The sequence below is a fragment of the Eleutherodactylus coqui genome, chromosome 1, assembly GCF_035609145.1.
Source record: "Eleutherodactylus coqui strain aEleCoq1 chromosome 1, aEleCoq1.hap1, whole genome shotgun sequence".
In the NCBI taxonomy this organism is placed as follows: domain Eukaryota; kingdom Metazoa; phylum Chordata; class Amphibia; order Anura; family Eleutherodactylidae; genus Eleutherodactylus; species Eleutherodactylus coqui.
This window is the reverse complement of record NC_089837.1, coordinates 477179038-477464766: the sequence shown is the minus strand read 5'-3', so window position 1 is coordinate 477464766 and position 285729 is coordinate 477179038. Positions and strand designations below refer to the sequence as shown.

The 285729-nt window shown below is 44.2% G+C and overlaps 2 protein-coding genes across 6 annotated transcripts; one reads left to right on the top strand and one right to left on the bottom strand.

Moving 5' to 3' along the window:
* Positions 1–63214: 63214 nt before the first annotated feature.
* RBMS2 (RNA binding motif single stranded interacting protein 2) lies at positions 63215–187453 on the top strand. 5 transcript variants are annotated; one of them, XM_066594044.1, is made up of 14 exons: positions 63215–63317; positions 139075–139247; positions 165867–165925; positions 172057–172148; positions 177071–177228; positions 177668–177747; positions 178479–178588; positions 178675–178721; positions 179008–179101; positions 181826–181876; positions 183214–183324; positions 184033–184110; positions 184692–184767; positions 186827–187453. In XM_066594044.1, the coding sequence occupies exons 1-13, from the start codon at positions 63252–63254 to the stop codon at positions 184758–184760; spliced, it is 1188 nt and encodes a 395-aa protein (XP_066450141.1). In that variant the 5' UTR covers positions 63215–63251; the 3' UTR covers positions 184761–184767; positions 186827–187453. The 5 variants fall into 5 exon arrangements, with proteins under 5 accessions (XP_066450141.1, XP_066450139.1, XP_066450140.1 ...); XM_066594042.1 differs by having other exon boundaries at positions 184684–184767; XM_066594043.1 differs by having other exon boundaries at positions 63239–63317; positions 139078–139247; positions 184684–184767.
* Positions 187454–219707: 32254 nt separating this feature from the next.
* BAZ2A (bromodomain adjacent to zinc finger domain 2A) lies at positions 219708–285458 on the bottom strand. Its single transcript, XM_066584771.1, has 29 exons — positions 285214–285458; positions 272023–272160; positions 269375–269905; positions 267224–267415; positions 265446–265655; positions 264559–264726; positions 260616–260676; positions 258403–258511; positions 258106–258207; positions 257397–257604; positions 255191–255252; positions 253598–253642; positions 253205–253447; positions 251190–251444; positions 250897–251111; positions 250674–250748; positions 247440–247596; positions 244672–244734; positions 242648–242792; positions 241563–242056; positions 237864–238068; positions 233858–234013; positions 233567–233727; positions 231199–231476; positions 230969–231101; positions 230736–230882; positions 228708–228913; positions 228007–228150; positions 219708–226645 (listed from the first exon to the last, which is right to left on the bottom strand). Exons 2-29 carry the CDS (start codon positions 272156–272158, stop codon positions 226477–226479), a joined length of 5070 nt encoding a protein of 1689 aa, XP_066440868.1. The 5' UTR covers positions 272159–272160; positions 285214–285458; the 3' UTR covers positions 219708–226476.
* Positions 285459–285729: the final 271 nt, after the last annotated feature.

The window sequence follows — 285729 nt, the reverse complement described above, 5'->3', positions numbered from 1 at the left end:
TACAAACAGGATCAGTGCATTTGCGCAACGGAAATGCATCAAAAACAGATTTTATTTACGGCGTCCGGACACGGGTATCAGTGCTTATACGCTAGCTATCGTGAGGAGTATATGCGTATGCAGGGCGCAGAATTGTAGGCTATTGCGCCGGGATCAGCACATTTTACTGTACTTTATTGCACTGCCCGGACCGTTCATATCAGCACAGTCCTAGCAGCGCCATGTTTAAGTAGGTGGGCCAACCTACTTAGTAGGTGAGGAAGCCTAAATAGTAGGCAGGTCAACTTAATCGGTAAGTGGGTCAGCTGACTTGTAGGAGTGTCAGCTGACTGGGTAGCGTGGTCTGTCCAGGTGGCATCGTTTAACCCTGGTAAAATCGCGCAGTTCCGTTCATGATTTCACGCAGACAGGATTTTTTGGTGCGTGATTGCATCCGGAAATATAGCACGTCGCATTTTTTTACCTGCACCCTAAATCCATGGGAAAAAACACATGAAGGTTCTATTTGCCGCACATTGCGGGCGCAGGTTTTGTGACCACAAATACCCTAATGTCAGGCCGCCCTTATGCTTTGTATTTCAATGATTGTATGGACTGGTGCCTGGTTTTGCCTGAAGCACTCCATACTGCAAATACATTGAGTGAACTTGCACAATATTAGTCATTATGGCCAATATTAAAAACAAAAGTTACACTATGATTGTAACACTTGAAATAACGTTATAGGGGGTTTACGGCAGTTTGAAAAAAAAAATCTAATGGTCTGTAATGAGCTGATAATAATGAATAAAGACATTTACTAATCCAGTGCATGTAGGCAGTATAATCACATGACCGAGCCTTCCAAAGCTTCATCACATATACAGTGCTTCCTCAAGTTCCAATGGTCTACAGCCTCATGTCCACGGGCATAATTGAATTGCCGAATCTGCGTAGGTCACTAAATACATACGGATGTAATTTTTTCCCGCCTCCCACGCGGGGAAAAAAAACGCAGCATGCTCCATTTTTCTGCGGATCCCGCAGGGATGGCTTCCATTGAAGTCAATGGAAGCCGTCCGGTCCACGGGAAAGCGAGATTCCACACTCAGAATCTGTGCATGTCCGTGGACATGAAGCCCAAGGATACAATATTTTCTACAGGACACTGTAGCTTGAAATCAACATAAAGACAGTCCAGATCTGCGGCATGTTAAAGGATCACAGGGCTGTACCCTAGCAAGGTAATAGTGGTCCCTCTATACCCTGTATCAGGACTTGAACCTAGAAGCTCCTGTACTCCAGGTGGTGGCTCTCCCTATTGAGCTATTCAAGCACTCTGAATAGCTCCTCTGCTGAATCCTGTCCTTGTTCCCTGCCCCAGTCCTGTTTGCATAATTGGTTCCACCCTGTTCCTTGACTGGACTCACTATTTAAGCCTGGCCTTATACCTCCTTCCCTTGCAAGATTATTGTGCTCTCAGCCCTTAGTCAAGCTCACCTACCAACTGCTCCTCTCACTGCAATTGCTGCTTCTGTGTACCAACCTCTGGCTTCTCTCTGACTACTCTACCTGCTTGCTCCTTTTGTACCGCAACCCATACTACCTGTGTACTGACCTCCAGCTTTCCCTGACTACGCTATCTGCCCACACTGGTCGCAACAAGAGTGTTACGGTATACTACTCAGGATACGCCAGCCCGGGTGCCCTATATCTCACCCACAAACCCTGTCCCTCCCTGCTTGTCTCCACTCCTGGCTAACCCCAGGCTGGCAACTGGGCGGCGGTCCCTACTCTAACTAGGGACCGAAAAAGTGACGCTGGCGTACCTGGATGGAAAGGGTAGAATACTGACAGAAAAGGCAGATGTAAATAACCAACACGAACAATACTAAGCAGAACTGAGGCAGATGGAAAAACCTGGCGGATAATAGCAAAGTATAGCAGACAAGCTGGCAGAAGCAGGGGACCAACAGAGGCAGATTAGCTAGCACACTGAGGGAAACCAATAACTGGCAGTGATTGCAAGTCTCTGCCCGACCTTTAAACAAAAGCCTCCACCCAGGGGTGGGGAGAAGTAGACAGCCAACTCCCAACAGAACACAACAAAAGGGAGCTCGTGCACGGAAGCTGCACTCACAGGTGTGCGCACACAGCGCCGCGCGCCACCATCACCGCGCCGCCCATGCCCACCAGGCACCTGCACCTCCGGCAGCCGGACAACAAGACGGAGGGACGCGCCCCAACTGTGGGACCCTGCACACCGCCGCCCCGGGAGGACCAGCAACAGCCGCATGTTAACAAAGAGACTTCCAACCTGTACCTGGTTGTAACGCCCAACAAAGTAATAGTAGACCCTCTGTGCCCCACAAAGTAATAGTGATCCATGTCATAGATACAGGGTTAATGGATATGACAGTCACCAACTTGTAGCTCGCCGGATCCTGAGCTTATCCAAGATGGAGCAATAAATCGTACCCAACATGGCCTTACATGCCCAACACACTTGACTGCCACCACTAACTGAAGTGGAAGTTTTCATTCTCCCTATCCTTCTGAGCATGATCCTCTTATTTGTTTAGGGGATCTGTCATGTTGATTAGCAGTGTCTACTGAGTTTATATCCTCCTCTGTATTTAAATGTCATCTGTATTTATATCCACATTCTGACTTTTTACTGCCTCCAGCCTCTGATTACCACAATTATTGAGCGATCATTTTTCGCTTTTGCGATATTAAAAATTTGCGACGAAAGACTTTTTAAGATTGCTGCGATCACATGCGTGCGTTTTTCGGCACACATCATCGGAAGGTGGGTGTCATAATCCTAGTCCATCCTCGTAGTTTGTGGCGATGATATGAGCCCATGTGCAATCGCATTACGAGCATGCCTTTTCATTGCGCCATTGTGTTTAGGTGGAGTCTCTTTGAGGGCGGCGCCGTTTAAATCTTTGAGTTTTTCCTTGCTGAGATCTGATCTGTGGTTTTTCCTGGACTGTTAGAGTTTTTGTGATTGGTCAAAGAAACCAAGCCCCTATTGTAGGTCGTATCTCTGGCAGGCTTTATAAGGAGAGTGTCTGGTGTCCACAGCGCATGCATCTCCATCTCCGTCAGTTTACAATCAAAACTGGGGGCACTTTTTCATTTATTTTCTTTGATTTATCATTTAGATTGGATTTCTCCTTTTGAGAGTTGAATGCGTTGAGCAAAGCTTAGAGGAGCTTAGAACAGTATATATTAGAGCTTTATTTAGTCTGAGCCGAATTCCATGAGCTAAGTTTAGAACCTAATCTGCTAGCAGTTTATTAGCCTATCTGCATGGGGTTTGAAATCTATATGAGGGTGACATCTATCTGTCCAGATCTATAGCTATTAATGACTCGCTTGCTGTCAGATGGGTGGGCTGTTTGATACATAATTCAGCCATAATGGAATAGTTATGGCTCTCCAACTGTTCATGACTCTTTCCACTATAACATCTGAGTGGAATATCGATAATCATCCAATATCTTTATTTAAATATCACACTAGTGGGGTGGAGATTTCCCAGAGAGGTTATTCTATGTTATTAGGCGTACTTTTTTAGGAATTTAGGCATACTTTTCACATATCGCTGGAGCTTTCCATTCGTAGTCCACACTGTCATCTCTTCTGAAGGAGCCCGGCACTGTTTCGAAAACCTACCACTTCAACAAGCATTTCTACAACCATGCTCCCTAACTTCCAGACTCAACCCTGGACCAGCCAATAATAGGACTGCCTGAAGGTCACACATTCTTAACAACTTGGTTTACCACTCAACAAAGGTGCTCTCATAGGCCTGAACTCCACCTTTGGGTTTAAGGCGGTGGGGATGAGAAGAAGATGTTAGATAAAGAGGAAAAACACTTTCCTATCCTTTTATGAACATTCACTTGTCTGTTAGATAATCCGGCTATCTTAACCAAAACTGTAAGTCTTTAATTGCAAATTAATTGTGAACTCTTACAAATGTTATTGCGGTTGTCAACTGTTTTTGATTCTTTAACTCCAGGTGCGACTACGACATATTTCTTATTTATATGTCCTCCTCTGTCAGCCCATTGTCCCTTTCCCCAGCCCTTCTCCTCATCTCATTTTCTTCCCTTCCCTCTGTTTTGTTTTTGCCTCATTCACTTCTTACTTTCCTTTACTCTTGGGTCTCTTCTCTTCTTTCTTATGCTATGTTTAAAATGTACTCCTCTCCGGCACTGTTGTGGCTTATAGTTCTGAAAGTTGACAATTTATGGCTGTGATGGTAACTACCACAGCTATTGCCGCCATTACAACACTAAAAATTGCTCTGATACTTTGATTTATTTCTTGGCTATTCCCTGCACCCTTCGACTGCTACCTTTTCTCCACTTTTCTCCTTCTTTCTCTGGGTTACAATCCCAAAATAACTAAGCAATATAATTCCTGCCATAATCCACATGGTGTTGAAAATAGTATCTCACAATGTACAAGGCTTTAATTCTCCCCATAAACACTCGAAAGCCTTTTGTTGTTACAAAAGTGTACATGCCAATATTCTTTGCCTACAGGAGACTCATGCAGTGAATCCTTCCCATACTGTCTTTCTCCTTATTTCCCCAATTTTTATTCGGCAACTGCCCCAAATAAAACACAGGAGGTTATGATCTGTTTTGATAGATCGGTCCCATTTACTCATTCACTATTGCAGATCTGGAAGGCTGTTATTTACTCCTTGCAGGCTCCATTTAGGATATTCCATTCTTTCTTATTATACCCCAAATTCTAGACAGACCCATTTCCTATCAAAATTTTTTGAACCAGTCGAGACCAATAAGAATGGCACTGTTATCTTGTGTAGTGACTCCAATTGTGTCTTAAACCACTTGGACAGGAATGTAATCTCCTTACAAACTCCACTCCTACTACCCGATTCTCGGTTAAGGGGTTGAGAGAAGTTGAGGGGCCCCCAGATAAACTTTTGCACCCGGGCCCATGAGCCTTTAGCTACGCCCCTGCTCTATGTCAAACATTTTTAAATCACTTCTATTCCAATATCACTTGATGGATTCTTGGCAAGCAGTAAACCCAACTATTAAAGATTTCACACACTTCTTAGCACCTCACTCCATATACTCGAGCATAAACCACATATTAACACCCGTTTCCTTCTTGCCACAAATAACACATTCAAAAATTCTCTCACTTCCATGGTCTGATAATAGTCTAGTTTCAATCACATATTGTTCCTATGTGTAAACCAACTAATTTGGCCTGTTCCCTTCATGATTTCCTTTTCCCTGAGATTATATCCTCCCTGAATATATAAATTGACAAGTATTTTACAATAAACGGCCCTTCGGTTACTTCCCCTATTTTTTTATAGGAAGCACACAAAGTATTGCTCCGAGGCTTCCTCATTTAATTAGCAGCTCAACACATAAGAGAACATGTACTATGACAGCTAGAACTTGAATAAAAAGTCACAGTCAGAGATTACGGCTAAACCACATCCATCGACAACCAATCTCCAAGAACTTTCTCAAACTAGAACACAATTAAGGCCCGTTTAGAGCCTTTGTTTTTTTTACAGTGTTAATCATGCAGCATAAATGACACAATCCATTTTTTCTGCGGGTCGGTATGGTTACAACGATACCAAAGTTCTTGCATTTTTTTTAGGTTTTTCCACTTTTCTGCAATAAAAACCCATTTTTTGGAAATCTTTTTTTTTCTAAATCGCTGCATTCAACGTCCTGTAACTTTTTAATTTTTTTATGTACGGAGCTCTGTGGGGGCTTATTTTTTGCGAGACGAGCTGTAGTTTTTATTGGTACCATTTTGGGGTACATAAAGCTTTTTTGATTACTTTTATTGCGTTTTTAGTTTTTAGTTGCGTTTTTAGTTTTTTAGTGTTTTTTCCGTGCACAGTCAGAAGCATGTGCAACTTATTGTACGCGTTGTTACGGACGTGACAATACCAAATATGTGGGGTTTTAAATTTTTTTTACCCTTTTTTATGCTAATATGAGAAAAAGCATAAAAAAAGAGTTTTTTTCTCCTTTTTTAAATTTTTCTTTTTTATTCATTTTTCTTTTCTTTTTTTTTTACACAGTTTGTGTCTCTCTGGGGCACTTCCAGTATAGCACTGATGATCGCTGTGATAAGGCATGGCAGGGCTACTGCCCTGCCATGCCTTATCGCTTATACAGCGATCACAGGCTATGGCATTACAGGACGCCAGTGTCTGGCATCCTGTTGCCATGGCAACCAGCCAGGCTCTCTGCAATTATATCGTGGGAGCCTGGTGATGTCACAGAGGGAGCGCGCTTCCTCTGTGAACCCCTCCCATGCCGCAATCTACATAGATCGCGGCAGGGAAGGGGGTTAACAGCGGGGGACGAATCTCCAATGCCGGCTCCCGCTGCAGGATAGCAAGAGATCATAAGTGATGTCGCGCTATTCCCAGGACGTAAGTTTACGCCCTGTTGTGGGAAGAACCCCGCTGCCAGGACGTAAACTTAGGCCTGGAGTGGGAAGGGGTTAAAGAGTAAGTAAACTTTTTTAAAAATCCATATTGACAGTAAATTTATTTTTAAGTAATTTGGCAATATATTTGCTTGCCAAAATTTGCCTTTGTCATGTACCAAATGCCCCGAAGTTTCACTAACACAGTGCCCACCAAGTTTTCCACCACTTGGTGTATGGACTGAGAAAAAGTAGAGAATATGCAGCACTTTTACCGTACGGTTGTGTGAGCCTGGCCTTATGGGGACTGAGCTAATGAATATCATGGCTCACAATTGCTGCTGAATTACAGTCCACCAGAGTATGAGAGGTATTTGCTAGAGACATGAGACATGAGGGAGTTAGGCCGGGGTCACATCTGCCCTGAAACCTCCATTCGCAGGTTCCGTCGAAGATCCAGCAAAAATATCAGTAGAAATAGCACTGCACGCAACACCTCTTCTTCCAGTAAAATGTCGGGCAGCTAAACCAAGACCGAACAGACCCCATTATAGTCAACAGGGTCCGTTCGGCACTGCACGGTTCTGTCATAAGATGGATCCATTTGGCCAGGGGATTCCCCCTTTGTGCTCCCTAAATGAAACCCCCGCCACAGCTGTGAAAGCAGCCTAAGGCCTCATATCTACTTGCACGCACTTATGCCACTGCTGAATCCCGCAGCGGTATCTGTGCATGCCCGCGGACATGGAGAGGGAAATACATTTTCTTACCTCTCCAGATCCAGTGCGGGTCTCCTCTGAGCCGGACGGATCTTCTTCCTTCAACACGCAGGATGCGACCGGGAGTGCTTGTCGATTCGCCCTGCACATGCGCAGTGCTTTCTTTTTTGTTTTTGTAACCCCTGCTTTTCCGCAGCGGGGACGGCTTCCATTGACTTCAATGGAAGCCGTCCCTGCGGATCCGCAGGACAATGGAGCATGCTGCAATTTCTTCCTGCACGTGCGATCTGCACGCCAGGAAAAAAAAAAATCACATCTGCATGCACTGAGTTGCCCTGCGGATGCTAATGCATCCCTATAGGCTTCTAGAGGTGCGGATCTCCCACACGGATTTCATAATTAAAATTGGGCCTAACTCTATGAATCTACTGGGGGTGACAGGGTCCATATGTTGTTGTTGCACAATTGTCTGTGTTCTCCTCTGAGCAGGAACAAGTACACAATGTAACAAATAACCCTGGCAACATTGATTGTATCCCTATCTATCTTTAGTTGGCATCCTGCTGCTTTTGTACTTTTTCTGCTTTTGTTACAGTAAGTGGAAATACTGTTAATTATTTACTAAAGCAACATATTGCAAGCCTGCCTATATATCACGTTGGTGACACCAAGTGACCTTTAATCTGTAACACCTCCAGCTATGCAGGCGGCTCTACGCATTTCAAGTCCAATATTATTTTATAGGGCAGGGGTACCTACCCTGCGATCTGTGGATAGATTTCACACAGTCGGTATAGCTGGACTCTACATTAGAAAAAACTAAATATAAACATTTCCTTAACCCCTTCCACCTCTCTGATGTATATGTATGTCACAGGGGAGAGGCATGGGTATGAAGCAGGCTCCGGAGGTCAGCTTAGTGGGTTTTGGCGGTTTCAAGCAGCTGACACCTGCCACAAACAGCCAGGATCGGATCTAGCTCTGATCACGGTGGTTTGACAGTTTACATGAGGAATCAATCCTGACTGTTGCATGTAAACTGTTAGTCGGAGGGAGAGTGTCCCCAATCCGACTCACCAACAGGTCTAGTGGCCCTAGTGAAGGCTTGTAGGGTTGCCTTGTACAGGATGGGCTATGGAAAATTAACCTGGCATAGCACTCTTATGAATGTGGTCTAAAAGAAAATCTCTTTGTTGCCCATAGCAACCAATCACAGTGCAGCTTTCATTTTATCTGAGCAGTATAAGAAATGAAAGCTGCACTGTGATTGGTTGCTGTGGGCAACAAAGACAGATTTTTTTTTTTAGACAACTTTCATAAGAGTGTGGTGCCGGGCTACTTTTCCATGACCCAACCTGTATTTAGACATATCAATATATAATTGTGAGAAATAAAATATACTGCAATACTGAAGTATTGCAGTATATTGTAGAAGTGAGCAAACAGTCACAAGTTCAAGTCCCCTATGGCACTTTTCACACATGCAGAATATTTCTGCAACATGCCCCTAAGGGCTTATTTAGATGAGCGTATATGTAAATACGTTCGCCATACAGAACGTATTTTCACATGACAGAGGTTCGGAGGTGGCAAGAAGCAGGCTGACATGTCCGTGCTAGCAGATCGATCATTTTCTTTTGCGATCAAAATGCAAGTTCACACGCTTGCGTGCTATGCTCTTCCCGTGGAATAAAATGGCAATTAAATACCTAATTAGGGCCAGCTGTCTTTTTTTCCCTGCGTTGGGGTAACTCCATCGTCCTCCTTTTTTTGAGCTGCCATATAAGTCTATTACCGTTTTCTGCATATACAGATTGAGCCGGACCTACCTTTTCACGGATAAAGATTTTGCACAGAAAAAACATGTTTGTCTGAATGAATCTATTGAAATCAAAGGCATCGCTCTGATATGCTTTACGGGCGAGATTTTCATGTGCGGAAACACCTCTGTCCCATCTTCTCTCACCTGTACTATTAACAGACTAGAATCCTGCTAATGTAAAAAAAAACAAAAAACATTGAAATTACTGGTTTCGTTTTGTCCTATTATACATGCCCATATAAAGAATCCCTAATAAGTGAGAAAATAAAAAATGTCAGCGAAAACCAATTTTTTAAAATAAAAGTTTTTTTGTTTTTCTTAAAGCAGTAAAACATTTTTAAAAATCTATAAATGTAGTATTGTCAAAATGGCACTGATCCATCGAATTTAGTTAACATAAGTTTTACAACACCGTGAGCGTCATTAAAGAAAAAAAAGTAAAAAGAAAGGAAATTTACGTTTTTCCCATTTGTTTTCACTTAAAAATGTAAAAAAAAATTTCCATTACATTAAATAATACCATTCAAAAAAAAAAATTATTTGGTCCGCAAAAAATAAGTCTATGTTAACAGAAAAAAAAAAACCCACTTCTAGCTCTTGGAACACGGGGGAAGGCAAAAGCGAAAAATAAAATCCCCAAAATGTCTGCCAGTTAAAAGGTTAAATTATGAAATCTAGTATTTCCTTAAATTCTAAAATATTGCATTCCTTAAGTCTAGCATTTCCTTAAATGATTAACTTTAGCATTTTCTGAACAAACAAAAAAGGAGCAGCACTTTGATAAAAAATGTATCTGGTGCCAGCAGACCAGACCTTAGTCCAGGGTCACATGCAGCAAATAGCTGAGGGCAGCGTGCCAGGGAGTCCACTGAGGTTCCCTTCACACGCTTTTTTGCCAGCGTTTTTATAGGCTTTTTGTGGCGTCATTTTTTTTCACATGTGTTTTTTTTTCAGGTATTTTGTATTTCATACACAAACACCTACAAAACCCAAACCTACAGCCTGCTGCGAAATAAAAAGGAAGAGCCTGACCCAAAGGAAAAAAATCCAACAAAAATCGACCCGTTTTTTGGTGGAAAAAAAAGCCTTAAAAGCGCCTTGTTCAGACGAGCGCCGTTTTTGCACTGCTAAGCAGCAAGAAAAAAGCACGGCTTTAGTCCTGAAAAGATCACGTGGACGAACTACATCAAGCTCTGTGAAGTCGCCTGTTCACATGATCCGAGGAGTGTGCTGTGTGCTTTCAAGGCTCCCATAGGAGTGTATGAGAAGCACGCAGCAAAGGCAGGACATGTCCTATCCTTGCGCGCACCTCGGACCCGACATGCCAGTTTGCACTCGCATGTCCTATCTTTGTTAGGTGCGCTAATTCAGCGCGTCTAAGAATCATCCATGGGAACGCTTCTATAGGAACCTATTGGTTCCTATAGAACAGTGGTGGTGAACCTATGGCACGCGTGCCAGAGGCGGCACACAGTGCCTTTTCTGATGGCACGCAGAGCCATCGTCCGCTCACCACATTACTGAATTCCGGCAGGAGCAGGAAGGACCAATGGCCCTGGCAGGTGAGACATGTCCTCGGCGTACTCCCTCACCTTTCCCTGACGGTTCTCCCGCTCTGCCTTGTCAGTGTCCCTGGCGGCGCTCCTTTCTTCACTACAATGGCAGCTCAGCATCTTCCCTGCCTGCTCCACTTTGCGATAAATAAGTGGGTTTTGGGTTGCAGTTTGGGCACTTGGTCTCTAAATGGTTCATCATCACTGCTATAGAAGCACGTTCTTAGCGCTGCTCAGCAGCACTAAAAACATGCTCTTCTGAATGAGCCCTAAAAGTGTGCAGAATTATCATAAAAGATGCAGTTTATTCACCCATGTTCAATACAGGTTAAAAAACTATAGGTAAAAAAAGGTTAAAGCGTAGAGATGAGCGAGCGTACTCGGCCACGCCCCTTTTTCGCCCGAGTACCGCGATTTTCGAGTACATCCGTACTCGGGCGAAAAGATTCGGGGGGCGCCGTGGGTGAGTGGGGGGTTGCAGCGGGGAGTGGGGGGGAAAGGGAGAGAGAGAGGACTCCCCCCTGTTCCCCGCTGCTACCCCCCGCACCGCCACGCCTCCCCCCGCCCCCCGGCGCCCCCCGAATCTTTTCATCCGAGTACTGAAGTACTCGAAAATCGCGGTGCTCGATCGAGTAATTACTCGAAACGAGTACGTTCGCTCATCTCTAGTTAAAGGGGTTGTCCAGTTGTAAACTATTGATCACTTACTCTTAGGATAGGCTATCAATATTAGATTGGTGAGAGTTCACTGCCCAGGATCCCTGCTGATTAGCTGTTTACCGGGCCAGTGCAGTCAATGCCCTGAGGTGATTTCTCCAGAAAGTAGACAGCTCTGTTCTCACTGCAGTGGTCAGGCTTGGTATTGCATGCCATTCACTTCACTGGGAACTTTTCCTGTAATACCAAGCCTGGCCACTGCAGTGGGAACGGAGCTGTCTGCTTCCTGCAGAAATCAGCTCAATTTAATTAGTTTACCACCCAGCATACAACTGATCGGCGGGTGTTTCAGACAGCAGTCTCTCGAAATCTACTACTGATAGACCATCAATAGTTTATACCCAGACAACCCTTTTAACTTTTATTTATATCATTGGGGTTTCATGGAGAATGGTAGTGTAGCAATATTTCAGACAGAGTCCTTCTTCAGGCTTGTTGCAAAAGCACAGTGATATGAAAAGAAACCTGATGGAATTCCCAGTTGGGCGATGGCCAACTTCTAGCTTAAGTCGATGCTACTGCTGCATCTGGAAGTGTCCAGAGTGCATGTCTAGAGGTGCACATGTGCTCTCAGCACTTATAGACATTGCAATAGTGAGGACTTCGGCTAGACGTTAGTTATGCCAGCTCAGACTTTGACTATGTCATTGTGCACCTGCAACAAGCCTGAAGAAGGACTCTGTCTGAAAGGTTGCTGCAATCCAAGAAACCTAATTGATTTTGTTGATGTAGCAAAGCAAAGTCTGGAATTCGGATCCTTTTTTTCTGACATTGCCGAAGGTCCTTAGGCAGCGAGGATCTAATATCACAGACAATAACACAAGCTTCTACCATCCAACAGGCAAGTGTGGCTACTGGACATCATTCACTGTGTTAAATGCAATGTTCAGGCACTGATCTGTACAGAGCACAGATGTGGGGGATCAGGGGTCACACCCTACAGCGGCGGTGGCCTCCGGACCGGACTTGCACACCAAGTGAGTTAAATGCTTGAGGTAGTTATGTTGCTGGCTGGATGAAAGTACACTGTGAGGGTCACTATTACTACTGGAGCCACTATGGGGGACACTATTCCTACTGGAGCCACTATAGAGGACACTATTACTACTGGGGCCACTATAAGGGACACTATTACTACTGGGGCCACTATAGAGGACACTATTACTACTGGGGCCAATAACAGGGGCACTATTACTACTGGCACCACTATGGGGGTCACTATTACTACTGGCACCACTATGGGGGTCACTATTACTACTGGGGCCAATAACAGGGGCACTTTTACTATGGGGGCCACTCACTACTGGGGCCACTGTGGAGGACACTATTACTACGGGGGCCACTATTACTACTGGCACCACTAACAGGGGTACTATAACTACTGGGGCCACTAATAGGGGCACTATTACAACAGGCACCATTATGGGGGACACTATTACTACTGGGGTCACTAACAGGGGAACTATTACTACTAGAGGCCACTATTAATACAGAAACTAGGAGAAAGGATAAAACGGGACCATGGCACGCTTCAGAAGGGAGGACCAAGGCCAGGAGATCCAGGAGATGAAGTGCCGATTTTTAAATTATGTTTACTCTAAAATGCTGTAACATTTCAAAATGAGACCCACTCTCCCGCATTGGCCAGTTATTGGCCCAGAGGAAGGGGCCATTCCAGCACCGAAATTCGAATTTCATCCACTTCATCACCTGGCCTTGGTCCTCCCTTTGAATCACTTTGAATCACACTGTGGTCCCGTTTTATCCTTTGTCATGGTTTCTGTATCTATGGAGCCTTGGTTTATATTGCCCCCGCTTGGCTGCTGATAGGCTCATACAAGTGCTGCACAGCTTCAAGGGGTACCAATATTCCTTATATATTACTATTCTCTTCTACTCAGATCCCTCTGCACTATAGAGTGCTGTTTCTGCTAATGTTTCTAGACTATTCATACTGGGGCCATTGTGGGGGTCATTATTACTATTCTGACCACTATGGGAGTTTCTACTAGGACCCCTAACTGGGTCACTATTACTACTGCAGCTACCAACAGGGTCACTATTAATAATGGGGCCACTAACATGGCCTCTATGGCTGCTGGGGCCATTAAGAGAGACACTATTACTATTGGGGACACTACTGGAAGCACTATTACTCTGTTACTTCAGACAAGTCTCAATGACTCAAATATTTCTTGGGTATCTTGTGTATTGGCATTTTTAATGCCTGTAAAATGTGAAGGAACTAGAGATGAGCGAGCGTACTCGCTAAGGCAAACTATTCGAGGGAGTAGTGCCTTATGCGAGTACCTGCCCGCTTTTCTCTAAAAATTCGGGTACCGGCGTGGGGCGGGGAGCGGTGGGGGAGAGCGGGGAGGAATGGAGGGGAGATCTCTCTCTCCCTCCCCCCCCCCCCCCCTGCTACCCCCTGCTCACTCCCACAACTCACCGCACTCCCCCGCCGGCACCCGAATATTTAGAGACGAGCGGGTAGGTACTCGCATAAGGCACTACTCACTCGAGTAGTTTGCCTTAGTGAGTATGCTCGCTCCTCTCTAGAAGGAACCCATTGGAAATGTGTTTCACAAACATGCGTTTTGTAGCGCTGTCGCATATCTGGAAAATCATGCAGTTTTGTAGTCCGTTTGTAGTATCCTAATTAGAGATGAGCGGGCATACTCGCTAAGGACAATTACTCGATCGAGCATTGTCCTTAGCGAGTACCTGCTTGCTCGGAAAAAAAGGTTCGGCTGCCGGCGCGCGTGAGCGGTGAGTTGCGGGAGTGAGCAGGGGTGAGCTGGGGGGAGAGAGAGATCTCCCCTTTGTTCCTCCCTGCTCTACCCTGCCGCTCCCCGTCCGCCGAACCTTTTCTTCCGAGCGGGCAAGTACTCGCTAAGGGCAATGCTTGATTGAGTAATTGCCCTTAGCGAGTATGCTTGCTCATCTCTAATCCTAATGCTAATTAAAATTGAAAGCTATTGAGAAAGATTTATCAATAATGTCGTAAAATACATCAACTTATGAGATAGCAAAAATTGCACAAGTTGCGCCACATTCACCAAAGTGCGGCACATGCCATGATAAATTTGGCGCAACTTGCTAGGAATGTCTTTTCTTATTTTGTGCCATTTTGTGGCCTGTATATACAGATACTAATATTTTGCCCCGAAAAGATTGTGTGTGTTTATGAATTTTACACCTTTTGTAACTTCTGTTGAAACAATCCCGTTTTTCACGACACTTTTTAAAACTGTTGAGGTAGATGCTGAGCACATTAAAACCCCATTATTCCAAGTAATGGAAGACATGGACAAAGAAATCTAGCAGATAGGCTGTCATTCCGCTTGTGGCCAAAAGGTGGCGATAGATACCAAACTATTATATGCTCCCATTTCCCCACCAATTAACAATATCCGATTTCTGAGATTTTTATGACCATAAAATGGATGTTTACGCCATTAGAGCTATCGTATTATCAACCATTTGTTTGCCTAATCGACTGAGCTGCTAATACAGCATGACAAGTCAGAGGAGGACCATTCAGTTTATTTGCACATCTGCGCTATAAGAGCCGTTAAGAATCTATAGCACATGTCCGGCATAAGATTCTGGATAAAACAGAGCAGCTATCCCTCTCCTACATTTCCTGTTCTCCATTGCTGACTCAAGCAAAAGAGATAACCACTAGAAAACAGGCAGTGGACAACAAGGTAGGAGGAAGGGAGACCCCTAGTGGCAATTATTTTAGAGGGATTTTCAGCATAAAAACATCATTTTAGGCTAACACAGCAAATTGCACTTTTGCTAGTTACAGCATTGGCAATCATAGGCTACCCCTTCCCAATACGCAAACACCTATATACGTCTTAACTGCACATACCCTGTGCAGTTAGCATGAATATAGCTGTTCACAGTATATGCTGTGTATGAAGTGGGATCGGGAGCAGAATCCGCTCCATACACGATGATTACCGGCTGTCTCTTTTAACCGCCACCTGCCTGCAACAACCGCGATGAGAGATAATTACGATTGCAGCTGTTAACCCTTTAAATGCCGCTGTCAGTTCTGACAGCGGCATTTAAATGTCCCAATCAATAAGGAGTTAAATGTCCCTTCCTGTAATAAGATTGCAGGGGGAATCAATATGGGTGTCATGGAAGCCTGGGGACTACTGAAGCTCCCCAGAGGCTGCCAGACATTTCCGCCTATTAAGATGTGCCTGTTAAAACACAGTATAATGCAATACTGTAGTATTGCATTATATTGTATAAGCAAGCAATCAAATGATCAGAAGTTTCAAGTCCTCCATGGGGACTAATAAAAAAGATGAAAAAGTAAAGATTTTGTAATTATTCTAAAAATAAAAAATATTAAAAGTAGAAAAATGTTTTGTAGTGGTTACATTAAAAAATATTTTAAAAATTGACAATTGGTATAGTTTTATCTGTAAGGGCTTATTCAGATGACTGTATATCGGCCGTGTATTCACGCCAGCCGATATACAGCATTCCTCTCTGCAGGGGGAGGAGGCTGGAAGAGCCAGGAGCAGTGCTCTGGGCCCCCCCCCTCTCTCTGCCAACTCTCTACCCCCTCTCCGCCCCTCTGCACTATTTGCAATGAGGGGAGGTGGGATGGGGCGGAGCTAATTTCCGGAACATAGCCCCACTCCTGTCCCGCCTCCTCTCATTGCAAATAGTGCAGAGGGGCGGAGAGGGGGTGGAGAGGAGGCAGAGAGGGTACGGGAGCTCAGAGCACTGCTCCCGGCTCTTTCAGCCTCCTCCCCCTGCAGAGAGAGACGCCATATATATATATTATTGTTAGGTGCAAAGATTACCACAATAGAGTGATTAAATATTATCTCCATACAGTGACTGAACAAAACACACTATGCAAAGGCCACTATAAAGGGACTAAATAATACTGCCACACTATGGCCATTATATAGTCACTGTATAATACTACTGTACTGGTACTGAATAAAAACTAATTTACAGAGGCTAATATTACCACCATATAGTGACCATATAGTGGTAGATACTGTTGTACATAGATGGTCTGCAGATCAGAGAACTGATTGCAGTACAGTAATATCCAGTGATTTACACGTGATGTTCTCTCTGACTGACCACCATGACAACTTCTTCCAACAATTGCTATATCTGCAAAGTTTGCAACATAAACATCTTTGACTGCTCACTTTTTCAGCACCTTCCGTACCTTTTACCAACTGACTCAAAATCCTCACTCTGATGATACCATTAATTCTGTGCCTATTACTACCCCATCTACCCCTATAACTGTACCTAGTGTATGGAACAGTGCCTCTAAGTACTGTACTTCAGATATAATGGTTTCATAACTAAAATTACCCCCCAAAAACAGTGCCACACAGATGGCAACCATGAAAGCAACAGTATCAGGGTGGATACAGACGACCGTATATTGGCTCGGTTTTCACGCCGAGCCGATATATGGTGTCCTCATCTGCAGGGGGGGGGGGATGGAAGAGCCAGGAGCAGGAACTGAGCTCCCGGCCCCTCTCTGCCTCCTCTCTACCCCCTCTCTGTCCCTCTGCACTATTTCCAAGGAAAGAAGGCGGGGCGGGGCTAAGTTCTGGTTATTAGCCCCACCCCATCCTGCCTCTCCCCATTACAAATAGTGCAGAGGGGCGGAGAGGAGGCAGAGAAGGGCCCGGGAGCTCGGGCCCGGGAGCTCAGAGCACTGCGAGATTTTGTAGCCAGTGCAGATGCAGCCCTAGGCCTCCTTAACACGGGCGGGATGGCATTACCACGAGAAAATCACAGCGATATCGCATCGCTGGCCTGTGCGATATTGCTGCACTTTATCGTGGTGATACCGCGACTTTGTAGCACCACATGTAAGGATTTTCAGAGGATTACTTGAAATATAAGCCCTACCCCGAAAATAAGCCGTAGCTGAAGGGAAAAAAAAGGATACATCACCTAAAAGCGCTCTCTAGTGCTCTGCTGCAGCTTCTTCCCAGGTCCCCGGCACTGGTTGTCTTCTTCTCTTCTGGCCGGGGATTTTTAGCCTATCACAGCCAGCACTTAATGAATGGCTGTGATTGGTTCATAGAGCGCTGGCTGTGATTGGCTAGGCGTCAGCCAATCACAGCCAGCGCTTCCAGGAGGCAGGGTTTTTTAAATCCCTGGCCAGAAGAGATAAAGAGAAACAGTGCTGGGGAGAAGATGCAGCCGGGCTGACAGCGCTTTTAAGTGATGTATTCAGTTTTTTTTATTTCTCCTGCAGCTAGGACTTAGATTATAGCTTTGACAGTAAGATTTCCTACTGTCAAAGTTGCATCGCACTGCATTAAAATCGCGTGTTCCTGCGATGCAACAGAGAGGAAGGCTCCATAGGGAAACATGGGCTACAAAACCTCACAAGTCGCATGCATATCGCCGGACCCGCAAGGTTTTTGTGTCGGGTTGTCGCATGCTACAAAACATCACGTGTGAAGGAACCCATAGGAAAGCATGGGCTTCACATACATGCGATTTGTAGCATTGTAGCAACTCGACAAACTCTCGCGACTTTGTCGCCCGTGTGAACGTGGCCTAAAGTAGATGAGACCATTCGAAAGCCAGAAAGCAGTGTTAGATTGGGCTATGCTTAAGGAGGCCTAAATCCCATATGGTTAAAAAAAACACGATGGCACAATTACATTTTTAGGTAATTGCACTCCCAAGAAAAAAATTAAACAAAAAGCCATCTAAAAGTTGTATGTTGCCCAAAATGGTACAAAAGCAAACTACAGGTCGCCCCACAGAAACAAGCCCTCCACAGCCCCATTGATGGTAAAATAAAAAAAGTTATGGGGGTCAAAAGACGGCAACAGAAAGCAATTCTCTTTTTTTTTAAAGGCATTTTATTTTTTTAAGCAGCATTATATAAAAAAAGAAACACGTTATAAATTTGGTATTGCTGGAATCATACTGACCCGCAGAATAGAGGCAACATGTGATATTTACACACACACCCTCAAATTGATGCAATAGTATTTTGTCCCTATTTTGTACGTTTTCCCTTACATTATAAGCTACGTTAAATGGTACCATGGAAACATACAACTCATCCCACAAAAAACAAGCCCTCATGTAAACATGTCACAGGAAAAGTTAAATAGGTATGATTTTTTTTTTTTTAAAGTGGCAATTCCAAAACTGCAGAATGTGACCGGACGCAGGCGCAGCCATGAGTCGATCATAATGTGGCTGTAACACATATTCTGAGTCCAATACCTTCTGTGTACACTAGGAGGAGACACTTACCAACAAACTTGCACAAGTCTAATTTGAAGAGTATCTCCAGTAATCGTTCCATCATTTTGTTTTGTTTATATCATGGGAAAAGAGACCTAGAAATCTATCGTGCCAGACAGACTGCGGGTTTGACCGGCTACAAATAGTTCATAGTCATGTGTACAATTTCTCCTAAATACTATCTACAGCATGGGCAGTCAATGCTTTAAGAGGCCATACTTCATTGGCTGATACCTAAAAATAACAATCCCTTTTATTTATATATTCTGCAATTTACCTAATGTCACCGCCCCCATGGAGCAGTAGGAACCTATAGAGTACTGAATTGCAGTGAGTTGTGTTAATTAAAGGGGTTGTCCCATCACAACAAGTGATAATGTGCTGATCGCTGGGGGTGCAGCTGCTGAAATCCTCATTTTACTATTTTGGAATACATATGACTTTTTGATTGCTTTTTATTGCATTTTTTCTTGAAGACAGGATGACCAAAAAAGCGCATTTCTGGCGTCCTTTATTTATTTTTATCATACTACCGGATCGTAGTATGATGTAATGCCATAGCATTACATCATACTGCGACCCGGCAGGCGGTCTATCAAGCCACCCCACGGGCATGGCTTGAAAGGCATTCTGCCATGACAGCCCTGGGGCCTTTTAGGAGGCCCCCGGCTGCCATGACACCCACATGGCTCCCTGTGATTTTAATCAGAATTGACAGTAACATTTAAAGGGTTAAAAGCTCTGATGAGCCACAAGGCTTATCAGAGCTGTTTGCGCTGGGTGTTAGCTGTAAGAAACAGCTGGCCGACGCGATGTATGAAGAGAGATCACTCCGCGATCTGCCTTCATACATGTCCTGCAGCTTGCAGGACGTAAAAACCCAATAGGCCGGTCACTAAGTCGTTAACTCTACATTGTTCACCATGTGGCATAACTAATGCACTACTTTTCTGCTGGTCAGTATGATCGCAGTGATAGGCCTACCATAGATGTGCAGTTTAGTCTTTTTGTGTTACTACACTGCACAATAAGGGAACTTTCACACGTGTGGAATATCACTGCAATATGCGCCTAAAGACGCACCTTAACCCTTTCATGACACAAACACGACTATTTACATTCTAACTGTACAGATCCCATTCAATTAGAACATAAAAAGTTGTCCACGGGAGACGAACCTGCCCCATGCACAGGGGGTTCACAGGTCCCTAACAGTTGACACCCGCTGGCATCAACCACGATCAAAAGGAGTTGTGATCGAGGCTGTTAACCCTTTCATGAACCCCCCACACCATAAAGAAATGGCAAGGGGTAATTTCTGTTAGACTTCAACTATTGGTTTATGCCTTTGATGTTTTATCACCGACTACTACCGTCATGGGTTCTTTAACCTATAGCCCCAACAAAACGTTCAGGGCTATGTGTAAAGAAAGACTGGATAGAGTCTCCTTTTGGTCGCTCAGATAAACCGCTCTCGACGCGTTTCACCACATTGCGCGTGGATCTTCAGGAGAAGACATTTTTGAGCTTAGATTCCAAATGGATTAGGACCTATAGAGTTGTTCAGATGGCCATATAGAGTTGATACAGTCTTAGTGCTAGTGTGGACGGAGTAGGTAATCCGTCAATTAATATGCACGCTCTCAAATCTATTTTTTGGGGGTTCTTGACTTCAGAGACCCCGGGCGTTTTTATATTAGCCAAGAAAAGGGACTGATCTCTGGCTTGAGTTGCTGGATAGTATCCGGCTACATCAATGCATTGGTAGTCAACTCCTAAATAGAACTAGACTCAAGGCAAAATATATAGAGAGACGTGACCCATAGCCTTAATGGTAGGCCAGGGAATGAGGTGCCGGCTGGCTCAGCCCTATCTTTATTGCATCCAAAGTCCCTCCCAGAGGGAGTCGGCTATGGTGGATTGACCTATCGGCGCTTACTTCCGATATAAACAACGCTAACATAACATGCAACCTCAGAGTGGGGGGTTTCAAAGGCGATCGTGGCCCTTATTAAAGTATCTCCGAGTGTTTGCTGGTAAACCCCCAATCCTTATAATCACCATGGGGATCTTTAGTATCACGGGTTCTGTCATCTCACCGGTGACAGGAGGGCGGCGTCTATCCCGTTGTTCACAGCCAATCACCACGACAGCGGAAGTGACGCGGACCGCGTCATGAATTGGAACGTCACTTCCGGGACATGTCGTGTGTCCATGACGTCATCACGTCAGGCTGGAAAAGTCGAGCCGTCGCCATCTTAGATGATGGAATTTCCCACTTATGAGATAATGTCAAATAAAGATGTAAACTCAGATAAGTTCAGCCACAGCTAATTGTGATTAAAAATACAGTTCTCTGGGATGCCCCTGTAAGAGTCTTTATGACTAACACAGGTGCAGCATTCACAGATCGGAGTTCTTGGTGTTTTTGTTTTTATTATCGATGTCATGATCTATATTTCAAAAATACCCTAAAATCCTGCATTGTTCACACTTACCATAGAGTCTGATAATAGTCTGACAATTCATCTGCTGTGGATAAAACATTTCGGCAGTCATCTCATTATTATTACAGTCCGGATTACAATGAAGGGTGACAACTATATAGATAACACAGGATCCATTCCCAATAGGTGATGGTCACACTTTATCTCCTCCCCCCTCTTTGCATAATGACCTCTCCACATGTCACAGAGCATGCTATAGAAGTCAGTGGGTCCCCTCCTGTCTATTCTATGAATGGCCAATGACTTCTGTTATGAAGCATCTCTAAATGCAGGTAAGATGGCCACTCCATAGTCATATACAGGCCCCGCCCCAGTTTTGGCCCCTCCCCACCACTGATGTGTCAGATTTGACCCCTCCCTGCTGCGACCCTGCGCACGTCAACGGTAGTTTGTGGCTGGCTTGACGGAGGAGAGAGAGAGAGAAAACACGAACACAGAAAGAAAAAAAAGCTCGGCAACCGGCAGGTCCCATACAAAAATGTTCGAGACTCCAATTGAAGTCAATGGGGTTCGTTACTCGAATAGAGCTCTCGAATTTTACGAAAAGCTCGGCTCGAATAACAAGGACCCGAGCATTTTAGTGCTCACTTATCTCTAATTGCTAACTTCTCTAATGAAGCAGAGCGGTTTCTTTTTACGTTTTCTAGTTTGTTTGACATAAAGTTTAGTTGCCATTAATATGTCCATTTTTAATAGTGTCCACTGGGCACGCTCTTCTGCTGTCTTATTCCACCCTGTTAATTTATTTTTTTTTAACTCATCCACATTCTTAAACTTGGTTTTTCTAAAATCTCAACCCCCTAATCTGAAAGATTCCTGATACCTGGGATTGGATAGTTTGTACAATTTAAGCCTTTTGCCTTCTCAAAATATGCTTCTCTTCAGCTCTAGTTCTCCAATCCATTCTTCTTGGAGGTCAATGCTTCCCCAATTAGAATCCGAGCAGTTCTCTTCCAACAATCTGGGTGTAATTAGCGCATTCCATGTTGCTTCTTCTCCACAAAGTTCTCTTCTACAGAGAAAACTATTCCATTGAAGACTGAGAGTTGCTAGCAGTGAAGCAAGCCCTGACAGACATCTCTGGGAGGGTGCAAGATTTCTCATCATTATTTTCACTTACCACAAAAAATGTGAGTATCTCCAGCCTGCCCAAACACTCAATACATGTCAAGCACATTGGGCGCTCTTCTTTTTTCCTGTAGACCCGTAGAGTGAATGCTCTTCGTTTCCCTCCACCTCATACCCATCATGAGGTTCCAGCACGTATCATCAATGTAAACCCTATTCTGTCCTCTTCCTATATTGCTTTTGAGATGCCTCCCAGAGGATGCTCCTTTGTGCCTCATGATTAGTGTTGAGCAATTATTAAGTACCTGACCTGATTTTCAAAAAACAATCGTGAATTGGAAAAGCCGATTCCGACTCCCATTGATTTCAATAGGAGCAAAAAATTGTCTTGACCAAAACATAGGTGTATGTGATATTAATGCGGCTCGGTTGTTACCACTGTTGCCTGGGGTCATAGGTTTAAATCCCATCAAGGGTAACATCTGCATGGACTTTGCCCATAAAAAGTCCATCCAGATGTTGCCCTTTAATCTACAATTCCAGCACTGTACAGCAGCAGCACTAACAACTGAGCCACCACAGTTGTCTACTCTGCATTTTTCTGTGCAGATTCAGCCTCTAAAACCGTGGCAGAAATCTGTGACCAAGCCGCATATATTTTTTCTGGATCCACATTAAGAAGTGACGTCATTTTTTTTCTGCAACAAGATTTCAAATCAGGACAACATCTGTTTGGAGTTTTTATGTTCCCTTTGTATTTATTCTCAGTTGTTAGCACTGCTGCCCTGCAGTGCTGGAGAGTTAGGTTCAAATCTGTCCAACAGCGACAGCTATATGGAGTTTTTATGTTCTCTTTGTGATTGTTCTTCTCCTTTTCTCCTCTGGAGAAGAAAAAAACAAGTGTGGTGGCTCATTTGTTAGTGCTGCCTTGCATTTCTTGAGTTCTAGGTTCAATGTCCATGCAGACGTTGTCCTTGAGATTTGATACTAGGACCCCAGAACTGCAAGGCAACAGTGTTAACCATTGAGCCACCACCACCACCAAGACTTAATCCAATTCTGTGAAAATCATGCTAAACATGATGAGCAACACAAGTGATAACCTTATTTTCAAGGAACATTTAGTGAGTAGGGATTGTCTAGATTGGAGAGCATCGTTAAACTTACATGGCTCGATGGCTTCACAAACAAAAAAAAAACATGTATTTGTTGAGTTTTTCATAGCTTTTTTTTCTGCATTTTCATGCATTTTTTGCAACCAGATGTTTCATTAAAGTATATGGTAAAATTATACCAAGAAAAATGAAACATACTACTAACAATGGGGTTTTTTGTGCAGCATTTTGATAACTTTTTGTGTTTTTTGGTTCTGTGGTGATTTTTCAAGCTACAACATTCTCCAAGTTACAAATGTAGTATATTTAAAAAATGTCACCAAAAATGCATTTGTACAAACACATGAAATTCAGAAAATTCCCCCCTCCCTCAGCCAAAAAAAGTACTGAAAAATGTATGTGAAGAAGGTCTAAAGCTGCATAGTTTATAGGTGACTGTTTGCATCTATTAATTTTCTTTAATATTTCTTATTTTATATTTTTCAACTGTTTTTACACTTAGCACCTGGAGGAGAAAAGTAACACAACATAAGTAGTTACTGCCTCTCTAAGCATAGCCCAAACTAACGCTTTCCTATGGGTTCCTTCACACATGCAATGTTTTGTAGCATGCTACAGAAAGACACAAAAACCTCACGGGTCCGCTATAAGCACATGACTCGTGAGGTTTTGTAGCCCACGTTTCTCTATGGAGCCTTCCTCCCTGTTGCATCGCACGAAAACGCGATTTTCGTGCGGTGCGATACAACTTTGACAGTAGGGAACCCTACTGTCAAAGCTAAAATTTAAGCCCTGGCTGAAGAAAAAAAAACAGAAAACACACATACATCACCTGTCCCGCGCTGTCAGCCCAGCCGCATCTTCTCCCTGCGTCCCCGGCAGTGATCTTCTCCTCTTCTGGCCCAAGATTCAAAAATCCCCGCCTTCTGGAAGCGCTGGCTGTGATTGGTTAAGCATCAGGCAATCACAGCCAGTGTTCGATGAATGGCAGTGATTGAACCAATCACAGCCATTCATCGAGCGATGGCTGTGATTGGTAAAGCGTCAGCCAATCACAGCCAGCGCTTCCAGGAGGCGGGAATTTTTGAATCCCCGGCCAGAAGTGAAGAAGATGATCTGTTCCGGGGACCTGGGGAGAAGATGCGGCCGGGTTGACAGCGCGGGACAGATGATGTATGTGTGTGGTTTTTTTCTTCTTCTTCAGCTACGGCGTATTTCCAGGGAAGGGCTTATATTTCAAGCCTCCCCCGAAAATCCTTGCATGTGGTGCTACAAAGTCACGGTATAACCGCGAGAAATAGCAGCGATATTGCACGGACCAGCAATGCGATATCGCTGCAATTTTCTCGCAGCGATGTCGTGTCGCCCGTGCGAACGAGGCCTTAATGTTTCGTTATGTTCCCATGGGTCTAACATGCTGCAGATTTTCCACAACGGAAAATCTGCAGTATTTCCGACTTGTGGGAAGATACCCTTACAGTGTAATTTATATACTGCAAGATATTAAAGCAGATTAATGATGATATAACAGGAAAGACAGAAGATCCCTACAACTGCTAAATTCATTTACTGGAATGGGGATGTTAAATTGAAATCAGAACACAAGTGGAATCTGGGCATTACAGAAGATCCTAGAACAGGAGCCATTGAGTTAATAACAATAATGATCATAACATATTCAGCATATTTTCTGGCAAATATTACCCTTATTGTAGCTGTTACCTAAAGACAGTACAATGTTTTACATATATGTATGATGTCCTCATGTTCAGTGGGTTTCCTTTGGGAATGTGATTTGCTCCTACTGTACTTTACGAAAACATAGTTAGCAAAGGGCTGACTTACCAGTTCACACTGAGATCTTTCTGTTCCCCTTTTGACTAATTAAAGCTTCCAATTCCAGCCTGGAGTTCCATTTGAATCCTATTTTCCCTTATGTCCATGCAAGCCCCTATGAGAGATCCCACCTCCCTCCAGACAGGAAACAGGAACCTCCCAGATCGCTTTAAAGATGGGAACACCCTTCACCTCCTCAGTTCCTGTTTCCTATCCATAGGACAGGTTGGAAAATGCTGAGGTAGATGCTGCTTGGCTATCTCGGCTCTTTCAAGCATTCCAATCAGATCTCTAGAAGTGGCGGACTGTAGGGCCTCATTACTAAACTTGATGGCATGAGAGGTTACCTGTCCTGTGTAAGCCACTGGGTAAGCCTGAAATCCTCTTGCCCCCTGGAGCATGCCATGCTCCCCTGTCTCTGGAGGTCACAAAGGGAGGGTTCTTTTCTTCTGGCCTCACAGGATCCTTCTCCTGTAGGTGCTCCCTGTCTCATCACTGGAGGTCAAGAAGGGAGCGTTCTTTTCTTCTGGCCTCACGTGATCCTTCTTCCGCAGTTGTGGGAGAACTCCTCGGTGGTGGAGCATTCCCTGTGTTGCTACACCTGGACTGAAGGTTTATTATATGTAATTTCCTGTTTTATCTGGTGCTCCCATGAGTTTATGGAGTTCAGATGTGTTCTAATATGAGCGATGACTAGTATCACTACTGATTGGAGCAAAGGAGCTGGGGAGAGAATTAGTGCTTTTTAAGACCATTTCCAGCCAGTCCTTAGTGGAATAACTGTCAGGGTGTGTGTGCTGGGACCTGTGGTTCTATGGGTTTCTAAGAGCACACCTTCACAGGTGTAGAATAATTGAGCTGGCTGATATGGATTTCTTCAGCCAGCCAATCTCCACTGGTCTGCTGCATATATGTACCAGTCCCTCTACAAGAGGAAGCTGGTATACCTTCACTCAGAACTCGTGTTATGCATGTTAGTGTGTAGTGTTTCTTTCACCTTCCCTGAGGGTGATCTGGACACCTTATGTCATCGTATGCGGACCCCTTTCTCCCTTCCCATTTTACAGGTGCGGGCTCCAGACGTCTTCTGTCTAGTATGGTCAGATGGGCGATTCCTGACATGGTTCCCTGTATGTCAGCACGGTGGCTGAATCTCTTCCCCCTTGGTGTGAAGAAATTTGGACTAGCTATGGTTTGATATCTGTATGCATGCGAATTCTGAGTAGAATCCTGTTCTGTGGTGTGAACAGCAACGTGTTCTGTGTCTGTGCAGGTGGCCGGACATGTGGTGTGAACAGTCCTGTCCAGTGTGCTTTGGTGTAAACAGCAATTTGTTCTGAATGTCTGTGCAGTGGCTGAACATGTAGTGTGAACTATCCTGTTCTGGGTTAAATGCAATTCCTGGGTTGTTCGTGTGAACTGTGTCCTGTGCTGCTGTGGATCGTTTACCATCTCTGGGTGAGGGAGGTCCTTCGGTTCCAGTGCGGGGCCATCCCTATCGGGACAATCACCCTGCTTGCAGGCAGGTTTTCTGGGGTAGTTGTCTCGGTAGAGTAGGGGCCTGTGAGACAACGTGGACCCTTGAAGTGGGCTTGCAGGCTTAAGTAACTTGGCCAATCCACAAACTAATACCTCGTACATTTTATAGTTATTTCATTTGGCTATTTGTGCAGGTATGCAGGTGAGTGTTTTGAGCGGTTGTTAGTCATGATTTATGACTGTTTCTAAGTTATGTCTGTGGTTTCTGGGTTCTGCTGGGAGTTTGGCAGTTTGGAAGTGAGAAAGACTTAACAGAATGTACACGTCTCAGGTAGGAGTTATGCATGGCAGATTGGGCGGCCATGTCTTTTGCACCGGGTCTCTTTGTGTATGTTGTGACTTTGTTCGGTTCCCTCTCCTTGTCTGTCATTCGTGTGCACCTGTATTAGGCCCATATGGATTAGTCCTGTAGGTTGTTTGGTCAGTCTTTGGTTTATGTTTGTCCCCGGGACCTGTTTGTAGCTCTACAGTTTGGTGTCCCTTGGTGTTCCATGTTTGCCTTTGCATGAGATTTGTGGATGACGGATCCAACACGTCTGTGCTGAGGCATAGTGTGCCTGGCGGATGTAATGTAATGACCAGCCTTACCTTTTGCAACAGACCCCTGTGTGGTATGTACCTGTGTTTATTCCCTCAGCTACCTGACACGTATGCGTCCTGAACTAGACCCGTATGGATAAGTCCTATGAGACGTTGCGTCAGTAGGGAGGGCTGCCAGCTTTTATCCTCTGGGCTTGTGCACTTTCCTTTATAAACTTCTGTGACTGAGGCCAGTTGTGTAAGGCACAGTGGCTCTGCTTCAAGGTGCATAATTGGTTACTCCCTCCTGTTTATGGTGTGCATGCATTGGTATCAGGCCCATAGGATAAGTCCTGTGACGTGTATCTGTTGGAGGAGAGGCAATTTTTTTTTTATGGCTTAAGCATCAAGAGGCCCCTTTTTTCTAAAGAGGAGGTACTGTTAAGTTGTGCTGCTGAAATTTGTAGTACTATGGGTTTCCAGGAGCACACCTCAGCTGTGGGATAATTGAGCTGGCAGAGTGTGAAGTTTCTCCAGCCAGCTAATCCCCACTGGTCTGCTACATATAAATACCAGCTCCTCTGGCTAGAGGATGCTGGTCATTTTACGCATTCGGTTCTATTCCCACTCAGAGCTGCATGTTATGCTTGTTTCTCTCACCTTCCCTGAGGACGGTCTGGACACCTGTAGTCCCCATCTGCATTTTATGCAGACCCCCTCTCCCTTCCTCTTTGACAGGTTCAGCCTCCAGACATCTGATGTCACGAGTGGTCAGATGGGTGATTTTTGACATTGTTCCCTTTATGTCCGCACAGTGGCAGACTATCTTTCCCATTGGTATGAGTACACTTGGACTAACTATAGTTTACTAGCTGTTTGCATGTCAGTTCTCAATGGGGCTACTGTTCTATGTGGTATGCATTACCTTGTGTGAACAGTGATATGTTCTGAGTGTCTGTGTAGTTGGCCAGACATGAGGTGTATGAACAGTCGTGTTCTGTGTGTGTGAACAGTGCTGTGTCCTGTTTTTTGTGCTTCTCTCCAGGTAACTAATCAGAGATAGCCAGGTCCCAAATAAAGACACTGGGGCCATCCTTATTAGGGTGTCTACCCTGCTTTTAGGCAGGGGTGCCCCACTTCCCCTGATTAATAAGGGACAGGTTTCCTTCCATCTTTGTATGGAGTGGCTTTGGCTTGGCCAATACCTTCTAAGCTTGGTTGGTATAGACTCTTAGCTATGGCTTAGCCTGTATAGCTTCCAAGTTTGGTCTTTATAGCCTTTGAGCTTTGGCTTGGCTCATAGCTTCTGAGCTTGGCTCGAATAGCCTCTGATCTGTAGTTTGGCTTGTACAGCCTCCAAGCTTGTACTCTATAGCCTCAGAGCTTGGCATGTATATTCTCTAGTTTCTAAGCTTGGTCTGTATAACCTCTGAGTTTTGGTTAAAACTAAAATTTCTACTTAGGCTTGTTCTAAGGTTGCATCATCCCATCTGCAATATTCTGTTCCTTTTTTATTTGAAATCATCCTTTCCTCTTTTATCTATGAATGGTAAAAAAAGCTATTTACTATTATCTGGATAGCTGTGATAGAGAAACCACTGCAGCAAAGGCCAGTTAGATCTTGGGGACTAACAAGCTAGTATATATTTCTATAGGGTAAGAATGCCCATCTGGTTGTGTGGCATGGTTTCTGCATCAGAAGTAGAGAGGACCAATATTTTCTTTTATCAAATCTGTCAGACAACTTCTTAGAGTTTTACCAGTACTCTATTGATGGATTCTCCAATCTAGTGGACTATTAGCCATCAGTAGAATAGTTACTTAGCGCTAATCAGTTTTCCATGAATCCATGACAGCACCGCTAATTCCCCCTTTTACTGCTGGGTTTAAGTGCAGAAGTGTAAAAAAAAGATTATATATAATATAAATAAAATAGAAAAGAGCCTCAAATATTCCATGGTTCCTGCTACAGAACTGATGAGGTGAAGATTCCCAGAAGAGGGTTAGTTAACTCCCATACCACGCATTGAAGTTGGACTGGTAAGGTCACTGCTGTTGCTGAGGTCCAGAGTGGAATAAATGCCCTGCCTGAAGTAAAGCCTGAAGAAGTGCGACAAGAGGAATGGAACTGGTAACCAGAAAGCTTGGACAAGAAGAGCAGTACCAGCAGCGACCGAAAGAGTGAAAGTCTTGGAGTAATCGGAGACTGTTGAGTGTTCCCACAGTAAGTTTGCTGCAGTTTTCCACCAGCTTGAGTGATCATCATCATCTGCCATTGTATGCGATGCAACTGCAAAGTCTTTGCCCTCATTGATAGACTGCAATCATATGCTTTCTGAATGGATTGTAAACACTAATGTTGTTGCATTTCCAAAGTAAAGTGTTGTGTTGGAACTATCCGGCTCCGTGTCTCCTTCTGCAGCCCATGCTTCACTCTAGCCCAAATGGGCCACTTTTGTATTTTTATATATTAGATAGTAATAGAATTTGTGCCACATTGGAAGCAGGGAATAGTTGAAGAGTTGGCACTATAAATAATAGAAAAAAAAGGGTCACAACATCACAAAATATATGAACAACATCTGTTGTCACAAGCCACCCACTCAGCAGCTCAGGTCAACATCTTAAAGTTCTTTTAGGGCACATATTAAACTCATCAAGTACCTTACGTGTTTTAAGTGAAAAGTTCACTAGCAAGCTTAAGTGTCATTGGAATGCTGATGTGTAAATGACAAACATGCAGGCACATGGTCCTGGCATTAATGAGCCTTCACCCAGGCTCTAAAAGAGCAACTAACGGGATGACTCATTGTCTGAGCTGCTAATGTTGTTCTACCACCAATACCTGAAGTCAACTGTAGCCAAACCTCTAACCAAGGATTAGAAGAGCGATGTCAGTGCCCTGATTCATCTCTGGGAACTTTTAATTGTATGGAGAGCCACAAAAGGGGCATTGTGGTTTTCTTATATGCATATTTCATTTCATGGATGCTTAGCAAGTACAATGTTTTCTATCACTAAGCTATCTTTATGTTATTAAAGAGTACAGAAGCTCTGCGAAGGTGAAAGTGTAGGAACTCTTTAAAATAATTAAGCAAATGGGAATAAGATCAATGTAAAACCTAAAACATGAAAAATACTTATGACAAATACTTACAGGAATCCATCACCTGATAAGAAAAATCCCATATAATTAGAGATGAGCGAGTATACTCGCTAAGGCACATTACTCGAGCGAGTAGTGCCTTAGCCGAGTATCTCTCTGCTCATCTCTAAAGATTCGGGGACCGGTGCGGGTGACAGGTAAGTTGCGGCGGTCAGCAGGGGGAGAGAGGGAGAGAGAGATCTCCCCTCTGTTCCTCCCAGCCGCTCCCCGCCGGCCCCCGAATCTTTAGAGACAAGCGGGGATATACTCAGCTAAGGCACTACTCGCTCGAGTAATGTGCCTTACTGAGTATACTCGCTCAATCTACATATAATCAAAAAATAACAAAACACAAATCAATGTACAATCCCATCAGTCCTTGGAATCTCATATACAACATACTCACCCAAAACACAACTTTTTCTACCTTTTATCTGAAGTTGTAGTAGATCAACCAACCACATTTAGTTTATGAACTGTAAAATGTGGAGACAACACTGTCTTGTCCTCTGTGTAAAGGAACAGTGTTTAAAGGGGTTCTGTCATTAAAAAAAAAAAAATCAATACTTACCTATTCCTCCCCAGGCAGTCTCCTTACTGCATCTTCTCGCCGATCTTCTAATGGCTCCTCCAGTCCCCTGGGTCAGCTTACCTTCAGCCGGCTGGATACTCTTCCTCCTGTTTTGGAGCGTCCATTCTCGGCAGTCTCCTTCCAGCAGGTCAATGTAGGTTATATCACTAGTGAATGGCAGGCTGTTGCCGAGACTGTGCATGCACGCTGTCTCGCTGCGAATGTTCATATACTATTGTCGTGAGACAGTGTGCATGTGCAGTCTGAGCAATAGCCTGGCATAGGAGTCGGCGTTCCCTGCTAGGCAGTGACTGCTATGTCTCCAGTGACATAGCAAACATTGACCTGCAGTAAGGAGACTGCCAGCAATGGACGCTTTGTCATAGGAAGAAGAAGCTGGCTGGAGGTGAGGTGACCCGGGGGATGGCAGGAGCCAGGAGAAGATCAGCAAGCAGAAAATGCTGTAAGAAGACTGAAGGGGGAGGAATAGGTAAGTATTGATTTTTTTTAATGACAGAACCCCTTTTTAAGTAGGCATATGTGTTTATGCTCCTCGCTCTCAGTTGCCTCTTCGGCTCCAGAAGCACTGGGTCCTGACGCCATCCTGCATTAGGATGTAGCTTTTGGTGGCACAAACAACATGAAGCGGGATCTATAGTTGAAGATGAACCTTGGAGCAAGGAAGCTAGGTATATAGAGGTGTCTGAGTTGAAGTCTAAATGATTTTCTTCACTCTGGTCTGGGGAACTGAATTATGGGGTCTTGTGTAGAGTCTGCAATTAATGAAGGGGTCTGAATTTAGGGATCTGCTGTGAGCTATCACCTGGAGTCTGCATTAAAAAAAGGGGCTGGACTAGGGTCTAAATTTATTTAGGGGTGTGGTCTAAGGTCTGCATTAATTAAAATTGTTTAAAATTATAGTCTTGGGTCTGAAATTGTTTAAGAGTCTGGATTTACATCTGAATTTAGGGGTCTGTTCTGGTATGGGGTCTACATTAATTAAGGGATCTGGGGTCTGAATTTCTTTAGGAGTCTGGTTTACGGTCTGCATTCATTAAGCAGTCTTTTGTGTGGGGTTTGAGCTTGTTAATCGGTCTAGTCTGAGGTCTGCATTCATTGAGGAGCCTAAAGCCCCACTTACACGCTCTTCTGTCATCATGTGCGTTTTTAAAGAATGCCTAGGCTGCACAAGTCCTGTGAGCAGACCTAGCTGTGGGCCTGATAGTGCTGCTGCTCTGACTAGTAGTAGCTGATGGTGACTGTACAACCCTTATGTGTGACTGCAACACCCTACCGCCTGACTTAGCATGGTGCTGCCCCACAATTTCCACCTCTTCCTCCTTCCCCTCTGAGCTGCTATCTTGACTCTCCCTGTCTGTCAATGTTGGGTCAAGAACCTGATCATCCTTCTCTTGACTCTATGCCACAGTAAGCACCAGGAGCTGGCACCTCCGTTTTCACATCCCCCTGATTGTGCATTGCTTGTGGGAAGGCTGACCCACCCTCATCTTCCTCTTCAGAAGAAAAAAAATGGTTGGGTATCAGTGCACCATTGGTGGAGCAATGTCCTAGTATTTATTCTAACATCTGTTTAATAGTAGTGATACCACACAGCAATATATTCCTTATTTGTACACACAAATCTAAAGAGCTATTTTAAGTTAACCCTTTAGGGAGCTGCCTATTTTGAACTTTACTGACAATGCAATTTTTTTCCAGTTTTTACATCATTACGTTCCATAACATTTTTATTTTCTCATCGACATAGCCATATGGTGTTTTTTATGGTTTGTTGTATATTCTAATAATAGCACTTTGGGGTATATATAATGTATAGTTTCATTTTTTTTTTTACATTTTGGAGAGCTTGGAACAAAAACTGAAATTCCTCCATTGCTTTTTAGGTTTTCTTTTATGATGTTCACTGTAGAGTAAAAATGAAATGTTACTTTTATTCTGCGAGTCAATACGTTATGGCTATACCAAATTTATATTTTTTTTTCATGTGTTTCCATTTTTCTACAATAAAAACGCTTTAAAAAAAAGTGTATTTGCATGGCTACATTCTCCGATCCATAACATTTTTAATTTATTTTTACTAGTAATATGTGTTTTCTATATAATTATTTGTTTAATAATGGCCCAGAGCAATGTAAAGTATTCTCATTTAGGGCTCCTTCACATCAGCATTTGGGAATTCCATTTTGCTGCTCCGTTCAGGCAGCAGGAAAACGGAACCCCCTTGGCCGAACAGCTACGACTTTTGATGGAACCAAACAGTGCGCGAACGGACCCTACTGACCAATCAATTTTTCGCCTAGCTGTCCAGCATTTTGCTAGAATTTAAAGGATGAAAGAGCGAAGATCAGCAACGGAGGCTCCAAACGGATGTGAACGAGCCCCTACTTTCAGCGTATTTGTTGATCACTTTAGTCTATGTGATAGAATGTAACCCTCATAGTAAAATTGGTCCTTCTGAAATTAAACATTTTTGCTCTTCTTTTACGCCTTAAGGACATGACTTTTTTGGGGCTTAAAGACACAAGGATTTTTTGCGGATTTTCATCTCCATTTTTCAAGAGTCATAACTTTTTTATTTTTCTGTCAACACAGACATATTAGGGCTTGTTTTTTGCGTGGCGAACTGTAGTTTTTATCCTTGCCATTTTTGGGTTCATTGACTATATTGTAAAACTTTTATAATTTTTTTTTTATGATCGCAGGGAGAGAAAACGCATCAATTCTGCCATAGATTATTTGGGAGGGGGGGTTAAAGCGTTAATTATGCAGCATAAATGACACAATACATTTTTTTCTGTGGGTCGGTACGAATACAACAATACCAAAATTCCTATATTTTTTTTAGGTTTCTCCACTTTTCTGCAATGAAAACCCATTTTTTGGAAATCTTTTTCTTGTTCTAAATCGCTGCATTCAAAGTCCTGTAACTTTGTTACTTTTTCATGGACAGATCTCTGTGAGGGCTTATTTTTTGCGAGACAAGGTGTAGTTTTTATTGGTACCATTTTAGGGTACATACGGCTTTCCTGATCACTTTTATTGCGTTTTTTTGGGAGGCAAAATGCTAATTTTTAGCATTTTATGTCAGTTTTTTTAGCATTTTTTACGCTTTTTGCCGTGCAGGATGAAAAGCATGTTCAACTTATTGTACGCGTCGCTACGGCCACAACAATATCAAATATGTTGTTTTTTTTAATGCTAATATGAGAAAAAGCCCCCCAAAAAGGTTTTCTTTTTTACATTTTTATTTTTTGTAGTTTTTTATTATCTTTTTTTTTACACCATTTGTGTCCCTCTGGGGGACTTACATTATACCACTGATGATCACTATGATAAGGCATTGTAGGACTTCTCTCCTGCAATGGCTTATCGCTTATTACAGCGATCACACGCAATGGTAATACAGGACGCCTGTAGGTGGCATCCTGTTGCCATGACAACCTGCCAGGCTCTCTACGATTATATCGCGAGAGCCCGATAACATCACAGAGGGAGCGCGCTCCCTCTGTGAACCCTTCCCATGGCTCACAGGGAAGGGGTTCATAGCGGGGGGGGGGGGGGCGCATGTCCGATGCACACCCACTGTTGCAGGGGGAGCCCGGCTATCAGTGACAGCCAGCTACCACTGCCGGATAGCACGAGATCTCTTATGATCTTGCGCTATCCCTATGACGTAAGAAGTACCCCGCAGCCATGACATACCCTTACGTCATATGGGGGGAGGGGGTTAAAGGGGTATTTCAGGGATTCAAAGTGAAAGCTATAGGTCACACAATTTGTACAATTGTAAATGCACACTCATCAGTAACTGGCAATGAAGCTTTGTGGGAGATGTGGTTTTTACACTCCCCAGTGGACATTTTAAATAAAAATGTGGAAATCTGAAGCTGTCTGAAAAGTAACGGTGTGATAGACATGATGATTGGTTGGTGTAAAATGTCTATCGATTTGCACTAGACGTATTATGTGTGTTTTGTGACTTCAGCCTAAGGTGGAACTCTGCTGCATAAGGAAAGAGTTAAATCACAGTGTTATGTTATTGCTTGAGTGTTTTCCCAGTCCTCCCCATCCCCCACACAGAATCTTCTTGAACAAAGGGATATCTACTTTCACTTTCAGATTTGGACACATGTTAAAGACAAAGGCTTCTACTTGAGAGAGGTGGGGAGAAGGGGAGGCGGGGGGTTCTATATGATCCGACAAATGAGAATCCTATATGTTACTGATGTAACCTGTTGCACGCCCATTGTGTGTCTGTACAATAAAAGGCCCTGTCTGGCTGTTTCTGGGCAGAGAGCCATTTTGAGCATGAGACTGATACCTCGTGTTTGACTTGGTCAGTGTGCGCATACTGCTTCTACACAATTAGGAAGCTGCAAAATACCCCGAAACCTGCTGGAGAAAACTATAATCCAGTTCAGTGGAGTCCCTGGGTGGGCCGAGTTAAGAGATTTTGATTTCTTTCATTCTGGAAAAATACAGAGATCGGCGGATGGCACGCAGAACTCAGGGGCCCGAAAATCTACAGAACACGGTAAGATTGCTTTATGTAAATCTACCGATGTGATCTGGGTTCTGACTGCTTTTCTGCCTGTTCCTGATCCAGAGTGATAAATCAATGAAAGGCAGGTAATATAGTTCTTTCTTACTCGGAAAAGACCACCGTTTTAACCTGCTTAAGGGGTATTTTGTATGCTGTGGCTGCTATGTCTGAGACGGTTAAAAATTGTTTATGCAAGACCAAGAGATAAATTCTGTGAGGGTTAATGTGTCAGGAGGGCGGACTCGGCTGTTTAAGTCTGAGGGAACACGCCAGTGACACGTGCTCCTAGGTAATACTAGTGTGAGGTTAGGAAGATTTATGATACGTATACTTACCTTTTATGATTGAGCGTGTTATGTTCTCATATGTGAAAAGGTATTTACGGGTGAATATAGCCGTGGTGTGACGGCTGGCTCCAGAAACTCTTGGTCATTGAAAATAATCATCAGTCTCTGTGTATAGCTAAATGTCCTGTCTAGGACGTGTACAGGAAGTGCTCTTCGGGATTGCTAGTAGACCTTGGGTTGATATAAAGGTGGATGAGATATATATATACCCTGAGCCGTTGTGGGTATTCTCCAGTAATCCCGTCTGTCTGCTATTATAGAAAGAATGTGCAGTGTTTATTATTGCGGGGAGGGGTGCTGATAAGAGAGTGAACTGAAAGCTTTTTTCAATTAACCCTTTCTGTTTCCTTTGTCTTTTCTGAGTGGGAAAGAGGTTATATTGGAAGGATTTGAAGAAAGCAGATTTTACAAAAGGAACACTTCGAAGTTTCTGGACACAGTATAGAATAGAATAAGCAGGCAGAATAGAATGAGGGATCAGTACAGGATGTTTTGGAATATGCAAAACATGTAGAAATGTTATACAAAGAGAAGGCTCAGGAAAAGTTGCAGAAAGGAATGTTAGGTCATGGACAGATAAGCAGAAATGAGTATGGACAGGTAAGATAGGCTGTAGAAAGTTTTAGAAGATGAGCAGGAAGCCCAGCAGAAAGAAAGGTGTTTTTAGATTGCTAGGAGGAGGTATAACGTAGTTAAGAGATTGAAGAGGGGAAAGCATGTAGGGGGGGTATGTGTATTGCTAATGAACAATGTAATGCCTTTGTGTTGACTACAGCCCCTCCCTGTAATGGCGGCCGCGCTTGCAATGTTTACAGCTCCACATAGTGTGACTCTGCAGCACTTCCCCCCATGTGCTCACTTTCAGGGTGTGTGATGTTACTTCCGGTCCCTCCCCATCCGGGACAGGACCTGGCCCCGCCCCTTCCTCCTCCAGCGGCCATCTTGCCTCACCTGGAAGTGCTGCTACTCCTGGGTCCGCCCATTCCTCCAGCGGCCATTTTGCCTCACCTGGAAGTGCTGCTGCCCCTGGCCCCGCCCCTTCTTCCGGCAGCCATTTTGCCTCACCTGGGAGATCTGTAGCCCCGCCCCTTTCTGCCTCTGGCGGCCATTTTGCTGCACTTGGGAGGCCTATATTCCCCAATGCCACTGTATCCAGTGCTAACATCATGATTGTCTGAAGTAAGGTTTTGTTTGACCGGACTTTGTTACACTCCAAGATGTGGCCACTTTGGATGTGTGATAAGTTCAGGGAAACAAACCTTTGTGGAGATGCAGCTTGGGACATAGTAGATGACTAAGCTGGTTTATAGTGCATGGAAGATTGGAGTTGATGCATGGGGGGCAGAGACCAGGAATACATGACAGGGGACGCTCTCTCATGTTCCCAGGGGCTCTGTTTTCCACTGCCTGCTTCTCCAATGGATACTCAGACAGATGATGTTATGGAAGGCTCCTACAGATGGAATAATTTCCCTATAGTCACCCAGCAAACTTTTTCATGCAATTTGGTGAAGTAATTTTACTTTTTATGTGAAGAAAGAGGGACTGAATTGCCCAGAGTAGGATGTTAATTCATCCGTATTCTTTAGTTTTTCTTTAAGTCTTTTGTATATTCTAGTGTCAGTTTACACTGAAGCTATAATTATATTCCGACAGAAGAGTAAAAGCTAAACGCTGGACTTCCCCTGAAATGCTATTACACTGGGTGACGTAAAATTTGAATCGTGTGGCGCCCCCTTGTGTTAAAAAATGCTAACTGCGACCTGAAAGGAAAAAAAAAAAAAATTTTTTGGAAGGAGATTTTCGCTCAGACTTCGCTGCATATAATGTCACCTTGACCTACAAAGTGCTTGTTTTTGTGCCTCTTGGTTTACTAGTTTGAACGCAATTACTCTTTTTCCATTGAGTATTCCTGTTCAAAAGGGGGGAGGCAGAGGTGATCTGGGCCGTAGATGATCTAGGTGTTGTAGATCAGCGATTGGGTTTGAAAAAAAAATAAATAAATGATTTTGTGCTACAAGATTCTGAGCCATGTGAAATAGAACATCAGCACGATTATTTAGTACTAATACAGTAAGAAACTGCAGATATGCAAACAGTTATCAGAACCTCTGTTGATAATGCATATGTTGAGCTTTTTGCAGATGGTATCAGGGTGAGGATTGATGACTCCACATCGGATATGCAGTGGTCACACAACAAGATGTCCTAGAAGCAGAAGCTCTGCCCCCGCATGTCACAGTACAAGAAGCGGAATTGAAGGCCCTCACTGAGGCGTGTAGAGTGGCGAGAGGTAAGACGGCAACCCTTTACACTGACTCCTGGTATGCATTTGGCATAGCTCATGATTACGGCCCAATATGGAAGGCCAGACAGTTTTTTTACCTTAGCAGGACAACCAATTGAGAATGGTGCAGCGGTACAGAGTCGCATGGAGGCCCTACTTCTACCTGACAAAGTTGAGAGTTCGCACCGATTCCTACACCGGAGAGGCGAGAGACGACACCCTCGCTGACAGCGCAGCAAAGGCAGCGGCCCTCAAGCCATGGAAGAAAGAAGAAAGATACTGACGGCATGAGTCAGTGGTAAAAACTTTGGACATTGACAAAAATTTGGACTTTGATATGCTAAAGACTTTTACAGTTACAAGCCAGCAAGGAAGAAAAGAATAAATGGACTAATATGGGAGCAGCAGAAACAGGACAGCGTGTGGTGAACAGTCAACAGCACTTGCCTACCACAGTTCCTGTATCCCATGGTGGCCCAGCTGGTGGACGGAAAGACCCACCTAGTGAAGCAGCAATGACGACGACGCTTGAAAGAGGATGGGCGACTTCTGGGTTCTCCGTAGCTGCTGCATCATTTGTCCGGTTTAGCATGATCTATGCCATGGGTGAGACGGGGCAGAAGTAAATTTGCCACATCACACTTGCCTAGACCACTCTACCCATTTCAGGGATTGCAAATTGACTACGTTCAGCTCCCACTTGTTGGGAAGTATGAATACGTGCTTGTTGTTGTTGATGTCTTTGCAGGTTGGAGGCCGACCCTGTTACCAAGGTAAACAAGTAGGTAACCGCAAAGAAGCTCATGAACGAGGTAAACTGTGAATATGGGGTACCAGAAGTGACTCAGAGTCAGACAGAGGTATAAACTTCGCAGGTGAATGTAACATGTCATGTCTGCTCTGGGTGTATTCCAGGCCTTTTACATACTCTACCACCTTTAGTGTAGTGGAAAGGTGGAGAGACGTAGTGGCACGCTAAAAGTAAGATACTTAAAAATGACGCCACTTTGGAAAGACTGTCATCCAATAGCCTTATACAGTGTTAGATATGAACCCAGGGGGGATTATACATTATCTCCCTACGAGATTGTTTGGGCTAGCCCCAAGGCTAGGTCTTTACTATCCTCAGTAGTTACAATTACAATCTGATGTGTTGACTGAGTATGTGATTTCCGTTGTTAAAGAACTAACCAAAGCCTATGCACAGGTGTTCTCTTCCAGACTCAGAGGCAGACACTGGGACACATATCTTGCAGCCTGGGGATTGGGTGTGCGTCAAGAAGTTCCCCAGGAAGCACCCTCTTGAGCCCCGATTTGATGGCCCCTACCAGGTGCTTCTGACTACTGCCACAGCTGTGAAACTAGCCGAAAGACTTACATGGATCCATGCTTCATACTGTAAGAAAGCTTCAGATCCGGGAGACCAGTCTTAGTTGTGCCAAAGACATTACTCTGGTTAGGGCTAGTGAGAGAGGAGGGTGGCAACTGGAATCCTTAGTCGGAAGAATATGGGGGTATGGTTACCTTCTAGTATAACTCGTCCAATGCTCAAGTAGCCGCATATTCCTTCGACTATTGTACTGTGGTCCCGTGTCTAGGCACAAGATCCCACCGCAGGCCAGATTTAGCTCAGTCCAGCTGGTTATATGACTTATATACCCGGGGAATACAATATGTTTGCGCCACTGATAAAGTCTGGGGAGAAGACTGCCGTTATTGGGGATTAGTGGGATGGAACACAGGAACAGACTAGTCCTATAAACCGCGAAGTGCCTTAAATAAGAAAGATAGGAGCGGGAAATCCCTAATTAGTCGTATAACCCTCCTTGAGAGTAATAAGGACAGCAGGTATTGGAAGGCTGAACTTAGTATGCTGCTTGGTTTTAATGCGGTTGTTACACTAACCATGGGAGATCCAAGCCCGGGGGACGGGGGAGACTTATAGTCTGGGGACATACCGGTACGGGAGGACAGATCCCTTAGGGAAGTTTAAAATAAGGGGTATGGTAGATGCAGCCGAATGGAAGCCTTCACTTAGTCCCGTGCCCATAATTAACCCCCTCCGCCGTAAGATAAAGACCTTGACGAACATGATGATCATAGCCGACCCTACCTTTTGAGGACACCTTGACAGTAGCGACTGGCTACTCTGACCAGAATCTCTGGTTGGAGTTGATGAGGTACAATGCTAACAGGAGCAACAAGTCTAACTGTTGCGTGTGCGGTAGTGCCCGACCACACTCGGGGATGGTCCCCCTAAATCTCCCTGTAGATGCTGAAGAGTGGTTTATTAGTCTCTTCACGAACATTTCCGCTAATTACACTGTCCGTGAGAAATGGAAGAAGGAATACTCTATAACTACTTAAGTGTTTTGCACCGGAGAGAGTATTACTGACTACCCTGGAAACTACACCTGCCAGGCAAATAGGCAGGGTGGAGGGAGATTTTTGGGGAACTCACCAATATTTCCCTTGTTTGAAAAGGATGAAGAGCCAGTTCCGATAATGCCAACCACATACGCTACCAAAGAAAAGGAGAAATGTACTAGTACTGTGCCTGCCCGGATCTCCTAAGATGGATTGTCAGTGGAATTCCCATTTGCCAAGGGATAGTGCAGAAGACCTTAGGTTCCAGCGAGGGCACACCCTGTGGGGTGTTAACTTGTACAGATAGAGGGTATGGATGCCCGGAAATGAGCCCAGGGAATCCATGGCCTCCCTCTGAGGTGAGGTAGGGATCCCCCCCTCCTAGGAGTAGGGACTTACGGGCAGTGGGAAAACCCTGACGCAAGGGTGAGGCGACCTGGACGTGTTCACCATTAGGACTATCTCCAGGAGGGACATTGGTGTGGGTGAAGATTAGGGAGTCCCACGCCGTGCGTACCTGTGCACGCTACTAGTATTGTAACATTATACTAGAGCGAGAAGAGAGACCCCTGGTGGTAGTTTTGATCTACACGTATACATTGACGTCATAGGATAGCCAAGGGGGGTACCTGACAAGTTTTAAAAATTAGAGACCAAGTTAAAACTAGATTCGAGTCCATTTTCCTGATCATTAGGGTAAATAAATGTTGACTGGATTAATTATGTTTATTATAATTAGCAGTGGTTTATAAATTATACTAGAGACGCCTTATAGGGACTAGTCGACCAATAGGACCTACCTCGACTATGACTTTTTTTAAAAATAGAATGACATTAGATATGACTTTAGCTAAAAAGGGGAGTGTCTGTAAGATGATAGGGGAGACTTGTTGTACCTACATCCTAGACGACACGTGACCCGTGGGTAAAGACGCACTTGCCATTAAGAAGCTGACCGCACTAACTAAAAAGAGCTAACTTTTGGGACCAGTACTCGCCATGGATGAGCGGGTGGTTAAGGATCCTGGCACAGACGGGCGTTGCTGTTGTATGTGAACTGATGGTTACCTTTTCTGTTCTAGTCTGCTGTGTTATTCCCTGTGTCAGAGAGACCTGTGAAACTGATGCTGGAAAAGCCGCTCCCACCATGAGTTTGCTGGATGCATCCCCAGAAGGAGTGGACAAGTCCTACACCCCCTTGAAGACTCTAAAACGAACCTTCAACGCGCTCCGGTTATAGGCTCACGCGCAGAGAACTGTGAAAATTAGATAGAGAGTTAGAGGATAGACATTTTAAGGGGGGATTGTGATAGACATGATGATTGGTTGGTGTAAAATGTCTATCGATTTGCACTAGACGTATTATGTGTGTTTTGTGACTTCAGCCTAAGGTGGAACTCTGCTGCATAAGGAAAGAGTTAAATCACAGTGTTATGTTATTGCTTGAGTGTTTTCCCAGTCCTCCCCATCCCCCACACAGAATCTTCTTGAACAAAGGGATATCTACTTTCACTTTCAGATTTGGACACATGTTAAAGACAAAGGCTTCTACTTGAGAGAGGTGGGGAGAAGGGGAGGCGGGGGGTTCTATATGATCCGACAAATGAGAATCCTATATGTTACTGATGTAACCTGTTGCACGCCCATTGTGTGTCTGTACAATAAAAGGCCCTGTCTGGCTGTTTCTGGGCAGAGAGCCATTTTGAGCATGAGACTGATACCTCGTGTTTGACTTGGTCAGTGTGCGCATACTGCTTCTACACAATTAGGAAGCTGCAAAATACCCCGAAACCTGCTGGAGAAAACTATAATCCAGTTCAACGGTGGCGCGGGTCATTAAAAAAAATGTACAGGAATTCAGTTTGATTATTTAGATGGATGTTTGAAATAATGACAGTAAGTGGAAATTAGGGAAATTTTAAAATTTTGCCCAGTCTCCGGCATACCCCTTAAGGCCGCAGTCAGATGAGCGATTTTTTTTTTGCAAGCCTATGTGCGCATCTATTAGAACCATTGGTTTCCTATGATGTGTTCACATGTCCATTTTTTTGAGGTGCAAAATACTTGCACCTGCAAAAGATAGGACATGCGTGCCTGTAATGTGTGCCGATACGGTCTGCTCTGCACGTAAAAACATCATGTGATGTCCGTTAATCCCTGCAAGGTGTCCCCTCATCACTGAACACTATGGCAGCATGGCGGGGATGAAACAATCCCCTGTCACAGCTGTGGCAGTGGAGCGTGATGCTATCCCATTGCTTTCAATGGGGCCAGTGCTGCAGCCACCCCATTGAAAGCAATAGGATGAAGGCAACCCCTGCAGCAACGATTTGGTGGTGGGGGTGGGGGTGAGGGCAGGGTGATAGCTGTGGCAGAGACTCTTTCGTACCTGTGGGGAGTCCTATCTTCACTGAACACTGTGACAGTGCTATTACAGTGTTCAGTGATGAGGGGACCTTCGTGGAGCAGCTGCGCTTCTTCAAACCCAGCTGCTCCAGTAGCACAGAGCTTTGGTCACACGCATTATGTACATCCATGGAGTGCATTTTTTTGCGCAAATAGGTCGCCTGAAGTTATTTCGACACTTTACCAAACCTAGATAGGGGAACAAAGTTTTATCTATAGTATCCAGTTGTGAAAGTACCTTTCCAATCAAATTTATATATCAGTCAAAATTTGTTTAGGAGGAAATAGGAAGATATGGTTTCATAGCAACGTTGCTGCTTTTGTTTGGAAAAGTTGGAAAAATCTGATATTACAGAACTTACTGTTCTCAGATATTTCCTGAAGTCAAATAGATATATTAAAACTAACTTTTTAGGGGGAGGGGGGGGGGGAAGAAGACAAGCTAAGATATTTTTTTGCCACTTCCGCAGAGCTGTAACTGGCTCTCATGCCCCCTCCTTCACCCGCCTTTCTTCGACCCATCATCACTATGACATCAGCATTTCAGGCTTAAGTCCAAAACATCTGCAGATATCGTGAGCTCAGCTACAGGGCGGCAAAGGAATAACATACTCCACAAGACAAGGGAATGAGAGGATCAGCAGCCTAGGAGGGGAGAAGAGCCAATGCAATAACACAGGGAGCAGCACTAAAGGGCTTGAAAAGAAGGGTCAGAGAAGTTCAAAGAAGGTGTGAGAAGAGCACAAAACCAGAAATAAGAGTGTGTTAAACAGAGGGAAACCGGCAAGGACACACACTGAGAAACATCCCTTTTGCATAGCAGCAGTTAAGCAACAGGAAATAAAGATGGATTGAGAGGAAGAAGTTGTTAGACTCATGGAAAAGAATAGCAGTTCCAGGGGAGGGTGAGAGAAAAAAGGGAGCATAACTTTTTAGAAAACTTATGCATCAGTTATATATTCACACTGCTACTATTTACACAATGCAGAATCAATGTAAAATCATGTTCATCAAGTAACAGGATAAGAAACACTCCAAAAGGTAACAGATTAGTATCAAAAATGCATCACAGCCAAATAATATCTTTTTTGATCCAAAATTTCTTTAAAACAGACAAATAAATAGGCTGAGATGAAGTCATGATGACAGCCACCCCGAGAATAGGAGGACCAGACCATGCATGCTTGATCAAAGCTATCCCCACCATAGAGGAGTGAAATCTTATTCCACAATGTGTGTGCATATAGTTAGATTTAGTTACAAAAGGAAGGGCGGTTGAGAAATATGGTTAATATATGTATATGTGTATACTAGTAGATCAATATAAAGTGCATAGTGCTCTCATCACAGATCAAATCCCTCTATGCTGCTTGTCTTCACAGCTGCCAGGACTCAGGTACGGGCATAGTATTACATTGGTTTACAATATTTTGTTCCTCTGCAAGGTACTGAGAGGTTATTAATGCACAAGGGGATTGCTGGTTGAAGTCATTTCAGCTTCTGAAATTGATTTTCCCAAAGTCTAAGAACCTCTAATGGAGTAGTAGATGTCTTCTAGTCATCAAGTCATCTCGTGGGCAGCTTCTGCCTGATTATCAGATGGGACTGTTTAATTCTATTTCAGTACACAATGACAGGTTCAGATATAATAGCAAGAACACTCACCTCCGCGCTCTAATACATAGAATGCATGAAGAAAACCTCACAACTGTTATATTTACTGGCTGCATAAAAGTGCAAAGTACATATTTTGATCAAAAATATGGACCCATCTGCCGCATCCCGGTGAGCAGCATCCAGATGGGTCCTACTGTAAATCAAACTCCCCTCTCTCAGGGTGTGCTCACACATAGCCGATTTGCTGCGGATTTTGTCATAGATTTTGGTGCAGATCTGCGGCATAAAATCTGCTTCAGATCTGTACCAAAATCTGCAAAACAATCTGCAGCAAACCGGCTATGTGTGAGCACACCCATTTCGCTGCTATGTACACGCAAGTTTGTAGCGTCAGTGATGCTTTTTTCTTGGGACAAATGTAGCATTGCGTCGCTGCTGCCCGCGATAAAATCGCACAAATTTGTAGCGAGAAAGTTAATAGGACTTTCTAATATTAAAATTGCATTGCATAGCATAAAAAAATCACAAGTTCGTGCGATGCGAGAAAGTAGCCGCCTCCATAGGGAAACCCTTTAATAGTTCCTACCTGTCTGTAAGACCCGGATCAACAACCCGCTGGTCACCTAAAATGTATATCCTGTAATATCCTTCCGCTCTAGAAAGACATCTAGTCCCCTCTTAAACTCCTCTATGGATTTTGCCATCACCACATCCTCAGGCAGAGATTTCCACAGTCTCACTGCTCTTACAGTAAAGAACCCTTTCCTGTGTTGGTGATGAAACCTGCTTTCTTCTAGACGTAGAGGATGTGCATAAGCTTCCTTTTAATAACATTGAACTTCATTTGACATTTTTCTGCCCAAGCCCCTAGCTTATCTAGGTCTTTTGGTAGCCGTACATTGCCCTCCATTGCATTAGTTATCTTGTATAATTTAGTGTCATCTACTGTTGGAGCCTATCCAACGTGTCACCTCATGCAGTACTGGCTTTAGCCAGCAGATAGCGCCGTTGTATAACAGCAGAAAAAGAGTAAGCCCCCTAGGAAAACCAGAATACAATTTGGATTGAAAGGGGTTAAAATTAGCGATGAGCGAACGTACTCGGTTCGGCTGTTTTTGCACTCGAGCACCGCATTTTCCGAGTAACTTTTCCGAGGTTCCGCTCAGAGTCTGCGTCACCGATTTCCATTAAAATACAGGATGAAATAACTCTGCATGCTATGGATGAACGGAAACCGAAAAGACCCCATTATAGTCAATGGGGTCCGTTTGGCACTGTTCAGTTTCATTATATGATGGTTCCATTTGGACAGTGGGTTCTGTTCTTCTACCCCCATAATGAAGCAAACCCAAAGTGCTTAGTGTGAACGAGCCCTAAGCCGAAGTTACGTTATCATTTTTGTTTTAGTTCCATCAAATGTAAAAGTTGAACAGAAAATAAAGAATAGTTTCATTTATTACCTTTTTTCTATTGTCTTAATTTGCTTACTTTACAACCATCTAAGAACGCTGCTGTGTTACCTTGCTTTCGATAACCTTAGGGGAAACCCTCGTCCTGTTTTGCTTGTAATTAAGCAAGTATAGATAAATGTCAGAGCTTGCAATCCCTTAGCTGGGCCCCTAGGTTCAAAGAAGTCCGAGGCTCCTGAAATCTACAAACTGGGAGATATGTTAGGAATTCTGGTTTGGATGGGGGGCTCAGAATGGGTCCCAGCTGTGCTAGCTGTTGCAGAGGAATGTTCCCCCCCACCACTGCCACACACAGTCACTACAACACAGCCAACAAAACGCAGGGAGTGTTAGGCTATCTTCCTCTGACTGGTAATGTCACATTCCTCACAAGTCTCCATTTACAGGACATGACCCCAGGAAGGCTTGACATAATGTTACTTTGAACTGGGGAAATGTATCTTTATACGTTTGCCTGTCGATGTATCTTGTCACAAAGCCCAAATAGCCAATATCGATGTTGCAGACTGTTTCCAAATAAGATCAGACTTTGTTATGAAACAGTGCAACTTCTCTCAATTATGTCTAAAAGCTGCAGTAAAAATATCCATGTTGCCCTAATAACACTGGCCGACAACTTGTCCCCTTTCACATAAATATGCATTCAACTTGTGGTCTGCGTAGTTGGAGCTCAGTGGTTTTGGCATAGAGGAGCCCCTTGGACTTAATCAAGGTAAAAATAAAAGAAAACATATCGGCTCCAAACTTTAACTCGGTTTACAAACTAAACAACGCAGTATAAATATTGTACATGAAATATAGAATTACTGAACATGAAAGCAAAGAACTCAGACGGGTAGCAACTGAAGAAATGGCTGAATTACTGCTTTCAATCAGGGAATGTGTACAGAAAATTACAGAAAAGTTGTGAATATTCCAAACATCTTCATTATGATTCATGTATATTATGTGTCATTAAGACAATTATTCTGCTTTACAGTTTAATTAAATGTTAGGCAGCAGAGAACAAAACGTGTTCTGTGTTCGGGCTCCAGAGAATGCATTCACACAGACTCGTCCCGATTGTATTAGAACTTTGGGTTTGCTTTTTGGAATGTTGTAAAATCAGGGCTTTGGTGTAATGAAAAAATATTTTTGTACCATTTTGGCCAATAGAGAGTCCTCAGCAGCTGACATATTTTCATTGCTAACTAATGATGATTTAAGGTTTTAAGGATGGTTATCGAAATATCAACTGAGCCTTGTTATTGTTTTTTATCTGGGTGGCGGCAACCAAACTTTTTTTTCCGAAGGCAGGTTAGGGTGGTTTCAGATGTGTGCTTGGGGTTCCACTTTCTTGCTCTGTTCGAGGAGCAGGAAAAAGGAATCCCCGTGGCCGGACCGCTTCATCTTTGGATGAACCAAACAGCACCGGATGGACCCCGTTGACTAAAATGAGGTCTATCTGCTCTGTGCCCAGCTGCCCGGCTTTTGGACTGAAGAAAAAATGCTGCATACTGGGTCTGTGACGGAACCTTCAGCTGATGTGAAACTGGCCTTAACCCTCTCCAATCCACTGTCTGACGTCTTAAGACATTATGATTTAAGACTTTACAGCTCCGATGTTGGAAGACATCCGTCGGGGTTCTCTTACTGTATATTGCCAGCCTCTCTGCTGTCGGAGCCTATCCAACGTGTCACCTCATGCAGTACTGGCTTTAGCCAGCAGATAGCGCCATTGTATAACAGCAGAAAAAGAGTAAGCCCCCCTAGGAAAACCAGGATACAAATTGGATTGGAAAGGGTTAAAATACCAAGAGACCTACAACTTTGCTCTGAAGGTCATGCCCTCTGCTAAATAAACTCCATCCATTATACACCAATTCTTAAAGTATTTAAGTGTACGCTGTCACTCCATTCGTTTTGCCAGTTTCTTGAGGACATGGTTCACCAGTTCTGACAATTGATGGGCTCTCAACGGTCTGACCCTTACCCATCAGTTAGTTATCCCCAATCCTGACCATAGGGGATGACTTAATGTCACCTGAATACCCCTTTAAGGTCTTTATGACATTTTAAACAACATTGTTACTCGTTGTTTTGATATGTTCATAAGATTAAAAAAAAATTTCAAGCAACAGCGAGATACAAAAAGTTGCACTTCTTTGAGCTGATATGCTGATACACGTCACAATGGACTACAAAGTTAATAACATGATATATAGTGCAATAATGTATCATTACCCACACCAACCAACAATATATAAGGTTTCATTATGTCAGCTACACACTAGACAATTTCCCAAATTCCATTTCGGAAGTCACTTAGTCAACTCAGTCTTTCAGTATGTGTGGCCTGATAGTGACAGTCTCACTGGATTACGATTCTACTAATACTAATAAGGTCATTATTGCATGATGTATGTGCTGTCAGGCGATGACTGCAGGTGGTCATCGCTATCTGAGTTTTTGTGTGGCGTGACATTTTTCAAGCACATTAATTGCACATTATTATGCCAGGACTCGTCTTGCCAATGAACCCACGGGGCAGATCATCAGGATGTTATCTAATTTGGTACAATGTGTGTTGCCAAATTGATCAATAAAAATGTTGCCTGCTGCAACCTCCAGTTGGCAGAATGTCCTATTTGTGGCCGGCGCTAGTTCTACTACTGGCTTACTGGAAATTAGATCTGTATTGTCTCTATATGAATGAAATCACACAATTGCAGTTTTCATCAGTTCTTCTACATGATTCTACAGAACATTGGCGTATATCATTACATGAAGGACGCCAGAGGATACTTTATCACAAAATGTGCTTTATTTTATCTAAGCAAGTCGGTCAGAGCATCGTTGTAGTACCCAGAATAAGCCTTAGAGCTCCATCACTCGGGCGTTTTTGCGCATGCAAGATTTGCGTGAGCAGTACACAGAGAATAGAACTGTTACGATTGTGCGGGCAAACTAAGCACGGAGCCCACACGATCATGACCAAGAGGGGACTCGGTACACACACAGGTTGCAAACGGGTCACGTGGTTTTCAAGCAAACTCGCCCTGGCTATAGGAAGGTTGACTTGGCCCTACCTAAGCGGGGACATTGCCACAATGAGGGCAGCCCAGCGGTCTTCGGATCTGGACCCTAGCTGATCCTAGGAGCCACGCAGCAGAACAGGATGCATTCACATGCCAGGGACTGAACAACAGGACACACAGAGCCAAAATACACAGCATACAGCAGCTACAATGCAAACACTAATAGCAGATGATAAGCTGAATATAAATGCGAGGTGTTAGTTCGTACATTGGCCAATGAACTTAAGCTGCAAGCTCCGGCAAGGCCCCTCGTATCTTGCAGTCCCTACACTAGCAAGACACATCTACTAGAGGGCCCTAGGGGCTAACCTAGTGCAGAAATAGCAAACAAACTCAGCAGACCAAACTGACACAAACTAAACGTACAAACGGACATGAACCGCAAGGCACAGATCACACAGCAAGCTGCAACAGAACACAGATAGCAGGTCACACAGCAAACTGACACAAAACTGACAGAATATAAATGTACAAACAGACATGAACCAGCAAGACACAGATCACACAGCAAGCTTGCAACAGCCAAGGATTCATGACTGCTTACCCTGAACACTAGACACAGACTGACCAGGAGCTGGGATTAAATGAGAGCACAGACCCAAGAGATTGGCTAGCAGGAAGTATCACACCCAGCCAGCTCAATTAACCCTCAACCACCTGTAGCTGTGCTGCTAGGAAGCTTAGAACTACAGATCCCAGCAGCACACGTAACAAGAACCCATTGGTTTCAATGGGTTCATTCACATTTCCTTTTTTGGCACGTGCAATTTTCATGTGAGTAAAAAAAAATAGAACATGCACACCAAATGAACCCACAGAAGCCTATGGGGAGATGCGCAAATTTGCTTGCAATACGCAAGGTGATACGCAAAATACAGTGCTAAACCATAAAGAAGAGTATCTGGACCTCATTAGCCTAAATAGCCTTTTAAATCAGGGCGAGGGGTTTGGCACATGCATATGAGCAGGCCATGTGTGTGCCAAAAAGTACAGTACAATTCGCAGACTTGTGCGCAAATCAACCTTGTTCATAGAGCAAATGCATCTACACATTTTACGCGTGTGTAGACTGCGCACATAATATGCTGGACACATACGCCCATGAGAATGAGCCTTTTGTCAGAGTTGGGAGAGGTATAGTTTTTTCTTAGGGAGAGCGCCTAGAAAGTGTGAGGAGACTTATAAGGCCATGCATGCTCCTCTGGGAAATATGCAAATGGCACTATTTGCATAAATCAAAGAGTAGCATATGAAATATGTAACTGTGAATATTACAGTCTGATGTACACTGGCTTGTTAGTGCAGAAATATGGTATTTTTATTGCTAGCTACGAAAAGGTTAGCAGCAATGCAGAATGAAAAATATTCTGTACAATATCAAGAATGTTATGTAGAATTCAAGAACTTGCAGCATTCCGATTTAAAGTGAATTCAAGTAGTTTCAATTTCCCATATTGAAAAAGTGATGTTTCAGACTACATTCTGGGCCTTTTGTAAAGCCGCAGTGTTTGGACTGAAACGGTTCTATTTCAACAAGAGTGAATAAAACTACATGAATTCACGTTGAATGGGAGTACTGCAAGTTCTTGAATTCTATGTGGAGAATACATAAACAGGATTTTGGTTGCTGGTACACCTATCATTTAGGCCTTTTTCACATGGGCGACAGTGAAATCGCTGTGAAAAAATTGCAGCGATATTACATCGGTGTTCTGTGCGATATCGCTGCGTTATCGAGATTTTGTGTCACTACAGAGTCGCGCAACTTTGTAGTGCGCTTTTGCTGGGATTTTTGGGGGGGCTTGAAATATAAGCACTTGTCTTCAATCTTCAGGCAACGCTTCCTGGTCAGAGGTTTGAAAAACCCTGCCTCCAGGAAGTGCTGCCTATGATTGGTTCTCGAACGCCATGGCTCAGCAAATCAGATGACTGTGATTGGTTCATCGAGCACTGGCTCTGCTTGGCTGAGCCGCGGCACTCGTGAAGCAATCAGAGGCAGAGCTTTCTGGAGGCGGGGTTTTTCAAACCTTTGACCAGGAAGTGTTGCCTGAAGACAAGCGCTGGGGACCTGCAGAGAAGAGGTGCAGTGGAGCGGACAGCGGCTGTTAGGTGATGTATTATGTAGGGCTCATGTCCATGGGCAGGTTTGAATTCCGGGATCCGCATGGGGAACCCGCGCGGATGATCCGGAGTTCAAGCCAGCCATAGACTATTTATGGGCGCCCGCAGCTTAATTAAAGCATGCGGGTTTGTTTTCTGGACCTTCTGGTCCAGTAAACAATTCGCAGCATAATGGGACGGATTTTCTTGGTCAATGGACGCCGTCCGACCTGTCACACCGGGTGTGCTGCGGGTCCCTCGAGAAAGCAGGAGATTAAAAAAAAAATCTCCACCTCGCATGTGCGGTGGGCGTGCCAGCTCGCGGGCCCGATCACATGCCAGCGCGCCCACCCCCATGCATGGAGGAGACTCCGGACGACCCGAACACATTGAGAATGTTCTCATACCACAGGCAGGGTGGGAATCCTGCAGCAGGGCTCCTGCCTATGGAACCCGACCCGTCCATTGACATCAGGCCTTATACAGCTAGGGCTCATTTTAGGGACAAACAGTAGGATTTCCTACTGTAAAAGTTTGCATTGCACGAAAACGCAGTAAAACACATCACGTGCCAGTGCGATGTGATGTTTCCCATTGAAATCAATGGAAAACACTTGCCATTCCTCCGCTGCGTGTAAAACAAGAGCCTGAGGATCGCTATTTCACAGAAGTAATGCGAGGTGTTTTTGACTAAAAAACGCCTCTCATCAATGTGTAATACGCACATTGGCGAAAGCGATATCCGGCCAAGTTTCCAATATCGCACTCGCCTGTGTGAATGTAGCGTTAGGCTAGCCACACACTGGCAGGTAGATATTGGGCCAGGAAACTCTGCCCAATATCACGCTTGGCATGGTGCGTTTTCATGCCGATGCGAGGGCTTTTTTGGTAAAAACTCCTCCCATCACTTTTGTGAAGTAGCGATCCTTTGGCCCAGCTTTCAGGTTTTCAAGGATCAGCAAGTGTTTCCTATTGATTTCAATAGAGGACCTCGCATAGCATTCACACATGAAAACAATGGGCGATGCATTCCAAGGGAACACGAAAAGATAGGACATGCCAACTCCACAAAAAGAAATGGGGTTCATATTCATGCAAGTTTTGCAAGTTTCGCAACGCACCCAACCCGACCATGTGAAAGGGGTCTAAATGTGTTTTTTTAGCTGTCACAGTACATATACTTTGTTCCGTACAGATTATGTTAACCCCTTCAGGACCAGAGATTTTTCTCTTTCTTCATCCCTGTTTTCCAAGAGCCATAACTTTGTAATTTTTCCATTAATATAGCCGTATGAGGGCTTGTTTTTTTTGCAGTACGAATTGCGTTTTTTCATGCTATCATTTAATGTACCATATATTGTATGGAAAACCCTTTAAACATTTTTAAGAGGGGAGAATTAAATAAAAATGCAATTGCGCCATTTTTGAGGGGGATTAGTTTATAGAGTATTCACAGTGCAGTAAAAATGACACACGAATAGAGATGAGTGAGCATACTCGGTAAGGCGATATACTTCAGAGAGCATCGTGGGGGAGAGCGGAGGGTTGCAAAGTGGATCAGGAGGGAGAGGGAGAGAGAGGGATCTCTCTCTCTCTCCTCCCCGCTCCCCCTCACTGCCCCCGACCCCAGCGGCCACCCAGAATCTTCAGGAACGAGCCAGCAGGTACTCGAAAAAGGCGATGCTCTCTTTCATATATCGCCTTACCGATTATGCTCGCTCATCTCTACATATGAACTTTGTGGGTCAGTTCGATTAAGAAGTGATACAAAATACATTTTGTTTAATGTTTTTCTATTTTTAAAAAGTAAATAAAATATTTTCCTACAAAAATAATGGCTTTCTGTATATTCTCATTTTTAGGTGAGCTGTAGTTTTTATTAGCATCATTTTGGGAAATGGATGTCTTTTTGATTACTTTGTATTCACATTTTTTGGGGAGCCAGAATAGCAAAAAGAAAAACCCTGCAATTCTTGTATTCCATTTTTTTCCCGGCCTTCTCCATGAGTTAATGATATTGTGATATTTTAATAGGTCGGACTTCTATGCGCCCAGCAATACCAGACATGTGAGGTTTTTTAGTTGTTTAGATTTTTTACAGAAAAAGCGCTTAACTTTAGATTTACCAAAAAAAAGTTACTGTTAAAATAACAATTACATTTTTTGTACACTTTAATTCAGTCCCCACAGAGGACTTAAACCTGTGATCATTTTATCACTTGTATATATACTGTAATACTTCAGTATTGCAGTAAATATCTATTGCTAATGTTGCCCATCTACGCATGGCAGCCCTGGGAGCCTTCAGTAGTGTTCTCCTCTGGGTCTTGGTCTTACAGTTACGGTGCTTGGTCTATTACTGGGTTAAAGGAGAGATACAATATGGCTACACTTCCTGTGGTCACATTCGCATAAATGGCCACCATAAAAAACAAGGCAAACATAATTATCAAACTTTTGTTATCCCTCTAACTCTGGACTTACTGCAGAAATTAGAACAATGTTTTGAGACACGGTTCTCAGAAAGTAAATTGCATCCAATCTTCCTACATCGAAAGAGTCAATTTTAGGGTGTATTTACATGGCCAGTGCAATGTCGGTCAGTGATAAATTGACCATTTTGGCCCCCTGCACACGGGCGGAAATTTCGCGGCGGGATTTCTTGCAGAATTTCCGCCCGTGAAAGCTGCCATAGGATTGCGTTATAAAACGCAATCCTAGGCAGACGGCTGCGATTTGTCGAAATCATGCGCAGAAAACAAATAGCAGCATGCTCTATTTTTGTGGGGGGCTTGTGGAGCCCTGCACAGAAATGTCACTCCCCGGCTGCCGGCTTGGGTCTGCGCATGCACATCAAAGAGCCAGAGCCGCGGGAGCAGGCGAGTGCCGCCCTGGTCTCTGCAGGGGCTCGGGTCGAGTCCCGCTGCGAGAATTCTCACAGCCGGATCCGACCCGGCCGTCTGCAGGCGGCCTTTGCCTGTAACTTCACAGTGATTATCATGTGTATGCAATGCGTTTTTGCGATTAAATGCACAATTTGTATCCGATTTACATGTTTTTTACATGCATTTTTCACATGTATGAAAAACTCACATGTGGTTCCAAGAGTAAAATGCTTTAAAAGCACGTTGCACTTGCATGTAACCTGCATGGCATGCAAATGTGAGCCATTTTTGGAGTGTTCCCATTGAAAATAATAGGCGATCCTTGAGCAAGAAGCCACAAATATAGCGAATTTTCAAACACAGACTGCTCATCGGAGTGAATAAATATTTGTGTGAATGAATTCTTTCCCATGCGAGTTCTGGCCATCTCGGAATCGGACTAAACTCTCACAGAACCATCACCCGTGTGGGTACCCTCTTGGGCCGATTTCAGACGCGTGTATGGAAGCACGTCCATAATATGGATCTGTATTATGGATGTGTTCCATGTATGTCAGCGGTATTTGGCGTCCATATTTTTTACATGATACATGAATGCAAAATCTACAATAATAAAGTGACAGGGGGTGATACTCAACTTATAATAATTAACATCCAATAGTTCAGATAAAGAATGAATGATATACTGCAAGCGGACAGCCTTGGAAAGAATGGATCCAGGATTTCTATATGAGGAAGAACACTTTTCAGGCTGTCAGATGAAACCAGTCTGGATATGGATGGATAAAACCGTTCTGGACAAGGTGATTGTTCTAGATTGGTAGCCAGCGGAATGGGAATATGCAAACAGGTATCCTGTAGGTCTACAGATGAACAGACACCTATAGATATAAAATCCTATGGAGGCGACTGATACTATTGTGTTCATCTTTCTTTTTAAGATCTGTCTGTTCTAATAAAGTACATCTTTTATCAATTTCTGTTTGTTCTGGGGCTTTGGGACAAAAAAACCCCTATTGAATAGACACATCTTCCTTGATCTTAAAAAATTACTAACGCCAAAGTCCTTTTCATGATGAATTCGCCTTGAAGAGAAGGAAAACAAAAACATATTTTGTTAGCTTCAAGAATAAAAACGGACAGCCCAAGTGTCTGCTGTCGTACTTCACCGGAATAGAAAATGCATCTTTTAATCAGAACTCCGCCCTTTAACCCTTTCCAATCCACTATCTGACGTCTGAAGACATTCTGATTGCAGGCTGTTCATCTCCAATGTTAGAAGACGTCCGGCAGGGTATTCTTACTGTATGTTACTGGCCGCTTTCCAGCATGACCCATACCGCAGTACTGGCTTTAGCCAGCCAATGGCGCCATTGTACAATGGCAGAAAGAGAAAGTCCCTGGATTGCAAAGGGTTAAATATGCATTTTCCACCCTTTGAGTCTAATTTATTCAATCTCAAAGAATTCTCTAACTTATTCTTGAACTTTTGTAACCTCATTTTTGGAGCAAGAAAGATTCTGAATTTTTTGCTTGGCAATTTTAGTTTCAAAACATTTATTTGGTTTGAGGCCAAAGAGTAAAATGTTTTTTTTTTTAATATATCATTGCCTGACCACAGCTTTAGCCAACACGCTCTAAGGGGCCACAGTTTTATTGGGGAGTCCAACCCTTTCACAGTAGGCGGTTTCATATGAGTGTATTGTAGCTCTGTATTTGGTCCGTGTTTTGGGGACCACATTACAGAGTTAATGTAAATCTATGTACACTACGTTGACAAAAGTATTGGGACACCCACCAATCCTGTGCTGTCAGGTGGTAGGGAGATGCAAATCAGATGGCAAGGGGGCCATTGGTTACAGTAAAGTCCACCCTCAACGCCAATGAGTACAGAGACATTCGAGACAATGTGGCACTACCTACCCTGTGGCAATACTTTGGTACAGCTATGTGCATCTATCAACATGACCGAGCACCATGTCATACAGCACACAGTGTTGACACTTGGTTTGAGGAGCAGAACATCTGCAAACTTCATTGGCCAACCCAAAGTCTGGATCTCAATCCCATCGAGCATCTTTGGAATGAACTAGAACGCCGTATCCATGCATGCCCAACATGCCATCATCGCCTGCATCACTATCTGAGTCTCTCTTTGAGGAATAGTCAAATCCCTTCACACATCTATTAGAATTTGGTGTTAAGCATACCTCGGAGGGTTACTGCAGTCATTGAGGCCAAAGGCGGGCTAACGCCATATTGAAAAATCTGAATAAAATCAAATTACATGACCTTCTATACGTGTCCCAATACTTTTGTCAACATAGTGTGTGTCTATTCCCATGTTGCTATTCTTTTCTATGCATTTGCTGCTACTGATAAAAGACAAGTTTCTCCAAAACTACTGCACAGATATACCAACCTTCACCCCTATCCGTGACAGGGTCCGAGAGGACCCGGAGGAGAAGGCAGAAGTGTTTTTTAACTGCTACTGCCTTCTCTTCTGCTGGCTACATAGTGCTCAATGTGTGCTATGTAGTGAATAGAGAAAGTGTTGCTTCTGCTATTTGACCCAGCGACCATGTGATTGTCACGTGCCCCCTGTTATTGCAGAACAGACTCAGATCAGCCCTACCAGTGACTATTGCCACTACAGGGGCAATAACTGGGGTTCCTTTTGATGCTGCTCCTATGGATACTTCAGTGATGGTGGAAAAGTGTGAATTAAAAAAAAAAGTATAAACACCCCCCAGATGTCTGATATGACGTCATGGGGGACATAGATTTTAAAAAATAATTACAAAAACAAGTAAACAAAAATTACAGAAAAAAAAAACATACTTTAAAGTATGCTTTTTCTGAAACGCTACAACATTTCATAATAAGAGCTTCTTCATATGGGTGTATGCGCAAATTCGCATGACTCAGTGCAACGTATATGCGTAAGGTTTTTTTTGTGTATTTTGCTGTACTTTATACGCCCGCAGGGCATGGCTTTTTGCACACAATTATGCCCTGATTTAAATGCCTATTTAGCCTAATGAGTTCCAGATGTGTTCTTTTTCCAGTGTAATTGCGTAGTGTATTGTGCATCTCTTTGCGTATTGAGCGCACATTTGCGCACCCCCACAGGCTTCAATGGGGACTTTTAATGTGCAAATGTCAAGCATGCTGCATTTTTTCTCATGTGCAAAATGCATATGCAAAAAAGAGATATGAGCAAACCCATTGAAATCAATGCGTGTGAAGCAGCCCTTAAACATACACAGTAGTTATAGCTGTCCATAACTGTCCAAGGTTCATGCTGTCTGTGGTTCGGACAACATGAATGTGGGGACAGATTCACTAATAAATCAAAATAGCTCACATGGAAGAACTAAGCTTACTGCATAGGTACAGTGCCAGAACCTAGCTTGCTACATAAATACAGTCCCAGAACAGAACTTAGGGTGGCTTCAGAGGAGCCAACTTATTCCGCAATGCTTTCAGGTAATTTATTTTTTTACCCCCTAGCAAGCTGGGTACTCATTTTACCAACCTCGGAAGGATGGAAGGCTGAGTCAACCTTGAGCCGGCTACCTGAACCATGCAGGAATTGAGCTACAACCTTCAGGTCATGAGTGAGAGCTTAGGACTGCATACTGCTGCCTTAACACTCTGCACCACACAAGGTACTATAGGGTATAAGTTTATGTCCTGGTGCATTATATGCATAGTATGAACATATAGACAGACACGTTATGTACATAATATGAACAGATACAGTATATACAAACACATCACATGCCTAGTATATATATATATATATATGCACATACATATAAATTACACACATAGTATGAACATACTGTACATACAGACACATTACACAAATATTATGAGCTCCCATTATACGCATAGTATCAACATATATACAGAAGCATCACTCGCATGGTACTTTTACTTGTCACACTCCACTTTTACTTGTCAGAAGATGTGATAGATCGTCTTTATTTCAGCATGACTGATGGATATAGAATGAATGAGGCCAAAACAAGAGTTATTCTCTGTTATTCCTCATGATTTTGTACTAAGCTTGTCTGGCCATGTATTAATTCAGGGGATCAATTGCCCTTTCATTTCTTTGGTAAAACATTGACAGTTAAAGGCAACACCCAAATACCCCAAACCTCACCAAACTTTATACTAAGATGGCCATTAAAAATAACAAGGATTCTGTATATAACAGCCAGACCCCACATCTCGGCTGAAATTTACCAAAAGAGCCATCTAACCGATCCTCTATTAACTCCCTCATACTTACTAGAATGCAGAGAAACTAGTAGTTTTTGCCATTTTACACATTATTATAGCCATGCATGTAGAGATGAGCGAGCGTACTCGCTAAGGGCATATACTCGAGCGAGTATTTCTTTTTGTGAGTACCTGCCCGCTCGTCTCAATAGATTCGGGTGCCGGCGGGGGTAAGCGATGAGTTGCGGGAGGGAGCAGGGGGGAGCGAGGGAGAGAGAGAGATCTCCCCCCCGTTCCTCCCCGCTCTCCCCTGCCTCTCCCCGCCTCCGCCGGCACCCGAATCTTTTGAGACGAGCGGGCAGGTACTCGCAAAAGGCACTACTCGCTCGAGTATTTGCCCTTAGCGAGTATGCTCGCTCATCTCTACATGCAATATCTACAGTGTAGAGGCTAACTACTGAAAAGGTACAACCAAGCCTATCTGTACGGTGTTAGTTAGCTTAGCTACATGATCCTATCAATATACTACAGTGCAATTAAATATTGGTACAAATCGATGGGCTTCTACTGGAGCACATATTAATGGAATATTGACTGTGTGCTAAATGAAGCGTATATATGGACATACGTACAGGACTGTGCACACGTTTTAAGCAGCCGTGGAAAATATGTTGCAAAGATTTTTTTTTTTTTAAATGCAAAGTGTCTGACTCCAAATTTCTTCTGCAGCAGGACAGCCAATGACATTGACAACTATCTTTAGCATAAGGAAGAACAAGGAGTCCTGGAAGTGATGATACGGCCCCACAGAGCCCTGAGCCGATCATCATCCAGTCTGTCTGGGATTACATGAAGAGACAGAAGGATATGAGCAAGCTACATCCACAGAAGATCTGTGCTTAGTTCTCCAAGATGTTTGGAACAACTCCCAGCCGTGGTCCTTCAAAACCTGTGTGCAAGTGTACCTGGAAGAACTGATGCTGTTTTCAAGGCAAAGGGCGGTCACACCAAATATTGATTGGATTTAGATTTCTCTTTTCTTCACTCATTTTGCATTAACACTTCTGTTTTTGAAAGCTTTCTTACGTTGCAGCATTTTTTTCCACACCTGCCTAAAGCTTTTGCACAGTGCTGTACATGTATAGGGAGATTCTTCAGTCTCATCTGATGCTCTATCACATGTTGTCCGGTCACAAGAAGAGCAGAAGAAGACTGAACACAGAAAACCATATTTTTCTGATTAAAGCACAAAAACAAATTCTAGTAGTCGATTAGATTCAGTGTTAACATTTTATTTTGCTCTTTCGTTCTGAGGGGTCTCTGCCATTATAAATGAGTTTTATGCAGTTTTCTATGCAGTAATATACAATATTTGATCATCTATCACCTATCAGGTCCCACTGATGTGGTTTAACGGAACTTTTTTTTGTGGGAAGTGAGTGCTGTCAAGCATGTGAAGGGATTGCGCAGAGTGTAAGCTCTCACTCACGACCTGAAGGTTGCAAGTTCAAACCCCGAATGGTTCAGGTAGCCAGCTCAAGGTCGACTCAGCCTTCCATCCTTCCGAGGTCGGTAAAATGAGCACCCAGCTTGGTGGGGGGTAATTAATAAAAATTACCTGAAAGCGCTGCATAATAAGTTGGCGCTATACAAATAACAAGATTTATTTATAAATATTGGCCAACTAGCAGGTGAAGTTATACATACTGGATACATTACTTATAGGAACCTCGCTTAGCATCAATTACATATGACAAAATGACCATAATCTTTCAAGAATCGGTGATTTACATCCTGTAAATTATATACTGATAATAATAAGGTTTAAAATAGTATTCCGGATTCAGCAAATAGCAAATTGTATGATGAAAAGCTTTGCAGACGGCCATATTTGCTGATATAATGGTGTACAAATACAAGGGCAGGTGAAAACAACACTTCCCAGCAGCATGCAGAACAGGTAAAATTCTATATGGGGAGGTGCTCAGGTGCAAAAATACTGATGAACAACCACTCACACATTGCAGGGATGGCTGCCTAGTGTTATAACTGCACATAGGTAAGACATGTGAAGGGTATCAGCCACATACATGCAGGCTTACAGCCTATTAGTGCCACCACTATTCGATCCAACCGGCTGCCCTACACTTTACAATGTTAATGCAGTGAGTAATGATAGTATAGGGGCTCACAAGAAAATGAGGACCCTTGATGTGGCTTGTGAGCTTGTATATTCTGGCCAAATTATTAACTAATACCTCATATTTATTGTAACTTTTGCAGTATGTGGTCTGGCTTATAAATACTGATGGAGCCCAGGGTGTTTTCACTATGGTTGTCCATTTGTAACTTGTAGGGCAGTCCACTGAATTGAATAGTGGCGTCACTAATAGGATGTAAACCTGCATGGCGCATTACATGTATGTATGTGGCTGACACCCGTGGCATAGCTTATCTAAGTGCAAGCATAATACTGAGCACTGAGCACCTCCCCATATAGGATTATGCCTGTTCTGCATGCTGCTGGGAAGTGGTGTTTTCCCCCTGCCCTTGTATTTGTATACCATTAGTCAGTAAGTATGGCCGTCTGCTATGTTTTTCTTGAATATATTTGTTACCCTTTGCTGTGCATTGTTTATAATGAAAAGCTATACAATTTTTCCAAAATACTTTCTGTACCTATTCTTCATAGTTTTCAGGATTCTGCTTGCTGTCTTCCAATAGAAACTTCCATTTTTGTATTCCCAATGGATGGAAATGGTCGCGTGGACACATGTGCGCCACTTATCACAGGACGTGGCTCTGATACACATACTGTAACTGGCATGAGCCGAGCACCTGTGTGTCCATTACATTGCTACAACTGATTTATCTCCACCGGGAGGAAGTTGGGAAAGGTCTTATTCAACAACAGCAAACATTGGTCTTGAAAAGATGACGGATTGATACTGAAAGTGTATTAGAAAAATGACTAATTTTCATTATAGAAAGTTTAACATTTATTTGCATAAACCTGCATATTCATTTGAGTTATTTCCTAATGCACCACCTTGTCACAGTCATCGTCACACTTTACAGAATATTTCAGAATATGAATCACTTCAGTTACTAGATATTTACCCACAATTGTTATCTAATCTTATAGAGACAACAGTATGTACTGCGGAGTTTATGTCTACTTTATGTTTTATAGTTAGTTTTCAGCAGTTTTCATTTATGTGCCTACAAAAGAAGAGGTAAGATAGTCAATAACATGGACACACGATGTAGAGAAATCCAGAAAAAGAAGATGTTTTACTTCTCACTGTAAATTAATGTCCATAAGTCATATACATTGTTTTGAGTTAATGGATGAGTTAACAGTTCCCAGCACTATGTAAAACTCGGAAATAGAACTTTCCAAACTTTAAATTCCACATTATTAATGCAGTTATGGAGATAAGAAGAACCCGGGTCATCTGAACGGGGAGAAAAACTACAGTTAAATCTTTGATGCATCACAATAGAATGTGGTGTATTCATGGGGCATTATAGTTTCAGCAAATGTCTTATTCTTTGTACATCTCATTACATCCAATGACTAGGAAACCTTCTTAACTTCTGTAAGTAAACAATGAAAGTTTCCTTTGAATGACCGCAAGCAGAGATCCTGAAAATCACAAAGGATTGATGCAGAAACTATATTGAAAACTTATACAACTTTTTATTAAGTAAACTTTTTTTGCTGAAGCTGTAAAGTATGTAAGTTCCATGTGCCTGCCATTCACATTAAATCAGTAATTAAATATTTGAATTATATTCAAAACTTAATTGCTTGAATTTGCAAATTATATATACATATAGAAATATCATTAAATACATTTTGGCTAAATATTGGACTCACGGCCTTATTTCCCTGATATAGGATTGATTACTGGGTGCACCAATTTGCTTGCTTCCCATCATGGGGAAACTTCTTCAGATATAGGCTAAAGAATAAACGTTGTGGTGATGGAGACTCGCTAGTTACTAAAAGTTTATAAAGTGGAAGGCTGTTTCTCTTATTCTATATGTGAACTTGTGGGAAGGGCTCCTACTGTTTAGGATATTACATAGCACATATCTGTCTCTTTATATTAGTCTCCATATACATATGGATCTATATTCAGTAATATGAGATGATGGCCAATTTTCTTTGATTGTTATATTTTTTTTAATGGGCTGTACCAAAACACAGCATAAATTGTATGTTGGGGTTAGGGGGGGGTTGTGTTTTCGTTTATTTGTACCTGTTCTTGAAAAGGAAAAAGTTTAATATCTGATATAAAAAAAATAACAATGGACTCACTAATGGCTTTTAAAGTAAGAGGTGTAAAGTTCTGAAAAAATGAATAGGTTTGATAGATTTCATTCTGTTTTAGAACTACAATCAAAATTGGTTTGAAATAATTAAGAAGGCAGAAAATATTTGCATATCTGCTGCTTCTACTTGGCTTTGTTACACCTTTTATATATGTCTTCTCTGTTCTTGCTGGTGCTCAGCTCTGGAGATGTGATTTATTATTGCTCCATTCCTTTGTATATTTTTATTTATTAGTGTTTTGTCTATTAGTTCTTCTCTGCAACTCTGTTGCAATATTTGCTTTACTTGTTATTGATTATTGTATCTCCTAATGTTATTTTTCATTTCCACAATAGATTAACCTTCATCTTCAACTATAGCTTCTTACTAGTCATAAAATCATTATACAAGTACATTTATACTAATATCAACATCAAAAAAGTGTTATTATTACTACTTGAATGTAAATATTTGCATTATGTAACCTGAATTTACATATACGCATCTGGAGTTAAACGTCAAATAAAAAAAAAATCATGTCTTTCAATGGGTAAAGCTGCAATGCAAAAATTCAGTAGGAAGGAAAAGGTTAAACTAAGAATCCCCCTCCTTCTCCTCACTCCCTCGCTTTACCCACAGAGGGCACTAGGACCCTGCAGGCCTCTACTATAGGCTGTGTTACGTCAGAGGGCTGGACAGAACTGCCAGTCTCCTGTGTCCCATCTCCCTGTACCTTAAAGGAAAAATGCTGCTGTCTGTCCCTCCAAGGGCAGGGATCGCCTCTTTCAGCTATACCAGGAGCCATAAGAAGGTAACCCTGCTGACCATACTTGTCTTTTGCCCCTGTACTACCTACGCACACTCACATTTACTAACAGGCCTATGCCAGCCCTTTAAAATGGTTCACAAATGATTTGTCTGGGGATCGGTTTACCCTTGTAGAAGACTGGGGACTTATTGGTGTGTAGTGCACTTATATCAGTAGGTGCCTGATAAGTCTGATCACTGTATATATGTATATGGAGCTGAGCAGGAAGTGGACACTATTGCCTTTAATTCTGTCTTGGCTTTGGGTACAATACAGCAAATTAATGACACATAGTAGAAGTGGATTGCATTATCGGCTATTAATGTCCTTATGTGTCATAGATTGTGTGGCTTATGGTGTGTGATGTGTGCGCTTATGTAGCCGGATGATTTGGAAGTAACATTGAGAGAGGCACAGAGGAAGGGCATTCAGAGGGAGAAAGAGAGAGAGAGAGGGAGAGAGGCGCACCCAGAGGCAAGCAGACAGGAAAGAGAGAGGGAGAGACACAGGCTGGAGAAGTAGAAGACACACAGCATTGGAAGACACACACAAGGCCAATGAAGGGATAACATTGTTACAAAATGGAAACTACAGGATACAATGTATCTTCAACAATCAGCAAGAATGAAGAACTGTGCAGACAGCTCTGCAAGACGCTACAACAATGCAGATTTAGAACATGGTAGCAAACAGACTTGCGGGGCAAACGCTACATAAAGAAAGGTAGTCATCTATATTACTGCACATGTGGCCAGACAGCAAGGTTGTTGCTATAGCACTAGCATCACTATGGGCAGACCTGCTACCCTATGAACTCATCATTAGAACTTATCATCCAACCTTGTGTTATCCATCTTAGCATACAGTGCAGCTATAAAGTAATGAGCGGATTATTACATTCTCAAGGTTATCAAGCACATCCTATATATATATCTGTACAGTATGTGTCTATAGAAATCCTTGACTTACAGTCATTCAGGTGTTCTAGGCCGTGCTTTGCAACCTTTCTGAGCCCAGTATCCCTTAGTCAAAGATATTTCAATCAAATACCCCCAACAATATAGTTCATTGCAATCTCAAGCAAATGTACTCTGCTGGCAGCATATTACATTGTAATGTTGCCAGAAGTGCAAATTCATGCATAAAGCAATCACAAATAATGAAATATACAATAGGCATAAAAAGAATGCAAGATAATGTGGATTTTCATGGTTTTCCCCAATTTATACCACTATAGAATATTTATTTTGTGCCCAAATAGAGTGCACAAATATTACACCCCAGACACTTATTAATCAATTAATGCTGCCATTAAGTGTGCTCAATTAATGCCATAGGCTGCCAGTGCTCATGTATTGAAACTATCCATAGTACAATTAGGGTACTACTGCAAAAACACAGTCCGCTGCTGGGGATACCTGTCCAGCAGCTGATTGTCCAGCCCTCTGTCCAGTGCAGGAGACTGAATGTGGTCATCAGTGGACAGGGGAGGAAATGGGGATGCTGGCTTCACTCCCACTTAAATCAATGGGAGCGCTGCACTGCTACTCCACTTCCTGCCCCAGACAGGATGTCAGTAACAGGAGCAGGAAGTGGGATAGCAGTGCGGTTTCCATTGATTTCATTGGAAGTGAAGTCGGTGCTCCCACTTTTTACCCTGTCCTCTGATGACAACATCAAGCCCAATGCACTGAACAGTGGGCCAGATGATCAGCTAATGGACAGGAGTCCCGAGTGGTGGATCCCCGTCCATCCAAAGGATAGGTCATCAGTTCAAAAGACCTCAGACTACCCCTTTAAGTTATCCTCTCTTGTCTATTTAGCAAAAGGGTAACTTGAAGTTTCTGGGTTCCAATGCAAATTCTGTAACAGGGTCCTTCTTCCCCCCAGTTATCACTCACCTTTTATAGAACTGGTTGCAAATCGACAGCTAATATTTTTGGGCTCCTTTAAAGGTTCCAGGGCCAGTTAGAAACTGCAGCCTCTCCACTCACTATAGTTATGCTCTTTCTGATCAGCCATTTCTTTTACTGATTTTACTTGCCCTCTGCACAGGCCAATATCAATGTAAATTATGTAAATGGTCAGCTGATCTGATAATTTTCTCATCTGCCGGGAACTGAACCTAAAGCTTTGCGTACAACCGCTGATTAGTAAAATTTTTATAACCAGGAAATGTCTGTTAACATAATTATAAGTAATGGATGCATTATAAACCGTTCGCATAGTCAATTGAACTAGTGATAGAGTAGAGTATTCTCCTCTTAGACATTTATCGCATATCCTCAGGATATGGGATATCCATCTTTCAGACATTTATGGTATATCCTGTGTTTAGGCTGTATTCCCACGTATGAACAAGAATCACCCAAAAGTAAGACATGCATGGGGATTTTTCAAGGGTGGCTCCACACGAGGTTGACTTGTGAGCGTGTCTGCGCATCGAGCTGTACTTTCTGTGCACGCAGGGCCAGTTCACACGTGCGCACGACACACCTCTGGATTAAAAGGCTATTTAGCCTAATGAGGTCCAGATGTGTTCTTTTTTTCAAGGAATTGCGCAGTGTATTGAGCATTTGCAATCATAGTGACTGCAGATTTACCCACCTTCTATAGACTTCTACGCTGGAAAATGGAGCAGGTCCTATTTTCTTCAAGGCGCGCAAAACACGCATATGAGAATGGATCCATTGAACTCATTAGATTCCATTGTGCGTGTATATTTTTACGTGCACCAATACGGTTGTGTGAAGTCCAGGAGAAAAATTGCTCATGTGAAGAAGCCCATTCCAATTAATGGGTTCTTTTTCTGTCTGGGTTCTATCATTTCGGAATTGGACAGAACCCACGCAGCACAATCGTCCGTGTGAATATAGTCTTAGTGTTTATCTTCTTATGTCTTTCCTTTCGACAGCTGTTGTTACTAATACTTAGAAGTGTTCCTATTATTTACTATGTGGACTCCGGCAGTTACCTGTGTAAATGTTTTTATCTCACAACGGTTGTAGCTTATACACTCAACCTGAGTTTCCTGCGAACATTATAGTTCCCCCGTGGATTGTATCCTATGTTTTTTTTCCTGAATTGAAGGTTAAAATATATTTGGTTTAGACCTGCGTTGAGAAGTTGCAAGCCTCAGCAATATGACTTTCCAGACTGGTCTGCTGGTGCAATGTTTCAAGTCTCCCTATAGATAATATTTCATTTCAGCTCTACCATAAGCATTATGGCGGTCTTATTTATGGGTATTGTTGGTACAGTGTGCCCTACAGCATCTCCTTAGTCTGGTTAATACTGATTATACATTGAAAAGATGCATGTTTTATATTGTAGACTCGGAAGCAGTTATGATGTGACAGGCTCTAGACAATTTGTCTTTAGACTAGAACCACCATGGGAGCCATTTATGACTCCTTCTGCAATTCGAAGGCAATGCACCAAAAAAAAAATCACAACAGTTCTAGTGTTAAAAGTGTGTTTAATGTTGAAAAAGCAGTCCCCAAACCGTTATTTCTGTGACTGCTGTGTGTATTTTAAGCACTTTATGGTCCTGCAAGAGTTGTGGTATAAGTTTGCATACCAGGATGGACATTTTGGTTTCAAAGGTTTTCTGTAATTACTGCATTCTTTACATCTCATTGACAATTATTGAAGTGTATGTGGTTTTTATTGCAATGTTTTATTTCAAGGCTGTGGAATCAAAAACGACTCAAAAGTATGGCGTCTTACATAGTAAATACACTTTACACTATTTACAATGCTCCCTTTACTCTAATTGGTGCTCAAATGTTATAGTAAGATTTGATTCTATATTACTGCGTGTCAGGCGGGCAGATGTGGATCTGTCTTGCCACAGATTGGTTTGACTTTGAGCTATCTGGGGAGGCGGCGCTTGGAATACCCGGTTTTGCCTCGTGACACCTCCAAGCAGGATACAGTCTTTGCTGCGGGGTCACCAACTGTTACTCATCCAGATAGTCCTGGTAGTGTGGCTGATGCGGCTACACAGCCAAGTCATGGTACCTGAAGGCTTGAACTGTAGCATAGTGGTCAGACAGGTGATGCTGACAGAGTCTATGCAGAAGATCGGGCCACGTAATGAGCAAGAAGATCGGGCCATGTAATGAGCAATAGCAAAATCACAGCTAAAGTCAGGGAGTACAGAAGTAAGAACTGTCAGGAGTCAAGCAGAAGTCAGATCACACACAATTTGGGCTTTATCATAAAGGCTGATGTGGACCCATTGCTTAGGCATCCTCCATAGGGGGAGGATGCTTAATATAGCCAGAAGTAAGCTGGGATTGGTAGGTGACTGGAATACGGAACAGGTGCTGCTCCTTAAATAAAGGTGACAGGAGTGCATGCACGCCCAAGGGGCAGCAGACAGGGAGCGAGCAAAGGATGCACAATACAGAGTGGACAAAGCCCGATGTGCATGGTAAGAGGAATAGTGGCGCCCGACCATAGCTCCACTGATAGTTACGCCACAACGGTAGCATGCCATAACATTGTGTCATAATATTTTCATATATAAGAAAGAGTGATTCCAATAATAAGCCTATCACTATGAGCAAGTTTCTTGCTAGGTACAATCAGCAAAATGCTGACACCACTTACAGCGCTAGTGGCATCATGGCAGCCACTTGAAGAACTCCATTGTTAGTATGTCCCGCTAAAGCAGGTGATTCTGATAATGATATTTCATTAGGCTCATATTTAATCCCCTACTACAATACATAATTTACCTTCAAATCAGAGCTTCAGTATTTTGGGGGTCTGTAGTAAATAATTGATAACTCATGCTTTTGGTTTTACTCTATAGACTGGATAGTTTAGTGTCAGTTCTGGTGTATGTGGGTCCTTGGGCAACAGAGCCATGGTGGGACCCTTCTATATCCCACCCTCAGTTTATTACCACGGGTCCCCAATGGGTCCTGGCATTTGCCCAGGTTTGCCTCCTGCTAATGCCAGCCTTTGGGATACTTCTATAGATGAATTGGTGTAATATATCAGATATCATATGACTGATGCATTTTTCTCTTGATAACTAAATGTTCTCTGATATATTATTACAGCGCTAGATTTACAAGACAAATAGTAGGTTTAGGTGAACAGCAGTAAAGTGTCATTTTACATTGGGGAATACCGCAATTTGCAGTTGGATTAGGTTAACTTAATATGATATGTTTTGTATAGTTAAGGGTTGAGCTGTAATGTAACTGTTGAATAACCTTCAGTATATTCCATGTTATATGGTAACAGGGCTGACATTTCCACTTGATCAAATCACTGAGTGGTGGAAAGAAACGTAACATTGGTAATAGAACGCTACGATATCAAACTAAAATAAACTATCTTGGCTCATCAAAAATGTCCAAATACAGAAAAAATGACATCAATTCCACAGGATGGATGAGAGAGCCCAGTGGGAAGCCAGCGTAGTGTTATGTGCTGGAAGGAACGGTGCTGGCAGACACACAGTGATGTCATTCCACAACTGGGAAAATCCCATGTTTCATATACGGTCCAGTTACTGAGACGGGTTTTCCAGAACAAGACGAAATGCTTCATAGTCTCCTTTATTCCTCTGGAAGAGGAGGTGTCACTATAAACCATAATGAGGTATTATTTTCTGATTCATGAACCCGTTGGCAGAGTTGTAGAATGATGTATAAAAAAAATATCCCTGCGTTCTTGTGTTGGCACTGATTTCATCTTGTCTAATGTGTTCCTGGGTGTCTACTGTATTTACTCCCTTAGAAGTCAATGTTACATAGTAGCAGTCCACAAACTATTCTAAACTCATATCTACCAATTGCATCTAAAATCATAGATCCTGACTTACACAAACACACATGCATATACATACAGCTGCAGTATAGTTTAAAGGAGATGTCCCGAGGCAGCAAGTGGGTCTATACACTTCTGTATGGCCATAATAATGCACTTTGTAATGTACATTGTGCATTAATTATGAGCCATACAGAAGTTATAAAAAGTTTTATACTTACCTGATCCGTTGCTAGCGTCCTCGTCTCCATGGTGCCGACTAATTTTCGCCCTCCGATGGCCAAATTAGCCGCGCTTGCGCAGTCCGGGTCTTCTCCTCTTCTCTATGGGGCTCCGTGTAGCTCCGTGTAGCTCCGCCCCGTCACGTGCCGATTCCAGCCAATCAGGAGGCTGGAATCGGCAATGGACCGCACAGAAGCCCTGCGGTCCATGAAGACAGAGGATCCCGGCGGCCATCTTCAGCAGGTGAGTATGAAGACGCCGGACCGCCGGGATTCAGGTAAGCGCTGTGCGGGTGGTTTTTTTAACCCCTGCATCGGGGTTGTCTCGCGCCGAACGGGGGGGGGGTTTAAAAAAAAAAAAAACCCGTTTCGGCGCGGGACATCTCCTTTAACTGAATGCTGATAACTTGTTGCACAAGTTGCCTTATTTTAAAGGGGTTTCCCCAAAAATAAAAAAAAAATCATTAGGTACCCCTATTACCACGTAGAGGCTATAATTAAATATAAATGTAAAAGTCCATATTTCTTGTTAGTCTCAGTATCTCCATTGGAGCTGCTCACTTCCATGTTGTTTCTACACATTGTGGGTGGGCTCTGTGCTCTCCCACAATCCCCAGCACTCCATGCATCAATGTCACTTGACTTCCATAGACAGCATCTACATGGAGTTAGTGTGTTCTCCTTGTGTCTGTGTGGGTTTCCTTGAACACTTCACAAATATACAGATAGGTGACTATACATTGTATCCCCGATAAGGGGAAAGGCCAATATCATATTGTGTAAAGTGCTGTGTAATGTGCATGTGCTATATAAATAAAGGTGGTCATTATTAAGACAGTGATATGGAGCAAAGGAAACTTTAGAATGGCGCATTTTCTGAAAGCTACAATAGTTTATGATTCTCTGATGAATGAGCTACATTTCGTTGAGTAAGAGTACTCCTTTAGTGTAATAAAAGCCATTGAAAAGCTATTGAAGGGGCAAGAAAACGTTTTGTACCATCTTAAAGTAAAAACATAAAAGGAATATTTTATTTCTGTCTTCTTACCATCGCTTTCCCCAATGTACTGAGATGATAGAGATAGATGAAGGATTGTTGAGTACTCTTCCAAGTACTTAAAGGGGTTGTCCCGAGGCAGCAAGTGGGGTTATACACTTCTGTATGGCCATAATAATGCACTTTGTAATATACATTGTGCATTAATTATGAGCCATACAGAAGTTATCAAAAGTTTTTTACTTACCTGCTCCGTTGCTAGCGTCCTCGTCTCCATGGTGCCGACTAATTTTTGGCCTCCGATGGCCAAATTAGCCGCGCTTGCGCAGTCCGGGTCTTCAGCAGTCTTCTATGGAGCCGCTCGTGCCAGAGAGCGGCTCCGTGTAGCTCCGCCCCGTCACGTGCCGATTCCAGCCAATCAGGAGGCTGGAATCGGCAGTGGACCGCACAGAAGAGCTGCGGTCCACGAAGGCAGAGGATCCCGGCGGCCATCTTCAGCAGGTGAGTATGAAGACGCCGGACCGCCGGGATTCAGGTAAGCGCTGTGCGGGTGGTTTTTTTAACCCCTGCATCGGGGTTGTCTCGCGCCGAACGGGGGGGGGGGTTTAAAAAAAAACAAACCCGTTTCGGCGCGGGACATCTCCTTTAAGTCTTTCTCCTCTAACTTCTTAACAATGCATATTCTTATTAGTATGGGAGAGTCCCATACTATTTGTATAGTGCCAACTTATTCCGCAGCGCTTTCAAGCATAGGATAAATGCAAACAATACAACAATTACAATGTGAGGTTTGAAACAATTAGGGTGGGGGATGGGGTACAAGAGGTACAAGGGGGGGGGGTGAGACATAAGGGAACACAGGCAATAGGGGATTTCATGTGGAAATCAGTTATTAGAAAGCAAATGGGGTGGGGAGGTAAGGAGGTACAGCGGATCAGACTGAGCGGTCAAACAGATCTCCGAGTAGCTCTGACTCCCCTCTCATAGCAGGAAATCACAGAGCAACCAATGAAAAACTGAATTACGTCCAATCAATTAATTGAATGTACTCAGACTCTTGTCTCTCTATGTGTCTGCAGCTGAGGAAACTCCCATAGAGTCACCACTGTGCAGTCACCTCTATTATGTTCAAAAGGGAAGTTGCTGTTTTGATTGGCAGAAACTTTTGATCTCCTTTCATAAAATGTACAAGAGAGTACAAGAACTGAATGTCTTTATTTTGGTGGACTGCTGACAGACCATCGTATCCTATTATTTCATCTTCTCAACCTGCTGTCTACATTTTATTAACTCATGTCTGCAAGTACAGAAAACCTTTGCTATGTCATAGGAACATATCACAACAGTCGTCTTCAGCTCTTATAACTAAAGACAAGAGCCAGAGTGGTTCAGTGGTGGAACGGTCACCTCCTGTGTAATTTTTATACTTACTGGCCTCCCTGTTCTCGCGCTGATCACTGTTAGGCCAGTTTCTCGCGAGCGTATTGTAACATATCAGAACTACAGTCATGTTAGGCTCTATTCACATCAGCATCGGAAACTCCATTCAGAGCCTCTGGCGCTAAAATGCCGGGCGAAAAAGTGGTGCAAGCAGGACAAGTGCAGGAACTGAACGAACCCCATTATACTCAGTAGGGTGCATTCAGCACAGTTTGGTACCGTTATGAAACAGATCTGTTCATCCGGGGGATTCAGTTTTCCTGCTCCCATAAAGAAGCAGGAAAACGGAATCTGTAGTGCAGATGTGAATAGAGCTTTACAGATGACATTGCAACCCCGTGTCATCAGCATTTAATGCGTATTTACCTCCATATTTGCTGTCATTGGCTTTATTTTCTACTTAACAAACACAGTTCCGTATTTGCACAATAGATAATAATATCAGTAAATAGATAATAATATCAGTAAATAGAAAAACCAAAGGCATGCTGCATTCCTAAAACCATGAAAAATATGGCCATGTGATTAGATGCATAGATTGACATTAGCTCTGTATTATGGTACCCCAAATACAGACCAAAAACAGGATAAAAATGAAAGTGGCCGTGGTCAATTTATTTTGGAAAGCAGCGTGACCAAAACCCCACAATCCTAGAATTATGTTTTTGGTTTTTTTTGACCAGTATCACTTTTTGGGATAAATTATATTTTAATAGTCCAGACGTTTATGGATGCAACAATACCGATTAGGTTTCTTTTTTATTGTTTAGATTTTTTTATGTGCATAATGAGAACATATTTTTTAACTTAGTTGTTTTTTGTTTTTTTTTTAACGGCATTAGACTTAATTTTTTTTTTTGGTAGTCTCATTTGGGGAACTACAGTATGAATAAAACTGACAAACTGACAGTCAACAAACATTTCAGAACCATGCTACATGCAATATTTCTACATCTCTCATTCTTAAAAGCAGCACTGATGGAGATGTTTTCATGACCGATAAATGCGTATATATATATATATATATATATATATATATATATACTGTATGTTGTACACTCATTGTCAAATCAAGCACCTGGAAGAAGTTGTCAGGATCGAATGAAACTTTTTATGTATGATTGTAACGTTGATATAAGTATGTGATTACAGTATCAGTGTAAAAAGATACTTTATTGCGGAAAACTGAACACTGGAAGGGACGCTCTAGTACCCTGTTGTACCGCCTCTAGCTTGTATACAAGATGTGATACAGGTGGGCATGGAGGCTCTAGTACCCTGCTTTACTGCCTCTAGCTTGTATACAAGATGTGATACAGGTGGGCATGGAGGCTCTAGTACCCTGTTGTACCGCCTCTAGCTTGTATACAAGATGTGATACAGGTGGGCATGGAGGCTCTAGTACCCTGCTTTACTGCCTCTAGCTTGTATACAAGATGTGATACAGGTGGGCATGGAGGCTCTAGTACCCTGTTGTACCGCCTCTAGCTTGGATACAAGATGTGATACGGGCATGGACGCTCTAGTACCCTGTTGTACCGCCTCTAGCTTGGATACAAGATGTGATATGAGTGGGCAGGCATGGAGGCTCTAGTACCCTGTTGTACTGCCTCTAGCTTGGATACAAGATGTGATACGGGCGGGCATGGAGGCGCTAGTACCCTGTTGTACCGTCCCTAGATTGGATGCAAGATGTGGTATTGGTGGGCATGGAGGCTCTAGTACCCTGTTGTACCGCCTCTATCGTGGATACAAGATATGATACGGGCGGGCACAGAGGCTCTAGTACCCTGTTGTACCGTCTCTAGCTTGGATACAAGATGTGATACGGGTGGGCATGGAGGCTCTAGTACCCTGTACAGGGCGGGTGGCAACTACTTGACAGCTGACAACCAGTGGCAAAAGCCGTAATCAGCGCAGTCGCTGGTCACGGCTATTAACCCTTTAAACGCCACTGGCAATGCTAAGAACAGCATTTAAATGGACCAATTGGAGTTTGGGGGTCCTGAACAACCCACCCATGGAGATCAAGAGGTGCCATCCGGCTGCCATAACTGCCTGTCAAAATGCGGTATCACGCAATACTATGGTATTGCATTATACTGTATGATTGATCAAACAACTTGATCACAAGTTCAAAAAAAAGTTTTATGATTTATTAGAAATAAAAAAATAAAGTTAGCCAAAGTTTTAACCCTCCTTTAACCTATATTTGTAATGAAAAAAGAAATCTAAACAAACACATATTTAGTATCACTAAGTCCATAAAAGTCCGATCTATCAAAGAAACACATTCTTCCTGCGAGGTGAACATCAGCTGCCAAAGAAAAACAGTACAATACCAGAATTCCCCTTTTTTGATCACCTTGTCTCCAAGAAAAACATGTAATAATTAGCAATTAAAAAGTTGTATGTACTGTTTCTTGTTTTTCTTTCCCATGTGATTCTCGAGTGTCGATCCGGATAAGCAGTTTTCCCACCGCAAAATTTATATAAAAAAAGAATTTCTATTAAAAAAAAAAGTTGTATATACTTCAAGATGGTACCAATAAAAACCACAGGTCCACCCTAAAAAAAAAAACCCTTACACAATCCTATCAACAGAAAGATAAAAGAAATGTTGGTCATAACGTGGTGACAGAGTATATATGTCTACATACCCCGGTTAAAATGCCATGTTAAAAAAAATCATTTGAGATTCATTTCCACCTTAAATGTGACCCGTTACCACTAAAAATTCATTGAAAAACAAACTGGAATGTTTTAGGGAGTGAAAAAACTAAAATAATGTGGTTGCATTAATATGCACACCCTAAAACTAATACGTGTTGATGTACCCTTTAACTTTATGACAGCATTCAATCTTTTTCGATACGTGGCTATCAGCATGGCACATCTTGACTTGGCGATCTTTTCCCACTCTTCTTTGCAAAGGTGCTTCCCATCTGTAAGACAGCGAGGGAATCTGGTGTGTAGCGCCCTTCTCAGGTCATCCATAGATTTTCAATGGGTTTCAGGTCTGGGCCATTCCAAAACTTGGATCTTCCTCTGGCATAGCCATTCTTCCGTTGCATGCCGAAAAGTGAAATTTCTCTTCATCTTCAGCTTTTTAGCAGAGGCCTGAAGGTTTTGTGCCAAAAAGGACTGATATTTGGAACAGTTACCTCCCAACTTGACTAAAGCCCCAGTTCCAGTAGCAGACAAATAGCCCTGAAGCATAATGCCGCCTCCTCCATCTTCACTGCGGGTATGGGGTTCTTTTGATGATGCGCAGTTTGGCTTTGCATCAAACATACCTTTTGGATTTACGGCCAAAAAGTTCAACCTTGGTCTCATCAGACCAGAACACGTTCTCCCACATATTTCTGGCAGACTTGATGTAGGTTTTGGCAAGACATAGCCAGGCTTGGATGTTTTTCTTTGTTAGAAAAGGCTTCCGTCTTGCCACCCTACCCCATACCCAGACATATGAAGAATACTTGGGATGGCTGTTACATGCAGTACACAACTAGTAGTTACCAGAAACTCCTGCAGCTCCTTTAGTGTTGCTGGAGGCCTCTTAGCAGCCTCCCGGGCCAATTTTCTTCTGGTCTTTTCATCAATTTTTAAGGGACATCCAGTTCTTGGTAATGTCACTGTTGTGCCAAATTTATTTTTATTTTTGGCATTTTAACGGGGGGGGTGTAGACTTTTTATATCCATTGTATATATTTTTTTCACTAGATATTTTATTTTTTAAAGTAGTGCAGCAAAAGAAAAACAAAAAAACCCCTTCATTTGGTATTGTTGTAATCGTACTGACCCACAGAGTAAAGCTGTTATAAAATTCTTGCTGCACTGTGTACGCCGTAAAAACAATACCTCCGCAAAAATGGTAAAAAAAGGCATTTTTTGCCATTTTACTCCACTTTGAAATTTGTAAAAGTTTTTTAGTAAATTATATGATACATGAAATAGTACCATTAAAAAATATGACTCGTCTCGCAAAAAAAAAGGAGCCCTCAGACTGCTTCAGAGACGGAAGAATTTAAGAATTAGGATGTTTTGAATGTGAAGAGAGAAAACTGGAAATTCAAAAAAAAAGGGGGTCTGCGACTTTAAGGGATTAAAAGTGCTTGGTCATGCTGGAATGCCTGTTTAAATAGGGGCCTTACTGCAATAGTTTAATATAGACTGGAAGATTGAACTGCAATCCTCTAATACTGTCCTCTAACTCTGAAACCAACTTTCTAATTGGTTTCCATTGCAGATACAGTATATATTAATACATCATAGCGATACAATTACATGAATGCTTCTTTCTGCCCTCGCTCCTCCTCTGTCGAACTCCACGCAGATGTCTTACAATTGTTGTAGGACCCGGGGATAATCCTTTTATTACTCACTTGGCATTCATCGTTCCTTGTGATATGAGTCACCATAAATTTAGGCCAGTTATATTTTATGATTCTCTCTATATCATTACTATACAAACTATTATGTTTTCTTTTTAGAAATATGTCAAATAGTAGCAGGCTGCTAGATTTACTGGGGCAGATTTACTAATCCGGTCTCATAATTACGAAGCATTTGCTACATAAATAGTTCTAGATCGTGATGCAACATTATGCACCAAAAATGTGCCAAATTTTGCTATTTTCCGACAACTTTAGGAACAACACACACACAAGTATATATATATATTAGTAAATAAATGAAGTGTGTTTACGGCATAAAATACAGAATAGGGGGTTATTCACACAAGAATATATCGGCCGCTGTTTTTTTCACGGCCGGCCGATATACGCTGCCATCTGATGCATTGCATTCCAATGCATCAGATCACACAGGCGTATTCCCGTGGTGTAAAAGCAGGCAGGAAAGATAGCATTGGGACTATCTTCCTTGCAGGACTATGGCCACTGCCATAGACTCCTATGGGAGCCAATGACAGCGGCTGGAGAGGGGAGGTGGGAGGGAGGTTAGCAGCGGGACTGCTAAACTCCCTCCCCCTCTCTCCTCCCCTCCGGCTGTTTACAATGGGAGAGAGTGGGAAGGCGGTGGAGCTAAGCTCCACCCCCCATTGCTGGCTGCGGATAAGGGGCGGGGAGGTGGTGGGACCTTAGCTCCGCCCCATCCCACCCCCTCCCATTGCAAACAGTCGGAGGGGAGAGGAGGTGAGCCGGCGAGGGGGAGGGAAGAGGGAGACAGCTGTGCATATACGTCAAGCCCATGCATCACATCGTAGCGTATATCGGCCCACCGTGAAAACGTCGTCCGATATACACTTGTGTGAATAAGCCCTAAGTCTTATGTCACACCAGCGCCGTGTGTATTTGCGTGCACATAGGTGCAACGTGTTTCTGGAATCAACCATGCTTTTTTGCGTGCAGTAAAAAAATGACTGTACTTTCCGCGTGCAAAGCATGTGCATCTGCAAAATAATACGCACTGATTGAAATGGCTAATTATTCTAATGATTCCCAGATGTGTCCTTATTCCGATCGCAACCTCACCGAAATGATGAAAGGCATTTTTTAGAGAAAAACGCCTTGCATTTGCCGGTACATTGCACTAGCGCAAAATTGGGCTTTGTGTAGGAAGCCTAAGGCTAATTTCACATGGACGAGCGCTATATCAGGGCGGTTAAACTCAGCCCAATGTTGCGCTCGGGAACGTGCGATTTTGTGTCAAAAACGCCTCGCATCACGTCAGGGAAGTAGCAATCCTATTTTAGGGAAACCTCACATAGCATTGATGTTTTTGCCAGTCCCATTGAAAACAATAGGCAAGGCATTCCGAGGGAACGCCCAAAGATACAACATGCCGCGAATGAATGTGGTTCATATTTGTGCATCTCGCAACGCAAAAATCTTGCCCGATTTTCTCGGTCGTGTGAAAGCGGCCTGACTCATACAATGACCCTGATACAATGTACAAAGAACATTTCTCAGCCCCATCTCCATTTATATAAAGAAAAACATTTTCTTGTGTGTCGCGAATGGGGGTGTGGCTTTCAAATCCCACTTCACACGGCTAAATTATGGCAGTTTTCATGAACAGAAAAATGTTACTATTACAGAATACGGCACATGTTACACTAGAATTATACACGGACTGTCCAATGAACCGATCCAATGTACAATCACTTAGCGTGTATGCATGTAAAATTTATTCTGCAACCGCCTCACCGTGCTGTTATATGCATGAGGCGAAGCTCTTGCATGGAGTGAATGTCTCTTCATTCATTATTCTACCTGTTCCCACTAGATTGCATAGCTACCAATTTAGTAACAGTTGGAATTCAATGCAGTAACAGGAGGATCATGCAATACTAATATTGTTTATTTACACAGTGCCATCTACTAAAATAGAGCTTAAAACAGCATAATATTGGGTTAATATATTCCAAGGGCGGTTTCACATCTGAGCTAGTTGGAGGTTCAGTCGCAGATCCGGCACAATAAAAAAAAAAAAAAATCGGAAGAAAAAATGCTGTATGCAGTACTTTTTCTTCCAGTAAAATGCTGGGCACCTGAGCCGAAACCAAATGGACCCCATTATAGTCAATGGGGTCCATTCAGCGCTGTTCAGTTCTGTTATAAGACAAAGCTGTTCAGCCAGGGGATTCCCCTTTCCTGTTTCCCGAATGGAGCAGGAAAGCGGAACCCCTGACGCAGATGTGAAACTACAATCAGAGTGACACATTCTAAGATAGTGTGGTAAAGACAAGGAAATAGTAATACTTATCTTAGGAGTCTTCTCTATATGAGTGTTGCAGCATGTCCGTAGTGATCATGGAGTGGAACTAGGTGGCACCTCTCTCTGCATTAGCCTGATCCATGTGATTATGTCTTGGGCACTATTCACTGCCTTCTTCCTGTCACTGCAGAAGTTCCTTTAGGTTTAGTTTGTTGGAAATCCCTCTGGGTTTATTGCCATTGCAGAAGTTCCCTTAGAAGTCATCTGGCGGGTATACCTTAGTGTGTAATGTTCTTTTCTCTGCTTCAATATCTCCTGTGGTGTGTGGACTGATTGGCTAACAGGTAGGTGTTTCCAATAGCCAGCCAATCAGCCATAACTGGAGTGTATTTACCGTGGTCCCGCCCTCATATGGATGCTGGTTATTCTGCTGTTTGCATACATTCTGTACGGACATTTTCTGGTGTTTTATATGTTTTGCCTAAGTCATATCCCATTTGAGCTATACGTCCAATGGTGAACGGATGCCTTGGTTCTGTCTTGTTTGATGTGTCTGTGGACTCCTGCGTGTTCTGTGCCTTTGCTTAGCCTTGTTGGCATTTCCATCTGCTGTACATTCTTCCGCATCCTTCATCTAGAGTCAAGCTAGGTTCTATAGGTTTGAGACATGGAGCTGTCCTCATTGACATAATCACCCTGTTTTTAGGCAGGGTCCTCCAAGCCAATATTGGTTAGAGATAGCATTCCCATTCCTTTGTTTTTGTGCATCCCCTGTTTTGGTGTTGTATATATGTATATGTTGGCCCATTAAAGACACCATCGGGTCTTCATTAGATGGGTTGGTGACGTTCGTGGAGGGTATGTAAAAATGAGCTTACAATCTCTAAAGACTAGCTGTTATGTTACTCACACATACGAACTGGTGAAACTCCATCAGGACTCGGAAACAGCGGACATAGCTCATGGACAGACATAACACACTGACTGACAAATGCCCAAAACATGACCAAGCATACCCACATGCATAAACAGATGTAAATAGATACAATGCAAGGTATTGGTTCGGATTTTGGTCAAGATACTTAAGCCCGCGAGCCCACTTCAAGAGTACTCGTTATCTTGTGGGTCCCTACTCTAACGAGACAACTGCCACATGAAACCTGCTTGCATTAGGGGCGATCGTCTCAATAGGGACGGCTCTTCGCTGGAACCTATAGACATACCTAGACCTAGATGACAAACGAAACACAGCAGAACTCAACGTAGCGCACACCAACATGCCAGGGATTTGCATACAGCACAGAACATCATGCACCCTGAACATGACTGTCCGCATCTTATGTCCAGCATCCTGCACAGACACGCAGGAACATGACACTGTTTCCACTGAACAAACAGAGGAAAGCCCAGCAGCCTCTAGCAGAGGAGCTGATGTATATGAGCAGCAGACTGGTGGTGATTGGCTGGCTGAAGAAATCCACACCCAGACAGCTCAATCAACCCCCACCTATGGGGCTGCGCTGCTGGAAACCCATGTAGAACAACATATCCCAGCAGCACACCCTAACAGTACCTCCCCTTTAAAGAGGGGTATCCAGAGACACAGGCACCCAACACAAAGAGTTCTGAGACCCAGGGACTGGCTGGCTGGAGAAATCCACCCCTACCTGTGGGACTACACCACTGGAAACCCATGTAGAACAAAGGATCACAGCAGCACACCCTAACACTAGCGTTAACATATGGATACAAGAGGTCAGTGTGTCATAAATCTGTATATTTTCTATATGTAAATTAAATCTTTCTAAAAATGAAATCTGGTTAAGTACAGTAATATTTTGTGACACCTACATGTAGTGCACAGAGGAAATGGTAAACCAGTTAGAAATGAGCAGGAAAGAACAGAATAGTTGCAGGAATGTGTATTATAAAATATAACCTTAGCAAAAACCCTTGGAACAAATATACAGGGACTCTAAATCAATGATTTAGAAATGTAGCAACACATCCTGTCCAAACTTTAAGCCCTGACAGTGAACTGAGGGAGACAGAGGGAACAGAACACTCCAGTCACATGCCTGCCAGTGAGCGTGATTCTGGTACACAGGAAATAGATAGCACTAGCGCTGCATTCTCTGTCCCATGCAACTGCACAGTTTTATAGAACAAACTCATTTGTACACAAATAAAAGTTTATTCTGTTGGCTCAACCAATATTAACTGCTTTACTGGGACCTAAAGACATAACTGGAGAAAATTCATAGCCGGTGTTAATATATAAGATTCGACTTTTGGCTGATTACTGATTAGCTTGGCTTCCATCTTGGATTACTGCCTGCTGAAATCTCTGTAATGCAGCTCCATCATGAGCAATACGTGATTGCTAGAAGGCACAGCTCTGGGTATTCCAAAAGTTAGATTTTAGAAAGAAAAACGTTGACATTTTCAGAATAAAGCACGTGTTACATTGGAGTAGGGTGCTAGTACCGGCATCACCAACGTGTCAAACCACGACGTCATTAATGTCTGTAATGGATCAATATATACATGTATTATATCACAAAAACACGTGAAACACAAAAGGGGTAAAGGATATGGTAACACAATACAGGAGATGGAATGCTATCGCTAATCAACTTTGGTGACAGACTTTACCTAAAAGTAAGGGGATCGCCCTGATAAGGACGGCCCCACGTCTCGAATCTAGAGGAAGTATCCTGTCCTTAGGGATAGGGAAGAATATATAACAGATGGTAAGGCAAACTGACAGGACAGGACTCAAGCGTCCGACAATCATTTTGACGGAGGGGAACAGGCAGGACATGGTTTAGCTGTCCGATAACTATTCGGATGGAAGGGGAACAGACTAAGCAGGACTTAGACATGACAAACAGAGTATGCATGCATACAGAAGAATAACCAGTGTCCATGTGTGGGTGGGACCAGAATAAATACACACCTTCCTATCAGCCAATCAGTTAATACACCATAGGAGATATTGAATCAGAAAAAAAGGGATTCCCAACAGGTGACGCCCAAAGGAATTTCTGCAGTGACAGGAATCACCAAGGGATTCCCAAAAGACAACCCTAAAGTATCCTCTGCGGTGACAAGAAACACTGAGAGATTCCCATCAGAAAATAGTAAAGAAGTGATAGTAAAAAGGCGCTGCTTGGTGCACCATACCAAATAACAGGGACATGTGCCGAAGGTGCTTATCATGTGAGGCCGGGGCTGACGAGGAGATGCTACCTTGGCTCCACTCCCTGGTTGCAGTCAGCAAGCTGCAACATGGACATGTTATAGCTTCATAAAGAATCACCGAGTTGTATGATGCCATAATAGCGCAACCGTAAACCTTCATAGGGCCCCACTGTTCCTCGGTATGCTCCCAATTTCATATATGGTGTCCAAAAGTATTCTCCACTGGAATAATAGCTCCTAGAGGTGGAGATCTCCAACATACAGAGGAGCACAAAACCCTGTTCAACTGGTTGTCTGCAAAGTGCTTGAGACTTGCTAATATCTCTGCTCTATTTACTTCCACATTCCATTTTAACCCTTTATTGCCTGATTATACAACGCTTTTCCATAAGTGGATCATAAAGTGTTACAGGATAGTACAACTGTTTTTAATTAATTTAATTGGTAAAAATATTGAAAGTGCTTTTCCAGGATTCCAATATCATAGATTCATCGAATGGTAGAGTTGAAAGGGACCTCCAGGGTCATCGGGCCCAACCCCCTGCTCAATGCAGGATTTACTACATCATCTGCCTGTCCAGCCTTTGTGTCAGGAATTGAACCAGGAACCTCCTGCTCACCAGCCAGTGGCTGTCATTACTGACCCATCCAGTCTATACATAGGTTATCAATTTCTGATTGGTGAGGGTCCACCGCTCAAGATCCCCACCAATCAGCTGTTTGATGACACCACAGCCCTGCAGCCTCTTCTCAGACCAGTGACATCATGTTCATTCATCATGTGGCCTGAGAGCAGCTCCATTAGTTCCATTCAAGTGAGCTGCTATACCAGGCACCGTTGAACTGGAATATGGTTTTCTCCAGCGGGCTTCAGGGTATTCTGCAGCTTCCTAATTGTGTAGAAGTAGTATGCGCACACTGACCAGGTCAAACACAAGGTATCAGTCTCATGCTCAACATGGCTCTCCTGGGAGGAACATCCAGACAGGGCCTTTTATTGAAAAAGTATAACACCTGCCCTTTATGGGCGTTTAACAGATTACATCAGTAACATATATATATTCTTATTCGCTGGGTTATATAGAATTCCCCGCCTCCCCCTCTCCCCAACTCTCTCAAGTAGAAGCCTTTGTCTTTAACATGTGTCCAAATCTGAAAGTGAAAGTAGGTATCCCTTTGTTGGAGAAGGTCCTGTGTGGGGGATGGGGAGGGACTGGGAAAACACTCAATATTGAATACAGGTATATATATATATATATGTATAACACTAGGACCTTTAACTCTTAGAGGCTGCTTGTGTAACTTATATATATATTCAGCTAACATTATACCACACATCTTTCTCCATGCCATTGTCCGGCAACTACCATGATGAAATTGTGTGGCCATTACACTCCACAGAGCTAAAAGTCATTACAATAACATAATACATTTGGTTTATATAAATCAATAGACATTTTATACTAATTATCATGTCTACTACACCGTCACTACAAAATGTACAGTGCTGCGCCTCGTATGCCGCCCTGTTTAACTGAGCACAGTGGCCTCTTCTAACAGCTAATCATGGGGCCTGCAAATCTAATATTGATGACCTATACTTAGGATAGATCATCAATAATGGAGTCCTGGAAAACCTCTTTGAAAGCTATTGCTACAATGTCAACATTTTTATGGCGCCATTGTATCGAGAATTTAAAGACATTTTGCCATAGGTTTCCATTACAAATGCCCTAACATTTAGTGTCTGCAGCTTCCATGCAGACTAATGCATCTCCCTAGTAAGCTAATAGAAACTGATCTTGAACATTCCATCGGTCTCATCCTGAAGTCATGCATCTTGTTAACCTACTAAATGTTTGTTAGCTAAAAGCAAAAGACAGACGGCAAGGAATATGACTGTTCGATCAGACTACAGTTAGTTTGTAAGGTTTTACCACGTTTTTAATCAGGACTTATTGCAAAGTTGCTTTTTTCATTGCGGCGCCAATTTCACATGATCGTAATACAGATCCATTAAGGGGAGGGAGGGCAGGAGCATACCCAATTTATGAATATCGGGGACTGTACAACTCCAGCACGGCATAGAGAGGATTACATAGAAATGACTGCAGATAACAAAGTAAGGCCATGTTCACATGGCATAATATGCTGTGGATTCCACATGGGATCAGTGTGGCATGTGCCCCAATTCCGCACAGATGCCACAGGTATGTGAATGGGAATCCATGCCATAGTTGATACAGCGGCAGCTGCAGATGATTTCTCCCAGCAGTTGTAATCTGGTGAGAGTTTCCCTTTCAGGCTACATTCACACGGGTGAGCACAATATCGGGCAGAGAAACTGGGCATGACATCGTGCTTGCCGATGTCCGTTTTTCAAGGCAATGCGAAGCGTTCTGATTGAAAAACGCATTGCATCATTTCTATGGAATTGCAATCTTCATGCGCGTAAAAGGATCGCAGTTGTTTCCCATCGACTTCAAAAGGAAACCACGTTGCACTCGCATGCACATTGCATAGAATGCACGCTCCACGCGATGGATTTTAGGTTGGTCGCACACGGGCATATTTGCAAGCGTATTTGCACGGCCAATTTTTACGCGTGCAATATGCAGCAAATAGAACATATTGATTTGAATGGGCTCATTCCTACAGTTGTTTTTTGCTTGCGCAATTTGCTTGCAAGAAAAAAAGTGACATGCTCTATTTTTGTGCGCATTTGCACACCAAAGGTCCCCATTGGAGCCTATGTATATATGTACATGCAGGTATGCGTAAAACACTGTGCATAACCTGCAAACACGAGAACCTTCTAATGCTAATTAGTAGAGATGAGCAAGCGAGTAGTGCCTTATGTGAGTACCTGCCCACTCGTCTCTAAAGATTCGGGGTGCGGGGAGCGGCGGGGGAGAGCGGGGAGGAATGGAGGGGAGATCTCTCCCTCAATCTCCCCCCCCCCCCCCCCCCGCGCTCCTCCCTGCTCACCTCTCTTTCCCCCGCCGGCAGCCGAATCGTTAGAGTGCTATAATTCTAATACTTAAAGGGGTTGTCCCGCGCCGAAACGGGTTTTGTTTTTTTTCAATAGCCCCCCCGTTCGGCGCGAGACAAACCCGATGCATGTGTTGAAAAAAAAAACGGATAGTACTTACCCGAATCCCCGCGCTCCGGTTACTTCTTACTTACCTTGCGAAGATGGCCGCCGGGATCTTCACCCTCGGTGGACCGCAGGTCTTCTGTGCGGTCCATTGCCGATTCCAGCCTCCTGATTGGCTGGAATCAGCACACGTGATGGGGCGGAGCTACGAGGAGCAGCTCTCTGGCACAAGCGGCCCCATTCAGAAGGGAGAAGACCGGACTGCGCAAGCGCGTCTAATCGGGCAATTAGACGCTGAAAATTAGACGGCACCATGGAGACGAGGACGCTAGCAACGGAGCAGGTAAGTGAATAACTTCTGTATGGCTCATATTTAATGCACGATGTATATTACAAAGTGCATTAATATGGCCATACAGAAGTGTATACCCCAACTTTGTTTCGCGGGACAACCCCTTTAATATAAGCCTGTAATAAGTAATTCCGAATCATATAATACAAGGTGACTTGTACCACCACTGATGATCGCTGAATGAGTACGCTCGCTCATCCCTACTAATTAGCCTTTTAAATCAGGGTGAAGGTGATTCCCCCACCCCTGTGTTTACGAGCGATGCCTGTAGAAATATGCTAAGTAGAGATGAGCGAGCATACTCGCTAAGGACAATTACTCGATCAAGCATTATCCTTAGCGAGTATCTCCCCACTTGGAAGAAAAGATTTGGCTGCCGGCGCGGGTGAGCGGTGAGTTGCGGCCATGAGCAGGGGGGAGCGGGGGGAGGGAGGGAGAGAGAGATCTCCCCTCCGTTCCTCCCCGCTCTCCCCCGCCGCTCCCCGCCCGCCACTGGCAGCCAAATCTTTTTTTCCGAGCGGGCAGGTACTCGTTAAGGGCAATGCTCGATTGAGTAATTGCCCTTAGCGAGTATGCTCATCTCTAATGCTAAGTCTTTGCACAGGCATGGGCGCAAAAAGCACTCTATTGCGCAGGAGTGAGCATTTTTGCACTTACGCCAATGTGCGGCTGCCCTTAAGGTCCCATTGAAAACAATGGGCCAGGCATTCCTTGGGAGCCCCCAAAATCGCTAATGTGAATGAATCCATTCAAAAGAATGGACTTTACACTCTCGCGAGTTCTGTGTGTATTTTGTAAAACTCACGCAAGAATAACGCTCATGTGAATAAGGCCTAAGACAACCCTATTTTAGCTCCATATTTGGTCCGTGTTTTGTGGACTGTAAGGCCTCATATCCACTAGGAAATTCGGGCCCGCGCGGATTCTCCATGCAGAATCCGGCAGCGGGTCCCTCCTTTCCCGCGGACATAAGGCCTAAAAATAAGATTTACTCACCTGTCCGGACAGTGCGGATCTGCCCTCCGTCGCGCCTGGACCTTCATTCTTCGGCCCGACGGATGTTCTCGGCATGCCGGCAGCGTGTCGCGCGCATGTGCCGTGTTTTCTTTTTTTTTTTTTTAACTCCTGCTCTCCCGCGCTCCAGCGGCAGAGGAGAAATTCAGCTGCAGGTGCACTGCGGAATACGGACGGCCTCCATAGGCTTCAATGGAAGCCTGCGGGAGCCGTCCATGCGGGAAACCCACAGAAAATGGAGCATGCTGCGGTTGATTTCCCCACACATGCTAACCGCACGGCAGGGAAAAAGGACATCTGCAGGTATTTACTTACCTGCGGATGTCCAATGCATCCCTATGGGCGCAGATAACGCGTGCGGGACACCCGCACGGATTTGCTAAATACAATTAGCTAGTGGACATGAGGCCTAATACTTAGCTAATGTAAATGACTGTATTTTTAATGAACTTTTTTTTTGCATTTTTTGCCTCTGTATTGCTATTATTTTCTATTGGGTAAATATTGGTCAATATTTGGCAAGTATAAAATAAAATATACGGAGGCAAATACAGATTAAATACTGATGACATACGGTTGCATTACGGATGTGTTGCGATACGCTTGTCTGAAAGTGGTCTTACTGAAAAATTGCTGTATTTCAATCAGCCGTCAAACAGAACTCTGCAAAGTGCTAAAACGCTGCTTGGATATTTGTATTACGTTCATATCCCATCTTTTAAAGAAAATCATAATGATTTGCATTGCTGTGGCATATATAAGAAAAGTATTATAGTTTTAGTGTCACAGTTCTATAATTCTAATACTTAATATAAGCCTGTAATAAGTAATTCCAAATCATATAATTCAAGATGACTTGTACCACCACTGGTGATCGCTGAGTGATTTCTCCTTTTAAGGTAATAGCAGGTCTTTCTCGAGGTTCTCTTGCAATCAGCTCCTCTACTGAAGGCCCATAGAGACAAGAACATGCAGCTATTACAATTTAATTAAACAAGCAGCGTGTTTTCAGACTGTGGGAGGAAAGCTCTAGAATATGGAACTAAACCCATGCAGCATTTTGCCACTATACTATCTAAACGAAGTCTAGTCCTACAATGCCATCCTGAATTACCGTTCTACTGTACAAAAAATTACTTAGCCTCTTAGTACTGCAAATAGATCAAATTTTTGTTGTAAAGAAATTGTAATATTTGACAGGAATATAAGTAATGTAACTCTGTTTTTCAGTTGTTACTTTATATTTTAAAGCAAAATTAGCACCAAAGACATAATCTTACGACCGACCTAGACATACTAGTTGCGAATACATACACACACTGTATACAACGCAGTTAACACAAAGGGAAAATAAGGAAACACAAACAGGGAAGAAGAGAAAATTATCCCTAAATCCTTAGATAAGTAAAAACCCTAACTAATAGCGGGGCGCTCGCCCTGATGAGGGCGACCCTACGTCAGAAACCTGAGAAGACCCTGACTTTCCCTAGATGGTGACAGGGAACAATGGCCAAGGTTAGATGATGCTCAACCAATTGTAAACAGGGAAAAAGAGATGCAAAGACTCCAGAGAAAGCTGAAAAAACATTAGCTGACTTGTCTTAACTGAGACACAGGACAGAATCAGGAGCCACCAACATGACCAGAAACACTTTCAGCCTGAGAGTATACTTGGCGTCTTCTGGGAAGAGCATCTAGAATAAATATATACAAACTAAGACTGATTGGCTGGCTAAGATGCCACCTTCCAGCCAACCATTCACTCCAAAAAACAGCAGAGAGGTGTCCCTGTCAGTGTCCAGCACTCAAATGAGAATGGGCATACACCAGCATGAGGATAACATGTAGCGGGGTTGATGCCGTGATGTCACCCCAGCCCCGATCCTCATTCTTGGTCAGCGAGGCATGACAGATCATCCATAAGATGCTATTTAAAATATGATCTACCAGGTGCAACTGAATGTCCAGAACATCAACCTAAATGGGGACTAAAAAGTTCTTAGGGCCTGATTATTGGCTAACCAGTTTGCCGCTCCAACTTTTTTTCATAAACATTTAGGGAACAAGGTTATCCAAAACAAATAACACCCATGTGAAAAGGTAAATGATCTTACATGGGCCTCCAACCTTATGCCGCCCTAGAACTTCACTGACTGCCATATCCAAGTTCCAAATGGTAGCCGGCTTTAAAAGAAGCAGCCTGTGCTATGCTGTTTCCGAACCTCCAACACAAATAAATGTGAGTAGCGTAGCACAGCGAGTAAGCCGTTTTCATAATGTGTGAAACTGCATAGCTTCTTGTGCTACACCTTTTATGTAACTCCCATTCAGTTTCATAGAAACTGTGTAGCACAGAATGCTTGTCTCTTTCCATAAAACCTGGCCATCTCTTGTAGCTTGGATGTGGATGAGGTGAGGCGGAAAGGGCTTTGGGTCTCCTTATTCTCAGCTTAGGTGTGGGTCTCAGAGCTGGGACCTGCAACTATCAGACATTTTTTGGCATATTCTGTGGATATGCCATAAATGTCCAAGATTTCACTACCCCTTTAACATCCTCATAGCTTGTACTACAGCTCCATACAAGCTCCAAATTATGGTGCTCATAGAAGTACATGGGGTCTAACTGTATCTCCATATTTCATAAATTGGCAATCCTTTTTCTGTAGGATTCAGTATGAGTCCAATTGGGAAAAAAAATTGTGGCATGTTATATTGGATGTTATATTATGTAGGTATTCTTCCCTAAAAGTATTGCTATATATGGTGGCACCTTCTATAGTATAGAACTGCAGGGACTCGGTGTATCACCATACAGCCTTTGTATTCATTTTATACCTATTTTAGGGCTGGTTCACATCGGCGTTAAAGCTATTTGTCTGCTCTCATAGTAGAGCAGGAAAATGTAACCCAGAAGCACTGACCGGAATGAGAGCTAAACACATTGGTCCGTTTTCATGTATGAACTGCATCTAAACAGGGGGAGGCAAATATTTTTGAACTTGCACCTATAAGCTATCCAGGCACAGCATGCAATATACAATAACCATAGGTTTCACTGATATCTTAATGAGATATTTCACATTTTTTATTGTTTTTGTAAAATTCTAGATACTATTTGGATTAAACAGAAAAATTCGCGTTCCTTGCTTTTTGCTTAGACATGGTGTAATGTAACACTGGGTTGGCTAGGTTTAAAGAAGAAGTGCTTTAATAAGACAACTGTTTCATCTCTTGAGGACTCAAATTGTCAGGTACAAGACTGCCTTTTATGTTCTCGAGGAGATTGCCTGCTACCAAGAGATTCGCCACTTCACTGCAGTGTTCTGAAGAGACCTTGTGCCCAAAAAACTGCTATAATGAACAGGAGTTCAATTTAGCAGTAGAAGGGATCAAGGATCCTTGAAAAATGAAGGTCACGGAGCAGCATTTTTTCCCTTTTTCTACCGCTTTTTCAATTCCCCCGTGTACACCTATTACAACTCAGATATCTGCCAGTCTTTCTTTCAAAGGGGTTTTCCAGGCACAAATACTATTGATGACTTATTCGCAGAATAGGTCATCAATAGTTGATCGGCTTGGTTCCCGAGCGGCAGACCCCGACTAATTAACAACTGCTTACGCTCCATCCCCTGTGTGTAGTAGTAGTGACAGCGTGCACCGAATCAGCTGATTGGCTGAGTGGCGGACCCCGGACGATCAACTATTGATAACCTGTCCTGAAGATAGGTCATCAGTAGTATTTGTGCCTGGAAAACCCAATAATGCTATCAAGACTCGAGTTTCCAGAATGAAGCTTTATGAAAAAACTGTTGACCATGAGAGCTAAGATGGAACTTTCCCTACAGACCTGGCAATCCTGGTCAACTGTCATTTAATTTATTGGTCGCAAGAGACATATCTCCTATAATCTCTGATGAGCATTATCTATTTGTGCTTCCATTCTAACACCATCGTCCTGTTAAAGTTTGCTGTTTGAATTGTGGTCATCCCCGATTTTGACTTTTGCTGTGTTGGTACCCCCTGCGAAGGGTATAAGGCTGACTTTTCAGCCTATTCTGTACTGCAAAAGTTTCAATAAAGTGCTTAAAACACAGATATAACATTTTAACTATGATCCAAAAACTTTCACACTTGGATAGTTGGTAGTAATTATTTTGTTGCTGCATATTCCTATGTGTCACTTGCTAGATTGTAATGAAAAGCTTACTGAGGGAGGAGAACACAGCAGACTGGCAGTGCGCTAGGAAGGGTAATGTCATTTATTCGAGACGCTTATCCAGTTTATCAACCGAATACGTTAAGTGGTGCTTCCAGCTGAGACCCTTGCCTTTGTGGAGCAGAAAGGGGTCTATGAGCCCCCCTCAGCCTAAGGGTCCAATCACATGGAGATGTTTTCTGTCCGTATAACTTTCTTATTCTTTACGGATGTAATACGGACAGCATGTAGCACCATTGATTTGCATTAGTGTATTCAGACATGCATTTTTTATGTGTGTATTTTAAAGGGTACCTGCACTTTCACCTTCGGAGTGCTTCTGCTCCATCGGACGTTTTCAGCTCCTTCCGGCAGCTGAAGGTGGACACATATAGTGCTATATGGAGCCATCTTCAGCTGCCAGAAGTAGCCAAAAACAGCCGATGGAGCAGAAGCACTCCGAAGGTGAAAGTGCAGGTACCCTTTAAGCACTTTAAAAAAACTGCAGTATCACAGACCAAAATCAACAATTCAAGTCTATGGGATTGCGTAAAAACACCGTAAATACACAGTTGCTTGCAGAGGCGTAACTTGAAGCTCCCGGGCCCCGATGCAAAATCTGTAACAGGGCCCCCAACTATAATGCTTTATTCATAGTACTGGGCTCGCTATATGGAGAAGAGAGGCCTTATGGGCCCCCTAAGGTTCCTGGGCCCGCGTGCAACCGCATCCCCTGCATCCTCTATAGTTACGCCCCTGGTTGCATTTATGTTCACTGAGTTTTTTTTACGCATATTACCAGGAGATGGTTGTAAAAAAAAGTAACATCAAGTGGGCCCATTTGTGGTGTTTTTTGCATGCATGAAAACTGCAGTGACCATGGATACAACATGAGCGTAAACAACGCACAAACGCACCAAAAACGCATATACTTATTAATTAAACCACCTAAATAGTCATGCAGATTTAGAAGCAACTTAATAACTACTTCAACAGACATTAGCTCTACAAACATTGCGTTTTATAGTGTATTTTTTTAATTTTTGGGTCCTTGCAATTTTTAAAAATCACAACAGGCTCTGCCTATGGTGTTTTCTACATATATTCCCATGGGCTTTTTTGCAAAAAAAAAACAAAAAAAAACTATGTTTGACCAAACATATGACTATGTCTGAAGTAGCCTTAGGCTTCCTACACAGCTAAACATGATATAGGACTGTGAAGCTCGGCCTGATATCGCGCTCGGGCAATACACCGGCGGATTTGAGATGTTTTTTTGCATTGGCAAGTGTTGCCCATTTTTTAAAATGGGCAACCTCGCATCGCACTCGTGTACACTTCGCACTCCGAATGATAAGTTTTCCGGTCCCATTGAAAGCACTGGGCGATCTGTTCCAAGAAAATGCCCAAAGATGGCGATTGGACATGCCACAATTTTCCTGCGACATTTGCAAGTCTCGCAATGCACAAATCTCGCGCGATTTTCACATCCGCGTGAAGGCGTCCTTGGAAGAATAATGGTTTTTCCATTTAGCAGATGAAATACTGTAATAGAAATGCAATCCCATGAGCAAAAGTTCAAAATGTAAAAGGTACATTCACCTTTGAATATTCCTTTATGATGTGGATATAATCTGCAATGTAAATGCGCTGCATTAATGTGTGAAGTCCCCGAGTTACAGCTACATTATAGCCAAGAGCTGCATTCACAATGCTGATGGTTGTTGAAGACTTGCAACAAATGTGTCAGTAGACACTTTCCTAATGCAGTGGGACAGTTGGCTTTTCCTACATTAGATTACTGTACGCTTCCTGGTGAAAATATAACACTTCCCAGAATTCACATCACTGCTATTTACAGACACTGAACCAGCAAAGATAGCTGGGAGCTTTCATCTCTGAAGCTTGCAGAATTATAAGCAGCTCTGGGCTATAATAAAGGCTGTAGATCAAGACCAGTAGAAAATAATTAAACTTTATGTAGATTGATTACCTATGTAAACTGTAGGGATAAATGTGCGCATGATGGATTGTACACGGAAAATCCAGAGAGTAAAAAGAAATGAGATTTTACCAAATCTTATTACAAACAGTGGGAATTTTGCATGTGAAAATTGACTATTGGTACGATTTTTAAAATCTGTAGCAAGGCAATTTACACTCTTTGCAAAAAAAGAAAAATCGACTAAAATAAGTTGTCCTTTTGCTGCAAAACTTTGCATGCAGTTACATCTCTGGTAGATATACAAATGATTGGAGCTGTGGCGTTATTAGATGAACGGTCTTGCCGCCTAAGGCCCTAAAAGTGGTTCCCCCTTGGCCTATAAAAGGCTCTTGGAGGTTCCTTGTGTGTAGTGACCTCTTCTTCCGCTTGTGTAGAGCTTGTTGGCCACTAGACGTCTCTACAACACAGAGAAGATATGTCACCCCGTTACCAGAGTCTGAGAGGGGCGCATTATTGGGATGTGAGAAGCTGGATGGGCATATCAATGAATTGCCGCCACCTGAGCTGTTCTGACAAGAGTGTTGAGACCACTGGATGTCTGAGGGCACACAAGGTGACCGGGTTCAGGACGCCCTCAACAGGCCATCAGTAGAGATGATCACCTGATCATCCGACAAGCACGAGAAGCTCCAACTCGTTCATTGTCTGCCATCCAGAGACAGGTGGCGCCATCATTACAGGACCCTGTGTCTGTCAGAATCATTTCCAGGCACTTGGCTGAAGGACATTTGGTCTCACGGTGCCCATTCTGTGTACGGTCTTTGGCCCCCCCCCCTCTGTCACCTCTATTTGCAGTAATGTCGTGAATGACACAACTTGAGTGGGACCAGGTTGTCTTCGGTGACGAATCCAGGTTTAGTTTCAGCACTGGCGACAGCCTTGTTTTTTGTCTGCAGACCTTGGGGTGAGCGCCTCAATCCTGCCTTTGCTGTGGAGTGGCACACTGTCCCCTGCTGGTGTGATGGTCTGGGGGGGGGGCATTACATGCAACAGTTGGTCCCCCCTTGTAGTGGTATGAGGGACAATGACAGCTCAGCAATATGTTCAGGACATCCTGCAGCCACATGTGTTCCTCTCATGACGGCTTCCAAGAGGCATTATGCTCGGCCGCACACACAAGGGGGTCACAGGAATGTCTCCACAACATTGCCAAACTTCCGTGGTCTGCCCAGTTCCCAGATTACCTGTAAACCCAGCACAAAATCTGCCGTAGGCCATTTCAAACATTTTGAGGCACATTTATTAAACTGTTTATGTTAGGTTCCTGGCATGTAAGTGGCACTTTTTTTTAAAAAAGTGTCCGGGGCTCAGCCGCTTGCAGCCCATCAGGTTTACTGTAATTTACACCGTTTACTACTCTCAATTCTTGCTGAAATTTATGCAGCACACGAATGGCCCAAATAAAGCATTAGCAGCAGCTTATCTCCCTTGCCTCTTAATAGATTTGTCGCACTTAACGCAAAGGCAGTCTTTACTTAAACTGGTATATAAAATGCTGGTCTAAGTAATTTCGCCCTATGGACTTTTTTTCTTCCTGTTTGTAGAATCCATGAGAACATCCGCAATGGCAAGTTTGCAACGAATCCACACAAAAATCTGTATAATTTGGTGCAAATTTGCTGCTGTGGATTTCTCTGCAGATTTTTGCAGCATGCACGTAAATTTTAAATGGGTGGTCATACAGTTTCCGGACAAAAACTACTGATGACCTATCCTATCCTAATAGTTAATCACTGGGGACCCACCGTTCAGGATCCTCGGTGATCACCTGCAAGTGCAGCAGGCCAGATTTGCGTCATAAGGCACGGGAGTGGAAGTGCCCTACACAGCTTCACTCCCATTGAAATCAATGGGAGCTAAAGCGACTATTACACTTCTGCGTCCGTCCCTGGTGTCGGAATGGAAGTGTTGACACTATAATAGCCCCTCCCATTGATTTCAATAGGCATGCAGCCAGCTAGGGCACTTCTACTCCCATCACCTATGTTGCCCATCTGGCCCAGTTTACTGACAGCGGGTTGGGTGATCAAGGATCCCAAGCAGCGGGCGATTGACTATTGATGACCTATCCCGAAGATAGGTTTTTGCCTGGGAAACCCCTTTTACGATTACTCAACTGGTAATGTAGGCTCTGGCATGTTGCCCCCCCATGAGGTAAGCACAGCCAAATGTGTTTGGCAACAGCTTATCTCCCATATATATATTTTTTTATGGGGAAGTAGAAATAAATCCTTTGGCCGACAGCTATCTTACGCGGATGGCCAGCAATAATCTGGAAAGGAGGCCTTCCAAGAAAATTATTACATTTTTCAACTGCAGCATGGTTGTGTTACAAATGGTGTCATCTAGAATGTGCAAAATAAAACCCAATTCTCTCATAGTGTCTGTTCCCTATTGCAATGCAGATTTAGCTGAACAATAGATTCAGTAGATTGACTTGATGGTTCGTACAACTGACTATGATCCAATCTGATTTGTATGTGAACCCTATTATGAGGAGCAGAATCTCATGTTAGAAAGCCAAAGAATGTGTTCTTGGTTTGGGAATTTTTCTTGAAAAAGAGAACCATTGTGCTTGACAAAGACAAAACTTCAGAGTTCCCATATGTACAAGTCTGGGCCCTCCCTCTCCTCCCTGTCTGTCATTTCCTCAGCTGTTCTACCCGCTCTGCTGCTGGCACTGCCAGTATACTAAGGCCTGAGTGTCAGACGATGCCATCGCCAATTCTGGTGGCAGACACCTCTGGCGACAGAGACAAGGCAGGAAGTAGTTTAGAGGAGCAGAGAAAGGTTCTTCTTGTACTGCCCCTCCCAAAGCTTTCCCTGAAGTCTCCCTGTGTGCTGGAGCTTAATTAAAGCTGCATTGCAGATCTGTATCAATGAAAGAGAAAACTATTCGCTTGTGCATAACAGACTCGACAATACACCGTGACCCTTCTCACACAACTTCCTTGAGGACAAAGGGAGTGTACGGTACACAGCATTGTTATGGATGCTCATGTCATACAATATTGATGACATACGAGGCGTTACCGTGATCAGCACATACTACGGCTCGGCTGCTTGCAGATACAAGAATCTATACAATGAGAACTATCCATAAATCTGAATATGTGATCCCATACCTAACTTGATCATCTATTATACCGTATAGTAATAGCATTGCTATTCCACTAAAGACAAGGTCACATATTTTCTTGCATAGAGGGTTCTCTCTTCTCGTCATTTTTACATTAGTGATTGGCCAATCGTTCTTTGGAATGCTGCTTGGATTTCACCATAATCCAGGAAATTTGTCACAGTGCCTACTATGACAATCTGCTTCTCAGCAAAATACGCTTTGTTTTCCATGGTAAGCACCACGCTGGCACCCTGCCTCTTTCTAATACAACCCAAGCAACAGATTTTCAAATACCTAATTAGGGCATCCCTCGTTTGGGACCTCCATGAATTTGCCCTATCAAAGAGGGTCTATAAAAAGCATATCCTTTCGTGGAGGACCCAGTATGAACGTTTATTTCATGCACAGCTTATTGATTCCATTGGGCACCTTGAAATACGTCATGGTAAGGGCCGACCCTAGGTTAGATGGCACTTAGTGCAGAAATTCGTTTGGCACCTCCCATCATAAGACAAATTATATATATGGCACTGAAATCAGCAAGTTGGTAGCATAGCCATACATCAGGACAGCACAGTGAATACATATGGAACCAGAGCTTGTAACATAAATATAGCACCAACGACCATGCTCATACTATAAGTACAGTACCAGAATCAAACTCATAATAAGCCAACCTTAGTACATAGATACAGCACCAGAACCAAGCACATAAAAAAGATTCAATAGCAGAACTAAGTGATCATGTTATGGGGGCACCAATGGGCTGATAATGGTCAGAACGAGGGGGGCTCCCTCTAAGATGTCATTCTTTATATATAAGAGATTCTTTTCATGGAATAGCAAAAGTCTACTGCACTATTTCATACAGTGAAAAGGTGTATTGAGGTATACTGGCCTGACGGAGGCCGAATGGACATTCTTCCTGCCTTCATTCGCTTAAATGGAGCCCCATAAATATGCTTAGCATGTACGTCAGTGCCAAGCATGTATGTCAGGAATTTCTCCTAGCATACATACTAAGCATACTCATTAATGTGATGTCAGCAAGACAGCAAATGGCAATCATGAGACACTGATTTCCATTTATTGTTCCTGCTGTGTCCTGCTATTCAGTGTCACTTCTGCTGACTTGCTACTCATTGCCACTTTAGTGTCTTTCTTTTCAGTGTCACTTTGGTGACCACTTACCGTTTATTGTCCCTTTAAAACCCTTCTGTGCCCTTACTGTTATAATGCTTACAAAGTAATAGTGCCAGCTTTCTGCTTCCCTTAGGTAATACTGCTCTCTTCGTGCCCCATAAGGAATACCACCCCTTTGGTGCTGCCATAAATTTATAGTGTCTTCATTGACCTCCCATAAGGTAATAGTGCCTCTTTCATGCCTCATATGATAATAGTTCCCCCTTTGTGGCGTCAGTGAGCTAATAATATCACCTTTGAAATTATTGCCCTTGTTGTAATAGTGCCTCTATTGTGCCTCATAATGTAATAGTGCCGACCACAATATAATAGTGCCACCTTGGTATCCCTATAATGTACTAGTGACCCATGGGGTAATAGAGTCCCTTCTGTGCCCCCATAAGGTACTAGTGTTCCCTTCGTGCCTCCATAAAACAATAGTGTCTCCTTTGTGCCCCAGAATTCCCTGGGCTTAGGCCGCCTGCACACAAGCGGAAAGTCCGCGGTGAGATTTCCCGCGGAATTTCCGCTGCTGGAAGCCTGCATAGGATTGCATTAACAAACGCGATCCTATGCAGACGGCTGCGATTTTGCCACGCAAAATCTCGCGCGGCAAACAAACCGCGGCATGTCCTGCACAGAAACGTCATTCACCCGCCACCGGCTCCGGTCTGCGCATGCGCCGGCTGCCCGGCAGCCGGCGCATGAAAGAGACGGGGCCGTGGGAGCAGGCGAGTGACACGGTGCTCTCTGCAGGCGCTTGGGTCGGGTCCCGCGGAGAGAATACTCGCTGCCAGAACCGACCCGTCCGTCTGCAGGCGGCCATAAGTTTAGGCTTATTTGTTAAATATGCTTACCTCCTCTACACAGTGACATTTTGTGGAGCTACATGAATCATCCTCCTTCCAGCTTTGTTATCTACCCTTTAATGTTCCAAGGCACCAGAGGGAAGGAAAAAGAGCCAGGAGAAGGAGGATTCATTTGCTTGGGTGAACCAAAGTGGGGGGTAAGGGGGGTGATTGACCCACCCTAAATCAGCTGCTGCACTCTCCCACAAAATGCTACCCGGCAGGGGCATAGCCAGAGGTTAATGGGTCTGGGTGCAAAAGTGTATTTTGGGCCCCCCAACTTCTCTTAACCCCTTAACGCAGAGGCGTAACTTGAAAAGTGGGAAGGGGGGGGGGGGGAACAATAATTCTATTCAATTAGGCAATAGAAGAGTGTAATGTAACTAGACAATGACCATGTCTCTAGGATCTCATGTCAAAAAGGAGAATGTGTGATGGATGTTTCTTCCAAATCATCTTAACCTGCAGATTCCATATTAGTGTGCCTAACAGTCTGGCTAATGTTATCTTACCTCATCTTATCTTGCGCTTATCATCAAGCCAATATTGATATGATGATGTAACCATGTACAGTACCTGGTTGATCTTATGCTCCTCATTTTTTATTACATGTCAACAGGTTAATGGCCAATAACAGTTCTATTTGTATATTTAGTCTAGTCGAATTATGCCTTTAATATGCAGTATAATTTGATATATGTAGATCACTCTAAACCTTAAGGCCGCCTGCACACGGCCGGGTCGGATCCCCTGCGAGAAATCTCGCAGCGGGACCCAGCCCGCGCCACTGCAGGGACCAGTGCGGGTCTCACCTTCTCCCGAGGCTCCGGCTCTGTGATGTGCCGGCTGCCGGCCAGCTGGCGCATGCGCAGAGCCGGGCCGCTGGGAGTGACATTTCTGTGTGGGCCTCTGTGAGACCCGCACAGAAATAGAGCATGCCGCGATTTGTTTTCCACGTGTATTTTCTACAAATCGTGGCCGTCTGCATAGGATTACGTTTTGTAATGCAATCCTATGCAGCCGTGCAGGGGTGGAAATTCTGCGGGAAATCCCGCCGCAGAATTTCTGCCCGTGTGCAGGGGGCCTAAAATGAACGTATTTGGTGGTTCGGGGGATAAAATTTGTCCAGGAGCCAAAGGGGATTAGTAATATTACCTGATGCCATTCTTTTCCCTATTCAGCCTCCGATCCATCTGAATCTGGGTCGCATGAGCAGCGCTAGCCAATCAGAGGAGAATGTAATGTCTTAGACTACCAATGCACCACCAGAGCATAGTGTGCATCAGGTAGTTTACGAATCATTGTGGCCAGCTAATAAGAATGAAGAGGGACAGAAGAGCTTGGTGGCCAAAGCATGAAAAGGATGGCACCAGGTGATATAACTTCCTTCCCCCAGTCCTTGTAGAAATTATGTCCCAGAATAGGGGCTAAATATCTACTTGGTAGGGTCCTAACGATCACACCCCCATCAATCAGTAAAATCTCAAAGGTCCCCGAATGAATAGAATGGTGTTCACACATGCACATTACCACTCCATTCATTCTAATGGGGCTGTTGGAGATGAGTGCCTTCTGTTCTGGATGGTAAAACCTGGCACCATGATGGGGGCTCATTTTGATCTTTGCTTATGGCCCCCGCTTTGTGATTAATGTCATTGACCCTCAATATCATAAAAATAGATTCTATACAATTGAAATAAATTGTTAGTAATTGTTAACGAGAAATATAAGATGTAACAATATTGATTCCTTACCGTTTCTCTGTCAATTCAATGCATAATGATTAGAAAGCCACTAAAGATATTTTAATAGCTAAGAGCTTATAGATTAATAAATAGGGAAGAAGATAATATGCAATATATAGGAAGAAACTAAAAAGATACATAGTAACAAACATGTTGTCTAATTGCTACTCTTCCATAAACATGCCTAATGATACAGCAGCGTCAGCTCTGGCCTTTGCACGGATTTCTTTGTAACTCCCAGAGGAATGACCTCTTTTCACACTCTGGGGTCTCCTCTCTTTTTCTCTCTGTGTTTTCTATCTGCTAATTGCTATTGATTAGTTTGAGCTGTTGCACTTCCTCATCCCCCTCCTATGTGGTTCATCATGAGTGCATTACTAATAGCAGAGACTGATGTAAAGTTAACCCTATGTACGGTAGGGCTCTCAGAAGTGGTCAACATTGTATATATATTTGCAGTAGTCTTTTGCTTATTTAGTGTTTAAATGTGTTGTTTCCTAAAAAAAAAAAACCCTGCCCATATGTCCTTTCGGACATCAATGAGGGGGTCTTCTGAACTGTAAGAATGGCTCTCGCTCCGGCAATCTGAGCAGGCCATGTCATGGGAGGACATTCATCTGCAGTAGCTGCTGCAGGGGAAATATCTGCCAGGCCACAGCTTCCCTTGGTAAAATGAGGGGAAGACTATGATGAGTCAACTACTTTAACCCCTTCAAGATCACAGATTTGTCATTTCCTTTAACTTTCATTTTTTCATGCCCACCTTTCAAAAGCCATAACTTTTTTTTATTTTTCCATTGACGTAGCTGTAGGAAGGCTTGTGTTTTGTTGTATTTTAATGTGGAAAAGACAGAACATCATGATATCCATAGACAATCATCAGGTAGTACAGCTTGCATATCCAAATCTGTCTTTAAATTAAAAATAAAAAAAATAAAATAAAAAAAATAAAAATAAAAAAAAATAAAATATATATATATATATATATATATATATATATATCAAGATTAACCAAGAATGGGGAAGGTTCAGAGTAGTGATTCCAAGGTAGCATTTTGTTTTAAGTGGTGTAAAATGAAAAACTATGCCATTTTTGTGGGAAGAACAGCTGACACCTACCAGGTATGGAGCAGACTGGGCTCCAAAGTCTGCTCCATACGTCCTATGCAATTCATGATGTATACTTATGTTATGCAGTTGGGAAGGGGTTAAGTACAGACTACTACCTACAGAATCTGTCTAAGGCTCCATTCATACTAGCATTCATTGTGCCTAGGGCCATATTCAGAGATCCATAATGCAGACACATTTTAGTGTCCATAGTACGAAGGCAAAACCAAGAGTGTTGAAGTCAAGGTATGGCGGCTGCAATTTAGGAGTAAGATCAGGATAACACTGCGACGTCAACCTCAGCTCATGTGATCTGCCTGTTGGCGCATGCTCACTCTCATTTTGGTGCTGGGCACTTCTCTGTATCTGTATGAGCAGAATTTTTGGCTGAGGGGGTGGGACAGCCCAGCCACTAGTTTGTGTACATTTATTCCAGCTCCTTCTTACAGAGGATGCCAGTTATCCTTTCAGTCTGGTTTGATTCTGTGTGGTCTGATTACTCTGTTTCAAGATCTGGTTTTGTTTGGTTGGCTATACCTGATTTGGCTCCTTGTCTGACTCTCTGTCTGATTCTCAATGTGAAGGCATATCTGATCTGGTCTGCAGTGCCCTACCTGTTCTGGGTGTCAAGGAAAAGCTGCAGTTTATTTTCTATTATATTTGGGGTGTTTGTACGTGTTATTTCCTGTGCTATTATGGTCTAATATATATTATGTGCCATTATTCTCCATCACCATTTAGGGAAAGTTAGGGTCACACCAGCTTCCTGACAAGGGGTCACCCTCATCAGGGCGATCACCCTGCTGCTAAATGCTTCAGTAGGTTAGGTCTGTTCCCGTTTCTCTATTTACTTTCCCTTATACCACTTTGTGTTATCCATGTTTGTACTTTGTGCGTAAATTCATCTCTGTGGAACATTACCAACACGTCCCATTCAGACTTTACAACCAGTTTTTCAAGTGAGTCAAACTCAGACTATCATAGAACCATAAAGTTCTAAGCTGGTTTCACTCAACACTAATGGCGTTTTGACATACAATAAGAAATGCACAAGTCTCGTTTGCCCGAGCGAATGAGCTGGTGACGTCATGACCAGCTCTTTCGCGCTCATGCAGCCTTTTTTCGTTCACTTCTCATTCAGTGTTCCACATTCCTAGGTGAGTCAGGAGGGGTATTATCTCTGCTTGAGGAGAGAACCTAGAAGATGAATGAGGAGACTTATAAGGCCATGCATACTCCTCTGGGTAATATGCAAATAAGGAAGATGGAACAATACCTCTGCAGCGCGACCAATTGTATGGCAGCATTTCTACAAATCAATGTCCGACCCTTTCTACAGGTCTTAACAAAGATTGGGAATTGAAAACCAAACCAGGAATGCTGCCATCCAATAGGTAGTTGTTACCATACAGTGCGGCATGGGGTCCCGCGGTCGGCGCGCGTCGCTCCGGCGTCGGCTCCAGCAGCCTGGAGCCCTGTGTCGAGGTCATCCCAGCAGCTTGGGTTGGCCAGTGGGCGACGGCGTGGGCGTGCCCGCCCGTAGGGTGCCGCCCGCACTCCTCTGTGCTTCTTATACAGCAGTGGGTGGAGTTGCCTCCTCCCACTCTCCGCCCCTGGGCGGAACCTTGTGGTTAAAAGACTGGCAGTGAACTGAGCTCATTGCCAGTTATTGGTTCTGCATGCACCTAGCCAGTCTGTCTGCGGTTCTCCTCAGCCAGTCCCTAGTTGTCGGTCAGCTCCCTCTGGTCCCCTATTACTCTGTCTGTTTGTGTTGGTTCTGTTTGCCTCTAATCTAGTCTGGCCCAGTCAGCACTAGTTGCTATCCAGCACCCTGCCAGTTTGCCTGTGAGTCCCATCTCCAGCCTTGTAAGTTTTGTTGGTCTATTCACCTGCCTCCTCTGTCGGCACTCTGTTTCCCCCATTAGGTAGTTTCCTGCTTGTCAGTCGCCAGGTCCCTAGCCAGGGCAGGGACCGCCGTCCAGTTGTCCGCCTGCTGTTAGCCAGGGCCGAGGCAAGTAGGCAGGGACAGTGGGGGTGCGGGAGATCAGGGCACCCCAACTGGCGCTCGGGGGGCAGAGTGCCGTAACAGTAGTGCTGCAGAGGTATTGTTCCATCTTCCTTATTTGCATATTACCCAGAGGAGTATAAGTCTCCTCACTCACCTTCTAGGTGCTCTCCTCAAGGAGAGACAATACCCTTCCCGACCCACACGTAACAAGCCTCTCACTAGCCAAGCCAGAATCCTACTGTACACTGATGAGGGGCAAACACCCTGAAACAGCTGTCTGTGTATGGATTCTGGCTTGGTTTTCAATTCCCATTCTTTTTTAAGACCTGTATAAAAGGTCAGACATGGATTTGCAGGAATGCTGCCATACTATAGGTGGCGCTGCAGAGGTATTGTTCCATCCTCCTTATTTGCCCGGGGGGGGGGGGGTGTTTAAACACGACGAGAAATGAACAAGTCAACGATTTTTATGCCAGCTGAAAGCAGACAATTTTCATTTGTCGCTCAGTCATTGGCTCGTGTTTGAACTTAATGATAATCCTTCACTTTCATTCGAATGAACGATTTTTGGAACAATAATCATTCCGTTTAAATGCACCTTAATACAGCTACATTTTAGTATCCATAATACGGTCACAACACCCAAACACCCTACAGTTCTATAGTAATTATATTTGGGGTCAGGGGCTCTTAAAATACAGATTCTTCAACGAACGCGTCTTAAGGTGAATCTCTGCCTCCTAACTGGTGCTCAAAAGTATCCAACTAGTAGTCAATGTATAAGTATATGATAAAATCACTTAGTATATGGCTGCTTTCTATGATTTTTTTTATAAGTATATGGCCGAATGCAGATGGCCGGGCCGGAATCCAACTGCGAGATTCTCGCAGCAGGATGTGACCCTGTGCCCCTGCAGTGACCCCCGGGTTACCTGTTCGGCGTCTTCACTCTGCGCTGTGGATGTGCTGGCTGGCGCACATCCGCATATGAGCAGTGCAGAGCCAGCGCATCAGCAATGATGCGGCAGTGCCAGGCTCTGCGAGGCTCGCACTAGGATAGGGCATGCCGCGATCTCCACCCCATAACTGGAATATCACAGTTGATTTCCGCTCATGGGCATGGAAATTAACTTTGCAGTGCATGTCCTATGGGCTGTATTTGCTGCGGGATTCGGAGTTGCAGATCCTGTAGTGCAAATACGCCCCTGTGCATTAGGCCCTAGATGGTACAGACATGATATATAATATATAAGAACCAAAATATTTAATTTCTCTAATAAAATATAAGGTATATAATACGCACAGACATTAAGCCTTTGAAGTAGTCAGGTCAGATGCTTTAGACCTCATGTCCACAGCAAAATAACATTTACAATCCGCAGTGGGTGTCCCGCACGCGTAATCCGCACCCCATAGGGATGCATTGGACACCCGCAGGAAGTTAAATACCTGCGGATGTCATTTTCCCCTGAGGCGACGATTGCGTGTGCAGGAAATCACCTGCACCATTTTAGTGCGGGTCTCCTGTGCGGACGGCTCCCGCAGGCTTCTATTGAAGCCCACGGAAGCCGTCTGGATCCGCGGCACACCCGCAGCTGAATTTCTGCTCTCCGGCGCGGGAGAGGAGTAAAAAAAAAAAAATAGAGTGCACGGCTCATGCGCGTGGCACGCGGCTGGCGTGCCAAGCACATCCGCTGCGCCCGAAGAAAGAAGATCCGGCCGCGACAGAGGGCAGATCCGCAGCGTCCGGACAGGTAAGTAATTCTTCTTTTTAGGCCTCATGTCCACGGGAAAGGAGGGACCCGCTGTGGGATTCTGCATGGAGAATCCGCAGCGGGCCTGATTTTCCCCGTGGACATGAGGCCTAACTGATTGCTGGAGTTGTCCACATGAGACATGTACTGTAAAAAGTAAGTGAACCCTTTGGAATTCCCTGGATTTCCGCTTTGTTTACTAATAAAATGTAGTCTGATTGTTATTTAAGTCACAATTATAGATAAACAGAATCTAGCTAAACTAATAACGCGCAAACAGCGGGACCGTTTATGTCTTTTTATTGAGTACATTGAGTAAACATCCAAGTGCACCCAAGATTAACCCTCCAACATTCACTTAAGAATCGGGAAAAAACGCTCCCGAAAATATCATTTTTATTTTGGACTTTTAATTTATGTCTCGTGTAAATCTATTTGCTGCAGAACTCCGTTGCTTTAAGTGCATTTTTAACCCCTTGGTGACAAAACTAATTTTAGTCTTAAGAGCCAGTAAATTGTATCCTATTTTTTGTTCCAGCGGTAATTACTTTTATTTTTTCATCATTGTAGCTGCTTGACACATTTTATTTTGTAGAACGAGTTTCTCGATTTTAAAGGAAACAATTTCGGATTCTTATAATGTATTGAACATTTTCATTAACTTTTTTTCATCAGTTTTTTTGTGAATTATTTTTATGGCATTCACAGTGTAGTATAATTATCACGTCACCTTTGTTCTATGAGTCATTACGGTTGTGACACGCAAAAATTTATAGAGGCTTTATTATTAGAGATGAGCGAACGTACTCGGTAAGGGCGATTTCGCAATCGAGCACCGCGATTTTCGAGTACTTCACCACTCGGGTGAAAAGTACTCGGGTGCGCTGTGGGTGAGCAGGGGGTTGCAGAAGGGAGTGGGGGGTAGCAGTGGGGAACAAGGGGGAGCCCTCTCTCTCTCCCTCCCCCCACCCCCCACTCCCCGCTGCAACCCCCCGCTCACCCACAGCACCCCCGAGTACTTTTCACCCGAGTAGTGAAGTACTCGAAAATCGCGGTGCTCGATTGCGAAATCGCCCTTACCGAATACGTTCGTTCATCTCTATTTATTATGTTTTACCACTTTTGCTCAATATAAAACTTAAAAAAATAAATACTTTCATACTTGCTAAATAATGTAATGAGTTGTTTATGAACGTGGTGATACCGATTATATTTAGGATTTTTTTTTTGTTCTTTTCATTTGTTTTCAATATTTACAGCCTTATGTAAAGAGAAAAAAAGTTTTACAATTTTTTTTTTTCGGTAAAACCATTTAGATGCCATGGTCAGCAATGACTGCAGCATCTACTGGGTTAAACGATGTAAAGAAGTGATTAGATGAACACATCCTCATCATTTCACTCCTTTTCTGGGAGAAACCCCAAATGTAACAATCAGAGAGAAAATTTGCTCTCCAATTGATGTAAAATTCATGTTACTCCTTCCCTGGGACAGGGAGATATACTAAAGAATTACAGATCTTGTCTGTTGCCGCTGGTCTTCCCTCACTCTCTGCTCTGCACACAAACTATAAAATGATAGTTGTAAATTCAGTATGCGCGACTCTACTTTAAATGTCTATTACTCTGGTTCTATAAGAACCTTAGCTTTAAAATTACACCAAAATCATGTTGGTATCCCTGATAGAACAGGAACTACAGCCGTTTGAAGTAGTCTGTTCATCCTAAATTGCAATGTTATTTTTCCTGCAGGACGACCACAGCTCCTTCATAACTGCTGGGGGGTTAATAACCTATAACCCCCCTTTTTTTTTAGCAATTGCCTCCACCAAATGTCTCTTGCAGTTGCAAATAAGATTTGCACAATGTTGAGGTGGAATTTGGGATCATTCTTCCCTGCAAATGTGTTTCTTTTTAGTTCACCAATATTTCTGGAATGCCTTGTGTGCACAGCCTTCTTCAGGTCCTGCCATAGCATCTTGATAGGGTTAAGATCAGGACTCTGACTTGGAAGTCACAAAACAAAATCTACTTTTACAATCATTCTTTAGCTGATTTAATTGGATGGATCATTGCCTTGTTGCATCACCCAAATGTCACTTTAGCATGCATTCTCCTGTAAAATCTTTTGATACACCTTAGAAATCATTGTTTTCTCAATGATCACAAGGCATCCAGGCCCTGAGGTAACAAAACAGCTCCAAACTATGATGCTCCTTCCAGCATGCCTCATAGTTGGGATGTGTTTTTGGTGTTAGTGTGGTGTTCTTCTTCTACAAACTTAGCGTTGTATATTTGTACAAAAAAGTCCCACTTTTGTTTCATCTGCCCACAGAACATTTTTCCAAAAGCATTGGAGAACATTCTGGTGTTCTTGGTCAAATTAAGATAGTCTAAATTTTTTTGGGGACAGCAGCAGCATCCTTTGTGGCGTCCTTCCATGAACACCATTCTTGTTCAGTGTTTATCTGATAGTTGACACATGAACTTAGGTTTTTGCAGTTTGTAGAGCATTCTGATTTTGTTGTTACCCCTGGGTTCTTCCTCACCTCTTCAGGATTAATCCTTGATCTTTTGAGTGATCTTAACAGGATGCCCACTTTTAGTGGGAGTAGCAACAGTCCTGAATTTTTCTCCATTTGTAGATAATTTGTCTAACTGTGGACTGATGTACACCTACGTCTTTAGCAATGCTTTTGTAGCCTTCTCCAGCTTCATGCATCTCTACAACATGTCTGCTGAGGTCTTTCCAAAAGTCGTTTGCATCGAGGACTGGACTGGAACGTTTATCACTGGGACAGCTTGTCGGGCTATGTGCCTGATAGATCTTCCCATGCAAAAGGCTCCTACACACAAAGACAATCGTTCAAACAATTGAAAGACTGACAGTTCTAGCGATCATTTTGCATAAAGTACTAATGGGCACTAATGCCCAATAGCACTTTATCAGCTTTTTTGTGCAAATAAAGCTCCAGGAGCTGCTTGCAGGACTCAGCAGGTGGTCTGAGCTCTGCAATCAGCTCCTTTGTTCTCACATGGGCTGACAGCATGAATACAATGTAATCAGCTACTCCTGTGGAGAACACAGCATGCGGTCTGTGTTATCTGCTCTCTGGCTGAACGATGGATTTTAAGCTCACCTTAAAATCATCGTTCAGCCAAAGAGTAAACGATAGAAGTATTTACACGCAACGATTATCGCTCATATGCCATGGTTTTAAAGAATTTTGAGCGATAATAGTTTTGTGTAAATGTGACTTTAGTCGTTCATCTTAATCTCATTATCCTTTTCTGACCTCAAGAAACCCATTGGAAAAGAGAGTTGACAGAAAAAAACTGGTCAAATTGGTTAATTATAAAGAAAACTGGAGCACAGCAATTAAAGTAAATGCCATTTTCATGTTTTCAGTATACAGTGCTTATTAGATTATAGACTTTTTACTAAATCATAGTTATTCTGTAGTGTAGTCATTGATTAACTAATCAACCCAGATGTTCCCAAAGCCACACTAACATTACACAGTAACTGTGTTGACACTCCCTGGTGACGAACACAGAATGGCCGAATATCCAAGCAGTACAAACTAACTAATTAGTAATTATTTTAACTTCCCAATTTATGTGGTATTTTACTGTTATTGCAATGTTTGTATCATGAACATAGCTGGAATTTTCATTATAAGAAAATGTACCCAATATGAATGATTTGGAGGTGTACCTAATGGCCTATGTACTGCATGACACTTCACCGCTACTTTTACTGTTTCATTTTTGTTTGTTTTTTTCTTTTATACACATAATATGTAATAATGTTATACAATAATAGAGAGGAAAATAAAAAAGAAATCACATTAAATTTGAAGTCAGCTGGTGTGATACATGAATTGGCCAGGTTTGTCATAGCAAGAGCTGCTGTTTGTTAAAGGAATTGTCCAGTTGTAAACTATTCTTGGCCTATTCACAGTACAGACTATCAATAGTAGATCAGTGGGGGTCTGCAACCTGCAACCCCCGCCAATCAGCTATTCGCCAGGCTGTTACACTTGTCCACTGAGTTGATTTCTGCAGGAAGCAGACAACTTTGTTCCCGCTGTAGTGGACAGGCTTGGTGTCATGTCCACATTCGACACACTGGATCCATAATTCTGAAATACTCGAAGGCTGTGAACAAACAGACCACAACTGCACACAAAACAGTAGTAAACAATAAAGAAACCAAACACCAGGAAAACACTGTCCCTATAAACCCTTTACCCAGGGAAGGGACCTGCCTATACGCAGATAACCCGCCCTAACAAGGGCGAACCTGACCATGTACCTAGGCCACTAGCAGTGGGAGAGGAGAAAAACCACAGAAAACAAGATATAAACGATAGTAACCACAATACTTAGCTTTGTGGAGAATCAGGCAAACATGAGACCCAGCACCAAGCTCTAACTTCCACCACAGTCAGAGGGAGACTGAAATAAACAGCAATCAGCTAAGCGCAAGGCCAGGTTAAATAGTCCTCCCAAATTACCCACAGATGAGACCAGGCAAGTCTCACCTAATAGCACTCCAACCAGAGCCAGAAGATGAAGAGAAACAGATACAAGATCTGAACCAGATTACTACAAAGGAACAGATCCCAGAACTGTTATTACACTAGGTATTACAGACAAAGTGTTCATAGAGGTGAGAGAGAGCTGCAATACCAAACCTGGCCACTGCAGAGAGAACGGAGCTGTCTTCTTCTTGCAGAAATCAGCTCAGTGCACAAGACAACAGGCCTGGCGAAAAATTGATCAGTGGGGGTTCCAGGTGGCAAACACCCACTGATCTAAAACTGATGGTGTGTTCTAAAGGAAGGCCACTGAACATTTACAACTGGACAACCCCTTTAATGAGATAGGATTGGATGCAGTTATCTCTCACAAATAGCATGGATAGGTATGAGTTATTATTTTCTGCCAAATTTCCACAGGAAATGACAATAAAAGCTGGATGTAGTAAATTATGATTTCCTCGTGCGAAGCGTAGGCTAAACCTGCTGTATAATGTATTCACATGTGATGGCTGCATCTACATTAGGTTTATTAAATTGTCCGCTTACTAGATCATGGAAGCGGATGAGACTGGATAAGTAATGTGGGTGATGAGAAGCGAATGGAAGACTGTCACAGTTGTAGAGCGCATGTATAACGTACACTCATTGTTAAAAAAAATATGAAGCCCCTAGAAGGAGTTGTCATTTTGCTGCAAAACTCGGCATGCCGTTCCATCTCAGGCAGATATTCATAGGATTAGATTTGTGGTGTGATTAGATAAATGGTCTTGCCACCTGAGGCCCTAACATTGGTTCTGCATAAAATTAGCCTATAAAATCATAGAATGGTAGAGTTGGAAGGGACCTCCAGGGTCATCGGGTCCAACCCCCTGCTCAGTGCAGGATTTACTAAATCATCCCAGACCGATATTTGTCCAGCCTTTATATCATAGAATGGTAGAGTTGGAAGGGACCTCCAGGATAGAAAGGCTCTCAGAGGCTACTTGTGTGTGTTGGACCACTTTTCCTGCTTGTGTAGAGCTTGCTGACCACTAGACATTTCTACAACTCAATAGAAGAGATTTCACTGAATTAACAGAGTTTTAGAGGCGGTGCATGGTTGGAATGCGAGAAGCTGGATGGTTCTATCAACGAATTGTCCACTACCTGTACTGTTCTGATCAGACTGGGACCAGAAGGGTTGGGACCAGTGGATGCATAAGGGAACGCACACAATGCAACAAGGCTCAGGACGTCCTGAACAGACCACCAGTAAAGAGGATCTTCTGACAAGAACGAGCAGCTCCAACTGTGTCATTGTCCGCCATCCAGAGACAGGTGGCACCATATTTACAGGTCCCTGTGTCTATTGGAACCATTTTTAGGTGCCTAGTAGAGATGAGCGAACGTACTCGGATAGGCACTACTCGTCCGAGTAATGTGCCTTATCCGAGTACTGCTGTACTCGTGCTCAAAGATTCGGAGCGCTCCGCTGCTGACAGGTGAGTCGGAGCGGGGAGCGGGGCAGAGCGGCCGGGAGAGAAGGAGAGAAAGATCTCCCCTCCGTTCCTCCCCGCTCTCCCCTGCAGCTCCCCGCTCCGCAGCGCGTCCCGAATCTTTGAGCACGAGCACAGCGGTACTCGGATAAGGCACATTACTCGGACGAGTAGTGCCTATCCGAGTACGTTCGCTCATCTCTAGTGCTTAGCCTAAGAATATTTGCTCTCACAGCTCCCATTACGTATACTGCCTTTGACACCAACCATCATCTCCATTTGCAGTAGTGTTATTAACAATGAAACTGGATGCTACGGAGTGGAACTGGGTTGTCTTCCATGATGAATCCAGGTTTAGTTTCAGCACTAACGACGGCTGTATTTGTGTCTGGAGACCTAGGGGTGAGCGCCTCAATCCTGCCTTTAATGTGGAGTAGCACACTGCCCCCAGTGCTGGTGTGATGGTCTGCAAGGCCATTGCATATGACAATCGGTCACACCAATGGTAGTAGTGGTATGAGGGACAATGACGGCTCAGCGATATTTTCAGGACATCCTGCAGCCACATGGCGGCTTCCAAGAGGCATTTCCAGCAGTAAAATGCTCAGCTGTACACAGAAAGAGTGTCACTGGAATGCCTCCACCACATTGTCATACTTACATTATTCACCCTTAAAACGTGTGGGATCATCTGAGTTGCCAACTTACACAGTCTAGAGGCTCGGGTACAGAACATGTGGACCGATATGCCGCAAGATACCATAAAGAACTTCTATGCCTTCATGCCCACCCGTACCTCATCTTGTATCTAAGCTACAGGCGGTACAACAGGGTACTAGAGCCTCCATGTCCATCCGTATCACATCTTGCATCCAAGCTAGTGGCGGTACAACAGGGTACTAGAGCCTCCATGCCTGCCCGTATCACATCTTGTATCCAAGCCAGGGGCGGTACAACAGGATACTAGAGCCTCCATATCCGCCTGTATCACATCTTGCATCCAAGCTAGAGGCGTGACAACAGGGTACTAGAGTCTCCATGCCTGCCCGTATCACATCTTGTATCCAAGGTAGGGACAGTACAACAGGGTCCTAGAGCCTCCATGCCTGCCCATATCACATCTTGCATCCAAGCTAGAGGTGGTACAACAGGGTACTAGAGCCTCCATGCCCGCCCGTATCACAGCTTGTATTCAAGCTAGAGGCGGTACAACAGGATACTAGAGCCTCCATGACCGCCCGTATCACATGTTGCATCCAAGCTAGAGGCAGTACAACAGAGTACTAGAGCCTCCATGCCCACCAGTGTCACGTATTGTATCTAAGCTAGAAGCGGTACAACAGGGTACTAGAGCCTCCATGCCCACCAGTGTCACATATTGTATCTAAGCTAGAGGCAGTACAACAGAGTACTAGAACCTCCATGCCCACCAGTGTCACATATTGTATCCAAGCTAGAAGCGGTACAACAGGGTACTAGAGCCTCCATGCCCACCAGTGTCACATATTGTATCTAAGCTAGAAGCGGTACAACAGAGTACTAGAACCTCCATGCCCACCAGTGTCACATATTGTATCCAAGCTAGAAGCGGTACAACAGGGTACTAGAGCCTCCATGCCCACCAGTGTCACATACTGTATCTAAGCTAGAGGCAGTACAACGGAGTACTAGAGCCTCCATGCCCACCAGTATCACATATTGTATCCAAGCTAGAAGCGGTACAACAGGGTACTAGAGCCTCCATGCCCACCAGTGTCACATATTGTATCCAAGCTAGAAGCGGTACAACAGGGTACTAGAGCCTCCATGCCCACCAGTGTCACATACTGTATCTAAGCTAGAGGCAGTACAACGCAGTACTAGAGCCTCCATGCCCACCAGTATCACATATTGTATCCAAGCTAGAAGCGGTACAACAGGGTACTAGAGCCTCCCTTCAAGTTTTCCGCAATAAATTACCCTTTTGCTCTGATATTATAATCACTTATATTAACGTTACAATTACACGTATGTAGAAAGTTTCCTTTGATTCCGACAACTCCTCCTAGGTGCTTGATTTACTTTTTTTTTAAGCAACAATGGTAAGCAACATAAATTTCCAACAGGACAGCAATAAAGAACTTCTTATTTCTCCGGAGAACCCCTTTAATATTACATCCTGAGGCTCCCCTGTACTTTATGTAAGAGTAGAGAAGGCTCCGAAAAAGAGAACAGAGAAAGGAATTCACAGATGACCGCAAACAATCTTCTCATTTGCCATCTTCTATGTATAGGATGAAAATTACTACCATCCATAGAAAGGCTTTCTGTGCAGATAGAACATGAGCGCTTTATACCAGAAAGCATCCTTTTGTTTGCATTTACAGAATCCAAATAAAGAAAGACCAAATTAGGGCTCCTTTAAGCGTTCAGTTTTCCGCAACAAACGATCCCTTTGCTCTGATATGTAATCACTCACTTATATCAGCGTTACAGTCACATAGAAGGTCTCATTCCATCCCGACAACTCCTTCTAGGGTAGGGATTTTTTTTTTGACAATGGGTGTATTTTACGTTAATTTCACTGGCGAGTTCTCTTAAAGAAGATTGACGCTGCTCACATCTCCTGACCCGATGTTCCAGTTCATCCCAAAGATGTTCAGCAGGGTTCAGGTCAGTCCAATCATGGAAAAACAGCGTTGGATTTGTGAGAAGGCGCGTTGTCTGGTGGGAAGTATGGCCGACCATTCCCAGAGTGTTACCACATTGTCGGCAGCACATTATTGTCTGGAATGTCAGGGTACATCACCGTGTTTATGGGTCTTGCCACTACAACCATTGGGCTGAGACCATGCCACGTAAAACATGCCCAGACCATAGCGGAACATCGCCGTACTTAGTTGACACAAACCACTCTGGCAAAAGATGTTCCCCAGGATTCTCCACACCCAGATACCTCCATCTGATTTAAAGATGGAGCAGCCTGATTTGTCAATCAACATAGAACGTTCTTCTATTGCTCAACTGTCCAATGACCATGTTGCTTGCACCATTGAAGACAGACTGACACATCTTCTTTGAGAGAACTCGCCAGACATTTTCAGGATGAATGGAGGGAAATACCAGCTGGAGTGTATCAGACGTTAATAGAAAGTATGCCACAGAGAGTATCCAATGTCATTAGGGTCAAAGGAGGCTCTGCTAATTAGTAACATATTAATACTACTTTTGATTCTTGCTCAGGTGTTTGATCACTTTCGTAGGATAGCGTATATACAACCAGTGTTTCACTCTCCATTGCTGTCTACGGAGATGGTCAGTGTCGATATGCCATTTAATAGACCGTAGCCCAGTTTTTTCCATATGGCTGCATATGGACTGTATATAAAAACGTCTGCCATAAAAATGGCTTCACCCAGTAGTAGGACATCTCCGCAGGCAGGGGTGCCGCTACGATGAGGCAGCCTGAGACTGCCACCTCAGTTTGCAGGCTCTCAGCGGGGTGGCGAGTTGCCAGCCGTTAAATAATAATCGCCAGCTGGGCAACAATTTGACAAGCAGTGCACTCACCCAGCCTGCAGCTGTGGTCCACTGGCTGCCACTTCTGTAACCCCTGACCTCTCCTCCTCCCCCCCCCCCCCCCTTCCCGGTGTCTGTGTTCCGAGGTAGGGGGGTTTAGGGAGAGGTCAGGGGTCACAGCAGTGGTGGTTGGCTGCATGAGTGAGTGGCTTGTCTGGCTGCTGCTGGGCTGGAGACCAAAAGGTGGGAGTCACTATTACTACTGGGGTCACTATGGGGGAAATGATTACTACTGGGGCCACTATGGGAGACACTATTACTACCGGGACCACTATGACAGATATAATTACGACTGGGACCACTATGGGGGACATAATACTGGGGCCACTATTATTACTGGATTTACTGATGGAGTCACTATTAGTACTGGAGCCACTATAGGGGGACGCGATTACTACTGGGGCCACTACCGGTATTACTACTGGAGCAAATATGGTGGTCACTATTACTGTTGGGGTCTCTAAAGGAGACATGATTACTACTGCGTCACTATTGCTACTGGAGCCAATATGCTGGTCACTATTACTACTGGGGCCTCTACGGGGGACACAATTACTACTGGGGCTACTATGGAGGGCACAATAACTATTTGGGTCACTATTTCTACTGGAGCCAATATGGAGGTCACTATTACTACATGGGCCCTCTATAGTGGACATTATAACTACTGGGGCCACTATTTCTACTGGAACCAATATGGGGGGTCGCTATTACTACTGTAGAGAGTATAGGTGGTCACTATTAATACTGGAGCCCCTGTGGGGGAGATTATTACTACTGGGGTCCCTATGGGCGATATTATTATTACTGGGGCTATAAAGGGGCTCACTATTACTATTGGAACCACTAAGGGGGCCACTGACTATTGTGGGGTGCTATTTATCTGTCACCTCAAACAATTCTCAATGGTTCACATATATGTTCGGTATCGTGTGTGTTGGCGCCTTTAATGCCTGTAAAATGGGGTGTGAGGGCGCCATTTCTCACTTGGTCTCAAGCAGCATGGAGGCTTGGGGCCCCCGGGTATGATTAGTGCCATAGTATGTTTCTATGGTCACCCCTGGCTTACACAGCACAGAGGTTCCCCATGTGTGAGCCGGGGCCAACAAATGTTTTCAAGTGTGTGAACGGGGCCCAACCATGGAGGCACACAGAGGTTTTCTAGTGTGTGAGCTGGGGCCCCACAAAGGTTTTCTAGTGCGTGAGCTGGGGCCCCACAAAGGTTTTCTAGTGCGTGAGCTGGGGCCCCACAAAGGTTTTCTAGTGCGTGAGCTGGGGCCCCACAAAGGTTTTCTAGTGCGTGAGCTAGGGCCCCACAAAGGTTTTCTAGCATGTGAGCTGGGGCCCCACAAAGGTTTTCTAGCGTGTGAGCTGGGGCCCCACAAAGGTTTTCTAGTGTGTGAGCTGGGGCCCCACAAAGGTTTTCTAGTGCGTGAGCTGGGGCCCCACAAAGGTTTTCTAGTGCGTGAGCTGGGGCCCCACAAAGGTTTTCTAGTGCGTGAGCTGGGGCCCCACAAAGGTTTTCTAGTGCGTGAGCTGGGGCCCCACAAAGGTTTTCTAGTGCGTGAGCTGGGGCCCCACAAAGGTTTTCTAGTGCGTGAGCTGGGGCCCCACAAAGGTTTTCTAGTGCGTGAGCTGGGGCCCCACAAAGGTTTTCTAGTGCGTGAGCTGGGGCCCCACAAAGGTTTTCTAGTGCGTGAGCTGGGGCCCCACAAAGGTTTTCTAGTGCGTGAGCTGGGGCCCCACAAAGGTTTTCTAGTGCGTGAGCTGGGGCCCCACAAAGGTTTTCTAGTGTGTGAGCTGGGGCCCCACAAAGGTTTTCTAGTGTGTGAGCTGGGGCCCCACAAAGGTTTTCTAGTGTGTGAGCTGGGGCCCCACAAAGGTTTTCTAGTGTGTGAGCTAGGGCCCCACAAAGGTTTTCTAGTGTGTGAGTTAGGGCCCCACAAAGGTTTCCTAGTGTGTGAGCTGGGGCCCCACAAAGGTTTTATAGTGTGTGAGCGGGACCCCAGTATAGAGGCGCACAGAGGGTCCCAGTGTGTGAGCTGGGCCCCAGCCTGGAGGCACACAGAGGGCCCCAGTGTGTGAGCTGGACCCCAGCCTGGAGGCGCAGATGGCCCCTGCAACAGAGCAGGGCGCCTGCAGCAGAGCCGGGCCCCAGCATGGAGGCGCACAGAGGGCCCCAGTGTGTGAGCTGGGCCCCAGCTTGGAGGTGCACAGAGGGCCCCAGCGTGTGAGCCGGGCCCCTGCAGCACAGAGGGCCCCAGTGTGTGAGCCGGGCCCCAGCCTGGAGGCGCACAGAGGGCCCCTCAGCAGAGCCGGGCCCCAGTGTGTTAGCAGGGCCCCATCCTGGAGGCGCTCAGAGGGCCCCTGCAGCAGAGCCGGCGCACACGCGGCTTTGTGTGCCGTGGGGCGGTGAGGTGTCTCTCAGCTTCTCATCTGCTGATTAACTCGTCAAGTATGCCAGGAATCCCGGCCGGGAACAATGCGCCTCCCGCAGGACGGCCCCACGTGTGGCCGCCCTCCTCCCTACTACTATGCCCTCCGAGAAGGCCACACGCTGCAGGTGAGCAGTCCTCGCCCGAGCGCCCCCTCCCCTGGCACACACCCGCCACTCAGCCCGGCCGCGCTCTGTGGGCGGGGCATCCGACGCCCGGCCCCGCCCTGCTCGTTTTTGTTAATGAAAGTTCCAGGAACCTCGTATTCCTGCCCTTCTGCTGATCCAATAGCGACAGCCGCCGCCTGCTACTACCGGGGGCCACAGTGCGGGCGCTGCTGGCAGGACGGCCACCAACTCTGCACCATGATATTCTCCAGCGTACCCATGAGGATACCCACCGGGAAACTGGTAGGCACCTGGCCTGTTGTGGGCATGGTAGAAGGGTGGGCAGTGTATGTGTGAGCGGTGGGCGAGTGCCAGCCTGTAACCCATTAGTTGCCTGGATGTTCAGGGACAGATCTTCTCCATCTATCTAATAACTATGTATCTATTTTATATTTATTATATATTTCTTTATCTATCCATCTATTATGGATCTATGTATGTATCTATCTATCATGTATTTATGTACATTTCTTTCTATTAGATATGCATAATAGGTAGAGAAATATAGACCTACTCAACTATTATATAGGTATCTCATATCTATGAATCTATCTATCATGTATTTATCTATGTAGCTATATTTCTATTTATTATATATTTATGCATCTATCCATCTATGTATGTATCTATCTCTTATTTATCAATCTATCTTTCGATATATTGCATATTTATTTATGTATGTACCTTTCTATCTATCATATATCTATTATATTGATCATAGATTTTTATCTATCAATTTATCTTTTGACCTACCGTATCTATTATGCATTTATCTATATTTCGATCTCTCTATTATGTAAATTAGCAAAAAATCACTAAGAAGGTCCCTAATAAAATACAACCTTTATTAAATGAAATTAATAAGTTGGGCAACTGTAAAGAGATCTATCTATCTATCTATCTATCTATCTATCTATGTGTCTCCTATCTATCTATCTATCTATCTATCTATCTATCTATCTATCTATCTATCTATCTATCTCATATCTATCTATCTATCTATCTATCTATCTATCTATGTCATATCTATCTATGTCATATCTATCTATCTATCTATCTATCTATCTATCTATCTATCTATCTCATATCTGTCTATCTATGTGTCTCATATCTATCTATCTATGTGTCTCATATCTATCTATCTATCTATGTATCTCATATCTATCTATGTCATATCTATCTATCTATCTATCTATCTATCTATCTATCTATCTATCTATCTATGTGTCTCATATCTATCTATGTCATATCTATCTATCTATCTATCTATCTCATATCTATCTATGTCATATCTATCTATCTATCTATCTATCTATCTATCTATCTATCTATCTATCTATCTATCTATCTATCTATCTATGTATCTGATATCTATCTATGTCATATCTATCTATCTCATATCTATCTATCTATCTATCTATCTATCTATGTGTCTTATATCTATCTATCTATCTATCTATCTATCTATCTATCTATCTATCTATCTATATGTCATATCTATCTCATATCTATCTGTCATATCTATCTATCTATCTATCTATCTATCTATGTATGTCATATCTATCTATCTATCTCATATCTATCTATGTCATATCTATCTATCTATCTATCTATGTCATATCTATCTATCTATGTATCTCATATCTATGTCATATCTATCTATCTATCTATGTCATATCTATCTATCTATCTATCTATCTATCTATCTATCTATCTATCTATCTATCTATGTGTCTCATATCTATCTATCTATCTATCTATCTATCTATCTATGTGTCTCATATCTATCTATCTATATGTCATATCTATCTATCTATCTCATATCTATCTGTCATATCTATCTATCTATCTCACATCTATCTATCTATCTATCTATCTATCTATCTATCTATCTATCTATCTCATATCTATCTGTCATATCTATCTATCTATGTCATATCTATCTATCTATCTATCTATCTCACATCTATCTATCTATCTATCTATCTATCTATCTATCTATCTATCTATCTATCTCATATCTATCTATGTCATATCTATCTATCTATCTATGTATCTCATATCTATCTATGTCATATCTATCTATCTATCTATCTATCTATCTATCTATCTATCTATCTATGTCATATCTATCTATGTCATATCTATCTATCTATCTATCTATCTATCTATGTCATATCTATCTATCTATCTATCTATCTATCTATCTATCTATCTATCTATCTATCTATCTATCTATCTATCTATCTCATATCTATGTATCAATGTCATATCTATTTATCTATCTATCTATCTATCTATCTATCTATCTATCTATCTATCTATCTATCTATCGCATATCTATCTATCTCATATCTATCTATCTATCTATCTATCTATCTATCTATCTATCTATCTATCTATCTATCTATCTATCTATCTATCTGTCTGTTTCATATCTATCTATCTGTCTCATATCTATTTTCCGCGATCACGGCCACAGATAATTAGCGTTTTCTTGACCATTCACACGACCATGAGCGGTTTTTAGCGAAAAAATACATCGCACCCCTGAAAATTCTCGCTCAGCATAAATCCTCGGGATGCCTTCAGATGTCTAAATAGAGGCACCTGTAAGCTTTTCACGGTGTTGGACGCTGTTAAACTGCCTCCTTCTCCCTTTTTTAACAACAGCCTCTATCGGAGCTGCCAGCGCATATCAGTCGAAAGACAGAACCAGAACTATCTTTTTGGCCAACATATAAACGTTGGGCCTATATTTCGGTCGCGTATGTTCCATTTTTTAAGGTGCAACGTTTTTATGCGCCGTATATTCACCCAGGTTAACAAATGCATTGGAAACCAATGCCTCAGATAGTTGCGTAAAAACACGGACGATATACACTTGTGTGAATAAAGTCTAAATGTAGATTTTCACTTGTGACAACCATGATCGGCTTGGTGTTATTGTATCTTGACGCCACCGAAAGTTTGGGGTATGACAGGGAAAAAAAACCCTGTCACACCCCTAGCTTCCGATTGGCTGTCTTGATGTAGGTCCTAGCAGCAGCCTGTTCATTGAATTTTGGCTGGGGTGGGATTCCTGTAGCCGGGAAACATAGCCTTTTTGGTCCCCAGCAGTGGCAAACTGCTTGCCTCATTAAACTGCGTCCCCCCACCGCTGTCCCCGCTGGCTGCTCCTGCTCCTGCACGATCACCGCAGCAATGTGCCGCAGAGCTGCGGTGCTACCAGTTTGGCCGGCAGCCGCTGTGCAGCTCTGACCGCTTCTGCATGGGCACAAACTCCTGAGCTGATGAGACTCCCCCCCCCCTCCCGCCTCAATGCAGCTGTCATTGTCAGGCCGGGGGAGTCTGACGGAGAGGTCTCAAAGTTGTCACTGCTGCTGGGATCCCGACGCTGCAGCCCAGGACGGAGGAAACAGGTGGAGAAGGCCACTGGTTGTTCTGTGTACCTGCCACGCCAATGATGGTGGAGACATACGCAGAGCCGTTACCTTTGTCTGCGCTGTGGGAGCCCGATGCCGCACCTGAGCACGGAGGAAGAGAGCCCATGAAGCTGCTGTAAAGCATATCTGTAAATGCTCTTAACAATATTGTAGTTCAGGATAGATGGCTGCCCCCATAGTCATGTACAGACAACAGAATAAAAAGTTCTATAATCAGAAAATAAAAAACTATTAGAAAAATAAAAAATATTTCACTATCTGGTTTTACTTATTGCAAAACAATGGTGGTGATATCCCTTTAAGTCTTCTGTATAATATACAGTGATCTAATATAAATGTGATTGTATTGATGTTTATTAGTGGCAATATAGCATATAATGGAATGGCCTGAAGCTCTCTATCCCGACGCTCTCCAGCTGTCGCAGCACGCTCAGAATTGTGCATTTACAGCAGCTGGAGAGTCACAGGTTGGGCAGCACTGGTCCCATGCAGTAGTCTTCCACATCATATGTGTAATACACCGAGCTGATGACAAAAGGCTGCATGTTTTATACTACGAGAAAAAAATGGCCAGAACAGAACATGCAGCAGGTCTTTTAGGCGATAATCGTTGTGTGCATTTACAGGGCAAGGTGATCAATGAAACGGCAGTTTTGAGCGATCACTTTGTGCTCCGAGCAGGGTATGCAGAAGACAAGCGGGCCGCTTATCTTCTGCATCCAGCTGTTCTCTTCTCGGAGCACCGAGCTGTTATACAGGTGAGGGCTCCGAGTAGGCTACGCAGAAGACAAGCGGGGCCGCTTGCCTTCTGCATCCAGCTGTTCCCTTCTCGGAGCGCCCAGCTGTTATACCGCTGAGCGCTCGGAGCGGGGTATGCAGAAAACAAACGGGGCCGCTTGTCTTCTGCATCCAGCTGTTCTCTTCTCGGAGCGCTCAGCTGTTATCATTTGATAGATCGCTACATGTCCTCTTCTTGTATGAGTCTTGCCTTGCACATCATTCAACACATGGACAAAATATCTGTGTGCTGTTCAACATGAGTTCTTCCTGAGACTTTTGGGGGCATCTCAGCCCTCTGAATACAGCTTGGTGAACTATGAGGTTTTACATTGTTGTGCTTCATATGGCGAATTTGGATCCGGGATGCGTTTATCCTCTTGTAAAGCCTCATGTGAACTTCTATGATAGCTTGAGGTCAATATATGGAAACTTAAGATGCTGCTCTCCTATGGGTTTATAGAGTTTATAGAGTTAGAGGAAATCATGTGAGTTCTAAGAATGGCATGAGATCATTCCAAGAGGACCTTGCACGGAATCCCAGCTGGCTGTGTACAAAACAAGCTGTTACATTAGCTCCTTCTCCTTCACTCTTACACTTACGTCTCATTATAATTATGTTACTTTGGAGTCTTTAAAACTGTTAATGGCTTCAGGATTTAAATGACCGATACCCAGACTCTCTGATTTGTCCTCCCTGCTTTACTTCTTACAGTTGTTCATATGTACATGATGAAAAGGAATTGGTGATACATTGAATTTTAGGTGTAAAAGCCCCATAATATGTCCATGCGTCTACAGGAGTAAAAGCCCCAAACCAAGTACTCATGGTATAGGGATCTATGACGGTGATCAGCAGAAGTCCCCACTAAATGTAAATGTCAGGACTTTGTAAATAACTAAATCTTGTAATAGTGTCATGGCACTATAAGCACCAACTATGTCTGGGCGTGGGCATGGGTCTGGCGCAGCGTCACGGCATCAGCACCGAACCACTTGCTGGTGCATGCTCAGTGGCATTTTGCCCCTTACGCCGTGGGAGAAACATCTTCCTGCATGAAGTGTTACTGATAGGCTAGCTGAGCTTTTACGCATCTCAGCCAGCCTATCAAGATTCTTTTGTAGGGTTTTTATTTCGACTTCGGGTTTCTGAGCACACCTGTCATATTTTTGGTATCTTGGTTGGTTGGAGCTTTTGCCTTGCATAGCGGAGTTCATTTCAGGTGCGTTCTATTAGGTCCTTTCTTTGTAGTACCTGTGCTTCTATTACTGTCTTGTCTAAGTTTGCCTAAACTTCCAGCATTTGGTCCTACCTTTTTGTGGTTTGTTTGTTTTCTCCCTTTCCTCTACTATCGTGTTAGTCCCTTCTAGTTTACTATGCCTTCCATCTTTTTCCTGTCATATTTCAAGCAAAGGTCATCCAGGTCATAAGGAATCCAGTACGGTTACAGACATGGGGTTGCCTTTTTCAGGGTTGGTGCTCTACGTTTAGGCAGGATCAGTCAGAATACAGTGAGAACTTTGTTCCTCTTCCTGCATCACTTCAATCTGTTCTACCAAGACTGCTTCATCTGGTCACTTCTTGCACGTCTTCTAGTCTGTTCATCTACTCAGTCTAAGACCCCATTTGCACTGGTAGATGATTGCTCAAAAGTCGCTCAAACGACAGTTTGAGTGACAGTTTAAAGCGATCATCTTTGCATAGTCTATAGTAGCTAAGTAGCTACTCAAGAGCTATGCAGGCAGAGCCGGACAATGCCGCTATCGATCGGCAAACAATACAGCTGTTTTGCATACGTAAACAGCTGTATTGTTCTCCGCAATTACAGCTCACATCCCGCTGTAAACTACCATCGGGACGCATGCTGAAAGAATCTTATCAGCTCTGCCGACTGTGATAACAGCCTGCACCGCTGATAAGAGTTCATTGCTCAATTCCAAGAAAACTAAAATTGAGCGAGGAACGACTCGTACACGAAAACTGAACGATGCACGTACATTTAGACACAACGGTTATCGCTCAAAAGACGGCTTTGAGTGAATTTTAAGCGAGAATCGTTGGGTCTAAATGGGCCAGTGTCAGTGGGTCAGTGAGTCAGTGTCCCTGAAATGGACCGATCAGATGTGACAAGTAGCCTACATTTATAGGTTAACTATTTTGATGATGGAGACGCCACATCACGGTTCATTCGCAGCATTCCTTTGTGCGCCTTTACAATGAAATTGCAACCAGTTCGAAAACAATGAATGTGAAACCTGTTATTCTTTTCGTTCTTAATCTTGAATGACAAATACTGTACACACCTGAATACATACCTGTCACTTCCTTGTATTAGTCAACAGGCTAAGTGTCAGTAGTCAACATCGCCCTGGGTCATCTGGTGACGCAAGGGCCATTGAGGCTTTCATTTTTAAGGTTACTTTATGTTTGCATTATGCAGTAAAGTTTTGTTTTAGAAGGGTTTATCTTGGATACTATGTTACTAATATGCTTTTATTTTGTAGCTTGAGCTATAGTTGGAGCTCATGTGTATCATGGCTCCTTACAACCGCCAAGTCTTATATAGCCACAGTACAACTCCGTTAGACTTTTATTGGACTCTGCTGAATACAACGGAAAAAAATGTGGAATGCTTCGCTGGATGCCGTATTACAGAGCTGATCCCTCCTAGGAGCGCAGAATATCTCTGTAATATGGCGCTGTGTGGAGCACCACATGGGGGCACACAAAGAACTTGTAGCTCTGTACTAGCCCAGATACTTCAGGGACTCTGCAGGCCTCCGTACAGACTCCATGCACTTGGCGTGCAGAATATTACAAAGAGCATTGCTAAGCTCTGCAAATAACAAATTGCCATATTTTTCAGACTCTAAAATGCACTTTTTAGCAAGAAATAAAAATCATGCTTTTCATCTTAGGCCGCTCTCACACACAGCATCAGCAAAACGCCACGATTTTACGGACAGAGGTTATGGCGTCCGACAGTGGTTTTTAATGCACCCCATCATTGTGATGGGTAATGAGGTGCGTTAAAAAAGTGCAAAAACGCAGCAAAATAGAGCAGACAGCGCTAGAAAATGCAGCGTATGCCTGCGAGGCCCCATTGAAATCAATGGGAGCATTATACCGCAATTACCGCGGCATTCAAAATGCAGCGGTAATTGTGGTAAAGAGCACGTTTGAGAGTGGCCTTAGAGTTACAAGTCTGAGGGTTTTCAACAGTGCCTGGATGCTTTCCTAATCATTAGGCAGAATTTCCCTGTATGTTGTATGACCTAATGAAGGGGTTAAAGGGGTATTTTGGACATTACTATTGATGACCTATCCTCAGGGTAGTTTATCAGTGGGGATTCACCTCTTGCAGTCCCTGACAACCAGCTGATCCCTGGCCCGCTGTCAGTGCAGCCGAGTCGTGTGTCCGCATTGGTGGTCGGAAGTGTCATAGAGAGGCTTCACTCCCATTGAAATCAATGGAAGCCATTCCTTCCATTACCATTCTGGCTCCTTATTGCGATCAGAGTCAGAAGTGTAATAGAAGCATTGCTTTCAATTCCTTTCAACCTTTTATTACACTTCCAGGTTGCCTTCACTGACAGAAGGCTGGAGGATCAGCTGATCAGTAGGGATCCTGAGTGATGGACCCCAGCCAATCAACAATTGATGACCTATCCTAAGAATAGGTCATTAATAGTAAATGCCCACAATACCCTTTTAATTCTATCCGGAAATGCATTATCTATGCAATAAAGCTACATGTATGCACTATATGCTAGAAGACTCCATTCTTCTGCTGTTAGGCATTGCTTTTAACACATCTCTTTTGTTTTTTGCATTCTTCTTGCTCAGGCGCCATTTTGCGTATTGTAATAGCACCTTGGCAGACTGCATCTCAATAGCAGCAAAGCATCCCCTGCTGCTGCTGATCCCTCAGGCACCCTACTGATGCTTTCCCCAGGCAAGCCCTCCTTGACTCAGTTGATTATCTTTGCTGGACCCAAGATCTACAGCTGAGTGCCACACAGCTACCTGTGCCCTCCTGTCTCAAATTCTCCATGCCCACAAGCGAGCAGATGACCAGAATAGCTACTGTTTCTGATGACTGCATTGTGGGTAATCCTTCTGCCCGTATACACCCAGTTTTGAACCTAGGACCCCAACAGTGCTGCAAGACAACAGTGCTTACCACCATAGCTCTTCTCCTGCGGTGCAGCCTTATACACCCATTAACGAGTGACTGGTGTATACTATCATTTTACAGTAACGTCTCCTCTTGATATGCGTTAGACCCAACAACACAATATAGTAATTTGACATAAATCTCTATTTCCCCCTTGCATGGGACTGAATTTGGATCACCTCAACCATTTAAAAGGACAAAGTCGTTAAGTGAGACCAAAGTTAATAATGTTAACCCCTCTGCTTTCCTAGACCACCAGGGTAGCTTTAATTAGCTTGAAATATGTTATTCCCATTTTCAGTTGACTGAACACTGGGTTTGTCTTATAGTCCCAAAAATATGGTAACTGTATAAAAAAAATGTCCAGTGCAGAATTGTTTCAAAGGGAAATAATAAATTATAATGATAAGACTATTTCAAACACACCTGGGCGTCTCCGGAAAGATCCACCATTATTCTCAATGAGACGGGCTGTGAATTATTCATGATGCTTCACATCGCCCACTACATGCTCAACAATCAATAACGATTTTACAACATGTCCAAAAGCAGTTTTATAGGATTTCGGCTCATCACATCCCATCATCTCAGCGGCACATACAGCTGTAGACCTAGTAGTAAGGCAAAATCATTACATCGATGAGCGGATGAAGAGCTGGTAGGAAATCTCATATAAAACTGTCAGTGACGTAGGTTGTGATTTATATCTGGCATTACCCGTGATAACGTAAGTGTACTTTTATTTGTCTCTGCACTTGTGTTTGTGTTTAATACATACATTTAGTATGAGGTTAACGAAATTACCGGCTTGATACAGTAGTGAGAATAGAATGAATAGTTTTTGGATTCATATGGGCGCAATTGGCGAGTATAAAATGCTTACGTTCATCTGAATAAGCCCTCAGTCAGTTGCGCTGAGGCGCGTGTAAATACGCATACACTTGTAGGAAGGGGGTAGGCTGGTTTCACATGGGTGAGGGCGATATCAGGCCGTGATTCACAGCCCGATATCGCACTTTCCACCATGTGAAAGTCTCATGGATGCGTCACTACGGGGAATTCCTTCATTCCTGTGGGGATGAAGAGATTCCCCCAGCCGTGGCTCAATGGATTACCCCAGCAGTGGTTCAAGGGATACCCCCAGCAGTGGATCAAGGGATACCCCCAGTAGTGGATCAAGGGATACCCCTAACAGTGGATCAAGGGATACCCCTAGCAGTGGATCAAGGGATACCCCTAGCAGTGGATCAAGGGATAGCCCTAGCAGTGGATCAAGGGATAGCCCTAGCAGTGGATCAAGGGATAGCCCTAGCAGTGGATCAAGGGATACCCCTAGCAGTGGATCAAGGGATACCCCTAGCAGTGGATCAAGGAATTCTACCACAGCGGATCAAGGTATTCCCCCAGCAAAGGATCAAGGAAATTTGCCCAGCAGTGGATCAAGGAATACGCCCAGCAGTGGATCAAGGAATACGCCCAGCAGCGGATCAAGGAATTCCCCTAATAGCGGATCAAGGGATTCCCCCAGCAGTGGATCAAGGGATTCCCCCTCGCGGCTCAAGAAATTTCTCTGCCGTGGCGGTCACAGCAGAGGATTGTGAGTACTCCCGTTGCTTTCAATGGGGTCAGCGGCATTGAAAACAATGGGTGATATCACAAAAAGATAGAAGATGCCACAATTTTTTTTCTGACATCGTCACATTGGCGAAAACATTGCAAATGTGAAGGAAACCATTGAAAATCATTGGCTTCATAATTCTGCGATGTCTCTGACTCTCGCATCATGTAAAAATCGGGCGATTTTCTTGCCTCTGTGAAATCAGCCTTAGCTTGCAATTCTACATCATGACCTCAGTAGGGTGTTCAGAGGTGCAGGTTAGTTGTGCCTCATAGGGCCAATTCATACGGATGTATTCTTTATGGAGGTAGTACGGACAGCATACAACACCATTTATTTGCATCGGTGTATTCGGGCGCACATATTTTACACACATAAAAGAACCCGCCCGTGTCCTATTTTCATCCATATTTATGGACCAAAATCACCCATTAAAGTGAGTGGGATCGTGTAAAAAGGCAGCAAATATGCAGTTGCAGGTGTATTCTTTGTGGTTTTGTACGCATGTTGCCAGAAGACTGTGGGGAAACTGGGTTGTTTTTTTTTTGCATTTATGATAAATGTAGCGACTATGGATGCAATACGGACTTAAAAAACCGCACACCTGCATCAAACGCAAACACAGTAGGAACTTACACCTGCAGTGATAATGGCGCGGGTTTCAATGATCGAAATTCTATACATCTGTGCAAATGGAAAAGTGAGAATTCGGGCTCATGTCCACGGGAGGGACCACGTATGGCTGCGAGTGCACTGCGCATGCCGGCATATCACACGGACATGCACAGTGACTTTTTATAAAAATTCCCTGCTCTGATTCAGAGCGGAGATGCGTATGAAAAGGGATATTGACATTATCCCTTTTAGTACCCCAGATCACCAGGGATGTTGACACTTACAACTTTACTGCCTTAGACCACCAGGGATACAGATATAACTCCCTTTACTGTCCTAGACTACCAGGGATATGGATATTAACCCCTTTATTGTCCTAGACAACTAAGAATGAAGACAATTACCTTCTCTATGCTGGACCTACTTGCTGTTGAATACTAGTTGCCTGGATGCTGCGTGACTTTGCATATCCGGCTACTCTAAACTTTAGTGTTTAATTTCAAGGATAAAAAGGCAGTGGCCCTCAAACTACAATAGCCTCAGGATACAATATCCACAACATACAATGGCCATTGTATATCACTTTCAACATACAGCTCCACTAACCTTCTGGATCTGGGGCAAGAGCCCCTTTGGTGGAAAATCCAGCCAATCAGCGTAGGCATCTGACTGGTAAAACCCCTGAATTACTAAAGTGCATGCACTGATTGGCTGTCTAGTATCGCCCCCCTACGGTACAGTGTGGTACTACATGTTCTATACTGCCCTGTGCCCAGGGTGAGTGGCTCCTGGATACTAGCTTAGGGCAGTTCCGTGTTATTTTGCTAGTTATTTTCATGCTTATGTTTTGAACTTACAATGGTTGTCCCAGAATGAAATAAAGGGATTATAGGTGGAAATAAAAATTTCCATGTTGCTGCTCAATTGAAAATTAATGTGATTTACCAATATATTTTCATTATGAAAGAGGCGCCAGTCCTGACTGCTCTACTTCCTCATTTATTCTAACACAATACAGCGCTCCCCCAGCTCCCTGCCTCGGAACAAATGTGAAAGTTGCTGCCGAGACTCGAGCTGACAGCCGGACATCAGTGTCACTTTCATAATGAAAGTATACTCCTTGTAAAAAAAACTAAAATCCAGCACCTAGAAGAATTTGTTGTTTTGCTGCAAATCTCGGCATGCAGTTACATCTCAGGCAGATATACAAATTAGAGTTGTGATATTAGATGAATGGTCTTGCCACTTGAGGTCCTAAAAGTGGTTTCCCCCTTGGCCTATAAAAGGCTATCGGAGGCTCCTTGTGTGTAGTAACCTCTTCTTCCGCTTGTGTAGACCTTGTTGACCACTAGACGCCTCTACGATACAGAGAAGAGATGTTACCCCGTTACCAGAGTCTGAGTGGGGCGCATTATTGGGATGTGAGATACTGGATGGTGGTATCGACAAATTGCCCACCAACTGGGCCGTTCTGACCAGACTGTTAGGAGGTGTTTTCAGCAGGATAATGCTCTGCCGCACACTCAAGGGTATCACAGGAATGCCTTCACAACATTGCCAAGCTTCCATTGCCTGCCCGGTCGCCAGATTTATTGCGAATAGAACATATGTGACCATTTTGGACGCCAACTTTGACAGCCTACAAGTTTTCACGATCTAATGGCTATTACACACATGTGAAGTGATATACCTCAGGTTACTATACAGACCCTGTATACCTCCATGCCCACCCATATCAAACCTTGTATCCAAGCTAAAGGCAGCCATGCAGAGTGCTAGAGCTTCCATGCCCCCACCATCACATCTTGTATCCAAGCTAGGGGCGGTACAACAGGGTACCAGAGCCTCCATGCCCACTTGTATCACATCTTATATCCAAGCTACAACAGGGTACTAGAGCCTCCATGCCTGCCTGTATCACATCTTCTATCCAAACTAGAGGCGGTACAACAGGGTACTAGAGCCTCCATGCCTATGTGTATCACATCTTGTATCCAAGCTAGAGGCGGTACAACAGGGTACTAAGAGCCTCCATGCCCATCTGTATCACATCTTGTATCCAAGCTAGAGGTGGTACAACAGGGTACTGGAGCCAAACTTCAAATTACCCTTTTGCTCTGATATTATTATCACGTATATTAACATTACAATCACACGTAGAAAGTTTCCTTTGATTCCGACAACTCCTTCTAGGTGCTAGATTTTTTTTTTCTTTTTGACAATGGTAAGCAACATGAATCTTCCACAGAGCAGCAATAAAGAACTTCTTATTTCTCCGGAGAACCCCTTTAATATTACATCCTGAGGCTCCCCTGTACTTTATGTAAGAGTAGAGAAGGCTCCGAAAAAGAGAACAGAGAAAGGAATTCACAGATGACCGCAAACAATCTTCTCATTTACCATCTTCTATGTATAGGATGAAAATTACTACCATCCATAGAAAGGCTTTCTGTGCAGATAGAACATGAGCGCTTTATACCAGAAAGCATCCTTTTGTTTGCATTTACAGAATGCAAATAAAGAAAGACCAAATTAGGGCTGGTGCGCGCCTGGATTGGTGCAAGAAAACAGCAGTCCCTGGAGGAAATTGACAAAGTAACAACATGGCAAATATTGAACTAGTTGGTTTCATAAAACATAATTACATGATCTGTGCATATACAAAATGTAACTTGAATTGCCAGAAAAATAAGTAAATATTCGCGGAAGTTTGAAATAATAATAATCTTTATTTGTATAGCGCCAACTTATTCCGCAGCGCTTAGATCATGTCAAAGCATTAAATATCAGCCTTGCGTTTTTTTTGTGCTTCCTGGGTGGGCATGGGACATCAGAGGAGAAAACAGAAATACTGTAAGGGTGCTTTTACACATGATGGGAAGATCTGTCATAGAGAAATCTGTTGCAAAATGTGAATGTTTTAGTCCTTACATTTATATTTTGATTCAAATTTCCTGAAAATTTGCAAAGGACGAAATCTACACCAATTCCATGACAAATCCATAGTGGATTTTGCAGCAGATTTTTCTGTGGCGAATATCTGCGCCACCTGTGGATAGACCCTTATTAAGTAGGATGACAGTTCTCAATAGCATATACTAAATCCCAAGAGATTATTACATAGTACAATGACAGTGCCCCTTTAACATGGTGGACCTCAGTCTTCACTGTCACTTGGGTCAATTATTTATAGGACTTAAAGTGGTATTCTTCCTTCAACCTTCATGACCTATCCATAGGACTGCACCTATCTCAGGTAGTGGCCTCCAGCCTATCTGTATGCGATGTATGACTTCTATGGGAATTACAGTAGCAGTGTAACTCATCCATGCTCAGCGGTTTCCGGCTACCTTGTATACAGCAGTGCTCGCATCATGACTATGTTTGGCCGAGATGGCAACAACTCCTCTCTGAGCAGGAGTGGATTCAGAACTTTGAAAACGACGGGGAGGAATTTGTTAGCTGCATGCCCCAGATTTCAAAGGCCACACATTCAAAACCACTTCTTATAAAAATAACTAGTTTATCTACCTGGCATTGCCCGAGCATATATCTTTCTATATAAATATTTTCTAATGGTATTTGTAACGTTTCTGGTAGGCTGTTTCTTAAGGTTTCTGTAGCCCTTATTGTAGTGCCTCTTATCCACCATACTTGAAGTTGGGCCTCATGCTGTTTTGTGGTTTATGACACCCTTGATGTACTAGATGTGTCTTTCTCTCTTTGTATGTGCGTCTCATGTTGTTCTGGGGTCTCTGCAGCCCTTGATGTCCTGGCTTTTTCTCTCTCTTTTTGAATTCTGGCCTCATGCTGCTGTGGCGTCTCCTCAGCCCTTGGTGTAGTGGCTTTTTCCCATAATAATTGAAGTCAGGCCTCATGCTGTTCTGTGGTTTCGGATACCCTTGATGCACTGTCACTTTCCTTCTCTTTTTGAATTCGGGCCTCATGCTGTTCTGAGGTCTCTGCAGACTTTGATGTCCTGGCTTTTTTTCTCTGTTTTTGAATTCTGGCCTCATGCTGTTGTGGGGTTTCTTCAGCCCTTGGTGTAGTAGCTTTTTCCCATAATAATTAAAGTCGGGCCTCATGCTGTTCTGTGGTTTCTGATACCCTTGATGCACTGTCTCTTTCCTTCTCTTTTTGAATTCGGGCCTTATGCTGTTCTGAGGTCTCTGCAGACCCTGATGTCCTGTTTTTTTCCAGCTCATTCTTCAATCATTTGTCATGTTATTCGATTGCCTCACTCACAGTAATTTTACTTTATTTGCTTTCGGCTGGACTTGTCCAATGGGTTTCTGTTTTTTCGGAGGCATTCAAGATCCACCACATATCTAAATTGTTCACCATATTGAATCACAAAGCATCTCATGTTACTATAGATTGTACAATAGGCCACCTTTATTGGAACTGTGTAAAAAATGGTTTGTTTCACATAGCAACCAAACATCATCCCTTGAGCTGCTCTAATAAAATGAAAGCTGTGCTGTGATTGGTTACTATGAGCAACAACTAATTTAAGTTGCCCTACAATATAACAACCCTCATATGCTCTAGATGATGCCATTGGCTACATTTTTTCAACTTTCAGCTGTCTATATCTTCTCATACCGCGGGTTTGGTCTGTAGGGAGGGGACGTGATCGCCCTGTCCTGACAGATTTATGTTTGCCACAAATCTATCCAGCTCATAGCCGGCATAAGTTTCTGTGTAAGTACCAAGATTCACGTGTTGTATGAAGAAGCAGGCACCTCTTCATAAATTAGGCGCATCTTGTGTCGGTGGGGGTCATATTAAGACCAGCTTTAGAAATGCCAGTCTTTATAAAATTTCCCCTATGGCCCTACGATACCCTTGAACTTGCTAGAGAACTGAACTGGAAGTCTTGTCATTGTATCTTTAAGGTAGAATAACCTAGCAAACTTCTTTCCTTCTACAATAAAGGATATTTTCCCGAAAACTTTTGATTGGTCTTGTATTTTGCTGTGTGGGTGGAAGCCTCAGGAAAAATAAAAAAAAACGTACAAGCTCTGTCCATATTTATTTGCATTCGCAAAACAACAGTGCCAACCACTGAAACATGGCACTTGTGCCCTCAACTGTAGCAAGCTAATGACTAAACACAGGGTGACACCAGCCATCTGCTAAAAGGCTCCAGTTGTTTTGCACCATTTACCTGAGACATGGGAAGTTACGGGACATTTTCCTCCTTCTTGTTGGGCAAATTATCTACAAGCTTCTTGTTGTTCGTTAATCTGTTCTAGACGCGACAAAAAAAATATTGCACCAAGAAGGAGAATCGAATGAAACTTTATATGTGTGAATATAATGGTGATATAAGTAGGTGATTACAATATTAGAGCGCAAGGATAAGTTTATTTGCAAAAGCCTGTCCAACTCGAAAGGAGGCCCTAGTACTCTGTTGGGCCACCTCTAGCCTAGATACATGATGATATGCGGACGGGCATGGAGGCATACAGGCCAAATGCCTGTTGGAAGCCCTGCCATGAGGGGCAACACATATGGCCACAGGATTTCCGGCACATATCGCTGAGCTGTTAGTATCCCTTGATCACTACTAGGGGTGACTGACTCTTGTAGGCCATGGCAACCTAGATCATCATAGCAGTGGGGCAGTTTGTCGCTCCATAGCAAATGCAATATAGAATTACTGACCGTGAGGCCTCCATTCTCAAAGATGACCCTCGTCGGCTTCCAAGCAGAAATTGGAATCATTGCTAGGGACGATATGGTACCAGTCTGTCGCAGTCCATGTTTGTCACTCACAGCACCACTGCAATCGAAGGTCATGACACTAGAGTGCTAATGGCAGGACACCAAATTTATTTCTCCGAAGCCAAAGGTGATCTGGGCAGAAACAGGATAATGAATGTGCCACCTATGTCTAAATAGTGGACAACGAAACTGTTGGATCTGCTCATGCTTGTTGGCGGATCAAAAGATCTTCTCTACTGGTGGTCAGTCTGGGCCAGTTTACTGTGTGTGTGCCCTCACGTACCCACTGTTCCCAATACGTTCTAACAGCTTGGTCAGAATGGCGTACATGGTGGGCAATTCGTCAAAATGACCATCCTGCTTCTCTCATAACAATGATGCATCCCCTTTTCAAAAAGTCTGTTAACTGAGCAAAATGTCTTCAAGGGCGTCGTTGAGGTGTCTAGGGGTCAACAATCTCTCAACAAGAGGTAGACTACACAAACGTAGATCCTCAGAGCCTTTTATAAGGCAATGGGGGAAGCACTTTTATGGTGTCTGGTGGCAAGATCCCATGTCTAATCATACCGCAACTGTAACCATTTACATATCTGCCTGAGACATAATGTAGGCCAAGTTTTGCAGCAATCCGACATTTCTATTTGGGGGCATTATGTGTGTTTGTCATTGAGTATATATACTATACATTGTTAGGCAAAGCGCCCACGTCACAATGTATTGACATATCAACAATGAAGGCATTAGAAGATTTCACATTGTATCTGCATGTACCAGGATACATTAGAAGCCATATGTTCACATAAGTATGCAGCTTCTATGATAATGATGGTTTGTGCCCGGCTAATATATCTGTTGCTATAGATTTGCCCTTGGTGAGGACAAGGGACACCAACACTGCAGCTAGAGAAACAGCTGACCCTTGCAGTTCCTAACGTAATGAATTCTGATTATACGCCGTTACAGAGGCAAAGTTAAAACTGCAGCACACAAGACACAAAGCCAAGCATATCTGTCACACCGTGCACCCCCTGAATACTCTTAGGGCCTCCTCCTGTTTTCAATGGGAATTTGGGCCATAATACATACGGCGTACATATGGCGCAATATTTTCCACACACGGTTTTTTAGTAAATGTCGGAAAAAAGAAGGGACATCACTTGTTGACTCGTAGCATGTCAAACTGCAAATCCACTGCAGAAATCAGAAAGGGTCAGTCCCAAATTTTTGCTGCAGATTCCGCAGACATGCTACCTTTAGAGAAAGTTAATGGAGATGAAATGACAATCAGCGGAGATCAGATGTGCCACCATTGTCACTTTATTTGTCTTTATCGTGTAAAGCCTTTCAGATATATTATTATGCACAATGATGGTTTGTGTTGGTCTTCAGCCTATTTATTGGCCTCTGAAATGGAAGATTATCAGCAATTTTGTTGTGGCTGCACCATAATCATGTGAAGGAAGTCTTTCCACCGAGATGGCTGCATGACAGTGTCGGGGGATGGTGGAGGAGATCATAAGGACAGAGCTTAGAAAGCCATTATTACCGAGTGCTGCAATTCACTCTGGGTAAATATTTTGCTCTTAGCAGGGAGGGGTAATGAATGAGCTGCTGCTCAGATACAGGACAGAGAGATAGCTGTGTAGTATTCAGTAGGCGTGGTTATGCTACACAGCCTCTAAAAGAGGTGGAGCTGAGCATGTGCAGGTTCATGAGAGGTTCAGGGACTTAGTAAGATGTGTGTTTATTGTTTTGTCATGCACAAAGGTTTCCATAGCCTTTAAGGTCTTTATAGTGCCCCGTCTGATTGCAGAATTACATTTATTTTTGCAAAACTACTGAATCCAAGTGTTTTACAGATTTTCTCACTTGTGTAACGTTTGGGGGCTAACAAATGCCTAGATACAATATTTGCATTGTCCTACATAGGAAATTCTTGGCAGATTACTGTTTATACACTAAAACATTCTGCCAAGTAAAATTTTTAAGCATGTCCAATAAATGTTATTTCTTAAACAATCGCTTTGTTGCCATAGGTACACGGATTATCAGCACAAATGTTAGTGATCTTGGTTATTGGTTGTGTTGGCAGAACCTTCTGTTCGACATAAAGACAATGTTACACAGTAATCTGAATATCTGCTGTTTTGTCAATGTATGGAATATACTCTAGATTATGTATACGGTATAGAAAATGCCTCTTCCAGGACCTGTCAGCAATCCTACAAGGCTTCTTCTACTGACAAGCTTTCCATGTTGTTAAGTGAAGTCCCTACACCATTTCACAGAATTTGATGTATGGACTGATAAAGGGCTGGGTGGTCTAGGGGAAAGAAGGTTTCTGCACCGACATAGAAGGGGGTTCTTTACTGTAAGAGCAGTGAGACTATGGAACTCTCTGCCTGAGGATGTGGTGATGGAGAACTCACTTAAAGAGTTTAAAAGGGGCCTGGATGTCTTTCTTGAGCGATACAGTATTATATGTTATAATCATTAATTACTTCAGAAGGGTTGTTGATCTGGGGATTATTCCGATTGCCAGATTGGAGTCGGGAAGGAATTTATTTCCCTTAAATGAGGAAAATTGGCTTCTACCTCATTGGGTTTTTTTTGCCTTCCTCTGGATCAACATTGGGGGGTAATCGGCTGAACTGGATGGACGTATGTCTTTTTTCAGCCTTACACACAATGTTACTGTGTATGCCCATGGTGTCTGTGCCATCACTTTTACCGCCGTCCGGTCTGGTGCCTATCGCAGATCCTCCACAGCTCTTCAGTGGGATCCTGGTTTGATCCCTGGTCTCTGCTGGCAGTAAAAGTGCAAGCACAGCGAGGGCACATGACGATGCACATTGGCTTCGGTGACAGGTGTTGGACCCAACACGATGGGCAGTGTTGCTGTCCTATAGTGGGTTCACTCCAGCCTCCCAGCAAGCCTCTAGAGTGCAGGAGAGCACGTATAGCTTCTATCCACATGTGCTCCCAGCCGGGTCTTTGTCCGTACACCAAGCACTGTGAAACGGTGTACGGACTGCACTTGGCAACAAGGAAAGCCTGCCAGTAGAAGAAGCCGGCAGAAAGTGCTGCAATGGAACTTCTGAGATTTTCATCAGGATAGAGGCAGATTTTGGTAATAACGCATTACTAGTTTTCTTGATGGCTCATTTACTGTTGATATGTAGAAAAAAAGTTTAGTTGCTCTTTTAATATTTGCATCTAAATGCAATTTGCGCGGTTCTGTAACTTAGTTTTTCTCTTCCATTCACCCAGAAATTAATAGTCACCTTTTATCCTAACCAGTCAAGAAAGTTTTTATCTTTGTTCTACAGCTTAAAGGGAACCTGAAAGTAGGATTATTAAAAAGAAAAAAAAAAACTTGTTATTTGTATAGCGCTGATTTATTCCGTGGAGCTTTCAGGTAATTTATTTATTACCCCCCACCAAGCTGGGTACTCATTTTACCAACCTTGGAAGGATGGAAGGCTGAGTTGACCTTGAGCGGCTTCCTGAACCATGCTGGGATTATACTTGCAACCTTCAGGTCGTGAGCGAGAGCTTAGGACTGCATTTTTGCTGCCTTAGCACTCTGCGACACACGGGGCTCTTATATATATTATTAATGTAAAACCACCGCCCTAGCGCTATTCAGCATCTTATAAGTATGTCACGCATGTATTTGTATAAAAAGCCTTTTAGCTTTACCCTCAAATCTTACTTTCAATCTTTCATGTTCTGTATGAATGTAAATTCTGCTTCTTGAGTAACTCAGGCCATGTCTTCCTCGCTCCAAGTCAATGCGCCATCACAAACAAACCAACCTTCCCCTCCTGCTCACTGCCTCCCCCTGTCTCTTGACATCAGCACTTGCAGTGCTGAAATTTCATATATGCACTGTGTGGCCCTCTATTCACGTGCTCCGGTGAAGTTGAGGCGCCGACTGCTCTGCTTGTGCCGGAAGACGTGAGCAGATGGCTGCATGGCGCATGTACAAGATTTCAGCACTGCAAGTGTTGATGTTAAGAGTGATGGGAAGGCGGCAAGCAGGAGGCAACAGTGTAAGACAAGGTTTTGCATACAGATACAAATAAGCAATAATTATTCATGCGGAAATATGAGGTTTCAGTGTCTTGAGTACTTTTGGTTGGATTAACAGTTGGAGAAGAAACACATGAGTATAAGTGGATCCTTAGAATGTTATATCGCATCAGTACCTCTCAAGTCGCTGTTCTGTATAACTGTGATTACTTTATATAGATATGGTTGTCTTTTAACCCTTTCCAATCCAATTTGTATCCTGTTTTTTCCTTGGGGGCTTACTCTTTTTCTGCCATTATACAATGGCGCTATATGCTGGCTAAAGCCAGTACTGCATGAGGCGACACGTTGGATAGGCTCCGACAGCAGAGCGGCTGGCAATACAGTAAGAGAACCCCCGACATACGTCTTCCAAGATCAGAGCTGTACAGCCTTAAATCATAATGTCTTCACACGTCAAACAGTGGATTGGAAAGGGTTAAAGATGTGGAACTGCCACCCTCCGCCACTGGTACTGAACTTGAGGGCAATATATACATACATGGCACAAGCAATACCTTACATATAGGATGTGAGAAATGTTCTTGCTTTTAAAAAAAATGTATGCCCACAACCATAGACTCTTTTGAAGTTTCCTTCTGTATATAGATAGTTGCAAACCCATGAACCATCAGGAAAAAAGGCTAAACACCCAAAGTGTTGTGATATCATGGCCACTATATACATTAATCTGCAAGGGGTAGCGTCCACATGGAGGAAATGATGGAGACAAGGATGGAAGTAGTGTGGTCACCCCACCCAGTTGGGACATTTCAGTAGACTTCTCCATTCCTCTAGCATGATCGTTTATGTATTTGCAGTATTGTGTAAATGCTGCAAATTGAGAATGCTTCCAAAAATAGACATTTTTTTAGCATGTTTTTGTCAATTAACAAAATGCGAAGCGATTGGACAAAAGAGAAATTGAAATCAAATCAATATTTTATGGGGCCACCTTTTGCCTTCAAAACAGCATCAGAGATTTTGTCGGATTACAGTGTATGATTAACCAATTATACCAAACAGGTGATAATGATCAGCATTTTCATATGTAGGTTGAAATATAGTCATTAAAGGGGTTTTCCAGGGAGAATGCCATTGATGAACTATCATTAGGATAGGTCAGCAATAGTTGATCGGCTGGGGACCCCCAAGATCAGCTGGGTGGGCGCATGCGCCGCAAATACACAGAGGTCAGAGCGGAAGCCTGCATGCTCACCTCCGTGTAGTGGCCGACGCTTGTAATTGCAGGCACGGCTCTGATTGAAATCAAACAGAAGTAGCACTCATTCATTTGAATGGGTGTGTTCACGTGTTTTTTTTTAGTAGTCAAGTAAAAATAATTGCAGCATGTCCTATTTTTGTCAGATCTTGGACACAAAATAGTGCATACCAATGTGTGGTGTCCCGCGCATCGGACAGCACACAAACGGGATGTCCATGTGCTGTCCAACCCTTTTTCCTTTTTCAGCATCTGTGTGCATGCACCCTAGAGAAGACAAGGAGTCCTGGAAGTGATGACATGGCCCCACAGAACCCTGATCTCAACATCATCCAGTCAGTCTGGTGAAGAGACAGAAGGATTTGAGCAAGCCAACATCCACAGAAGATCTGTGCTTAGTTCTCCAAGATGTCTGGGACAACCTCCCTGCCGAGTTCCTTCAAAAACTGCATTCAAGAGTAACTAGAAGAATTGATGCTGTTTTGAAGGCAAAGGGCGGTCACACCAATTATTGATTAGATTTTGATTTGTCTTGTGTTCATTCACTTTGCATTTTATGAATTGACAAAAATTAATTAACACTTCTATTTTTGAAAGCATTCTTACTCCGCAGCCTTTTTTCACACCTGCCTAAAACTTTTGCACCATACTGCATATATAACAGATAAGTTCCAAAGAAACTATGGTTGTGTACATGCATCATTTTTTCCCCCCATACATATTGATTGAAGATGTCGGGTTCATCTTCTACGCTAAGGATGATTGCCCGTTTCATGGAATTGTCTTGATTGCATACAAGGCATCTAGAGATTGCTATCGTGAACCTGATTGGCTTAATCTAGCTTTTTACACGTCATGAGAAAGTAGGCTTTATGGAGAAAACTGACAAATACTCGTTAAAAGCGGCCAAATGTTGGTTTTAGCATTGGTGTGACATAATTATTGTTGTTACGAATGTAGTTCGGAAACTGTTGGTAGCAGAAAGAAGTTGTCATTAAAGCCATATCAAATGTTCGAGTTGATGGGATTCGGCTTACGCTAAAAAAATGGATGACTTCATTTTCCAATGAGCTGGAATGTTCCCTGTGTTATGTACTGGTGCTGCAGATCAAAGTCTTTCGATACTTAAAACTTTCCTTTGTATTTGTTTTCCAGCAGACCTATGTTTCATCAGCACAGCATATGGCTCCTCCTAGCCCTAGTAATAGCAGTGGTGGCGGAGAAGGAGGAGGTGGCGGAGGTGGAGAACAGCTGAGCAAAACCAATCTCTACATCAGAGGTCTTCATCCCAGCACCACGGACCAAGACCTGGTGAAGCTGTGCCAGCCGTAAGAAAAATTCATATTCCCTAATCAATAGGTTTAAATGAAAAGTTTATATAGCGAGACCCATTCACTCTTCCTAGGCGTTCGTTCACGTGCTCTTGCAATATCTACAGATCATGAGATACTTTTGTAGAGGTTGGGCAGGAGAAGTAAATAGGATTCAGATATAGGCTGCAAATAACACTGTTGTAAAAAGTTTTGCATACAGTTAAAAATTGGCCCAAATCTCCCAAGTTACCATTATACTGATAAACATACACTTATAGACAAGAGGAGGCTCTAGTGCCCTGTTGGGCTGCCTCTAGCCTGGATACATATAGATACGATCAGGTATACAGACTCCATATGTTATCCTGCGGTACATTTGCCCATAGATGTTGCACCTGGGCCTCTAGATCCGGCACACTTGTACGTTGCTGAAGCTGGCATCTCGGCAGTTCCCATAAATGCTCTATTGGTGATAAATTGGCCAATTGGACAGGCCAAGAAAGTGTGGAAACCTGACAGAGGCATTCCTGGGAAACCCTCATTGTGTGGGCGAGCATTATCCCGCTCAAAAATGTGTGTTGGGAGCGCTTCCATGAGAGGCAACACAAGTAGTCACAGGATGTCCATCACATGTCATTGAGCTGTTAGTGCCCCTCGTACCACTACTAGGGGTGACAGACGGTCATATGCAATGGCTCCCTAGGTCATCACACCAGCGATTGGGGCAGTGTGCCGCTCCACAGCAAAGGCAGGATTGAAGCTCACCACGAGGCCTCCACATTCGAACATGACCGTCTTTGACTCCCAGGCAGAACCTAGATTCATCACTAAAGACAACACGCTTCCAGTTTGCAGGTATCCAAGTTTTATTTAAAAGGGGACTTGATTTCTTTCTGGAGAGGAAGGACATTATAGGATATAAATCTTAGGTTAATTGTTAATCCGGGTATACAGGCAGGTAGGAACTATTAGGGGTTGATCCAGGGAACAGTCTGATTGCCATTAGGGAGTCGGGAATTAATGTTTTCCCCAAAAGGGTTAATTGGCTTCTGCTCTTGGGTTTGTTTGCCTTCCTCTGGATCAACAACACAGGAGGATAACAGGCTGGACTAGATGGACATTGTCTTCATTCGGCCTTACGAACTATGTTACAATGTATGTTACTATCACTGCAAAATGAAAGAAATAGTGTTGGGGTGTAAATAACAGCACATATAATGAGTGCCATGACACCAAATTTTCTTCTGCGCCTATAAATGGTTGAAGATTGAAGTTTCCGCCAATGTCTGGATGGTGAACAGTGAAACTGTTCGATCTCCATGTACTTGTTGCCGGATCAAACAATCCTATCTGCAGGTGGTATTTGTAGGCCGTCCGTTCGGAGCCTGTTCCCTATGTGTACATGTCCTCATGTAACCACTGTGCCCATCACCTCCTAACAGCTTAGTCAGAAGGCCTAGATCAGGGGTCCCCAACTCCAGTCCTCAGGGACCACCAACAGGTCATGTTTTCAGGATATCCAATGGTAAGAACACCTGTGGCAATGTCTGAGGCATTCACAATTATTATATCACCTATGCAATACTGGGGAAATCCAGAAAACATGACCTGTTGGCGGTCCCTGAGGACTGGAGTTGGTGAACCCTGGCCTAGATAGCAGACAAATTCGTGGAAATGACCATCCTGCTTCTGTCATTCCAATGATTCGCCCCCTCTCAAAGTCTGTTATCTTTAAGTGTGTTGTAGAGGCACGTGTAGCAGTCAACGATCTCAACTAAACGTAGCCTCTGAGAGCCTTTTTATAGGGCAATGGGGGAAGCACTTGTTCACCACAACTGGAACCATTATCTGCCTTAGACATAACTGCAGGCCAAGTTTTGCAGCAATCCGTCATTTCTATCTGGTTGCATTATTTTCTTTGTCGATGAGTGTATATTTGCGGAGCCCGTAAAGGCAATGCCAGTATCCTGCTCACTTATTTTTGAATAGCTTGTATTGCCATTCACAGGAACTCCTTCCCAGTTTTTCTGTTGCCTCATGGACATTAACAATCTGACACTGTCAGACTTGGCTCAGTCCATTGCCATGCGCTAATGAGAACAAAAATATTAAAACAAGCTGCTTGTCTTGGGATTTGCCCATGCTGTGTGGGTCATTGATGCCAGCCTTGTGCTGTGTGTTGGACTCTGGTTCTCTTGTAGCTGCTGCTTTGAGGACTTTTTAGAATGGCAAAAGAAAAACCATCTTCTGGAAGTGCCACAGATATAAAGATCTACATTTAGTGATGTCTGACAATCAGAACAACGTTGTTGAAATGTCTTTCTCATCGTCACAGTTTTTCACGCGTTGCTGCATGTTTTCTCAGAATTCAATAGGCTCTAAACATGTAGGAAAATAACTTAAAGGGAATCCGGAAAAGATAGACCCATTTTACCCATGTTGTTTTTATTCTCAAACACTGGTGTATTTCAGAAAAAAAAAACATAGAAGTCTGACTTGGCGAAAAAATATAGAAGTCATAGCTTTCAAGTTGAAGGGGCAGACCATGCTAGGCGCTCCCTTCCTGTGTCACTAAGACTGACAGCTCCTCTCCATGCCTTAGTATAGAAAGAGTGCTGTCAGTCGATGATGTGATGGGGAGGGCCTGCCGCGGCCCATCTCTGACTCTGAGCTCTGTTCCAGCTGAGTGGATTCATCGTACCCATTGTTTGGGCAGCATGAAGCAAGTAGCAGGTTCATTTTAAGAAATTGAGCACAGCTTATTCTTGATGAGAGCAACTATGGAAGACCAAAAGGAAGGCAGAGGTAGAACTCTAGAGTGGGGCCTTCAGCAGTTTGGGAGACATAACTCTCCTTTTATCAAATCATCAAATGGTCAACAGTGAACAAAAGTAGCCAAAAATAAGGAAAGCCACAGTAACAGAGATGAAAGTAATGAAGCCTTTATTCACCAGGCAGCCAGGCACATTTTTGCTCCATTCAGAGCCTATTTTCAAGCTTCCTAAAGAGCATAGGGCTCAGGTCACTTTCTCAGCCTTTGACAATTGTCTGTTTTTACACAGTGCTGTTGAGCAAAAATAGTTTTTTAAAGGATACTAACTTTTCAGGCAACTTATGCTCATCTAATAGCTTGTGTGTCTCAGCAGTCTTGCAATATGCTTTCATTAAAACTGTTTTACTACTGTAAATCAAGGCTGAAATGAAGCTCCTCTTCAATCCACTGCCTGTTGTTAGTCATTCAGTTTCTCTAGCAACTGGGACATTAGGACCTTTCATAGCTGTGGCGGTGTGGCTGTCTTCACAGGCTCAGCTCCCGTGCACTCACACAGCTCTCAAATCCACAGTCAGTGTGTACACAATCTCTGCCTCTCTTGCTGTTCTATTTACCTAACCTGCTATGTGCACTTGTCTTTATGTTGTAGGCATTACATGTGTCTCCATCTTGTTGTGCAGAATTCTTATTAGATTGCTCTTTATTAACTGTTTTACTAGGTCTTATTTGTTAGAATGGTCTCAGCACATACAGAACTATCTTGAGATCTCTATATATACACTCTATATAGGTTGTGACCATGCAAGCACATAGGACCTAGTAAAGCAGCTAATAAAGAGCAATCCAATAAAAATTATACTGCTTTGGAGACAACAAATTGTGTAGTTGCAAAGGGGCTTGATGTACAACAAATTAGAAACATATAATGCCCACAATGTAAAGATAAGTGCACATAGCAGGTTAGGTAAATATAAGATCAAGAAAGGCAGAAATTGTGAACGCACTGACTGCAGATCTTAGAGCAGTGCAAATGCAGGAAGCTGAGCCTGTGAAAACAGCCCGTCACCTATAGCTAGAGAAGCTGAATGCCTAACAACAAGCAGTGGATTACAGTAGGGCTGAACTTCAAATGTAATTTACAGTGGTAAAACAAAAAATAGAATGAATATTGCATTATTGATGAGGCTATTAGATGAGCATACCTTTTCTGAAATCTTAGTGAGTTTTTAAGGAGTAAAGATGGATATTCACATTAGATACAGTAGAAACAGTTTGATGGTGAACAACTGTTGAATGAAAATTGTCTGGTGGACGATCCTTATGCCTATGAAGCCATATACATTTTCGTCATTGGCAGTTGCAGTTGTCCAAAACTAGCCACACATTGTGAATGACACTGGGCAACAGTCAATCATTCTGAGAAGGTTCTTTCATGGAAAGATCATTTGTGGACTACCAATAGTTGGACCAAAATGTTAAATAGGTAACTTCTTTCCAGAAAATGACAGTCTGTCAAATTGTCGTTAAATTTCACCTGATTAACAATTGTTTTGCTCGAAAATGTCTGTGTTGATCAACTCTAGACTAATGTGTTTAAATCACATCACTCATGTAGCTTCTTTTAAGACTGATCTGGCCAGTTTCTGGAAGAATGTCCTTCAACCCAAATAATGAACTTTACTACACCCCTAAAGAATTTTCTAATATGATGCTTTTGGCTTTGATCAACATCCTCTGGACCTTGGCAGCTATCATTGATGGCCTCAGCTACAAAATGTGTACAGGAGAATATCAAATATCCTCTTGTAGCGTTTGAACATAATAGGATTCCCTCAGCCTCAGTAATCCTTAGTCTACAACTGAATAGCTGAACCTGAAGGAATTTCACAATTAGAACTGGCTAACGTCCTGATATTGGACAAACTGAAGATTGGCTTCAGGATCTGAGAGAGCGTTTTTTTTTGCATCACAATCTGGAAATGATCAATATGTTGAAACAGTTTTGCAAAGTACGCAGCAAAACAACATTGTCCCCGTGTGTGACCTTGGTCAGTGTGTAGAAATATTTTGAAGGGATTCTCTATCGTCTATAGAGTTTAACAGGATTGGGCCCCTCTATCGCGGTTACTGATTGTGTTTTTATTGTTTTAGTCGTGTTTTATATCATGAAGCAGAGTAGTTTGTTTGCGTTTCCATGAACTAAACTCATCTCGAGATTTAGCACTTTGTAGCACAGTAGGACAGACAGAATAAAACTGTCATTGTTACCTTAATGTTTTTTCTTTCCAACTTCTATACGAAAGAGGACAACAACTGTCAAGGCGTGGCGACGCTGAGAAAGAAATTGGGTCCAGGCTCACATTACGGTGTCGATCCTGTCCATGTGACCATGACGTTGGCGCATGGACCCTGTATTCCGGTGTTGGGCGCCAACCTGTTAAAGTTCACATGTTGTGTGGGGTTTGATTGGTCAGTAGGGAGGTGGTTTCCCTCTGTTGGCCAATAAACTATAATTGCAGTATATATATATTTCGGCCTTTCCGTTCAAAGGGCTTTGGTTATTCCTCTGCTTGGTGGAGTTGTGGTCCATTCCACGTCCTTCTGGTGTCATCTCAGTGTCAGATAAGTCCACGCTTTTTATGTGGCTTCTTAGTTCTTAATGCCCATTTACACTGAGCGATGGCCGCTCAAAAATCGCTAAACAGCGAGCGTTTGAGCGATCATCGTTGCGTCTAAATGCGCGTCCATCATGCACTTATCATGCACGATGGACTGATCGTTAAATTCAGGCCAACCTAAAAATCGTCGTTCAGCCTTCTCAGCAGTTCTCCACGGAGAGTGCTGATAGCAGTGTTTCCCATCGGAGAACAATGGAAATGAAAGCAGATAAGAGCCCTCAGGTTACTAACTGCTTTCAGCTAAAGGCTTTATTTGCACACTAAATTGCTATTAAGTAGCTGAGTAGCTACTTAATAGTTTATGCAAAATGATCGCTTAAAGCTGTCACTCAAACTGTCGTTTGAGCGATCTTTGATGCGCCTTTAGGTGATTATTGTTATTTACAATTGTCACCCCTCCTTTTACCTACAAGATAGCTCCCAGGTTCCACATGTGAGGTCGCCCTCGTCAGGGCCATCGCTCTGCTTTTAGGAAGGCCTTTCCCATACTAGTTAATAGGATCATATTTTCTTTCCCCCCATTGCTTAGTTTAGTTTCTAACAGTCTTGTCTTCCAAATTAATACAATGTAAAAAAAAAATGGATCCATTTTTGTTGCCTTTTGTTTTTTTTTTAACCTGGAAACGCAATTGCAGTAGTCTGTGCTTTTGTTCCAGTGTGAAAAATGGAATGGAGATGGAAAATTGAGAAACAAATTGAAACAGAAGATCTTCAGTTTTAATACATTTCTACGGGCAGGAAAACAAACTTTTTCTTTGGTGCTCACATGATGGAAAAGCTAGACGGAAAACAAAACTCTTACAGATCCATATTATCCCTGCAGAGCCACTTAAGGGTAAATTAAGCATTACAAAATGACCATTTGAATCCATGGGTGGTCTGTGTAGGACAGGACAGGCCCCCCAGAAAGGGAGACACTTTTTGTATCTACCCACTGGGAAACATCACATCACAATCACATCGCATGACATGCGAGTGCCATGCGATGTCTTTGAAGATCCCATTGAAAACAATGGACAAGGCGTTCTAAGCGAACTCCCAAAAATAGGACATTCTGCAGTTTTTTTCCCCTCGCAGAGACGCTGCAATGAAAAAAAAAAAAAAGAAATCGCTCATTTGAATGAATCTATTCAAAAGAATGAATTTCATATTCATGTAAGTTTTCTGCGCATCGCACAAAACTCACGTGAGAATATCGTTTCTATGAATGTGCCCTAATGCTAGTTTCACACGGGCGACGACAATATTGGGCCATGATTCACGGCCTGATATCGCACTTTCTACCATGTGAAAGCCCCGTGGATGTGAGGCATTTTCATGTGAAAGCAGCCTCGCATCACTGCGGGGAAACCCTTCATCCCATTACTCTCAATAGGGCGGCAGCAGCGCTGACCCCATTGAAAGCAATGGGAGCACCCTGCGATCCTCTGTGACAGCAGCAGGGGATTCTTAAATCTTCGAGGGGAATCCATTCACTCCCGCCGTGTATGAAGGGATTTCCCCGTCGTATCTAAAGAGATTCCCCTGCCGCTGCTGTCCTCTGCAGCAGCAGAGGATCATGTTGTTTTCCCATTTCTTTCAATGGTGCCGACACTGCTGCCGCCAGCTTCATTTAGAACAATGGGCAATATCACAGGAAGATAGAACATTATGCGATGTGTTTCTCGCATAGCATCGCAGTGCCATGCAGGAAAACATCGCTAATGTGTATGACCCCATTCAAATGAATGGGGTTCATATTTCGCTCAACGTAGGCACCTGGGAAAAGCCCCAGTAACGGGGAATTAGTCATCTAGCAGCTGTCAATGTAATATTTCTGGAAGCTTTGCACCCTTGCTTTAGACCTAGAAAGGGTCTGCATGCCAATGCGCCATCTATTGCCCCCCTTTCCACCCAGACAAACTTCAATATAGCGGATTTAAGGCAACTGAAAAAGTGTACCAGTGGAATCATAGAAACTATAGAGTATATGTACAGGTAATGGGGCAGGACATCCATTTTTATTGCATTTATCCATGGCCGTTGATCGTTTGAGGTCAAATCTTGAAGTGTTCTTTCCAGGAGAGGAAGGTAGTTCAGGGATACGTTAAAGAGAATGCCTGCCATGTAAAGGGAAAGTTACTCTTGAGATGGGAGACTTCCTGTGGTGCCAGAGTAAGCTCTTCAGAATTACTGTAATTTACTTTCAATTTCTCAAGTGGCCAAACCATTTGAAGCCCCTCTCAATGTAGAGGACGGAGATAGGAGGCTGTAAAACGTAATAAGTTATCTGTTTATAGCGCAGCCTTGCAGCATCACTCCCCTAACGCATTACCATGTATAGTCAGATTATTTTGCATCGCCTGGGCCAAGTATTCAACCACGATGACATAAAAGAGGGGCAATAATGAGCACCTGTGTTGTGTGCCATTGCATATTGGGATTGTTGGGGACAAGAGGCCATTGACCCTGACCTTTGCCATCAGATTATTGCATAATGCCAGTACATGATCTAAAAATTTGGGGCCCAAACCCAGTTGTAGGAGAGAAGTGGACACAAAACTACAATGGATGCAGTCGAAGGCCTTCTGCGCAATGACAGAGAGAAGACAAAGCATCAGAGATCTGACCCTCGCCTGCACTATGAGTGTAAATGTCTTATTCATATTGTCGTGGTGCTCATGTCCTGAACAAACCCTACCTGATTATTATGCATGACTGAGGGGAGAAGAAACGCTATCTTTTCTCCTTAGGGAGAGCACCTAGAAGGTGAGTGAGGAGACTCAGATGGCCATGCACGCTTCTCTGGGTAATATGCAAATAAGGGAGATGGAATTAAACCTCCACAGTGCCACCTATTTCAAGGCAGCGTTCCTTCAAGCCAAAGTCAGGCTCTTTATATAAGCCTTGTAACAATGACTGGGAATTTAAAGCAAAGCTAGACTCCATGTACAGACAACTGTTTCAGGGTATTTGCCCTTCATCAGTAAGAGTCTGGCTTTGCTAGTGAGAGGCCTGGGATGAGGGTCAGAAATGCTGTCTTTTCTCCTTAGGTAGAGCACCTAGAGGGTGAGAGAGGAGACTCAAATGGCCATGCATGCTCCTCTGGGTAATATGCAAATAAGGGAGATGGAATAAAACCTCCACAGTGCCAGCTATTGGAAGGCAGCATTACTTCAAGCCAAAGTCAGACTCTTTATACAAGCCTTGTAACAATGACTGAGAAAGTCAAAGCCAAACTCCATGTAGGGTAGAATAGGTGTTAATCTGTTAGAGTCTTGAAGAAAAGCTTGACATCCATGTTAATTATTGAAATGGACCGGTAGTTAGAGCATACCATGGGGTCCTTACCAGGTTTTGGGAGTATACTAATATGCATCTCGACAGACTGGGCAACAAATGAGGAATCATTTGAGACTGAGCTGAATACCTTCATCAGAAAATTTGAGGATAAAGCCACTAATCCTTTTACCTGCTAGAGTAGAACCAATTGCCTTGATAATCTTCCGCTCCTAAAAAGCCTTCTTCAAGTTCCTGGTGGGAAGAGCAGTTTCTTCCATGTCTGGCGAGATCTGAAGTAGCAAAGTTTCCGTGGCCATATCAGAGAGTTGATCTCTCAGATTATACTGTATAAGCTCGTGTAATACGAATAAGAGACTTCTAATATCTGCAAGGAGTCACGAGCAATGATCCCATTGTGTTTCTGAATCTGGTTGAATAAACCCTGTATCTATCTGAGCGAGGATGTAGGAGTCGGGCCATGAGTTTGCCACACTTCTCCATGTGTTCATAATGATATCACCAATATCTAACTTTAGGACAGAGATACTATTGATCTAATAAGGTCCATAGCATGCTACGCACCTATGGCAGCTCATCAATTATGGCTCTGGCCAACGAATGTTTGACTGAGCTGTCTAACTGGTGAATTTTTTTGGATGAGGGTAGAGACTTTAATAGTATTTTCTCTTTTTAACCTAGACCCATGTTTAATTAAGACTCCACAGATCACACATTTGAGGCCCTCCTACTGCGTGGTGGGGTCTTTCAAGTGTGTCTCCAAAAAATAAACAATAGTGTTTTGGACATCAGAGGAACAAATTGAGTCCTTTCAATAAATCATTAAGCCTCCAAGCGCGGTAAGGGTTGTTTAGCGATGGAGGAACATCGGGGTGTAGTCCGACCAATCATAATGTCAATAGATGCCAACATTGGTGGATTAGGAGAAAGAGATTGTTTAGGCTATAAGATGAATGCTTGCACCATATTATGACCCTCTCGTTAGCATGGTTCAACACAAATGTGGATTGATTTAACCAGGTGATATTTCTTTACTGCTAAGTGATCCAATTTTTGTGCTCTATTGCCCACTGGAGTTTGGCTGTCCTGTTTCTGTTATGTTTTTCCTTCATCACACAAGAAAACCCCATAAGGTTAGCAGTGTATGAAATCCTGGGCCCGGCTGGTCTAGTTCCTATGACCAGGCCTTGTTTGAAGTTACTCAGATTGAGCGATTTTCCCACTCTAATGTGAATTCACACTAAAACTGATGATCCATTGGAAACGTACTCACTTGATTTAATGCTGCATTCTGGGATCACATGTCTAATTTCTATACAGAGGAGCTGAATCATGACAGAGCCAGGGGGTCTCTTAAAAAGGGGCCATTCAGTCTAAGTCCTTCCTTTACAATTCCCATTCCATCTGAACCCACTTGTAGCTTTGACTCAAAAAAGTGCATGAAAAACTGCCAGAAAATAAAAAAATTGATTTGAAAAAAAAAAACTGCCAGAAAAACCACAGTTCTTCCTTTTTTTTAACTCTACCAGTTTTTCATGCACTTTTTTGAGCCAAAGGCTAGAAGTGGATACAAAAGATATGGGAAATATAAAGGAAGGCTCTATACGTATATTCTCTATTGGGTCCACGTGTGGCTTTGGCTGAAAAAAAAAGCATGAAAAATGATCACAAAAACCTTTGTGGCAAAATAGTGCCATGAATAAAACACCAAGGAAAAGAATAAGATCCCAGAATATTAGCGAATGACTTAAGTTAAGGGCATTACCAAGGTAACCTAATGAAAAAATTGCTAAAATAACACCAAAGACAGATTCCTTGTACCATACATCACTCACTTTGCACAAAACAGTGTACTAATTTTGACTAAACCATTCCTTTCACAGTGAACGTCATCAGAAAAAAAAATTATATATAGGGGCAGGGCTTATAACGACATATGATTTTACCTCCGTCGTTATAAAAAAAGGACAAGGCTGTTTTAAAATAGACAGGGTGCAGATTTTGACTGCTTTTCGGAGGTGGAAATAGTGCGGAATTTGACAAGTAAATTTCCACTGAGGACATTCTGCAGCATTTACGTCACTTGTAAAAATAACACAGCAGTAATAGTGACCCCCACAGTGGCCTCAGTAGTAATAGTGACCCCTACAGTGGCCTCAATAGTAATAGTGACCCCCACAGTGGCGTCAACAGTAATAGTGACCCCCACAGTGGTTTATGTAGTAATAGTGACCCCACAGTTGCCCCAGTAGCAATAGTGACCCCCACGGTGGTCTCAGCAGTAATAGTGACCCTCACAGTGGCCTCAGCAGTAATAGTGACCCTCACAGTGGCCTCAGCAGTAATAGTGACCCTCACAGTGGCCTCAGCAGTAATAGTGACCCCCACAGTGGTCCCAGCAGTAATAGTGACCCCCACAGTAGCCTCAACATTAATAGTGACCCCACAATTGCCCCAGTAGTAATAGTGACCCTCACGGTAGCCTCAGCAGTAATAGTGACTCCCACAATGGCCTCAGCAGTAATAGTGAACCCAACAGTGGTCCCAGCAGTAATAGTGAACCCCACAGTGGTCCCATCAGTAATAGTCAACCCCACAGTGGTCCCAGCAGTAATATTAAACCCCACAGTGGTCCCAGCAGTAAAAGTGACCCCCACAGTGGTTTAAGTAGAAATAGTGACCCTTAATGTGGCCTCAACAGTAATAGTGACCCCCAAAGTGGTTTTAGTAGTAATGGTGACCCCACAGTTGCCCCAGTAGTAATAGTGACCCCCACAGCAACCTCAGCAGTAATAGTGACCCCCACGGTGGCCTCAGTAGTAATAGTGACCCCCACGGTGTTCCCAGCAGTAATAGTGACCCCCACGGTGGCCCCAGCAGTTATAGTGACCCCCACAGTGGTCTCAGCAGTAATAGTAACCCCCCACAGCAGCCCCAGAAATAACAGTGACACCCACAGCGGCCCCAGCAGTAACAGTAACCACCACAGTTCCCCCAGCTGTAACAGTGACCACCACAGTGGCCCCAGTAGTAACCATGACCCCAACAGTGGCCCCAGTAGTAACAGTGAACCCAACAGTGGCCCCAGTAGTTATAGTGGCCCCAGCAGTAACAGTGACCCCCCACAGCAGCCGCAGCAGTAATAGTGATCCCCAAAGCGGCCCCAGCAGTAGCAGTGACCCCCAAAGCGGCCACAGTAGCAATAGTGACCTCTACAGTGTCCCCAGTAGCAATAGTGACCCCCACAGCGGCCCCAGTTGCAATAGTGAACCTCAAAGTGGCCCCACTACCCTGTTGCCCTGAAAATAAGAACTAGCAAGATTTTTCGAGGATACTTGAAATATAAGCCCTTCTTCAAAAATAAGCACTAGTTACAGGTAATAAAAAAGTCAATTTAAATAGTGTCCAGGCAGCTTTATGTGTAAAAAAAAATAAAATCTTTAGGAACAAAAATGAATATAAGATCCTGTCTTATTTTGAGGGAAACAGGGTAGCAATAGTGACCCCCACAGCGGTCCCAGTAGTACTTACTAATAGCATCCCCTACATCAGCCCTAGTAGTAATAGCATCCCCCTGAGACCCGTATACTTACCTCCTGCTCCTCGTTGAGGCGCTGCTGCGCCTCTGTTCAGAGTTGCTGCTGGTGCTGATCCCAGGTGCACACTGTGCACACATCAGTGTGTGTGTCCGGACACCTCCTCCCCTCTGCCCTTGCGGAACCAAGGAGGACACGTCAGGGGATGTGGAGGAGGATCCTGGGTGCACATTGACATCACAGTGTGCGTCTGGAGCGCCGCTGAGTGAATACTGACAGGGAAGCTGCGGCACCCAACCAGTATTCACTACCATGATGAGCAGCTGCTGGCATGCATGCCAGCAGGGAGGGATCTGCGTGCCGCCTCTGGCACACGTGCCATAGGTTCGCCACCACTGCTATAGGTTGTCTCATTAAAAAAAAAACAACACAACCCCATTGACAGAATGTTAAAGGGGTTTTCCGAGGAGAATATTACTAATGACCTATCCTTAGGATAGGTCATCAATAGTTGATGAGCTGGGATCCGTCGCTCTGGACCCCGACTGATCAGCCGTCAGCACCGCGAATACACAGAGGTCGGAATGCCGGACCCATGGAAAACCACTTTAATAAAGTTATGGCAGTCAGAAGATGGCAACAAAAAAATTTTTTTAAGATATTTTATGAAAAAAAAAAACTAAATAAATTTGGTATCATCATAATCCTACTGATCCATAGAACGAAGTTATCATGTCATTTTTGCCATAGTATGCACACCGTAAAAATAAGAACCCCCTCCTAAGAGATGGCGTAATTTTTTCCCATTTCCCTCCACTTAAAAAGTTTTAAAAGTTTTTCACTACATTATTATATGATACATTAAATAGCACCATTGAAAAATACAACTCGTTCCGCAAAAAAAACAAGCCCTCAGACAGCGACGGCGATGGAGAAATAAAAGTTAGGTTGTTTTTTTAAAGTGGGTTAGAGAAACCAAAAAAAATGGAAAATGGGAAAAGTGCCTTAAGGGGTAAAAATGTGGAAAACAAAGAAATGAATGGGATGGATGTTAGTAAATACGGAGTGTTTATTGGACATAGTCTATTTAGAATCATTTGTTCCTATACTCTTATGCGGATTTTTGACAGTCTGGAAGCAGCGGGCCATGTGAGAAAGGTTTGTGTCTGGGTCTACACTACGTATTATTATGAATGGAGTCTAATCTGTAATGCACACACACATACATATAATTATACATTCAGAGGATCTCAAGAGGAGGAGTTGTAGGAGGGAGACAGGGGGGGAGTAACTTCTGCCTCGTAACCTCATTTCACCCCGGCCAAGGAATGCAGTGTACATCCCCTGAGCCCCAAGGAGATCTGCACATGTCGCCCACAGACTGAGGGAATGTTGTTTGGATGAAGCAAGATGTTTGTAGGGGGAGAACAGGCCAGATGGGAAAGTGTGTGATGCCAGTACTCGCTAGTAGTGTAGGGAACGCCAGTACTCACAAAGTTCGGACCGCACTCACGTAATGTGTACTATAGATCCATAGTCTTATGACGGACACATCCACTGTGCGCAGCTTGACATTTCTTCCAGCTTCTAGGTCGTAGTGTAATTTGGAAATATCACCCCCAAAAAACGTAATGGACGTTGTGTACTATGTTTATTGTATATGTATTATATATAGAAGTAGATTATTATTAGGATTTATGCCTATAAATGATACTATTTGTCTCATATTTCGTTACAGTTTCTGTCATTGCTACTTTTTCACTATTTGGCTTAGAACAGTTGGCTCTTTTTTCCAGTATGTGATATTTGGTTTGTATGGAAGGAATGTATAACGTAGACTAAGGTCGGCATCACACAGGCGAATTTATGCGCGAACATTTTGCGTGCGCAGAGAACAGAACTTATTAATTTCAATGGCTTTGTTCAAAGGCGCGTATTTTTCCTGTGCATTTCGGTCGCGTAAGAAAAGGACGCAGCATGCTTTATTTTTCTGCACACGTGCCCACCCTAAATCCCCATTGAAGTCAATGGCGATGAACAAATGCGTGCAAAATACACTAGGAGGTGCGTGAACCATTGTGTAAAAAAAAGAACACATCTGAAGCTCATTAGACTAATTAACATTTCAATCTCTGCATACTTTTTTGCTGCATGCAAATGTACGTGTCTTGCGCGCGAAAAAAATACAGTAAAATTTGCTGAGGCGCATGCATTGTTTGGTCCAAAAAAATGCTGTGCTCATGCGCACGCAGATACGCATACACCCATGTGACGCTGGGCTCAGGCCGGATTCACGCAACTGTATTTGTGCACGTGTTTGACTTTATTCACATATGTGGATTTAGCGTGCGCATTTTGGTCGTGGGCAAAAAAAATACGCAGCATGCTCTATTTTTCAGTGCATTTGCATTGGGAAATAGAACATACGCAACTAATTACACTAATTGTCCATTTCAATGGCTAGGATTGTGGTTGCATGTAAAAAGTACAGTGAATATGAGGCGAGCGTAAAAGCATAACGCTCGATGCAGAAATGCACTGCGCAAATGTGCATGCGTGCAGCCAAGAAGCAGTCACCACACATGCGCCTGATCGCTCAGAGTGGCGCACACGCATTGCGGTGGAACGCATGACGTCTTTTAACGGGTGGAGCTGGAGACGTCACCAAGGACAGAATATTCCTATTCAAATCGGTATTCTATAAAGGACGAACTACTTAGCAGTGTCGCTCTCAATGCATTCAGGGCCAACTTCCAGTGCTCTCAGCGGGGCAAGTAGAACACATCCCCGGACTCAGCGGGTCACCAACTCTCAGCTCATAAGCTTAGCTTATAGGGCTAAAAGTAGATGACAGGGGCTCTCTAAGGCCTCATTCACACGGGGACTTGCGCGCGTAAAATTAGGAAACCATTAGTTCCAATAGCCGCAACAGTTGCACATGTATCGCCACCCATACACAATGTATTGCTGCCCATGCAAATAAATAGGGTTCATGATGCGTGATACACTAGGAAATAGAGCATGCCGCAAACATTTTCTCATGCTTATCCACACAAAGTGTTTACACGCTAATGTGACCGCTTCAACGGAAGTCCATTTACTTATATTGACTCCACTCACTGCGTGTCATGCGGACAAAAATCGTGGGCGTAATATGCGCCGAAATTACGGTTGTGTGACTGCGCCCTTAATCTCATCCACATGGCTTGTACTGTAATTGCTGCAGAAAATTAGCATAGAAAATCTGCACCATTTACGCTCCGTGTGAACATGCCCTAAGAACTTAGATATAAGAGGTTTAACATGTGTCAGATGACAAGTATGTTGACTGCCTTAATAGCAAGCAGAATTCAGACGATTATCTTTCACTTTTGCTCGTTTTAATGATTTTTTTGAACGATATTCATTACGTCTAAATGCACCTTAACTTAATGGGGTTTTCTGGGCAAAACAAATATTGATGTCCTATCTTCAGTATAGGTCATCAATAGTTAGTTAATCACCGAGTTCCTCCCACATGGCATCCCCAGCGATGAGCTGATCGCTCGCCTTTAGAGATGAGCGAGTATACTCGCTAAGGCACATTACTCGAGCGAGTAGTGCCTTAGCCGAGTATCTCCCCGCTCGTCTCTAAAGATTCGGGGGGCGGGGAGGAACGGAGGGGAGATCTCTCTCTCCCTCTCTTACCCCCGCTCCCCGCCGCAACTCACCTGTCACCCACGCCGGCCCCTGAATCTTTAGAGACGAGCGGGGAGATACTCGGCTAAGGCACTACTCGCTCGAGTAATGTGCCTTAGCGAGTATCCTCGCTCATCTCTACTCGCCTTGCTATCAAAGCAGCGGACCGTATGTGTGTCATAGGAGATGGCAGTGGAAGTTCCCTAGATGGCTTCACTCCTATTGAAATCAATGGGGCGCTATTACACTTCTGCGTCGAAGGCGAAAATGCTGGAATGTAATAGCCAACTTCAGCTCCCATTAATTTCAATGGGAGTAATGCTAACTATGACATTTCCGCTCTCGTCCTTTATGTCGCACATCCGGCCCGCTACACTAGTGATTAACTATTGATGACTTATCCCGAAGAAAGGTCAACAATAGGTTTTGAGGGGATAACCCCTTTAGGATTGTACATAGATCACATCTATATGTGGGCTGATGTTGATAGATCATTGTTTAATGAATGGTTGGCTGTTGTATTTGGCTACACTATTATCTGCTACAATCGTTGCATTACATTCCACAAATTGCAACAAACAGAAACTAATGATATGATTACAATCCACAGCTCCTCCACAGGGGAAAATAGTTAAAATACAGAAGAATAGCCCAAAATGATTTAACATGTGAACGACCACTTGCAGAATTAGGAGGGTGCATTGCATTACTGTAGCGCGGGAGCATGAAGCATTTCTCTCCAGAAGAACTTACATTCTACGGCTAGACAACCAATTACATTATAGCATGGAAAGGCTCATCGTTGTAGAGTTCCACTTGTAACAGAATCTGCCCAGCTTAGTTATTTCCTGTCTGGTGTCAGTAAATGGTTGGGAGGAGGTGGGGGATGGGAGCTGTAGGAAGGGGAAGACTAAAAGTTAATCCTTTCGTTGCTGGGTAATAAAAAAAAAAAAAAATCCCGCCATTTGCACAGATGTATGAATTTCATGCGCTTAATAAGGGTTAAGCAACTTGGGGGTAGACAGAAAAATGTTATCTATCATGCGAGGGAGTGGAGTGAAAGAGGCAGGAATAGGAAGAGGGAGATGGCTGGGAAGCAATGCAGTCAGCCGAGGTTATTCTTAGCAGTACGGATAACTGTTTCACTAGAGGAAGGAAGGGACAATTAAAAGGCAACACTTCCTGATTTTTCATTCAGCAAATCATAGGGTTATATATATATATATATATATATATATATATATATATATATATATATATATATATATATATATATAAATGTGTATTCATATTTCCAGAATCATACATTGGTAACAGTCTCGCCGTCCGCATTAGGTCTAATGTACACAGCCTTCCAGACTCTTAAATACAGGGTGTTAGTCAGAAAGATGGAACCAGCGCCATATCTCAATACAGGTGCCCTATATTGAAATAACAATAGCGTACTTGGACAGGAAGGCATGGGTGCACTATATGAGGGCCATGGAATATGGACTTAGGTTTTACTCTTTATCTTTTACAGGGGTCACAACATTAAACTGAATTGCAGAGTTGAAGAGTAGCATGGGAGAAGGAGTATCTGATTTCCGTGTCTCGTTAAGTCCCATAGGACCACTGCTAGGAGTCATGTGCTGCAGGGATCTGACAGCTCTGTTCCCAGTGCAGTGCTGAGGTTTGGTATTACGTGAAACATTCCAATTGATGTAAACGGGAACTTTGCTTGTAATACCAAGCCTGAACACTGCAGTGGGAACGGAGCTGTCTGCTTTCTGCAAAACTCAGCTCAGTACATGAGCGCACCAGCTCGGTGGACAGCTTATTACTGAGGGGGAAATTGGGTGGCTGACACCTGACTCTGTACTATTGATGATATATCCTAAGCACAGGCCATCAATAGTTTACAGCTGGACAACCCCTTTAAAACTCAGAGGTTCTTTGACGCTGTAACATGATCGTGTGCATAAGCCCAAAGGGCCCATTCATGTCACATTTGGTCATCCTGCTGTAACATCCATTTGATTTAGGCTCAGTTCACATCTATGTTGGAGACCATGTTCATGATCAAAAAATCCAGACAAAGTAGCGCAGCATGCTTTACTGTTTTGTCTGGGAAAATGACGGTCACCATTATAGTCATTTGGGTCCGTCCAGATCTTTTGGTGTCTGTCATGAGCTGCGTCCGACACTAACATTATTTTCATTGATCCGCACCTATGAAGGAGCAGATAAATGGAAATGCTAAAAGCTGATGTGAGCATGGCCTTAAATGGATCTGTTTGTTAGGGTCTACGGGTTTTCAGTGGGGCTTCTGTCATGGTTGAAAGTATTTTTTTCATCTTCGGTTGCTCACCTGTACTGGGGATTCCACTTTCCTGCACCGTTTGGGATGCAGGAATGGGGAATCCCTGCGGATGAACGGTTCTGTCTCTGGATGGAACCGAATAGCATAGTTCAGATGGGAATCCGCTGCTATAGATACCGGCCACACGGCCAGTAACTATGAAAACAGCCCAGCACTTCAGCCCACTGCTGTTTGCGAAGCTCCCATTGAAGTCAATGAAAGCTACAGAAAACAGCAATGTTGGACAAGTTGCCTGAAAAGATTATCTTAGTGTGCATGTCCATTGATTTCAATAGGTTTGTTCACATTTCCGTATTTTGCGCGTGTATATTTGGTCGCCCCCCAAAAAATGCAGAATGCTTCACTTTTCTGAGCTTATGTGAACCAAGGTTCCGCACGGAAGTCAATGGGGAGTGCCCAAATGCGTATGCAGTATACAAGTAGATGCGTAACTCTGCTGGACAAAGAATAAATCTGGAGCTCATTAGATGACTAAGCCATTTCCATTGGTGCATCTTTGTTTGCCGCATGCAAATAAACATGCCTTGCGGGCGCAAAAAGTACAGCCAAACATGCGTGCGCAAAAAAAAAACAAGAAGGGGGTCTAAAGGTGCCTTTACATGGAACGATAATTATTGGTCAGGATCCACCGAAAATCTGAACGACCATCGTTCAGTGCAAATGCATGCAGCAACTGAACGACCAATTAGAAGTTGTTCGCTTATGTTTGTCATGCCGGTTCTGCATGCAGAAAACTGAACGACTGATCGTTCCGTGTGAACAGGCTGCCGATCACTTATGAACCACTGCCTGTTTACTGTGAATGGAGGTGGGTGGATGTGAACAATCCCCAGCCGGCTCTGCCTCCATTCACTCAGCGATGCTCAGGATGGACTATCGCCGGAACGAGCTGCCGAGTATCTGTTGCCTGACAGATCATCCGTGTAAAGGCCTCCTCACTCATAAATCTGCAAGATGTTGGATTTAATCAGCATGTTAGAATAAGGTCATTGGAATGAACAGGAAGATTCTTTTTTCAAGTTTTGCCCATTTCATGGAAAAGTACACAGAAAGGCATCTTGTAATGTAATTCGGAAGTTCTATATGTACAATGGATCATCTGAGGGTGCTGAGGACTAGTCATTGGCTTTCACTCTTCTTTCCCTGCCCTGCCTATGCTCAGAATACTCAGCAGGGCATGGTGGCACATGTGGTGACCATAACCGGCACCAGGAGCGATGGCCACCAGGGTAATGACTGCTTGGCTTGAACTTCACTATATGGGAACTGTCACACAACCTCATAGACAGGAATACCTATCCAGCGGCAGGAGAGATCCTCGCAGCATTGCATGACGGGATGTGTGCGGAGCCGCCTGTCCCAGCGCTAAAATAACCAAAGGGAATCAATTCAAGACAAATTAGAATAACAATGCATTTATTCATTGCTTGCAATTTAAAAAATGCCACGAATGAATTAATGCAATGAGTGAAAATAAGATAAATCAGACAATTAAAGGTTCCAGTGACAATTGCGCAGTAAATCAGCGGCAATAGATCAATTATTCTAACATCAGGCCAATATACAAATTACGCAATACATCTAAGCAAATGATATTGTGACACACGAGGCCGGTGTTTCTACAGTAGGAGACAACATGATGCAAGCTGCTAGGTGATACATAGACTACAGCGGCAGTGTCATATACCGATGAGCAATACTGCGAAATGGTGATTCCTTACAGGAAAACGGGACGAGACGCGGGAGCTGCAGTGCGCAGATTTTACAGAAGGTTTCCACGCGCAAGTAGACAGATGCATACCATAATTCTGACCGTTGATTGTCGCTTGAGGCGGACTGGCAACACAGGAAGGGGCCACAGACCAGGTTGCCCTAGTCTTAGGGACATGGAGGTGCTGGCGTACTTCCATGCATATCTGTATTCAGGCGCCCGTGAAGCAGCACATGTATGCGGGCTGCAGTGGTCGTTTCAAATATTTTCTGTAAGACAATAAGGGCTTATTCACATGAGTGCGTTTGTGCAGAGAATAGAACCTATTGTTTTCAATGGGTTTATTCACACTATGGCTTTTGCACACACAATTTACGCATGCAAAAACAAATACGCGGCACACTTTATTTTTTTGCACATGTGCGCACTTAAGGCACCCTAAGAGTCTATGGGAATCAATTCACAGCTAGCCATGTTAAACTCACGGAGAATAGCCGCGATTTGGTCATGGCTATTCTTCGTTCATGCGATTTAGTGCTTGATAGTCTCAATTTTTTTAGCACGTATGAGCGAGGCCTAAAGCTCACTTTTTTGGCTTACTTTTTATGCTAATTTGTCTTAAAGGGATTCCCTTTGGTTATTTTAGGGCTGGAACAAGCATGCGGCCCACATCCGCTCGTGTAATGATGGAAAGATCTCTCTTGTCCCAGTATCGGTATTAGGGTAGACACCCACTGGCGTTTTTTTTTCTCTACTGTGCTGCGAGAGTAAAGGTAAAGTCTAAGCACTAGCTGCTATTGGCTGAGCCCTTTTTAAATCCCCGCCTGCTGAAAGAGCTTAACAGCAGTGCAGGGGAGCCAGCGGGAGGACGCGTCTGAGCGCCAGAGAGGTGAGTAATTAAAAAAAAAAATTTTTTAACACTTATTGCTGATTATCGGGGAAGGGCTTATATTTCAAGCCCTTCCCCGATAATCATACTGCGGGGCTTGGCAGAAAGCAGTGCTTTCAATGGGATCGGCGGGATAGAATGCTGCGGACTTCTGCAACAGCTGTGACAGCTGTGGCAGAGGATTCCTTCATCCCCGCGGTCCCCGTGGGGATGAAGAAAACTCCTGTCACAGCTGTGGCAGAAGTCCGCGGCATTCTCCCTATGTTTTCAATGGGGCTAGCACTGCTGCCGCTGGCCCCATTGAAAGCACTAGTGATGTTCCGATTCTATTCCGGCGTCTTTTTTGCACTGTGAGGCGAGAGTTTTCTCGTGCTTTCGCAGCGCAAGAAAGAAAATATCGCCAGTGAGTGTCCTCCCTTACTGTGAACCCCCTGTATAATCGGGCAGGTGTAGCCATTGTACACTTTCCATTGTTTCCTGACTTTTGTCTTCCTCCCTGTGTTTTATCGTTAGCCAGGTATAGATTGATGTAGTAATTTGCCCATTGCTCCTGTATTGGGGTCTTCCTATAGTGTCCGTGCTCATTATGACTTTTTACTCAGTAGACACTCAGTAGAGACGTTGGTCGATAGAACGGCTCATCACTCTATTTGTGAGCAATTAAGACTTTAAACAGCGCTTGAGTGGGCACAGGGACCACTCTGAATGAATGTATAGGTCTAAGCTACATAGGTAAATGTAGTATATCGGTATTTCCAAGCATTGTCACTGGAGATTGTCATCAGTGACATTAAAAAGACCAGAAAATGCCAATATACATAATAGGACCTTATTACACAAAATAATTGGTAATATTCACAAATAATGTATAGAGTATAACCCCAATAATCAGGCAATAATGGCTGTAAATGATATCAGCACTATAGCAGATGACTACAGACACTGGATTTATTAAATCTACCCTGAACTAAGTGGCTCTGTAATCAATCTCCCTACCAAACCTGCCATCTATATATATATAAAGGTAAAAGCCCTGACTGACTGACTCGCCACTAATTCTCTAACTTCCCGGTGTCGTACAAACATGAAATTTGGCAGGACCATCCTTTAGGTCCTAAACAGGAAAAGTAAAGGGGCACAACTCGATTAGTGTGACACACGAGGCCGGTGTATAGGAAAAGTAAAGGGGGTCACAACTCAATTATTTAATGCTAATTGCAAAAGTAAGTGCACCCCTATGTAATGTAACTTTCCGATGTTGTACAAGTGTGAAATTTGGCACAACAATCTAACTGATCTTTGTGTGCAGATACTGAGGAGAATCTACCTCAGCTCTATGTGTATATGCTGAGGAGAATCTACCTAATCTCTATGTGTATATACTGAGGAGAATCCACCTCACCTCTATGTGTATATACTGAGGAGAATATACTGAAAGGCTGTAAAGTACATAAGGAAGCGGCCATGGACTGCAGGAATGGAGCATGCCATTGAGGCTAAGAAGGGGCTGCAACCTCCAATCTGGGGTTAAATTTGAAATAAAAGTGGTGTTACCTTTAAGGGTAAAAAGTGAGGAGAGTGGGAGGGATGGCACATTCTGCAGAGGGACATCAGTACATGCAGTCTGAGGAGAATCTAATCATCCTCTATGTGTATACATATTTGATTCCTTGGTTCCTCTGAAGTAACCATGACTTCATGAAAATTGTCCTTGTGAACAACACGTAAACACCTGTACCAAATTAACTCGGGCGAAGCCGGGTATATCAGCTAGTAATAGATGAAATATAGCAAAACAATATTATCTGCGGCAAAATGAAATGAGCAATTTACCCCTGATTCTACTGACTGACTAATGGCATCAACCAAGCCATCTACAGGTGAGCACACCAAGAACAGACCTTTGAAACAGAATAGGTCCAAGCACAACAGGCTCCCCCCAATAGCACCAATACCCGATCAAGTAGCATTTGCAAGTGTAAAGTGAAAGCTTCCTCAAATAAACCATTCAAAAATGATATCCTATAACTTCAATCATCTTTACATTGTACAGGGTCTTCTTCAAGCAAGATAAGAGCGGGAGTAGTTCTGTAGACCGCACGCCCTAATGGCCTGTGTACATGAAAGCCTTGCAATACATTGCTTGTGCTTTGCTGTGGAGCGGCACACTACTCCCACTGCTGGTGTGATGGTCTGGGGGGGCATTGTATATGACAGTCGGTCACCCCTAGTAGTCGTAGGGGGGACAATGACAGCTCAGTGATATGTTCAGGATATCACTGTGATATGTTCAGGATAGCACAAGGGTGTCACAGGAATGTCTCTACAACATTGTCACACTTCCATGGCTGTCCGGTCGCAAGATTTATTGCCAATAGAACATGCATGGGACGTCAATTTTGATACATTACGAGTTTGCACAACCTAGAGTCTCATTTACAGTAAATGTTGGCCAATATGCTGCTGCAGGATACCATACGGAACCTGTGTGACTCAATGCACCCTGTATGACTCCATGCACATCTTACATCCAAGCAAGAGGATCCAACAGGGTACTAGAGCCACCATGCCCATCTATATCACATCTGTTATCCAAGCTAGAGGTGTCCCAACAGGGTACTAGAGCCTCCATACCGACCCGTACAACATCTTGTATCCAAGCTAGAGGCGGTACAACAGGGTATTAGAACCTCCATGCCTGCCTATATCACATCTTGTATCCAAGCTAGAGGTGGTAAAACAGGGAACTAGAGCCACTATGCCCGTCTGTATCACATCTGTTATCCAAACTAGAGGTGTCCCAACAGGGTACTAGAGCCTCCATGCCCGCCCATATCACATCTTTTATCCAAGCTAGAGGTGTCCCAACAGGGTACTAGAGCCTCCATGCCCGGTCTATATCACATCTTGCATCCAAGCTAGAGGCGGTACAACAGGATACTAGAACCTCCATGCCCGCACGTGTCACATTTTGTATCCAAGCTAGAGGTGGTCCAACAGGGTACTAGAGCCTCCATGCCCGCCCATATCACATCTTGTATCCAAGCTAGAGGCGGTACAACAGGGTACTAGAGCCTGCATGCCTGTCCGTATCACATCTTGTATCCAAGCTAGAGATGGCCCAACAGGGTACTAGAGCCTCCATGCCTGTCCGTATCACATCTTGTACTGGAGCCGCGATGCCTGCCTGTATCACATCTTATATCCAAGCTAGAGGCGGTACAACAGGGTACTAGAGTCTTCCTCCAAGGGGTCAGTCTTCTGCAATCATTCCCCCTTTGCTCTGATACTGTAATCACTTATATCAATGTTACCATCACACATAGAAAGTTTCATTCCATCCCTACAACTCCTTCTAGGTGCTTGAGTTTCTTTGACAATGGATATATTTCCATCCTTTATGCCTTATCCGTCACTAATCTGCAGCCTAGTCTTCCTTCCTTCCAGATGACCTTGTCTAACGAGGCAGTAAGTGGAAGATCTCTCATCGAGGTAGTCTTGGGGTAAAAAGGTCAAAAATTAATTTGACTCTTTTGTCTTAAGGATTTATAGTTTCAGCATGGACAGTAGTCGTCTGCTTTTTTAATGTAATCCCGGCATTACTGAAGACGTTCATATTTCATAATATTTTGGTTGTCCAAAGCGGAATAGTTGATGTTTAATGTGCAAGACTCTGCAGCCGTCCGGTCATGCTGTACAGCAGACGTACAGCGCCTGTTCTGTGGAAGTCATCATCAGACTTACCCAGTTTTATGGCTTAAACAGACGAATGTGTGCAGAGCAGGGAAAAACATATAAAAATATTTTTTTGAAAATTGTATGGAAAATGGTCAATTTTTTACAGACGAAAATCCTATATGCCCCTGTGAATAGAGCCGTAGGCCAGATTCACACTGACGTATTTGCGTACACAAAATTTGTGCGCGCAGTACACAGAGAATAGAACCCATTGATTTCAATAGGTCTGTTCACATGCTCATACTTCTGCAAATTTCAGTTGTGAAAAAAACCCCAAAACAGCATGATCTAATAGAAGTCAATGGCGATGCACAAATGTGCACAAAATTAGCTAGGAGTTGCGTGAAACACTGTGTAATTCCATTGGGAAAAGAACACATTTGGAACTCATTAGACTAGTTAGATATTTCAATCGTATTTTTTTTGTCCCGCAGAAATGCACCGTGCGGAAAAAATACAGTAAAATACACCAATAAATGCACAAAAAAAAAGCAGCATTCGTACTGGAAAATTGCAATCCGTAAAATGAGTGAGATTAGTGCATGCGCGATTTTCAAGTTCGTGCGTATTTTATATGCCTGTGTAAAGAGATTCTCATTAGCTCCATATTATGATCAGCAAATCACGGATCAAACATGGATTTGAAATTCGCTTGTCTGAAAGAGGTCTAGAGCCAGTATGATGATAGGTGGGGTTGTAGCCGGCGCTAGTTATGGTTGCTTGATAGTCAATAAAGGGTAAGGAGGGAACTGTTACTGCAGAATGTATTAGCACTGCATGCTGTATGCACATGATCATTATGATGGTTATATACTGACATGCCAAAAGTCATGGGACAGGAACTAATATTGTGTAGGACACCCCTCTAGCCTAGCGAAGTATGGCAACTCAATGTGTCGTTGATTCCACAAGTGGACGGAAAACATCTTGAGGGATGTTGAGTCATGCGGTTTGGGTAACCAACCACAGCTCCATGGTAGTTGTAAGTGCCGGATCTCAGTGCGGATGGACCTCTCCACCACATCTTGAATGGGCTCATCTCGGGCAAATGTGCCGGCCACGCAAATCATAGAAACTCCCCAGAATATTTCTCAAATCAATTCTAGACAACAACTTGGGCCCAACAGCACGGTGCCTTATTTTGCTGGACCATTATATCATTGTGAGTACATGAAGTCTATGAAGGTTACAAATGGTCACCAAGTAGTGAAACCTAGTGGGCACCAGTCAATGACGTGTTTAAGTAAACCGGGGGAACCAACCCATGCCATGAGAACAAACCCCACACCAGTATGGAACCACCACCAGCCTGCACAGTGCCTTGCGGACAACTGGGTTGCATGGCTTCATGGGGTCTGCGCCACACAGAAACCCTAACATCAACCTGAAACAGTTGATGCCGTGACTCATCAGACCACATTGCGTGTTGCCTAGGGTCCAGTTGGTAACCTCATGAGTCCAGGTGAGGCGATGTGTCCAGTGTGATGATGATAACAGAAGCCTCTGGTGGGTCTTCTGCTCCCATATCCCATGGCAGCTAAAGAACGCTGCACTGACCTGTGGGATATTTGTGTGGGGTCTCCTGCATTGAATGTGGATGTCTTTTCTGCCAGAGTCATAGTGCCAGGGTTAGAATGCCTTCTGAGATGTATTTCCAGTACACACGTGACACTATGGATTGAGGAATGTTAAATGCCTGCACAGCTTCGGAAATGGGACGTTCCAATTCGCCTGGCACCCACCATCATGCCTTGTTCGAACTACAATAATTCACGTTACCTTGCCATGAGCACGCTGGCCAGCATTCAACCTCACTCACAAGATCATATATAGTTCATCACCTGAAGTAATGCCTCTTCATAATCAATTTACATACTGCTATCCCATAACTTTTGGCATGTCAGTGTATACTCTTAATATTGCGCACATTTGTACAATGTATGTTTATCACTAGAACACACTTATTTATGTCTGCATTTCTTTCTTCTAGATATGGAAAAATTGTCTCCACGAAAGCTATTTTGGATAAAACAACCAATAAATGTAAAGGTGAGAACAGTTTGCTTTGTTATTTCTTTCCTTTTACAGGATTATATTTGCCACAAAAGGCAAATGTGGCACGTGCCTAGGGCGTCTGATTGGCACGTGGCTAGGGCGGCTGAGTGGCACATGCTTAGGGCGGCTGAGTGGCACATGCTTAGGGCAGCTGAGTGGTACGTGCCTGGGGCCGCTGAGTGGCACGTGCTTAGGGCAGCTGAGTGGCACATGCCTAGAGCGGCTGAGTGGCACAATTTTATCGCGCGCGGCAGCGATGCAAGATTTTTCTCCAAAAAAAGCAACGCTGACGATCACAAATCACAATGAATAAAGATGCGATTTTGCTGCGATTTTCTCGTGTGCAGACAGCTCAAGTGCGATGCAAGTGCAATGGGGTTTTTAAACTCACCCATAGGAAATAATGGCCAAGTTTTCTGCAGAATTGCAGAAAAATAGAACATGCTCCAATATTTGCTGCGATTCCATCCCTGCAAATAAAGGGTTATATTCTATGCGACTGTTGTGCACCTTGTAGCGCACAAAACTCGCACTAGAGAATCAGCCGTATAAATACGGTCTTAGGCCGGCTTCATATGGCGTATATTTATTTGCACGTACATCAGTGCTGCATATTTGCAGAACAAACATGTTTTTTGCATATGAATCGCCGTATATTTTGCTGGTTTTTGCGTGCCCAAGGCACGGGCACTTGCACACACACACACAAAAAAAGCAGCAGTGCAACCAGCCATTGAAATGGCTTAATAGTCTTAAGTTCAAGATGTGTTCTTTTCCTGTGTAATTACGTAGCGTATCACGCATCCCCTAGCGTATTCTGCACACATTTGTGCATCCCTATTGATTTCTATGAGGACATTTGTACAAGGGGTCAGGCATATAAATATCCCTCAAACATGCAGAGACCAGACTGTAAGTAAGGCCGCTCTCTGTCATTTTTTGTCTGTTTGATAATTCCCTCTCTGTGATTTAGGGCTCATGTCCACGGGCAAAAGAAGAATTAAAATCCGCAGCAGATTTTAACTCTTCTCCTGCACGCGGATCCGCACCCCATAGGGATGCATTGACCACCCGCGGGGTAGATAAATACCCGCGGATGGTCAATAAAAGTGATTTTAAAAAAAATGGAGCATGAAAAAATCTGGACCATGCTCCATTTTCATCAATCAGACAAAAATCAGATTTTACTCACCCGCTCCGTTTCTTCTCTTCGCCGCCGCGTCATCTTCTCTCAGTCGCAGCCGGATCATTTTGCTTCGGGACGGCGCATGCGCGGGCACGTCACCGACGTCATCCTGCGCATCCGCCGGGCTGAAGAAAGAAGATCCGGCCGCGACGCAGAGAAGATGACGCCGCCGCGAAGGAAGTATCCGGAGCGTGTGGGAGGTAAGTTTATTCTGATTTATTCTGATTTTCAGCGCTCATGTCCGCGGGGCAGCAGGGACCCGCTGCAGATTCTCCATGGAGAATCCGTAGCGGGCCTGATTTTCCCCGTGGACATGAGGCCTTAAACTATGGGGACATTTGGTGCGCAAATTGCACAGGAGAATAGAGCATGCTTTGGGGGTTTGTCCGACCAAAATGCTTAGGAAAGTACATGCAGGTGAACGAATGGGTTTTATTAACTGCGTATTGTGCATGCAAATATGCCGTATGAAGTCGGCCTTGTTCAGCTAAGAAAAGCACATATTTGCAGGGCTGGGGATGCTTTTTATTTTCATCTATCAGTGTAATTGCGCCAATTTTTTAATGAGCATCCAGATTTCAAAGCTATCCGATAGCCCCTGAGACCACGGAGAAGTCCTCTAATGATGGCTGGCGTTACCAAATGGCTGACTGAAAAGAAAAAAAAGATGAACTATACACCAATATTTTCCCGGTTCTGCAAATGTACAAAACAAGACAACACTTTATTGCTTTTTGAAGGGAACCTGTTATGCCCAAACCAGCTCCTCTCTGTCCTGGTCAGCTGGATTGACAGGTTTCTCCCTATACCCAATCTAGATGAGCCAGGCTGTCTTTTAAAGTGAATGTATCACTAATATCTTTTTTACTAATTAAATCCAGGCAATGAAATATAGTCCATTTTTCTCATCAGTTTTTGCTTTCCGATTGTAAATTTTGTGCAGGGGAGGGGAGGAGGTGAGCTGTGCTGTGGCTATTACGATATTGTGAATGGTGGGTTCTGTGTTATCTATATACAGATGTTACCTATCAGTGTAATCCTGCCTGTGATGATAATGAGATGACTGCTGAAAAGTTTTCTCTACAGAACAGGAAGTACCAGACTATTACTACGCTAAGGGCGCTTTTACACGTAAAATTACCTTGCTGAATCATGTGAAACTGAATTCTAATCGATCAGTGTAAAGGCTCCTTCACATATGGGTACGCACAATTGCGCAAGCCTCGGCGCAATGTATGTGTGCTACGAACGAGGCTTTCTTGTGCGCATATCGGCATACTCAACTCTACCATTTGTACCCGCAGGGCATATTTATTTTCCCACGGGACACAACTAGGATATTTAGGCTAATGAGTTCCAGATGTGTTCTTTTTCCCACAGAGTTGCGCCTCTCTTTGGGTATCGTATCTCCCCATCATAGACATCTGCAAATGCGCACAAAAGCAGAGCATGCTGCGTTTTTTTTCCCGAATGTCTGCGCAAAAAAAGTCAATGTGAATGAACCGATTGAACTCAATGGGTTCTATTCTCCCTGTATCGTGCGCACAAATTTTACGCCCGTGGAAAGGAGCCCTAAATTCTGCCAGTGACGGCACGACTATCGATAATTCATTCACTTATTGCTCAGTTTCTGCGGGCATAAAAATCAAACGCCAATCGGCCGTGTAAACAGGCAGTCACTCATCTAGGAGCCACGGCATGCTTACTGTAAATGGGAGCGGGCACGCCAGAGGCGATCTCCGGGCCACTCGGTCTGCATTCACTGAATGATATCACTCCTATGTCCCATCTAAAAGGAGCCATAGTGGCCAGTTTAAACATAGTAACACAGTATGTTAGGCTAAAGGAAGACAATGTCCATCCAGTTCAGCCAGCTTCCACCCTCTCTTGTTGATCCAGAGGAAGGCAAAAAAAAAACAGTGAGGCAGAAGCCAATTTAGCCCATTTGAGATGGAAAATTTCCCTCCCGACTCCATAATGGCAGTCAGAATAATCCCTGGATCAAGGTTTGAAAGTTCCTACCCGACTCTAAGACCCGGATCAACAACCCGGCTGGTTATTTAATGTCTATATCCTGTAATATCATAGCGCTCTAGAAAGGCATCTACTCCCCTTTTAAATCCCTCTATGGATTTTGCCATAGACAGCTAGATTTTTTTACAATAGACTATAACAGCAAAAATTTAAGACAAAATCACAAATTTACTTAAAAAGTGTGTTTAACATAAAATCTTCACCTGTAGAATGAAAGGATGCAGGTTCTGAGGTCAGGAACCTCTTATCTAAAGATTTGCCTATCTGAGTAATTCCAAGAAGGTCTCATGTTATCAGGTCACGGGCGGCACATGTAATAGCAGATGCCTTACATTCCAGGAATTTCTGGCATGAGAGGAGTAGTCAAGAGCGGGGCAGAGCTGCGAAGATTCACATATCTACAAGATCTTGGGCGACAGCTTTAAACCACAAGGTGTTTTCACACATATGACTGAATGCACACAACCGCAGCAGAATCCGACCCGCTGCCCGGCCGGTGACCCCGCGTACCTGTCCGGATCCTTTTTCCTCTGTGCGACGGATGTGTCGGCACACATGCGCAGTACAGTTGTGACCGTGCCATTGTTAGGCGATGACGCAGATCCCGCAGCCTTTCGGCAATGATGATCGTTAAAGGGCCGAGTGATGGCTTCCATTGACTTTAATGGAAGCCGTACGCACTGAATCAGGCTCAAAATAGAGCATGTGGCAATTCCCCCTCCCCCCGCGAGGGGAAAATCGCAATTGATTTTCGCTTGTGGGCATGGAAACCCGCTTTTACATTGCATGCTATGGCAGATATTTGCCACTGAATCCGGAGGCGGAAGCCCACTCCGGATTCCGCAATGGAGACGGCCTGTGCGCATTGGGCCTTACACTTTGAAGAAAAAAAAATGGCTGCGGCTGGATGTTAGCTGTAGAACAATGGGAAGTAATTAAACGCGCTATACGAGCCGATAAATTGTTCAGATCCCAGATTATCGTTCCGTGTAAATACTTGTTCCAACTGAACGAGACTTTGTTGGCTTCCCATTCGTCGTTCAGTTTCTGCCTGTTTATTGTAAATGGAGGTGGGAATGATCTCCGCTCCGCCTCCGTTTACTGAGCGACGTTCGTTCCGTATAAAAGCACAGGACGATCATCGGTGGGACGAACTGTTAGTCATCTGTAGCTGATAGGATGTCGCATGTAAAAGGGCCCTAAGGGCCCTCTATGGCAGCTTTCTGCGTAGCACAGACGAAAATAGGGCAAGACCTGTCCTTGAGCGGAAAAAAAATTGCCGTCTGTACGAATCTATTGAAATCGAAGGCATCACTTGGTCGCCCTATACTGGTGACTTTTTCAGTCTCCGCAAGTACGTTTGTGTGAATCCACCCTAAGGGCTCAGTCATGGAGGCATTTTGACACGCAAATTTTTGTGAGCATAATTGATGCGTTCAAAAATTTGCGTGACTGAAGCAGGTGGTACGCAACAAAAACCGCACCTACCAGCGTTTTTCCGCTTAAAAACTGCGCTGCCTACTATCCCCTGCTGCGGCCGTGACAGCTGCCGCTGGGGATTCCTTAGGTGTAAAACCCCTGGATGCTGCCACATCCAGGGGTTTCACAGTTCCACAGGGAGTCCCTTTGTCACTGAAAAGCATCCCAAAAATGTGTAAAAAATTTTAAAAAAATCTATACTCACATCTCTGCAGCTGCCAGGACTCAGCCGCGTCTAGCCGGGTCTTCTCCTGAACTGCTATGAAGAGCTTTCATCAGGCGGGAATTTAAAATCCCTGCCTGCTGAAAAGGCTGCCTCTGATTGGCTGAGCACAGGGACCAATCACAGGCAGCTCTCAGCAGTTCGTTTACGAACTGGTGTCCTATAATTTTTACCACAGGCGTTTCTCCGCATGTAAAATTCGCACATGTGACCGCTGCCATTGAAAAGCATTGGTTCTATCTAGCGCGATCTTGTTTTACGTGCGGAAAAACGCCCGTGCGACTGAGCCCTTAGACCTAACACTGATTTATTTTTGGGGAGGAACTTTCCTTCTTTTTTTTGTGTACATTTTTTGGGTCTATGCTAAGTTTGGCGTTGTGCAGACTCCACTACAGGAATAAGAAGCCTGAAAAAGCTATAATATGATAATAAAAAACACCAGTGAAAAACCTGTGACAGAGATGTTATCAGCAGACAAAACAGTCACCCTTATGAAGGCACTTTGTTCTTGCTCAGTGTGAACAGGAGTCATTCAATCTCTGCTGGTTTACAGTGAATGGAGACGAGCAACCAGAAGAGATCTCCGACCCAATCAGCCTGCATTCAAGCTGTTGCGCCTGTGAAAGCACAGGAACGATCGTCCATGGGATAACCGTTGTGCTCCAAAGCCTGTCCTATGTAAAGGTGCCTTAAGATATCATAGTCTATAACAGCGAACCGGCAGAGTATCGGTCACGATGAGCCCGGAACAATGGCAGCCATACTGAGCCAGACTTGTAACAATCAGAGCAGTGCCACCAAGGTCATAGAACAGTGCTTACTTGCCCAGTTGTATCCTCTACCGGGCACTCCATGTAAAGGCAGAAAAAGAGATAAGTCTTAGCCGGCACGGTTGGTGAGACGTATTTGCGCAAATCTCAGAAGAGCAAGAGAGTTTAGCCTTCACCAGAGCATCACTGCTGTTCTAATTCAGTTGCAAAGTCCATATACAGTTGGCATCCACCATTACCACTTGTCACAGATCTCGCGGACTATACCTTGTGTAGTCCCTACAGAAGTTAATGACTTCATAATTGTGCATTTAGACAGAACTCCTGTTGCACTACTGCCTGATTCTGAGGGCAGGCGAGTAGAGGATGATGTTTGTATGTTTTTCAGTACAGTGGAAATATGAACATTTATGTCTATTTTCTTTATCTATAGGATATGGGTTTGTGGATTTTGATAGTCCTGGCGCTGCCCAAAAGGCTGTTACCGCTCTGAAGGCCACTGGGGTACAAGCTCAAATGGCAAAGGTGAGTCATACAAGAATGTATAACTCAATATCAGCATGAGTTTATGAGACACGGACCTTGTCAAACTAATCAATTAGCTTTTATAAGAAGATGGGTTTTTGTAAGAAGATGTAACGACTTTCCTGAGCGGCTATCTAAAGAATAGTTGTTCCACGTAAAGATATCTTCAAAGTATTACCATTATTAAGACTGTATGCATTGGAAACATCCTGCTCCGCCAGCTTGTCAAAATTCTAGGGATCTTCTAGAAGTTATTTCCTGAAGATAACCCATTAAATAGCCCCCTTCTCCAATAACAGAGCCCCCTGTGATCAGCTGATGGTTGCAGGTCTGGTTCCTGTTAACTCAAGGCCATAAATTTCACATATGACCTCCATATGCCCTAATGCCCTAATTGATAAGGCAACGGCCCTCATTTATTAAGTCAGTATATGGCGTAAACTGTGGCAATTAAAAAAAATTTCAAAACATAATGAGCTCTTTATTTGCCCCCCCCCAAAATGAGAATTTTCTTGGTAATTAAAAAATGGGGCAGGAAAAGTGAGCGTTTAGCTCTTACTAGGTATAGATTTGATTTTCTGACCATTAAATATTCCTAAATATGCCAAATTTATTAAGAGGTGCGCACTTTTTCGTAAATTTTGTGCAGATCACTCCAACTAACTCATTTACTTAGATTGGCATAAGATCTGCCTGTTTTAAAAAAGTTTTCCAAGTTAGTTATTTTATATAGTTTGGGGCTCCCTGTGCCCAAAACTATGTAAAATAAATATACTCACCATGGTGCAGGAAGGCCATTTTGTAGAACCAACACCACTGCATCTGACTAGTGAAATCATGCGACCAGAAGGCCTAGTGACGTCCCTTAAATCTGTCACATGGGCTTCTTATGTAGAAGCCCGAGGCAGTAACATCCCCATTGGGTCTTCTATTGGCTGCAGCTGTCAAGTGTGTTAACAACCCATGTGATCGCTGTAGCACTTGTCAAGAGAGGACCGGAGGATCGGGAGAGCTCAGTTGGGGAGCATCGCTACAGCGTGAGGTGAGTACTAGGTTTATTTTTTTGGTACTCTGCACCCACTGCCGCCAATAACCCCCACTGGCACCAATGTACTTGGAAAACCCCTTTAATAAATGTTGGCCATTGTCTTTAATTTTATTATCCAAAACTTTATTTGCCAGAACTTTTGTAGAACATTAACATCATGTTCTTAAGTTCATCAACCGCAAGATATTACCTCAAACGTAAACCCCAATACCTCATCTACCTCAGGATATAATCTCAACATTATACCCCAATACCCCATGTACCTCAGAATATATCCTCAACAATGTACCTCAATACACCATGTACCTCAGGATATAGTTTTGATAGTATACCCCACCCAATGCTCTATCTACATCAGGATATATCTTCAGCAGCATATCCCAATAGCTCATTCACAGTGCTGGTCAAAACTGTTGCTCCTGTGAAAGCACAGGTATGAAAACGGTAATATTCCAAGTCTTTGTTACAAGGCTTGTCAAAAAGTTGGACATTGACTTGAAGGAATGCTACCTCCCAATAGTATTGTTCCATCTCCCCATTTGTTACTTCTGAAAATAGCGGGGAGCGCAGCAGGGTCACCTGCAGATGAGCTGCAGAACTGCAAATGCACCACAGTCCAAACAGAACTGGGTCCCCCATGTAGACATTCATCTACAGAACTAATGCAGGAATTGGGGTTTGGGGTATGGAGGGTTAACTGGGGCATTCTGGAGATTTGTCGACTATCCCCAGATCCAAATATCAAAAGTAGTATTTATTCACATAAGTTGACACTTAGTGGGGCTCCTTTGGTCCTAATGACATTAGATACTCTCAATGGTATACCTTATACAATCATATGATACACTTCACTTGTTATTTCCCTCAATTCATCCTGCAAAGGTCTGGTGAGTTCTTTCAAAGAAGATAGATGGTCTTCATGTTTCCTGACCTGACTTCCAGTTCTTCCCAAATATGTTCAGTAGGGCTCAGGTCGAGACTTTGTGCAGCCAGTCCAATTGTAGAACATTCATATCCTCAAACCAGCGTAAAACAGCATTGGATTTGTGACAAGGCACGTTGTGTTGTTGGAAGTATTGCTGACCAATCCCAGGGTATTACCACAATGTCAGCAGCACATTATTGTCTAGAATGCTAAGGGAACAACTCTGTATTCATGGTTCTTGCCACTACCACCAACGGATGAGACCAGGCCACGTAAAACATCCCCAGGCCATAACGGAACTTAGATTGTACCTAGAGGGGTTTTCTGCCCACTTTTTCACTGATGACCTATCTTCTCGATAGGCCATCAGAAGTTGATGGATAGGGGTCCGCCGTTTGGGACACCCATCCATCACATGATCGTCCGGCCTACTGTCCAGTGCAGCCATACAAAACTGTTGGCACAACATACTCAGGCACAAGGCATTCCCCAAGCGTCCTCCACACCCAGGTGCCTTCGTCACTCCATAGAATGTTCTTCCATTGCTCAACTGTCCACCATTGTAGACGGGATTGTGCTTTGTGATGGAAAACTTGTGTGCAGTGGCCTAACCCGTATATCCAATAGCGTGCAATTCCCGTCAGAAACTATCGCTGACACCTCTAGGCTTCTGTATCTTTTGTAGCATGGTATAGGACACATGACATGCTAACAAGACACAACGCATTCTACTGATAGGTGGGGTGCAAATACTTTTAGTAGGATAGTGCATAACATGCAAAATACAAAATGTCTTGCAAAAGAACTGCAATAAAATAAGAGAACAAGAAGGAAGCTTAAGTGACAGCATATGTGACAATTGTCATAACCCCAAGGTGTCTGTTCCCACGGAGACTGTCGGTGGCAGCCAGCGCTCTCTAATTTAATAACCCTGTTGCTGTAAATATATATTTATTTTACTAATGCACTTGAAATGCAATATATGTCTTATCAGAGAAAAGAAACGTGTAAGAGATGCTGTAAATTATTAGTGCTCACCATATATTTTTGGCACTGGTTGGTGCTCCTATGCGCCTTTGGAAAGAGAAGAGCTTCGGGGAAGTTCAATATATAGATGGAAATTGAATCAGCTTCCTACATGATAATAATAGGGGCTCTAACTTCTGTTCATCTGCCTGTACACATTAGATTAATGTTAGCAGAATGACAGTCTCATGTGTATAGCGGCTTCCAGGCTGTTCCATAATGGCAGATGTCGGAGAAAATTGACGATCATGCATAATGAATTTCAACATACTCCATCCTTGTTGTGTGGGGAGATAAGCGGCTGTCAGAAGGATCTGGGAGCCGCTTAGCTACCTCTTCCTATTGAATTGTATGTTTATGAGGAGGTCAGAGGAGATAGTCAATGGTTTTTGGCTGACATCTCTTGGACCATGAAGACACTTGGTAGGAATTTACGCCTGCTTGTACGCCAGAATTCTTGTGTTAAGAAGTTGCAAATTTTGTTGCAATCCCCACTTGCAGCAAAATTTGTGACTTTTCTTGTTACTTGTCACTTTTTCACAGAAGAGGGGTGTTGCTCGCCAGGAGGGGGCATGGCCGTCCCGGACCAACAGATTTATATATAATTTGCACCAGAAACTGGTATAAATTATGCCAGAATTCTGCTCAGACCTGGTGTACATTTATATGGAGGTGCCGAGATGTGCCTAATACATGAAGTGGTGTGCGTCACTTCATATATTAGCTTCACTATGTGCTGGGAGAACGTATACTGAGACCGGTGTTGGAAACGCCAGTCGTAGTAAATTTCCCCCAATGTTGAACGATACTGCCAAAGATATAAATATGGCAGAACCAATAACACTTAGGACCCTTTTAAACCAGACGATTGTCAGGCACAGAAGCATTCGAAGCCATCCCAGCAATAATCGCTCATGTGCTTTCATACAGGATCAATCATCGCTCAGTGAATGGAGACAGAACAGACAGGGGATCGTTCCACCCGCCGCCTCCATTCACATTAAACAGGCAGTTAACGCAGGCCATTCATCATTTGATTTTTATGCTTGCATGATCCAAATGGCGAATAAATTATCATTCATCGTTCAGATCGTGTAGGCGCTTACACTAAGCGATTATAGTTCAGATTGCCACAATTCTGCGAGAATCTAAACGCTAATCATTCAGTGTAAAAGGCCCCCAGAATGACTTGTCTGTGGATAGGGGGGTTGAAATTGAAGCCCCATTGATAAGAATTAGGCAAAGAGGAATAGAAGGTTGTCTTGTCCATTGTTAACCCTTTGCAATCCAATTTGTATCCTGGTTTTCCTAGGGGGCTTACTCTTTTTCTGCCGTTATACAACGGCGCTATATGCTGGCTAAAGCCAGTACTGCAGGTGGCATGTTGGATAGACTCCGACAGCAGAGAGGCTGGCAATATACAGTAAGAGAACCCTGGCATCTTCCAACATCGGAGCTGTACAGCCTTAAATCATAATGTCTTTAGACGTCAGACAGTGGATTGGAAAGGGTTAAAAGGGTTGTCCTACTAAATGAAGTTATTCCTTGTTCATAGAATAGAGGATAACTATCTGATTGATAGGGGTCTGATCGCTGACCATGAGAACACAGGTCCCTGAATGATTGGATCAGGAGTCATACATGTCAATGGGACTTCCAGAAATTGCCAAGCACATGTACTCAACTATCTCCATGGTAGACTGCATCACCAATCCATTTGGATCTCTTCAAGACCCCCATGCTCCTAATCCGTTGGAGTCGCAGGCACCCACCACCAGTCAAATAGTCCTCCCTATCTTCTAGATAGGGATAACTTTATTTCCTAGGAAAACCCCTTTTAAGCACTTACTTGCACTGGAAATATATAATTAACCCTTTTCTTTTTTACTTACTGTAGCATCTCTTCTTGCTTTTTATTTACAGCAACAGGAACAAGATCCAACTAACCTGTATATCTCCAACTTACCAGTCAGCATGGATGAACAGGAGCTGGAATCACTCCTGAAACCTTTCGGGCAGGTCATATCCACCCGTATCCTGAGGGATGCTAATGGGACCAGCCGAGGGGTCGGTTTTGCAAGGTAAGAATACAAACTAGTTTAAAGGGAACTTGTCATAACTTTTGAGCCTTACAGGGCTTAAAGGTCAGGGAACAGGGGGGGGGGGGCAGTGTTTGATACTCACTGGGCACCCCATTCCAGCGCTAAGACAGGAAGACTCTTATCAGCAAGCTCTGTATGCAATCTCTCCCATAGAGATAAGTGCAACTCTGCAGGGACACATTGCTGGAACGGAACCACCTGGTATCAAACACTTCCCCCCGGACTCCCCATTCCCCATAATGTAGTTTTTGAGGCCCAGAAGTCACGACGGGTTCCCTTTAATGTATTATTTTCAATATATAAGCTACACAAGCAATCTACAGGCATTAGTCTTGTCAACATATGATAATACAAAGTTACCTGAAGCTCAGCCTCAGGTCTGTTTGCTTAAATAACTAAAATTGTGGATTTTTTACAGGATGGAGTCTACAGAGAAATGTGAAGCTGTGATTTCTCACTTCAATGGCAAATACATGAAAGCGCCACCTGGTGTCCCAGGTAGGTACTTGCATTCAAGTTTAAAGGCCAGGTGCAGAATTACCATGTGTTCGCGTTGCGCCCGAGAGGCTCGAGCCAAATTCACATCAGACAGCAACAGACAGAGCGCACAGACATACATTAGCGTGCCTTATTTCCCATCCACAATACGGATAGGAACAGGACATGAGATGAGTTCTTTCACACGGACCATCAGTAAAAAAAAATGTCAATCTACGTAGCACCCTAGCCTATAATCAATGAACACGGACAGCACATGATCCCAGATATGTGCCAAACTTTATGATTTAACATGATTTACCACCTCAGATGGGTTTCGAAGACATTGACCTAGTAACTGAAGCCTATACTAGTAGCGTCCCCCATCCAGAAGATGGTTGCTTTTAGTAACTCCATTGAATATATGTCTCATGACTGGTGTTACTATAGGGGACACAGAGGATACGGTTGCACCCGGGCCCAGGAGCCTTAGGGGGCCCATAAGGCCTCTCTTCTCCATATAGAGAACCCAATACTGTGAATAAAGCATTATAGTTGGGGGTCTGTTACAGGTTTTGCATTGGGGCCCAGGAGCTTCAAGTTACACCTCTGCGTTAAGGGGTTAAGAGAAGTTGGGGGCCCCAAGATAAAACTGTTGTTCCCAGGCCCATGAGCCTTTAGCTACAACCCTGTTGTATTTGAGTCCACCAATTTATGTCTGTTATTACAATTTTTGTGTCACCCCTTGTCAGCACCCCAGGAGCCCCTACTTTGCAAGTTTGCTGATGGAGGTCAAAAAAAGAGGCAAACCCAGGGGAAGTACATTCAGAATGGACGTGGCTGGCCACGAGAGGGAGAGACGGTAATTTGAGACAAGATTTCAGTTTTCTATCGATCATTTTATGACCAATTCTTATGGTTCTTCCATATTCTCTCTTCATTCATAAGGGTGGAATGACTTTCCCATATGATCCTACGACTGCTCTGCAGAATGGGTAAGATAACAATATTGTACAGTTGGAGCAGTTCTCACTGTCTTTGTGATTGTACTACAGTCCATCATGTCCACCTTATTCCAGGTGACATGAGCAATCATGGCCAGTCTGCAGGAACTTAGAACTTAGTTCTGGTGGACAATCATCTTGCTGCGAATCTCTTATAGTTGTCGCTAGATCCGAAGACCATTGTGTAGAAATAAAACCTTCTTGATTTAAAATGATGTTATCAGCCTTACTGCTAGTCTATTTTTTTTAGGTATTCCAATATTTTTTTATATTTCAGGTTTTACACCACCCCATACAGTATTGCCCCAAATCGGGTGATCGCTCAGGCAGCCCTCTCCCCATACCTGCCATCACCTGTTTCTTCTTATCAGGTAGGAGTTAAGATGAATGGTTAGCCTCATGCTTCACAGGGTATTGTCAAAAACCCATCCAGCACTATATCTCAATACTGGTGTCCTATATTAAAATACCAGTAGCATACTTGAAGAGGAAGACATGGATGATGGATGTGCTACACCAGTGGTTCCAAAACTTTTTCAGCAATGGAGCCCTTTTTGAAGCAAAAGTTCCTGGTGGAGCCTCAAAGTGGGGCAGAGGGTGTGGTCAGGGGAGGGATTAGGGGTGTGGCTTATCGCAAGATATTATTTTGTTATAAAAAGTACAGGGCCGTTTAAAAAAAAACAAAAAAAACAGGGATGACCGCTGGAGCGCTGGATGGGCTATTGATATACATTATATTTAAAGTTAACATCTTGTGGAATTAAATCCTGTACCGCATGTCAATATCCACATGGGTTTTGTGCAGAGTATGGATGAGATTTTCAAAATCTCTTCTACTTTGCTGCTACAGCTACTGTAAATTCTGTAGCAAATCCAGCCTTTGTAGTAATAGGGACCCCATAATGGTGGCCCCAGTTGTAATCGCGTGCCCTATTATGGTCCCAGAAGCAATAGCGGCCCTTATTGCATCCCCAGTAGTAATAGCTGACCCCTATTGCGTCCCTAGTAGTAATAGCTGACCCTTATTGCTGCCCCAGTAGTAATAGCTGACCCCTGTTGCTGCCCCAGTAGTAATAGCTGACCTCTATTGCTGCCCCAGTAGTAATAGCTAACCCCTATTGCGTCCCCAGTAGTAATAGCTGACCCCTATTGCGTCCCCAGTAGTAATAGCTGACCCTTATTGCTGCCAAAGTAGTAATAGCTGACCCCTATTGCATCTCCAGTAGTAATAGCTGACTCCTATTGCGTCCCCAGTAGTAATAGCTGACCCCTATTGCGTCCCCAGTAGTAATAGCTTACCCTTATTGCTGCCAAAGTAGTAATAGCTGACCCCTATTGCATCTCTAGTAGTAATAGCTGACCCCTATTGCTGCCCCAGTAGTAATAGCTGACCCCTATTGTGTCCCCAGTAGTAGTAGCTGACCCCTATTGCGTCCCCAGTAGTAATAGCTGACCCCTATTGCATGTCTAGTAGTAATAGCTGACCCCTATTGTGTCCCCAGTAGTAATAGCTGACCCCTATTGCTGCCCCAGTAGTAATAGCTGACCCCTATTGTGTCCCCAGTAGTAATAGCTGACCCCTATTGCTGCCCCAGTAGTAATAGCTGACCCCTATTGCATCTCTAGTAGTAATAGCTGACCCCTATTGTGTCCCCAGTAGTAATAGCTGACCCCTATTGCGTCCCCAGTAGTAATAGCTGACCCCTATTGCGTCCCCAGTAGTAATAGCTAACCCCTGTTGCCCCCCCAGTAGTAATAGCTGACCCCTATTGCTGCCCCAGTAGTAATAGCTGACCCCTATTGCGTCCCCAGTAGTAATAGCTGACCCCTATTGCGTCCCCAGTAGTAATAGCTGACCCTTATTGCTGCCCCAGTAGTAATAGCTGACCCTTATTGCTGCCCCAGTAGTAATAGCTGACCCCTATTGCATCTCCAGTAGTAATAGCTGACCCCTATTGCATCTCCAGTAGTAATAGCTGACCCCTTTTGCAGCCCCAGTAGCAATAGGGTTCCCCATTGCCACCCCCGCCATTGGTCCCCGCTCTACTCAGCACTGCAGCAGTGTCCGGACAGGAAATGTCAAACAGGACTTGCAGTGGCATAGCAACGCTGATCACATGACTGGAGCCGGCTTACGTGATCCGCTTTGATATACTATCGCACGTCCTATTCTTCACTAGAGCCTGTCCAAACACTGCTACATGGTGAGCAGAGCGGGGACCTAGACCCTCGGTCGGAGCCACTGACTGCCGCTCACGGAGCCCCAAGGGCTCCATGGGGCACAGTTTGGGAAACGCCGCGCTACATGATGGTGGCACTGCAGAGGTATTGCTCCTTCTACGTTATTTGCATATTACCCAGTGGAGCATGGATGGCCTTATAAGTCTCCTCACTCACCTTCTTGGAGCTCTCCCTAAGGAGAGATGTTACCGCTCCCAACCCACGTCATAGGACTCTCACTAGCCAAGCTAGGATCCTACTGCACACTGATGAGGGGTAAAAACCCTGAAACAGCTGTCTGTGTGTAGATTCTGGCTTGGTTTTAAATTCCCAATCATTGCTCTACAGACATGTATAAAGGGTCAAGCAGAGGTTTTGTTCCATCTTCCTTATTTGCATATTACCCAGAGGAGCATGAATGGCCTTATAAGTCTCCTCACTCACCTTCTTGGTGCTCTCCCTAAGGAGAGATGTTACCTCTCCTGACCTACGATGGTATAGCACTAGCTCCAGAACATGGCTTTCAATTTTGTGTTGTGGCCCCTGTAAGAGATGGAGAATAAAACCCAATTGCAAAGTTGAAGAGTAACGTGAGTTTCCACATCTCTCGAAGTCCCTTGAGACTGTTGCTATGACTGAAGTAACGAAAGCGTACTCAATGTTTCCGTCTCCTACTACGATACAAGTATGGGGCCGTCGTTGGAGCCTATAGAGTCTTTGTCCATCCATACCTTCCTATTCAAGTACCTTAGTGTTATTTCATTACAGAACACTAGTATTGCGATATAGCACTGGATCAATCTTCTTGACTACAACCTGTAGAACATCTAGAGATGTTAACAAGACTTATAGACTTTGTATTGGCTTATTTGTAGGTTCACAATCCTTCCTGGATGCATCATCAGTCTTACCTCATGCAGCCTGCAGTAAGTAAATTTTCGCTTCTCATGTCTGATACCAAAGCAGCGACTTCTGAATTCTGACTTTGCTCTACTACGACAAATGTTATGTCAATGGAGTTTATACTAGGAATCCTAGCCTAGTGTGGGCCTAAAGCTTTTGGAAGGTTCTGACTCCCCTTGGGAAGATCCAGCTTGTATAGGGATTCTTTCAGGCAATGCTCCCTGGGAAAAAAGTAATCAAATTAGCTCCTCCTGAAAGACGATATATGTCTCTCTGGTGCCACCTATAGGTAGTTACCCTGTAAGTTACTGTATAGGGGTTGTACTAGAATTAACTTTAATCATGTATCTATAGCATATGCCATAAACGTCTAATCAGTAGAAGTCTCATGTCTAAGACGCCCACCTATCCCGAGACTGAGGGTCACATTTCCCCTTTTTCCTCACCGCAGGCTAGCTGCCCCCCCCCTACAGTGAGGGCAAGATTGAATGTAGTAGTGGTTGTACACGTGCGGTGTCACTCTATTCATTTTCAATGGGACTGCCGAAGATAGCTGAGTAAGGGGAACTTGGCTATTTCCATCAGCTCCAGTGAAATGAATGGAGCAGCGATCGCGCATGTGCAGCCATCGCTCCCCATTCGGTCTGCCATCAGTGCGAGTAGGAGAATCAACCCCATAGTGCTGAGAAGGCAGGAACACAGGTCCCACATGCGCGGGATCGGGGGGGAGATATCAGTTATATGACCCTCACCGATCACTCCTGTGTATAGGTGCCAATAGTTAATTCTGGTATAACCCTTTTAAAGAGCCTAAGAACATAACTAAGGATATCCGCCCAACTACAAACACCCATCACTGTTGATTTAGAGTTCTTGCTCCTCATTAGTACAGAATAGGGTTCTTTTCGGTTGGGTTAGTGAGATGCCTTTTGATGCAGCTCTTGGAAAGTACTGTTTTTCCTTGCCGACCTACAGCTGGTGTAGGAAGGAAGTGTAAAGACAAAGTGAAGCATAGTCCTATGTATTAAAGGTGCCACAGAGGTTAACTTGAATGCAGCTGTGCAAGAACAAAAAGAAGGGACTTTGTTCTCTTCATTCTTGGAATGAACAGGGGGTCCCAGAGGTCGGACTACCACTGATCCTAATGTCACGGCATAACCTAGCGATGCATCATAACAATAAAAGGAGGAAATACCCTTTTAATCTGGATCATTTGCTATCCCAACTGCCTTCAAATGAGGATTCTATAAAATGTAAAGTTTACGGGGGTGACAGTCACTGATCTTGAGTGTAGAGGTAAGATTACAAGACTTTTTGGTTTTGTGCACTACATGCATTAAACCTTAATTATGGTTTCTAGGGAACTGTCCTCACTCCCACTATGGACCATGCTATCTCCATCCAGCCTGCTTCCATGATGGGACCTCTGACTCAGCAGCTGGGACACTTGTCACTGGGGAGCACGGGAGCGGTAAGGAATTCCTATTAAAGCATACCTAACTTTTCAGATGACTTTACAGAATAAACTGCCATGTGTGTGTGTACACAAGGGATAACACTTTCTGGCTATTATGACATGTATCCTGTATTTTTCCCCATCTTCCCCTCTGCTTTGTGTATATCTGATTCTCAGTCCTCTCAGAACTAGTGGGAAAAGTCTGGCTGTGTGTGCTGTGTTCTATTGACTGTACATAGGGAACTATAGATTCTGGTCTCTAAATGTCTAGAATGCACACACACAAACATAAAAGTAGGTTGTACTGCAGTGTTCAACAAGAGTGAACAGTAGAGGTATGACTTCTGTAAAACACAGTGAACAGCAGCTTACTATTAACTTACATCAGTGTCTGTGTGAGTCTGTCCTTTCCTCCTTTTTCCCTCTGCTTTCCATACATTTCAATGAGAGTGGTAACTCATCCCCTTTCCCACATGTGTTCCTATCAGTCATTTGGAAGGGAGACTCCTAGTGGTCAGCACTTTAAATGGATTTTTCAGCATAAATTTTAGGTAAATAAAGTATATAGTGATCACATTGGCTGTCATATAAGCACAAGTTGTGTGAAAAGTTAGTGACCATTTAAGTGAAGTAACAAGTTCCTAAATCTAGTTTATCGAGTTTATAAACCAAAGCTGCGTAATCTAAATCCTAATAACTTTTCACTTTCACTTTTTCTTCTAGTATATGCCAGCTGCAGCCGCTATGCAGGGGGCTTATATCCCCCAGTACCCGTCCGTGCCTTCTACTGTCTCCATAGAGGTGAGGAACGAGCATGTGTAGGATGCTATGATAGAGTTATCAGCGTGTCTTATATCTTATGTTCATACAGTACCTAGTGTCCCATTGTACCTACAGTGATCCATAAGACCTTTTTGGATTTTTTTAAGATCTTTATTCCAATTCTTTCCAGTACTTTTGAATTGTTTTTCTATAATATCTAGAGATGAGCGAGTATACTCGCTAAAGGCAATTGCTCGAGCGAGCATTGCCTTTAGCGAGTATCTCCCCGCTTGAGACGGAAGGTTCGGGTGCCGGCGCGGGGGAGCGGTGAGTAGCGGCAGTCAGCAGGAGGGAGCGGGGGGGGGAGAGAGGGAGAGAGAGATCTCCCCTCCGTTCCGCCCCGCTCTCCCCCGCAGCTCCCTGCCCGCTGCCGGCACCCGAACCTTCCGTCTCGAGCGGGAAGATACTCGCTAAAGGCAATGCTCGCTCGAGCAATCGCCTTTAGCGAGTATACTCGCTCATCTCTAATAATATCATTAATGTTTTCCGTGTTAATGGGTGAAGTAGGGCATGCTACATGACAGACAGCTCCTAATAATTTGTTTTGCTCAGGAGAGCAGCGGGCAGCCTCAACAAGTTGCCGTGGAAACCACCACAGAACACGCCGCTTATTCGTACCAGTGAAATAAAGTGCAGGTAAGAACAAAGATGCCAAGTGGTGACGCTTCCAGTAGGAGGTAAAGGGAAGAGCGGTATAGACATAGCGGACAGTGATCTACAGACCCTGGTGAACGAGGAGCCGTCGGCCCCATAAGCGTCGAGAATCGAAAAATTGATGTTAGTGATCTTGTTTTGGGTTTTATACCCTCTTCCGTGTTATTTTACGCCTTTGTATTTGGCTGCGCACCTGAAGCATGCAATACGAAAAGATAATGGGATGACGCTGGAGGTATTTGACCTTTATATATTAAGTCATGGGAAAAGAAAAAAGTACACGAGAGGTACGGCTTTACGACTGGTATTTATTTATATAGCGCCAACATCTTCCGTAGCAAAGTACAATACGGGACGTTGCACAGGTAACTACATAAAAATGCCTGTACACTTATGCAAAACACTCTCTTTATAAGCATACGATGGAACAATCTAAAGGTAAGTATAGAGAGAACAGCGTTACTAAATATGGACATTTTTGGATATATACCGCATACATATAAAAAAAAAAACTACAAATCCTCAAAATCAATAATAATGCAAAAACTTCCATAGTACAAGAAAAGCAAAGAAAAAGAAGGAACAGAAGGCAACGAATAAAAAATATATATATTAAACAAAATAGGGGAATCCTCGAGGCCGAACGGATCCATCTTATGGCGGAACTGAATTGACCATAATGGGATCCGGTCGGTTTTCACTCAGCTGCACGACATTTTACCGGAAGAGAAAGCCCTACATACAGCGTGATTTCTTCCGGTATTTTGTGCCGTATCTGCAACGGGAACTCTGAACTGATTTTAGCACAGATGTGAAGGCAACCTAATGAATGGCAAAGTATAAGAAATTGTATACAGATTCTACTGCTTACCCCAACTCATGGTGACAACTAGAGATGAGCGAGCGCACTCGTTTAGGGCGATTTCGCAATCGAGCACCGCTTTTTTCGAGTAACTGACTACTCGGGCGAAAAGATTCGGGGGGCGCCGGGGGTGAGCGGGGGGTTGCAGAGGGGAGTGGGGGGGAGAGAGAGAGACCCCCCCTGTTCCCCACTGCTACCCCCCGCTTCACCACGCCGCCCCTCGGCGCCCCCTGAATCTTTTCGCCCGAGTAGTCAGTTACTTGAAAAAAGCTGTGCTCGATTGCGAAATCGCCCTAAACGAGTATGTTCACTCATCTCTAGTGACAACCCAGTGGAGATGCTGGGCACCCAAAAACAAGAACGCCCCGAATTGATTTTTTCTGACTCCAAGAGGTAAAAAGAAATACTAAATAATAATAATATTATTCTTATAAGAAGCCAGACTTGATAAAGCCAAGGTTTTACAGAGTGCATGTTGCCCTGGAGGGCTTGGCATGTCCATTAGAGATGAGCGAGCGTACTCGCTAAGGCAAACTACTCGAGCGAGTAGTGCCTTATGCGAGTACCTGCCCGCTCGTCTCAAAAGATTAAGGTGCAGGCGGGGGGCGGCGGGAAGGAACGGGGGGGAGATCTCTCTCTCATTCTCTCCTCCCCGCTCCTCCCTGCTCACTCCCACAACTCACCGCTCTCCCCCGCCGGCACCCGAATCTTTAGAGACAAGCGGGCAGGTACTCGCATAAGGCACTACTCGCTCGAGTAGTTTGCCTTAGCAAGTACGCTCCCTTATCTCTAATGTCTATATATTACCCAGGCATTGATGTTATTGAGAATTGTGCAATATCTCATTCCACCTGCAGGGTCGCTGTAGGGAAATTGAACACTTATAACTTGGGTTTCCTACCTTGAGGTCAGGTTATGATCATAGAAAGCCTCCTAACAAAGCGGAGTTGTTCAGAGGCGACCATGTGCACCTCATCCTATAATAGCCTCACCCTACAATGGGTCCATGTGCTGCCCGTGAAATACACGGACAAAACGCGGACAGAAAATACTCCCCTCTGACTGAAGCCTAAAGCATTATATTAACGGTGGGGGACATTTCTGTACGTACTTTCAGTTTCTGCTCACTTGAGGGTTTCATTCTGGATTTCTACTGAAATAGTTTCATTTCTTCCTCAGGTTCACACGTGAATACGAGTCAGCCCAGGAAGTAACCGGATGGAGAGCTGCAGGGCTGAACATGAGGCTTTACTCAATAATGGGAATAACTGAAAAAAAAGGAAAAAAACAGAAATAAACACGCTGGGGGGATGAATGAAGAAAAAAATATTTTTCTTTCTTTCTTTTGCAAAGAAGCATTTTTACTGCAATAAACTTTAAAACTTCCAAGGAACCAAAGCAGCTAGAAAAAGAGAACTCAAGAAACCTAACGAAAACCAGAACAGACTTTCAAAACCTCGACTGAGAAATACAATAAAAACAACAAAAAAAAATCGAAAAAGAACAAAAAAAAGGAAAAAAAATTCTAAAAACTAAAAAAAAAAAATCCAACAAAGCATAAAAACAAATTCTATTTTAATAAGAAGATTTTTTTTGTCATTTTTTTACCGTAGAATATTTTTTTTTTAATTTTTATTTAAATGCGTGACATACAAGAAAAAAAGCGCAGCACCAGGACATAAGCGGCGAACCGTATGCGAAACAGAGACTGCAATGGGGAAGTTGCAATTTTGCTGCCTGACACCATTTTATTTTATTTTTTTTTTTAAAGGACTGTGTGGCTGTTTTTTTATTTGTTAATTTTTTGGGGCGGGTAAGGGCTGGGGGGGAGGGGAAAGGAGGGGCGGAAGTGATATGCAAAAACATTTTTGGAAGGTGATTTTTATTTTTTTTTGTTTGCATTTTTGTCTGTGCTTTTTTTTTTTTTAATTCCTGTCACCAATATTGACTATATTTTCCAAAAATGGAAGCCATGGCAAATAGGCCCAGAAATGCAAAACGGATGCCAACATTTTAAGGACTAATTTCTTCTAGGATTGTGAGGAGGACTAAAGAGAAATCGGAAGGATTTAACAGACGAGTAAGGCTAGGGCAACACGGCGACACATTGATGTCGGTGGTGAAAATGTCTCCTGCGACCAGAGGTCAATCCAGTTGGACTTCTGCGACTGCTGTGACACAATCGCAGCAGGTCACAAAGCAACACCATTGGCAATCATTGTATGCGATTTCCATGTTGCCGTGTAGCCCTGGTTGCAGACTGCGCAGCCCATTCATAAAAACGTATTATTCAGAAGTAGACCTTGATACAAGCATAGTGTTTAATACAAAGGTGCACATACATCGTTACTAACTTCGAGCTGGTATCACGGCAGCTGTGCGGTCTGTACTGAGATATGCTGGCCTTCATGGAAAAACCAACCTTATAGAGCCTCAAACAATTAATATCTACTTGTTTTTAATATTTGTATAATTTTCCCGCATCTTGTTTAAATGGTAATGCCATCAAAATTAAAGGGGTTTTCCAGGAAAATACTATTGATGAGCTATCCTATGCGTCAGCTCCTGTGTAGTGGCCGGCGCTTGTTATTATAGGTGCAATCTTCATTAAAATCAATGAGAGTTACACCTGCAGTTACAAGTGTCGGCCACTAAACGGTGTCCGGAGCAGTAGCTTCCACTCTATACCCAGTGGCGGGGCTGACAGCAAATGCCCAGTCAGCTGATCGACTGGGGTCCTAAGTGGCGAATCAACCATAGATGACATCCTGAGGATCGCTCATCAACAGTATTTCCCTGGAAAATGCCTTGAAGAGTGCCTTTACGCGTTGCGGGAAAATCCGCAGTGGAAAAGTTTACTGTCAAAGTGAATGGGTTTAAAGCAAATACCGTTCACACGTAGAGTTAAAAAAAAAAAAAACACTACAGATTTTCTACTGTAACTCTAACCTGCGGATCTCAAACAAATCTGTAGCGTTTCCGCAACGTGTAAAGGCACCCTTGGAACATTTTCCCATGAGCAAAATATGGCTGCAAGTCTCAATCCAATGATGGGTCTAATGACCCAAGCTAATAGCATCATAGGGATCTACAATGTGGTTAGTTCTACGCATTAGACCAACAGTTGCGCTGGGATTTGCACCCATATCGCAGGCGCAAAAGTCAATTCTGCTCATGTGAACCGAACTTTAGAGCGACTTTTAAAGTGTGTTATCTGCAGTTGCTAAGATATCAGAATCGGTCTGTTTTCACATAAGAATCATTCGGAATCCTAGCGAAGGGTTAGATTATCCTCCTGCAAGACACAAGTACTAAAATATCATCCCCCTTACCACACTGACTGTAGGGAAATACAACCCATGTCTGTTTCGGAGACTTCCCAGAGACCCGACAACGTGATTTTGTGATATTGATAATTGCTGATAACCGCGCAGACAGCTATACTTTCACGTTTGTAATGAAACCCATGTAAGATATGAACCCATTTTGCATACATTGTACATTATTCTGGCAGACTAATGACATAGGAGAAGGATGCGCTTAAAAATAGCAGAGTAGAATTTAAAGGGGTTTTTGGGGGGTAAATATTACTCTTTCTTCATCCGAGCGACTTTGTCGCTTCAATCAGTTGATTGTCAGGCATCCTTAGCGTCAAAGAACTAGTAATGACCTATATCACTTCAGTCTATACTAGGCGCAGCACCGTACATTGTATAGTGGCTGTGCCTGGTATTTCAGCTCAATCCCATTCACTAAAATAGGGCTGAGCTCCTCTAAGGTCATGTGACTCATGAATGTGACATTACTGGCCTGAGAAGAGGCCCAAGCACTGCGGCCTCTTCAATCAGCTGATCGGTGGGGATCCTGAGTGACGAACCCCACCAATCAAGTATTGATGTCCCAAGGATAGGTCACCAATAGTGTAGTACATGCACACAAACGTTTTGCCGTTCGATTTTCGGACTGAAGAATTTGGTCCCACTAATTTGAGTTGGGTGTATGCACATGGGCTTTTTTTTACTCTGACTGGTAGTCCCAGTAAAAAAAACAATCGCAGCATGTCCCACTCTTGTAAATGTGTGATCCCTTGCACATCAGACACCATGTCCGTGTGCTGTTCGATGCAAGCTGTGCCCGAGAAACATGGGGGCAACTTTTTTTTAGTCCGTGTACATGTGCCCTAATACTAATAATTGCCCCTACATGAACCACATAGAATACTATTCTGCTTCCTCAGATCTACATCGTTCGGCACCTTCTCCGTTTTCTTTGCCATGCTTTATACACCTACATAAGAATGGTTTTTGTTCTGTGAGTTTCTGATGGCTCCCCCTAGTGGTGTGGAAGAACAGGTTTCTAAAGATTCCAGATTTTAGTTGGTGCTTTTTTCTGGATGAGGTTTTTATCTGTAGGTCTACTTCAAGGCCGGAGCTACACAGTCTTCCTGAAAGTTTTCTAAGTTTCCAAAGATCAGAAAGAATTTTTGCTGCGTAAACGTGATCATCAGGAGCTAAATAAAATATTAAAGCCTTGGGCAGAACATGAAGGGCCGGATAGAACCAGTTCCTTGTCCTCATTATATGCAGTTTGGTACAATCAGTCCCATCCAGGATTAGTTTTTGGGTCCTAATTGGTTTCAATTTTCTCACTATCTAATGTACAGAAAAGTCGAGCTTTTTAAGGAGGAAGTTTCCCCCTTTTGTTGGTATTAATTGTACAGAACCTATTTCTAGGGCTGCTTGTGAGGCTTCTGATAGGTCTTTATTTCTTGACATGGTGTAATGTATATAGAAATGTCCAGGGCATTGCGGTTTAGGTCAGCTTATTTTTTGTTGTTTTTTTTTTTCAATGAATTGAGAATAATTTGAAGAAACAGCAACTTGTTGGGATATCATGATCACCAAATTAAATGGCCGTAGGGAAAGGATTAAGACAGTCACTGATTCACACCGTGATCCGTTTTGGTTACGGGAATTTTTTGCATGTCATATTGTATTCATTTCATATTTTTTAAGTTGTTTTAAAAGGTAAAAGATGAATAAATCATTTTATTTTTTTGTATGAATTGGACAACTTCAGTAGGCTTGGCAAACTAGCTTCAAATTCACTTTTGTCTTTGTTTTGACTATGTTTGGGACCCCCAGCATCCCTAAAGGACCTTTTCCACCAGACGAAATTAGGATGTACAGATATTTCTGTGTCACAATGTTGTCACTATGGGGCTTGAATTCCGCAGCTGTTAGAATACACGTCTTTACTTCAAAACCACAAGATTAAATCGTGTGGACGTCTTGCGGAATTGTTATTGTGGATGTCTATCCTAAGCAAGATGTAATTCCGTAGATAAAGCCTGCGGAATAAAACACAAGAAATTCCACAAAATGTTCAGTAAAACGCATTCTGCAACAAAATCCACACTAATTGGCACTAATTGGCTCTATTTCTGGAAGGGAGTAGTCATTTTTTCCCCAATCCTCTATAACCCATTTTACTTAACCGATTTGTGACCACCCTCAGTAAACGTGCATCGCTACTGCCTGGGCTCTGTGCAGCAGGGACGTAATTTTTAAGTTCTGCTGTCAGCTGCTGCACAGTGGAAAATCCGCACAAATTCCTCTATGCCTGAACATACATTTTTTACATCAATTAATTTAATCATCACTACCATAGATATAAATAAAAAATTGTAAAATAAGTATAAATTAAAATTAAAAACGATCGTCAGAATTTTAAAAATTACCTTTAAATTACTAAAACTCCTAAATTGCTCAGAAACGTACAAATGTTTTCAAATGTGCTTCCAAAATAAAGTAAACAAGAGGAAATATATATGTGTTAACTACTTAGTACAATATATTTGTACGTATTTTTCATACGGTAGTTTAAAAAAAAAAGAGGAAAACCACCATTTAAAAAAAAAAAATTTTTTCAATCTTGGCATTTTTAACAAATATACAAAAATCGTATCTGTTTACTTTTACCACCTAAATAAGGAACAATGTGTGACGAGAAAACACTGTCAGGATTACTTGGATGTGTAAAACCTTTACAGAGTTATTCTCTGTTAAAGTGACACATGCCAGATTTGGCCTGGTCATTAAAGGGGCTGTCCAGGGTTAGAAAAACATGGCTGCTTTCTTTCTAAACACAGCGCTACCCTTGTCCGGTGGTTGTGTCTGGTATTGCAGCTCAGCTCCCATTCACTTCAAAGGTGGCAAATTCAAATTGAAGGGGTGAAACCTGCTGCAGATCAGGACAGTGTAAATGCTTTCACATAGGAGCAATAGTTGTTCAGTGAATGGAGGCGGAGTGTGCTGGAAATCTCTTCCGGCCGGCCGTCTCTATTCACTGTGAACAGGCAGTCTCTCAAAGACGAACGACTGCCTGTTTACACTGATTAAGAAGTTACTCACTAGTCGCTTGGTGTCTATGAGTTGAAATGAAGCAACTTTAATGAGCAATTTCTCACTCCGTTCCCTGTTGTGTCAATAGAAAACTATTGCTGAAAATGGCTCGTTGGAGATGTTGTCAGTTATGTAGCAGCTACTTTACAATGGGTGTTAGTCAGGACGGGGGTCACCGTGACATGACTTTTCAGTTCATGTCTATAGTGACAGTCACAACCAGTCCAAAGTCATCATCTAGCACTGGCCTTTCAGTGGCTAGACTACTATAGGTTACAGATAGACTATTATATTATAAGTTCATCTAAAGATCCCCAATGTGCACCCTCTCTTACTCAGCATAGACCTTTGGGGAGCACCAACTTAATTCGCTTCATAATCAGATTGGGCCTATATGAATGAAAACTTTAAATAACTGGACTTTCCACACTTGGGTTTAGTTTGGTTTTTCTGTTTCACCATATCTTTTTCCTACTGAGCACTTGCTGTCATTTGACATAAGACAGAAGACAAATGCTCATCAGATATTACAGGTCTGATGCCCTGAGCCTGGGATTAGGATAATGTGATAAAGCAGTGCAGATGTAATATAATGACTTCCTGATAGATAGCAGCTTTCATGTTTCCAAGCTTCCCAAGACAACTATTAGATGATACTGGACGGCTAACCCAATTGTTGCCTCGTTCCCTGCAAAAGGGACTTTCGTATTTGACTATCCATTTCCATTGGATCTCCATTCACCAGTCCTAGTAATAGTTGTATGTGTTGTCCATAATTATGTTGCCTACAATAAGCCATACACAAAATTCCCTTTAACCCGTGACTGTCTAAAACAAATCCACCCTACAGAAGGATAACCTAGCTCTACAGTATTCATTCCCATCAGTGCGTCGTTTCATCGTGTGCGTGCGGTTCACTTGTTTGAAGTGGGTCCTCATTTTGCATTATTTGTCCAGTTGATTGTAGACAATAATGACTTTTAAGAAACTCCTGCCTCGGTTCTCGTCGGCTATACCTTGACCCGCTTCTTTTAAGACGATGATAGAAGAGTTGTAGTGGCGTAGATAAACATGGTGTATATATGTGCATAGCATACAGTCAATAGGAGGGTGTATGACTAAAGCTTCTTAGTCTTCCTTAGGGGAGCATGCAGTGCTTTGTACAGTTGGTTTCACTTTTTAAGCTGAGTAGATATAGGATCAGGTGTCTTGTCATAGAAGTAGGACTTGTTTTGTTATTTGGGACTGTATATATCAATATGTTACCAAAGAGTTTGAAAAGCCATAAAAAGGGAAATAGAACACTTCATCCCTCCATACATCCCACAGTGCAATACGGTGCGTTTTCTGTCTTGCTTGATGATGGTGCAATTCGCAGATGTCAACCTAGTTCATTCCATTGAGGTCACTGGAGGGGGGGATTGATTTAACATTTATTTAAAAACTTCTAGTGAGGAGCGAACTTTTGAAAAGTTCGGTTCAGCTGGTTCAACAAACTTTTGCAAAAAGTTTGGTTCAGTTCAAATTAGTTCGAATTGAACCAAAAGTTCAACAGAACCCCTGAAACTGGTGTATAACACTGTCAAAGTGCCATAAAAGCACTTTATAACACTCTTGAGAGCGTTATACCCCAGTGTTCAGTGAAATAAATCAGTAGAACCCTGTTTGAAGTAGAACTTTGCAAAAAATTTGTTTTGGGTTCAAAGTTCAGCCAGAAACAGGGTTCTTTTGGTTTGGTTCACTCAACACTAAAAGTCTCATAATATGTAAGATGGGGATTGTCCTATAGTCAGTCTGTATGCGGCTTTCTTGACATGATTAGGTGGTGCTGATACAGATTGGACCTCAGTGGAGGTAGTTACTGAGGTTCTGACTTTTATACAGATATCAAGATAGCACCATTAGACAACAAACAGGGCCGGCACCTCCAATGACCACCCCTATACATAGAAAAAAAACTCTTCATCTTCTTATTGTCATGTGATAGTAGAAGGACACTAATTGAGGTTCTGTATGAGTTAACTGAGCTCTGGTGTGACTACATAAAAGTCAGTGAAGTTTAGGGGTGACACAAAGTGCCATATGGAATGCATCAGGTTGACATCTCATGACATTGCACGTGGACAAGGGAGGTAGACAACAGCTTTTTATTTATGCGTGTACATATAATGTTAGGATGCTGTACATATAATGTTAGGATGCTGGTGTATTTCTAATGAGATGGTTGTTTGAGATGTTTTTTTATGGCAGGGTTTGTCTGTTTTTAGGCCAATCGAAAATAATGGATGTTCATACTTAGACAATACATCTTATCCATTGCCGTCACCAGATGTAGAACCCAACTTTTATTGCTATGCACATGAAACATAAACACAGGCAATTTGGCATTACTTGGTACAAGCCTGTTTAACCATAGTGGAAAACTGACCAACTCATTGTGCCGCCATTAAAAAACATGATCTCTCCTGTGCATATAGAGGCTGCAAACATTTGGGATGATTCTAATCATAGGACTGCAGTTTGGTCACTTGCTAGGATGTGGTGACATCACTGAAGGAAAGAAAAAAAGAGCATGATGTCACTGGGTCCCAGGAAGTCTCCTGCTCCTGCCCGGTAGCTTGATTTTTAAGGCTGCTTTCACACTGGCGGAATTATTCTACCCGAACGCACCGCAAGACACAGAGCTACGGAATTCCACACCATTAAGCCTGCAGATCTGCATGCGGAATTGCTGATAGATTTAAGGCATTTTTAATTCCGCATCAGATGTCCAAACGTAGGTGTGGATTTTGGTGCAGAATTTTTTGGTCTTTTGGCGCTTCTTGCAGGCTAATTAGAAAGCACCCAAAGACACCTTTTTCCCTCGATGGAATACTTGCAATACCGTTACGGAATATGCCCTTGCGGGATATTTAGCACCAAAATATGCACTGCTAGCGTGTGGATTTTAATGTGGAATTCAAAAATGGCAGAATTTTGCTGGCAATTCTGCATCAAAATCTGCATTTAGATGTACGGATTTTGGTGGAGAATTCCCGGGACGGCATACTTTGAAACATTGTTATCCTGCCTCGTGTGAAAGTACCCTAAGAAATTTTTCAGGGCAGCTGATGAATTATGTTCTTCATCAGATGCTTAGTGGCCGTGCTGGCCTATAGAGGGCCATGCAGGTCTCAAAAGGTCTATGTTCTCTTAACCCGCTGTGCTGCTTCTCATTGCTTTCCTTCTAATTTTAACATTTTTGAAAATGAAACCTTTGAGGAAATTATTTCTCAACATTCGAAAACAATTTCAAAACTTATTCGTGTTTCGGTTGATTTGAAATCCAATTTTTGCACTTTTTAACATTTATATTCGTGGTCCATTTTCATTGAACCCCTCATTTTATTGGCTAGAAAATTGTTCCTCGTCAGCCCAAGGCACTACTTGTTGAAGTAGTCTCTGGGATGCGCTTTGGTACCCACAGACGTCTATAGGCACTGGCGTAACTATAGGGGATGCGGTTGCACCCGGGCCCAGGAGCCTTAGGGGGCCCATAAGGCCTCTCTTCTTCATATAGGGACCCCAGTACTATGAATAAAGCATTATAGTTGGGGGCCCTGTTACAGGTTTTGCATTGGGGCCCAGGAGCTTCAAGTTACGCCTCTGCATTAAGGGGTTAAGAGAACTTGGGGGCCCCAAGATAAACTTTTGCTCCCGGGCCCATGAGCCTTTAGCTACGCCCCTGTCTATAGGGATCATACCATTTCTCTATATGCCTCCTTATATCTTTTTAATATTGTGCCATAGGGATTTGATGTACCTCTGAAGAGGCTCCCTGCACAACATATTTGTCCATTCATAGAGGGCCACAGTTTTCTCAAAGTATGTTATAAGCAAATTAATTTATTCCTTGATTGATGATACTATAAGAGCAGTCCGAATATTCCATTCTTATATATGATTACTGATTATTACACCTAGGTGACTCCTTCCTACCACCTAAAAGTTCATCCAAACCATAGAAAGCACCACATGAACATAATAAAAATGTTATATGATCATTTCTCACCCAGGATATATATTTATTTTATAGATTTTTTTAAAGTCAAGTGGGTACTTTAAGTCTTTAAGGAGCTGGTCAGTTGTAAAGTATTAGTGGCCTACTCTTATGATATATGCCATCAATAGTAGATCGATGGGGTCTGCCATCCTGCTGATCGCCGGGCTCATGCACTGAGCTGATTTTTGCAGGAAGCAAACAGCTCTGTTCCCAGTGATGTGGCCAGGTTTGCTATTACACCCAATTTGCTTCAATTGCAACTTAGCCTATAATACCAAGCCTGGCCACTGCAGAGGAAACAGAGCTGTTTGCTTCCTGCAGAAATCTGCTCTGTGCATGAGCGCATTAGCCTGGAGATCAGCTGATCAGTAGGGGTCTTAGGCCATCAATAGTTTACAGTTGATCATCTGATGAACCATCATGTATACTTTACTCCATAATCACTTTGAGTCCTTCTTGGAAAATTTTGATTGTTCAGGTCTTTTTCCCCACAATGGCGTAATTTAAGGAAGACTGGCAAAGCACTCAGGTAGATGCAACTTTACAAACTGCCAGGTTATTTCACCTATGTCGTCACGATGGCTCGCACGAAGTACATCGGTGGCAGAGATTTGTGTCCTAGAGCGTTGGGCTGTTCGGGAAGTGTTGTCAGAGAACAGTCGAGCGTTGCTGCTTGTTTCTGTGTGTGCGACAATACGCTGAAGACTTTATATGTTACAAGGGTGCATCTGTCACTTAATGAACCCTCCTTTTCCGAGTGCCTTATTACTTTAGTGTGTGGTGCAGATGTACTGTAGCAGATGATGGACACATGAGACTTGCTGCTAGACCCTTGCTGATGGTGTCATTAATGGAGAATGGATCCTTTGGGGTGAAAGGACTTGTTCTCTGATGTTAAACTACCTTGTTAGTTTAGGAGGTGAAAGCATTGTGTGTGCATCCATCCTTAAGAATTAGGTTAATCATGTCCATCGTATATTAGACTTTATTTATGTGTTAACCACTTTGTAGTGTGAACAAGCCCGGGCTCCGTCTCCGCAGTGTGGGTCTTGTAGTTTTGTGGTTACAGCTGAGAAAAAAGGCGCTACCATGGAGTCATTGGGGCACATTTATATAAAAACAGCCTTTTGGAGTAAATATGGAATCAAAAAATGGCAAATATACATGAGCTATATATGTTTTTGAGCATTTGGACACCACTCTGTTCATGCTTTCCTCCTGTTTGATGGTTATGATTCTACATCCATGTTTGCATTTCATGCATTGCATTGCAAACTACCACCGAAGTGACACTAAATATCAATAATCCCGATTGTGAGCTGTTGTGATGAAGCACCAAGTAATGTCGAAACCATATAATGCTCTGTAATATGCAGACAGTTTGACTATTGGAACTCTGAAAACTCTTGTTGTCCCACTCCCAGAGACGACTTCTGCATGAACTAAACTTTCAGTCAGCTATATGGGGGAATGTAGTCAAAAAGACGGATCCGGCGCTATATATGTCAATACTGATGTCCTATACTGAAATAACAATAGCATACTTGAATAGGAAGGAATCGATACGCTACACAATGGTAGTGGGTACGGGCCCTTGGGGGCCCGGCCACATGGATTTCAATTTTGTTTTATGGCCCCCTGTAAGAGATAGAGAGTAAAACCCAATTGCATAGTTGAATAGTAGAATGTGAGAAGCAGAAAAACGCTTTCCGTGTCTCTCCAAGGCGTCGAATTGGCCTCCTTCTGCTACGGTAGGGACAGGTCATCCATCCTTATCCGGTGGAGAGAAAGGCTATGCTTACTTCCCAGTGAGAATAAAGCAAATCATGGTGTCCACTGTAATTAAAGGGGTTGTCTGAGGCTTTAGGAATATTCACTATTGATCACCTATCCTTAGGGCAGGTCATCAATGGTTGATTGACAGTGATCTGCCCTTCAAGATCCCCACTGATCAGCTGTTCACTAGGCCTGCTGTCAGTGCAGACAGCGCTGGAAGCAGTGCTGGCCGTATTGACGCACCCATTGAATTCAGTGGGAGCTGTGCCTGTAATATCAGATCGGGCCATTGCAATGTTGACAGCGCTATTTGCCTTCAGCACTAACTACTATGGGCTGGCAGGGATGGATCAATTAGTAATGACATATCCTAAAGGATTGGTGATCAATAGTAAAAGTCCCAGACAACCTGTTTAATGTAAGTCTGCCCTGTGTGTTGTTCACAGCTATCTAGCAGATTAGTTCAGACAGCGCTCTCTGCTTGTGCTCATTGATAGAGTACCCGACCCTGGTGGTTGCCTCCACATCACCACTGATAATTCACAGAATACAAAAGAATGGGTCAGAACTCCAGGTGATAATAGTTCCTACAAGTTAATTGATCCATGTCCAAGAGGAGCACCACTATGAAATATAATTTGGAGCACTTCAGGCTCCTGTCCTTCATCTGCCTGAAGTGCTCAATGGAGCATGCACCATTGTGGTGACTTCTCCATCGACCACTCCTAGACTGATGAAGAGTGGAATCCCTGAAACTACTATATAAACTTACAAATCACAGTTGCGTGTATCTTTGATACGGATCAATAAACCTTTGTATTGTGTGTTGTTCATAGTGATCACACCAAACGTGCACAATAGTGAGAAGTGAACTTTGGAAAAGTTCACTTCAGCCAGTGTGCCCAACTTTTGCAAACTTTTGGTCCAAATTAGTTTGAACTGCAACGGAAGTTCAAAAAAAATGCCTAAAACTAGTATATAGCACTGCCTAAGGGTGCATTCCCATGAACGTATATCGGCTCGGTTTTCACACCGAGCCGATATACTTTGTCCTCGTGTGCAGGAGGGGGGAGGATGGAAGAGCCAGGAGCAGGAACTGAGCTCCCGCCCCCTCTCTGCCTCCTCTCCGCCCCTCTGCACTATTTGCAATGGGGAGAGGCTTGGCTAATTCTCGGAACTTAGCCCCGCCCCACCTCCTTTCATTGCAAATAGTGCAGAGGGGCGGAGAGGAGGCAGAGAGGGGGCGGGAGCTCAGTTCCCGCTCCTGGCTCTTCCATCCTCCCCCCTCTGCACATGAGGACGACGTATATCTGCTCGGCGTGAAAACCGAGCCGATATACGTTCGTGGGAATGCAGCCTAAGAGCCATAAAAGTTCTGTATAACACTCCTGAGAGTGTTTGGTATACAGGGCTTTTATAGTCTTGGACATTGTTATACACCAGTATTCAGGACTAGTGTTGAGTGAACCGAACCAGTAGAATCGTGTTTTGGTTGGAACTTTGCCAAACCTCAGTTCAGGTCTGTGCCCAACCAAACTTTTAGCAAAGTTTGGTTCTGTCAATACTGATGCTAATAAACTAACATGCAAAAAATGATAAGCCAATTGAGTTACTTTAACAGATTTGACTGTCTTCCTTTAGCTAGCATGATTTGTCAGTGGATCTCACTCATTTCAACAGTATCCATCCATCTGCTGTCTATGATGATAGCCCCACAGGCCATCAAACAAACCTATTTGTTTTTGTCAAGATATGCTGTGACATAAGTGTCTACCGGCCCTGGAACCAGCATGCCAGCTATCTGAAACCTATAGTCAGTGCAACTGAACACTGTAGATTTCATATAAGGAGGGGTGATCTGACCCACTGGCACAGCAATAGTCTGAGAACTGGAAGCGGCTTCACAGCCGGTGAGACATATTACCGACAGTTGCATCATGACTTCCCTACGACTATTCTATATCTGATCTCACTATAGTCAACATACATTATGCAATGACATCCCCTCTCCCACAGCAATCTGACATTTACATCTATGATTATAATTTGTGCAACACGGGGTTAAATGTTAACTAATTCTTAGTATTTATTAGTATTCAGTATAGGAAATTCATAAGAATGATGTGGCCTAGTTTGTTACTTCGTCAGGAGAAGACAGCAGGAATATGAGATTTGGCGGTAGGGTAGGTTGGGGTGGGAGAATTCTCTTGAGATTTGGTAATATTGGTCATTGGGTTACAACTTTTTTTCCCATGAGATGTAAATGGTATCGCCTATAGGATGATCCTGCAGGGAATCTGTCAGCATCTTTTTTCAGCCCTCTCTGAGCGCAACATTAAAGCAACCCTATGGGCCAAGGAAAACAAAGATGGCGGAAACCATATTCTCTGACTATCTGAAGCATGCATAGTTTGCATTGGTAGTCTAAGACACTACATGGTGATGTGAATGGCCAGCACTTCTCACATGGGCAGCACTGGTCAATCAAAGCAGGTGTAGTGTCTTAGACTAATGATACATACTAATACACAGTATACATCAGGTAGTCAGAGAAGCCAGTAAGGCCATCTTGGTAATCCAGGCCCAAAGGGTCGCTTTAAATAGTGACAATCACGCGGATTACATCGATATGTCTACTGTGTGTATCTGCAATAGTTTGGGATAAACCTGCATTGTATTAGTTACAGCTCATGCATATCGAGGACTACTTCCTGTAGTCCTCTATGTCTGGCTGCTACTAATAAATTGCAAGTTTCTTCCAAACTACTGCACAGATATACACAGTAGACATATCACTGTAATCAGTGTGCCTGTCACTACGTCATGCTGCCCTCAGAGAGAGGTGCAAAGAGATGCCGATTCTGTTTAACATCAAGGACTGGTCAGCGGTTTTATACCAACATCTGATTGGGTGGGCCTGGCCGTACCTCATTATTTTCATGGCTTTCCAATTGCTTTTATTGAGTAATCCAAATGAGAGTTTATTATGACATTTGTCAATGATACCAGGTGGTCATTCAAGTTGACTGCTTGCTACTCCAATTCCTGTTAAGCACTATAATGTCCCTTCTGCGTACATCTATTACTAGTATGGATATATTTGTGGCACTAGCCATTGGCGTCTTCAGATTCTCATTACGTATGACGATTCAAGTCTCAAGCACGACCCGCGTTATGGAAGCATATTGTGAAGCCTGCAGAGTTTGACGTGAGATTCCGTATCATGGAGCCAGGGGAGAACGTAGTCTAATGTATCATTATATGGTGGTATACATGACCCCGATTTTCAGGATACGATGGCTATGGATCCCACGTATCATCGTCAGCATGAGGCCTTAGGTGTCTACATGGCAGTCAGTGTTTTGCATCGGCATTGATAAGCCATAAGTGGGTCCAAAATATGGAAGAGGTACAAATCTTTCCATTATAGTTGTGTAGGTTCCACTCTTGGCTATGACTTACAAAATACTGCCACGTGATAGTGGCCTTTGCGTAATGTTTTCAGCATTTGCCCATCCAACATTGTCTGGAAAACCACTGTTTTTGCAAAGACGCCACTTTATCCAACCCGTTGTAGAGCTTTCCATTGAATGTGAGGTTAGTCGATCAGGCCAGCCAACCGTTCGAAGAAAGAGAAGGGTGTATCGCTATGACTTGATGGTGCATCTAGTGTTGCAACAAGTAAACCAGTGACGGCCACAGTAACTTACATGGGTTCAATAAAAATGCTACATTTGATGAATTGTACTTTTTTTACATTATAGTTTCAACTGGTGCTTTTATAGATTTTTTAATTGTTGCTGCCAAATCTAGTCCAAACGATGGTCTTCCTCTTTCCCTTATTGGAGTCGTCTTCTACCATGAATTCGCTTACACGAAGGCCAGCAGCCAAGGAGTTCTTAAGCTTTATTTCTTTGTTTTAAGATACTACTTTTTTGTTTTCTTGTGGCTTTTCCAATGTTCTGTTGCTGCTAAATGTTCTAGAAGGACTGGACCATACAGTCTGTAAGTAGATAGTGGAGATGGTTTGTTATCAAACTTTTTTTTTTTTTATACAAGCATCTTGTGTGCAAAAGGAAATGCAGGTTTTATAGTGTGTAATAAAGAAATCTCCTCTTTGTCGAAGGAGGGGCAATACGAGGAAGGGGTGGGGGTCGTTTCTAACACTAAAACTGACTATGGTAGGAGAACTGGGGATGTTTCTCAGTAGATGAGAACTGTGTTAATAGTGTTTTTTAAAAAAAAAATTTAGGTAAGAACTTAAGGAAACCAATAGCTTTTACGCCTTTTTATGTTTTACTGGAGTAGAGGAACCTTGCCCAGCTAGGAATACGTGATATGCTGTAGTAGAAGGATCCGTGATCATTTAAGATCATCATAGAGGTGGTCGGTACAGACCACCCACAATGACTAATTTTCCATTAAGGACCGCCTTGCTGTCTGGGATGAGAGTAATAATATTTGATTGTGCATTGTTGTTCATCTTTAACAGGGATACATCGAAACAAAACTTTTTCTGCTGTGACAAAGTCTTCCACTAGATCAGGTGCATTTACCTTGAGAGTTGTCTGCTGAGGTCAGAAATATTGAACAGCCGAGCAATGCAGAGTGTAACTTTTTTAGTTTCTAGGAGGGGCTACGGAGCACGGGCCTAAACTTTGGCTATTTCAGTGTGCCGAAAAAGGATTAGGTGCCTTGGACCTGACATGTCAAAAAGCCTCAAATCTACACATAGCAAACAAAATGTCAGGTTATAAAAAAAAACGCAAAACTGGCCCATCTATTGCCCCATACATGAAAATTCAGAGAGCCACCATGATGTTTTTTTGTTTTTTTTTGGTGACTTTTAAAGCTACGGCAAATGAGCCATTTTGCACCAACTTAAAGCAACTTGCCATATGTTACGTGTTCGTTTTATCAACTCCAATGTTAACAAAATGCAAATTAGTTCATTTGTACAGTTTTATTTTTGTTTTTTTCGTGTTTTTTGGGTTTTTTTCCCAACGCATCACAATTCTCACACACGGCTTCTGTGCTAAAAATTCTTTGTTCAATTTTTTTGTTCTCTTTTTGCAATGATTTTGTGAAGCTCGAATTTGAAAAAAAAATGTTTTTCAATAAATACATAATAAAAATAATGCAGCGTTTGTTTGCCTTCTTTATACATTTAGATGTTGTAACAGAAGGGTTACAAAAACCTGGCTACTTTCTTCTAAAAACAGCACCATACGTGTCCACAGTTTGTGAGTGATTTTGTAACCAAGCCCCATTCATATTAATGGAGGCAAATTACAATACCAGACACAACCCATGGACGGGTGTGACGCCGTTTCTGGTTTATCTAATCTCATACAAATCAATTCACTACTCAACATATATATATATATACTATAGCAGGAAAATAAGTATATTGAGATACTAAGTATAGCTGTGATACACAAAGCATCTCTCATTAAAGGCTTATTTACAAAGTGGCCAAACATGGCCACTATGGGAATACCTCCCCTCTACGAGGGGTCGGGAGAAGAGGCAGGACAAGGTGTTTTGTTCCCCTAGGCAGATCAGGCAAATTGTGGCTGAACAACCCCTTTATTACAGATGCCTGGATCAGCCTACCGCCACAGTTATTATGGACCTTTGGATCAGACCCCACAGTTTGTGAGGACCGATCCAGGGGACCTGTATTAACTGTAAGGGCTGATCTAGGGAATCTGTATTAACATAGATCCCCTGAATCAGCCCCCATAATTAATATAGACCCCTTGGATCAGTCCCCACAATTAATACAGCCCTCATGATTAATATAGACTTCCTTCATCAGCCCACGAATAATACAAACTCCCTAGATCTGTCTCCATAGTTAATACAAACCCTACTGGAAGATAGAAAGCCAAACCGCCATATTTTCCATTTTCAGTAAATTTGTGCCCCCTCCTCAGCTGTGGCAAGGTGGTGCCCTAGGTGGGTTGCCTACCCCTTGTCCCGGCCCTGGCCAGGAGGTGAATAGGAGTGACAAAGTAGCACATTGAGCTGCACTATTTTTGAGTTGCACTTCATTGTCATTCTATGCCCTTTCTATAACCCCCATTTATTTCTATGGGAGTTACAGAAACGGCATTTGACAGCCAACTCGGCTATTTCTCTGACTTCAGACTACTGCATTCTGGGGGCTATGTGGGCAGAACTAGAGATGGATGTTGGTCCCATATCCCCTGGATATACCACAAGAGTCCAGATGGGAATACACCTTTAAATCACTTCCAGTATTTTAACAGGAAGTAGATTGCTTTATGTAAGTGTTCCTTTAAGGCTACATGTACATAGAGGACTAAAAAGTTGCCCCCCGGGATTCTCAGCCGCAACTCACATCAGTCCACACACAGACAACCCATCGATGTGTGGGATACCGCACATTGACATGCTATTCTTGTCCCAAGAATGGACAAGAATAGGACATGTTGCAATTTTTTTTTTTTACTCGGACTATTAAAAAAAAAAAAACCCCAATGAACAGGTGCCATTCCCATCCAAAAAATCATCATGATAAAAAGGCAGCGTACAAAGACCGTTAGTCACATGACGTTTTGTTGATGCCATACTGGCTCTGGAAAGTTATTGGGGGAGAGATATAGATATCAAAACGTATGCAATGGAAAATTAGCTGCCATTCAGTTTCTAGTTTCATTTCGGAAAGGTCCTCTAATAAGCAAGGGCTGGTAATCTGCTGGGTTGCTAAGGACAACTCCTCTTTTACATTACAGCAAGTTGTAGGGTACATGTCATTTTCTCTATTTTTCCCCAAAGCTTTACGGGTTCTGGAAAATTGGAATGAAAAGTATACATTTCCTGACCCAATTTCAGCAATTGTGTTCACGGTTTATATTGGACGTTTCCTGATGAGCGGCGCAATCAATGAGATTGCTGGTTTAACCGGCCTTCACACAAGCAGATTCAGAATGTATGGGGGCCGATTGATCTTATAGCGCATTGTTCTTCTCCTATACACTTTCATCATTGTCAGCAGCAGATTCCCAGTTCACATGAAGAGATGTGCCGCTGACAAGGTTTTCTTCTTGCTGTGCCGCATAGAACGGAGCTCATTTCACTGGCTGTAAGACAAGCCGCTTCTGACTGTTTGGGAGACCATTGGGAGCACACAGGATCATTTGCCCTCCATACAGTTTCATCATGTCCCTGGCCCATAACTCATCCACAAGGGGAGATGGGCTGCCAACAACTAAAGTTTTTTTCAGGTGCACAACAGTTGTGATCGTCTAATGAACAAGTGTGTGCTCGATGGTCAGCCGATCCGGCGTAGCTTCACACATGGCCCAAAGATTAGGCAAATTAACCCTCTCCAATCCACTGTCTGATGTCTAATGACATTATGATTAAAGGCTGTACAGCTCCGATGTTGGAAGATGTCCGTCGGGGTTCTCTTAATGTATATTGCCAGCCTCTCTGCTATCAGAGCCTATCCAACGTGTCACCTCATGCAGTACTGGCTTTAGCCAGCATAAAGCTCTGTTGTATAATGGCATAAAAAGAGTAAGCCCCCTAGGAAAACCAGGATACAAATTGGATTGGAAAGGGTTAATGTTACTATGAATGATCCTGCCTGATCGTCAAGCTGCGCAGCGGTACGTTTCCACATGGCGGGAAATGATGCAGAATGTCTGCAACAGACATTCCGCACCATAATCCCAACGGAAAACCTGTCAAAATCCTTAAGTGTGGCTTTTGTTGCGGATCCGCAGAGATTTCACCCTTTCCCCATAGGGCTCCTTCACACTGACAAAAATTAAGAAAAAAATAAATTGGGCGATTTTCTTGCAATGCAAAGTGAATGAAAACGCATGATTATAAAACCAATGAATTTCAATGGTTTCATTTTCATTTGTGATGTCTGCGTGAAAAAAATTGCAGCATCCCTTTTCTTTCTGCGATATCACTCACTGCTGTCAATGGGGCTGGCGGTAGTCCCATTGAAAACAGCACTGAACACTGTGACAGCAGTGGCAGGGTGTTCAGTGAGGAGGGGACTCCCCGCGGGGATGAAGGAATCCCCCTACTGCATCTGTAACAGCAGACACAGGAGATCACGATGTTCTCCCATTGCTTTCAATGGAGTCGGTGCTACTGCCACCCCATTGAAAACAATGGGATGAAGGGAACCACCGCAGTGATGCAAGGCCATTTTCACATGAAAACGCCTGGCATCCAGGGGTTTCACATGCATTGCGAGAGCTATATTGGGCTGTGAATCACAATATCACTCTCGCCAGTGGGCAGGAGCCCTTAAATGAGGAAAATTGGCTTCTACTTCATTGGGGTTTTCTGTCCTCCTCCGAAGTGTGAATTTGCTATGGATTTTACCTCTTATTTGGTTAAAAAAAATAAAATCTTATTAAACTTTTCCAAAGTACCATTTTAACATAACAAAAATAGAGGGGATTGGGAAGAATAGGGGTAGGACAGGGTAGTCGTGAGCATTACTCAAAATGATAATTTCTGCAGTAATCCATAGGTAGGACGGACCAAAACATTCTCCATATCGGCCACCTCGGCCCATTAGTACTACAGTCTCACAGGGGATTAAACTCGACCCTCGGGGATCGCCAGGTTGCAACCAGTTACCCCCTTATGAAGAGGTGGAATCGGCACTGTGAATCAACTGCTAAAACTGACATGCTGCGGGTCTAAATTCCGTACTGCATGTCAATTTCTGCACTGATTAGCGTGTGTTTTTCCACAGCATGTGAACATTTTGAAAAACTCATCCACTAATTCAATAAGTCATGGAACATATAGGACGTTTCCCAATACATAGAAATTAAATAGATCCAAAATGGCATCTTCGGTGTCTGTTTCCCCCCCCCCCCATTATGTAGCTATCCCCCCCACTATAAATGCTAGGGTTACCTTGGTTTGTTATTTCTCTCCATCTGAAACTTTCTCCTCAGATGGCCATGTGATCTCAGTTCTGACCATCTCAGTTCCTCTTGAGTTTATTTGTGAATTTTCTCGTCAAATGACTCAATCGGTGTTCTGTTGTTGCACGAATCCTACCACAGACACTCCTATCATAGTTACTGATGATGACTAGAGGCTCCTGTCACACAGTTATAATAGAGGAGATCACAGCTCATCCTCCTGACTATACTTATGCTATGTAGCAAATCTAGAAGAGTATCAAAGATAATAAGTAAACTGTCAACCCCCACCCAGCAGGCAGAAATGGCATAGCCTCCTAGGTAATGCTACGCTGATGTACCATGGGATTGATTGAGCATAAAAGAAATCTCACTCTCAAGATGGTGCCCAATAAGCATCAGACAGGTGGCTTCATTGCAAAGAAGTGTCTGGAATATACAGAGAAGACGTCCAGAGTGTGACAATCAAGTGGGGGAAAAGGGCGAGACACAGAACTATATGGATTACTTACCGGTAGTCCTTTTTCCAGGAGTCATCCCGACGGCCCCATTTACATTGGAGGTTGCCCTCTAACCTCGGTAGGGACAGGAAGGGCCCTTAAAAGCACCTCCCTTTCCACCATGCTTCAGTGACTTTCAAATTATTACGGTGGACAATGTTTACTGAATAGAGATGAGCGAACGTACTCGTCCGAGCTTGATATTCGTGCGAATATTAGGGTGTTCGGGATGCTCGTTACTCGTAACGAGCACCACGCGGTGTTTCGGTTACTTTCAGTTTCCTCTCTGAGACGTTAGCGCGCTTTTCTGGCCAATTGAAAGACAGGGAAGGCATTACAACTTCCCCCTGTGACGTTCAAGCCCTATACCACCCCCCTGCTGTGAGTGGCTGGGCGATCAGATGTCACCCGAATATAAAAATCGGCCCCTCCCGCGGCTCGCCACAGATGCCTTGTGACTTAGCTGAGGGAAAGTACTATCGTGCTGGAGCTGCTGTAGGGAGAGCGTTAGGAGTTAGTTTGGCTTCAAGAACCCCAACGGCCCTTCTCAGGGCCACATCTACTAGTGTGCAGTACTGTGTTAGCACAGTATTTTTTTTTTTTTTGTCCAGAATTGGATCTGCAGAGCATTGCGCCCTGCAATAGGGACAGAAGTGGGGGTTAGGCAGGGAGAGTGTTAGAAGTTAGTGTAGGCTTCAAGAACCCCAACGGTCCTTTCTAGGGCTACTTCTATCCGTGTGCAGTACTGTCCAGGCTGCTGTTAGCAGTGTTGCATATTTTTTTTTTTTTCTCAAAACCGGCTGTGCAGAGCATTGCACCCGGCATTAATACTACAGGGATAGAATTGTGTAGGCAGGGCCAGAAGACATTTATTATTCATTGAATACACGCAGTGGGGTCTTCCCTTTGCTAAAAAGGAAAAAAATTATATTTGGCCTGCCTGTGTCAGTCCTAAGGTCTCCGTGTACGTGTGTGCTGCGTGTACAACGTACAAAAATCTGACGCAACCAGCTACGCTTTACTGCAGGCTAGCGCCATTGTGTATCCTGACTGGCAAATACCTGCTCTGCTAGAGTTAATAACTCTGCTACACTATACTTGTGTGACACTTTTTGAGGGCCACACCACAGATATTAAACTTCTTGTTCATTGAATATACGCAGTGGGGTCTTCCCTAAGCTAAAAAGGAATAGAAATTATATTTGGCCTGCCTGTGTCAGTCCTAAGGTCTGCGTGTACGTGTGTGCTGCGTGTACTACGTACAAAAATCTGACGCAACCAGCTACGCTTTACTGCAGCCTAGCGCCATTGTGTATCCTGACTGGCAAATACCTGCTCTGCTAGAGTTAATAACTCTGCTACACTATACTTGTGTGACACTTTTTGAGGGCCACACCACAGATATTAAACTTCTTGTTCATTGAATATACGCAGTGGGGTCTTCCCTAAGCTAAAAAGGAAAAGAAATTATATTTGGCCTGCCTGTGTCAGTCCTAAGGTCTGCGTGTACGTGTGTGCTGCGTGTACAACGTACAAAAATCTGACGCAACCAGCTACGCTTTACTGCAGCCTAGCGCCATTGTGTATCCTGACTGGCAAATACCTGCTCTGCTAGAGTTAATAACTCTGCTACACTATACTTGTGTGACACTTTTTGAGGGCCACACCACAGATATTAAACTTCTTGTTCATTGAATACACGCAGTGGGGTCTTCCGTTTGCAAAAAAGCGAAAACATTATATTTGGCCTGCAGGCTTGCGCCAATTTATTTCCGGCCTGGGAAATCAAATCACTGGTAATACAGCATGCTGAGGGGTAGGGGTAAGCCTAGAGGACGTGGACGTGGCCGAGGATGCGGAGGGCCAAGTGAGGGTGTGGGCACAGGCCGAGCTCTTGATCCAGGTGTGTCGCAGCCGACTGCTGCGCGATTAGGAGAGAGGCACGTTTCTGGCGTCCCCACATTCATCGCCCAATTAATGGGTCCACGCGGGAGACGGTTATTAGAAAATGAGCAGTGTGAGCAGGTCCTGTCCTGGATGGCAGAAAGTGCTTCGAGCAAGCTATCATCCACCCACAGTTCTGCGCCGTCCAGTGCTGCAAATCCGAATCCTCTGTCTGCTGCTCCTCCTTCCTCCCAGCCTCCTCACTCCACTACAATGACACCTGCTCAGGAGCGGGAACACTCCCAGGAACTGTTCTCGGGCCCCTGCTTAGATTGGGCAGCAGCGGTTCCTCTCCCACCAGAGGAGTTTATCGTCACTGATGCCCAACCATTCGAAAGTTCCCGGGGTCCGGGGGAAGAGGCTGGGGACTTACGCCAACTGTCTCAAGAAGTTTCTGTGGGTGAGGAGGACGATGACGATGAGACACAGTTGTCTTGCAGTGAGGTTGTAGTAAGAGCAGTAAGTCCAAGGGAGCAGCGCACAGAGGATTCAGAGGAAGAGCAGCAGGACGATGAGGTGACTGACCCCACCTGGTGTGCAACGCCTACTCAGGACAGGTCTTCAGAGGGGGAGGCAAGGGCAGCAGCAGGGCAGGTTGCAAGAGGCAGTGCGGTGGCCAGGGGTAGAGGCAGGGCCAGACCGAATAATCCACCAAGTGTTTCCCAAAGCACACCCTCGCGCCATGCCACCCTGCAGAGGCCGAGGTGCTCTAAGGTCTGGCAGTTTTTCACAGAGACGCCTGACGACCGACGAACAGTGGTGTGCAACCTTTGTCGCGCCAAGATCAGCCGGGGAGCCACCACCAACAGCCTCACCACCACCAGCATGCGCAGACATATGATGGCCAAGCACCCCACAAGGTGGGACGAAGGCCGTTCACCGCCTCCGGTTTGCACCGCTGCCTCTCCCCCTGTGCCCCAACCTGCCACTGAGATACAACCTCCCTCTCAGGACACAGGCACAACCGTCTCATGGCCTGCACCCACACCCTCACCTCCGCTGTCCTCGGCCCCATCCACCAATGTCTCGCACCGCACAGTCCAGCCGTCGCTAGCGCAACTGTTGGAGCGCAAGCGCAAGTACGCCGCCACGCACCCGCACGCTCAATCGTTAACCGTCCACATAGCCAAATTTATCAGCCTTGAGATGCTGCCGTATAGGGTTGTGGAAACGGAGTCCTTCAAAGCTATGATGGCGTCGGCGGCCCCGCGCTACTCAGTTCCCAGTCGCCACTACTTTTCCCGATGTACCGTCCCAGCCCTGCACGACCACGTCTCCCGCAACATTGTACGCGCCCTCACCAATGCGGTTAGTGGCAAAGTCCACTTAACTACGGACACGTGGACAAGCACAGGCGGGCAGGGCCACTACATCTCCCTGACGGCACATTGGGTGAATTTAGTGGAGGCTGGGACAGAGTCAGAGCCCGGGACCGCTCACGTCCTACCCACCCCCAGAATTGCGGGCCCCAGCTCGGTGGTGGTATCTGCGGCGGTGTATGCCTCGTCCACTAAACCACCCTCCTCCTCCTCCTCCACCTCTGTCTCGCAATCTAGATGTGTCAGCAGCAGCAGCAGCAGGACGTCGCCAGCAGTCGGTGTCGCGCGGCGTGGCAGCACAGCGGTGGGCAAGCGTCAGCAGGCCGTGCTGAAACTACTCAGCTTAGGAGATAGGAGGCACACGGCCCACGAACTGCTGCAGGGTCTGACAGAGCAGACCGACCGTTGGCTTGCGCCGCTGAGCCTCCAACCGGGCATGGTCGTGTGTGACAACGGCCGTAACCTGGTGGCGGCTCTGCAGCTCGGCAGCCTCACGCACGTGCCATGCCTGGCCCACGTCTTTAATTTGGTGGTTCAGCGCTTTCTGAAAAGCTACCCACGCTTGTCAGACCTGCTCGTAAAGGTGCGCCGGCTCTGCGCACATTTCCGCAAGTCCCACACGGACGCTGCCACCCTGCGCACACTGCAACATCGGTTTAATCTGCCAGTGCACCGACTGCTGTGCAACGTGCCCACACGGTGGAACTCTACGCTCCACATGTTGGCTAGGCTCTATGAGCAGCGTAGAGCTATAGTGGAATACCAACTCCAACATGGGCGGCGCAGTGGGAGTCAGCCTCCTCAATTCTTTTCAGAAGAGTGGGCCTGGTTGGCAGACATCTGCCAGGTCCTTCGAAACTTTGATCAGTCTACCCAGGTGGTGAGCGGCGATGCTGCAATCATTAGCGTCACCATTCCTCTGCTATGCATCTTGAGAAGTTCCCTGCAAACCATAAAGGCAGCCGCTTTGCGCTCGGAAACAGAGCCGGGGGAAGACAGTATGTCGCTGGATAGTCAGAGCACCCGCCTGTCTATATCTCAGCGCGTTCAGGAGGAGGAGGAGGAGGAGGAGGAGGAGGAGGAGGATGAGGAGGAGGGGGAAGAGACAGCTTGGCCCACTGCTGACGGTACCCATGCTGGTTGCCTGTCATCATTTCAGCGTGTATGGCCTGAGGAGGAGGAGGATCCTGAAAGTGATCTTCCTAGTGCGGACAGCCATGTGTTGCGTACAGGTACCCTGGCACACATGGCTGACTTCATGTTAGGATGCCTTTCTCGTGACCCTCGCATTCAACGCATTCTGGCCACTACGGATTACTGGGTGTACACACTGCTCGACCCACGCTATAAGGAGAACCTTCCCAGTCTCATTCCCGAAGAGGAAAGGGGTTCGAGAGTGTTGCTATACCACAGGACCCTGGCGGACAAGCTGATGGTAAAATTCCCATCCGACAGCGCTAGTGGCAGAAGGCGCAGTTCCGAGGGCCATGTAGCAGGGGAGGTGCGTAGATCGAGCAGCATGTACAGCCCAGACAGTGCAACAGTCTTTAAGGGCCTGGCCAGCTTTATGGCTCCCCAGCAAGACTGTGTCACCGCTCCCCAGTCAAGGCTGAGTCGGCGGGAGCACTGTAAAAGGATGGTGAGGGAGTACGTAGCCGATCGCACGACCATCCTCGGTGACGCCTCTGCCCCCTACAACTACTGGGTGTCGAAGCTGGACACGTGGCCTGAACTAGCGCTGTATGCCCTGGAGGTGCTTGCTTGTCCTGCGACTAGCGTCTTGTCGGAGAGGGTGTTTAGTGCGGCTGGGGGAATCATCACAGATAAGCGTACCCGCCTGTCAACCGACAGTGCCGACAGGCTTACACTCATCAAGATGAACAAAGCCTGGATTTCCCCAGACTTCTCTTCTCCACCAGCGGACAGCAGCGATACGTAAGCAATACGTAGGCTGCACCCGCGGATGGAAGCTACGTTCTCTCTCACCATCCAAAACGGGGACATTTCTGCTTCATCAATCTGTGTCTAATATTCCTCCTCCTCCTCCTCCTGCTCCTCCTCCTTAAACCTCACGTAATCACGCTGAACGGGCAATTTTTCTTAGGGCCACAAGGCTCACTCATAATTTTTCTAAACAATTTTTAGATGTTTCAATGCTCTGAAAAGCGTTGCAACTTTAACTTGAACCAATTTTTCGTTAAACTGGGCTGCCTCCAGGCCTAGTTACCACTTAAGCCACATTACATTAACCACAGCGATTAATGGGTTTCACCTGCCCTCTTGGTTGGCCATGGCCAATTTTTTTCAGGTACATTAGTACTGTTGATACAGCAATTTTTGTGGGCCCTCGCCTACAGTGTATTCAAATAAATTTTTAGCCCACCTGCATTAAGCACGACATTACTACCTCAGCTGTGTTGGGCAATGCAATGGGATATTTCTATGTACCGCCGGTGGCTTCCTGGCACCCACCCCTGCTGTGGGTCCACAGGGAATTATAAATGCATCTGTTTCCACTTGTAAAGAACCCCAGTCAGACTGGGGCATGCAGTGTGGGCCGAAGCCCACCTGCATTAAGCACGACATTACTACCTCAGCTGTGTTGGGCAATGCAATGGGATATTTCTATGTACCGCCGGTGGGTTCCAGGGAGCCACCCATGCTGTAGGTGCACACGGAGTTTTTACTACATCTGTCCACTTGTAAAGAACCCCAGTCTGACTGGGGCATGCAGTGTGGGCCGAAGCCCACCTGCATTAAGCACGACATTACTACCTCAGCTGTGTTGGGCAATGCAATGGGATATTTCTATGTACCGCCGGTGGGTTCCAGGGAGCCACCCATGCTGTAGGTGCACACGGAGTTTTTACTACATCTGTCCACTTGTAAAGAACCCCAGTCAGACTGGGGCATGCAGTGTGGGCCGAAGCCCACCTGCATTAAGCACGACATTACTACCTCAGCTGTGTTGGGCAATGCAATGGGATATTTCTATGTACCGCCGGTGGGTTCCAGGGAGCCACCCATGCTGTAGGTGCACACGGAGTTTTTACTACATCTGTCCACTTGTAAAGAACCCCAGTCAGACTGGGGCATGCAGTGTGGGCCGAAGCCCACCTGCATTAAGCACGACATTACTACCTCAGCTGTGTTGGGCAATGCAATGGGATATTTCTATGTACCGCCGGTGGCTTCCTGGCACCCACCCCTGCTGTGGGTCCACAGGGAATTATAAATGCATCTGTTTCCACTTGTAAAGAACCCCAGTCTGACTGGGGCATGCAGTGTGGGCCAAAGCTCACCTGCATTAAGCACGACATTACTACCTCAGCTGTTTTGGGCACTGCAATGGGATATTTTTATGTACCGCCGGTGGGTTCCAGGAAGCCACCCATGCTGTCGGTCGACAGGGACTTCACAATAGGGAGTTGTACCTGCCTGTGTCTATGAATTAAAAAGCCCGGTCTGACTGGGGCATGCAGAGACACCTTGAAAGAATGAATAGTGTGTGACACATAGGTTCCCCATTGCTATGCCCACGTGTGCAGCTCCTGATGGCGGTGGCACAGGATTCTATTTCTCATTGCTTCTGTACAGCATTGTGGGCTATCGCCCCGCCACTTTTAAAGAGGGTCGCTGCCTAGCCGTGCCAACCTCTGCAGTGTGTGCCTGCGGTTCCTCCTCATGGCAGACGCACTTCTAAATAGACATGAGGGTGGTGAGGCATTAGGGCAGCTGAAGGCTGCGCAGGGACACTTTGGTGTGCGCTGTGGGGGGGAGGGGGGGGCCGTTGGGCAGCATGTAACCCAGGAGAAGTGGCAGTGGAGTGTCATGCAGGCAGTGATTGTGCTTTGTTGGAGGTAGTGTGGTGCTTAGCTAAGGTATGCCATGCTAATGAGGGCTTTTCAGAAGTAAAAGTTTTTGGGAGGGGGGGGGGGGGGGCCCACTCTTGCCGCTATTGTGGCTTAATAGTGGGACCTGTGAACTTGAGATGCAGCCCAACATGTAGCCCCTCGCCTGCCCTATCCGTTGCTGTGTCGTTCCCATCACTTTCTTGAATTGCCCAGATTTTCACACAAGGAAACCTTAGCGAGCATCGGCGAAATACAAAAATGCTCGGGTCGCCCATTGACTTCAATGGGGTTCGTTACTCGAAACGAACCCTCGAGCATCGCGAAAAGTTCGTCCCGAATAACGAGCACCCGAGCATTTTGGTGCTCGCTCATCTCTATTACTGAATCAAAATTTACCTTTATTCGGTCATATTTACATTGAAAAGAACATAATTATTCTATAAGGGAGGGAACTATGGGCCGTTGTGATGACTCTTGGAAATGGGACTACCGGTAAGTAATCCATATATTTCCAGGTCGTCATCCCGACGGCCCCATTTACAATGGAGTAATACCAAATTATAGGTGACTTTAGGGTGGGGCTACTGCCTGGAGGACTTTCCGTCCATATCCCAGGTCTTTGTCCGACTAGATGTTAACCCTATAGTGTTTGATGAAGGTATGTAGACTAGACCAGGTGGCCGCTTTGCAGATTTGCTCGGCAGAAGCCTGGCCTTTCTCTGCCTATGAGGAGGAGAGGGAGCGTATAGAGTGGGCTCTGATTCTCCCCGGGGAATCGAGACCCCTAGCTTTGTACGCCTCCTGGATGGCCGTCTTGATCCATCTCGCAATAGTGCTTTTAGATGCCATCTTTCCTTTGCCCGGCCTCTGAAATTGGACAAAGAGGTTTTTATTTTTTCGTAAAGAGTGGGTATCCTCTAAATACGTTAGAACGGCCCTTCTGACATCTAAGCTGTGAAACTCTCGTTCTCTGTCATTACGGAAGTTTTAGCAAAAAGAGGGCAGAGTAATTGTTTGCTCTCTATGGAATTTGGACACTACTTTCGGCAGAAAGGCTGGGTCCAATTTAAACGTAATTCTATCGTCTTGTATTAGCATATGTGGTTCGACACAACATAAGGCTTGTAAAATTCTCCTACTCTCCGGGCTGAAGTTATGGCAACTAGAAGAGAAACTTTTAGCGTAAGTAGTCTTAGGGGGAGTTGGGGGAGGGGTTCAAAGGGTGGTTTGCAGAAGCTATTTAGGACTAAATTCAGGTCCCAAGTAGGGAAGGTTTCCCTAATAAAAGGGCCGAAGTTTGTCTGCCCCTTTAAGGAACCTACGAACCAAGCGGTGTTCTGCCAAGGGAAAATCGAGGTATGATCCTAATGCTGCTGCCTGAACCCTAAGAGTTCTTGGGCTAAGGCCTTTCTCTAGGCCCGCCTGCAGGAATTCCAGGATTATGGGTATATCAATGTCTGGAATTTTGCCTGGAGTTTACAGAATTCTGAGAACTTTCTCCATATTCTGTCGTAGATGGCTGTAGTTACAGGTTTACGACTTTTGGTCAAGGTAGTAATTACTTTGAGGGAAAGTTCCTTCCCTCGAAGTATTACGCCTTCAGCATCCAGGCCGCTAGTTTCAATTTTTCGACCCCCGAGTATGTTAGAGGGCCCTGGAGAAGGAGATCTTCCATGGCCGGTAGTCGAAGTGGGCCTCGGATCGCTAAAGCCTTTAGTATGGGGTACCAGGGTCTCTTGTCCCACATGGGGGCGACTAAGATTACTGACGCCCGGCTGGCCTGAATCTTTCTGAGGGTGTGCGGGATCAGTGGGAAGGGGGGAAATGCATAAGCTAAGTCCATGTCCCAGCTTTGAGACAGGGCATCTACTCTGCATGGGTTGTCTCTTGGGTTGAGCGAATAGAAGTCCCAGCATTTTGTATTTCCCCTCGTGGCGAACAGATCTATCTGTGGTTCTCCCCACTGGCATGTTAGTTGGTTGAAGATTTGCTGGTTCAGACCCCATTCTCCCGGAAGGACGCTCTGTCTGCTGAGGAAGTCGGCAATGACATTTGTGGACCCTTTTAGATGAATGGCTGAAAGGGATAGCACGGTGGATTCTGCCCAGCGAAGTATCTTTGCCGTCAGTTGCTGGAGGTGTGGGTGTCGTGTTCCCCCCTGGTGACGAACAAACGACAGGGCTGTCAGGTTATCAGTTAGGATTTTTACATGCCTTCCTATTAAGTGGGGTTCTGCCGCACGAAATGTCTCCCATATTGCTCTTAATTCCCTATAATTGGACGAGCGTGCAGCTATTTGGGAGTCCCAAGTTCCCTGTAGGGTTAAGTCTGCTACTTGCGCTCCCCATTCGGTTTTGCTAGCATTTGTTGGAACAGATATGGCGGGTTCCCATGACCAGGAGGTACCCTTACTCAGGTTCCTCTGTAAGGTCCACCAGTGCAGGGACTCTTTAACTTGGACGGACAGGCTCACCTTCTTGTCTAGGGAGGTCTGCCGTTTGTCCCACCTGGTAAGGATGAACCGTTGTAGCTGTCGGGTATGGGCTTGCGCCCATGGGATTATTTGTATGCAGGCTGTCAAAAGGCCAAGCACTTTCATTGATTCTCTGATGGACACCGTAGTAGCCCAACACAGGGAGGTTGCAGCTTGCGGTACCCAGTCTTCCCTTCTGGATAGTGGAAGCTGTGATTCCTGGATGTGGGAGTCTAGGAGTACACCTAAGTATATCTTCTGTGTACCTGGGGTTAAATCAGACTTTTGTTTGTTTATTATCCACCCTAAATTATTCAGGGTAGACAAGACTACGGACAGGTCTGCGCATATGGCTTCTGTTGTTCTTGATACCAACAAAAAGTCATCCAGGTATGGAAAAATGAGAATCTGGTTTCGCCTAAAATAAGCTATCATTTCTATCACTATCTTCGTAAAGACCCGAGGGGCAGTCGAGATCCCGAAGGTTAGAGCCATAAACCGATAATGATAGATTAAGTCACCATCCCGCAGGGCGAACCTCAGGTATTTGTGGTGAACTGCGACTATTGGGAAGTGATAGTAAGCGTCTATAGTGCACATGACGCTATCGGGATCTATTAGTGGCAAGATGGCCCTCACAGTTTCCATCTTAAATTTCTTGTAAGAAAAGAGTTTATTTAAGGCTTTGAGGTTGAAGATGGTTCTGATAGAGTAGTTTGGTTTTTTTTTTATCAAGAAAAGGGGGGGAATAAAATCCCTCACCACTTTCGTGTTCGGGAACCTGCATAATGACTCCTAGGTCCTTAAGCTCTTGGATGCCCTTTAGCAGATTTTCCTGTTCTTGTGGGGACTCTGGGGAGGTTAGAAGGAATCTCCTAGGAGGTAGGGAGTCAAATTCGATTTGGTACCCGGTTTCAATTATCTAAAGTACCCAGGGGTTACATGTTATCACCTGCCACTGGATCAGGTAACGTGCTAGTCTACCCCCTGTTGAATCAGAAGTGGGTTGAGCTTCTTTACCCCGACCTCCCTTGGGGTACGACCATCTTCCTGTTTTTCCTTTTCCCTTGATTTCTGGAGGTGGCTGCCGTGTCCTCCTTGGAAAGGATGGCTTCCTGTAGGATTTTCTGTTCAGAAGGGTCTTGCTCTTGTCTCCTACCTTCGAGTATTTTGTCCAAGACGGGCCCGAACATATATTCGCCTTGGAATGGAATGGCGCAGAGTTTATTTTTAGATGTTACGTCTGCTGCCCACGTTTTTAGCCATAACGCCCTTCTTGCGGTGGTACTGAGGACCGCGGTTTTTCCTCCATATCTGACGGTCTCTACTGACGCGTCTGCTAGAAAGGTGGTGGCCATTTTTAGAAGCTGGAGACAGCTGGCTAGCTCTTCCCTGGGAGCCCGGTCTTTAATTGATGTTTCAAACCTATTCAACCATAAGACCATGGACCTGGCTACTGATGTTGCCGCAACGTTAGTTTCGACGGTAAAGGACGTCGCTTCCCAGGTCTTCCTCATCAGACCGTTGACCTTTTTGTCCATCGGGTACAAGGGTTGCGATGCGTCCTTGAAGGGTAGAAGGGGTTTCTCGGCCACCTTTGCGATCTGTATGTCGAGCTTTGGGGTCTCTCTATACAGGCGGATGTCTTCGGGAGCAAACGCGAGCCGGTTCCTGATTTCTTTTGAGACAGATAGTCTCTTCTCAGGTTCCGGCCATTCGTCTGCAATAATTTGTTGCAGGCTCTGATTAACCGGAAACATGGTTTTCCGTCTTGACCGGAGGCCCCCGAACATTTCGTCCTGGACTGTCCTGGGTGGGGGTTTTCTTCAATTTGCATAGTTTCCCTCACTGCTTTTATGAGGTGCCCTGTGTCGTTTGAGGGAAAATAATATTTTTTTCTCGTCTTCTGGCTTTATAGTTATCCTCTAGCCTCTTACTACAGAGGATGCATCTTTTAGATTTTTATCTGGGGTCTGCTTTAGCCTTCGGACCTTCCTTATCCATCTAACCCATACAGAAAATTGAGGAGGGGGGAGAAAAAAGGAACTTATATGCATCCAATCAATACAAATGACAAGTTTGCATGTTCCATTTTATTGGCATATAGCCACTCACAGTTTGTAGGGTATCTGCTTCTCCCTCTCGTGCTGAGCTGTCGCATGTAGACATGCTGAGGCACTTCAGACAGCAGCAGGATAGCTTCTGTGGAGCAGAGCCTGCTTTTATAGAGAAATCTGTTTGAATTTGGCTCCATTTCCGGGTCTGCGCAGGTAGCCACGCCCCCTACGTTGAGCACGTGACGTCACGACGCCAGATGACGTCACCGGTATGTGCGCCGAGGATCAGAGAGGCCGCCGCTGCTGTTCCCCTCCGCTGCCAGGAGGAACTATCTAGTCGTGGCAGCGGCGGCCTGAGGATGCCGACCCGCTGAAGGAGACCAACGCTGCATCTGCGGCTTACGGCTCCATGGCGGCGCAGGTCGGGGATGCAGGGACTACTAGGGTATGCTGCTCCGACTTCTTCCCTCCAGGGGATCTTCGGCACTATGTGCCTCCAGTAAGTGAACCTCCCTGGAGCTTACTTCATCTGGCCATCGTAGGGACAGGAAGACACTGAAGCATGGTGGAAAGGGAGGTGCTTTTAAGAACTCTTCCTGTCCCTACAGAGATCAGAGGGCAACCTCCATTGTAAATGGGGCCGTCGGGATGACGACCTGGAAAAGATCGTTTTTGCCAGAATGGCCCTTTAAAGGTTTATGTTTGTGTTATTTCAATGCGTAGAAAGAAAGAAAAAACAACGATCAATACATTTCTAGACTCATTTTTATTTTATTTCATTTCAGCTGCTAAAGGGCACACTACAGCACATGTGCAACAACGTGAAGTTCTAAATTTTTTTTTTGTTTGTTTCATTTCTTAAAAACGAGATTGGTCCTAAAAATATAGAAAGAAATAAATTTAAATTCACAGAAAAACTGTACATTTATCAAAAGTCACTATAACACAGTTTGGTTACATATATATAAAAAATAATATAGGGAGGATGTGAGAGCTGGTGGGGGTATTCCTGGTGTGGGTCCAAAGCACCTACTAAGCTGCAGGACTGACCTTGAAGTGGAGCGCAGTCATACAGCGATGCTTAGTGCACGGGGTAGAAAATCCACACTCATACTCTCATTCAGTGTAGCAAAGACTAAACCTGTGTTTTTCCTATTCCGTATTGTTGTTGAGCATTAGTTCGGCAATATATCTGCTACCGGATTTGATACATATACCTTCCATGGAAGTGAATCGTGTCTTAGATAAAACACAGCATTTTTAAATAAACCCTCATAAAACTGTAAGAGAACTGTAACGCACCGCACAGAAATATCGAGGCCTCTGTCTCACAACTTTATAAAGTGGATCTTCGGAGAGCGGCTGTATCAGACAATCGGGTTGATCAGAAGGATCCATGCACAGCAAGAATAAAGATACCCATATTCGCAGGTGATTATTGGGCTTTCCATAAAACCACAGGGAAGAGTTAATAATATGGTCCTTAGCTTAGACCACTTAAAACCAGATCGGACAGGAAAATTCATCACACTGGCACACATCCTGGGATCAATGTGGCGCATTTTGATAGACATGATAAAAAAAATTTCTCTTTCTTACGCCATGTCTTGTATCAGTATTTTGCACCAAAATTACGGCACACTCAATTAATTAATCCAGAGTGTTCTTAGCAAGGCCCAGATTTTTTTTAGAAACTTTTCAAAACTTTTTAAAAGTTTTCAAACACATTAAATCCGGCATGATCAACAATTTCTGGTACAAACGGACCCAAAATTCTGGCCTTTTTTTTTTCTTAGTACATCTCCCCACAATGTGTTTATCAGGAAAGTGGAGGGAAGATAAAAGCGGCCGTGATGGTGGAGCAAAACGCTGGTTACATCTACAAGGGAAGACAAACAAATTCATAAGTTGCTGCCTTGAAAATATCGACATAAGAAAATTATTACTTTCAAATTAGGATTCAACGTCGTAAAAACTGTTTCGGCTGGTGAAAAGTTGACGCTACGAATTGTAACAAACGGTCATCTTTAAAGTGAATGTTGTCTTTCTTATTTTTATTTGTGACCTTAAACGGGTCCAACATTCTATAGTAATTTATGAAAGGGAACCAGTCACCTCAAATCAGCAACATAAACCAAGTTATGGCACTGGCTGGGGAGCTGGTGGATGTATATTTTATACTCACCCGCTACCTCATTTCCATAGTGTCCCCTAGGAAAACCTGGCCACTCTGCCATAGACTTCTTTGGGAGTGTGCACATAGAGCAGTCTGAAAAGTGTCAGATGTTACCAACAGGCAGCCCGGGAATGAGTGGCAGGAGAGTTTAAAAAACTTTCCACAGCTCCCCGTCACCTCCCTTGACAGCACCATAAGGCTGGGTTCACACGCGGTGGAATTGCCGCACAGACCTTGCACATGGAAATTCCGCCGGCAATCTTAAGCCTAACAAGCAAAGTGGACGAGATTTGCAAAAATCTTGTCCACACGCTGCGGAGAAGCCATTACAGCCAAACCGTGCTGAAATTGACATGCCGTATCGCCGTTTCCGTAGCGGTCTCTCTCCTCTCTATGGGGAGAGATGGCCGCAGCGGAATACAGGCGGCAAAGCGGGTTTTGAAGCTGCATTTCTGCTGCAGAAATCTTGCTGTATTTCCGTGTGGACCCACTGCGAGATTTCCGCCCTGTGTGACCACAGCTTAACTTAGTTTATGGTGTTGTTCTAAGGTGACAGTTTACCTTTAATATATCAAGAAACTAACTGAGACTTAAAAAAAAAAAAAGGCTGTCTGTGGCCACCACTAGATGGAGCTCTGGGTGTACTATACATCACACAAAGAGTGGGTGTCCAAGTATACACCCGAGAGCCACTGCTGTAGTTACATGCAGTGCATTCAGGTCAGGGGGTTACTTTAGGGTGGGAATGAGAAAACTCATTAGGAAGAATATATAATCTTGGAGAACCCCCTTAGTTCTACCTATTCAAGGGGACTTGGAACCCCGTTTCTGAAAAATAGAACCCTGATCAAGGCATTAAATCAGCAAGATGTTGGACCTAAAGACAACAGATGGTGTTCAAAGTTGGCCATTCACCTTACAGTCCTAGTATGGAAAAGGCATGAGTGGACTACTGTGCACAGCATGCCATGTAATTCATACAAATTTTCATACGACGGAACCTGAAATCAGGTTAATTGGGGCATTTCTATGTGTAGCATCATCAATTGACCAGAGAAAACAAGATAGAGTGAAATCAAGTACTTAAAATATAGCAACCAAGGCTCTAAGGTCACGCAAGATACGGTAAATTTAGAGAAAAATAAATATGCATTTTATAAATTCATTTTAAAGTCTGTCGTCTACTACTGAATACCAAAATAAAAAAACAACTCTTAAACATCCTGAATATAAAAATATTTGAGGGCAGTGCCAGCGTGCTTCTAGTAAGAACCGTCCTCACCCAGTTCTGCTGCAGAAACACTATTTCATATATGAAGGAACAAGCTAAAACGAAAACCGCACGACCGTCCCTGGCTGTACAGAAACAATCCAGTGTAAGGGTCCAGAGGATCATTCTCCTTAAAAACATGACATTTCATTGGGTTTAGTGCAAAGGACATTATCGGTTTATTGCTTTGCAACGCAACACGCTGGCTGCAGGCGAATATTGCTCTTTATACCAACTGCACTGTCCCATTATTCTTCCTACTGTAGGACCCGAAGCAAGGGATCCGCATGATTCCGTCCCAAAGGGTGTATGAGAAGGTGTGAGAGTCTCGGACTTTCAGATCCAAAAAGGGATTAGAGACTGGTTTCCCTTTAGTGAATGAGATTCGGGCGAAGATCACCCTTATAAAGTGCAAGATCAGCTATAGAAGACAAAACTGAAGACGACCAAACTGAAAAGCGTATGTATCCTTAAAGGATTATGTTTGGAGGCAGAACTTAGATGGAGAGGAATGGGGTGGAATGTGCTGGCACTGCGTTTTCTAGCATGGAAGGAGACTCTTGGTCTAATTTTTACATTTTAGGTCAATGAAAAAAGAGAAATGAACCTTCAAAAGCAAAATAATTAATACGGGGCAGGCTCTACCCGAGCGCACAGATCTCTGGTTTACACCAAGATGTCTTCCCACACCTAGACTTGCCCAGTGTTAGGTATATACCTATACTGACTGCGTTCGGTCCAGAAGTATTTCGACCAGTTTTCAGAATTTAGTCTCTATAGACCAATATATGAGAAACAAATCCATCAATAGGTGATTAAAATGTAGACTTTCAGCATTAATGTAAGGGGTATAACATATATATTGCATAAGCCATTTTTTGCATAGTCTCTCCATTTTCACAGGGTCAAAAGTAATTGGACAACTGACTGATGAGTAGTTTCACGGTCTGGCGTGGCTTAGTTATCTCATGTTGTGTCTAGACTGAACGATTTTATCATTCAAACAAGTAAAACTGAACGATAATCGTTCAGTTTAAACGCAGCCAATGCCGAACGATGACTGCGAGGTTCTAGTTCATGGTTCAGTTTCAACCGGCATAAAAATCAGGGCCGCTTGGGCTCTTATCGTGGCGTTTAAATACCGATGGTTCAATGTTTCACATAGGAACGCACAAATAAGGTAGATGGAACAATACCTCTGCAGCGCCACCTATTGGAAATGCAGCATTCCTTCAAATCATTGTTAGACTCTTTATACAAGCCTTGTAACAATGACTGGAAATTGAAAGCAAAGCCAGAATCCATACACAGACAGCTGTTTCGGGGTGTTTGCCGCACATCAATTTGCAGTAGGTTTCTGGCTTGGCTAGCGAGAGGCCTGTGATGTGGGTCAGAAATGCTATCTTTTCTCCTTAGGGAGAGCACCTAGAAGGTAAGTGAGTGAGGAGACTTAAAAGGCCATTCATCCTCTAACAGCGATTTGAAAAAATGCTGCCTTCCAATAGGAACATCCTTTGGAACACACAGTCAGGCAGTGTTATGGCATGGATGGTTGCCAATGCAACTGGGTCACTGGTGTCTATTGGCGACGAGACAGTGGATAGATGTAGTAGGATGGATTCTAAGGTGTATAGACCAAGACTTTCTGCTCAGATTCGGTCATGCTGCAAAAATGATGGCACTTCACAATACAGATGGACGATGACTCAAAACATGCCAAAAAAATAACCCCAGAGTCTCTTAAGCACGGAGATGGAATATTCCTCCATAGCCGAGTCGGTCATCCGACCTCAGCGTAATCGAGCTTCTCACTAATGCCACTTTTACTGCTAGTTGTTCGCGCTCATGCAGAATGTTAAGGCAGATCATCGCTAAGAATTGCTCACTTCTCGCTCAGTGCTTCACATTCCTATGTACAGCACCCCGCGGGAAGGGTTTAGACACAACGAGAAGTGAGCGAATCGGCGATTATCATTATGCCGGCTGAAACTGAGTGACAAATGGAAAGCGAATGAAAAGTGCACGATGGCTTTGTGGTTAGACGTAATGATTATCGTGCACTTCGTCCGTTTAAGCGAACTTTGAGCAACAATCGTTACGTGTAAATGGGCCTTAACTGGAGGCAGAAAGATCTACATACAATCAGCGACTGAAGGAAGGAAACTCAGTATTTGGAGATGTCCAGGTCTTCCAGACTGATATAAAATAATCCTTATTCCTAATAATTATGTTGGCTTGCCCAATTACATTTCTGCGAAAATGGAAGGACTATGTAAAAAGAGCCGTCATTCCTAAATGATGAATGCTATATTTTTGTTACACCCCTTGGATCAAAGCTGCAAGCCTACACCTCTATCATGTATTGATGGCCTTGTTTCGTGTCCCTGGTGTTGATGTACAGAGGCTAAAAATTCAAAAAAATTGCATCAGCGTCCAAATACCTCTGGACCCAGCTGTACACAAGGAAGTGGCTTGGTATACAGATCAGTGATCCTTACGAACTCAGAATGTATAAGCCTTTAAACAGATCAATCAAGAAATGAATGAAAGAAGCTATGTGAACTAATTCTTCAATCTACACAATGGTCCTGTACGACCTGAAAAGATGACAGTAACACAAAGTAATAAATGGATGCAAACTGCTTTCTAACACATGTCAAAAAAAAAAAAAAAAAAAGATGAACCACTTAATGCTTTTGGGGAAGCCAAAAGGTCGTCGTCATCATCCGGGTGGAGGTATAAAAAAAACAGACTGTTACAGCACTTACTCGTAATATAGGTTGGTTCTCGGGAAAAAAAAGTGTTCAAAACAGACATACAAGATATTAAATACCAAAAAGCAAATGGCTATACAGCAGAAACCATGATAAATAAATTACACAACGTAAATAAAAAGAGGTCACATCAATTCTACACAACTTAGAAGTCAAGTGAAGAAAGTACAAAAACTAAAAAAAATTATATATATATATTTATCGTTGTAGCAAGTGTCCTCTGGGAACCCTGTAGTGCTTAAGGCCTATCAAGACCAAAGGTACCTCTACGAAGCGATAGCAGGTACCTCTCAGTCTAAACATTAGGAGGGGGGGGGGGGGGCAGATGACAGAAGAAGGAAGCCACTGGCATGGGAGGAGGTAGTGCCAAAAAATGATAGGGACAAAAAAAATGGCTTTGTATAACAAACAGTGATTAACCAAAGGAAGCAGCACGTTAAGGAACGTGGTTGGAGGTGATCAGATCCAAGTTCAGCCCAGAGCACACAAGATTATGGTTCTGTCAAAACTAGTGCACTGAATACTGGCCATACAACATCACACGCTAGAAAGCAGATACCTCATCTATGGTCCCAACCAAAGTTGCTATTGCTATTTGAGTAGGTCTTGTGACCCCTGATGTAGAAAGTTAGAAAGCCGGCCACGGGGGAAAAAAAAGGTAGATGCCGAAAAGCATAAAACATGGACATGTGACAACTTACATACAACTCTAGTAAACAACGAAGATGTATATCATCATTAGGTAACTTTGTGCCCGTTTTTGTGTGAATGTATTGACTTTATGTATACATGTACATTATAAATATATGCATTTTGTACATTATGCTAATGTAAAATGTAAGAATGGAATACATGTAAACGTGCATATTTCAGTTGGATTATCCAAGTTCAGTAGATAGGAAACGTATCGGCTCACGCAACACATGGCATGTCTACGGAAGCCTACTTAACACTGAGATGTGAATGCAGATACAGCCAAGGTGAGCTGGCCACAGCGGACTCTTGTAGCACAGCTACTTCTAGTTCAGGCTAGGCTGCCCTGGGTGACGACATTAAATAATTCGACCTCAGGTATACCGAGGGAATGAAAGGAATTCATACATACTGGGTGCAGGGTACAAGAGAGCTAGAGAATGAGAAATGAAACCCTAAGTTGCCGTAACGTCCCTTCAAAGTGGGGTGCACACCTTGAAAGAGGAAAGGACAACAAGAGAAATGAACCCGTTTTTTCAGTGTCGCAGAGATAAACATACAAATGTTGAACTAAAAAAAACCTAAAAATAAAAAAAATAATCTGCACTCCGGCCTCAAAGTGAATTGTTTTCTCGCTCTTGGTTAAACTCCTCCCATCGACTTTCATAGAACTTTTTCAGAACGAGTCCAGCCTTCCCTACTTCAGATTCGTCCTCATTAAACAGTTGGCAATTACTGAACACCAGTTCGGCATCATCTGCAAATTCTTTACAGCTGGTATACCTACAGATATGAAAGGGGAAGGAGGTGATAAAGGTATTAGAAGTGTCTGCACATTTCGCACATAACCCTATCAGCGGGAAAATCAACTGTTTATTCTGCAATTTCACTTAACAAGCTCTACATGTTGAAGGGGCACTAACTTTTAAGGTAACTTGTGCTCATATAATAGCCAGGGTGTGTCTTGTAATATACCTTTATTAAAAAAAAGGTGTCGGTTTTACCGCCAAATCAAGTTTGAAGTGGCTGCCACTAGGGGTCTCCCTTCCAGCCTCTCTGCAATCCACTTTCTGTTAGCTATGTAAACATTCCAGAAACTACAGAAGCTCAATACCTATGGGAGAAGGGACTATCATCACAGGCTGCTTTCTGCACTTCGAAGGCTGTCGGATCTGCAGACACTGTGTCTGCAATCTCCATAAACTCTGCCTCTCCTGCTGTTACAGCCCTAGTGTGCGTTTACTAGCCATGTGGCCAAAATGTCTCTGAATGTCTGACTCCTACACATATACATTTCTGCTTGGAAAGCAGATAGAAGGGCATTCAGATACTGCCTCCCTCCTGATGGAGACAGAACAATGAAGTATCTGAAGTGAGGGTAAGGAAGTACAGAACAGTGAACTGATGGCAGAATGGTTGGCTTGCAAGAAGCCGCATGCCTGAAGTGGATTGCAAATAGGGCAGGAGAAAAATGGGAAAGAGAACCTGAAAATCAGAACTTAAAAACATGAAACAGGGTGCAAACAGCAGCACATGAGAGGGTAAGGAACATGGTGTATTTAAAAAAAAAACTTGTTGAAAACTTAGGTATGCTATAAACTATAGAAATACTGTACACTAAAGTTTTATGTTCTAACTGGATGGATATAAGACTGGTGATAAAATCTATTTGAGACGGGAGAGAATCTCCCCATTGAGACGCCCACCAATCCTAAGAACAAGGATCCCATACTGACCTCTTCCCCGACCCCTCGTCCATTCTCTGCAGTGAGGAGGAGCCTGAATGGAGTGGTAGCCTAACATGCGAAGTGTCGCTCCATTAATTTTCAATGGAACTCATGAAAATAAACAAGCTATGGTTATTTGATAGGAGAATTTTGGAAATAACCCTTTCATTATGTATACGGAAGCAAAGCAGCAAGCATTTGGAAATCTCTTGCTACCATTCGTTGAGTCTAATAAAACTGAGAATGCTGTGATCAGCTCTTTTAATCAACTTCCATAAAGCAGTTGTCCTAACTACTAGATATAGCGACACTTTTGGCAAGGTTGCTTGGATAAACCCCTAAAAATAAAACTGAGTTACAGTCGGGGCATTCTTATACAAGGCTGACACTGCAGCCACTCTTGTATCTAAGACTTACCTTCCATTCAACAACTTGTTCCGCATAGTAGAAAAATCCATTGGGTTTTTGATGATTTTCCTGTATCCAGGAACAAGGCGAGGGTTCACGGGTTCTAGGAAGGGCCATGCATCGTCATGTGACTCCATCTCCATTAAGATGATTCTACATTGTAGACAAACAGTGATTAGACACATACTTATCACTTAAGAGTCCTTTTACATGGGATAACTTTTGGGTACAGAAGCACCCAATAGGCATCCCAGAAATAATCACTAACTGAATGGAGGTGCAGTAGGCCTTCGGCTATAATTTACCCTTAGAAGCATTAGAATTGCACTCTTTACAAGGAAAATGAGCATTCAAATTCCAAAGATTATATTTTTAGAGATGACGATCTATAAATGTACACTGGACTGGTTGAATGTGTCCCTGTTGCGCCATAAAGCGAATAGGTTATATTATATGGCCTAACGTATGTGGACAGTTGGCCATCACACCTATATGGGTTTGTTGGACATCCAGCATGGAGAGTTCTCCCCCCGCCCGGCTCCATTCACAGTAAACAGACAGTTATTCAAAAGTGAGTGCAGGAATTGTGATGGAGACTTGTCCCGTGTACATCGCCATAACATGAATGACTACCGGATAAGGTGATAACGGCAAAATAGTATTTGTCATTGCGCCAGCATGACGATGCTATCAAATGCTCTGTGACTTACTCGCAGAACGTTAAATCGGGGCACTGGCTCCTAGTTCCAATTCGTCTCCGCTTTGCTAGTGATGCTTCTGCCGGAGATTGTTGAGAGACTGCTGCTGGCTCTTTTCGACGTGACTGCTTCAAGGGACTGTCATCTTGATATCGTTGCACACTTTTTTTGGCTCTTTTTGAAGAACCACCGGGTCGTAGATACTCACTTTCTCCTTGCTAAAAAAAAAAGGTGAAATTATGGGAAATTAAACAAAACCTTTACACTTTGTTCAATTTTAAGGTAACCCTTTGGTTTTGGATCACAAATCTGTGTCAGGACAGGATGGGGATAGAGGAGAACAAATGCAGGTAATATACCTCTACCTCCCCTCCAATCAGCCAGTTCTGGGCTACATCTTCAGGTACAGTAATGCACACCGCTCTCCGATTGGCCAGTGCTAATCACATGAGCATTTCTGACCAATCAGAGCAGGTATACTGCATTAGTAGTTTAACACTAACAACGCACTGTGGGGATCAGGTAGTCTGAAGATTGCATCGGCCATCTTGGATTGCTGAACAAAAGAGCCAAAACTAGTGGAACAAAGGGTTGGAAGAGAACAACAACTGCAGGCGATACACCTCCCTCCTCCTCTCCTCGCACAGAAGTTTGTCCTGAAATCAGAGGGTTGCTTTAATTTACAAATAACTTACTTTGCAAATACTTTTTCCTTACTTTTTGTAAAGATATTAACTAGTTCATAAGCAAAGTGGCTTTCAGGCGTGTGCTGGATGCTACTGGCCCTACACAGCAATTTTGCTTAAGAATGCCATCAGCCATGAAATAGGCAGCTTCAGCCAACATTCAGTGGAAACGAACTATCAAATGTGTAAAGGCCCGTTTACACACACAGATGATCGCTCAAAAAATGGCTTTTGAGCGATTATTTTGCATAATCTACTAACTGGTACTAATGCCCATTAGTACCAATTAGTGATGTGTGAGCCGTCAGGAGCTGAAATTATTCAGAGCTGTTCTGCTGAAGGACTGATTTCAAGCCGAAATGATAACCATCGTTCGGCAGAAAACTAAAAGATGGGCATATTTACACCCAATGATTATCGCTCAAAAGACGGCTTTTGAGCAAATTTTGAGCGATAATCACTGTGTCTAAATGGGCCTTAAGGGGTCTCTCCCGGCTCTCCCCTAACAGTAAAGGGAAAAAGAAAGATCAGTATCTTGCATTTCAAAATACCTGAGCCTTTTGTTCTCCAGTTAGATATGCTGTGGTCAGAGGTGTTTGGCAATTGCTTATACTGCTCTCCCTATTGAGAACACATGCACACCAAATATGCACGTGTATGGGGGAAGGGTGTTGGACGGAATAGCTGTTAGTCAAACGAGCCATGTAAAAGGTGATTTTACAAATAACGATTATTGTTCACATTTCCACAATCCAGCGAGAATCTGTAAGATTACCATTCGGTGTAAATGCATGCACCGAGTGGGCAGTGAACGAAAAGTCTTCACTTCTTGTTCGTCGTACAGTTTCTACATATAGAAAACTGGACGACGCAACTTTCCATGTAAGCAAGCAGTCAAGCACTTTTAAACGACTGCCTGCTTACTGCACATTGAGGCGGGCGTAATAATCTCCGGCACGCTCTGCCTCCATTCAGTCAATGATGCTAGTTCCTGTGTTAAAGCACAGGGATGATTATCGCTGGGACAACCTGTCGGGCATCTGCTGCCGACAGATCGTTCCGTGTATCAGCACCCTAGGGTACAATACAGGCCTACTTTAACTTTGCAATTGTAAGGCGTATTAAGAAAGCATACTCTGCCGGTTCATCATTGCCAGGAGCATCTCAGGAGCAGTTCAGTAGGTCACATGACTCACTCTATGATGTCACAGATTACTCTGGGAGTAATCCAGGAGTGTAGTGATGAATATAGCAATAACTTTATTGTATAAGTTTGAATGTAGTTTTAGAAGTGAAGAAAACATCAAGTTAAATTAGTTCCTTGTCAAATTAAACTAATATGTAAATCACTCACTAAAGAAATACAGTTAGGGCAAAACCAGTCCCCTTCCGGAATCTCAGTCATCCGAGGTCGATGGCAATAAGTGTGGCAACCACGATCACAGCTGTCACAAAGTAGCAAGCTTTCGTCATTGTCACCTTTTCGACAATAAATGCAAGTCTGTAAAAAGAACAGCGGGGATCGTTAAACATATAATGCAAGATGTTAAGAGACAGGAACTGCTAGCGTGCTACTCGGCCTCTTACCACTTTATTTATCGACCGCTCCCAAGCTAAGGACTTCTCGAACTGCTGTATGCAGAGAGAGAGCTGAGCAGCACTCCGGCATCGCTCCACTGTTTGGTGCCACAAGCGCAGACGCGATGTAATACTGTACTGCCTGCCACAAACAGAAGAGACGGTGTACAGATACGGTATAATATTTATATATCACGGGGAATACAAACATGCTGGGATGATAGGAGTACTGCTCTTACGTTTCAGTGGTTGACGACGTCTCCATGTCGGTGATGACAATCTTCTCGTGCTGCACCTCGCTCAACACCCACAGAGGTTCCTTCAGGTACCTTCTTTCCACATTCTGCTCCAGGTCCAGAAGCCGCAGCACGGCTATATCTAGCGGATTATTTGGCTCCCTGTGTACTCGTCCATCTTCTCTTTTCACTTTAGCAAAAATATCATCGTATGCTTCCAATGTGTGCTCAAAGTATTTAAGGTCACTCCGAACAGAGTCTAAGGTAGCAGGGATCCAGCCCTGTAAAAGAGGGATGTAAAAGTAATGATGGTTGACATTAATGCATTTGTGCTTGGAGGGGTATAGTGTCTCCTTGTGGAGAGCACCTAGAAAGTGTAAGGATATATAATGAAATGCATGCTCCTCTGGGAGATTTAGTATGCGCCATCTATAGGGCAACAGCATTCCTGCAAGTCAATGTCTGACTTTTTAACTTGCCTTGTAACAGTGACTGAGAATATAAACCAAAGCCAGAGTCTTCTCCAGAAGGAAAAGATCACCATGTACAGACAGACTCTTTGGGGAAGGGAGGGGGGAGAGGTTGTCCCTCATCAGTGTGTAGTAGGGTGCTGGATGGGTGAGAGGCCAATGATGTGGGTCAGGTGATTCTCCTTAAGTAGAACACCTAGAAGGTTGCGGAGAGCTGTAAGGCCATGCATGGTACTCTGGGAAAATGCATGCAAATGAAAATATGGAACAATGCCTCTACAGCGCCACCTATTAGAATGCAGCATTCTTGCAAGTCTATTCCGTCCAACAAGCCTTGTAATGATAACTGGGAATATAAACCAAAGCTAAAGTCTTCTCTGGAATGAAAAGATCACCATGTACAGACAGCTGTTTGGGGGGTTTTGCCCCTCATCAGTGTGCAGTAGGTTGCTGACTGGCTGGGTAAGAAGGCTATGACGCACGTCTCCTCACACCTACCCACGCCACATAGGACTCTCACCCAGCAAGCCATCAATCTACCGTACACTGATGAGGTGCAAAACCCCCCAAACAGCTGTCTGTACATGGTGATCTTTTCCTTCTGGAGAAGACTCTGGCTTTGGTTTATAGTCCCAGTCATTGTTACACGGCTTGTTAAATGGTGTGACTTGCAGGAATCCTAATAGGTAGTGTATAGAGTCGTATAGAGTCTGTGTTACAAAATAGGTAGCGTTAGCACGGCGTATGGCTCTTTTTCATGGAATGACAATCGGGTAAACGCTCCGCGCAAATGCCGACGTCACTGCAAAGGTAATCAGCGCTCGTGCGGAGTGTTTACAAAGAAAGACTTCCCGCTGGATCCCGGGTTCTTGTCGGCTTCTCGCTCAGCGCTTCACATTCTAGGTGAAGCCCTTATTGGGGAGCGTTTACATGGAACGAGAAGCCAGCGAGCCAACGAGTTTTTTAAGCTAATGAAACATCAGCTTAACAAACTGCGAACGAAAAGTGAGCGATTTTCGTGCATTTACACTGAAAGATTATCGCACAAATTAGTTCGCTTGAACGAATTTTGAGCGATTATCGTTACATGTAAATAGGCCATTAGAGTGTTCAAGAATCACAATGCAAGGGTAATGTGTTATGCAAGCGATGACCTCTCTCCTTTCTTCATCCTTGCAAGGTATATTTATGGCCTACTGTAAGGCCGGCTGCACACGACCAGATTTGAATTGTGGAATCCGCGATCATCAACCGTGCGGATGATCTGTGGCATTCTGCATACATTAGCAAGAATAGAACATTCGCATGGCTACTCGCATGAGTGCTGAAAAAACGAAATAAATCGCAACGTGTTCTATTTTTACGCGGATTCCGCTCGGATGGAGGTTAATGGAAGGCGTCTAACCCGCGGCCCTTCCGCAATGTCACGTATTTTGCGTCATCGACTAGCGACGGCGCAGGAAAAGCAGTGGTTAGAAAAAAAATCTGTACTGCACAAGTCCGATGGCGGGACGTCTGGATCATCCGCGATACAGGTGCGAGCGGACGCTGGCCGGGCACAGGGTCGCCTTCCACTGTGGGCTCCCACATGTGGATTCCGATCCACGTGTGTGCAGCCGGCCTAAATGGAAGGCTTGATAGTATCATACCATTGTATTACAAATTACTGGCCAGGGAACGGAGTGTCGCCTGCAATCATTACGACTATAGTCATCCATTTATAGTATTATTAATCATGTGACCCATTACGTTCTACATAACCGGAAATAGCTGACTTGAACTTCTATGTACAGCTTCTTGGTAACCTTCTACAAGGTCTCAGCATAACCTTGGTGCAGTGAAATGAATACACATTATATCTACTACTATATCAAACAACGTGAATGGTAAATAGGACTGACCCGTATCTGCAGGTCTGACATCATGACCCTCTGTTCCAAGCTTTCCACCCACTGTAAAACATAAAGATCCACTTGAAATGTCCATTGCTCAACTGACCATTTGTCCAGTGTCTGCTGACTGACAGGGTGACCTTCTGAGGGTTTGAATTGAAAGAGTGCATCTAGGTACACAAGAACATGATAGAAAGACAAATTAGAGCCATCGCTTTATTATTGGTTGTTTTTACATTTTTGTCATACTTTTATTAGTATATGGTAGTATAATTAGAAAAAAAATAAAAACTCTCTTACCGTTGGCTGACCGGGCGCACATCTCCTTCAGGTGCACAAGATGCTTACTGAGATGTTTGTGCAAAGACTTTTCACGAATGCCTCGTGGGTGCAGAGCTTTCAGCAATGACTCCAGCACAGCCGGGTCTTTTATCCACCACCAGGCGTTTTTCATATCTGTGTGTTAGAGGGGGGAAAAAAAGCACATTGCATTAATCTGGTAATAGAAACTAAATTGTGACTGTCTGCCATTTACATCAGCAGTGCGCAATATGTTATTGCTATTAAAGCAGAATTCATAGAAACCCCCATACTGTAGGAGGCAGCCGTAAAAGAGACTAAAGCTGGTCATTAACAAGATAAAAGTAGAACTCATCGATGTAGATGGAAACAGCTGACAATCCTATATGCACGGTAGTAAATGAAAGATTACTTTTAAGACCTATCAATTAGCAAAAAATCATTGCACGGCTAGGTGCGGACTAGTTGTAAGTGCGATTTGCGCCCAAGTGGCTCAGGCTCAACTCACATTGGACAACACGACACAACCCATCGATGTGCACGGTACTGTTGTACCTTGATGCCACCGGATGTGGTGGGTGTATCTAACTGTTAAGGAACTTGACGGCCAGGTCACGCCCCCAGTGGCTGATTGGCTCACCTCTCCGCCGGCTCCTGCTCTGTCCCCTTTCTGTGAGTAAACCCGGCACTGCGATCTCCCCTCGGCTCCTGCTCTCTCCCCTTTCTGGCATGGGTTACTGATCTCTCCCCTTTCGGCTGCGGCTGTTTGCGTCAGATGTGTGGGGGAAGAGGGGGGTGAGCCGGGCAGCGATTTGCTGCTGGCAGCACCGGACGGGGGTTGTGATAGCAAGGGACACGGCCGGGAAAGTCCTGCCGGGGGATGGGGACTGGGTTTTGACTGCAGGGGACACGGGCGGCAAGGTCCTGCCACCGCCAGCGATGTGACGCATTTCTTACTGCAGGAGACGCGGGCGCCAAAGTTCTAGGTGCGTCCAATTACTTTTGCCTGAGATTGAGGGTTAGTTTAACTATTAGGCTTCAATTATTAGGTGTAAATGCTTTCAAGTTAATGCCAGCCGGCACTCACATGGAAACATTTACAGTTAATAATGTAAGCCTAACTGTCAAACTACCCCTAACCCCAACCCTCTATCCCAGCACAAACTCTTTCCACGCTGCTCTTAGCCTCTGAGCTGTGCTGGGTCGCGAGCCAATTGGGAGCTAGGGTCGTGACAAGGGTGTTCCTCCATCTAACCCCTGCCAAACCCCTAGCTTCTGGTGGCGTCAAGGTACAACAATATCGATGTGAACTGGCATTTCCTATTTCTCGTCCATTAAACCTACAGAAATGGAGCATGCCATAAGTTTTTTTTACATGGACCATCGTTCTGTGTGAAGAAACATTCATGTGTATATACCCATGGGCTATAATGGGGTCGTATGCTGTCCGTGGAAATCCACAGGCCACACACTACCCCAAAATACGCCAGTGTGCCACAGGCCTGTACTGCAGAACTGTTTCTACGCAAGTTTCCAACTAACATAAGAAACAAACTAAAGCAGTTAGTTTGTAAATTAGCTCCATGAGTAACTGCAGGAAATTTTGGTTGGCCTTAACTATCAACCTCGGTGTATGTGACCAGTCTGTTTCCAGGGTGCATATTGCAAAGAAGCCACGGAGATTTTGATTTCCCTATCAAATTAACCTAATGGTATGTTTTTGGAGTGTGGGAGGAAACCAGAATACCCAGAAGGAAACAGGGGAGCAACATACAAACTCCATGTAGAAGTTACAAATAAATGTCAGGAGTGTGCCAAGTGAAGGGGACCAGAAGAAAATGAATTGCTGACAAACCAAGCAGCTAATATAAAAAAATGAGTAACGACTCACATGGTGCACGGTGGGTAAGCCCTGGTAAGGGGAACCCCACCGTCACCTGTTGTCCTGGTTGGCGTATCAAGTAAGTCTTTCATCCACGATCCAGTGTTCTGGAGAGACGCTGGAAGTCGAAGCAATCCGGTGCATGGACGCTTTAAAGTAAACTAGCCCAAGTTAAGGAAAAAATATCCGCGCTCGTGTGGATCAGACTAACTTTCAATAAGTCCTTGAGATGTCTATTAACATCAAACTATTTTATTAACACATTGAGCAACGCGTTTCGGCTAATATGCCTTTCTCAAGCTCAAAACAGCATAACGAAAATACAATGAAGGTATATATACACTTACATAATCTGTAATCTTCATGTTAGGGGACGCCGTCTGTCCTCCTCTGAGGTCATAACGGGAGGGGAATCCCGCTGTGAGAGCTGTCACGTGGTAGAGCGTTACATGGAATGCATGCTGCGTTCCAAATTTCAGTGCAACTTTATTGCACTTTGTCAATGGCACAAAGTATATATGAAGGTTCTGCGTACAGGGAACATAATCAGCTCCCCTTTAACCTGCCTGTTGCATATTAAAACTTTAAAACACATAAAAACATCCATCATTTATAACAAATATTGCCCATAAATAAAGATTATAATAAGGTGATTATAAATCGCTAAAACAAATATATAATAGAAAGATTTATAGATTAAAAATCTCACAGTGTCAGGGTGCATTCAGACCACAGTATATCGGCTCGTTTTTCACGCCCAGCCGATATACGGTGTCCTCGTCTGCAGGAAGGGGGGGGGGGGGGGTGGGAGAGCAAGGAGCAGGAACTAAGCTACCGCCCCCTCTCTGCCTCCTCTCCACCCCTCTGCACTGTTTGCAATATAAGGAGGCGGGGCTACGTTCCGAGAATTAGCCCCGCCCCGCCACTCCTCATTGAAAATAGTGCAGGTGGGTGAAGAGGAGGCAGAGAGGGGGTGGGAGCTCAGTTCCTGCTCCTGGCTCTTCCATCCTCCCCCCCGGCAGAGAGGGACGCCGTATATCGGCTAGGCATGAAAACCGAGCCAATATACGGTCGTCTGAATGTACCCTCAAACCAATATAGCCATCGTATAAAAATATAAAGAATAAATTAGATATTAAATGTAGATTTACCTACAATAATTAGGATAATAAATATGATAAATCCAGTGATCTCCATGGTTCTAATTATGGGGATCTAACAGTTATTCCGCTGTTAATATACAACAGGCAGGTTAAAGGGGAGCTGATTATGTTCCCAGTACGCGGACCTTTCGTATATACTTTGTGCCATTGACAAAGTTGCATCGAAATATGGAACACAACGTGCGTTCCATGTAACATTCTACCACGTGACAGCTCTCACAGCGGGATTCCCCTCCTGCTAAGACGTCAGAGGAGGACAGACGGCGTCCTCTAACATGAAGATTACAGATTATGTAAGTGTATATATACCTTCATTGTATTTTTGTTATGTTGTTTTGAGCTTGAGAAAGGCATATTAGCCGAAACGCGTTGCTCAATGTGTTAATGAAATAGTTTGATGTTAATAGACATCTCGAGGACTTACTGAAAGTTAGTCTGATCCACACGAGCGCGGATATTTTTTCCTTTACTTGGGCTAGTCGATGCAGAAGTTGCTGAAACTCTATTAGTCAGCTGTATATAATGCAGAGCTTTTATAGAAGGAGTACCACCTGTAAATACACCTTTGGGTCTGTTCACACCTCGTTATTGCCTCCACCAGGGGTCCCATCAGGGTTTGTTTAAAAGCAAGAAAACGGCACCCCTCAACGTGGTGCAAAAGAAAATATCTTGGCCATTACTGAAGACTGCGGAAATGGAATCCAATAGGTCTCCATGTTTCAATTCCTTTTTGGCACTTTGCAAAATAAAGAATAGTGCAGTGGACTGCAATAACGAGGTCTGAACAGAGCCTTACTTCCCCCTTCCATGGAGTAGATTGAAAACATATTGGCGAACTACTTGTGACCATTTCATGTCTGCAAGAGTTGAACAGACTATTACATAAAACATTGTTTTACACCCAATTAAATTTCACTAGTGCAGCACTGCTCGTTGGTCAACCAGCTCACCAGTAACTTACTTTCTGGTACTGGCCTTTCTATCAGTTGATTGTAGTACTTCTGCTCAATTTGGGTTAACAGTTTGCTGGATGGTCGCCCTCTTCGTTTCTCCAGAGCCGAGGTGTGTAAGGTGGCATTGTTGATGGGCTTGTTACATACTTGGCAAACCACGGATGGCAGCTGAGAGCCAACAGACTGATGCTGTTCGCCTGCCGAACCACTGACCTGTACAATGTAAGAAGCTGGTATTAAAAATGTTTTTTTATGCAAGTCCAACATCTCGATTGCATCAATAATGGAGAAACCAAAAGTATCCCTCCTTTCTGACCAATACGAAGGGAGAAGAAAGAAAAAAAAATATTTGCTTGCTAACCACTTAACAGTTTTGCCTGAATGGTGCTATGAGAAAATAACCTTACAGTTTAGAATAAGCACCACTTTTCAAATGGCTTTTTCTCCAGCTTGAACAAGACTAGAGCAGCAGTTTAGGTCTTGTTTAAAAGCCAAGTGTCTTGCCTTTTAAATAGAACTACAGGTGTAGCCCCATGTTAGATGGAGACCAAGCAGGTGAAAGTGGGAATTGCATGCATTAGGCATTCTCATTATCCTGTCCTCCGTGCAGAGGAGTCTGTGCTACCCCCTCGGCTGTGGTGATCTCCTCTGCAAGGCTGTAAATCACTCCAGAGAAGGGGGTAGCACAGACTTTTGTCTATCTTATCACTTCATTTCAGTCTTCCCTTTTGCTCTCTGACTGTGACACATTTTCAAGAGCTCTGCTAGCTGACAATCAATAGGATCCAGTGTTGACCAGGTCAGTTTCTCCCCAGTGGGAGTATGTCAGTTTTCAAGATCTCTGCTTGCAGTCATTTACTAGGAACCTATATATTTTTTACTTGGCCTGGATAAAATGTGGTGCACAGCTCAGATGCAAGACGCAGTCCTGATGGCTGCGCTGTAATCAGCCGAGCGCCTACGTGTCCATCACATGACCTGGGCCTGTACGCAAGCAATGAAAATTTTGACTGAAGGGCAGCAGGTAGCGCTCTTCAAAACAGTGAGAAAAAGATACAGAAAGTACATTGAAAAGCTGTAGAACTTTTCACTGTACGATGACTAACTTCATTTAATGACACTACAATACCCCTTTAAGTAATGATGTGATATGCTGCAGATTCCGGTCCCCAGTCCTATCAGTGAGCCCAGAGAGTCATTGGAGCTCTTCTTCCAAAAACAATCATATTAGTAAAAACCTACAGCGACTTTAATCACTTCCTCCCACCAACCTTATTAATGCCTTCCGACAGCCTTATGAAATACCTAAAGGATATGGACACCTTTCTGGGCAGCTTAAAAGACCCTGTGATAGAAATGCTTCAAATTCTTTTTATAGCCAAGAATACCCAAATTTAAAGGGATTGTGCGGTTTCAAATTAAATAAATCTTGTTATTTCTATAGCACCAACTCATTCCGCAGTGCTTTCAGGTAATTTTCTTTATTACCCCTAACCCCCCCCCAACCCCCCCCCCCCCCCCAACCGCAGAAGAATGGAAGGCCAAGTCAACCTTGAGCCACCTACCATGCGGAGGGATTGAACTCGCAACCTTCAGCAGGTCGTGAGCAAGAGCTTGGAACAGCATTTCTGCTGCCTTAACACTCTGTGCCAGCCGAAAAAAAATTTACAGCCTGGGCATGGGTTAAACTAAAGAAAACGCATACTCATCTGTCTTCACACAGCTAATCAGTTCTGCTGCCCTGTCCCCATCCTCCGCCGGCAGAAGTCAGTTAACCACTGTGGGCAAACAAAGACCGCAGCATCAGCTTCCAAATCCAGGGTGCCATGATGCCAGGAGTGTAATGCTGCGGTCTCACAATGGCTGCCGTGGTCACCTGACTTCCTACAGCATTACCTTCCCTAATTCCTGGCACCCAGGAAGTGAGCGCTGATGCCAGGCATTCGGAAGGTGACGTTGCAGTCTCTGATTGGCCACAGCAGTCAACCGGACTTCTAGCGGCGGAGGATCGGGATAGAGCAGTGGATCCGGTTAGCGGTGTCCTGGGAGGTGAAGGGAGGCAAGAATGCTTTTTTATTTTAACCCATGCTTGCACTTGACAAAGTTAGAGTTGTTTATTTGTTCTTGGACTTCCTGTATCTAACCCTTATAAAACACAAGCTGCTGAGTTCAGGGCTATCGATTCCAATGCATCTTGTCTACACTGTTCATATACACTTTTTGTCAAAAAAACACAAGCACCTAGAAGTTGTTTTGCAAAACTCAGCACGCAGTTACATCTCAGACAGATATGCAAATGATTACAGTTGTGGTGTGATTAGATGGAGAGTCTTGCCACCTGAGGCCCTAAAACTGGTTATACCCCTCCTAAGGAATGATGAGTGGCACATTTGGAGATGTTATTTGGAGAACTAGTGTTGTATTTGTGTGCAATCTTCTTGACTGTCTACCAACTGTTCATCACAACAATTCTTGACATTCTCCTTTAACCCCTTTCATCAACGAATGGTTTACATCCACAGGATCCCCTTTCACAATTTTTTCCTTAACCCCTTAATGACATGGCCTATTTTGGGCTTAAGGACGCAAGGATTTTTGGCGGATTTTCTTCTCCATTTATCAAAAGTCATAATTTTTTATTTTTCCGTCGACGCGGCCGTATAAGGGCTTGTTTTTTGCGTGGCTAACTGTAGTTTTTATCGGCATCATTTTTGGGTACATAGACTATATTGTAAAACTTTTTTTTTTTCTTATGATAGCAGAGAGAGAAAACGCATCAATTCTGCCATAGATTTTTTTTTTTACAGCGTTAATCATGCAGCATAAATGACACAATCCATTTTTTCTGCGGGTCGGTACGGTTACAACGATACCAAAATTCTTACTTTTTTTTAGGTTTTTCCACTTTTCTGCAATAAAAACCTTTTTTTTGGAAATCTTTTTTTTCTTCTAAATCGCTGCATTCAAAGTTCTGTAACTTTTTTATTTTTTTGATGTACGGAGCTTTATGAGGGCTTATTTTTTGCGAGACGAGCTGTGGGGGTTTTGGTACCATTTTGGGGAATGTACGGCTTTTTTGATCACTTTTATTGCGTTTTTAGTGAGGCAAAATGCTAAAAATTTGCATTTTGCCTAAGTTTTTTTTACGCTTTTTCCGTGCACAGACAAAAGCATGTGTAACTTATTGTACGCGTCGTTACTGACGCGACAATACCAAATATGTGGGGGCTTTTATTTTTTTTACCATTTTTTTAACGTTTTTTTAATCTTTTTTTTTTTTTTTAACAACATTTGTGTCCCCCTGGGGGACTTACAACACTGCCCTGATGATCGCTGTGATAAGGAATGGCAGGGCCGGGGCCACGCTCTCTCTGTGAACGCTTTCCCTGCCGCGATCTAAGTAGGGGGACGCAGCGGGATGCCGGCTGTGACTGACAGCCGGCTCCTGCTGTGGGATAGCGCGGGATCATATGTGATCCCACGCTATCCCCAAGACGTAAACTTCCGCCCTGGAGCGGGAAGGGGTTAATCACACCATTCTCTGTATAAGCTCAACACTGTTGCATGAAATAATTCTACAAGGTTCACTCTTTTTGAAATACTGACCCCGACTAGTCTTGTTCCGATGACCATAAATCTTCATGTTAGCACACTTTGGGTAAAAGAAAAAAAAAAGTACCAACCTCCATCCATAATTCTAGACTTACCTGTATTGGCTGTGTAGTTGCAGTGAGAGATGATGAAGAAAGTAGAGACTGTGAATTGGGCTTTTGGGAATTTTCAGTGCAAGGAGTCCTAAGGAGTGAGTTGAACAACCTGTTATCCTTCTCATCAGTGTCGGTCGCCCCAGGACAGGGCCCAATGTCAAATGTAGACGTTCCCTCAGTATGAGGAGGACTACTCTCAGGAGTCAACACCGCACTGTTCATGATAGAAGTTTGACAATGCGTCAGCCATGACAGCACTGTTGTCTGATAGAGACCTTGCTGGCTTTCAGGATGCAGATTTGCCTGCAAAAGGCCATTCAGTGGTGCTTGCTGAGCCCCCGGACACTGACAGTATTTACAGTGCTCTGCCTTCCGCGGTCGACCTCGTGAACGACTAAGTGAACAGTAGTTTTTGTCCTCTGTACCTTCTTCCTCTTCGTTCTTCACCTCAGAGGAGTTTGAAAGTTCAATCTGTGGAGTATCTGCAGTCTTACCTGGAAGAGAATATTCATCAATCAGAATCTGGTGGCATCTCTCACACTACTAATTTACATGCAGCGATTATCGCTCAAAATTCATTAAAACGATGGCATATGAGTGATAATTGTTCTGTGTAAATGCTACCATCGTTTACTCTTCTGCTGAATGATGATTTTAAGGCGAGCTTAAAATCCATTGTTCCGCTGGATAGTAGATAACACAGACCGCACCCTGTGTTCTGCAGGGGAGCAGCTGATTACATTGTATTCATGTTGGCAAGAACAAAAAGGAGCTGATTGCATCGTTCAGACCACCTGCTGAGTTCTGCAAACAGCTCATGGAGGCTTATTTGCATACAAATGAAGCTGCTAAAGTGCTAATGGGCATTAGCGCCCATTAATACTTTATTCAAAATGACTGCTAAAGCTGTCAATCTTTTAATCGTTTGAAAGATTGTCTTTGCGTGTAAACGAGCCTACAAAGTGCTGAAAAGTGTGTGTGTGTGTGGGGGGGGGGGGGACGACTGCAGTGGTTTCTCCATATCCATAGGAAATGTAGTATTATATAGCGCCCGTTCTGATGCAGGGTTGTCCATGTATACTCACCAGAGTTGTCTGTCAATCCCTCTACAAAGATACCGCCTATGTGTGGAAGCATCCAGTAGAATCTGCGGTACCGATCCTGACCCAGAGACATACAGCGAAGCCTTTGAGAGCAGCTAATGATTTTCTTTCTCAGAAACATTTGGCGCTGTAAACCAAGAAAGTAAAATGAAAACATTGGGAAATACATTCAAAAGGCATTTAAAGGAACACTAGAACTTAGAAATTAATGCTAAAAGCCCTGCAGCCAAACACAGGGTACCTTTAAAAACAGGATTTTTGTTACTTATCATAAAATCGCTTTTTCGTCACATTCGTTGGAGGACACAGAAGACATTGTGTTGTGTCCCCCAATGACACGGATGAGAAATCAACATAACAGCACTATATGTAGAGCAAAAAAAAAGGGTTCTAAGGAATCGTATTGTACTATTAGAGGGAAGGGTCTCCTAATTATATTGTATCACGTGTCAGAATCCACTTCACTAGAAACACAGTACGTGGCGGCTCAGGACTGAAGTTAGTGAATAACCACGTGACCACAGACAATAAGGTGTCTATCCAGAGAAGCAGCTTCTCTGCCATTATCTTGGGACACATACAAAGTTTATAAAGTAGGGAAGATACATTCTGACAGGTCTCTGTTAGAGGATTTTAACCCCTTAATGACGCTGCACTTTTTTCCCCCATTTTCGTTTTTTCCTCCCCCCCTTTTAAGAACACAAAACCCCTTTATTTCTCCATTGACGTCGCTGTATAAGGGCTTGTTTTTTGCGGGACGAGTTGTATTTTTCAATGGTGCTATCTAATGTACCATATAATGTACCGAAAAACGTTTTTAAAGTTCTAAGTGGAGTAAAATGAAAAAAAAAAACGACAGTCCACCATCTTTCAGTGCTTCTTGTTTCTACGGCGCACAAACTGCAACAAAATTACATGATATCGTCCTGATCCATAGAATAAAGTTTACTACGCCACCAAACTTGCATAGTTTCTTTTTTTTTTTGCTGTACTACTTTTACTTCTGCGCCCAATAACTGTTTTACTTTTCCTCCGACATAGTTGTGAGGGCTCATTTTCTGCGGGATGTCCTGTTGTTTTCTTTGGTACCATTTCAGAATACATACAACTTTTTGATCACTTTGTATTGCATTTTTTCTGGGAGACAGGGTAACTGAAAAAGTGCATTTCTGGTGTTCTTTAGGTTTTTTTTTCGGACGACGTTTACCGTACGGGGTAAATAATGCGTTACTTTGATAGATCGGACTTTTATGGACGCGGCGATGCCAAATATGTATTTTTGCTTTATGATTTAGATTTTTTTTTAGTATAGAAATGGCAAAAGAAGGGTTATTTAAACTTTTATTCCTTTTTTTTGTCTCTTACAATTAATAAAACTTTATTGATCTTGTTTGTACTTTCTTTTTGCACCCCTGGAGGACCACAACTAGTGATGCTTTGATCGCTCCTGCAGTATGATGTAATGCTATAGCATTACATCATACTGCACTTTGACAGAATCTATCAAGCCATCCCACGGGGAAAGCTTAATAGGCATTCTGCTAAGGCAGCCCTGGGGCCTTTCAGAAGGACCCCGGCTGCCATGACACCCGCACAGCTCCCTGTGATCTCATGCGGGGAGCCGTTCGGGGCATTTAAACGGTTAATAGCCGCAATAGGCCGATTGCAGCTATTGCCCGCGGGTGTCAGTTGTAATAAACAGCTGGTGCAAGTGCTGTATGAAGAGAGGTCACCCTGCGATCTCTCTTCATACATAGGCCGCCGATACAGACCGTCAAAAGGCGTATCGGCGGTCGTTAAGGGGTTAAAGTAGCATACTGTGACTTATCTATTCAAATATGTAGCTTATGTATACACCTCATAATGTTTTCTGGTTACTGCAAGTAATCAAGAGACATCAAATAGTTACATACATGTTTACTGCTGGGAATCTTTTTTATAGAGACTACAGTAAAACATGTTCACATGGGACACCAACATTTTCATTGATGCATTGTATAAGTTACCTTAGTGAGTTTCTCTATCTGTCTTTCTAGATCCAAAGTATTCACATTAGAGGAAACTTCTTCCTGCAATACAAAAATATGAAAATAGTCTATAGAGTGTTAATGCTCTCAGTAAGAAAAAAAACAAACTACCTGAAGAAACACACATTATATACATGTGTGTACACACACACACACAATATTATATAATATATATATATATATATATATATATATATATATATATATATATATATATATATACACACACACACACACACACACACACACACACACACACACACACACACACACACACACACACAAAATAGCAGTGATATGGTGTGATTAATTTGCATGGAAAAAGACAACAGCAGTAGGATGAGCTTTAGTCCACAGATAAAGACCTGAGTATTTTATTGTGCAAAGGCCCATTGACTCTGAAAGATAATCTCTCAAATGACTGAAAGATTTTGCAATCTATTTGCATAAAGTGTTCATGTCCATTAACACTTTATTATCTTCATTTGTATGTAAAAGGGCCTCCAGGAGCTGTTTGCAGAGCCCAGTGTACACTCAGCTGTGCAGACAGCGGCATTGCTCTACTGGCAGTTGCTGGAAGATTACAATGTTATCTGCCAACTCCCGTGGAGATAACAGCGAGCTTCTATTGAAAGATACTTTATCTCTCACTAGCTGAATGATGGATTTTAAGTTCACCGTAAAATCATTGTTCAAGTGAAAACTGCACGATGCCCGCGTTTACATGCAACGATTATCGCTCCTTTTCGGTCACTTAAATGAATTTTGAGTGATAATCGTTAAGTGTAAATGGGCCTTTAGGCCTCTTTCACACGGGTTACAAAATCTCGCTACAGAAAGCATTTATGTGAAGCTCATGGTTTCCAATGGGTTCTTCCAGGCTACAAAACATTTCTCATGTGAAAGAACCCATGGGAAACCATGAGCTTCACATACATGCGTTTTGTAGTGATGATTTAGTAGTGAGATTTTGTAGCCCGTGAGAAAGAAGCCTTAGAATTGATGTTAGTTCGGAGACCTGGTGCCCCCACTGTTCCTGGACCAGATCTCCTCAATGTTCAATGATATTATGACCTCGAGTCTATGGAAGCATCATTATCTATTCCACTTACATGGCCAACACTAATCTGGATGTCAGTCCTTCTCTCTACTAATCTAAAACACTGTGACACTTTTTATTTAATCCTATTATGGCCATATATATGGTTCAATCAAATCCCTCAATGCTCATCACATTGTCTTCTAACCCATCATGGAAAGATATCATCTGATTTCCACGGTGGCACTCCATAAACTTACCATTTTAGACTTCATGATAAATAGTTCTCAAGATCATACTTTTAAAAATTACTGTAAGCCACCTTCAGAGGAACGAGGAAAACACCAGTCCTTCCGATTCCCTCTCAAATCTGTCTCCCAAACTAGATGGGAGTCTCATGGAGTTCATTTGTATATTTCCCCCTCCATGTGCTGAATGGTATATAGGGGGTTTCCAAGCTCCCCTATATACTCTCAATGGGAAGCAGATCTGGGTATAACATTGTCTTTGGAGCATTGCTACCACTATTACAGGTCTGAGTAGAAACAGCTGGCAGGTCTCCTTGACTGAAACTTGACTGAAGGTGCTGTAATGTACTGATGTAGTAGCGGTTAATGCCCATTTAACATGTAACGATTATAGCTCAAAATTTGTTCAAACAAACGAATTTGAGAGATAATCCTTCAGTGTAAATAAACAATTTTTTTTTAATTTTTTTTTAAATCGCTCACTACTTGTTTGTGGTTACGGCCTTTTTCAAAGGGGATACAAAATCACAAGATTTTGTAGCAATGTAGCATCACTACAAAACGGATGTATGTGAAGCCCATGGATTCCAATGGGTTTTTTCAGGCTGCAAAATATTGCTCATGTAAAAGAACCCATTGGAAACCATGAGCTTCACATACATGCGTTTTGTAGTACTTTCGCATTGCTACAAAATCTTATGATTTTGTAGCCAGTGTAAAAGAGACCTTAATTAGGCTGCATCCGCACGGGCTACAAAATCTCACTACAAAACATCAGTCATGTGAAAGAACCCATTGGAAACCACATTGTAGCGAGATTATGTAGACCGTGCGGATGCAGCCTAAAAAACAGGGTTGCTGACTTCTCATCCTGTCTAGTGTATTCTCGTGTGGCACAGTGTTAAGGCAGCAGTATGCAGTCCTAAGCGCTCACTCGCGACCTGAAGGTTGCAGGCTCAATCCCCGCATGGTTCAGGTAGTAGACTCAAGGTGGACTCAGCCTTCCATCCCTCCGAGGTCGGAATTTCTGATATTAATCTATATATAATATCTTATCATTCTTAAATGTTATAAACCTGCTCCTATAATGTACCTCATTTGTAGCATTATTATGTGATTGTTCTCCCCTCCTGCACATAACAGTATCCATATGTTACCGTGTGGGACTACTATGCAGATTGCTGCCAATAAGTGCACTTACATTTCGATAAATAACTTTATCTACAGTGACCGTTTTTGTGTTTTTAATGTTTTAAAGTCATTTTTTGTTATATTTCATTGCTTGTGAAAAACTTTCAATCTAACAAGGATGAGGAGATGTGGGTATTCAGCTGATATCTATCAGTCTTCGTGGCTGGAGAAGGAAAAACGTTTTTATGTTTCCCAGAATATATATTTATGATACAGATTGGATGGGTTGATGAAGAAGCCTTGATGAATATTCATTGTCGGCGTTTTACCTCTTCTTCCTCCGCTGGTTTCAGTAAAGCAGCTTCCTCGCCCGCAGCATCTTCGTTCTCCTCATTGTTACGTGCGCTGCGTCTTGTCCGACACTCCTCTACACCGTTGGCTTCAGGCTCTTGTCGTCCCGTCTTCTTTCCTAATGCAAACTTTAACCTGTAAGGATATTATGATATAATGCCAGTACGTTATATACGGTGTGAGAAATGGGATATCACTATAGAGCAGGAGGAAACGGAACACATTTTTTCAACCATATAGATAGAAGCTGCACTGGGGTTGTTCTGCATCCTCGTGTTTTATGGCGACAAGCTACAGGAAACAGGTTGAACATAATAAATCTTTGCTCTTTTTCCAACCACAACAAAGTACAGCGTCAGCTAAGTGAGAATGATCGTAGGTTATACAGCAATCAAGGCAATAGGACCAGCAAAACAGGAAGGCTTGTCCTGAACTGGCACAACCCAACAAGTCGGCAAAGTTGGCAGATGAGGGGGATGCCAATACAGAGCCAGCACTGCTGCAGCATGACATGCCCTCTGAACGCCAGGGAGCTGACTGCTCCAGTGAGATGGGGACGGGGAGCGCAGGGCAGGCTAGACAGGTCCTAGTAGTGGGGGACTTAATTATAAGGGAGACAGAAAGGGCAATATGCCATAAAGACCAGGATGGTCGAACGGTGTGTTGTCTTCCTGGCGCTCGAGTTCGACACATATCGGATTGACAGATTACTGGGAGGGGCTGGTGAGGATCCAGCGGTCATGGTGCATGTTGGCAATAATGAACAAATTAGAAGTCAATGGAGGGCCCTCAAAAATGATTTCTGGGACTTAGAGTCCAAGCTCAGGGCGAGGACCTCCAGGGTAGTTTTCTCGGAAATACTGCCTGCACCTAAAGCCACACTAGAAAGGCAGCAGGATCTTAGGGAGGTAAACAAGTGGCCCTGGAGTTGGTGCAAGAAGGAGAGATTTGGGTTTCTGGAGAACTGGGCTGCCTTTGCTGTCGGCTACAGGCTCTACCATAGGGATTGGCTGCATCTTAATGGGCAGGGTGCAGCTGTGCTGGGGGAGAAGATGGCTAGAAGGCTGGAGGAGTGTTTAAACTAGGGACTGGGGGAGGGAGGGCAAAAAGAGAAACAAGAGGGTAGCCAGTGTAGGTAGCAACCTGGGTCTAAGTAATGGGCATGGGGGCCGAGCAGGGGGTGGGGTTAGTACAGTTAGAACTGACAGATCGGCCAATAGTACCATTAGTAACAAAATGAATTTAAAGAACAAAAACAACCGTATAAATTGTATGACCACGAATGCAAGAAGTCTGATCGGTAAAGTGGGTGAGCTTGAAGCAAGAATGACTGATGAAAACTATGACATAGTTGGAATAACGGAAACATGGCTTGATGATAAGTGCGATTGTGTGGTGAATTTACAAGGTTACAATCTCTTCAGAAGAGACCGCGGAAACCAGAAAGGGGGAAGGGGTGTATTTGTACATTAAATCGTACTAAATGCAGAGACTACGGGAGGATATAGGGGCAGAAGATGAACACGTGGAATCTCTATGGGTAGAAATACAGGGAGAAAAAAATAACAAAATCCCGATAGGGGTTTTCTATAGGCCACCTATTCAGAAGAAACGGAAATCTTACTATTAAGGCAGATAGAAGAGGTATCAAACCGCAGCAAAGTAATTTTCATGGGAGACTTTAATTATCAGGATATAATATGGGATAACGAGACCTGCAATTCTCACAAGGGTGATAAGTTCTTGAGAACAATTAAAGATAACTACCTTATCCAACTTGTGCAGGAACCAACGAAAGGGAGGGCCATTCTGGACTTAGTACTAACAAACCGGACCGAATAACGGGGGTACAGGTTGAGGGGCACTTGGGGAACAGTGACCACAATATAATCATCTTCCAGCTGGCATTCAATAAGAAGCCTTATCAGGGAGCGACAAATAAACTAAACTTTAGTAAAGCAAAATTTGATCAGCTTAGAACTACTATCGGTAACATTAATTGGGACAATATCCTCAAAAATATCAGTACAGAGGACAAATGGGAGAAGTTTAAAAGGATCCTAATCACCTCATGTGAGCAGTTCATTCCCTTTAAAAATAAAAAAGAACTTCAAGTAAAAGGAAACCAATGTGGCTCGACAAGACGGTAAGAGGGGCAATAAACGAAAAAAAGAAAGCGTTCAAACTACTAAAGCAAGAAGGCAGCGAAGAAGCGCTAAAATCGTACAGGGAAAAAAACAAAATATGCAAAGAAAATATCAAAATTGCTAAGGAGGAGGCAGAAAGACTGATCGCCAATGAGAGCAAAAACAACCCGGAACTATTCTTCAATTATATTAACAGTAAAAGGAGAACAACGAAATAACTCCTCACCAGCATGGGTTCATGAAGGGTCGATCATGTCAGACCAATCTGATCAGCTTCTACGATGAAGTAAGCTCTAGGCTGGACCTGGGAGAGGCTATTGATATCGTATATCTGGACTTCTCTAAAGCATTTGACACTGTGCCGCATAATAGTTGGATTGTAGATTTAACTGGAGTAACTAATGCCAGTCAGCTGCTGCAAAAGCAAATAAAGTCTTGGGGTGCATTAAAAAAGGTATAGGGGCAAAGGACGAGAACATTATCCTCCCACTATATAAGGCACTTGTCAGGCCCCACATGGAATACTGCGTACAATTCTGGACTCTGTTACTCAGGAAAGATGTTGCAGTGCTTGAGGGGGTTCGAAGAAGGGCAACTAAACTAATACATGGAATGAGGGGACTGGAATACCCAGAGATGTTATCAAAATTGGGATTATTTACCCTGGAAAAAAAGACGGCTAAGGGGCAACCAAATAACTATGTATAAATACATGAGGGCACAATACCCTAAAAAGGCTTCTACGGCGTGTAATATTCACCAAGATAGGCCATGCTGTCTATTTTTTCACGCTAGTGTGAAAAAACACGCTCATGTGAACAAACACATTGAAATCAGATCCATTTACTGCCTATTACATGAGCAAAAACTGCATGCGTGGCTCAAGTATACTCATGTGATCGAGCCCTAAGACTTGCAAATCAGAATAACTGTAAAACGGCTTGGATTGCTAATATCACACATCACCAAGTTTACATACATTCAGCGATGGAAAGTAGCATGCAATCAAAATGTAAAAAAAACTGAAATATCGGATAAATAACCCGCCAGCTTTGGTGGTGTTACCTGCGAATTTTGCCCTCAATTATCCACTTGTTCTTCCTATAATTCGACATGTTCTCAAGAGTTTTATCGATTTCACTGCAGAAATAAGCAAACATTTCCTTTTTATGAGCGGTTTATATAAAACAAATAATAAAACATGAGAATCTAAACCATTGTTGGTGGAATTATGGATTTCAATGCAATCTTAAAATCTAACGCTATAGAATGCCAGAATCAGCCTTACCTGATAATCAGAGTGCTGGCGTTAAGTTCATTAATAAGAAACGCAAGGGCAGCGGCTTTGACGTGGGGCGGATGTGCCTGAAACGGATGGGTGCGGAGGCTATCACAGAGCTCAATGTCCCCGCCGTAGGCCTCCAGGAAGATGCGGAGGACTTCGGACACATTCTCGCGGTTTAAACTGAGTTCTGAAACTTTTTCTCCTAGGATTTTCAAAGACTGTAGATAAAAGACATTAACACTGATTCCAAGAAGATGGATACAACGAAGCAATGATTTCTAAAGCCGTGTGGTTACCTGGCAGTAAGCTGGAAGCCCAGGGTCAAACAACGCAACCCTCAAAAGTTTCACTAGCAAGTCTTGTATCTCCCCTAAACTGTCGCCCATATTGAAGAGTCCCTCCTGGAGAGTGAAAAGGCTGGGTACATCCTTCGTTTCATCCAATCCAAACACTTTTCCATAAGTCTGTAGAAACTCCACCGTCGTTAAGCAATGATAGAAGGCACTACCAGGCAACACTACTCCTGGGACATGGGTGAGGTCTGGTAATGGCTGGAACAAAAGCGAAAAGTTAACAAACATGAAGGTTTCACCAATCCCCCAACTTTTTAGGGAGGTTAAGTAACTGATCTTAAAAGGCCTCCATTCAACAGCATTTTAAAATTTTCTAAAAATTTCAAAATAAATATGGAACTAAGAATTAGAATGGTGTAGTTGAAGTCTTGTTCAGCGAGGACCCAAATAATCAGAGTATAATGTATGATGGGCTGGTTAATATGGACATGCTGCCTGACAACCCCAGTAATAAGACTGTAGCTGTTAGGCAATGAATCCTAAGCATTAAAGGGGTTGTCCCGCGGCAGCAAGTGGGTCTATACACTTCTGTATGGCCATATTAATGCACTTTGTAATGTACATTGTGCAATAATTATGAGCCATACAGAAGTTATAAAAAGTTTTATACTTACCTGCTCCGTTGCTAGCGTCCTCGTTCCCATGGAGCCGACTAATTTTCGCCCTCCGATGGCCAAATTAGCCGCGCTTGCGCAGTCCAGGTCTTCTCCTGTTCTCTATGGGGCTCCGTGTAGCTCCGTGTAGCTCCGCCCCGTCACGTGCCGATTCCAGCCAATCAGGAGGCTGGAATCGGCAATGGACCGCACAGAAGAGCTGCGGTCCACGGAGGAACAGGATCCCGGCGGCCATCTTCACCGGTAAGTATAGAAGTCACCGGAGCGCGGGGATTAAGGTAAGCGCTCCGGTAAGCTTTCTTTAGGTCCCTGCATCGGGGTTGTCTCGCGCCGAACGGGGGGGGGGGGGGGGGGGGGGGGGGGGGGGGTTGAAAAAAAAAAAAAACCCGTTTCGGCGCGGGACAACCCCTTTAAGATTGTTAGCAATCGTTTAGGTATAAATCTAAAACCTAGCCTGGGATGGTGCAGACAGAAGTCAAGCCATAAGATTCCTAAGGCTGCCCGTCCAGCCCATTGCGTTCCCCGGGTCATTAATCCGGCCGCAGGGAATGCAGTGCACGCTTCCCATAGCGTTGCTATGGAAAGCGCAGCCCCCCTTGTCTGCAAGCGAAGAATCATAGCGATTCTCCACTCGCTGGCGGAAAACTGCCGCAATTCTCCACGGTCAGTCTATCTGTTAGATAGGCTGACCGCAGAGATCCGCCTGCAGGCTCCTGCTCCCGGGTGGCGGCTCCTGTGGCGGAGATCTGCCGTGGGACACCGTAAAGCCCGTGGACAGGCAGCTAAGGCTGCAGAATGAATTTAGTTTCATTAGGAGTATTAGGAAACGACTTTAAATAGTGTTTGCATGCAAAACACCTATTCAAAAGTTTTTGAGGGACGGACGTAAAGTAGTAAAGTGTTTTAGATTGAATCAGGCAGTTTAAGGAACCATGGAGCATGTTTATGACACTTTTTACGCCAGCTTCTGGCATAAAAAAGGTCGCAATTTTTTGCGCAAAAAATTGTGACTTTTCTTCTTTTTGCGTTTGTTGGGAGGGGCGTGGCTGCCTGAACCAACAGAGATATGTATAATTTACACCAGAAACGGTCTTAAATTATGCCAGAAATGTACACCAGGTCGGATCTGGCTTAGATTTCTGAGAAAGCAAATGGAGCGGCTGGGATGCGCCTAATACATGAAAAGGCAATGCACTTTTTCATGTACTAAGAGCATCATGCACCGGTAAAAGCATACTAAGCACGATGTTGGAGATGCTGGAGTTAGTAAATTTCCCCCATGGCTATTTTTCTATGGCAGTAATACTGTAGAGAAGCCTTTATACTTCTAGGAGGGTCACGCACCTGATGATCAGGCAAACACATATCTTCAGTGGGTTTCTTCAGCTCTTCCAACATAAACTGCTGTCGTTTGCGTTCTTCCAGGCGTCGCTGTTGTGCAAGCTGCTTCCTGTCTGGCTTTGGAACAGGGGGTTTTGTTACTTTCTCCTTCAGCTTTCTCTTTGCTTTCTTCTTCATTTCCATCTTCTCGGCCTCCCTTAACTTTTGCTCCATTTCTTCTTTTTCCTTTTCTTTTTTTTCTCTTAGCTATCAAAAGCACGTAGGGAGGATGAGTTATTAACAAGATTAAGTAAAACACTTGCAGTTAAGAACTGTGGTCACTACAGAATATATACCACGTAGCATATATTTTACTAATGCAGTATAATAATGCAGCAAGCGCTGCTACACACTTACTTTCAGCTTCTTTGCTGCCTCCTGTTTAGCTTCTTGGCTTCTTGCCTTAAAAATAAAGACACAAATATTGTGTTAAACAAAGATGATAGGAAAAGAAGGTCTGACTGTAAATGGAATCATCATCCGATTACATTCCTTACACTCCGTAAAACCTGAGGCTGGGTTCACACGGAGCGGAATTGTCGTAGAATTTCCCTCCGCACAGACATTCTGCTGCATTTACAGTAGCAGCAAAGCGGACGAGATTCGGAAAATCCCGTCCACAAGATGTGGAAATAACCTGCACAAAATATGTGTGGAAGCTGACTTGCGGCGCGCAATTCAAATCCGGAACGTGTCAATTATGTCGCCGTTTCCGCTGCGGAATTAACCTCTTCTCAATGAGCTGGTGAATTTCGCAAAGGAATTCGCGATGAAACCCGTTTCAAATGGTGCCGGTTCAGAGGCAGGCACTCCACTGCTGATCGCTGGAAATCAGACCTGTGTGGACTCAAGCCTTAGGCCTCATGTTCACTAGCTAAATGGAATTGCGGATTTCCGCTGCGGATTTTGCCCATAGGGAATCATTGGCAATCCGCGGTCCATTAAAGGGGTTGTCCCGCGAAAGCAAGTGGGGTTAAGCACTGCTGTATGGCCATATTAATGCACTTTGTAATATACATCGTGCATTAAATATGAGCCAAACAGAAGTTATTCACTTACCCACTCCGTTGCTGGCATCCCCGTCTCCATGGCTCCGTCTAATTTCAGCGTCTAATCGCCCGATTAGACGCGCTTGCGCAGAAGGGTCTTCTCCCTTCTGGTCGGTCCGGGCACGAGCGGCGTTCTGGCCCCGCCCCCTTCTATGCGTCATTGCGTAGCTCCGCCCCGTCACGTGTGCCGATTCCAGCCAATCAGGAGGCTGGAATCGGCAATGGACCGCACAGAGCCCATGGTGCACCATGGGAGAAGACCCGCGGTGCACCATGGGAGAAAACCGCGGTACACCATGGGAGAGATTCCGCGCGGATCGGCAACATTACTATCACATTGATAGCAATGTGTGCAGATATCTGCATGCAAAAAAAAAACATTTAAAGCAAATCCGCCGTGGATTCTGCGCGGATTGTATTTTTCGAGTGGACATGAGGCCTTAGTGATGCGGGCCCCTTATTTTTTTCTTTTTCTTGCTTTTTCTTCCCCACTTTCAAAAAGTCCCAACTCTTCTTTTTCTGTCAACATAGCTGTCTGGGGGTTTGTTTTTTTGTTGGCTGAGTTGTGTTTTTTAATCGTTTCTTCCACAAATCACATCCGCCCGTGGACATTGGTCTTAGTTGCCGTACTTCGTTGCAGATTCCACAACAGAAATTCAACAACTGGTACGCCAAGTTTGAAACCGGCCTTGTATAGACATTAGTTCCCTAAATGCAAATGCGGAAAATGTGGCAATTATAGAGACGTTATTTATATATTCAGTGAGGTTTGCCTTTCACGTTTTGAATTTGGATTATGTTTTTTTCATTACAAGCTCCCCCCCCCCACATCCTGGTTATGTTTTACAATACCCATTCACAGGGAATTTTTAGAAACCTATTATTTCATATAAAAACTCACCTTCCGCCTCATTTTCTTCCTTAACTTACTAAGCTGCACTTTTTCAACATCACTAAGGATATCTACATGGGAGAAAGAAGCAGATTGAAATGAGTTAACTTGGGTAATGCATACATCGGCCTGCGTTTATTATTGCTGGTGTCTGACGTGCGGGTCTTAACCCTTTCCAATCCACTGTCTGACGTCTAAAGACATTACGATTTAAGGCTGTACAGCTCCGATGTTGGAAGACGTCCATCGGGGTTCTCTTACTGTATATTGCCAGCCTCTCTGCTGTCGGAGCCTATCCAACGTGTCACCTCATGCAGTACTGGCTTTAGCCAGCAGATAGCGCCGTTTTATAACGGTAGAAAAAGAGTAAGCCCGCAAGGAAAACCAGGATACAAATTGGATTGGAAAGGGTTAAAAAAAAAAAAAAGTAAATGCAACAACATTGGAAAGGTTTGGAACAAATATATTTAAAGGCGCACATCTATTAATAAATATGGTGCATTTTGGCTGAAAGTGAGAAAATGGAGCTACGAACTGGCACCAAACACTGCGCCATTTTTCTGCCGTTTAGCTTCAAGGGGATGTGCCAAGTTTGAAAGTTATTCCCTATTCATAGGCCAGGGTATAGCTTTCAGATTGGTGACTGTGCAACTGCTCAGACTACCACCGATCTCGAGAACCACTCCATTCATTTCAATGAAACTGTAGGAGATATTTGATTTTTAGCACTTGGCCATCTTCAGGGACCACATTGAAATGAATATAATGGCTCAGATTAACCCATTCCCGCTGCAGGGCGTAAGTTTACGTCCTGGGAGCGGGGTACTTCCCGCAACAGGGCGTAAACTTACGTCCTGCAGATAGCGCGGGATCACATATGATCCAGCGCTATCCCGCAGCGGGAGCCGGCTGTCAGTCACAGCCGGCGTCTCGCTGCAGCAGCGGGGGGGCATCAGAGATGCGCCCGCCACTTTTAACCCCTTCCCTGCCGCGATCTAAGTAGATCGCGGCAGGGGAAGAGTTCACAGCGGGAGCGCGGCTCCCTCTGTGTCTCCGGCCGGAACTCGCGATGTCATCGCGAGAGCCCGGCCTGTCACCATGGCAACAGGACGCCAGACACTGGCGTCCTGAATTGCCTATGCCTGAGATCGCTGTATGAGCGATAAGGCATGGGAGAGCAGTAGCTCTGCCATGCCTTATACCAGCGATCATCAGGGCAGTGGTTAAAGTCCCTCAGAGGGACACAAACAGTGTGAAAAAAAGAAAGATTTAAAAAATGAATTAAAAAAAATGTAAAAAAAAAAAGAGTAAAAAAACCATTTTTTTATGCTATTTCTCAGATTAGCATAAAAAAAGGTAAAAAATAAATAAAACCCCACATATTTGGTATTGTCGCGTCCGTAACGATGCGTACAATAAGGTGCACATGCTTTTGATTGTGCACCGAAAAAAACGCTAAAAAAAAAGCTAAAAAACTGAGGCAAAATGCTCATTTTTAGCATTTTGCCTCACTAAAAACGCAATAAAAGTGATCAAAAAAGTCGTATGTACGCTAAAATGGTACCAATAAAATCTACAGCTCGTCTCGCAAAAAATAAGCCCTCATAGAGTGCCGTACATCAAAAAATAAAAAAGTTACGTGACTTTGAATGCAGCAATTTAGAATAGAAAAAAGATTTCCAAAAAAAAGGGTTTTTATTGCAGAAAAGTGGGAAAACCTAAAAAAAATGTTAGAATTTTGGTATCGTTGTAACCGTACCGGTCTGCAGAAAAAATGGAAAGTCTCATTTATGCTGCATGATTAACGGTGTAAAAAAAAAATAAAAAAATCTATGGCAGAATTGATGCGTTTTCTCTGTCTGCTATCATTAAAAAAAAATAAAATAAATTTACAATATAGTCTATGTACCCAAAATTGGCATCGATAAAAACTACAGTTCGCCACGCAAAAAACAAGCCCTCATACGGCCGCGTCCACGGAAAAATAAAAAAGTTATGGCTTTTGAAAAATGGAGATGGAAAAATACCAAAAAATCGCTTGGTCCTCAACGCCAAAATAGGCCATGTCATGAAGGGGTTAAACGAAAACCGCCACAAATATATGGGAGTCGTAATACTTAATTTTTGTTTTTTACTTGATATACATTTTCTGTCCATAAATGTAAAACCAAAAACAACTATTAAGAATTATTTCAGTTCCATTAGGGCTCCGTACCTTGATTTTCTAGCTTCCTCAAGAGTTTAGCATCAGGTTTGCTCAGCAGATCAATCATCTTGACTTTTGGAGGACGGCCTCTTCCTCGCTTCACCCTATTCTCCTTTGCTTTAGCCTTCTCCATATTACGAGGACGTCCCCTCTTCCCTGTGATGGCCAAAATGCGGGAGGGAATTTCCTCGGAGTTCAATAGTACCCATTTTGTGCCCTAGATAACGGAAGAGGAGATTTGACCAGACTAGACAGCTAGACCGGACTTCCATTGACATATCTGATGTACATTAGATGTCAATGAGAATAAGTGGCTGAAATATGGTTATTAGAGATGAGCGAGTATACTTGCTAAAGCACATTACTCAAGCGAGTAGTGCCTTAGCCGAGTATCTCCCCGCTCGTCTCTAGAGATTCGGGGGCCGGCGCGGGTGACAGGTGAGTTGCGGCGGGGAGCGGCGGGTAGCGGGGGGGAGTGAGAGAGAGAGATCTCCCCTCCGTTCCTCCCCGCTCTCCCCCGCCGCTCCACAAATCTTTAGAGACGAGCGGGGAGATACTCGGTTAAGGCCCTACTCGCTCGAGTAATGTACCTTAGCGAGTATACTCGCTCATCTCTAATGGTTATCAGTTACAGTTGTTTTATTTGAATTAGGTAAGCCATCAAAAGTGCTTAATCAATTCAATTGAGTAAGTAATATAAGAGTGGAACCGGACTCACCTCTGAGGTGTGACGCTCTTCATAAAAGTCTCCGACCGGCATTCTTGGGCTAAAGCTGAAGTGTTCTCTTCTGACATGACGACCGGAGTATTTAGAGAGATACTAAAACAGAACAGAGAAGGTGAAAAAGGTATTACACAATGTAGTCCAGACGAGACATGATGTGACCAACAACCACAATGTGCAAAGTCTTCAGAGTAATGAAGGCTTTCTATACAGTAGTAATGATTTGCAAGACTGAAAGGACTCCCCTGGAAGTACAGACTGTAACCCCATCATAAATCAAGGCAGCATTACCTTTATAACCTCCGGGAACTGTTTCATTCTTTTCCCACAGGGGGCGTAGTACCAGGTCTCTCCTTGCCACCGGTGGCTGCCTTTCTTTATCCTAACTTCACGCTTCCAACTGTAAAATCCAAGAACAGACTATGGTGACTAGGAGTAAGCATGAAACTTCCAGCTACATGTTATATCCTTCAGAGCAGACGACGTTATATTATCATATGTAGGATTTCTCTAAACTAAACTAAATAGACACAACTAAATAGTTAAAGATGCACTCTAGCAAATCTTACTTTTGGATACATATTGCTAACTTACCAGCAATAGTCAAATTGTATAACTTGTATCTCCCCAGCTCAGATGTAGCCATTAGAGATGAGCAAATGTACTCGTTTAGGGCGATTTCGCAATCGAGCACCGCTTTTTTTGAGTAACTGACTACTCGGGCGAAAAGATTCGGGGGGCAGCGTGGTGGAGTGGGGAACAGGGGGGAAGCTCTCTCTCCCCCCACTCCCCTCTGCAACCCCCCACTCACCCCTGGTGCCCCTCCCCCCCCGAATCTTTTTGCCCGAGTAGTCAGTTACTCGAAAAAAGCGATGCTCGATTGCGAAATTGCCCTAAACGAGTACGTTCGCTCATCTCTAGTAGCCATACGTTTCAAACCCTTTTATTATGAGCAGCTGTGTCATGTGATTCCCCAATCTGACTACCAATGAAAAGTTAGCTCCTCTGTGTAGACCGGTTGTCAGTCTTCCCTGTGTGGAGGACTTCTTGTACAGGATTACATCAGCATCTATCAAACCCTTCCTTATAGATCTCAAATTCCTCCCCACGCAGCTTCACCCTCCACTGTATATCCCCAGCGTATAAAGCGCTGCTGAAGGTACAATTTCTGCCTTAGCTAGGGATGTAGGAATGTAGTGATACAGGCGAGTCCATACAATGATTAGCTAGAGTTAAGGCCCATTTAGAAGGGAACGAATGTCGGGGCAATACTGAATGGCTGCTATTTCGACTGAACGATCATTGTTCAGCTCATCCTCCATCGTTTATGCTGCATATGGCACCGGCCGATGAGCAGATCGCTGATCGATCAGTGTAAATAGCAGCTGTTCAGTATTGAACGGCCGCCATGTAAAGTCAATGGAGAGGGACGGGGGAGTGCGAGGAGAGAAATCTCCTACTGCCGTCCTGCTGTGAGCCAGCGATACTCGCTCCTGTGCAACAGCACAAGAGCAAGTATATGCGGGGACGAGTGTCAGCAATCGTTTGCCCCACATTCGTCCTGTCTAAATGGGCCATTAGGCCTCATGTCCATGGCATGCGCAGATATTTCATTCAGATTTCCACAGCGGATGTACTGCAGGTCATCCGTGCGGAAAAAATCCGAACCCCACCTCCCAGCCTTTTCCTCCAACCTTCCTAATTGCTTCTAACCGTCAAATCCGCAGCGGATCCGCAAATGCATTTAAATTGTATTTGTGGATGCAATGCGAATTCTAAGCTCCCATAAAGATGAATGGAGCCGCTTGAGCCGTGGTAAAATGGAGCATGCTGGGATTTATTATCCACGTGGGACATCGCAATTCATTTAAGTCCTGCGGATTTGATTTTAAATGATTTGCAGAATGTCATATGCCTCTCTATGGGTGGCTAGAGCTGCGGATGACCCGCATGGGTTCAATAAATAAATCCACCCGTGGACATTGGGCCTTCTACAACTGCCCCGGCTCACGCTGTCTGTGAAGAGTGCAGTGTATTCCTGTGTGATACACACTGCTGCTCCTCCTGCTTCTGATGGGTTTTCCCCCATCAACTCTTCTAAGCAGGAGACAGGGGAAGCAGTGTGAAGCTGCCTATCCTAGACATATAGTGGGTTCTCAGTAGATATGAAAGACACACAGTATACATCAGGGGAGTTTAATTAGTTCTACACGTTCTATACCACCACAGCCCGCAGACAGGACTCAAAGTATAGCAGACACAGTGAAATGTGACGCTGCACCTTCCCTCTCATAGGAGCCAGAAGCATAATGGGGATTGTAGTCTGTATAGAACTACACATGAAACTGCATTGGGGGAACCAGGAGGCAAGATAGCAGATGGCCTGTATATGGCCCATCAACTAAAAACAAACTGTGGCTCTTTATATTAAAAACACAATCGTTGCTGGTTGCAGTCTAGGAACTTTTTTCCTTACTTTAGAGCATGAAACAGAAATGACTTACCCATGGAGCAGAGGGTAACGCACCTCTTCTGGAGTAGCTACCCTCCTCCGTCCTGTAGATCCTGCAAGATAAAAGCATTTGGCTTTAAAACCATATTTAAAGAACCCCCTGAAGTCATCAGTCAGCCATCAGTTGTGGTCACGGCAGCAGACATTGTCTAGGGCTTCTGATCACTATTCTCTCCGCAGCTTGAAGTTGCGCATAACTGCTAACAATTAAGTGAATGGAGAGAAGAGACAATGCAGGTTTACTTTCGCTTAAGTGGTACTACAATAAAATTAGATGAACTTGCTATTTTATAAATACTGTGACGTATGGGATTGGAGGAGGATATAATAACGAAGATCAAGCAGTTCACTAATTCCCTGCTGTATTTTTCTGACTATACGAGGCAGTTTTCAGCAAATCTTATCAAGATTATTGCCAGAGGCAGGGGGGTCTGGTAGATCCAGAGACCCCTGACTGCTGCTTTAAGGATCCGGCAGTGTGCTGATCACTCATTGGGAGAACTCTGCAGCCATACATACTGCGGCTGCACAGTCCCCCCTCTCCCTGCCTGATCATTCCCCTCCAGCAGATAACACTGGAGATCCCTCACATGTCTCCCTGGGGAGCCGCTGTTCCTCTGTACACAGAGGGACAGACAATAGTAAAGATCAAAGGTCTTTCAGTAGCAGTAGGACCGTTGTAACTACGTGACCAAGCAGAAGCTACCGGGGGTCATGAAATCAGTGTTAAACATGCCAGCTGCAGATGTGTGAGTGCGCGCATGTAGCCAAATTATATGTATGTGAATGCTACAGAGCTGTGCGTGTTGTGCGCATGTACAATGTGCATGCAGAAATGTATGTGTATAATGTGAACTTATGTGCTTGCGCCATTGTCTGAATGGACACACTAGGTTTAATAGGAGTCGACTGCTCACCGTTAATCCCAAAAGGTAATGACGGCAGCCACGCCACTTTGTTGGACTCCCAGAGACATTTAAATTAGTATGAAAGTGTTTTTTCTTGTTTTCTGCTGTTTAACCCATTAAGGACCAAGCACAGTAAATTTACGGCACTTGGTCCTGGGCTTTAATCCTGCACGATAGTAAAAATACTGCCGGAATTAAAGCCTCTGCTCCTGAAATCAATCAAAAGCAGGACAAGTTGTCAGCTGTTAGTCACAGCTGAGAACCCAAAAGAGAAGGCAGGAGTGGTTTTTAACCCCTTCTGGCTTCTCTTTTCCCTAGTACACACCGCTCAATAAGCGCCATGTACTAAGAAGTGAAAGTAGAAGTATAACTACTCGAGCCAGCAGTCAAGTAACCGCCGAGATCCCCTGGCACAGCAGAGCTACAGGGTCCTAGCAGACCCTGATCAGCTCTGCTAGTGACTGATGTCACTACAGGGGATGTTTTCCCTGTAACTGGGGCTCCTTTAGATGCCTCAGCTACAGTGGAAAAGTGTCAAAAAAAAATAAAATTATATATATGAATGTCCCCCAGAGGTCTCATATGACCTCATGGGCGAAACAGACAGTAAAAAAAACAAAAACCGTTGCTGTATGCGCTCTGTAATCCCAAACCATACATATTGTATATATAAAAACGTCTGAAACAAAATGAGGAACCCACTCCCATACTTTTTTTTAGTGTACATAATGTAAATATGCCAATTTAAAAAAAATAACTATAAATGTTAAACACAAAATAATTTTTTTTTACTTTTTACCCCCAATAAAACTAAAAAAAAAAAAAAAAAATGAAAAAAAGTCAGTGAAAAAGATGTTTTTTTTTAAAAAAACAAAACAAAACAAAAAAACGCCCAATATGTCATGGGGGAAAAAATGCAGCAAAATTTTGGTAGCTGAAGGAAAATAAACCGGGCAGTTAAACCACCACATGGGTAAAATCTAGAGATGAGAGATGTAACTAAGTCAAGCCTCGCTCTTCTCGAGTAACTGCGTTCTTGTCCAAGCGTGCTCGGGGGGGGGGGGGAGGGAGAGATATGTCTCTCACTCTCCCCTCCCCCCCCCCCCTCCTGAGCATGCTCGGACAAGAATGCAGTTACTTATCCGAGCGTACTCGCTCATCTCTAGTAGAATCCCTAAAAAGTGTCTGTCCCTTAATGCGTATTTTATCACTCATTTTCAGCTGTGGGTGTATACATTATGTAAACTTACTCATCTACTGATTCTGATGTTCTAGAACCAATTACAGTTCCAAAATAAATATGTGAACCCTTTGGAATTACTTAGATATCTGCACTTATTACAGTCATAGCGCAAGAATTAAATGGAAGTGAATGTCTGTGCTAAAGAGCTAATTGGCAGGAGGTGTTTCAATTAGGACTTATTCAGATGGACGTGACTCGAGCCTGTGTACAACAGACTTCACACACATCCCATAAGGATATTCATACATCTATTTTTTCACATGGACCGATGGTTTGTGTGAAGATTGTAGCATGTACTATTCTTGTCCGATTTATGGATGAGAGCGCCCATACAGAGGCAACAGATCTGTGAAAAATCAGATAGTACACTCGAGTCCGTGTGCTGTCCCCGCACAACAAGGGCTCCCCCATGTGACTTAGTCCTTAAAGGGGTTGTCTCGCGAAATCAAGTGGGGTTATGCACTTCTGTATGGCCATATTAATGCACTTTGTAATATACATCGTGCATTAAATATGAGCCATACAGAAGTTATTCACTTACCTGCTCCGTAGCGTCCCCGTCACCGTGGTTCCGTCTAATTTCGGTGTCTTCTTGCTTTTTTAGACGCGCTTGCGCAGATGGGTCTTCTGCCTTCGGGTCTGTTCGGCAGCATCAGCGTTTTGGCTCCGCCCCCTTCTACGCGTCATTGCGTAGCTCCGCCCCCGTCACGTGCCGATTCCAGCCAATCAGGAGGCTGGAACCGGCACACGTCGTGGGGCGGAGCTACGCGATGATGCGTACAAGGGGGCGGAGCCAAAACGCCAATGCTACCGAGCCGAAGGGAGAAGACCCATCTGCGCAAGCGCGTCTAAAAAAGCAAGACGACACCGAAATTAGACGGAACCATGGCGACGGGGACGCTAGCAACGGAGCAGGTAAGTGAATAACTTCTGTATGGCTCATATTTAATGCACGATGTATATTACAAAGTGCATTAATATGGCTATACAGAAGTGTATAACCCCACTTGATTTCGCGAGACAACCCCTTTAAGGAGATGAGATTAAAAATGTTGGCTTCACATGTGCTTTGCCCACTAAATAAAGGCATACAAAGACTGGTAACTGACAAATCTGTTCTTCTAAGACTGGTTAGTGTGAGACATGCCTTGATGCAAACAACTTTCTCAAGATGTTTTATAAAGGCATTAAGCGGAAGAAGGCTACAAAAGCATTGCTAAAGACCTGTGTATATGTCGGTCTAGGAGTCAACAAATTATCTACAAATAGAGAACATCCAGGACTGTTGCTATTGTCTTAGGAGTGAGCCTCTTGTTAAGGCCTGTTCACATTTATTTCCACACCCTGCAGGGTTTCCATCTGGATCGCTGAAAGAGACATCCAAGCGGAAATCTGGATGGAACCTGTCTGAGATGGAAAACTCCCTTTAAATAGCGGAGCAAAAAAGAGACTCAACAGCAATATCGTTCAGAATTGTTCAAATTCCCGCGGAATTCGAGCAATAGCTGTCCCGTGTAAATGCATGGAGCGACTAAATGAGAACGACTTTGAACGACTGTCTGCTTAAAGTGAATGGAGGTGGGTGGGGGGAGAGAGAGTGCAGGAGCAAGGATCGCATCATTTGCCCGACAGCCCGCCCCGTCTAAATGGGGCATTAGCTGTGTCCATATCCCCTATAAATTCCCATAACTGCATTAGGAATGCATATTATGCCATTTGGCCATAGTAATTTGATATTTGGTAAGCTGTCATTTACACACTTGGGCATGCAATTTAGGACTTACCCTTTATTTCCCCGAGGTCCAGGTCTTCCTCTTCAGGATCAGGGACGCTGGGTGGTTCGGGGGTTGCGTTATGAGTGTAACTTTCATCCAACGAGTTGCTCTCTAATGCAGGAGTGGGTTCTTCCGCTATACTTCCTTCTGGGCTTTTATCCACTTCTGACGTATTATCTGTAGACACACATATGCTCAGCAGGGACACATATAAGCAAAAGTAAAAGGCTTACAGGCATGAGAGCGTGTGAAACTCATCTGTGTTGCATATGGGAAAATAAACATTTTTCACACGAGCGCGGTTCCATATGCCATCCGTATGCAGTCTGTGTTTTTTTTCCCTAGCTTTAGTAGGTCATCTATTTTTCACATTGGCAAAAAAACAAACAAACAGGAAACGGGCCCAATTCTTTATTTTTTGCATTTCCTAGCAGCAGCCATAAAGTAAGAATAGCATACAGATGCAATCCGTGTGCTGGCTGGTTTTTTTTTGCATCCCCACTGACTTGAATAGTCTCAATACTTTCTTTTAGAAAGGGTTCTCCCATCCCAGGGATAACCGCTCTGTACTCCGTGGCCAGGAATACGGAAACAACCAAGCAGGCTGCGCTTTGCCCTTTCCATAACTGCACCTCTTAATAAATTTGTTACATTTTACTCAAGTGCACTTTGCATTAAGACTTGTGTAAGAGAAGCATGTGCGACCTCCAGCCGATTTGTGTAGGGACTGTAGCCGCACTCATTGTGAAATCAGTCCTGATTACAGATCGCTCCATATATTGGTAGAACACTATGGCAAAAAGTACAATGCAGTAGTATATTGGAGACTGCAGATCAGGTATAAATACAGCCCTGTGGTCCTTTTAAACCAGGACTATACCAATGTCTGGAACTACCTTGTACTCCGGAATCTCCCGGCTCAGGAGATGCAGACGCCGAAGGGGATAAGCCAGAGTTCTTGACTTCTTCAACCACTGGATAGAAGGCAACATCCGACTGTGATAGACAATCCGCATCTGGAGATTCAAGCATGGGATTCTCGTCTGGCTGTTGCATTCCAACTTCAGTTTCCTCCGGCTCATTTAATGTACTGCTGACGGATTCCGCTATTTAACCAAATAGAACAATGTGTCAGCAAAACAAATATCATGGCAGAAAGAGAGAATTTCAGATATTATTCTATTCTAGAGCCATAAGCATAGAGCAGTTGTCTCATAATGAAAAAAATACTTTAAAATGTTGTCCAGGGTGAAAAAAAACAAAAACAAAAACAAAAATCACAATTCTAACGACATGTGGATAATGGTTTTGATTTGTTAACTATGTTGCTGGTGGTCTTTCTCTGCACTACGACCCTCTTTTGTTACTCCTGGAAGCCACATTCCATTCAGAGCCATTTAGGATGAGAAGAAAAACCAAGCAGTACATGGCAGCTAAGGGTCCTCTTACACGGGACGACTGTCCGGCTCTTAAATGGAGGCGAAAGGCAGCGGAGATCCTTCTGGCCGTCAGCCTCCATCTACAGCAGACAGGCTGTCGCTCATATAAGAACATCTAAACGGGCCGATTGTCATTTGATTTGTATGCCTGCAGAAACTGAATGATGAACCAATTATATCGTTAGTTGCTCCGTCGCTGCCGGCATTTACACTTCATTATTGTTCAGATTCCTTCGATCCAATGAGAATCTGAATGATTATTGTTCAGTGTAACAACAGGGCCCAACAGAAGAGTATCCCAAGCCGAGGACCCCTAAAACTTCTGTCAATGATACCAAATTACCATATATACTCGAGTATAAGCCTAGTTTTTCAGCACTTTTTTTATGCTGAAAAGCCCCCCCCTCGGCTTATACTCGAGTGAGGCAAAAGAAAAACAAAAAACCTCACCTCCCAGCCTGCATCTGTGTCCCCGACACGATGGTCTCCCCGGCGGTGTGGCAAGTTGCTTGAGAATTCTCCCCGCTGTCTTCTCCCTGCTCAGCTTTAAATTCCCCCACCGTCAGCGCTATGATTAGACCGAGCACCAGCCGGCGCTCGATCATTCACAGCCATTCAGTGGATGACATCACTGAATGGCTGTGATTGGCTGGCGCTCGATCCAATGACAGCGCTTACTTAGACAGCGCTGACGGCGGAGAAATTCAAAGCCAAGCAGGGAGAGGACAGCGGGGAGAATTCTATAAAGTAGCTTGCCGAACCTTCAGGAAGACCATCGCACCGAGGACACAGACGCCGGCTGGGAGGTGAGTATTGCATTTTTTCTTTACCTAGTATAGGCTAGCTAGCTAGGCTTATACTCGAGTCAATAAGTCTTACCAGTTTTTGTGGTAATACTTATTGACTTGGCTTATACTCGAGTATATACGGTATGTTGTTTTGTTTTTTTTATTTCTATATGAAAATACAAAGCTTTGTAAACTAAAAAAGGCAATTATGCGGTTGGTTCCATTTAAAAGGGCCTTTAGCTGTACAGTGATACGGACCTACTGTCTGAAATACTGGCAATCTGTACATATACTCATCAAGTAATTGCTGTGTGTGGCAGTGGAACTAGCCTTCAGAACTGTTGAATGACACAGCCAGCAAGTAATATAAAGTAATAGATACAAAAGGAATATATACTAATACATTGCAATTAAGAGTGATACTATAAAGCGCGTAGTGAAACTTACCCCCGCTGGCTTCGTTTTCAGAGGTATCCATAGTGGAATCGGAGTGGAGAACATGGGAATCTTCAAGTTGGGGTGGAAACGGAGAATGGCCATTCCCACCAGTGACATCAGGAGCAGGAAATGGGCTGGATGCAGCTGGGCTAAGTGGGTCAAGTCCCAGGTCCGGTCCGTTGTGCTCAAATATTCTTAGACCTATATTGTGATAACACCACAGACCGGTTTAATTAGTATGTTGGTGCGAGTCACATTAATAAGGACACCAGCAAGAAAATGGTCAACTGTGTCACAGCAAATAGTCAAGGCTCTGTGAATTACATCCTGTCAGAGGCCCAGTGTGTTACTCAAGAACTTGATAAACGTCCTGCAATATTATGCAAGGTTTGCCTCCTATTATTATAGATGCATCTATGGCCTTTATAATGTATATAGTTATTTTCTGCCATTTAAAAAATATGACAATTTTTTTGTTGCAAATTGCAATTATTCTTCAATGCATCTGAATTAGCTGCACTTATAGGGGTTTTAACCCTTTGCAATCCAATTTTGGATTCAGGGTTTCCTAGTGGATTTTCTCTTTCTGCCATTATACAATAGCACCATCTGCTGGCTAGAGCCAGTACTGCAGTATAGGACATGCTGGAGAGGCCCCTGACAACAGAGCGGCCAGTAATATACAGCAAGAATACCCTGCCGGACATCTTTTGACATCAGAGCTGTACAGCCTTCAATCAGAAGGTCTTTAGATGTCAGACAGTCGATTGGAAAGGGTTAATAGACTGAAATATTGATGACCAATCCCTAGGATAGGTCATAAGTATCAGATCCTTGAAGGTCTGGCTCCAAGCATCCCTGCTGGTCAACAGTTTGAAGGGGCCATTGCTACAAACGTGTATGCCCATCTCTTAGTAACATGGAGCTCAAAGGTGATGATAGTGCCCTTTTAACCCCTTGAGTGGCAGGTTTCCTACCACCCTGTCAGACCCACCAGGGCAGGTTTTTTTAAATGGTCTAATCATTGAATTTCAACTAATTTTGCAGTTGCGTCTCAAGAGCCATAACTTTTTCATTTTTCCATTGACATGGCCATATAAGGGCTTGCTTTTTGCGGGACAAGTTGTGATTTTTTAAACGGGGGAGGAAAAAAGAAATGGGGAAAAAAAAGAAAAAAAGGGGCCATGTCATTAAGGGGTTAAATAATGTATTAACTTCCTTCTCTGGGTCATTACGATGAATGGATACCACATGTGTGATTTTATTTTAGATTTTTTACAAAGTAAAGGGAGACAAGTGTTTTTATAATTTTTTTTTATAATTTTTTTACTTTTGTTTTTTTTTTTACTTTTTTTTTTTTTTTTTTGCCCCTTTAGGGGACTTCCACAGGGACCCATCAGGACCCCCTGATCACATTCCGGGGGTCCGATGGTGACAGCCCTTTACATGCTGCGGTGACAGCCCTTTACATGCTGCAGTCACATAGACTGCAGCATGTAAAGGGTTAACACAGCAGAGATCGGAGGTTTTCTCTGATCTCTGCTGTAAGAGCTGATCCTTTGACAGCCAAGCACCAGCTCTCCCTACAACAGAGACCATCGGCTTGCTTCTGACAAGCCGATGGTCTCTATGGCAACCTATAAACAAAGCAGGAGGCTTCGAAGCAGGAGATTGCCGGCAGATCGGCAATATCTTCTGCTGGTTTTTCAAAGCCCTTGATTTGTTCTCTGTGGGTCTGTGCAGGCAGAGCACAATGTCACATCTTGTGGCATTGTGTTCTGCAGCTCCCATAGTGATACATAGCCCGGAAATCTTCCGGGCTATATCACTATCGGCAGTGGAGCTCGTCCCGGAAAATTTCCGGGCGTGCCACTCAAGGGGTTAAAAGTCCCGGTCAGGACTGATCCTGAAAATGAGGGGGGCCATGGTTTAGTGCTGTGCACCCTTGTGAGTTTTCCTGCGGCCGCCATGGCAGGTGATCGAGGTACTGTTGTGCAGTGGGTAAAAGAAAGCGTAGGGGATGCAACAAAACACCGTTGCTGCGTCCTCTTAATCCTCCAAGAGGTCAGACAATCACTGCTCATAAAGTCATGGCCTATCCTAACTATAGGCAATGACTTTATAAGATGGGATACCCCTATGAAGAAGTGCAATACACACCTGTTTGTGCATCGGAGGACTCCCCATCATCTGTCAGCCTTCCATCATTCTCCAATACGTTTGCAGCATTTGACTCCATTTCCTGCTGTTTTTCCTGACATTGAGAGCTAACAGAGAGGCATTGTACACTAGATACCGGTGATGACGGAGCTGGACTGGAGGTCTCCGAAAAGCAATCAGTCTCATTTACTTCAGCTGCCACTTTTACATCAGAATCACTAAAGTTGCACAAGTCTTGACCACTGATTGTGAGAGATGCTGGATGGCTGGAGGCAGAGTTTTCCCAGGCGTCCTGGGAGCTTCCTTTACAAAATGGGCCATTTGTCAATGGAGATGTGGAACCGTTGACCTGATGTGGACTTTGCCCGTGACTGTCAATGACAATAGTAGACTTGGGATATTTCCAGAGGTAGTCAAAGTTATTGGATGCGGGGTGACTGGTGGTACTGGCATCTGATGCATACGTCCCATGAGGATTAGTTGGTATGGAAGGGGAGATCAGGCCATTCACTGGCATGTCGCAATTCAGACCTACACAGACAACAGCGACAAAAAATACAATAAATGAATTGCTGAATGAGGTTATTAATCCCTTAAGGACCAGACACTTTAGGGATTTTACCCAGGTGGTAGTTTTACTGCCCTATTTTTTTTCCTTCAGCTATCAAAATTATTTTTGCTGCCTTTTTTTTGGTGACATTTTTTTTTATATCTGTTTTCATTGGCTTTTTTCCCCCCGTTTTTTTGTTTTATTAGGGATATAAAAAAAAAACATTGGCGACAGGTTTCTCATTTTGTTTTGGACATTTTCATACATAATATGTATAGTTTTCGATTACAGGACACATACGATGACTGTTTTGGTTGGCGTCGGCTTTGGGTCATTTTCTTTTTTATGTATATATTTTTATTCTATTCAATAATTTTTGTAACTATCTTTTTAACATTTATGACCCCCATGATGTCATAAGACTTCTGAGGGTTATTCACCTTGTGTTTTTTGTTTTTTTTTCTTTATTTAACACTTTTCCACTGTAGCCGGGGCATCCATGGGAGTCCCAGTTACAGGAAAAAACATCCCAACGTAGTGACAGTTTTCACTAATAGAGCTGATCAGTGTTTGCAAGGTTCCTTCAGCTCTGTTTTAACAGAAACACTTCCACTTCTTAGCACATTGCGCTCATTGAACGCTATGTAGCCAGGAAAGGAGAAGTTAAAAAACGCTTCTCCCTTCTCCTCTGGGTCCACGGCTCTAACTAACCAGCTGAGAAACCAATCTGATACTGCTTGATTGCATGAGCAGAGGCTTAAATCCTGTTCCCAGGACTAAGCGCGGTGAGCGGTCTGCAAATCATGTCCTATGAAGAACGGTTAAAGGATCTGGGAATGTATAGTTTGCAAAAAAGAAGGCTGAGAGGAGACTTAATAGCTGTCTACAAATATCTGAAGGGCTGTCACAGTGCAGAGGGATCAGCCCTATTCTCATTTGTACAAGGAAAGACTAGAAGCAATGGGATGAAACTGAAAGGGAGGAGACACAGATTAGATATTAGACAGGGAGAGTGATCAATGAGTGGAACAGGTTACCACGGGAGGTGGGGAGTTCTCCTTCAATGGAAGTGTTCAAACAAAGGCTGGACAAATACCTGTCTGAAATGAATAAGTGGTCCTGCACTGAGCAGGGGGCTGGACCCGATGACCTTGGAGGTCCCTTCCAACTCTACCATTCTATATTTACCACGCTTGGTCCTTAAGGCTGCATGTCCACGGGCGTTGCAGTATCCTGCGGCGGATCTCCGCTGTCAGCCTATCTGACAGATGGGCTGACCGCAGAGTATCAAGGTAAATTCGCTGCATGCTGCGAATTGCCGCCTGCGAGCAGAGAATCGCAATGATTCTCCGCTCGTGGACAGGGGGGGGGGGAAACACTCTGCATAGCAACGCTATGGAGAGCTTTCACTGCGTTCCCCGCGGCCGGATTATCGCCGTGGTGAACGCAATGAAAACCCGGCCGTGGACAGGAAGCCTAGAGGGTTAAATGCACCGGTTATCATAAGGCTGCACAATCAGCCACCAGGGTAGAATCAAAGCAAAAAATGGATACAATCAGAAACAGAATCAGAACAACACAAACAATCTTACTTTATTTACTACACATAAAGCCAAACTTATACAGTCCATGATACTTCGTAAAGTGCGGGGCCACCACTACTAAACCATTATGTTAATACAAACTGTATATATGTTTATATGATAGATAACTTATACTCCGCACATCAAAGGTCCTTTTACGCAGGCTGATCGTCAGACACTTCATCGCCCGACAGTCGTCCCAGCGATAATTGCTCCTTTGCTTTCACACAGCAGCGAAAATCACTCAGTGATCGGAGACGAAAAGGATCAGAGATCGATCCGGCCGCTCGCCTCCATTCACAGTAAACAGGCAGTTGTTCAAAGAGGAATGACTGCCTGTTCACACTGAGCGATCATCGTTGGTTTTTTATGCCCACAGAGACTGAATGACAAACGAATTACCGCTCGTGGTTCAGTCGCTGCCGGCATTTACACTGAGCGATCATCGTTCAGACTACCGCGATCCGGCAAGAATCTGAGCGATTATCAGAAGACGTCACAAAGACTCGGCTCACCTTTTGCTTGTTGAGGAAATATTACAAGAGAATTGTTTGTGTAAACTGGTTCCACCAACTGAGGCAGCTGTTTCAGTCCTGAGGCGCTGGATAACGGAGGCTGGCCGGTGCTTCCAAAGTGATTGTTTGTCTCCATGTCTACAAAGGAAAAGAATAGGACATCATTACATCCTGGAAGCGAGTAACGATGCGTTATACGTTAGGGGTGACAATTCCTAATTAGTAACCCTCTTTATATCTTCCATAAACCTCGCTGATGGAGTGGAGTGAAGGTGCCTTTAACCCCTTAATGACACGGCCTATTTTGGCGTTGAGGAGCAAACGATTTTTGGTATTTTTTCATCTCCATTTTTCAAAAGCCATAACTTTGTATTTTTCCGTCGACGCGGCCGTATGAGGGCTTGTTTTTTGCGTGGCGAACTGTAGTTTTTATTGGGGCCATTTTTGGGAACATAGGCAATATTGTAAAACTTTTATTATTTTTTTTATGATCGTAGGGAGAGAAAACGCATCAATTCTGCCATAGATTTTTTTTTTTCTTAAACGTTAATTATGCAGCATTAATGACACATTACATTTTTTTCTGCGGGTAGGTACGGTTACAACGATACCAAAATTCTTTAGGTTTTTCCACTTTTCCACAATAAAAACCCTTTTTTGGAAATTATTATTTTTTTCTAAATCGCTGCATTCAAAGTCCTATAACTATTTTATTTTTGCATGCACGGAGGTTTGTGGGGGCTTATTTTTTTGCGAGACGAGCTGTAGTTTTTATTGGTACCATTTTGGGGTACATACGTTTTTTATCACTTTTATTGCGTTCTTTGGGAGGCAAAATGCTAAAAATTAAAATTTTTTAAACACTTTTTGCCGTGCAGAAAAGCATGTTCAATTTATTGTACGCATCATTACGGATACGACGATACCAAATATGTTTTTTTTTTAATGCGACTATGAGAAAAAGCATTTAAAAAGGGTTTAATATTTTTTTTATATTTTTTTTTGCACATTATTTTGATTTTTTTTTTTTTTTACACCATCTGTGTCCCTCTGAGGGACTTTCACTGCAGCACTGATGATCGCTACGATAAGGCATGACAGGACTTCTCTCCTGCCATGCCTTATCGCTTATTACAGCGATCTTAGGCAATGGCAATACAGGACGCCGGTATCTGGCGTCCTGTTGCCATAGAAACCAGCCGGGCTCTCTGTGATAACAACACGAGAGCTGGCTGAAGTCACAGAGGGAGCGCGTTTCCTCTGTGAACCCTTTCCCTACTGCGATCTACTTAGATCGCAGCAGGGAAGGGGTTAACAGCGGGGGGTGCACCGCGGCTGCTGCAGCAGGAGGCCGGCTACTAGTGACAGCCGGCTCCCGCTGCGGGATAGCGCAAGATCTGCTATGATCTCGCGCTATCCCTATGACGTGAGGGTACGTCATTTTGTGGAAAGTACCCAGGTTCCCATGACGTACCCTTACGTCATGGGGAGGGAAGGGGATAGACAATCGACCGCGATCCAGTGCTCCCACCATAAAACGTACATCCAGTTTAAAGGGGGGGGGGGGGGAGAAATCTAGTGGTTAATCATTATGGTAGAAACTACAAAAAGGATTAAAAAAAACAAAAAAAACACCAAAACTGACCAATACTTCCAAAACCAGACACCCCAGAGATGTGATACCATCCAGTCGTTACACGGCAGTTACAGAACGAGTGGTGATGCTGCAGCCTCTGATTGGCTGCAAAGATCAGGTGATTTCCTGTGATGTCATCTTTAACAATTACCAGGACGGCGTTGGCGCGGGATCCTCACGAGGAAGGCAAGTATGCCTCTTTTTCTTATTATAAGACAGTTACAGCTCTGGCAGAAATGTTGTCCGCTAACCCAACAACCCCTTTAAGACCCTGTGGGCAACTGAAAGAGCTGCAGAGAGCCCTGTGACTAAGCCGATACTATACCGGGTGGTCCGCAGGTCTGGAGACATCTGAATAAATGGAAAACAGTGGTTGGAAATGCCATTCTGGGGGTGGCATGTTACCAATGGGAAGAGGTAAATCTCAGGGGCGGTGCCCAACACGGCAGCCATTTTGAAAGCCGCCATCTTGGAACGCAGTTTACATTTTCCAATGGGAATGTGAACCACAATCTGTGAATCCAAGTCTGTGCTTCAATGTGATGGGCCTTTATTCCTGCCAACGTTATCAGCACTTTACTCATTGTTACAGATATGGCTGTGAGAGTAACATGTAAAGAGAGCAACGGGGAGGTGAACAAACCTCCGCTACTGGCACGACCAAACCTGCAATGGACAGAACCCTCCAAGAGGGTTGGAGCGCAGAACGCCATGGTGGGGTTTGTGGGGTACAAAGATAGGGAGCCCTTTCTTCATTGAGGAAGACCCTACTGCTGCCAGGTATCTGCAATTGTTACGTGACGAGGTGTTCCCGTCACTGTTCAAGGACAGCGGCACGTTCCCAGTGTTCTTCCAGCAGGATGGCGCCCCCACATTATGGACGTGATATTCACGATCGCCGGATCTGACCCCCTTGGACTTCTACCTGTGGGATGATGTCAATCCATTGTACATGGCAGTGAGAATTCGCAGTGTGGCGGATCCTGGACGCCTTGCAAGCATGTCTGCGGAGGTGCTGCTCTCAGTGCATCGTGAATGGGAGAAGAGGATAGCCTTGATGATTCAAAACAATGGGGAGCACAACGAGCATATCCTGTAGGTAATCGTCATCATGTTCCACGTCACGGAACACAGCAGGAATAGGGGGTTCATGCCATTTAAGAACGCATCTGAATTCCTCATCCAATTCTCTATCAGATACATATGTTACATGCACGTCTTCCAATTTGAAAATATTGACTTGGTTCCAAGATGGCAGCTTTCAAAATGTCCGCCATGTTGTACACCACCCCTCACAGATTTGTCCCTTTCCCCTTAGCAACATACTACACACAGGATAGTGTTCCCAACCACCACTGCCCATTTATTCAGGTGTCTCCATACCTTTGGACCACCAGAGGAAAGCCTAAGGAGCATAAGACCGCTGACCACAGAACGCCCCAGATGCGTCAAAGCAACTGCAGCATCTAGGTCTTCATATGGAGGAATCTGGTCCTCCTCCCAGATCGGCCAGCCAAGTGGCTACAAGGCCTAACAGCATGCTTGCTGTCAGCGGATTACAGACAGGGAATCCGAGTCTAGCAACGCATTATACAGTATATGAGATTAACCGATCGCACACTGTCCTCTGATGGAGGGAGAAAATAAGAAAATGTCAAAGTTTATTTCAAACAGTAGTAAAATATAATGCATATATATTATATAATGCACTATGCATATTGGTACTGCCATAATCATACCGACCCATAGAACACGAGATTTATGCAACTATTACAGACTCAAAAAGCAAAAACTACGGCTGAATTGATGGTTTTTTTTAATTAAAGGGATTGTCTTATTACTTAAAATTACTTGACAGACACACAGGACCACTGCAGCCAATTACTGCCTATAGCAGGTCACTGTTTTGGCTGCAGCAGTCACTGGTCAGCAGCAACCAGGAACTATAGAGTGGCTGGGTAAAAATGTTAACTCCTTACCGCCCCAGGACGTACATTTACGTCCTGGAGCGTCGGGGTATGTATGAAGAGAGGTCTTGGGGCAACCTCTCTTCATACAGCGCGGGCGTCAGCTGTTTATTACAGCTGACACCAGCAGGCAATAGCTGCAATCATGGCTATTAACCCTTTAAATGCCGCTGACAGCGGCATTTAAATCCCCCAAACGATGTTCGGGGGTCCCGTAGAAACAAGACACACTGAGTGAATGACGGGGTCAATCAACTGAAAGTAAACAATTAGGCCTCCTTCCCACGAGCGTGACGGGCTCCGCCGCGTAATATTACGCTGTGAAGCCCGTCACGGCGCCCCCCAGAGCCCCTATACTTACCTGCGGGAGATAGCGTGAAATCGCTTCCCCGCCCACCGCCGCCGCGTCACCGCGCGTCACCGCCCGCCGCCCTCGTGTCACCAGCCGTGTCACGTGCACGGCCGGCCGTGTCACGTGACGCGGCCGGACCGCGTCATTTGGCGTCATATGACGCTCGGCGGTGGGCGGGAAAGCGTTTTTTCACGCTATCTCCCGCTGGTTACAGCGGGAGATAGCGTGAATGGACGGCTTCCATTGACTGCAATGGAAGCCGTCAGTGCGTACAGCCCGTCCTCACCCGCAGAAAATAGAGCATGCTGCGGGTGAGGACGAGAGAAATCGCGGTGCGTAATTCCGCGGTGGAATTACGCATCGTGAGCATTGTGCTATTAGGTTCAATAGAACCTAATAGCTGCGGGCAACGCAGCGGATTTTCGCCGCGAATTACGCGGCGGAAATCCGTTCGTGGGAAGGAGGCCTTAAGGCAAGCAGAAACCTTAAACGATTGATACAGATTGTATACAATTGTATCGCTCTTATTGTGCAGCTTCCATTGTATCCCCGCAGATTCTATCCACCTACGGAATTGATATGACATTTTTTGCCACTATTTTGCGCAAATTGCAATTTGACTACAATGTGTGAGCAGCCTTATAGTTATTAATATTAGGGCCCACCTTCTACTAGGATTGGATTTACAGGTCCGTTTTAGAGCTCCCAGCAAGGGGAATAAGTGAAACTTTCTCTTCAGGAATGCCCTAAATGTAGGGACGCCTTCCATTGAAGTTAATGGAAGCTGTTGATCCGTGGCACACCCACAGCTGTCACTGCGGACGTGCCACGGATACACGGGAAAAAGGCACTGCGCATGCGCCAGGCGTGCTGAAGAAAGAAGATCCGGCTGCGACAGAGGAGATTCGCACTGGATCCTGAGAGGTAAGGACCTGTCTTTTAATACCCATGACCACGGGCACACACGGATACCGCTGCCCGTGTGCATTAAGCCTAACTCTGTGCAGATAAATCAAATGTGCCATCAGAAAATGACCTGGTCTATAAATCACAAACATTTTTTAAAGAAATTCTGGTGATTTTTTCTGCATTTTCGATCACAATCTTTTTTTTTTTTTATTTAAAAATCCTAAAATCCTGAATTTTTCGCACGGACCACAGAGCCTAAAGGTACCGTTGCATGGGGCGATTGTAGCCCAAATGATTGTTGGAAACAGCAAATTCAGGCATCGATGGTCTTGTGTATATGCGGCCGCCGACAGGGCACTGAGCAAGAAATCGCTCAACTGTTAAGAGTCATTTGTTTTTTTTCGTTTGGCCGAAATAAAAGCCAAGTGACTATCGGGTCGTCTAAACAGGATCGCCCCAATGTTTGAGCAAATCCCGTGTACTATGAATGGAGTCGGGCAGGCGGCTGGAACAATCCCGGCTGCTCCACCTGCGTTCACATTGGTGATAGTAGGGCGGTAGTCCGTGGGATGGCTGCTCGGCGTTTATGTTCCCGACAGTCGCCCTGTGTAAAGATTAATACTAGTCTGTCACTGCCTGATCTGTAGAGAAGCTTGGCAGCCGTCATCTCACTAACATCACAGGCAGGATTACACTGAGAGGTAACACCGATATGTAGATAACACAGGATCCACCATTCACAATAGGAGATCAGCTGTGACCATCTACTCCCCTGCCTGCACAATCACCTCTACGCACATGCTAGGACAGTCTCCATACAAGTCAATGGGCCCCTCCTGTCCATTGTGTGAATGACCCACGAAGCTGCTGTAAAGCATCTCTAAATGCTCCAAAGGCGACATGGCCGCCCCCATAGTCATGCAGTAATCACAGAGCTGCAGTAGGACCTGCCTATGGATTTGACCTACGATACAGAAGAGACTGCAAGGTAGATCATGGTTATTTATCTTCTGGGAGTATAGCGGTACCGTAATACGGGGCAAACTCACTGCAGGCATTACACACCAGAATAGTGCACTAATTCCGCTGCACCTAAATGGGATGGATTTGGACACATTTTAAATTGCGTATCAGCTCCGGAATTTAATTTTGGTAATGCAAGGGGTGAATGCTGCAGCATTAAATAGACACGCCGCTGATTTAGAAACCGCAGCATCTTTCAAAAACACTGTGGATTCGTTGTGGAGACTTTCCGCACCACGTGCGGGAGACTTTTTAAATCCCCTCCGCATGGCTTGTACTGCAAATGCTGCAGAATGTCCACTGTGCTTCCGCAGCGATTATCGTCTGTGCGAAGACGACCTAATGATCAGTATGTGTATGGGATCAAACCTTTAGGCCTCATGTCCACGGGGAAAATCAGATCCGCTGCAGATTCTACATGTAGAATCTGCAGCGGGTCCCTCCTGCCCCGCGGACATGAGCGCCGAAAATAAGAATTTAAAAGTATTTACCATCCGGCGCGGGCGGAGAACATCAGCTGTTCCTCACGGCCGGATCTTCATCTTCGGCCGGCGGATGAATTCCTGACGCCGGCGGCACGTCGCCGGCACGTCGCCGACGTGCCGCGCGCATGCGCCGGGCACATCCGCCGAGCCGAAGCAAGGAAGATGCGGCCGTGAGGAACAGCTGACCTTCCCCGCCCGCGCCGGATGGTAAATACTTTAAATTCCTATTTTAGGTCTCCCGCGGATCCGGACGGCTTCCATAGGCTTCAATAGAAGCCCGCGGGAGCCGTCCCCGCGGGAGACCCGCACGAAAATGGAGCATGGTCCGGATTTTTCCATGCTCCATTTTTTTTTAAATCCCTTTTATTGACGATCCGCGGGTATTTATCTACCCGCGGGTGGTCAATGCATCCCTATGGGGTGCGGATCCGCACGCGGGAGATCCGCTGCGGATCCTAAATCATATTTTGCCCGTGGACATGAGCCCTTAGGCCCAATGCACACGGACGGATTTCTGCTGCGGAATTTGCGGCCAGCCGCCGCGAATTCTGCAGCAATGTCTGTCCATAGCATGCAATGTTAAATGATTCTTCCACGCACACGAGCGGAAATCACTTGCGATTTCTGTTCACGGCGGAAGAATAGCAGAATGCTCTATATGGTGCGGGAAATCGTGGCGATCCGAGCCGCGATGATTTCAAAACTGACATGTACTGCGCATGCGCGCCGGCCAAGACACTCGCAGTGGATCCGGACAGGTGAGTATGGGCCTCTGGCCAGGCACAGGGTTGGATCCCGCTACGGGATGCTAGCGGAATTGGACCGGCCATGTGCATGCAGCCCTATACATGCATCCAATAGAATGACACTTTATATCAAGCCGATGTCCACTTCTGCATCGTCTTGCTATTTACAGACAGGGGATCTGTTTACATGAAATGAGTATCTGCTTGTTTTTAATAACATTTATTTGTTACATTGTTTCAATTATTGTTTAACCTGCATCAGAGTAATAAAAGCAGAAGTTGCTGAGAAGTATCCAGTGTATGTAGCTGGTTCTGCTCTATGAAGTCCGCACCTCTATGAGCAGCTATTAGGGCTAATTCCCACCAGCAGATTTCCGTGATACGCGGTGGAAATCCGCGGCGTTGCCCCGCTGCTATTAGTTTCTATTGAACCTAATAGTGCAATGCTCACGGTGCGGAATTCCACCACAGAATTCCACCCCGTGAATTCACCCGTGGCATGTTCTATTTGCCGCGGGCGGACGGCTTCCATTGCCATCCGTAATGCTATCTTCCACTGTAGCACAGCAGAAGATAGCGTGAAAACGCTTCCCCGCCTGCCCCGTCATGCGCTCTACCGCGCATGCGAGCCGAAGCGTCATGCCAGACGTCGGGCGGCGGATCCGGAGGTAAGTATGGGGTCTCTGGGGGGAGACCGTGACGGGCTCCGCTTGCGGAACCCGTCACAGTCGTGGGCACTAGGCCTTAAAGGGGTTGTCCCGCGCCGAAACGTTTTTTTTTGTTTTTTTTTCAATAGCCCCCCGTTCGGCGCGATGCATGTTATAAAAAAACAAAAAAACGTTTAGTACTTACCCGAATCCCCGCGCTCCGGCAACTTCTTACTTACCTTAGTAAGATGGCCGCCGGGATCTTCATCCACGATGCACCGCGGGTCTTCTCCCATGGTGCACCGTGGGCTCTGTGCGCTCCATTGCCGATTCCAGCCTCCTGATTGGCTGGAATCGGCACACATGACGGGGCGGAGGTACAAGGAGCAGCTCTCCGGCACGAGCGGCCCCATTCAGAAGGGAGAAGACCGGACTGCGCAAGCGCGTCTAATCAGACGATTAGACGCTGAAATTAGACGGCACCATGGAGACGGGGACGCCAGCAACGGAACAGGTAATGAATAACTTCTGTATGTCTCATAATTAATGCACGATGTACATTACAAAGTGCATTAATATGGCCATACAGAAGTGTATAACCCCACTTTGTTTCGCGGGACAACCCCTTTAATATTAGGACTTGATCACAAGTGTTTTTGGTTTTTTTTATTGTACATCTTGTATATATCAGACAGGGCTATACAGTTAGATACGGCCGGTTACACATCTGCATTGGGACCTTTGGTCAGAAGTTCCTTAGCATATACCCGGCTCAACGTATCGGGAGCGCTTTTTCTTCTGTCTAAAAACCAGGCAGCTGGGCGGAAACCGAATAGATCCCATTATAGTCAATGAGGTCCGTTCAGCGCTGTTCGGTTGCATCCTGAAACGGCGCCACTCGGCTGCGGGAAATGCCCTTTCCTGCCGCCCAATTGGAGCAGGAAAGCGAAATCCCCGCCGCAGGTGTGAAACCGCGCTAAAGCGGTCCTCACCGACCCAACGAGCTACCAGAGGGCAATAATATGTAGGTCTATCAAGAAGATGGTTCTTTTGGATTAAGGACTCACAGGAGTGTATTTTGTTTCCATACTAAGAGCGTATTTTATATGTGCGTAATATGGTGCATATCTGTTGCTATTGATGGGGTTTGAAGACCCCGGCACCAGCAAGAGATTGCTCTGATTGGTTCATCAAGCACTGGCTCAGTCGATCAGAGCCAGAGCTCGATAAACCAATCACAGCCATTTAATGCATGGCTGTGATTGGTGCATCCAGCGCTGGCAGTGATTGGCAGAGCCTGCAAGCTCAGCCAATCAGAACAATCTCTTGCTAGAGGCGGCAAGTGCTCGGAAGCCTGCCCGGGTTTCCAGAAAGCGGCGTCAGTGACCCGAACGGCGCCTCCTAGGTGAGTAGTTTTACAATATAAGGAGTTAAAGAGTAATTATATATATATATATATACACACACACACACTCACCGTGGTGCCAGATTACCGCTATGGCGATCCGGGTCCACAGCATTTTACAGGTGACAGCACCGGGCTTTCTGGCCTAGTGACATCCCATAAACCTGTCACATGGACTTCTAATATACACCACTGATGATGACCCTATCAGGCCTCCTATTGGCTGACAGGTTCACATGAGTAAATAGTCACGTAATCACTGCAGCGCCAAGTAAACGGAACACCAGAGTGGTGGCAGGGCAGTAGCATGGTGGCCAGAGGTAAATACCGTTTTTACGTTTTCTTTCATATATAATGCATCCCCCCACTGCCGCTAATGTTTTATTTGTTGGAAAATCCCTTAAAAGGGGTTTTCCAGGGAGCGCGGTCATCACAGCCGGGATACCCCAAGGTTGGGGCGGAAGTCGCTGCTCCAACCCCTGTGCAGTGGTCGGCGCTTGTAACTGCAGGCACAGTTCTCACTGAAATCAATGGGACCCCAGCCTAAAATTACAAGCATAGCTCCCATTGATTTCAATGAGAGCTTCGACAGCAATTGTGAGCACCGGCACCTACACGGGTTGGAGCAGCAGCTTCCACTCCAACCCTAAGGTAACCCTTTTTAAGTCTGCGCCCATCTTAAAGGGGCATTCTGGGACTTTTACTCAGGATAGGTCATCAATAGTTGATTGGTTGGGACTCAGCCGGCCCGCTGTTCGTGCGGCAAGCCGGACGTCATCATTGGTTGGTTGTCAGGGTGCGAGTGTAACAGGAAGCATCGCTCCTATTGATTTCAACAGGAGTGAACCCGGCTATTACGCTTCCGGCTCTGAGCGCCAATGATGACATCCGGTCCGCTGTCAGTTAATGACACTCTGGTTCCCCACTAATCAGCCAGCCCACTATTAGTACGGCGAGACGGATGCAGTCATTAGTTGTCAGGTCCGGAAGTGTAATAGGAGGCAAGCTGGTTGCAAGGGCCAGTAACGCAACAGGAGGCGTCACTGCCACGGATATCAATACGCTTCCGTCCCTAACCACCAATTATGACGTCCGGTCCGCCATCAGTTGATGAGGACTAGAGATGAGCGAGCATGCTCGTTTAAGACTGATGCTTACTTGTCCGAGCACCATGCGGGGGGACGGTGGGTGCGTTAGTTGAGGAGGACCCCAAGATAGGTCATCCCAGGTCATTAGTGCAACGAGCCGAATGATCATTGGTCATCAGGACCGGAAGCGTAACATGCGGCATGGCTCCCGTTGATTCAGTCCGCTGACCGCCGTTGGTTGATGGACTGATTGATGGGGATCCGAATCATCCATAATAAAATTTGCAGACTCCCCCTCTACGCAGCGGTCCTCCCTAGTCCGCCGGTTCCCCCTCTACGCAGCGGTCCTCCCTAGTCCGCCGGTTCCCCCTCTACGCAGCGGTCCTCCCTAGTCCGCCGGTTCCCCCTCTACGCAGCGGTCCTCCCTAGTCCGCCGGTTCCCCCTCTACGCAGCGGTCCTCCCTAGTCCGCCGGTTCCCCCTCTACGCAGCGGTCCTCCCTAGTCCGCCGGTTCCCCCTCTACGCAGCGGTCCTCCCTAGTCCGCCGGTTCCCCCTCTACGCAGCGGTCCTCCCTAGTCCGCCGGTTCCCCCTCTACGCAGCGGTCCTCCCTAGTCCGCCGGTTCCCCCTCTACGCAGCGGTCCTCCCTAGTCCGCCGGTTCCCCCTTTACGGAGCCGTTCTCCCTAATCCGCCGGTTCCCCCTTTACGGAGCGGTTCTCCCTAATCCGCCGGTTCCCCCTTTACGGAGCGGTTCTCCCTAATCCGCCGGTTCCCCCTTTACGGAGCGGTTCTCCCTAATCCGCCGGTTCCCCCTTTACGGAGCGGTTCTCCCTAATCCGCCGGTTCCCCCTTTACGGAGCGGTTCTCCCTAATCCGCCGGTTCCCCCTTTACGGAGCGGTTCTCCCTAATCCGCCGGTTCCCCCTTTACGGAGCGGTTCTCCCTAATCCGCCGGTTCCCCCTTTACGGAGCGGTTCTCCCTAATCCGCCGGTTCCCCCTTTACGGAGCGGTTCTCCCTAATCCGCCGGTTCCCCCTTTACGGAGCGGTTCTCCCTAGTCCGCCGGTTCCCCCTTTACGGAGCGGTTCTCCCTTTACGGAGCCGTTCTCCCTAGTCCGTCGATTCCCCCTTTACGGAGCCGTTCTCCCTAGTCCGTCGATTCCCCCTTTACGGAGCCGTTCTCCCTAGTCCGTCGATTCCCCCTTTACGGAGCCGTTCTCCCTAGTCCGTCGATTCCCCCTTTACGGAGCCGTTCTCCCTAGTCCGTCGATTCCCCCTTTACGGAGCCGTTCTCCCTAGTCCGTCGATTCCCCCTTTACGGAGCCGTTCTCCCTAGTCCGTCGATTCCCCCTTTACGGAGCCGTTCTCCCTAGTCCGTCGGTTCCCCTTTTACGGAGCGGTTCTCCCTAATCCGCCGGTTCCCCTTTTACGGAGCGGTTCTCCCTAATCCGCCGGTTCCCCCTTTACGGAGCGGTTCTCCCTAATCCGCCGGTTCCCCCTTTACGGAGCGGTTCTCCCTAATCCGCCGGTTCCCCCTTTACGGAGCGGTTCTCCCTAATCCGCCGGTTCCCCCTTTACGGAGCGGTTCTCCCTAATCCGCCGGTTCCCCCTTTACGGAGCGGTTCTCCCTAATCCGCCGGTTCCCCCTTTACGGAGCGGTTCTCCCTAATCCGCCGGTTCCCCCTTTACGGAGCGGTTCTCCCTAATCCGCCGGTTCCCCCTTTACGGAGCGGTTCCCCCTAGTCCGTCGGTTCCCCCTTTACGGAGCGGTTCCCCCTAGTCCGTCGGTTCCCCCTTTACGGAGCGGTTCCCCCTAGTCCGTCGGTTCCCCCTAGTCCGTCGGTTCCCCCTTTACGGAGCGGTTCCCCCTAGTCCGTCGGTTCCCCCTAGTCCGTCGGTTCCCCCTTTACGGAGCGGTTCCCCCTAGTCCGTCGGTTCCCCCTTTACGGAGCGGTTCCCCCTAGTCCGTCGGTTCCCCCTAGTCCGTCGGTTCCCCCTTTACGGAGCGGTTCCCCCTAGTCCGTCGGTTCCCCCTTTACGGAGCGGTTCCCCCTAGTCCGTCGGTTCCCCCTTTACGGAGCCGTTCTCCCTAGTCCGCCGGTTCCCCCTTTACGGAGCCGTTCTCCCTAGTCCGTCGGTTCCCCCTTTACGGAGCCGTTCTCCCTAGTCCGTCGGTTCCCCCTTTACGGAGCCGTTCTCCCTAGTCCGTCGGTTCCCCCTTTACGGAGCCGTTCTCCCTAGTCCGTCGGTTCCCCCTTAACGGAGCCGTTCTCCCTAGTCCGTCGGTTCCCCCTTTACGGAGCCGTTCTCCCTAGTCCGTCGGTTCCCCTTTTACGGAGCGGTTCTCCCTAATCCGCCGGTTCCCCCTTTACGGAGCCGTTCTCCCTAGTCCGTCGGTTCCCCCTTTACGGAGCCGTTCTCCCTAGTCCGTCGGTTCCCCCTTTACGGAGCCGTTCTCCCTAGTCCGTCGGTTCCCCCTTTACGGAGCCGTTCTCCCTAGTCCGTCGGTTCCCCCTTTACGGAGCCGTCCTCCCTAGTCCGTCGGTGATGAACCAGAAGACCCCGCAGCTTTCTGCCCTCCATAAGTGCCTACAACTCCTCCTCCTGCCGGACATTTAAACTCCAGTGGAAGTGGCGGCGGACCACCGGCGGGGACAATAGACCCCTACCGGGGATGTAACTGCTGCTGCTGGTGGTCCTGGAGCTGCCATGCATATCCCCCCTCTACAGGGGACGACCGTGCACCCCGCGGCCATGTTACCGGGCCCGTGCAGTGGCCGCCTCCCTCCCACAGTCCCGGCACGGACTCCGGCATAAAGAACTTGATGAAGTGTCCGCCGCACGAGCCGTCCCCGCCGAGCCAACAGCGGGGCCTACACGTCCTCCGGCAGCCCCGGCCTCCCCCGCCTCACTCCGCCGGGACCTGGACTCACCTGAAGCCCGAGGAGATAGGTGGTAGCGGCGGCGCTGGTCGCGGCCTGCTCTCACATGGTGTCCCCGGCCTGGCCTGGGGGAGGTAGCAGGACGAGCCGCGGCTCCGGGGGCTGCAGGCTGAGCGTGTGAGAGCGAGGCAGGAAGTGCGGGCGGCGGCCGAGCGGTCCTAGAGGCACCAGCTACACTGCGAACTCACAGCTTGTCCCACACACGGCGGTGCGGAGCGCTAGTCACTGCTGTCCTGTCAGCGGCAGGCTGGGGTGTTACTCACTACTGTGCTGCCAGCTCAAGGCTGGGGCGTCACTGCTGTCCTGTTACCTCCAGGCTGGGTTGTTACTCACTGCTGTCCTGTTACCTCCAGGCTGGGTTGTTGCTGCTGTCCTGTTACCTCCATGCTGGGTTGTTACTGCTGTCCTGTTACCTCCACACTGGAGCGTCACTCACTGTTGTCCTGTTACCTCCAGCTGGAGAGTCACTTATTACTGTCCTATTACCTTCACACTGCAGAGTCACAG

Bases quoted from the DNA above. Each gene is read 5' to 3' on its own strand.
- RBMS2 (XM_066594042.1), top strand. From the start codon at position 63,252: ATGCTGCTGTCTGTCCCTCCAAGGGCAGGGATCGCCTCTTTCAGCTAT. The intron at 178,589-178,674 runs GTAATTTGAGAC...TTCATTCATAAG, and splicing joins GGCCACGAGAGGGAGAGACG to GGTGGAATGACTTTCCCATA. The intron at 178,722-179,007 runs GTAAGATAACAA...TTTATATTTCAG, and splicing joins ACGACTGCTCTGCAGAATGG to GTTTTACACCACCCCATACA.
- BAZ2A (XM_066584771.1), bottom strand. From the start codon at position 272,158: ATGGAGACAAACAATCACTTTGGAAGCACCGGCCAGCCTCCGTTATCC. The intron at 255,253-257,396 runs GTACGGAGCCCT...TCTCCCATGTAG, and splicing joins GAGGAAGCTAGAAAATCAAG to ATATCCTTAGTGATGTTGAA. The intron at 253,643-255,190 runs GTGAGTTTTTAT...TTTATTTTTAAG, and splicing joins GGAAGAAAATGAGGCGGAAG to GCAAGAAGCCAAGAAGCTAA.